Here is a 233375-nt window from a genome sequence, read left to right as displayed (position 1 = left end):
ATGCCTAGCAGAAATGATCATTCTGGTGTGTGTGTTGTGCCGACGTTTGCTGGGATATGATAAGCCTCTGTAAAAGTTCTCTGTAGACTGGCCAAAATTTAAGTCCTGTCCAAGTAACACATGCCATGCTAAATTAACTCTGAGCACTGGTAACAGTGTGATCTTGTCATTGTGGCATTCCTGCTCCACTAACTAGTGAGATGTAAGGCTTAGTGCTGATGGAACACCACACTAATATAGCCATACTACTTTTCACTCTCAAACCAGTTTTAGACTTTCATGTCCACATAACACCATGTTATGCATGACAACTACTGAGAAAGTCGTGCTGATGATTATTTTCAGCCATACACTTTCTCGCAAGTGGCCAAACAATTTGTTAACTACTGTTTCGGAAATACAATGTCCCTGTCTGACATATCCATTATACTTCAAAAGTGTAACATTCAGTACAAATAAGATAAGAATTGGTGGTGGCCCAATGTCAGGAGCAGTGTAGGGCAGCGGCAAGGCAAGCAGGTGTTGGTGGAGATAGATACACACAAGGCCACCTAGGATTGCAGACTACGTGGACAAATGAGGGGCTCAGCATTACTCAAGCAGTCACACGGGGTTTAGATGGTATTAGAGTTTGGAAGTGAGACTTTGGCCTGATTCAAATTTATGGAAGAACTTCCACGAACTTCAGGGAGGCAAGGTGCTATGACTTGTAGTTCTGCTAGCATTCAAAAATGCTGCACTTCTCATTAATTTAATTTCTGCAATGTGAATGGACCCGATCAGCAAATTAATAAAGTGTAACTCACTTTGACACAGCCAGAGGGAGATATAAAAGAGATATACTGGAGTCAGGAGAATGAGATGTGCAGCAGAAGAAACAGTGAGTCTGCCCATGAATGCCTGGTGATGGCATATTGTGCTTTGCTGTCAGTCTGTTGACTCATATACACTTCAAAAGAGCTCTCTGGGGAGCCAGTTATACGAGTGGCTGCCTAATGCATTATAAATCATGGCAGTACTTTTTTTGTTTGTTTGTTTGGATGGGCCTTGAGTGTGCTTAATGCTGTTTTGAAACAGTATCTAATGCCACTGGAGCTTAGGGGATTTCAACAGAAGTGGAGAAGAGGGATAGGGAAAACCTGCCCCTACAGATGCGATAATTCAGAGCTGGTTCTGGATTGGCTGGACATGTGTTCTTTGGGTGCTGTGTGCTGCTCTTGTTCAAAGCTGAGAAAGCAGCAGGAGCTGTGGGTTTCATGGAATTTGAATAGAGATGAAACCAAAAAGCTTAGCATGCTCTGTCTCCGCGGCCCCCGTGCTCTCAGGGAAGTTAAACCCCTGAGGTTTGACCAGAAAACAGGGCAAAGTCTTCAGAGTGTCTGGGCAGAGGTGGTGCTGCCTGGTGCTACTTTAGCATGGAGCTTCCTTTTAGGGACAAATGACTGCTTCCCCTCTAAGGAGCAGGCAGCAAGGGGTAGCTAGCTGTGGGGACTGAATAAACCTTGAAATGTTACAATCATAACATTAGTAGGAAGAGCAAGATCAGGATTTTTAGCCAGAATTCCTAGGTAAAGGAGGTTTCCACAGTTGTATTGCCCTTGTGTGCTGGTTTGCCTGGTTTCTTAGCAATTTTAAAAGTTGTAGGACAGTTTCAGATACATTTTACAGAATTCAAAAGCCTTAAAGGTGCTTTGTTCCCACTGAAGATGAATAGGTGGATAACGACCCTGAATCGCTCCACAGAAGGGAAGTCTTTGACAGGAGTTCAGTTGTGTTTTTAGTGACAAACCCAGAAGGGAGAAGTTTTTAGTGCTCCAAGCACAAGAGAAAAGGCAATGAAAGCTCCTGTCTTAGTTGAAATGGGATAATGGAAACATGAGACAAAAAGCTGCAGGTAAATATGAAGAACATTTCACTCCCTGGGGAACTATTTGGGCCTTTTAAAGGTTTGATGGATCATTTATATTATTAAAGACAGAGCTGGGATGCTTTCAGTTACAAACCCACGTGTATAACTAGTGATTGCACAGGTAATGAGTGACTTAGTTACACCAAATCTGATGTCTTCCTGACTTCTCTCTGAAAACAATCAATAAACAAACAACCTAAACCAACCAACCAAAAAAAAAAAAATCCACCAAAACAAATATTTGTCTTGGTGAAGTTAATTTTGGGCAAAGATGTTAAACCAATAGCATGGCTTGTCTGTCCCTAGTCAGAGTTCAATTTCTAGACATACATTGAGTAGTCTGTCATCTTCTTTTTATGGTAGATCACCAGTGGAATTTAAACAATGGGTAACTGATGACAAGGCTTTCATTTCAATTGCTAATAATAGAACAATGCCTTCAACTATATTGTTGGAGGTATTTATTTTTTATTTTGAGTAAGTGAAGGAAATAATTTCTCTCTTAAACTAGTTGAAGCAGTGGCTGTTCCGATAAATTCAATGCACAGAACTGCCTATGGTAGACTTGCAGATCAAAGAGGATGTGGTTATGAAACACTAAAACTAACCATAATATCCAAGACAGAAAGGGTCAATGAACCTCTGGTGCTGGCAATTCAGGAGCTCCCATAACTGTGTAGTTTTGACTATTGCTTTGGTGCTGAGAATGGAGGAAATCCCTCTTCTCTTGAGAGTGCCAAAGAGATAATTTTGATGAATCTTAAAATTAACAGGATTGAATATTTGCAAGGAAGTAAGGTGTTCAGCTTCTTATGCTGCTTGACAAAACACAAGAGGATTTTTTTAGATATGCTTACTTAATTCAGTGGTATCATGATTTCCATATACTTACTCTGAGGACAGGACAAGTACTGACTCCCAGTTTACTAAATCATTCTTTCATAGCTATCAAAACTTGTAAAGCTGATGATCCTGTTTTGACAATAGCAGTGAACACAGCAGTTACAGCTTGAAAAAAATATTACATCCAGCCATGAAGACACAACATAAACACAGGTGTCCAGACCCAAGAGTTTAACCTGGGTTTAGGTGTTTTCTGGTATTTGCAGTGTTAAATTGCAATATTTCCACTTAATAATTTACAAAACACTTGAAATATATCTAAAATATGAGAATAGCTGTCATTAGAATAGGGGGATTGAGAGTCAAGGGACCTGACTTCTGTATCTAATACTGAAGAATAGGATCTAGCAGTGGTCTTGCCATATCCATAAAACCAGAACACTTCTTACTGCTGGGCAAACACTGGGGAAAAGGTTCTCTCCAGTCAACATAACGCCATTTATATTGCCACAAATATGACCAAGCTCACGAGATTGCTTGTGAGCTGTCTTGGTATGCATACTTTTACTTCATGTTAACTTACTGTGCTCAATGTTTTCTGGGCATTGCTATCTGGCAAGGTGGCAGCCAACGAGGCAGGTCTGCTACAGTCGTACTCTGCATACAGTCATGCTCTAGCAGTGAAAGGGTGCTCAGTGTGTTACCTACAGACATACAAGTGGTTATATAGGGTCACATAAGAAAGTGTTTCGTTGGGTAGACAGAGCAATGGTGACACCTCTACTTGCCACTCAGGCCTTAGCAAAGGGCTAAAGACTGAAAGACTATAAAGCACCCCCCGGCCTCTGAGGAATAGAGGGAGGAGGTGGTATGCAGAAAGTCTTTGAGACAGGAGCAGGGAGTGATGAGAGTCCCTGGTTTTGGGGTGTGTGGTTTGCAGATTCACTGCAAAGATAACTGTATCAGAAGCCAGAATGTATTTGGATGCCTCAGAGAGTTTGTGGGTGCACGTTTTCCTTGACCCAGGAACTGAGCATGGGAGGTTTTACTTTAGATGGTCAGATAATGTGGGTGTGTATGTAATTGTGAGTTCATTACCTCTTGTCGCTTTTAAGTCAGTGATATCTCTGCTGGTGTACCTTCACTAATATGACCAAGTTATGGTTTACTGGAATGGTTTTGCAGGTGGTAGTGAATGTTCAATCTGCTGCAGAGACACGACTTGAACTTCTTTTTGTTATTTTGCTCCCTGGTCCTCCTCTGAGTCAGGTGGATGCTCTAGACAAAAAAAAAAAAAAAAAAAAAAAAAAAGACAAAGAACAAAAAACCTCTATCCTTATCTGAGTTGTGGCTTCCTTCATTAGTATATCGGGGAGCTGAAGTAGTAATGACTTACATATCTGAACTCTAGTGAGACAGGTGCTGTCTGCCTGATGTGTACCAAAAGCCCCAGTGTCAACAGTGAGGGCGAATGATGTAATGCCACTTTACATCCACAACCATCCCGAGATCATGAACTCACTTCTAATGATCAGTTTGAAATAGTACTTTGTCATTACTACTCCATGAACAGATTTGCTAGTTAACTAGTTAACTAATCCCTTGAGCATGGTAAAGAGATTAGGGCAGCTCTTGCTGGTAGAGCCTTTGTTGGGCCAAAAACATAAAATCAGATGTTTTGACCATGCTGCTGGTGTTATCTTAACCTCAAAGTCATTTTTAACCACCTCTGTAGAATGATGATCTGAAAACCCAGTGCAGATGCAAAGATTGCAGCAGGAGAAAGGAGTGGGAGGCAGTAAGCCGATAGGAAGGGAGTTTTGGCGTGGATTCCCATGTGCCACTTAAATCTTTAGTCATATCTTCCAAGTTCTTTTAGCTGTTACTGTGAACAATAGGTTTGAGAGGCCTCAGAATTCTCTAGCCTTTCATGAGTAACTTGGATAATTCTTTTAGGAAATACTACGCTATTTTGAAGTAGTAAAATTCTGCAGAGATGGATATAAGTGAGTCCATACAGATAATTGCCATAAATTTCATGGATTTAGAAAAGAAGTTGTCTCTCTCCCCTCCTCAATCTGTGTTGATATAGCTCAGGAGGTCTTTAGGTTAGTGGTAGGGTGGAAAAATAATTTTCTCTCCTTTTCCCTCCTTTCCTCCCCTTGCTACTATTTCCTTCTTGCTAGTATTTATTTGAAGAACATCTGTGTTAGAAGAAACACAGTTGTTGCTGCTATTTGTCCTGTAACATGAAAAGAATGAATCAGAGTGTAAAGTAATATTATATTTCATAGTTCTGGGGTTAGTTGTTGAGGGTTTTTTTTGAAGTATCAGGTTATTTAATCAGAGGCATGGAGGCTTCTTCTAAGCTAAGTACATATTGTTTCTCTACTACTGAAATATCAGTGCTAAGTAATTGCTGAAATATTTTTCATTTTTCTTTTTATCTTCCCTTGGCCTTCACTGACTTTGAAGTTTGGTTCAGGTCAAGTTGTACATTCATCTTTTAAGGTATCTGAAGTGATAGCCTCAGTTTGTCCTTTAGATCCTGAAAGCTTACGTTTCTGTTCAACTATAATTGGACTAAAAAGCTCTTCATAGTCTGTACCAAAATTATTAGAAGTACCAAGTGATTTGGTTCTGATGAAAAATAAGAGACCAGCATCCAGCATTGCACAGATTTTGGAAGAATGTATCTTAGGGGAAAAACAGCTCTTGGACTTTTGCTGCAACTGTCACTGGTCAGTTTGCTTTCTAACAAAATCTGATCTATGGATATGAAAACAGGACCCTTGAAAGCTGCCTGTCCAGTGAGAATAATTCATTAATTAGCACTTCTTCCCTCGAGATTGTGAGCAATATAACCTTATGTCCTAGAATTTCCTTTTTGCCCACAGAGAGTCTAACCTGCATAACACGTCTGTGTCTCCACGTATGTTTATATGCACCAGGGTAAAAAAAGTGTTATAGATACAAAATTATATATTTTGCAAAGATTTGTGTTTTCTGCATCAGCATCATAATCTCTGTTTGGCAGATTTCTATCATCATTCTGCTGGAGAATTTTGCACTCTCCAAAATGGAGAGTACATCTTAGAGAACAGCCATGGTGGAACAGTTTTTGGTCAGTCTCAGAACTGCTGAACTTCAAACTCAGAACAACTGACCCTTGAAGTGGAGGGCTCTGGATTTTTATTTTTATTTTCAATTTTTATGTTTTGCTTTGTTTTACAGAGGGGAACCAGCATGACTGACAGACGGGCTGCTTCTCATCAGAAGTACATAACAAATGGAGGGGAAGCCTGCCTGGCCAAGAGGCAGGTGGGAGGCAGACCTGGATTCTCTGTGAATGGGGGTACTTGAAGAGAGAAGAAGCAGGAAAATATTTAATTGGCTTGAAACACTGACCAAACTTGGACTGCTCTGAAGGCGAGGCCAACCTTTACAGAACTCTTTGACTCTATAGGGCTTCTAAATAATAAAACAAATGGTTGAGAAATTCCTTTGCTGAGCCTAAGTGCCACGTGTTTTAGGTTGGAGGGTTTTTTGTGTATGTGCGATAGTGTCTTTAGGTGTTGAATTGAACTAGAATTACATTTAGGAGGAGTTCTGAGAAAATATAACATGATAACTTGAGTGTGAAAGGGGAGTCATGGATATACAAGGCTGCAGTTCAAAGCTCTGTGATAGCCAGGTCAGGAAGTAGTGTGATTCAGGGAAGGCTCTACACAAGGAATTTGGGCCTAGGTATGAGCAATGTTGGACCAGAGTTAGAAACAGTGACCTAGATATTTTAAAGATATTTTACTTTGAATTCAGCTGACTCTTCTGGGAAGTTAGCTGTTATCCTAGGCCTGGAGGCTCCACCGTAGGTATCACTGAAGAATTGTATCAGTCTTTGGTTCTGCAGCTCTTAATGGCGTAAATAATCTTGATTTTCAGAATAGCAAAAGTTGTGTTGTCTTCCACAGCAGCTTTTGGGTACTTCTAGTCTTACTGCATTTGTGGAATGCAAACAGTGTGATGCTGTGGTTCATTGCAACTTCTCATGTGCCGTGTTGTTGTGGGCAAGTCATGATCCTCCTTTAGGAATGGAGGATATAGATACTAATGGAGAAGTGGAATCCAAATGTTAACATTACAGAGCCTTTATTTCGGTACTGTATGTTCTTACTTACTGCCTTACTAAGAGAGGACATATGTCCTGCGTAATGAGCTCTGAGGAATGCACTGGCCGTGTTCCCAATCTGATAGTATTTTATCATGAGGTTAGCTTTGATATCAGTGAAAATATTACTCACAATTTTTATCCTTTGAAGCAGAAGGATTAGGTTCTTGCATGTGGGAAGACCTTGAAATTGGTTGTAGACTTCCCTTCTTCTGTGTAGCTTCACCTCTCAGCGATAGTACTGAGATACTGCTGGAGCTTAATTATAAAGCAGCCCTTTCAGTATCTGCTACTAAGATAATGAATTAGCTGCCAAAGTTCAGGTTTGTCAAGAATCACACACTTTTTCTCTAATTAACAAAATGCCTTTGCAGGCATAGATGTATAAACTCAGTGCTAAAGCATTACGATAAGGCTAAAATGATCATGCCCCAATCAGCAACAAATGAGCAGTTCCTTCATGAGCTTTTATTTCACTATTTAAGAAAAAAAAAATTTAGGAGGAGAGGATCAAAAGGGAAATTTTTTTCTGAAAATAACTAGATTAATTTTTCTGAGAAGTGTTCTTTGTAATAACTCAAAGTTCAGAGATCTGGGTAAAGGCAACACATTTGAGTTTCTTTGCTCAGGGAATTATTGTGTGTGTCGTCTGTGTTGTGGCAACAGCCCCTGCATATGTGCTGCTAGGCTATAGGAAGCATAAGGTAAAGTGTGTTAGTGTGAACCTCCAGGAGAAAGCTTTAAGCTAAATCATTCTTTCTCCTTTTGAGAGGCTAAAAGCAACCACCTACCGTGTTCCTGCAGCACCCTGCAAAGTGTCATAATTCAGCCAGGACCCTGAAGTGGAACTGCCCTGCTAAAGGAATTAAAACCTGTAATGTTTCTTCTTTGGTGCCAGTGTCATTTGCTTTCAAAACACTGGATTAAATGAAGAAAGTTTGGCTAGATCTACTTATCCTGTTAGAAAGAGTGATTATGCAATTTTAAAAGTATTTTGGGACCAGTGACTTGAGTTCTTAGTGCTGGTTATCTCTGCATTTACTGAAGTGCAAAGTCTAGCTTTGTAAATGGCATTTGTTTGACTGGGCAGTCAGCCCTGGCTTAATCCCTAACTCTGACTCTGTCCAAGGAAAGCTTGGCCTGAATTTACTTTAAGGAATGAATACATGCAAAGATATGCTTGCACTCTACGACCTGTTTCTTCATTCATACCAAGTGGGAAACTGAACAGTGTGTACACCAACTCCTGCCTGCTGTCCGACATGGAAGGAACAGGCTAGGGAATGCTGAGGCATGTCAGATCTCACACTGGTAGGACACGGGTTTTGTGTAGTGTCGTTGGAATGATTTACCCCTTTGCAACCAAACTAAAAATACGGCTAAACTGACTGCTATCATCACCCCCTATCCCTCATGTTTATTTGTATCTGCATGTGTTTGTTTACAGAAAGCTGTTTACATTGTGCTTAGTATCATTTCCAATGCCTTGTGATCAAGTCTCACCCACAGGTCATTTGATAAAAATCAGTGATCCAGGGGTCTGGGTCAAACATACCTTTGTGCAGCACATCATTCACTCCCTGATCTGTGATCTAGAGATCATATTGAAAATGCCATGATTTAGAAGAGCTAAAACAGGGTGAAACTGATTTTGATATTTTCCAGAGGAAGAATTAATTGTTTCAGGAGTTTATTTCCAACATTGCAGGAGAAAGAAAAGTAAAATTAAGGTGGTTTTTAGAAACTTTTATGTGTTCAGACCATCTTTGCTATTTTCCTCTGCTCAAATTCAAACACTGTAAGATTCCAGGGAGTTTCATTTTTGAAGATTTCAGCCACACCACTTAGTTCACTCTTTGTCAAGGATTCAGTTTCACATATTTGTCTAGGTTACTGTTAAGAAACATGTTCTTTGTCTTCAGTCCACTATATATTTTTTTCAGCTTCAATTCTGACCATTGGGTCCCTCCACCAGTAAGTAGGTAGCTAATCTTACCCTTGCATTTCAAAACTCTTTTGGAAGGATTGCTGTTTTTCCAAGTCACTGTGTTGATTTGGCTGTGCAAACAGGAGGGAACTGGAACAGCTGTGATTTCCTGTATCATGAGGACTGTTCAAATCCTCTGTAAGATTTAAAGTTGCAGTCTTTTTCCCTCTGACATCATTCTCTTCTGGAGTTCTTTCCCCACCACAGTGTGGAAACTTCTTTTAAAAGCTGTGATCTTTAAATATGACAAGTCATTCAGAGGTAATGCCAGTCACTAGCTAGAACAAGCATATGCTGCTTAGTCATGAAGTGAAACACATCCCAAGAGAATGACTGTTCCAGCTACTGGATTCCTGCATACTCTGTAAGAGAACTCTTCCAGGCTCTTGTAACTAAATATTTATCAAGTCAGAGAGAGAGAGGATTGCTTCCTCTCTCACTCAGCTATGTGGTCACTGAGTGCGGTTCATTTCTGTGCCTTGATGGTTGTGTAGTTAGTTATACAAAACTATATAAAGTTATTTAAACAGTTTACCTAATAGAGACTTACCCAACAGCCTGTGTTACACAGACTTACAGACCCCTGGGTTAAATTCCATTTTAAGGGCCTGAAACGTGATCTTCCATGGTAGCTGTAAATACTCTAACCACTAAGCTAATATGAGAAGCTAAGTGCTAAACATACAGGAAAAAGTCTTGGTTCGGATTTTGCAAGTATTGTGTGTAGCTTAGGGATGTTCAGAGATGACCTGCAGGCTCCAGTTGTCCTGGTGAACATGCTGGAGGGAAGAGCCTGGCTGAAGGTATCTGCTTTGGGACTTCAGGAGTTTCCTTCACTCAGTGCCATACCTATGGAGTGATGGTAGGGTAGGTTTGCAGACATCAAATCATGAAAGTGTATCAACATGCAGAGTTAGAAAGCAGCTTTTGCAGAAATCCATGTATCATGAGGATACATGAGTGCTTATAGTGGTGTTAGTCATCTTGTATCACTTGATGTTTTCACTTTTCTTCGTGTTATTAGTGATACAGGAAGGATTAGTTATATGTGTCCCAGTATTGTCATTTTTGAATGAGAATCAAAAAATGTAAAATGGTCCTTGAAGCATTCATGAAAATATCTGAGCTCCTTAGGGAATAAACAGATCTAGATAACTATTTCTAGACTTTTAGGTTCTTGTTGCTGAGAAAGACACACTTGTCCTTGTTCCTAGATGCTTTTTGACTCATTTGAAAGTGTGACTAGATAAAAGAGTGCATTTCAACTATAGATATAATCACAGTAAGCTTGCTGGACACTACCCTACCCTTTCTTCTCCAAAAGGGGGGATTTAAGAGTTGAGGTTTTTTGCTTTCAGGAGCATTTTCATAGACTCTGAAAGTCAGGAAAATACATAGGCTTTGCAGCATGGACAGAAGCTCGGTAAAGCAATTGCTTTATTCCAGTCCTGGCAGGCAGTGTGAAGCTCAGCAGCCTTTTGGAGAAAACCATCAGGCAGTATTTGTTTGCTGCATAGAGCAATATAACCTGATAGATCCAAGAGCTGCACAGAATTCTCTAGGGGAAAACAGCTGCTACAATTCAGTCTGCTACTAAATAAGTAACCCCTAAAGATTCCAAGCACAAACCTTTGATGCATCTGAAAACTATGTTCCTGTAACTAAGGAACTGCCCAACTGTGCAATAGTTTCATTGTCTGGATATGTTTTAAAATACAGTGTGATGTGAAGGAAGGGGAAGAAGTTTTCAGGATTATACTTTTATCTGTACTACTAAGCTTAACTATTAATTTAACATCTAGTTCAATTCATTCCAGGTCCTCATTTTCTCAGTTACGTGGGGTAAATGCAAGGTGGATTTAGTGGTATTGTTTCAGATGTGCTGAATTAAATCAGGATGTGAAATCAGGATGTGACCTAAACCATAGTAAATATAACGTATTTTTCCACAATTCTCTTTTCAGTGCTTACTTCAGTTTATGCTGACAAATGTTGCATGCTTTCTCTACTTGTCTTTTTCCCACAAATGTTTTGAAAAAAATTATGGTTGATGTTTAGGCCTGATTTAATGATTTGAGTTTGGGAGGTTTTTTCCTTGTCTGGGCAACAGCAGAGTAGTTAGGATACAGTTTGGATACATGGTTACATGTCATCAGTTCAGTTACTTTTTTGGGAAGGTGCTGCATGCTGCTCCTTGATGTGCTTACGCATTAATTCATCACAGTTTGTAACACAAAGGCTTGCAAGCAGACTGCACGTCCGCACCTTCCTTCTCACAGCACTCTTGAGCAGTGGGATCGTGTAGCCAAACTGCTGAAGTTCATCAGTCGCCTCAGCTGCAAGGCAAAGCCAACACAGCTTTCAGCTACAACTTCAAAGGGCCCTACAGCACCCTCAATTTGCAGGATGTGCAGACGGGGGTCGTGTCTGCAGTTGCAGTCTTTGGGAGGGGTCTCAGTGTCACTGAGCAGGGACAGCTTTCCTGGTGGTAGGCAGCAAGGTTGGATGTTGCTGGGGAAGATGTTTGGGGAAGGGGGGATGATGTTGTCTTGAACCAACAGCGAGCCTCTTGCATGCAAGGCAAAACCTTACAAGCGGTGTTCCACCCCTGCTCTGCAGAACTCTCCTCTGGGGAAAGGCCTGTAGCTCAGCTAGATCCAGGACAGCCTCCTGGGAACACCTCACATGCAACCTGGCTAAAGGAGGGTCTGTACCACATGGTGGAGGGAGCAAACCTACTTAGCCAGTAGGTTTGGCACACTGGGATCTCCTCCACCAGAAGTAATGGCCTTGTCAATTGTTCCTCCCCTGTGAAAAGGGCAAAGCACAGTGGCTTCTTGATAGGGAGAATTTTCTTCTCCTGCCAGAGTGTGGAGAGAATAACAGGGGCCTGAACTGTGGATTCCATGTAAACATGACAGTGTTATAGGCATATGGCTCTGCTGTACAGACCTACAGCGAATGTGAAAGGTCTTAACTTCCCTGGTGGGATGCTTTCCATGCAGTGATGATGTAGGAGGTTCTACTGGAGCAGCCAAAACAACGAATACAGCAGTACCCCATTTGAGATATGTGTCCCCACCTCCTAGCACACCCAGCTCCACCAATGGAAGCAAACTCATCAGCAGTTTGTGACATAAGTCCAGTCCCATGGCATTCCAACAGATTCAAGGCCTCAGCTCCCTTGAGTTCCCTGTTCTCAGTCTCCCAGACTCAGGTCTTTCCCAGTACTCAAGGCAGCAGCCTTCAGAGTGAAACATGAAGCTTGTGACCACTGCGCCTTATCTGACTATGGAAGGGAGGACTACGCCAGCAGGTCCATGAGCCAACACCAAAAGAGAGCTCAGGCTCCACACAGAAGAGGACTCCTGGTAGACTGGGTGCAGGGCATTCTCAGATGAGAAAGTTGAAGATGTCCCTGCTCATTAGAGGGACTTGGACTAAATGACCTGGGAAGGTTTATATTAGTTATTAAAAAAAAATATTTTCATGGAAAGAATGGTAAAGCATTGGAACACGCTGCCCAGGGAAGTGGTAGAATCACCATCCCTGAAAAAAAAGGCGTGGATGTGGCGCTCGAGGACGTGGTTTAATAGTGAACATGGTGGTGGTACTAGCTTGATGATTGGAGTTGATGACCATGAAGGTCTTTTCCAGTCTTAACATTTCTATGATTCTACCTTCAAAGGTCCCTTCACACCCAAACCATTCAATGATTCTATGCTTCAAGTGGCAATCACAATATACAGATTCCTGTTTGATCAGGTGTGTTTCCTGAGTAACAAATTTGATGTGGCTGTTTTAATTTTCAGTTCTGTGTGAAAAAACTTTGGTTTTATTAAAAAACCTCAGTCTCCCTAGAAAGATAATTATCTGCCCACTACCAACAGGATTTTGATGGAAAACCTTGAAATAAAAGTTGTGGAAGAAATGTTTGCCTAGGTTCAGAATGCTAGTTTAGTAGAATGGCGGTGTAATATATTAAAGAAGTTTTGCTCAGGAGTGCTGAATGCTTTAAAGATTACCTTGGATCTCTAAGTTTTTAAACTAGGTGTCTGTGGAAAGAGAAAGCAAATCCTGTGTTCAGTACCTTGGCCTTTGCTGTCCAGTGCATCCAGCAACATTAATATTTACCTTGTACATTATTATCTCTGTTTTGGAGATGCAAATATGTACTCATAAGATCACGTTAATTTTATCAGGAGATTCAGTTTGCCAGATCTTGCAACTGGATTGCTGCCATGGTTGTGACTTGTAATGAAAGAGGAGCTTTTAGCTATGTCATGAAACAGGACTCCAGTGAGATTTGTCAGATATATAATAGATGAGGCCTTGAACTGGAGGGACTTAGTGAGTCATAGTGATTTGGTAAATAGCATGTTTTTCATGGTGCCTGTGTAAGAGAATGACTAAGAAACCCAAACCCCAGGATGAGGACGCAAATAAAAAGGGAAAACTCTTTGCTCATATCCTGACCAGATGGGAACAGTCCAGGATCCCCATTTTGCCAGTCCTTTATTTAAAGTTCAGAGATCTTCACCAGAGTACATGATATACTACAGTTCTGTCCAGCCTGTCATCCGTAACATCCATAGATTAAAGAACAGCAGGAACACTGACAGCAGCAAAACACTTTCAAGTCTGAGATAGAAATAACTTTTAAACAAAAGGAAGACAAATATTTCTCCTTTAGACTCAGACCACAAATGGGACATCTAAAGTATGTGAAGTTGGAGTTTAAAATGGAGATCTGCAAGTAATTTCAGCTATATGGCTTTTGCTGCACACATTCTAACACAGAGTGCTTGCTACAGCAGTAGTGTTGTGCAATAAGTACATGCAAAAATAACTTTTCTTTCTCTCTTCACATTTATCAGTCACCATTAAAAAGCTCATATAGCCTTAAATGCAAGTCTGCTGTTAAAGTGATGATTGTAATGAGAAAAGGAAAAGATACTAAAGGAGGACATGATCCATGAGTGATTGATCAAGATAAGTTTTGCCATTCGTATTTTTAATGTGCAAGTCAAAAGTTTTCTCAGTAAAGAGAGAGCAGCTTTGGGAGATGACCAAACTTGTAGTGAAATGTCATTTTAATATTTTGCTAAGCAGAAAAGCCTTATTTAAGTTTGGGGGAGGGGATAGCTTAAACAGCAAACTATTTTGCTGCTACTGTACCACTCAGCTAAAGTTTCAGAGCATAATCAAAACCATATCTATCATATAGTGTATTTTTTCCTGTTCTTGCCAAAACTATTTCAACGTAAATTAAATGTTTTTCTTTCTAATCAGAAGGAGTGCTATGACCTCCAGAAGGCTCTGAGCCAGAAACTCCTCAGTTTTAATCTCAGCTTCTATGAGGCTTTTTAGGTTGTTTCTCTGAAGGGCAACCGTAGCAGCCTACATAACTAATTTTCTCTCCGGATGAATCCTATTCTTATTTGGAATGTGAAAAGGAGCAAGGAGCCAGCAGAGCCCATGGGGGGCTCAGCTACTAAGGAAGGAGGAGGAATTCTGTTGAAGCCCCACTGTGTCTGAAAACCTTTCTGCCTCTGAAAACCCAAGCAGGATAACAACAAAGTGCTAACAAGCCCAAAGTTGTGGTCTTGGTCATGTCATGATGTTGCCACACAGCCTTTCTCAATAAAATCTATACAAAGGTTTTTGTATTTGGTGTACAAAATATGTATCCCGCCTCTTTTAGGTCACAATTTTGCCTTTAACTGCTTTGTATGACACATTTGTGTCCATGCAGTTAACATCTGAATTGAAATCTGTAGAGTCACTTCCACAGTAAGAATGAATCTGCATGAGTAAGGATGACACACTGCTTCAAAAAATTCAAGAGGCAAAGTGAGAAAAAATGAGAAACAGGGCAGTGTCACCTCTGCCAGGTAAGTCTGCCACATTTTCTCACCAGTTGCAGGAGTTTGTGGCTGGTTCCAAACCCACCTGCCATGGCCACAGCCCATCATACCTGATCCCTCCCCTGGACCTGTGCCCTGTGCAGCACTGCTGGTCATGGCTGTTGCCTCTTGCAGGGCCAAACCATGAGCTCCATGAGCATTTCCATCCATCCCTCTCTCTCTTCTTTTGCTAACACCCTTCTGTTGATAACACCCTCCTTCCCCACACATCTCTGCTGTTAGCTCTCCTAGCCTCCATTCTATGTCCTGCAGGCAGCACACAAGGACAGTGCTCATTAAAGGGAAACGAGGAGTCTTGATCTGTACACCTATTTTTTAGGTAGAAAAAGCAGAGGAGCACAGAAGACAATAAAATTTTAACTTGATGGTGTTAGGTTTTTTTTTGTGCATGTTAGTTTTATATGCATCTGAATGGATTGTGCCAACCATATGGATAGCAAAACTTCTGGTTTCCAGGAAGTTACCTGTTGTGTCTTTGAAATGGCTGTCAGAGTTCTGGGGTTGTATTGCTAAAGCTGACCACAGAGGACGGGAATAAATGCAAACTCTTGATTTCCACTTGAAATATTAAGTAAACTTCTCAATGAAGCAGATCAGCAGAACTGACATGTGATTTGATCTGAATTTTCGTTTGTGGTTTCTTGTGTCTCGGTCTGATTGCACTCCAATACAGTCAGTTCTGTTCTTGCCCTTGCTGGAAATGATCATCATGCTTGTCTCCCAAAACTGCTCTCAGACTCACCTACCTGATTCTTCTTTGTTCTGTATGTTTTTCCATCATCTCACCACTCAGAAAATGGGCAGCCAGTGCCTTTCTGAACATACTGTTTCTGTTTCAGTCAGGTTTCATCATCTTGTTCAATCCCTTACTAACCTTTCTCTGTAGCCATTATAAACATGAACAGTTATACTTGACCTATTGGTATCTCCTTTCAAGACCTTTTCCATGCCTCAAGGTATCACAGCATAAAGTAACTTCAGATTCTCACGTAGAAAATATGAAGATAATAGCTTTCCTTGTCTGTCAGATGTACTAGTGCCACACTGCTCTCCACTGATCTCAGCAGCACACTAATTTCTGTCACTTACTGCTGTCAGAAGACACTAATAATCCCAATTCCCTTTTCAATACCAATAACTTTTATCTCTCTACTCAGCTTGTCTTTTCCATTTGGCCTTTTTCCTGAGCCACATGCAAAGAATTTTGATCTTTGTATTAAATTCTCTCCTTCCTTCAAAAACCCCCCACCAACTTCTACTACTATTACTAGTTTCCCTTCATCAGACTCGTATCAGTAGGTACTTATGCCTTTGCATCAGTTAAGAAACCCCTCTGTAGCATTTGGTCTGGGCTCTCCATCATCACTATTATTGCCATTGCACAGAATTCATGAGCTTGCTCCGTAGCTGGAACCCCTCTGCGCTTTCCTCTGATCAACCACTCCTTTCATGCTGACAGTCCATCAGCTTCCTGTTGAATCTCAAAAGCTCCCTTTTCAGCAAATAAATCATGAAAGCATCTTTTTTTCATCTTTTTAGGGTTTTCACCAAATATAGTTGAAACTAATTTTAACCTTTATTAGTATTTCACAGTAGGTAATTAATAACATTGTATGCTGGTTCCAGACAAAGCAGGGTTAATTTTTTGCAGTAGCTGGGAAGAGGCAGAGTTAGGACACGGAAGTTTGTTCTGTACCACCTCATGTCATAGCCCCTGCTACAGGGGAGAGAGACTCTCTTCTGGGAGAATGGGTTCCTTCTGTTGAGAAAATGTGGTGGAAGGAGCCATCCGGTATTGTCTGTTATGAGGGATTCTTTTTTTCCGAATATGAATAATTTCTTTTCTTATACCTTTTGTTATTAATGTTGTTGCTGTTACTGCTTGTTTTCTTTTCTCATTGCCGTTTCCAGTAAATTGTTCTTATGTCAAATTGTTCTTTTGTGCCTCCAGGTGACGAGGGCAGGGGGATGGGAAGCGGCCCATGGTTTTAGTAGGAGTACCATTCCTAAACCCTGGCACACTATTACCAGTGCTTTCCTTTGTCTCATAGTTTTTGTGTGCTCTTGAACTTGGTACTACCTTGTGTACTAATTATTGCTTATGTACTAGTTATACTGACATCTTTCCTGCTTCCCTTAGCCCATAGTGATTCCCTTTTAGTACCCTAACTTCTTTTCCAGGGAAGCCCAAAAGTGTCATATCAGATTGTGATGTTTGGTCCGAATTCTTTCTCCTCTACCATCATGAAAAGGAGGCTCCAGGGGAGACCTTACCGCTCTCTACAACTATCTGAAAGTAGGTTGTAGCGAGGTGGGGTTGGCCTTTTCTCCCAGGTAACAAGATAGGACAAGAGGACACAGCCTTTTGTTGCCCCAGGGGAAGTTCAATTGGATATTAGGAAAAGATTCTTCACTGAACAGGTGGTCAGGCATTGGAACAGGCTGGTAGAATCACCATCCCTGGAAGTGTTCAAAAAATGTGTGAGTTTGGCACTTTGGGACATGGCTTACCATAATAGAGAATGATAGTGCTGGGTTAATGGTTGAAGTCGATGATCTCAGACGTCTCTTCCAACCTTAAAAATTCTATGATTCTATGTTAGCTTGCACCAACAAGTATTTCAGCTGGGTATATTCTGACTGCTTGGGCTGGATCAGGAGCTGTGAACAGATTGTCTTGTGCCACTCTGTGAATTCACAAGAGCTTAGATAGAAACTGGAATTAGAAAGGAGTGGAACATGGCATGGGCTGATATCGCCAAAATCGTCCTGGAAAGCTAAGAGGCAGGCTTGTGCAGAAGTGTGCAGGGGAAGGGGAATGCGCTGACTTGCATAGCACCAAAGCTAAGAGCAGGATGTGTTGGGATGCAGCACATATGCAAAGGACTGCCTTGATCAGAGAGCTGAGAGTGGACCTATCTGGAGTGAGAAATAGGCTCAATACCACTGGGTCAATGCCTTGCCACCAATGGAACCACGAATGTGGAGCCAGAGCCAGTTCAGTTTCATGAGTCACTATACCCATGCTACTTCTGCCAAGATCTGGGATAGGACAGATGAATTCTCCCACAGTACGCTGTAAAAACATTGACAGAGGATCTACACAACCTTCTGCAATGTTACAAATTCTAAGCACCACACCTGGAAAAAACAGAACAGGGTGAATGCATGACTTCACCCACACAGTCACCTGTACACTCCCTTCCCTACAGGCTTGGCCATTATCCTATCATTCTCCATTATGGTAAATCGATACAATGGGAGTGTATTGAAAGTGTCCCTCTCTCAAATTAATCTTGTACCAGAGGGACACTCTGGCTGGGGAGCTGAGGGCAGGGAAAACCCATGCATGAAAAAGCTGCATTACTTGAAGGCCTGAAGTCCTGTGTGTTGGTATGCTTGGGCTGTGGCTCTTCTGAGAGACACAAGACTGCCACGGGCAGGGACACCTTCCACTAGACCAGGTTGTTTGTTCTGAACACTTTCAGGGAAGAGACTTCTCTCACAACCTGTTCCGATGTATCACCACCACCCTCACAGTAAAGAATTTCCTCCTAATATCTCATCTAAACTACTCTCTTTCTGTTTAAAGCTATTCCCCCTTGTTCTATAAAAAGTCCCTCTCTGGCTCTCCTGTGGGCCTCCTTTAGGTACTGGAAAACTGCAATGAGGTTTCCCCAGAGCATTCTCTTCTCCAAGCTGAACAACCCCAGCTATCTCAGCCTGTCTTCATAGGAGGTGTTCCATCCCTCAGAACATCTTCATGGTCCTTCTTTGGACCTGCTCCAACAGGTCCATGTCTTTCCTGTGCTGAGGACCCCAGAGCTGGATGCAGCAGTTCAGGTGGGGACACATGAGATTGGAGAAAAGGTGGAGAATCACCTCCCTTGACCTGCTGGGCATGCTCTTTTGATGCAGCCCAGGTTATGGTTTGCTTTCTGGTCTGCAAGTGCACGTTGCCAGGTCATGTTGAGCTTCTTGTCAACCAAAACTCCAAGTCTTTCTCCATAGGGCTGCTCTCAATCCGTTCAGTCCCCAGTCTATATTTGTGCCTGGCATTGACCCAGGTGCAGGACCTTGCACTTGGGGCTTCCTGAACTTCTTGAGGTTCATCCAGACCCACCTCTCAAGCCTGTCAAGATCCCTTTGGAAGACATCTCATCTTAACATCTGTTTGTACACCAGACCTTCACAAATTAGAATAATATTTTCCTTAAAGTAGGACATAATTAAAATTCAATAATGCTGAATAACTCAGATCCTATGTTAGGAACTGCCATAATGACTAATGCAGTAAATGAAGTCCCAACACCCAGTTTGTGTTTACAGTTCACCAGTACTATAGCCATAAAAAAAAAAAAAAATTATATGCAGAAATGAGACTGGTGTTAACCATCATACTAGGAAGAGAAGTTTCTTAATTGGACAAAAAGAAATGGCAATAATAAGGGTATGTACAGAGTGGAAAAGAAAGTGGAAAAAAAGAGTATAATTCTGAACCCACTTTTACAGTTCAACAAGGATAATTCACAGGGGAGAATGCAGGCCTGGCTTCTTATGAGGAATTTTTTGCTTTGAATAAAGCAGACGAAACTGATTTGGGCCCCACACTGAAGGAGCCCAAGTGCTTCAGAAACTTCTGAGTCACAGAGCTGAGCACATGTGCTGGCTCTTTGTGTCTTCCATTGTCCTCCTGTGAATCCAACAATCCTTTAAAAGTCCAGCTTCAACTGGAAGAGTAGAATAAGGTCTCACTGTAGGATAGCTTCTGCTTTAAGATGCTCGAGGCTTCTCAGGTTCAAAAGGAAATTGCACCCAGGTCTCTACTTGCCATATGTAAGCTCTAGATACTAAGCTGAGGTCCAAAAGGCATGAGTCTCATCAGTCATGATTTTGCGTGAGATGCCACTGAGCTTGTGCTTAACTCCATGCTGTCCACCTGTGCTGAACATGTTCAGCATATTGCTGAATTCAGGCTGTGAAGGAGCAGGACACAAGTTAGGCCCGAAGACGTCATCATGTTGTAAACCAAATGTGGCTTTAGGTTGGAAGTAACAATGATGCTGTTCAGCTCAGCCTAAAACATTAGATATGTTATGAGTCTTCTATTAAAAAAAATAAATTAAAATATCACTCCAGACAATCAGGCATGTAAGCAGGTAGGACAAGAAATGTACAGTTCACCCTCTAAATAGTTTGAAGATTACAGTTAAGGTAACAGTTAAACTATGAAATCTGAAAGTTTTAAGTTCCTTTGCAAAACCTGTGTGACATGTTTACTAGACATTATTGGTAGATGATGAAGTAATTTGTTACTGTAGTTATCTCATGTTCTCAAAAACAGGAGTGCCTTTCAAACCCTTTAGGATGGAAACAGATCTTCACTTGTTAAAAAGTGAATTGCAGGCACAGAGCCAAAATTTCCCTGTCAAACATGTATGTGTACTGAATTTACTGGCATGGATGTAGGCTAGGGTTTGGCCAGTATATCTTGTCCCAGCCTGGATGTTTTAAATGGCAATAGCATGCTGCACTCTGGCTTGGTCTTAGTGCAAGGATTGAGGGTGTCTTGACAGTAAGGGAAATAAAATAGTGGACTAATAGTTGAGCTGAGTTCTTAGGCTTATAAAACCAGTCTTGCTGAGTCTTCAGCACTACTTTCACCTACATGATTCATGCTTATAGCCACCTGCAGCTATAATTATCTGTTAAGTGTGAGGCTCTCTGGGAACTTCTCTGAGGGCTCTGAGTAGCTCACTAATTTGTGCTACTCTAGGAATTCAAACCTCATTTCCTCTTTCTCTCCATGAAAGGACTCAGCCTGTTGACACGTTTAGCGCAGTCACCTCCAGCTATGCCCGTGTCGATTCTGTCCATTCAAGCATGGTGCCAAAGCAAGACTCCAATGTAGAGTGGACTTCTTTTGCAAGACATGATAAAAGCTGCATGAGATGATGAGATGAGATGAGATGAGATGAGATGAGATGAGATGAGATGAGATGAGATGAGATGAGATGAGATGAGATGAGATGAGATGAGATGAGATGAGATCATTTAAGCCACAGTTTTGGTCACCTGAGTACAAGATCTGTTCTCAGAGGTGGCATCAGAGCTGCAGGTACCCCACAGTGCAGACCTGTAGGATGTGCAGAGCAAGTGATGTTAAACAGCTATGTTACTTATTCATCCATGCCTGGAAGGGTCAGCAGGAACTTCAGCACTTCTACAAGGGAACAGAATCCTTCTGGTACTTTATGAGAGGCTTTTCCTGATTCTCTTAACAGCACACTAGTGTGGAATCCTTACTGCTGCAAAAGCAGATAGCTACTGAGGCTGGAGCTAGGTCTCAGCTGACTGCTTGGAGGGCTGTGGCTCAGCTACAGTGAGAGCACGCAAACCATATGGTGCCCAGATGATGGATAATAGCATTTATTTAGTGGCCTGCAGTTCTGATGTTTCACCGGCTGGCAAAAGGAACAACTTCCCTCTAAACAACAGTTTTCAACAGGTGCCAACGCTTGTGTTTGCTCTTTTGTGATACCACGCCCATGTTGCAGTGGGGGAGCTGTGCAGACAGTGTCACAAAATGATGATTAGCAACGTGATGACAACACAAGCCAAAACGCAAGATAAAGCACAACATGTCCTTAGCCAACAAGGTCCAATTGTCTTCTTTTGTCATTAGGATGGGGGACAAGAAAGGATAGAGGAACCTTGAGATATTTTGGTTGCCACTTGTTATCTACAACACTGCTAGCAGAAAGCTGCTAAACCAGACTAGACAAAGCCAGTGGTGAAACTTGTTCCTATGAATTAGAGAGGACCCAGTGGAAGCTGTTTAAACATAGCTTTTGTCACATCTACTGAAAAAGTGCTCATTATTTTTATTACCGAAATGCCTTATGAAATTATATTTTCACACACACACACCCCAGTCCCCATTTTGCTAGACATCATTGTACAAACACGGAGAGAGACCTGCTCACCTCTCTGGAGCCCCAGGAGCATTGGCACAGAAGTTGCTCTTCAGACAGGTTTTGTAGTAAGGGGAAATATACTCAGGCTAATATCAAAATATCTACTAAAGTCAACTCAGGAGTCAGTCTTTTTCCTATGTATATAGGATATAGCTTATTTTAGGAGTCCAAACTACTTCTGGCTGTGGATGACAGGACAGACTGACATTGCCCAAAGTTTCTCTCTTAACTCTGTTCTTTCTCAGTACTTGGCTACAGTAATAACATATTGCATAAGATTACATAAAACAAGATTGTACTGTGCAAAGGGGCCCAAATTATTTAATCAATATGTCTCATGGTGTTTGGATGATTATGTACAAAATGCCAGGGGCAAAAAAGCAACAAAAGCAACAAGACACTAGAAGTATTGTTCAGATAGCTGTGTAATAATCTTAAGCAATTTAATTTTCTGTGTTGAAAGTTAATTACTTACTTTAGGGAAAGACCAATTTAGTGTCTTCAGTTAACTAAGTGGCTAAGATTCATTAAAAGAAACCCATATTACAAATACCTTCATGCCACATTGCTTTTATTTGCACGGATAAAACTTCTTGTCCCCAACCAACTTATGTTCTAAACAGATTTTACACAGTGCTTTTTTCCTTGGCTTTTGGGAACAAATGCTTGAAATGAACTTTTGTGGACTATGTGTGAGAACATGCCCAGATGTCAGAGATGACTGACATCACCAGCATATAGCAGAGAAATGCAATGAAATACACCAAATGAAAATTTCAAATGCCACAGAGAGAAAATGGGAAAACTGTATAGATAAGTCATTAATGTATAGTGATTAGAGGCTGAAACTCAAGCAAACTGTACCTTAAAAAAAAAAAAAAAGAACTCAAGCCACACCCTAAAGCTAAGAACACCAGAGTCAAGGAATGAGCCAGAATTATGTATTGGTAATTAAAAGTAAATATTGGAAACTTGGATAATGTTGCTGAAATGGCCTTTTTAGGTGAGCCTCGGTGAACTCAGTACAATTTGCCTGTAGAAGCACAGCCTGTGAATAGGCTTAAGGAAGGCATGGAGGGATTGGAAGGAGAAGAAATAACTAAAACAAACACACCTTAACCCATTCATAGTAACAGCATCTCCCAGATGCTTTCCTTGCCTTTATAGTCACTTAAAAAACCACCAGTAGGTAACAAAAACATTCCTGCAAAGGGTGTGTGTAAGCACTAAATCTGTCCTGGGTAAGAATAATCCAGTCAATCACACAGGTGTAAAGTACCCTTCGAGTGGGGAAAGCTATGGAAAGATAAGCAGCCGGAACCCCTTTGTTTGATACTTGCTCTTTCATAGCAATTCTTAAAACCAACACTGGAAGAGGCATAATTACCCGCCCTGAAAATCTGGCATAGGGTAAGATCTCCCAGGCATCACTAGTAAGAGCATCAGCCAAAAGAGTCTCCTGTTCTCCTAGCACACTCACCCGCTGCCCTCAGATGACTGGTCTGTCAGGTGCTCCACATCCAGAGGTGTGCACAAGAATCTGATCTGCACTTTCACCCAAGAACCTGAAATGTCTGAGGTACTGCTGTCCCTTTGAGATACTTGCCAGCATTTTCAAAGCTGCCACTGAAATACTCTTTAATCCTGGAGATGCTTGAATTTTTGCTCCTCAAAATTTGCAAAGCCTGCCTTACAACTTATTAGTTGCTTTGGATCTTATCTCAAAGTGAGGCCCAAGGTGTGGTACACAAAATAGGGAAGGGAATGCCTTTCTTTCTTGAAGGCCTTAACCCTTCAGCATGTGTATATAAGGCTTGTAACAGAAAGGGTAGATGCAGGCCCCTGACATGTGGAAGGCATTTAAGCGCTTGCATAAAGGATGGGAAGGGAGGAGAGAGAGAGTCAAACATCAAATAGGAAACAAAACCCTGAAAAGGCTGCTGTCGGCTGCCAAAGTATGGGGCTACATAAATTGCTGACCAGGCATTGGTGTCCAGCCTCTGGAGAAGGCTGACTACTGGAATCTCAACTAGAGAGTCATATCTCTGCTCACCTGCATCAGGAAATACTTGAGCGTCTCAGTCCCTATCTTATCTTTCTGGTATTTTAATCTTCATTAGCTTAGATGGCTACTGAGATACCCAAAATCTGTGTTCAGAGCTTGGGGCGGAAAATTTCAGGGGCAGCAGGCTGCGTGCTTTGCAACAGGAACAGAGTAAAGCCAAGTACTTCCTACAAGCCTCATCACTGTCTTCTGATTGCTCTCTCATCCACATTGCAACTTGCTTCCAAATTCAGCATTAGCTGTTATCCGGTGGGGTTTCTGCTTATTCCGTAGTGGTAACTTGCACTTCATGGCAACAGTTTATCCTCCTCTTTGGGGGTTCAGGTAGCCCCTAGTCTTCTTGCAGTGAGTGAGTGAGTCAGAGTTCTGCATTTTTGCCGTGTATTCTTTACTCATCCTTTTGTACAAGTTGGATGATGACTCCTTCCTCTTAGGTCTGCAATTCGTAGGGCATCCCCAAATACAGTTGTAACAGTGTTGCTGTTCTCTGTCTCACTGGGCAGAGGCTGTGGAAGAGGTGAATGTGCTAAAAAGCACCAAGAAACAACAGTTTGCATACCTAGACTTGTTACAGCAGAGAAACTAGTTATTGTTAGTTATAAGGTCACGTTCAATTAATTACCAAAAAAGTCAAAGTCTGAAAGAAATGTTGTCTTCTGACAATTGAACATTGCATTCCTATTAATTTATCGATATCAATATTATTGTATTAATATTTTAAATTAGCATATAAGGAGGGCAGGCAAAGTAGAAGGGTTTAGATTCATGGCCAAGTTCCTGTCTTTGCTAACAGGATAGCAATAGTAGTGTTATAACTTGTGTTTTGCACAACACATATCTCAGTTTCTAATAAAGATACCTTATCCCCTGAATCAGTAAAAGAACGCAACAGGCAAGCACTAGCTACAAGTAATTTTGTTCCATTTAATTCTCTTCCAAAAATGTATCACAAAGTTCAGGAGCTTATCTTGCTAATATGAAACTTGTCAACTCTCTCCTTTTAACTAACTCCAGCTCCGTAGCTTTGAAGCTTGCCAGGGCTGTGGGGCATGGAGCTGAGCAGATTTCCCAGGAAATCTTGTGTGTGTGTCGGTGGGGCGCGGAGGAGGGGGCGGGAGGGGTGGTGCCGCGTGGCACGATTGTGGTCTCGCTGTAGCTTTTTGCAACCATTTCCAATGTCACAGTGACCTGCAGTTATTTGAAAAGGAAGTTTCCAGCTGCAAGTATCTCGAATTTGCATGTCTTACCTACTCACTGAAAGAAGCCTGCTGGTTCTGGTATGCATCCCTATTGAAGTCGTGTGAACGCTTTCTTATATTTTTAAATACTCAGTTTGCCTTTCACATCTGATCTCATGATGATCACATAGGAACTCGAGTTAGGTTTGCCTTTCACAGCTAATGAGTGCTACTGAGACAATTTTTATACTTAAGCAGTGGGATGCACCGAGTGGAACTACAGATGAGTCAGCAGTTAGCTAAGGTTATTTGAATCGCAGTATGAGCCATGCCTGCCGCTAGGAAACCGTCTGCAAAGGTCATTCCAAGTGCCTAGGATTTAGACGCTACCACCCTGGTGACAGGAATTCTCTTCAGACTCCCGCAGTTTTTAGACCAAGCACCGTTCTCTTTGACATTTGGATGTTGCTGTATTAAATAGCTGCTACTTGGTATCTGGATGGCGGGGAAGAATGCTTGACATCATTGGTGCTATTCACAGTGAGGCGTGCCTGCCAGACTGACAGATGCTGCTTTCTCCCCATCCGGGGGAGTTAGGCTCTAAAATTAGTAACTATTAAAACAAGCGTATTGAGTAAGGATCTGCTGAATCTCATCAAAAAGAAGTACTGAAGAGGAAGTAAGGAGTCACCACTGCCCTTTCTTACCGGAGTTAGGGGTGTAATTCACAAGCAGGGACAGCACAGCTTAGAAAATGACTGCGCCTGGTACAGAGATAGCCGAGCTGCCGAAGGATAATCAGGTGCTGAGCCACAGCAGCTTACAGCACACGACATTCAATCAGTGTAAAGGCGGTGAGAGCCTTTACAAGTTATTACCTACACTGACGGGAGTTTGCGTGGGGGGGGTGTTAAGCCAGATACAGGATGTGTGAGACAGTTCCCTGGTGAGGCACTGCTTCTCACAGGCAGTCCTGGAGAGGAAACGGTTTATAAGCTAAAACTCATTGAGGGTTCAGCTCTGTTGCCTCTGCAACCACAGGAAACAAGCATCCAAACCCCATATGTGAGTCATAGCTTTTGGGAGCTTCACCTTGAAAAGCAGGAAAGAGTCTTCAGGTAGAATTGATCTCTTTTATTCCTTCTGCTGGGATCACTGCCTAAGCTCCTTAGTTTGCCAGAAAAAAAAAAAAAAAAAAAAAAAAAAAAAAAAAAAAAAAAAAAAGAAGAAAGAAAAAACCTGACACAGTAAGAAACACAGCTGCTTGTGATGGTTCCACCCTCCCTTATTCAATTGTTCAGTGGTTTAACATTCAGCCTGAATGTTGCAGACCTACTTTTAATTCTCTCTTCTAGCTTAGGGGATTCAAGGCCACATTGTTCTCACCCTCCACTGAAGTGACCTAGCTACAATACAACTGAATTAATAATAAAAAAAAGGAGAAAGACATCCCACAACAAATGCCTTCAAGTTCTGCTGATCCACTTCAGTGAGAACACTTGAAAATTCTGTGTGGCTCTTACTGAGACTGATTTTGACTAAGAACTGCAATTAGTCTACAAAACCAGCGTTACTGGTTCCAGACAGACACAGACTCTAAGGCACCCTCTGCATCAGTGCTGAGCAGAGGTTTAAAATTTCTTCACAAGAGAAATCCCAGGCCACCAAAAGTCCATTTTTATCATTCTCTCTGACATGTTTTTATGGAGCATTAAATGCCACTAAACTTGAGAATAAAACAAAGATTCTCCCAAGGGCAAGGCTAAGAACAATAGCATTAGTGAACTATAGTATATCATCACAAGACAAGTGTCATATAGGCGTTGCTGTACAGCAACACAACGCTCGCCCATAAGCAAGCACCAGGGTTTAACAATTGGCATTTATTGCTGTAGGTAAATACCAGCTGCCTCACTCTGAGCCTCAGCAGTTTAGCTTATATCACAGGTTTCAGACTTTCATATGTAAACAAAGTTATGCAAACATATAAATTTGAATTTAGGGTAGTTTTTTCAAAGCTAATCTTAACAAAACAAGAAGAGCGCTCGCTGGGATACCAAGGAATGAAATGCACGAGCAGCATCTCTGGTTTGAGTTACAAGGAAGGGCATAAGTCCTTTTGAAACTCAATCTTTTCCAAACATACGCCACATGTGTGTTTGTACATGTAGGCCTGTGACAACGGCTGGCAGAGGCCTCGTTTTACTCATTTCTCCAACAAACGAATCTGATTAAAGAGCCAAAAATTCACCGCGTGCAAAAGCTGCAGTGTGAAAAATCCTGCTTTGTTGAGGAAGGACCGGGCGTGGGGGCGGGCTTCTGTGGGGACGGAGCACATTTCCCCCTGTGTTCGCTACACCAAACGAGCTCTTCGGGACTTAAAAAAACCCCAAACCCTAACAAACAAACAAACAAGCAAACAAGCAAACAAACAAACAAACAAAAATCAGCATAAATTTGCGTTGGGAGCCGCTGGCCCCTCCGGCCGCGTTAGCGCCAGGAGCGGTGCTGCCACCTGCTGGTTGCTCCGGGCATGGCCCCGAGCCGCCCCCCGCTCCCCTCGGGAAGAGCCCGGGGGCCCTGCGGATAACGCCGGTGGGGGGCTGGCCCCAAGCCGGTGGCGGGAGGACTTCGCCTCCTTCAGACGCATCCAAGTTGGTTTCACTCATAGTTTGCAACAGTTCTTGCTCGAGTTTTTAACTTCTGCCCTCTCTAAACGTAGATATTTTTTCTGTAAAAAATCAGCAACTGAAGGAAAACATTCATGAGGCATTTGGAGGTCGCTTTCTGATTCCATTTTGAACCTTTTCCTCCTCTCTGGCTTTCAGCGACTTCCACGCTCTTCTTACAGGCCTATTGTCATCTTTTTGTGCACGGCTCCCGCTCCTTTGCAAAGCTCCCTGGGACTCAGGTAGAGCAGGAACTTCAGAGCTTTAATCACTGTCCTCTAATGGCATTTATTGAAACTTAAGTTCACAATAGCAGCCTACCAAGAAACAGCAAAACCTCTCAGCCAAATGTCTCAATTTTGTAATGTAAATTCTGAAGGGATTAACAGTGTAATTCCTAGAAGTGTTAGAAGCGGCTCTGATCACCCTTTCTCTCAAAACCAAAAAAAAAATGAGAACCACAAGCATTCAGATTATGGCAAAGTTGCTTCAGAATACTGTAGCAAATCTGCTTTGCCATCCCTACCACAAGAACTAGAGGATACAATTTTGAGAAATGGAACAAAAAGAAATGCCTCCATCTCACACACCCAAAACACCACTCTCAGCACTCTTAAAAATACAGTGTATATTGTTTCATTTGGAAACCAAGAATAACATTTTCGGACAGAAAACAAAAAGGATAGATACAGCACACCTTCCTTCTTCATCCATCCCTATTCTCACCATGCTTTGAAAAAAAAGATAGGAAGATAAAAGAAAATAATAAATGGTTGCAAGGAAATGTAAATAATGCAATATTGGCAGCACCCCAGATCTGGTAAGAAGCATCACTCAAGCAACTCTACCCACATATGATATCTTGTTTTAAAGAAAAGTCTAGGATTTATGAGTTTTTTAAAAGTGGCATTAATATAGTGTCGAGAAATGGAGGCACTGAGGTGGTAAAATAGACGCTGAATTACATCATAAGATTTAAAATGTTTAATGTGCAAGTCTTGGACAGAATGATTAACTTACAATGCACTAAAATTTGAAGGATGGGAATTTCTTCTTCACTGTGTGTGCTCACAGTAGCAGGTAAAGTACTCAGTCGCAGAAGTACAAACATTAGTATGCTTAAGTGACTTACGCATCATTTTTAAGGCAAAAGTAGGTAACAACACGACTGCATACAGTTGCAAAAGTATTTACATATATCATTAGATAAACAGTCCACTTCTAGCATGAACACTTTAATGATGTACTGAATAGAACAGTGGTTTATTTGAAAAGTTGCCATTAAAAATGTAAAATTAATCCAGCTAGGATGAGTAGCACTGACATTTTACCTGGGCCTCCACACTCCCTGATCTTTGTCCCTCAACCTCTATCACCGTAAGACATCCTCTCTCCCTGCCCATTTCCAGTCCTATTACAAAGGTGCAGGTGTGCCTGAACCACAGAGGAAAAAGCTGGAATGCTAAAAATGTATGCAAAAGGTCCCAACAGGAAAAAAAAGAAAAAAAAACAGATCCTGAGAAATAAAATTAATAGGAGGAAAAAAAAGCAGCTATCTGCAGGTATCCATGGATTTGCTCAGTCATCCTTGTCTTTTGCTCCGTGTTTCAGGATGCGTGTGAACTCGATGTAGTTGAAGTTCCCCTTTTTGTCGATGGGTGCCTCTCTGTACAGCTCGTCCACCTCTTCGTCCGTGAACCTGTCTCCCATGGTCGTCAGCAGCTCCCGCAGGTAGTCTTCCTGGATGAACCCTGGAATGAGACATACAGAGAGACACAAAAGGGAAGCCAGGTTTCTTAGCTGGGTCTCCAGAAGCAGCGGCACAGACACACAATTAACTAACACAGCGTAGGCATTTTCACCAAGAGCCCTAAACACTTTCTTAATTGCATTCTACAGAAATTCCTTGGCTGCAAAGGGACAGGGGGGAAGTTTAATGCATTTCATACAGATTTTTGAAAACAAGGCCTGACCTGCTGTGATATTAATAACACCTATTTCCATTTCCTGATCTTCAACGGCTCAAAGTGGAAAAACAAGTTCCTGTCACTGCTAGTCTTCATTACACAAGCAGTTCTCTTAAATGAATTATATTTTTCTTGACTTCATTAGATATATTTGCACATCCTCTATAAACTAGTTTCCTCTTGGGACTAAATAACCACCATTTGGCTTTTTGCTGATGCACAACAGTGTTGCTGGAGGCAGTTTAGGTGGATACAATGAACTCCTGGCAAGCGTCCAGAGAGTTTGTAACAGAAAAGACTTTCAGACAGGACTGAGCAAGTTAGCTCAGGAGGGAGGAAGTATGTTTACTGTGGAGAGGTGGAGAACCCAGTAAAAAAAAAAAAAAAAAAAAAGGTAGGCTATATTATTTACTTTATGCTAAAATATTATCATAAGATTTTTGAGGAAATGTATGAAGCTATAAAAATGAGCAGTTTCTAGGTATCTTCTGCTAATTCCATTTTAAGAAGTAGGCAGAACCACCAGTTGCCAAATAATTCCAGGAAAATTTACAGATGAAAAAAGAAATGTGCATAACGAATGGGAGATAGTAGAAGGCAAAACCTGCTAAATACTGAAATAAGACCAGCCATGTCTTTAAAAGCATAATAGTTTCTTCATTTGAGAAAGAAATTGGTTATTGAACTGTAGTTGGAGAAATATCAGTAACAGAACAGAGAAGGTAGAAGTATGTTCCAAAAAGAAGACATGTAAACTCTGTGGAACAGCTGGAAATCATATGTAGACACCCACATCAACTGATGTATATTCAATTAGAATGTGATAAAAAAGTTCTGCTTTGGAAAGAGAGTTGAATAACTTAAGCAAACAGAGTTCATTAGAGAGGCAAAACCAAACAGGGAATCAGGGGACCAAAAAGCAGTCAATGAGCATGACAAATTAGCACAGTGGTGCTGCAGGGAAGGGAAACAAAAACATGTTTCAACATATGCTAATGAAAACAGTATCATATTCCAGTGTAGACCAGCCTTTGGATACTGACTCCAAATCAAGAAAGCTAGCAGCAATCTTTTACTTTAAAAACAGGGAGAATGTTCAGTAGCTGGGCCCATCTTAATCAGGTCAAATATTGGAGTTCTTTGTGTAAAGAAGAGAGAAAAGCAGCTAAACAGATTAGACTATTTCAGCAATCCTACAGAGACCAAGCGGTGATGAGAGATGACATGAGGATTAGTATTCAAAGAATGCAAGGCCTTTGGTGCTGCAAGTTTAGCCTTGAGGACTTAATTGCTCCTGTCTGAATAGCTAGGTGTTTAAACACTGAACTGGGCTGCCAGACTAGGAATACTAAAAAAACTAAAAGTTTTAGCAGCAACAAATTGTAAAGCAAACGGGACCCCCCCTCTCCCTCCCACACAGCTTCAGCGTACATGGGGAGTAACAAATAAATGAAGCAAAACTTCAGATTCAGCCTGTTGCAGGCAGCACAAAACAGATGACAGTGCAGGATCAAACAGCAGACAAAAACCATTCCAAATGCAGACTGGCACAAATTTTATACCAATTCCATAGTACTACACACAATAGTAATGCTGAAGCAACATACCCAACTCGACTGGCACTGTAGGAAACATAAATAAAACGCAACACATACAACTACCTTATCCTCATCAGTAGGATCTGATTTGTATTACTCTCTTTCAAAAGACCTACACCAATGTTGAGCTAGAAAGTCAGGCCCATAACAAACACACATCTGGACACCATGAAATGAAGAAAAAAAAAAGTAAAAGAAAAAAGGTTGATAGAGCTGGAAAGGCTTTTGTACATTTTTAAAAGGAACAAACTGATCAGAAGCCAACCTGAGAATACAATGAATAAAGGGTAAACATGACATGGGTTCTACAAATACATCACACATTATTTTGAAGAGTGTATTTTGACTATTACGAAGTAAAAGTCAATAAAACAGCATAACTGTCTCATATGTTTCCTGGTTAAAATTTGAGGATGGCATAAGACATAAACCAGACTGTGGAACCATTATCCTCAAATCATCATAGGACTAGACTAAAACATTTACCACACAGAGTTAGAAGATAATAAAATCAATCTTATCAGTACATGGGTGCCCGAACTAGTAACTTATTGTTTACATAGACATAGAAGGTTCCTGTTCAAAAGAACTGGTAGCACAACCATTTTCTTTATATCATTATTCATAGGCTCTTGTTTTGGTGCACACAAAAAAACCCACACTGTAGCACAGTGAGTCAGACTACCTGTGGAGAGAAAATAATTAACCTACCAACAAAACTTCCTTCTCTAGGAGATGGTAAAGAGATTTCCCTTTAGAAGGAGGAAGTCGATTAACATTTGAAAAGGCCTTACCAACAGAAAGCCTGTTTACCTACACCTCAGCAGGAAGGGGATGCTCTTTGAAAAGGCAAAAGGTGCTAAAATACACAGACTGAAAATAGCTGTTTGAAACAGAATAATATCCTTTGAAAGGTTCAGAGCATATATCCACAGGCTAACTTAAAATATTGTGGTGGACAGTTGTGAGGAAAGTTACAGGTGTAGTGACATCTCTAGTCCAGAGGCTACATAATTTCAACATACTATTAAGACAAGTTCACAATATATCCAAGTGCTAATACTCTGTAATTCCACACAATTGCCCAAGGATTCACCCCAAGTTACTATATGCTTCTCAGGAATCTCAGCCTCCATGAATAAATAAATAAAAGCATAAACTCTAACCTCAAGATTACAGGCACAACCTTGAAAGTCTGATATAGTAAAACTGAGCTCTGTGTTTTCCTCTTTTCTCTCATTTTGCTACGCAAGTCAGTCCCATCTGTCATTTCTACCTTCTAGACCCCACCCACTTTTTATCTTTAGACCACTACAGTTACAGCCCTTCCTGCAAGCTGAAAACAAACAACTGTGGGTGAGGGCACTGCACATGACATTTGTTATCAGAGGCATAAAGTACACTCAGCAAGACGAGGGTTCAACACAGTTTAAAAAGTCTGGACAGCCTGTCTTGAAATATTAAAAACTGAAGAATTCAGATGCATCTCAGACCTGCTGCAGAGGTATGACAGATTTCACACTGTTACCTTTTCAATGCCATAGAAAATCACACATTACCAATTTGAATTCCTCATCTTATAGCAAATACATCGTTTTGCACTTTGAGGATCATACACACTGCCCAGTTAAAACACTCTTCTTCAAAGCCTCACAGAAGAACATTACTACTAGTCCACAGTACTGACTGACACAGAACAGCCAGACACCTTTTACTCTCACTCAGTGATAAGCCAAATTCTCATTACTTCGTAGAATATGCCATCTAGGATTACTTAATTTATAAAGGTGCAAAAATCAGCATACTATTTAGAAACCTATATAAACAACATAAAAAAAAAAACCCAACCCCTGCCAAGCAGCTGAGTTTCACCCACGTACCTGTTGCTTCTTCATCAAAGCAAGCAAAAGCATTCCTGATTACGTCTTCCGGGTCGGTGCCATTTAACTTCTCACCAAACATGGTGAGGAACATCGTGAAGTTTATGGGGCCTGGAGCCTCGTTCATCATGGCATCCAGGTATTCATCCGTCGGATTCTTTCCTACAAATAAAGGGATTCATAGTTGGTTGCGCTTTCAAACTAAAGGAGTAATGTCAGTCGTGCACTACAAACTGAGACACCTCTCATATCCTGAACTCAGGAATTTCACATAAACAGCCCAAACTGGCTTGGCAAGCATAAACAGCAAAGGGACATTACCAAGGGAGGCGAGCATGTCGTGCAAGTCCTCTTTGTCAATGAAGCCATCCCTGTTCTGGTCGATCATGTTGAAGGCTTCCTTGAATTCCTGAATCTGTGACTGATCAAACATCGCAAATACATTGGAGGTGGCGCGCTGAGGGCGCTTCTTGGTGGTCTTCGTCTTTGCCTTTTTGCTGGACATGTTGGCTGTTGTATACTAGGGAGAGAAGGAAATACAGTAAATGCAATAAGATCAGAGTTAGGACTTAAAAAAAAAATTATGTACTAGGGTTTAATGATAAGACACACTTCCATTTCCTCTTATCAGAACATATTTCCGTAACCAAGAAGGGAAAACGAGAAGCAGAGAGTATGAACAAATGAAAGACAGACTCCTAAAAGAAAAGAAATTCACGATTAGAAGACGTAGGTTGGACTTAAATTTTTGTCTTCATAGGACCCTCACCCCAGTGGCCGCTGCGGGGACCGGGTACGGGAGAGATGCGGAAGGGAGGAAGCGGCACCGGCGGCGGATGCTCCGGTGCTTCCTGGAGAAACCATCGCGCTCCTGCGAGGCGGGTGGGGACGAGCGGCGGGAGAAGCTTCTTGGAGGGCAGCGAAGCGGCAGCGATGGTATTCCTTTATGGATCGCAGCCCATCCTGCCTTCTCCTCGGCGGCCGCCGGCTCAGCACGTCCCCTGTAACCACTTCCATCCGCCCCCCGCTTCGGCAGCGTTGGCGCATCCCGGGGGAAGTCCGCTCCGCCGCCGGTGCCGCCCCGTGCGCCGCCTAAAGGTGCCGGGCGGCGGGGAAGGGGCGGGGAGAGCCTCGCTGCCCCGGGAGGGTGGCTCGGGAGGGCTTCTGCGGGTCAGCCAGCGCTTTTTTTTAGGTGCATAAAAAACCTCTTCACACTGAAGGTGGAGCTTCGGTCCGTGCTCCTGCAGCCTGTGCCGGCGCCCGCGGCGTCCCCAGGTTGGCGGGGCGCCGTAGCGGTGGGGTGAGGGAAGGAAGGGAGCCTCCCGATCTTTCGGTAGCGTACCGCCCGGATTGACAGGTGTGAGGGGTTATCCTTACCTTTAGTCTTCCTTACTTTTCGTCTTCCTCGTGTTTCGCTTGAGGGATCAGAAAAAACTCTGCTCTGTATCGGTGAAGTCTTCCAAGTGAGTACTCCCGCATGAGCAGGGCTTAGAGCCTCCTGCAGCCGCACATTGCAAGACCCCGTGGAGGATTTATTTTTGCGTAGCTTTTCTTCACGAAAACATTGAGAAGGATGACGCTTATTTTTTTCCATTCTTCATTTGCTGATGTAGGATCTCAAAGACATTGAGGCACAAGTTCTTTTTGTTGTAGGAGGATGGGGTCTGAAGTTACTTCAGAAGCAGTTCATTTTTAGCCCACCTCTGCTGTTTTGAAGTTTTTCGTCAATGGAATATTTGTTCCCATTTTGCATATTGAAGTCCCACATAAATCACTTGGGCACCAAGGAGCTGTTGTTTAGTACACAAAGAGGCCCTGAAAAAGTCATTTGGGAAAGATGAACTGCCATATCATCATTCTCTGAATTCCCCTCGTGCTTGTTATCAGCTTTATTCATATACAGTCTGTATCTTGGTAAACAATAACTCTTAAGAGGTAAAGGCATTGGTTAGGCATTGAAATAAGTTGCCGAGAGAGGGTGGTAGAGTTACTGTCTCTGGAAGAGTTCAAGAGGTGTCTGGATGTGGCCCTTGGGGATTATGGTGGTACTAGGTTGATGGTTGGACTAGATGATCTTGAAGGTCTCTTCCAACCTTGATCATTGTGTGAAAGGAAAAAATAGACGTCCAGGCTTTTGCTGAAATTAGCAATTGTATTTACAAATGTAAATGGATTACTTTCAGGCAGTGTACCTACTGAAATGAATGTGTAATCTAATATGTAATCTAGAAGCTGCAGTCCCAAATTTGAAGGGAAATGTTTTAATTGCTGGAAAGCCCAGCTTTCTTCCTCTGCCCCCCTCTCAAACCAGAAGAGTTACTTCATGAGGTCTGAGAATGTGGTCTAATTAGCTTGTAATACTTCCCCATTGAATTTTAATATCGCTCTTCTAAAATTTGCCTCAAAGTGCAGTAGAAACTAGTATTAGACTTTGCTGAATTGGAAGCCTGTTCACGGAAAAAGTTTTGGGTAAAAAATCTTCTGTGCTTACTAGACATGGCATATAGTTTCAAGGTAATTATATGCAGAGTAAGAGTGGGCAGGAAAGCTGTAGAAACGCCAAGATAATAATAGAGTTAATAAAATACTCCGTGATAATGTTGAACAACAGAATTGCGTGTTGAAATTTAATTGTGAAAAGTTATTTGATCTCTTAATTTAAAGTTCTTTCATCAGTTACTTTAAATTGAACCCTACTGCAAACACGCTATTCTATCTTGTGTTATTTTCCAAGCTATTAAAAAGGTGTTATATGAAACTTGTCACTGTATATGTTGTTCCCGGTGTTTAACTTTCAGAGATGTGAGAATAGGTACAGTAATATTATTCGCTCGGTATGAGATTAGTTCTTCATGACAAAATTGTGTCTATGTGTCTCTCTGTCTTAAAGCTTTTGTTTCCAATTTGTTGTATCATGGTGGAATGACCTAGAGGCAGACTATTTTCTGTGCAATGTGAATCTAAGAAATGCTTTTACAAATGGTTCAATTTTACTTGATTCCAGTATTCATGATACCAATAAAGAAATTTGAAGGAAAAAAAAAAAAAAAAAAGACTTGTTTTGCCTCTTATACTATTTGGAGAATTTTTTTTTCACTCATTGATATAAGTCTTAAAAAGAAATGGGAAAAAAAACAAAGGTCTTTTCTGTGAATGTGGTGCTCCCTGAATGCTGTGCTGCCAGCTCCCTGTCTGATGGGACAGCAGGCCTGTTCTTGAAGATGTCCTTCAACCCTTTCTTAAAAACCAGCCTAGGCACATCCTAGTGGGAGTGGGTTTTGGGAAGCCCAAGGTTGAGCTGGGCAGCACTGCTGCTGAGTGATTCATCCAGGCACCACACAGTGCAAAGTAGAAATGTTTCACTCTGGACAGAGAACTGCTCTGCAGAGAGAGTGTGCCCTCCCACCACCCTGTGTGCAGGCCAGGCACAGCAAGAGCCTTTGGGAGCAGGGAGTTCCCAGGCTGTGCATGTTGGAAGGATTCTTGTGTAGGTGGTGGAATGAATTTATACGTTCTGAAAACATGAGTTAAAAAAAATACTGAGCTCTTAACTCCTTCAGTTTTCTTCTCTCTGCTGCTTTTTCCTTCATTATTCCCACCTTCTTTTTCATTTGTCAGTCTTGTTTTAGAAAAAATCCTCTTAAGCAAAATGTATAAAATATTCCTGTCCTTTCTGTCTAAAATACTCAAATACTTAGATGCTGTTGAAATGTTTTCCTAGGTTTTTTTCTTTGTATTGTCTAAAAACATTAAAAAATATCTGTTTCATAAAGTTCTAACGCTGTTACATACAGTCAGCAATTTACAATAAACCTTGTCACTTAATTCTCTCCATTAACAGTTGAACTCAATGATCATAGAAGTCTTTTGCAACCTTAACAGTTCCATGATTCTGTTTCCCTACCTCTGCTGAGTTACGATGACAGTACAAATATTTGTGATTAACTTTGTTGCTTAATGAAGCAGAATCAGTCTGTGTCATATGATGTTTCTTTATGAGTCTAATTAGTGCCACAGGAATGTCTGCACTGGCTCACAGTAGAAGTCTGCCTAAACTAGTGCACCCCAACTGCAAGGAGATGTGGATTCTGGATGTGGAAGGCAGGGAGCAAAGTCTTGGCCATCCTTTGACTATGTCTGCACTGTTTGCTCCATGATGGCAACAGCCCTGAATGGGTGGGAGCTAGGAGATTGGTCTACTTTGTGAGCACCTTGCTTGCTGCAAGGCCAGAAAAAAATGCCAGGATTATCCCCAGCACCTGCATTTGGCCATGCACAGCAGAGAGGAGCAGAGCAAGCCTGTCAGGGTTGCTCAGGCCAGAGTTTTGCTCAACATTCAGACCTTGCTGCCTCCTGAGAAGGTGGAGAACCATGAAGCTGGGGTTAAATGAGGTTGTGCAAGTCTCACCCTGGTTTCTCAGCAAGTCAGAATTGGTCTTGAGACTGGGGATGGGGAAGCCCAGCAGCTGGGTCCTCTTCCTCCTTCTTCCACTTCTAGGTAGAGCACCACCAACATGTGTCTTGGATGCCAAGGTTCCTTGGATGCCTTCAACAAATAATAGATGCTGTGAGGTCTTCCCTACCAGGTCACTGGAGAGTTTTATTGATTTGGGGTTTTTTTCCCAAACTTTGAATCTTATTTTTAAAAATCTATATTCTTTTTGGAGGAGAGAGCATACTGGGTGCTTTTAGCCCGTTCTTAAGGGGAGAGCAGCAGCAATGGCCATATGCAGGTATTTACGGAAGAAGAAGAATCAGGGTAGCCTATGATATCTTCCAAGAATCTTCTCCCAATCTCTGCTATTTAAAGTTCATGGAGGGGTAAGCTACCCTTAGCCAGATGTGGTATTTATGGCACAATCAACTTCTTTCATCAGTTTGCCTTATATGTAATCCTTGAGTTGATGTAAATTTAGTATCCGCAGTATCCTTTCCAGGTATTTTTGGAGCCCTTTGCAAGGGGTGGCTATTTGTTACGTGAAGGACTTCACCATACTAATTTTGAACATTCCTATTTTTATTCTACGCTCTAGACTTTGTATTGGAAGAAATGCTAATGCTGAATTGTGTGTCCCCCTCTTTTGTGTTACTTGTGCTTCTGGAAAGCTCTTGTGGGGTTCCATCTGCTCTAGCAGAGAGTCTAGCAGAGTGAAAGATCACTCAGGTAATCTTTCTTGTACAGAAGCAATTCCATACCCTTGCTCATCATAGAAGTAAGACTGAGGACAGGAATAGGAAACACAGGAAGCAAACAAAAGAGTCTGAAAAGAGAGACTAGATGAAAAAGCATATGTGTGATTTTCACATTGAGTTAAGAATTAAAAATGTGTGAAAGTTAGATGGAAGGTTTTGCCACTTAAGAGGGTTTTTTTTTCTGAGCATATTATCACTGTTCAACAAAAGCAACAAATGATAATTACTGAGGTTAGGTATTGGCAGCATAGTCAAAATGAAATATATACACCTCAGGTCTAGGTCTAAACTATCATTTAACAAAAACATTTTGTCTGTCAGTGGTGCTTATATACACCTGGTATTTTGGATGATCCCTCTGCCTTTCCACCCCTTCTTCCCTGATTCCAGCTGGCATCTGTTGTTTCTGTCAAGCTGTACCAAGTGCAGTGCAGTTATCAGTCAGTGACAGTCATTCTTTTTGAGAGGCTGAGAATGTCCCAGAGTTTTCTGGAATTTCTCCAAAAATAACTCCAGCACTGTGATCCAAAGGGAAGACATTTGACAAGTTAGGAGTGAAAGAAGGGATTCTGAATGCATGTCTTCACTTGGGTCACTTGGAGGGCCTCAGAGCAAGACTGCTGGGTTTTCATTTAATGACCTCAAGAACAAAAATGGATACTGCTTTCCCAGGTGGTCCCTGCCACAAGGTAGATGCTGAAGCACGAAAAATAAACGGCTCTCAGAGTAAGATATATTCTTTCTCCAGAATTGAAAATGAGAAATAGCTCTGTTTTGACCTTCTAGTAACTTTCAGTGTGCATGGCTGAGGAAAAGTCACTGTAGTGCCACTTGTGCTGTCTGTCCATCCCTTGTTTTTTATCCTAGTTGGTAAGTTGCAATAATTCCAGCTAAGTCTTTGTTGGTTTTTCAACTCTTTTTTCACTAGTTTTAATCAGAAATATTGCCAGACAGTGTGATTGCATAATGTTGATGTCTGAAAAATAAGTGTTGATAGGTATTCTTAATAAGGGGAGCAGGAGGCCTCCACTCTTTCAAAAACATATAATTAATTCTGCTTAACCTAAGGATGTACATATGTGCATATATGCCCTCTCTTCACATGTAAAATTAGAGTTGGTATCTATCTGAGAGTGTGTATGAACAAATATGGAAGAAAATGAAATGCGCTCAATGCTTGGCTGAAGGTCTAAAATAATATTTTAAAACATACACAGGAAACAAGAAGGACCATAATTAGTCAGGTGTTTGACATGAAAAGTAAGGTGTTACCAGTTTTCTTATTAGCTGATGCCTGTGCAAGTTTGGTTGACTGGTGGAGCAATTTCAAAATCAACATATTTCTTGTGGTGTGGCAATATGTTGCCAGTATGAAACCTATTGTGTTAGAGATAGCTCACAATTAAGGAAGAACTCAAAAGAGGGAAAACCCCTGGTATCTGTTAGATACAATGAAAAGTCAATGTTCAAGTTACTCGTGTCTGATGCCAGCTCTTTTTTAGCACATACCAAGACTGGGCTCACAGGCCTCGTTTTACGCCCACTCGCTTGAATATGCTTGGCAGAGGCTGGAAATTATTGTGAAATGCTGACTTTCAACTCCCAAGGACTATTCACAAATAAAAACCAAACCAAAACATAGTTCGATATTTAGTGAGGTTGTACTCACTGATACCATAAAATAGTCAAAGAGAGGATTAAGGATTAAATAAACCTTGTAAAACTGAGCAGTGGCAGTTTACAAGAACGCTAAAATGACTGTTGCTGCCACCATCTGCTCCTTTAGGCACCCATATTAAACTCAGTCTTGACTTGCCTAATCCTGTAGTATTTGTAACTGCCTTTCAAGCTTTATCAAAGTGCAGGGCTGGTTTACTGAGGGATTGAATCAGAGCTGCATGGCAGAGGAGTCTGCATGGAGCAAGCAGCTGGAATTTTCCAGGAGGCAGTTTGATTTCCTGCTCTCATGTTAACTGCATGCTGCTGAGAAACATATAAACATATTCCTTCAGATTTATTACATTGATAAAAACTGCCTGACCCCTTAAGCCCTGTGATGCAATGCCTATTGTGTATGGTGTCTAGGGAATGACATGTTTGGTCTGAAAATATTCCTTAGCAGTGGTTTGTGGGTTTTTTTCTGTTTTTTAAATTTGCAACAGAAGGATTTTTTTTTTCAAGGTCTAGCACAGGGATTCCCAAAGAGCATGCTACCAGAGTAGCCTGCCTGCTCCTACCCAAAATGAGTGGTCCCAGGGTACAGGGAGTAATGCATGTACAGGCCACAGGCTTTAGAGGAAAGCAGGAAAAGCTGACATGTGCTGCCACCTTCCTTTTTTTTTTTTAAGATGAAAATTTTTCTATCTAATATATCAACAATTTGAGAAAACAGTGATCTCTGTGGAGTTGCTGCTCAGAGTACAACAAAACATGAGTTGTGTGGAGTTGAGGTTTTTTCCCCATTATTACTTTCCAACATTTCATGTTAACTTATTTTTAAGCTGCACTTTGAGAAGCATGTACTGATTTCTTTTTGCCTCTGTGTTGTTCTTGGCTTCTGTAATACTGTTTCTGAGTTACTGTCATCCTAAATCATTTTTCCAAAGAGGGAAGTTATCTAAAAGTGACAGTAGTGTTTGAAAAATTAAGTAAGAGGCCAAAATAGGAGCATGGGTACATGGGCAATACCAATGGCAGATTAACTGCTGATGTCTAAAATGTTCCTGTCTATACTTTGATTGTTACTCACCTGTTATTTGGACTTACATTGTCAGAATGCCTTTGGGACAGTAAGAGAGCTATTTGTTGTTGTTTGAAACTCCCCGGGAACATCCCAAATAATAAGTTAGTAACACTCCAGACTAGAAAAGGCCACAAGAAATATGTGATGACAAGATTTCCGATATTTTCCAGCTTTTGGATCAAGTGCATTGGTCAGGAGGCAAAGGCATGCTGTCAGTGATGCGCTGTGCCAGGATGGGGCCCCTGTGTTGCATTCATTTCTCAAGATACGACAGCGATCCTAGAAACAAGCCATCTAAAGATAGTTCTTAGGTCAGTGGTGAAATAGATCCTTACTTCTGAGTGTAGGGACACCACCTCTGTGACATCCATTAGTTGCTGAGCTAGTATAATAAGCTGCCTTCATGCTGTGAAATGTTTCAGTCATCTGGTCACTGTGCAGTAAAGATGGACTTATTTGCTTAGATCCAGCCTAAAGAGCAGAAACAAGTGTAGAATTTGGGGAAGAAAAGGCAGCAGGCAAACATCCACTGGCAGCACTTCGCACAAACATAATGCTCTTTGGAGGTTTCTCATGCAGCTGCAACAGCTCTTTGGTTTCATTTTGACCTCTGCCTATGTAGCCTTAGAACAGGCTAAGTGGGTCACGTTAAAATAAATCACTGCTTTTTAAAGTGCTTCACGGGGCATTTTATATCACTGTAGATATAAGACTACTAAATGTGTGCATCAGCCTATGAAAATAGTTTTTCATCATAAGCTTAGTCTGGTGTGGAGCTTGGAGACCACTATATATGAACCCCAAGGGACAAAATATTAGGTTCCAAGATTTTGGCTGCAAAATGGTAAGTCTAAGTCATCAGAATTTTAAGCTGTTTCAGTGACCAAAGTTATTTTTATTTTTGGAAGTGGATTAATGATGACACATCCCTACAGCCCTTGGCACGCAACCTCAGCTGTCGACATTCCTTGCTGCCACGCTACAAAATGCATCCGATGCTCTTATATGGTCTCTTGGCTGGGTCTGTTGGCCTCGTAGCCTTTCAGTGGTTAAGGGGTTTGTGCCCACTTGCAGGTTAACTGGTCTCCTACAATACAATACAGATACCAAGAAAACCTGAACGTGGAAGCGTTTGTCATTAGTTATACCCAAACATCCTTTGGAGTTCTTTCTCAGTAACGTGTCTTCCTGTGTAGGTATCTTTCCATCAGTACAGTTCCCTGCCTCTCCCTCTACACGTCCAGGAATGTTCCTTGTCACACTGTGTAGGTGCTACAAAGCAGCTACACCCCACATTTCAGCTGGCTGTTCGGAAAACTAGAGCAGCAGCACAGGACATTTTTGAAGTGGACAATTTCCCCTCAAGGAGAATAGCACATTCTCTTTTATGTAACTCATATTTATGATTTTAAAAGCAGCACTTCAAAACTTATTTCCAGCAAGAAAAATCCAGCTGGCTCACTTGCTGATTACGCAGTGTAAGATACCAGCACTTAACATTTACAGAGAAAACAGGATCAGGAAAATAAAGATTTGGGGATCCACTGTTTCTAACAGCAGAAAACTGGTCTCTGAATCTTACACTATTTAGATATTCAAAGGGAAAAAAATAATCAATAGTCTTCCACCTATCCTTTGCACAGGCTGCTTGCATGTATGCTCACAGTATTGAATTGCACAGGTGTGACAAGATCAGTCTAAAGAAGTGACAGCATAACTTGTCCTTTGCCTTAAAGTTACATAACAACATTTCAACAAGTGTTTCCTAGATCTCCACTCTGTTGTCTTTGTCACATGGCCACTGTTGGTGAAAATTTCCATGCGTACTTGCAAACTACCTTCCAGAAATGTCAGCTGTTGCTACAAACTTGCAGGCATCCCATGAAGAAATACCTCAGCAGCCATTACTGAAGAGCACCAAGATAATTAAAAAACAAACTTTTGGAAAAAAGGAGCAGCTGTGGCAACCTGGAGTAGTGTAGCAGAGAACGTAAGTCTGTGTAGAAGGAAAACTTGAGGCAGATAAAACACAAAACTGGGAAAAGTAATAGTTGAAAACTCCTTTTAATTAAGCCCAAAAGTGAAAGAAACCACCAAGGAATAAAAAATAAGAAAAATAATCAAAGTATATGCTAACTGTGTATACTTTGTCAACTTATTTACAAACCTAATGCCAGAGTATCTTCCAGAGCTGCCATACTGGGAACACAAGCAAGATTAAGTAACCAAGCCTTTGTGCTAACACATGAGAAGAGAGACAAACCCAGCTTACAGTATAAGCCATCAGAACCTTTACACACCCATGCGCTGAAGTAAAATTCCTACTCCTTGTGGTCTTAAGTGGTCTGATATAGCTCAGGACATGCTTTCTGGTCATCATTTTAATGGATAAATAAACAGGCAAAATAAACTCTTTTTAGGCTTTCCAGCTTGCAGTAGCCAAGAGAATGAGGCACACAGGACATGGTCCTATGAAGAACTAACAGAACAACCTTCCCCCTTTCTTCGTATTTGAGACAACAGCATCAGCACAACTGGTTTTGAATGAATGACTGTGCTTGGTTAAAAGCCATCTTATCAATATAGCTGAGGAATATCTATGATCTTTCAAAAAGTGAGAAGAACCACAGCACATACACGGTTTTACCAAGTAATCCTCAGAATGACTGTGCTCATATTCTCACATGCAAATACATTAGCTGCAGAACAATAAAGCTTTACATAGGTTTTTTTGGCCATGTGTTGCTGTTAATTAGTGCCAGCATGGATTCCTTCACACAAGCTTCCTTCAGCTGAAGGAAAAAATATGCCTAATTCTCACTTATTGCCAGTATAAAGACTTAGCAAAGAGGAATGTACACTTTGACATGAAAATATTGCTATCCCATCAGTATTAAAAGAAAACAAAAGCTGGGCATGACATCTGCTTAAGAATCACAGATGTTCTCTGCTGGCCATGAGGCATCTGTAACAGTCTTCCTAAACCACTTCTTTGGTTAATTACTTACACTAGTCAGATCCCACTTCAGAAACCTGACATGAAAGACTTCTACAGCTACAGCTACATTTTTAAAGATGCCAGCACATCCTGCTAGGAGCATTTCAGAACCCTGCAACACTGAACAAAACAGTATGAAAATGAGTTTTTCAACTTGACTTGCAACTGCAAGTAAAATACAATGAACACAACTGCATTTGTAAATGCACAATAGAAATGTTGTTCTTCACAAAAGATTGAGGTATTTTATCTATATAGCAATCTTTATTTCAAAATGGCGTTTATTACAAAAATGTAAAAATCCAGCTAAACCAGAAATATTGAGATTATTTGCCTGGAGTATCAACTCCAGGGATGTTCGTCCCCACATCCTTTTCCTCACTATATTTTCCCCACTTCCAGTCTGATTACACAGGTGCAAATATGCCTAAATGGCCCGGAATAGATAAATACACTGAGAAAGGCAAAAGCTGTAAAGCTAAATGCATGCAACAAGTTCTATCAGGAACTTAAAAATAAACGTGAGTGTAGAGATACTCTGCAGGTATCCATGGATTTGCTCAGTCATCCTTGTCTTTTGCTCCGTGTTTCAGGATGCGTGTGAATTCGATGTAGTTGAAGTTCCCCTTCTTGTCGATGGGTGCCTCTCTGTACAGCTCGTCCACCTCTTCGTCCGTGAACCTGTCTCCCATGGTCGTCAGCAGCTCCCGCAGGTAGTCTTCCTGGATGAACCCTGGAACACAACACATGAAGACATAAGAAAGAGGGATTTTTGCATTTATCTGCTAATACACAGGCGGTAACTTCTTTCTTTGAATTCTTTCCTTCAGTTAAAGATACCTACAGTCTTTGTTTGCCAAATGAAAACAAAGCCATAGAAGACTATTACTAAAACTGTCATCTAATTACAAGCATTCAATCCTATGAAGCATCTTGGTTTGCCAGGTCTCACTAGTTCAAGTAAAGGCCATTTTATGATTTCCCAGTGGCGTTCCAAAGAATATAAAAATCGGTCAGTATTCATATTGGCCCTCTTTCCCAACAGCAGGGCTATACTCCCAGTAGTATCAAGAGCCCTGTAACAACTCTGTATTTTAAAAATTACAAATGGGGATCCATTCATTTTGAACATTCCTAATGAAAACCACAAAAAAAAAAAAAAGTCATGGAACTTGACTACCTATGTTCAAGAAGTGCATGAAACAGGGAGGTTTGAAATATTTCAAAATTTTCAAACTGATCTTAAATCAATAACAGAACTCAGATTTACCAGACTGCAAAGAGTAACTTTTTGGCACTGCTTATTAAGCAAGCAGCCTTATATAACTTGTGACTGCTTCTAGCAGCACTCTTGTGAATCACACAAGATTTTTTCTTGTATTCATTTTCTTCTCCTTTGAGTTCAGCTTAACAGAGGGAAGGAAGGTGGATACAAGTTGCTGACAGAAAACAAGTTCTTCATAAAAGCACATCATCTTTGAAAACAAGGATTCCCCACATAAAAGTTGCCCTGAAGCTGAATTTTAGTTAGGAGTAATTTAAGATCCTGGTTCCTCATCAACATCTTTTTTACTTTCTCCTGTCGTGAACAACAGAACTGAACTGACAGAAATTTGGAATTTTTTTACAGAGATTGAAAAGGTAAAGTTACCTGATGAAATACAGACATGATTTTTACTTTGCAGAAATTAGAAGTGTGAGAGTTAAAAATTTCATCATCACTTCTATGAATACAAGTATTTACTGTTACAAAAGTAAGTAGAAGTAATACACGTGCACCGTTATTTTACCCACGTACCTGTTGCTTCCTCATCAAAGCAAGCAAAAGCATTCCTGATTACGTCTTCCGGGTCGGTGCCATTTAACTTCTCACCAAACATGGTGAGGAACATCGTGAAGTTTATGGGGCCTGGAGCCTCATTCATCATGGCATCCAGGTATTCATCCGTCGGATTCTTTCCTACAAATAAAGGGATTCATAGTTGGTTGCGCTTTCAAACTAAAGGAGTAATGTCAGTCGTGCACTACAAACTGAGACACCTCTCATATCCTGAACTCAGGAATTTCACTTAAACAGCCCAAACTGGCTTGGCAAGCATAAACAACAAAGGGACATTACCAAGGGAGGCGAGCATGTCGTGCAAGTCCTCTTTGTCAATGAAGCCATCCCTGTTCTGGTCGATCATGTTGAAGGCCTCCTTGAATTCCTGAATCTGTGACTGATCAAACATCGCAAATACATTGGAGGTGGCACGCTGAGGGCGCTTCTTGGTGGTCTTCGTCTTCGCCCTTTTGCTGGACATGTTGGCTGTTGGTTCTAAGAAGACAGAAACATATGCAAGGTTTAGCCTTATTAAATCGTATCACAAGTCCTTGGGGGAAGGATGGATAAAGGAATATCAAATTCCATGTTATCAGCAAATACACCAAAGTACACATTTACTTTGGTATCTCCTGTTCTATTTTCTTTCATTTAGATTTCACTTGCTGTTAAAGTAGAAGGTCTTTCAGGATTCAGGGACTGGCCAATAGCAGGCCACATAAAAAACCCAAATCAAATCACAGCTTTTGAAATGAAATCACTCAGTGTTTGTATTGCTGATTCAATACTCCACCTGCATCTTCCACAATTTAAGATGACTACACACTCAGCAGTTTGGGAGACACTGTTGACCTGCCCTGCAGGAGGACATGGGCTGCTAAACTAGCATAGTGGTTAAATAAATCAGGCAGTATGTTAAACTAACAACTTGGAAGGGGAAAAAATATTGTACTTTAGGCTCTGAGAAGCATTTTATTAGACAAGCTGCCATTGAGAGCGAGAGACCACTGACTTGGTTCAGAAGCTCTACACTGCTATTCTCTTACACAGTGGAACTATTACACAACACAAACACAAATGCCAGCACACTCTTTAACTGAATTAATGGCATAATAGGCACAAAAATCTGAAGACCATTTCTTTTAAATTATCTACCTTTTAAAATATCTATATATTCTTGCAGAATCTTTATAAATTGTCATGTATCACTAATATACCAATTTCATTGTTTCCCTTGAAGCTGTCAAAAGAAGTAAGCGTGGTGGCTTGCATGTTATAACAGCAACATACTCAGGGCAGAGGTGAGGCTTTCACGTTAATAGAATCTATTTAACTGGGTAGATACATTTAGTGCTCAGCTATACTTGACGGTACAAACCTGAAAAGCTGAGTCATTCACTGAAATGCAAACACGAAGACCTCAACATTGCTTTCGGATCAGAAGTTAAACCTGACGTCGTTTCCCAAATTTCATAACCTCTACCCATATTAGATAAAAGTAAAGTATAATCCATGCTGCTACAATCCTTTATTATGCCCAAAATGTTAGGCAAACTAGGTTCCTTCCACCCTTGGTTTTGAATTTTACAGGAAGGACCTGCAGCAAGAGTGTGCTGAAAGAGGACAGATTTAAGCTTCACCTTAATCACAAGTGAATTACAAAAATAAGCAATCAAAAAAATAGCAACATTCTGAAATTTACACTTAGTTTTACATCTTAGAAAGAAAAATCTGGTCAGAAATGCAATGCTAATCAGTCACAGCACAATTCTGTTTCTCAGATAGTTTGCTCAAAGATAGAATAATTTCTGTTAAGACTCCTGCAAAGCAAGACTGAAATCACTAACTGGCATTCAGCCTTAAAGAAAAGGGAGAAAATGAGAGCAAAGTAACTCCTGTACATATGCAACCCAATATTCACGCAAAAAGCAGTTTGGTTTTGTTTGTTTTTAACTAAAAGGAAAGGTATGTTACCTTGCTTTGTATCAGATACCTGACATGCTTTACCAAGCATCTGGATCATAAAAGGAAATTCCATGGTTACGTCCTCCTCTGTCTGTCCACAAAGACAGTTACTGATTTCCCCTGCTAGTTCCACACTTTTAAATCCTACGTGCACATACAACGTTCTTCTGACGTACAAAACAAACCATTATGTCCCGCACTAAAAATAGCCTGTGAAATGCAACTGCGCATCATCCAGCAACGCAGAAGTTCTTTCGTTGCACTCACTAACCACAAGCTATCCGAGATGTCTGGCCTCCATAACAGTTCGGCAAATAAATGTGAACTCTTGACATCGAGATGTTTATGAAGACAGCTGACAACAAAGGCAGTTTGCTTTCAAGCTGCAGCCAAGGGCTGTGCATAAAGTCGGTGGTTTCCTTACCTCAGTAAAAACCCTCAGGCAAGTTCCTGTTAAATGCTGAATTACTGATTAAAAGTTCCACTACCCAAAAGCAGAGTTAAACAGTTTAAGTAACTGTTCTCTGAAGTAATTCATAGTTTTCAGGATATGGCCTGTTCCAAGTAGATGAAAAAGTTTACTTTGCACATGCTGTAAAGGCAGTGCTTCCAGCAAGCCACTATCTGCAATTCTCTCACCTATAGCTCAATCCTAAGCCAGAGGACGTAACAGAGGCAGACTGCCAACACATTCTTTTTAATTCTGTTCAGAGGATTGATGTATCAGAATACTGTACTTGAGAAGATGAAGAATTTGCCAACGCTTGCATTACTGTTTTCAAAGTTTCTGTGAACCAGGGGAGGCAGCACAACTCCTTCAGTTCCAGAGACCTGTCAGCCTGAATATGTTAGGTCTCACAGGACTGCAGTGCCTTTCAGGATAGGTTTGGTGTAGCTGCACTGGAGACACTGCACTCAGCTCTAGGAAGCTCTATTAGAAATAGGAACTGGAACACGTTCAGAAAAGCAAAGTCATCAATCTAGTTAGCCAAAGAGATCAGCTTATGATTTAAAAGTTCCAAAAGTGTTTACACTTTGTGTTATCTCTGTGTATAACAGTGAATGATGTCATAAGCCAGAGCTAATTTTGAGTCAAGCACTGGACCCCCAAATTTTAGAGAAAGTAGAATTTAATCTGATAAATTCAAAAGGTATTTAAAAAACAACAACAAACACTACCAAAAAGCCCACCAAACCAACCCACAAAAAAAACACCCAACAAAAAACCACACCTACCCCCCACTTTTATAATTGAAATAGGGTTAAGTACAGGCTGCAAATAGAATTTCAGTAGAGAGAAAAAAGTGGAAATACTTCACATTAGATAGTGCAAGTCATGACACACATGTCGTTTAATATTATGATGCACTGAATGGTCTGGGCCTTGTTTTGGAAACTGTCCAAGACACTTCTAATGTAAGACCTTACCTGTGAGAGTTCTCAGAAGAGATTTCTGAAAACTTAAACTCTCTTAAGGAACATTTTCACATATTAAAAGAAAAATAAAAAATGTAGTAAAAGTACTGTGCTGCTTTGTGCTGCCTCTGCACTCATTTGCTCAGTCAAGCAACAGCAGTGGATATCAAACCACACAAGCACAGAAAGTCATCTTATGGTCCCTTCCTCTGGGAAAGGGATAAACCCTTGGAGAAGACAAAACCAAGCAACTAAAGATATTGAGCCAGACAAGCCATGAAAATTTACAGCCCACTAACAGCGCTGCAGGCTGAACCTGTTCAGAGGCAGGGACCAAAAGGTGTACTTTGGAAAACATCCTCACGTTTAAATGTTGTGAATATTGTAATAATTGCAATGCCTAACACTCAAAATTAAAAAGAAAAAAAAGCCACCACACAATAAATCCCCACAACCCATAGCCAAGAAAGTCACTACATGAACTAAGATATAACATCAAACTCCATCATCAAACTCCAAAGTCAGACTCAGAGCTAGAGCCCAAGTTCAGTCCACGTAATCCATTACAGTATCACACACAGTCTGTCAGGCATCCATCACAATCTGGGTGGTAGCAGGAAGAGATAAAACTGCATTCAGTAGATCTGTGTCAAAGCTCAGTAAGAGCAGATTACACCCTACACCATTGCACCCGTCTTGAAAGCCACTTTAACACACTGTTTCCCAAGCCCCTTAGACAGGAGTCAGAGTTGCCTCAAAATCCAGTGCCTGTGAGTCAGCCTGTCTGCAACAGAGACGGATCAGGGTTATCACTCTCTATAACTACCTGAAAGGAGGTTTTGGGCAGGTGGGGATGGGGCTCTTCTCCCACGGAAAAAGTGACAGAACATCACCTCAAGCTTCGCCGGGGAGGTCTGGGTTATAGAGTGGTGACCTCATCACTCTCTACAACTACCTAAAAGGAGGTTGTAGCCAGGTGGGAGTCGGTCTCTTCTCCCAGGCAATCAGCAGCAGGACAAGAGGGCACAGGCTTAAGCTCTGCCAGGGGAGGTTTAGGTTGGGTATGAGAAAGAAGTTCTTTACAGAGAGAGTGATCAGGCATTGGAATGGCCTGGCCCAGAGAGGTGGTGGATTCACCATCCCTGGAGGTTTTTAAGATGAGGCTTGATCTAGTAATCACAGTGGGGTTGGATAAAGGGTTGGACTTGATGATCTCGGAGGTCTCTTCCAACACACTTAATTCTGTGATTCTATGATAGTTAGGGGAATTTCTTCGCAGAAAGGGTGATTAGGCTTTGGAATGGGCTGCCCAGGGAGGTGCTGGAGTCACCGTCCCTGGAGGTGTTTAGGGAAAGACCGGACGTGGCACTTAGTCCCGTGGTCTAGCTGAAAGGTGGTGCTGGATCACAGGTTGGGCTCGGTGATTTCAGAGCTCTTTTCCAACCCAATTGATTCTGTGATTCCGAGACCGAAGGGACTCACTGCACTGTCCCCAGTGCCTCTGTCGCGGCCGCGTTCATTCCAAACGGTGCGCAGGGGGGCACCTCTCCCGAGACCTCTCCCTCTTCCCACCGCGGCATCCCCAGCCCAGCCCTTCCCGTGCTCTGACAAAGCCGAGGAAACAGTCGCTGAGGGGCGACGCGGCCGGGAGGCAGCCGAGCCCTTCCGACAGGGAGCCAGGCAGTATCTTTTAACACCTGTTCCCCGAAACAATGCCCAGGTTGCTCATCCCCGCCGGCGCTGCACAGGCCGCGGGCCGCGGGCCCCCGAGCCGCGGTCGCCCCCAGCCCCGTCCGGCAGGGCGGGTCCCGCCGAGGAGGAGCGGCAGCACCGAGCGAGGCCCGAGGAGGGCGAGGCTGCAAGTGACCTCCGGCACGGCCAGCGACCCCCGCCCCATCCCTCACGTCCGCCCAGCCCCGGACGCCCGGACAGACCCCCGGCTCACCCTGCGGCGGCGGCAGAGGCTCTGGGAGGGTCTCGGCGGTGAGCGCGGCGGGAGCGGCGGGCGCGGCACTTCCGGAGAGCGGAGCGGCCGCCGCCCCGCCGGGGAGGAAGGAAGCCGTGGGCGAGACCATCCGCGCGTGGGGGGGGGAGAGGGTGCGGCGCGGCCTGTCGCTCCGGCGGCCAAGCACCACGAGACGGGCAGGGGAGACAGGACGCGCGGCGTCCGTGTGTTTCGCGTTCCTTCCGCGGGGCCTCCGCCGTCTCCGGGAGGAGAAGGTCGGAATTTCGGACTCGGCTCCTGTACGTGTCTCCCCCCCCCTCCCCGGCGCCGCGTTGGTGCAGCGCGGTGCGGTCACCGCATTCCAGCGGCGGAGGGGCGGGGAGAGCGCGCGCCTGCCCTTGTAAGGCAAAGCGGGAGTTTCCTGCGCGGGAAGGGGCGGGGCGATGGGATACGCCCCGCCCCTTCCACACCCCCGAGGGGTCGCTCTCGCCTCGCTTCCCATCGCTTTGTTTCCCGTCCTGTTCCATGGAGGCGCTGGTTCGGGCAGTCTGTTCCAGTGCACGGTCACACACACAGTAAGGTTCTTCCTCATATTCAGGTGGAACTTCCTGTGTATCAGTTTCTACCTGTTACCTCTTGTCCTGTTACTTGGCACCACCAAGAATAGCCTGAACCACCCTCTGATGTACGAGGTGCCCTCTCAGTCGTCTCTTCTTGAGGTTTGAACAGGCCCAGTTCCCTCAGCCTTTCGTCCTAAGAGAGATGCTCCAGTCCCTTGACCAACTTTGTAGCTCTAAACAGCCCAACACATGTAAAAGTACGTAGCATGGCACTGTCCTGCAAGCTGAGGAGGTGCTGTGTTGCAACAGCTGATGGAGCTGGTACATCTGGAAGATTCACGGAATCATGGAATATCCTGAGTTAGAAGGGATCCATAGGGATCAAGGAAGTAAAACTCCTGGCCCTACACAGGACAGCCCCAAGAATCACACTCTGTGCCTGAGAGCATTGTCCAAACGCTTCCTGAACTATGTCAGGCTTGGTACTGTGACCTGGGGAGCCTGTTCAAGTACCCAGCTATCCTCTGGATGAAAAACCTTTTCCTAATATCTAATATTGTTTCTAACAAGTGAATTACTTGACTGCCCTGGGTTCAGAGAAAGTAAGTAAGAGCAGAGATTTAAATTAGATGTTAGGAAGAAATTCTTCACTGTGAGGGTGGTGAGGCACTGGAACAGGTTGCCCAGAGAAGCTGGGAATGCCCCATCCCTGGAAGTGTTTAAGGCCAGGTAGATGGGGCTTTGAGCAACCTGGTTTAGTGCAAGGTGCCCCTGCCCATGGCAGAGAGGTTGGAACTAGGTGATCTTGAAGCTCCCTTTCAATCCAAACCATTCTATGACTCTATGATGTGGCCTGGCTTCCAAAGAAAAAGGCCTTATGCAGCTTTGTTGTTGTCATGTTACCCCAATAATTTTTACCTGCCTTGCCAATACCCCTTGCAGGGTAACCAGGCATCCAGGGATCCTGGGTATATTCAGTTCTCATAATAATCAAACTGTTTGGGTTGGAAGGGGCATTTAAAGATCATCCAGTCCAGCCTCTAAGAAAAGCAAGATTACTTGGAGTTTCCTGTCATGATTCTTAGAACAAAGATGAGGAAGGTGGGCCAATGAAGAGGAATGTGGGAAGAATAGGAACATCATCCTAAAAACAGTGACCACAGCTCCAAGATATAGAGTATTATATAAAAACAGACATCACAACTGCTGCCCATGTGACCTAATCTATCACTTTACATCTAGTTCTATTTATATAATTTTTTCAGAACTTGCAACTGCATATAAACTCACACAATTTTTGAAAACAGTAAGAGATTACCCATATTTCTGACTTTTTTCACGGGAAATAAACGTAACTGAGTGACCAGGAGGTGTAGCCCCTGATGGACTGCCCTGGCTGGGGCAAAGAATGCAGATGTGGGGGAACATCTCCTCTACTCAGCACCTGCAGAGTCAAAAAAAGCCAACTGCAGTTCTCCCTGTCACTGGTGCTGCCAGTGGTATTTTTTACTGATTGGGAAGTGGGGTGGTTGCTGTCACATCTCCTGCCTTTCTTTGGGACACTGTCAGAATGCTGCAGGCTGCCCAGTTGAGATGAGTCCGTTGTGTTATAACAGGCAGCACCTGACGCCAAACACATGAGTTTCTGTTGCAGAGTGGCTACAACATCAAAGCTGAGACAACCTTTCCTCTCATGATCCAGAAATGGGTCATTCCTCCTTCTTTGTACAAAACTCATGCCTGTTCTGAATCAATTTTTTCAATCTTTATTTTTTATGTTTCTAGAGCCAAGTACTTCCAAGAGTGGAGTCAGTGGCAAAATTGACATGTAATTTATCCAAGTTAGCCTTGATAAGAGCAGAATGGGAATATTTGACTATATTAAATGTATTTTTATTCAACAATTAAATAAATAATATGATGACAATGATTTCTTAATGTTTTCCTTCAAAAATTGATACAATACTAGCTCAATGTTCATTTTTATGGCCTATACTAAAGTAATTTTTAGCCTATCCAAAACTGGAGTAACAAAAATAAAAAGCAAAGGCTAAAATATCAGTAAGAAATATGTAGGAAGATCTGTCAGAACAAATCTTTATACATGGGATCTGTGTCTGAAGAGTCCTTGATATAAACAGCTGCCAGGTTTAATATTTAACATAATGAGTAATACTTAATATATTGACTAATCACAGAGGACTTTAGCCTATACTCTAAATTACCATAGTTGACCTTTTGCATTTTTTTTTCTGAATAATCTCTTATTGGGAAAAGGTGAGCAACCTTTTATTTTGACAAGTAGGGAGAAACTGAAAGACTCAATAGGTTTCAGGCATCTTTAAGAAATGCAGCAGTAATGTTGATCCGTGAAGAGCAATCCTGTTTCCAGAAAAAGATAATTAACCAGTTATAAAAACCCACATGACTCGTTTGTAACATTCTTTTTCACTTACTCTCATTGAACTTCCTTCTGCAGTACGAAAGTTTTGCATGAGTTCACCTGAAGCATAGATGAGCTAGACAACCATAAATGCTAAACATGCAGTTTGGGAATGTAGAAGGATTTTCAGTAAAGTAAGTAGTTTTGGAGTCTACCATCAATGGGGTTTGGAAGCTTGCACACTTCCAAAACCCCTATGAGCTTCCGGTATTTGGACACCTAAGGAACTTCAGAATCTACCTTGGATTGACTTACCTGCAACTTCCTCAGAGGCTAGAGGTCCCTAAAGGAGGAAGTTTTCCAAGGCTGCTTTTAAACTCAGTCATGACTGCACCTAGACTTAGGCTAATCCTTCTGGGTTGGTGACTCCTTTGTATGCATGGATAGTCTCATTGCAGTAAATACAGTATTAATGGAGCAACCAGGCTCCTCTCTTGCCTAGGAGGCAGTCGGCCCGCCACCTCCTCTGTGGTGGCTTGTCTGGGGAAGGATCTCCCTTCCTGGGCTCACCTGGTCTCTGGCATTATTGTGTTTTGCATCTTCCAAGTCTTTTTATGCTCCAGCATTATAAGGCTTTCCACTGCTGCTTTCTATAGCCTGTTTGGGAGCTTCTTCTCACACTCAGTACCTTACTGTGAATGTAGATCGGTATTTTCCACACACGTAGAATGCAATTGCCCTCCATGGAAATGATAATATTGCAATTCAGGCTGGCAGTGGCAGCCTAAAGTGAATTATATCAATCTACCAAGAAGAATGTGCAGCCACCAAAATCCTGGCCATATGGAAGTAAAGGGCCAGGATGTCACACCTCTTCATCGGTGTGTCTTCTTTGAGGATGCATTTTACTGGGAGAAGGATACCTTGATGAACTTCATACTTTAATGAAGTTTATGTGTCATACAAATGCCCAAACAATTCAATGGGACCTAGGGCATTAAAAGAAACAAAAGCAGAGCACCATCCTCAGATAAATTATTTACCTACTCTAACCATATGTCAAATTTAGCCATTTGTCTAATTCTTTTCAGATTGTTTCTTTCTAGACCAAAATGATTACCAAAGTAGTTAAATAATAACAATAACGAAATATAGCAATGCCAACACCAATATATAATAACAATAACAAAGTATAACAAAACAAAAATAATATAACAACAATAATAATAACAAAATATGTTTATAACAAAGGTCGGGCATATTTTATGGCATTCAGTTACGTAAACAATAGTTTATTAAATAAAATAAACCAAGGAAGCCAGACTATAGTTACTTTATGGAAATCACCACTACTGAGTCAGGAAAGAAGGAATATGCTTTGACTAACGACCAGCTCCAGCAAGCAACACATGACTTCCACACTACAGTGAATAATATGAGTTTACTTAAACAGTGCAACTCCAGCTGATTCTGGAATATGGAAGGTCGGTGCCACACCATGGGCCTGGTGGTGCTGTTCTTAGGGCATTCCTAAGGTGGGAATATGTCAGTGCACCCCAATGACCTGTGAAGATGTGCCTGTGGAGAAGCCAGAGGTGCTGTTGCTTGCTCACAGTGTGCAAGCTAAGCTGCTTTAGCCTTATTGTCGCTTTGCTTCTTGCACAGCTCAGATGTTCCACTCCCAGCTGAAGTAAAGAAACATTTTGAAAATGGAAATTGTCATCAATATCCTTGAGAACAAGGCAAACAACAGTGTTGTCTAAGCCAAGACATCTTTCTCCTGCACCAACAGCCCACAGGCAATAGCATGTGAAAGAGAGAGAAATGACCAAACTGTCTGAATTGTTAAAAGAGAGCACTTTGGTGGGCTGTCCATACTGAACAGCTGTGTCTGTGCACCAAGTTAGCCCTCTGGTATTGCTGAAGAGCAAATAACCATAAAACAATGTTTAAAAATACAGTTTTGTTATGCTGGATGATATCAGGTAATATATTTATCTTTCTTGCTCTTTCCAGAGACTTCTATCTGCAATTGATCACATAGGCTATGCCACTTTTTCTAGTTGTGATCAATACCACAGAAACCTTTTTATTTTGAGCAATGAATTTTTTTTTCGTTTTAATCATGCAAATTAAGGTCTTTCGTTTTGTACTGTTACATTGTGTCTGAAGTAGATTTGTCCTTCTATTGTGTCGCTCCAAGGCGCTCGGAGCCGGCAGCCAGGAGCCGGTCCCGTACCGGCTGTCGCCAGCAAGGGGAGCTCCGCATTTGGGTAGGATCCTAGAGACAGGCCAGGGCCGGTACCGACACGGCCAGGAGAGGGAGAATGCTATAAAATGACATCAAACCGATGTGGGGCTAAATCCTTCTGTGGGCTGGAGAAGGAAAGGGAAAGACCCGACAAGTGCCGTGGGCTCCAGGGTGATATTTGGGGCACTCCTGAACTCTGCAAATCACGTAATAGAATTACTGAATTATAGAATGATTTGGGTTGGAACGTACCTTTTAAGTTAGTCATCTAGTTCCAACACTCCTGCCACGGGAAGGGACACCTCCCACTAGACCAGGTTGCTCCAAGCCTTGTCCAGCCTGGCAGTATTGCAGTCACAGTTAAAGATGCAATAACAGGTACAGCATCATAGCAATGATAGTAAATATGTTTTCTGTTTGTATAAAAAATTAGTCTCCTTGTTTTCAGCATATGTGTCTGTGTGAGTGTGATGAGCCAGAGCTGACCTACCACTTGAATGAGGTTTGAAAACCTCCCTCTGAATCTGCATTGAATTTAGAACACACAAGAAGGAAATTTTGAATAAATGTTAGTTGAATAAAATAATCAAGAGTTTGGAAAGTATATGAAAACAAATATTCTAGATGTAGGCCAAGAGCTGGAAAAAAAAAGAGAATTGGAGTCAGTTTCATTCAAACCTGGAAGCCAATGGAGAATTCATAGTTTATGAACTCTTTTTGGTGAAAATTGATGAAATAAGCACATGGACAGCAGTGAAAAAACAAACAACTTGCAGTAGAAAAATGAGTTAATTAACACAGGAAATTAAATCCAGCTTCCCAAAGCTCTGGGTACACCTTCCTCCTATAGCCATGCCTCCTTGTTCAACTCTGCTTGGATGTCCCAGAGGAACATGTTATTTTTGATGTTAAGAACATGTTCTCTCATTTGTGTAGCATAGGAAAAGTAATGAGGACTTAATGAGGACTGTGAAAAATTAATGAAAGCCATAAATGCTTTTAAAATCAAATACTTTGAAATTTTTCCTATCTATAAGCCTATCCCATTATCTAGCTTGTCTGCTTGCACACAGCACTCCACTGACTCCCTCTTGCCAGCTATGGAAGGAAATAAGATTTTATTCTGTTAATGAGCTGGGAAGACATCTCAAAAGCCCTTGCTTAGAGAGAGAGCTCTTGTGCTTTTTAAAATGAAATCTCACTTTAAAAAGAAAAGTGTTAAGGCTCTGGCCATTTTACACATGAAAGCAGCTTTGGGAGCAGAAACCAGGCAGTAAGGTGAAATGGCATGTGTAACTTGATTCAGCTTCTCCAGCTGGGGATAAGGGAGAGCATAATCATTTTCCAAATGCTCCACCCAAAACTGTAATCTGATCCATGTCTCTGGGGTGATAGTAGTGATCAGGAGCTGATTGCAAATTATAGGAGAAATTGTAAAAACTGGTTTGCAGTCCCTCTAGATACTCCCACTTTAAAGGTAGTCTTCCTGTGAGTGTCTCATATTGCAGAATAGCTGCTGATGGAGCATTCTCCCCATGGCTGCACCCCAGAAAGGCTTCCTCGGGCTATCTGACAGATGTAATACAATCTCTTTGTTTCCCTTTTGCTCCCCTTTTATCAGTTTTAAGGAAGGAAAAGGACAAGCTCCCACTTTTCCAACTGGGAGTTTTGAAGCCCTTGTCCAGCCCTTCTCCCACCAGATCCTGCTTGTCCAGCCCTCCCTGCTTTTTCTAGGGCCACTGTAGAGGGGAACATGGGATTCTGGCTTCCTTCCTGCAGGTTGGGTTTCCCAGTGCTCCTGCACCCTCCTGGAAGGGTACCCCACTGCTAGAATAGAAAGCCCAAGAACAAGGGCAGATGCTGCTCACGAGCTTTTCTGGCAGGCAGACTTCTTCCCCTCTCATTAGCAACCAAGCAGCAAGAAAAAAAAAAAAAAATTGCTCCACCAGGAATTTCTGGAAGTGATCAGCAGCTGTTGTTAACCCTCTAGCAGTCATTACACTGCTGCACTTGGTCGTGAATCCCTGCTGGCATTAGCAGAGGGAAAGGACATATTCCCTCTCTATTTACTCTGCCAGCTAGCGTAACAGTCCCGAGAGAGCTGTAAGGAAAGAGTGAGAATTTAAACAGGTGCAGGTGGGTAAGCAGACAATCAGCCCTGCCTCAGGAAGCCACTAAGTAACTTTTTCAGGATTGTTCTCAGCTGTGCTCACAGCTGTGGGCTGAGGATTCAGCCATCTGCCCACCATGGCTGTGGGAGCAGCACACACTCCCTTTCACTCTGAAACCCAAAACACAGGACTTTTTAATGGATGGGAAATGTAAAGTACTGCAGTACACTTAATAAGAAAACTTTTTTTTTTTTTTTTAAATGCAGGCAAAATGAGAGAAATCTGATATCAGCTGTAAAAATGTCCACTGTGTATTTTATTCTAATGACACTTTCAGACCTCCAGAAGTAATGACAAATACATGTACTAAAAATTTTAAGGTGAATTTCAAATGAAAATTGTTTCTTTGTCATGTATAGATAAATACAATCAAACACTGGCAAAAATATTTTAGAATTATATGTTTCTGGTTCCAATATATCACCATTTCCCCCCAGTATTGATTTATCTCAAAGATTTTTCACACAATCCCATTGAAATCTGAAACTTTCAAGAAGTTCAGCCTCTGCAAGCTAAATAACCTAAAACTTTAAATCATGAAATGACAGAATGTGAAACTATACTTGAACTATTCAATTCGATCTCTCCCATGTAGATAACTTTAATTTTCTTTGGGCTTTGGCCAGAGGAAAAGTAATGTTTAAATAAATCTTTTTTTGCAAAAGAACTGTGGATTAACTTCAATGAACTGCCAGGAGGTTATAAATGGTCATCAGATGTGCTCAAATTTGGACCATCTCGTAGAAAATAAGACTGATCTAGTTGACAAATGCTTCCCCTCTGTTTTTGCGTGTGACTATAAATAGTAAACAAAGATAAGTCTCATATTTTTTGCTGTGCACATTTAGTCCTTGGATTGGTATCTGCTTTATAAGACACAACAAACTCTAGGCTCCATACGCTTTTAACTTTATCTAATAACTTTGAGTATTGTGGGTCCATATCACTGTTCTAATTATTCCTACAAAGATTATGCAGTTATCTGTAGGAATGTTTCTAATTAATCCAAAGAGGTTGTGTCTATAGAGATGATAATTTTGGAGGCTGTCTCCCTGGCACTAATTTTTCTCTTGGTAAAGGTTAGGAATCGTTTCTGTTGGGGTAAGCAGTGTAACAGGCCATGCAGAGTGACACCTCTTGTGATAAAGAGATTGTATTGCCATTATGATAGCAGGCATTTTAGGATCATGTACTGTGTGTGCCTATCCAGAAAGAGTACAGCCCTCTGTGTGTAGCTCTCTAAATAACTCGTCTAGACCAGCTTAACACACAGGGGATGAATGCTAGAGGAACCATGATTATAAGCAGCTCAGACGCAGAAAATACCTGGGCAGAAGAGACTTCTCTGCTCTGCTGTCGGCTTGCTACCAGCAACAGTGACATCAGGTAGTAAGGGCATATGCTGACAGTGATTTTTATAATGCAATTTTTAGAATAATTCAGAGGCTTGTGGAAAGATAAAACCTTAGATGCCGGTATCACTGAATCTTCTTGAACTGGAGCAGCTAATGTTAATCACAGAATTATTTGTATTTGAGGACTCTAGAACAAAAGATGTTATGTTACAAAAGAGCAGAATTATTCATACCAGATCCCAGGCTTCAAATGGCTGCCACACTGCCCATGTCGCACTAGATGAGCAGAAGAAACCCAAGCAAAACAGGGAGATCACCAGACTTTCAGTTATTGCAGAGAATTAGGTTGCAACATCTTCCTTGGCCAGCAAAGTCAACGCTGGCACTACATAGAGGTGCTACCTGCTCTACTGAGCAAACTCTGAGGATTTTAATGCTTGGAAATTTGATTTAGATGACTGGAGTCTGAAACACATTTCCAGCACTATCTTCTCTGTTCAGTCTTGCACATATTTATTTGGTTCTTATGTTGAATTTCCGTGTTGCTCCATCTCCATGGGCAGACTGAAAAGCCAGAGACCACAGTGTAAAAAAGGCAGGGAAAGCATAACCCCACTGTGCTCAGACTAGTGCCAGTGCCATTCCCTGAAACTATTCAGATTTGTCAGCCCTCCATCTGCCTGTCCAAGTTGGGACAATGGTGAATTAATCTTTAATTTCCCATGAACCCAAAGTCCACTGTTATTAAAAGGTGGCTATTAATTGAGAATGTATGTGCAGCTCACCCAGTGAGTGGTGTTCACAAACTCCCTGACTACTACATCTTGAACAGTAATGCCCAAATGTAGATGTGTCTTTCCCAGATAATCACTTTTCTTAAGAAAAATTATTTGAATTCCAAATTCAATTTGACATTACAAGCTTGTTTTAAGAATTTGTGCTGGGAATGGACTGAAACCAAACAGCTTTGTGATTTGCACAGCTGCTTTCTGTTTGCTCATTACTTTAAAATTATTTTCAGTGGAATGATATTATGCTTCTATCTGACACTTGAAAAGAAAAAATAAAAAAAACCACAAATAAAGCATTGCCGTGTTTGCTAGATATTACAAATATCAATATTGCTTTCAGCAGTTTTCACTGATCTATGCAAATAATCATGTGGTTGTTTAGCTAGTCTGAGTTTACATTCAGAATACTGATCTATTAGTTATACACATAATTTGGAGATGCAGTGCTCTGAAAATTAATGTAGTTCAGCAATTTTAGTGAGCTGATTCAAATTTTAAAATGCTCCATGTTCTCACAGCATGCAACATCTGTACAGCTCAGTGCCTTCAGTGTTAAATAAAGCAAATACAAATTGCTTGTCTCTAACACTGACAGCTATTATGAGTGGCTTTCCCTTGCCATTGTCCATCACGAAGAAGTTAATCTTCCTTCATATGGGTCATTAAACTCCTCCACTTCAGCTTCTGTGGATTCACATACAGCTCTTTCATAACTTATGGAAAGATGATTTCCTTCTTTTCAGGTCCACATCCTTTATTTGAACATGTAGCTGAAAACTTAGTGGTGTTCCTGGACATCATATGCTTGCTAATGTTAAATGTCTGTGAGCCTTTAGCAGTGCAGCACCAATCCTTTCTTCAGCTATGGTCAGAGATCACTCGGATGTCAAGGTTTGACGACTTAGGAAAAATCTCCCCTCTGGTGTCAGCACCCAACTGACTGCAGGGAAATCTGTTCTCCTCAGAAGCTTTGTCCAGCTGCATCCCTTCAAATGCTCCCAGTCCAACGATTTAAGCTCTGCCATTGATTTTCCAGTATAAGGCAAAGTTTGGAATGCAAGAGATAGGGACATAGAATCGGAGATGGAAAACTGGGCAAGTAAGTTGCAATGTTAAAATACCCTTTAAATCCTCTTTAGAACCTGTCACTGTCAAAAATCAGCCCTTGAATTGAAGGAAAGCTTTGCATTAACATTTAGACACTGGAAAGTTATGCAACAGAGCAAAATTGCTTTGTTTTGTGACATTGATAAACTGTCGGCTCTGGGGCTGTTTTTGATGCTAAAGGTTCCGAACCAGTAATGAGAATAGTAAAATACATCACTGTTTAAACTGCAGAGACTTTTAAAACAAATCTGATATCAGACATCCAAATGGTGTGGTTGTTATTGTTCTACAACTTTCAGAGTACTGACAACCTGCATTGGGGTATCTGGAGGAGTTCAAACACCAGACTGTAGAGCCAGAAACATGTCACAGGTGGTTTTTTAAATGCAAAGAAAGAATCAAACTATCTGGAGGAGAACCCCCAAATCTGTGAGGATCTATGGGTGATGCTCCTGTCTCTCAGCTGCTAAGGTAGTCAAGAGCTAGCATAGGTTGCTCAGGGAGGTTGTGCAGCCTCCACTGCTGAAGTTTTCAAGACCCAACTCAGCAAAGCTGTGCACAATCTCACAGCTGACCCTGCTTCGGGCTGAAGGTCCAACAAGGGACCACATAGGCCCTTTCCAACCTGAATTATTCTGTCATTTTTGTGACTCTCATTGTAGTTCCAATGCCTTTTAAATGCACTGTACTGTCTGTTGATAGTAATTACTCGAAATTGTAGCTGGATTAGCAGAATGAAAAAGGTGATGTGTAGCAATATGCAAATTTCTGCAAACATACGGCCTATTAGGCAGAAATAGTGACAAATAGAGAGATGACAGTAAAATGATGGGATGCTTGTCCTCTGCCTGTCCCCAGCAATCCTATCTAATGGAAATATATGGCCAATTTCTAAAGTCTTACACAGAGGCTTAATTTTTTTCCAAGAGAGATTTTGTCTGCTTAAGCTCAGTAATTACTTTCCTGGCAACTGAAAATTGTTCCAAGTGCATAACTGCAATCCAATAAAAGTAATAACCACTCTTTTATTTTACTTCAGACATGCTATCCAAGGTAGTTTAGAAGACTGGTCCTATATTGCTGCACACAATTCAGACTCATTAGAGAGAAGTGTGACTGTAAATCACAACTGAAGTACAGCTAGATTTAGCAATTCTGCTGGTGTAGCATTGTTTTAAATAATAATTCTCTATGGTGTAAGGAAAATTTAGAAATCAGTGTTTTGTTCAGTCACGCAATACTAAGATCCTGTGAAGACCAAAACACTCATGGGAAGAAGAGGAAAAAGAGGAAAAAAGAAAGGAAGAACACAGAATAATGAGACAAAAAGTTCTATAAAAGAGAAGAAATATGATCGAAAGTCTTCTGTTTCTTATGCCATGGATACCATGTAGCTGTGATGGTTACAGCTTGGGAAAATTTCCCAGATTCCTATGGTTTGGTAAAGAGAGCAGTACCAAACAACCAAGCTGACCAGCAAAATTGGGATGTTATGCCACAGACATTGGGTTGGTTTTTTTTCCTTGGAAACTAGAAAAGAACAAGAAGTTAATCACATTCTCATGGTTTATTTTTTTAATCTGGAGAATGATTTTGTCTCAGCCTACAAGCAGTGCTTGACAATTTCTCATCTATGAGACAATCCAGCAGAGTTTCTCCAGTTCATGTTTACAAAGTACTTCAGAAAAGCCAGTGGCTGCAAGAGAGGATCCACAGGCATGGAGGAAAGCAGTTTTTCCTTCTGCAAGCCATTATATTGCAGATGGGGTTTTGTTAAGATTCCACATGAAATTCTTTGTCTGCTAGACAGATCTTTGATGACTTTGAAGGAAGGACTATTTATTTAGAATAAATTTAATTTTTATTTGCAACCCTTCTACTTCTTTTTCATAATGGTAAGAAAATAATTCTTTGTGGGGCAACATTAAGACATTTTTTATTTAAAAATTCATAACATGGGTTAAAAATCCACACCCTCCAACTGTGCTTTCACATGGAAAGGGATCCAATTTAAAACATATAAGGAATTACAGCTTAGCTGAGATGTCCATGACAGGTACTACATAGAAAAGTTTTGACACAAGAAAATAAGAACTGATGGAAAATCCGGGCTTATAAATAAAAGTTAAATAAAGTAATATTTAAGATGTAAACCAACTGGAAGATATGAGATACAATGTCTTAATTCTTTTGAAAGCTCATCAGCACGTGGAAGATTTTTGACAAATGACTTCAGGCAGGAAGCTTGAATCGTGTATCTCTTCAGCTCCCACAGCTCTCCTGTGATTTATGCAAAGCAACAGTAATTATCATCAGAGTTAGGGAAAAAAAGAGAGCTTGAGAATGTTTTCCCCTATCAATTTGCATATTCTGAATAAATTTGTATTACATATGCCTGTCAAATTTACAAGCACATATAAAATCTTTGTGCAGTTTACACACAGAGACTGAGTAGTGACAAAGCATGGAAGAGATTCAAAATAGCTCGTGTGAAACTGTACAGGGATTTTTAATAGAAGGATTTTTAGCTCAACTGGACAATGATTTGTTTTCAACATCAATTTCAAATGATTGAAGTACTAAATGCAAAATATAGTAGATGAGGAGCTGATTACACAGAACAGGCCAGGCTGTACACTCAGCAGTGCTACAGCCTCTGCTGTGCACAATAAAATGGTCCCTATATAACTTGTTTCTGCCATCTTATGTGATATCTCAGCCTTTTAAGATCTTACTTAAGGTCTCAGAAATTGAGATAGAATCATAGAAGGGTTTGGGTTGGAAGGGACCTTAAAGATCATGTAGTTCCACCCCCACTGCCATGAGCGGGGGCACCCTCAACGAGACCAGGTTGCTCAAAGCCCCATCCAACCCTGCCTTGAACACTTCCAGGGATGAGGCATCCACAGCTTCTCTGATCCACTCCTTCACAATGTGTCATTTGTACTGACACCTTAGAAATCTTAATGAATGCAAAATGCTTTTTAGGAATTCAGAAAGATGTAGGGAAATGAAAACAATTAAACATCTTGTTTCTCTGCTCTCATTTCAGTGCAATCTGTACAGCTCACAAGTGGGGGATAAAAATCTAAAAAACATTTTCAGTGTTTCTGTGGGTATATCAAGTCTAATACAGTTTTCAAATTCTGTGCTGCCTCTGTTTATTCCGTAAATAAAATGGAGATACAGTGTTAACAGCAAAATCTTTTGTATTCTTTTATTATTTTGGCACCTAAATTTACACATATTTATATCTAGCTTTAATATGAGATAATATGCACAGCTAATCTCAAATCACTTAACCCCTTTTTGAATATCAAAGTACATATTTCAAACCACTTGGAGCTCTGAAGTCTCAGAATCTCTGCAGCAGTGTGTATCCATATATATTGGTCTTGGGAGAGAGGCTCTTGGGAAATGTTAGTTCTGTCTTCTCCTAATTAGAATTTCATAGTGCCAAAGACCAGTTTGTTTTTCTAAATGGGACAGCTGAAATATTAATTTAGAACCTGACATGGCAGAAAAAAATAGCTTTCTAGACTTTCCACTGAAGTTTTGAGAGCTACAGAATCCTGTAGCTGTGGACATAAGTCAAATTCCATATCATCCCATTCCATCTCTTTCAGTTGAGTCTTAAATAAAACAAGCAAAACACTTTCTGGAGCAAAAGGGTTTTGAGTATATGTGTACTTTTCTGAAATTTGTTTTCAAACTTGGGTCCAATTTTCTGAATCGATTCCCAAAAAATTCATTTTTCTCCAGAAAAAAAAAAATCACTTTAGGAAAATGTGCTATTCTCCATTATACCCTCACTGGCCATCTTCATAAACCCACTGAAGACAAAGGAAGTCTGTGTTCCCTTACCTTCACCCACGAAAAAGTCCTAATCTCCAGGTAAAAGTCAGTCTCTGTTTCTGTTTATTCTCTGCATCACTCTCAGTCATGTATTTCACAGGGAGTCAAACTTTAAAAGAAGGAACTAGGAGCAGCTGACAGCAGCTTGAGGGTCCAGCCTCACACCTGAAGGACCAAGTACAAGACCACTGTCTCCTTGATATGGATAGAAATTACATTTGGAGTTTCCTAATGAGAGAGTTTATAAGAGAGACTCTGTAAGGTATTAGTCAAAATGTATTAGCAATAATACTGTGAGAAGAAAACAGTATAATCTTACATCTCCTTTTGTGCTTGGAGCCCCAACCTCCTACCACATGTAGTGACAGGACAAGGGGGAAATGGCTTTAAATTGAAAGAGGGTAGGTTTAGATTAGATATCTAATGAAGGGATTTCAGGTAGAATCAAGGCAGTGAGGTGAGGAAGAAGATACTGGAGAACCATTGCAGAGAAAAGCCTGAGACCTGCTGGCCTCATCCAGACCTTATGGTTACACCCACAAGGGGGATGGCCCCATCAGGGGAGGAGGACAGTTCTCAGTTGTGTTACATGGTGAGTGTGGTGGAAAGTGGCTATAACAGAACTAAGAGGGTTAATATTTCTATCAATGCAAATGCACAAAATAAAATGGACTAATCACTTCTACTGAAAGTTAAATTTACAGTGCAGACCAAAATATGCATTTACAGTGATGTCACAGTGCATTCCATCTGTTAGATCTCAGGTGACAGAAATTGTTCTGATGTAATATTCAGGGGCATTGATTGCACATTTCTGTGCTCTTGGGCACATGGTGAGACTCTTGGGGATGATCCTGTGCAAGACTGGGAGCTGGACTTGATGTTCCTTGTGGACCTCTTCCAACTCGGCATGTTCTGTTATTCTGTGAAAGAAGATAAACCCATTAATTATTCCTAGAGGTAATACTGTTTAATTTAGAAACAAAATGTTGGATCTTAGAGATGCATTGTTTATATCTACTTAAATGCCTCATGAGGTCATGTTCTTAATTTAGTATTTTATCTTAAAAGAGATGATAAAAAAGTAACACTTTGTCAACAGAACAAAGAAAATACATATTTATTGAATTGTAACACACTGTATGGCTTTATAGATTCTTGCTAGATTGTCATTAAACTGAAATATCTGCATTACATATACCTTGGCTTGGCATTAAAAAAAAAAAGAATCCCATAAAATACTCACATTCTTGTACCATGGCAAGGTCAATACGGGGACTGGTCTTCCTTAGTTTCTGACTCATGACACAGTATTTTCTTTTCTTCTCCTAAATCTGATTTAAGTAAGGAAAAAAAGTTCCTAGAAATAACTTTGAATTGGAATGCTGGTTTTATACAGAATTTAGTGAAGATACTTTAAAGGGAGAACTCTCAGTTTGAAGCTGCTGTCATCATGTATTTGCACAGAGATAGTACAGGGTATCACTATCTGTCTCTGTCTCTCTCCCTCTGCGATGCTATATTTATAGCATCCCCCTGGCCATAAAAGGTCTGGACTGGGGCTCTGACATTCCACTGACTGCAGGCATTATTTTTGTGCTGGACCTTGAAGTCCAGTCCTTACCCCTCATCCTAACTACCTCTTTCTTTGCTGGCTTCATTGTTGCTGTATTTTTGTGCTATTCGTCCACTTGAGAGCTATTTCATTTGCTGCCATTCATTTGGGTCCTGGTAAGTGTTTCTTTATGCCGGAAGGCTTTATGTGTTCAATTATTTTTAATCTGAATCTGTTGATAGTAGCTCCCTTTATTCTTCTCAGCTCAGCAGTTATTTGAGGGACTTGTGGATATGAACTGAAGGTATTTGAGGATTCAGCTGTGAAAAAAAACAAAGTAGTGCAAGGGCTTTTTTATTATCACTCATCTATTATTGTATATTGTCACAGTACTCTCAAATGAACCATTGCTTACTGAGATACAGGAGGAGTTTTTCATGTAACCTCCTTTGGGTTTACAAAATATGTAAATAACCTAAATATTTTCTAGTTGCATAGGACGTCTTATGATTTTAAAGCCATTGACTGAACTGAAGGAAATGTTATCTTTTTTTTTCCTTCTTAGAAGAGTTTCTTTTTTTTTTTTAAATCTATTTCACTATGTCACTGATTCATGGAGTAGATCCTTAAAGAATTACATAGACTGGCAAACAGTGAAATAGGTAAGGCAAGTAGAATCACTTCCTTTAATGTGTAGCTCTGGACAACCTATGGACAAGTACAGAACTGTCTGTCTGCTCAGTAGTCATTTTAAAAATGCAGTTGAACAGCTGCTAACATGTAGCTCCAAAAACTGCATATTCACCTAACTATGGCCACTAATATTTTTAGGTAAAGCTCTGCAGATATGAAATGCTACACAGATCTTGAGAGGGAGTGTTGCCCTCACTCTGGCGCTTGGTTAATGGGCACAGTCGAAGTGGGTGCTGGTAGCATGGATTTTATACAACTTGAGAGATGAGAGTCAATCTGATAATCACACGGTGCTCCAAATGGGAGCAAAGTCCTTAGAAGGTTCTGAGTTTCTTGTCATCTCTGATAGTGTCACTCTTATCAGACTACTGTAACCAACTTGTTCTGACCTAGAAGCAATTCTTGACATTTCAGAAGAAATATAAAACATTACTCATAGTGTGATGAAATACCTATAAAAGAAGTTTCCTCTTACAAGATGTGAGTCAGCGTCAGTCTTTGATTTGAACCAGGAAAGATGACTTTGTGCTCAGCTCCTGCCTTACTGCCTTAGTTCTCACTCCTGTCATAGACTCTTAATCGTGAGGACAATGAGGTCCAGACCTTATGAGTTTGAAAGAAAAAGGTTTCCTTTGTACATGTTAGCCTGTTCTTTTGATAAGATGTAAGTGAAATACCTCAATTAACTTCTTAATGGGCAACAAATGCAGAGCTTTATGGTTTTAGATCGCCTCCTTACTTTGAAACCTGAAAGGTTTGTGGGAATCCCTGAGCCAGTGCTGCAAATGAAGCTGGGGAAGACAAAGGGAGACAACTGTGATACTCTACAGAAGGAAAACAGGATGTACTCATGTTCATTCCCTTTCAGTGTGCAAGACAATACTAATCCCTACGCCTTAACATTGCTCAGCAGAGATCACGACGACTTTCAAATCCTAAACCTAGCTTACCAGAGCTGGGAGAGGAAGCAATGCAATAAAATGAAGAAAAATAAATCTTCTGAAACTAGGAAAAATAAGAGAAATTACATTCTACTGGTAGCTAACAAAGTGAAATAAATAGTAACACAAACTATTGACAGGTACTAGGAACAAGGATACTAGACAGAATAATTGTGTTCTTTTAGACTGAAATGAAAAAATAGACAGCATGAGGAATAAAGGAATTAAAGAGGAACATCGTTTTTTGCCATAGAGAACAATGAGCTAACACTTTCCCATTCCTCCCCATTCCTTAGATAAAAATAAAGGAAATGCATAAACTGGTCTCCTTGAAGTCAGTGTTTCACTGTGATGAGGATATCATCAATTTCTTTTACAGAAACACTTCTGAATGAGTTTCTTACTTGTTGACCTTCTGCAAACAAATTATCTACTCTGTTATCATACAAAGGGTTCCTTGAGAGACCCTGCAACTTCTCCTCTTTGTTGTTTTTTGGCTGATTGGTTGGGTTTTTTGGTTTTGTTTTTTCACAATTTGCTTTGGTTAGTTTGAGTACCAGATCAGTTTTCAAAGAGAATAGTTTGCAATTTGTTGACTTGATATCAGAACCAAACACTAAAGAAAAAGCCAAGGATTGAAACACAGAAAGCATAAAAAACATGGGAAAAAAAAATATCACAGAATCACAGAGTATTCTGAGATGCAAAGCACTCAGAAGGATCATAAAAGTCCAGCTCCTGGCCCTGCACAGGCCAGCCCCTCAAATATCTTGATTTTCATGAAGTTGTGGTTGCTCTCCAGTTCTCTAAGTGTATTTTATGTCAAAAAAATTTTTTTTTTCATTAAGATTAATGAAACAAGAAGCAGAACAAGTCTCTTATTGTTGTGATTGATATTTAAAGACCCTACAACAAACACCTCTCACCATTGTTTTTGGATCTTTTTAAAATCATTCTAAACATTCCTCATTGTAGCTCATTTCTATTAATAATCAGGTATCTTTTCAGGGATACTCCTAGACATGTTGTAAGTCTAAAGAGAAGAGAAAGAAAGGTTATCTATGGATTAGTAGAGGCGAGCTTGCATGTCAAATAAGAAAAAGTCAGTTTTAACTATAGCAAAATAAAACAAAAGCAAAATAAAGACTGAATTGATAGCTTGAAAAAACAAACAAACAAGGGAAATCCTTTCTGCACTCAACCCTCATCCCATTTTGAGAGGGGAACCACCTCTCACCTGATCAAATTTCCTAGTACAAGCAACTGCAAGACAATCTACTGATGACTCTGCAAACTGAAACTTAGATGGGGCTATTGTCTGGAGGAAGTTTCTTTATAATCTTGAACATGACATTCTAGCTTAAAAAAAGATTTCATTTGGATTAAGGAGCATGATATTATTTTATCCATTGCATACAGATTGTACCCCTGATTAAATTGTAAAGGTATGATAAACCCTTTTAAATTGAAGCCCAGTATCACATAAAAATTAATCAATGTAATATGCACATTTACAGAAAAACTGACATCCTTCTCAACCTTAATGTTGTTATTCATTGTTAAAATACTAAATGGAATATTGAATTGAATCTGAAAATTGGATTAAAAGATTAATGAAATGTTCACATATTTTTATTTCAGCCTACGTAACCTTGTTGGAATTGCTCATGGCTTTTAAAATAATTTATTACTCTATTATCTCTATTGTAATTGAACAAAATTATTTACCCTATCTCTGAAGAAGCCAGGCACATAAAGTTTCATTAGTTTGCAGTAATGAGTGGAGAAATTTAGCACGTAAAACTTGAATAGTTGGCAGTAACAGGGAGGCCAACTACAAACAAAGGGACACCTTAGTGCAAAGGTTTCTGGTCATGATGGATGACATATAAGCATCTTGAAACTTAAATATGAATCTATCTGGAAGTTGGTAACATCATAAAAAGATAACCTTGAATTCACTGCAGTTGGTTTTTTTAAGTTCTGTGTTAGTTTGTGTGAAGTCATGTATTCTTTGTATGTTAACTCAGGAGTTTCCTTGACAATACTTCTCATGTTTGATCTGTTCTTTTTCAGACACCATCCAGTTTATTTACATTCAGAAGTGTGCAGTGAGAAGCAAAATTAGGAGGCACCCATGATGTCTTTACCTTTCTACCAAAGACACCACGAGCACTACGACCGTGCGTACCGCCACAAAGCGCTGTCATCCACCATAAGCCAGTACCAAAAGGAAACAAAGAGCCAAGCTGCTGTCTATGCTCAAGGATCCACAGCTTATACCAGGGGCTCTGCAGCCCATCGCCATGCCTCTGCAGCAGGCTTCAGCCTCGATTCCTCAGCAGCCTACAGTCACGGCTCCTCAGCCTACGACCTGGAGTCGGCAGCCTACAGCTATGGATCCACGGCCTATGATCACTCTGCTGCACAAAGCAAAAGATCTGCTGCCTACAGTCTCGACTCTGAATCCCTCAGCAGGAGCTCAGCTGCCTACAGCCATGCATCTGAATCCATCAACAAGTTGGCTGCAGCCTACAGGCTGGGATCTGAAGCCTACAGTTCAGGGTAAGTAGATCCATCTTTGAAACAACATTCCCGTACAAAAATTTCCAACCAACTCCCATTGAAATCAATGGCAAAACTCTACTCCTCTTCCACATAAATTGTCTCTGTAGCTCGATGTTAATCCTGGTGTGGTTTCTTTCACTTGGCTTTGGCAATGGCAAGGACTGTGGTCAGCTTAGTTTGTTGGACTAATTCATGTATGATGGTTGGACTGGCAAAATAAGAGCACTGGCAATGTGGGTGCAGCTGAATAATGACATATTCATGTTCCAAAATATTTAGGCATGAGCCACCTCTCCTTCCAATTTGTTTAGCCATATTAGGACAGCTGAATTTAATATGAAGAGTTGAGATAGCTTTTGGATTGAAGCTGTCTCTTACCTGACCAGGATGGAGCAGTAAAAGGACTCAAAGCTGTTCATTAAAGTTTGAGCTGACCTGCCCATATATCATTAATTGTTCTTTGCCCTAATGCTTTCACTAAAAGTGAAACTTTTAGTGCTGCTGACTGATTCAAGAAATTGAAATTTGCACACTGTATATTGGTTGAGGAAGACTATTTCCAAAGTAGGAATACCCTGAAGTGTCCATCTTGCATGAGAAGAGCAGCTGTGCTTAGCTGCCATGTTTTTCTGTTTATTTAAGATAATAAATATTGCTTAAGAAATTACATTAGCAGAATATTTTTGATATAGTAGCCTCAAATTATTTGTATGCATTTATCTCAGAGATTTACAGAAATTAAGTGAGTATTAAAGTAAGATTAGAGCAGCTGTTAGCAACAAAGGAAATGATCAACAAATTACAGCCCAAAACATCTGCTTGCTGTTATATTAATATAACATTTAGAGTAATGTTAGAAGAACTGATCAATACTTGTCAACCAGAAAATTTTAATTTTGAAAACTGAGTGTCCTCCAAGGATTGTGGAATTTTGGCCAAAACCACTGAGGGAAAATCCATCTGTACCATAGTAAACAATACCTTGTGATTACAGCTTTCACTTGGCTTTCAGGAAGTTTAGGGTAAAACCTCTGATTGCCGGGGCTTGTTCAGGACTTTGAACCTCAGGCTGTTACAGCTCAGGTGAATGACTTTACCTGACTCCTCACTACAAGGAAGACAGTGAGTTGCTGGAGTGTGTCCAAAGAAGGGCAACAGAGCTGGTGAAGGGTCTGTAGCACAAGTCTTATAAGGAGCAGCGGAGGGAGCTGGGGTTGTTTAGCCTGGAGGAAAGGAGTCTCAGGAGAGACCTTATCACTCTCTACAACTATCTGAAAGGAGGTTGTAGCCCAGTGGTAGCTGGTCTCTTCTCCTAGGTAACAAGAGAGAGGACACGAGGAAATAGCCTCAAGTTGCAGTAGGGGAGGTTTAGATTAGATATTAGGAAACATTTCTTCACTGAAAGGGTGGTCAGGCATTGGAACAGGCTGCCCAGGGAAGTAGTGGAATCATCATCCTTGGAAATGTTCAAAAACCACGTGGAGCTGGCACTTAGGGTCATGGTTTAGTGGTGTGTTTGGCAATGCTAGGTTAATGATTGGACTTGATGATCTTAGAGTCTTAATGATTCTATGATTCTACAGCTGTCTCAGGATGGGTAATATCCAGTCTTTGCTGTTGAAACAATTTCACTTGTACAGGTAATTAACCACTGAGTGAAGCAGTGAGAACCTTATTTATAGTCTGCTGGTGAAGGGAAGCAAACTGGAGGTGCAGGGACTGAGGATTATGCTTCCAAAGAGAGTTCAGTAGGGCAAGAGATCCCAAATTTCTACAGTGATGCAGCTGTGCCTGTGCTCTGTTGCTGGCCCTGACCCAAAGCCTCCTTCTTCTTACAGAAAAGATTCCCATAAAAAAAAGGAACATTACTTGAAGTTGTAAAAAATTATTATTAAAAAAAGCTGTTTCTCAGTCCCAGTTACAAGCACTTCAGTTGTCATATGAGTGTCTTCTGAAACCTGTATATTTTTAATAAGAAGAACTCTAATGTCAGCAAAGTAATATTAAAAGAAGTAAAATTGTTTAATTGGGAGAGAATTTACAACATTTCCAGGTTTCCCTAGGTTTTGTTCAAGATAATAATAGCTTTTGTTTTAAAATAGTATATTTGCATATATAGTACTCTGTAGTACAAGACTTGCCAATAGTTTGATATACTATCTTGGTAATCAGAGATAAGAATGTCACAGCTGTAACTTTTTTTTTCTGTGGTCCTGTCATTGTGTTGGAGGCTTGAGAAATTCAATGCTGCTGTGTAAGACAAGGGCTCTGGAGATTAGACACATGCAATTCAAATCTCTCTTGTACAAAACTTAATTAACACATGAGAGAATATTTTTTCTGAATGAAAACCTCAATATTCAATATAGTTTTATGGTTAATATCACCTCTATGTTGATATTTACTTTGTCTTTGCAGCCCATTTTTCTGTAATTTGCAAGAGGTAAAGTGGAACAAACAATGTGACTCTACAGTTAAATGTAGTGCCAATTTGAAGTAACTCTTTCCAAGTTTGTGCTGTCTTCCCCAGATGGCCCAAAACACTTTGAGAGGTAACCTGGAAACGAAAGGTGTTACCAAAATAAATTGGGCAAATCAAAAACTTTTGGTTTTCACCTCTATGAAAGTAATGGTGTAGGAAAAAAACAAACTAACAAACAATTAAAAGGAAAAGAGCCTTCAAATTTTTTCAATTTTTAAAAAGTAGAAAGGGCCTTTAATTTAAATGCTGTATCTAAATGACCTCAAGTGATGGTTGTTTGGAACAGGAAAGGACACGTGAATCCAAATCCAGGCAAAATTTTTCAGCTAACAATTGATTATTGCATATCACTAGATAGTAATGTCAAATGTACACTTATGTGTAATGGATATAGTTTTGTGGATAAACACCAACAAGCCCAACAGGAAAATTCAAATACTAAGCTTTCATTCAGGTCACTTCTTATTTTTATCTAAAGTAGTCTCTGCTATACTTCAGTCTTTTTGCAAAACCAAAGTCTCATCCTTTTCTTTAGTCACTGTACAGAAGAGTATTCTTGGAGCAACAGTGCTGACATATGAGGATTTTGTCACAGGGAAAATAGTGGAGAAGGACTAGGGACTAGGTAACCTGCAAGACCTTGACCTGGACCCTGGACAATTCTCTGAGGTTGACGTCTCACTTGAGTGAAAAACATGCCCAGAGCATGGACATAGACAGCTTGATGGAACCACAGCTTGCTTTCTAGTGAGGACAAAAAAAATCTCTGTGTGCAAGAAGACTCTCCTTCCCCACATCTCAAGTCTTCTTCACACCATGACAGCTTGAAGAAGTAAAAGGAGGAAAATGATAACTGGCAAAATCAAGAGCAAGTATGGAAGCTTGCAGCTTTGCTGGTTACAGTTTGCAGAAGCTGCAAAACCCTGGGCTCCTATAAGAAAGTCTCACTGTGTAAAGGCTGCCCCTTCACATCCAGCCCTCCCCACCAGCTCCCAGGGCTGTTTGTAGCCACATACTGCGCCTTTGGCCTCCGTAGAGGCAGGAGAAGGGGGTTGTGTTGCTTCTCCTGAGGCGTGGGCAGCATCTATGCAGGTGAGGGGTGGCAGATCTCTCCCTTAATCCAATGTTGTGGCCATCCATCTTCTTCCTTACCCAGTCCTCAGGGGATGCCAGCATGGACAGGTTGGCTCCTGTGGGAAAACCTTCTTCCAAAGGAACACTCCATCCTCCATGTGTTTCTGAGAAGCTTTGTGCCAGGTCTGCCAAAGCTGCTTATAGCACTACAGGCCGGTCAAATGGAATTGTTGGATTAAACTCATTGACTTCTTTTTTGGAAGCTCAGTCATTTGCCTCTGCTCAATCTTTCAGTGCTTTTCCATGTCTAGCAGTATCAGAAAATCCCATTTTGTCACAGACAGATTATCTACCACCAAAAGGGCCAACCACTTGCTTAGAGGGAAAACAGAAGTTACTGGTGTGGCTCAGACATTTGCATATTTTTTGCAGGTCAAGCCAAATAGCAAAGAAGGTGTGGTGTAATCCAGGTAAACCAACCAGAGGAGAGATATCATACTAACTTACAATTAATTAGACTGCCAGACAGTGAGAGTAAAGTTCTTGTGAGCAATATTGTAACCAGGATCATGACAGGGCTGAGTAAATAATAAATACACTTGCAGAAACATGAGAGGACCATGATCTTGGCACTGCTCATCCTTTGGTTTATTATAGGTGAGGGTTAGGAAGGTGGCTTCCAGACGTCATAGCCAAGCATGGAATTTATTTTAATGAGACCTGCTATGTGGAAACAATTCCTCCTTCAAATAAAATTGTTGTGGAAGCTGTGTTAGGGAACAGCATGATTATTGCCAGAAATATTACCTGGTCTTGTGACACACCTGTCACCACCTTAAAATTAATACAGTCATCAGAGTGCACCTCTCATTTTTAGAGGCTGCCTTTAAAGAGCTCTTCTCAGAAAATTCTATTTTTTTTTCTTTCCTGTAACTAGGTTTTCCAATCCACTATCTCCTCTTTAAAGGGAGTAAATTAAAACACAGAGTATTAGGAAAGAAGTGTCTGCTAGAAAGAAAGCCTGGAAAATGCCTCTTGGCTGATGAACCTCATCCAGCAGGTGCAGCTGGTGCAGACATTGTGTATGCCACCATCCCTTTCTGCTGTTGGAATAAAGTGAAAGAGAGATGTAACGAAAGCATGGTGAGGTCATGATTTTGTAGTGGTGTAAAAGAACTTACAGGTGCCTTTTCATGCAGGAGTGAAATAACTAAGGAGTAGGGTGTTGTGGCCTGCTCCCAGAACATGCTCTGGCAGCATTCTGGCAGCGAACTTCTACATTTGCTGGGTGCAGACTCTCTTTGTGCAGCGTGGGAATCCTGTCTCTTCAAGCACAGAAGCAAGGACAGTGATAACATAATCTCTGTCTGAGAATAAGAAATCAAAACAAAACATCTCTTTGGGGGTTTCAGAAGCCCTGTGTAATGTTGTTGTCTTTAGTTCCTCTGTTGGACTAGGGGGGAAAAGCTAATAGCATCTGTTTTTTGCATTTCTGCCTGTGACTTTAGCATTTACAACTCAGTGACTCTACTGAGAAAGTAGAAAAATGCTGGCGTTGATATTTTAACATGCTGAAAAATACCAAGAAATGAGGACCACCAACCTTGATAAGGCAGTACAGATAGTACCTGACCTGGAAAAAAACATACATATGCTAGCTGGGCATATCAAATGAGGCTGAAAGATGTTAAAAGGTCATGGTACTGTTCCTCCCTGTGAAACTAGAGAGCACTGATACTCTGCTCCTTCTCCTCCAGGGAGATTCTGTTCCACATATCAGGTAAAAGGTTGGAACATTTTAAAATAAAGGGCAAGATTTTAGAATCTGGTTCAAGAAAGCAGAGTCCTCCTTTGGGCCACCTAAATAATAGTTGTAGAGAGGGTTTGGGTTTTGTGTTGTACAGTAGGAAATAGTAATAACACGAAAGGTAAACAGGGAAATAGATCTCCCGATAGAACTGTGTTACTCTGTTTTCCCATCCAAAGAGCTCCATTTGAATATGCATTTCTACTAGACTTCCTATAGCTCTACCTGATCAGAAACAAATGACAGGATTTGGAAAGGAGAAACATTTTCTGCTGCTTCAAATTTATTTATTTCAGCTCTTGGCTTATGCAGTGCAATTCTAAAGATAATTTTAAAGTGACTTTGGATATCTCTCTGAAAACACCAGCTGGGTGCTCTGGTGTGGTCATGGAGCAATTAGAAATTTAGGAACAGCTGTAAAAGAAAGCAAAAGTAAAACAGAAAGCATATTGTGCCAGTGTGTTAATCCAAGGTATACTGGTAGTTGAAACACCAGGTGCAGTTTTGATCATCTCATCTCAAAACATACAGTCTGAAACTGGAAAGGATCAGATATCTGTAAAGAGGATAGGGGAAGATGTGGAATAATTTCTACTGGGGGAAGGTAAGACGCTGGGGCTTTTACCTTGGGAAGAAGGTGGATATGTGCAAGTGATGTGAATGGGTGATGCAATCGATGTGCAGAGAGTGAAGAAAGAACAATTTTTCACCCAGCACAGTGTGTAAGCACAGAAGAGATTATAAAGTGGCAGATAAAAACAGGTTCAAAAGAAAGTGCCATTTTAATATATAAAATTGTAAGCTCATTGTTGCAGCCAGGATGCAACCTATGGCTCAGGATGTCCCTAGGTCTTTACTTGAAACCAAGAGGATTAATCAAGGGATTTTATTCTCCATAAACTTTCTTTTTACCCGTTCTTGACCAGGAACAGAAAACTGGTCTAAAAGCGCCACTAGCAATATTCAATGGAACACTTCTCAGGAGTGTCTTCCTTAGTCCAGATCAACTTTCTGGAAGAGCAAATGACTGAGGAAAATTGATTGGAGTGTTGTGTTATCAGTCGGAGAATAGCAGATGATTAGAGGATCCACATGGATCCATCATTCAGCTCACAGTTATCATATGCACTTTGGATAGCTGAGTGCTCTCTCTTCTGTGCCATTCCAAAGTATTGCTCTTAGAAGACAGCACAACAACTCATGCTTCATTTGCCTTTTCCAGGGAAAGAAAAAGAGAGGAAAAGACAACTAGAAAGGTACTTTTCTATTCCTGAGAATATACACACAAGAACTGACCAAGGGATCGATCCCACAACATGAAGGATCCAGGAGTAATAACCTAGAAAATAATCAGATGGCTGCAGCAAAACATTTGGAGTGCTTAAGCAAAAAATACAACTGTCAAACAAACAGAGCTTCTAGGAATTTATTCTTTCCTTTTCAAATAATTTTAGAGTGTTGTAAGTGAAAGATAGGAAATCCCCACTATCATATAGGAAAGACATCAACATAATGCCTAGCAGGGAGCGATGGGAATTTCTATGCATGCTCCCCATTAATTCCCTACATGAGTGCATAATCTGGACTGTAAATGAAAACTAAACAGCCAGCAAGGCCAAATTCTCCTTTAGGAACAAAGTGCTAGTCTGGATTTAACAATGCTGTAAATGCCTAAGCTGAAAGTTTTACAACGTTTTTCAACTACTTTTATGAAAATAGAAAACTTCTGGACATTTTGACTGGAGTTCAAGTAGTACTATTCTCCTTCTTGATCTAGAAACAACCAGGAATCAAGTAACCTTCCAACAGGTCCAGCCTAAAGCCCTGAGGAAATCTGATGGTAGTCAGTGTCAAAATTCCAGGCTTGTCCCATTTTAAAATAGGTCAGGAATAAAAGTCACCTGCAAGGTAAAGAACTGCAGCTCCTTAAAGATGATAGTTCAATTATGAAAAGTAATGAAAGTAGTTTGCCTTTGATGTTTCACATCACTTATTTGATGATGAGTTCTCCCATTCCATTTGTGGTTTGCCCTAGTGATTGTACCACATCATTGTCCAACCAGGAGTGAGGCCATTGCATATCCTGCTTCACAATAACCTTTTTATATTGTACTCTGTCTGGACTGTGCCCGAGTGTTTTCTGCATGGATTTCTGTCCCTAGAGCTGGATCCGCCTCTCTTGGATCCCCTTCCACCAGTGGGTGGTGTCAGACCCCACAGCAGCTCTCTACTATGGACATGATCTGTGCCTTGGCTGACCCAAGGGTGCCTAACATGGCAAACCTTTGGCCCCAGTCCTGTAGTGTGTACCCTCACTGGCTGTGCTTTTCTTTACATGGAAACCAGGATACAGGGAGAGAAGGAAGGAAGGACAATCAGTGTGTGGTTGCTTTTACCCCCTGTATCAAGCATTTTTTGACAGTGGGGAGCACAGAGGAGAGGGGAGATGGGAACTAAGAGAAAGGAAAGGAAACTCTTCCTGACAGTGCTGGAAGTGGCAGGGCAAAAAGATGAGGGCTGGAGCGCAGATGTGAGAGGGAGTGTGATGCTGAGGCAAGGAACTGGATGGAGAAGGATAAAAAATTACATTAGGAAAGATATTAAAAGAACTAGAGAATGGGAGACTGATTTAGCAAGGACTGTGTAGGGAGAAAACTCAGTTTGAGCAAAGGGACGGGCACAAAGAAACAAAGGAAAAAAGATGGGAGAATGAAACTGGATCAGTGTGATCTCACCCACAGTCTCAATGGATAGATTATTACTACATATTTTGGAAATTAAGCACTCTTATTGTGTTGGAGACACCTCTGAAGCTTGGTACTTTTGCAGGGATACAGCCTAAAGAAAACATTAGCCCAAGGATATAATATCCGTAATACTACATTATGCATGTGTAACATTCTCAGGGGCCCAGTGCTAGCATGAGTTTTGATTATATGTGTACAGCGTGCTGTGTAAGATATCCAGGGTATGGGAGGAATATTATCCCTGATAGTGGTACATGGCTGGGACAAAGAGCCTTGCTGAGAAACTCTGTGCCTTAATTCTTCTCCTGTATGTGCACATATAAGTGGTGAGCTTATACTGTGTAGCCAAATGTCCAGGCCATCAATGTGGTGATGTTGCAACAGAGATGAATAAACACTTTAGGGATTTATAAAAGGCTGTCAACTAATTAGCATATTCCATAGATAGGGGAGTTAGATATGTGTTGACTTGGGAAAGGAGAATGAAAGTGTTTGGAGCATTGCTAACACAAGTTGCAACCATGTTAAAAATGAACCTAAAATGATTGCCTCAAATATGCTTCACAGTCTTCAGAATCCCTCCCAGGCTATGTAGGAGGGGCAGCCTTCCCTCTGGTTTGCTCTTTTTCCTTTCCACTCATTCTCCATTTATCTGTGCTATGTTAAATGGTGCTACCTCGCTCAGCTCTTCCCTTCTGCTGGATTGGAGTGGTATGGGAGAGCAGTGGAAATGGCAACACTGGTAACTGAACAGTGCTCTGCCTTACAGTTTCTGTAGAGAAACTTAAATGCATGATTACTTTGGATATATTTGCACACCACTGTTTTGTTTCAGAACCAGACAATTTCAGGACTGTAAATTTTGGAAAAGTAGAGGTTATGAGTTCAGATGTGTAATCCTTCAAAAGTACTCAGTGGTCTCAGTGACTTCAGGACCTATCAAAACTGGGTATATGAACTCTCCAAGTCCCAAACAAAGAGCTACTAAATGTACATTTAATGAGGTATATTGTTTATTCTCTCTATTAGATTTAATATTAAGGGGTGTCAGTGGTATGTTTGTAATGATGAATTTGTCAAAAGTACATTTGGTTATGTGTTTAGTAACTCTGAAGCTATGGCTATAAAAAATGATGGATTTTTACTTATAAAACAAGACAACAATACATTTTAGTACTTTAATTGTATTTTGGAGTGCTTCTTAACAGCTTTTTTTCCTGAATTCAACAAAATAATTTTTATTTCAGACTGAAAAACTCCAATTTAATGATTGAAGATCAATCCTATAAGATGAGTCCCAAAGCAAAGAGAGCAAAACAGAATTTGATATCCGAGGACAAAGAGAATGAAGCCATGGACTACTCAGTGCCCATATTCACAGGACGGTATGTTCATTTTCATTTTTTTGTATTTTATTTCTGACATTTTATTAACAAATTATAAAATAACAAATCCTTTAATCTCTTTTTGCACTCATGGGTCTCATGGTGAGAGTTTGCACTTCACGTGAATGATAAAAACACAAAGAGAAGTCAACTGACTGGCAGAAAATCAGACATTGATTTTCAGATCAGACATTCAAATCAGACATTCAAACAGGACAAATGAACCTATGTGTCAGAACTGTGTTTTGAACTTGTCAGGACCACTTTCTATGAAATGAAAATATAATTATAACCCTGCTTATTAGGAACTTGGCAAGCATGTTGTCCACATTATTTAGCTTATTCTTTTGTTTTGAAGACTTGTTCTGTAATCAAGTGTCTCTTACCAAGCATTAAACATAGAAACAATGAAACAATGTGCTAATGTCTTGTCCTGGCACAGGGAAAACCTGGAATGAAACCAAACACTCTTTCAAATCCATTGTAATGATTCATACTGATCTCAAGTATTGGTGGTATTTATTGTATGGTTACTACTGATGTAATACATCTTACTGCAGCAGTGTTCTCAGTAAAGCTGAATGTGAACTTTATGTGGAAGCCAGAACAGACATGAGCAAGGAGGCTTCACTGCCCTTTTTGGGGTATGGCATAGTGATTTTAGTAGGTATGTCCAGCAGTTCCAGCATAGTCACTTGTTCAGAGTAATACATACTGGGGCGTGGTGTGGAAAACTGGTTCCTACTTAGAGGCCAGGAGAAAAATTTTTTTACTATCTGCAGTCGAACAGAAACCTCCCTACGACTTGTCTTTCCTCTGCACAACAGCATTTTTCTTGGAACACTTTCAAGTTGGTTCCATCAGCCAGTGCTTTTCTGTCTGCTGCTTAGTCAACACCCAATGGCACTTTTGCATTGTATCCAAACTTGTGGTTTCATGTGAAACTGAGTTCCAGCTTGTCAGTGGAAGATATTATTGCTCTGGCCTTCTGAGCATTTATGATGCTTTTGTGATGAGACTAGCAGTTTTGGTTTTATTAACTCCCTCCCACTATCTCAGAGTAATTTTTTCCTCACCCCTTGTATATTCCTGTATTAGATTCACTGTTCTTTGATCCAACCAACACTGAGAAACACACTGTTGCCTTTTGAAAAAATTGCTTTGGAGTTTCTTCCATATCTTTTGTGACAGAAACACATAACTAGTTATATGATAGTCTAAACAAAACGTACAATAACATATTCTCAAGGCTTCTCACTACTTTTGCATGTCACCCAGTGTTTATACTTATGTGGTAGTAGTTTACTCATCTGCCTCCCATGACTCAAGCACAAATATCCTCCCTTTTTATTGTATCTTGAGCCTACAAAGGTAAAACTTATAGTGTTGGACAATAGTTGAAGAACATGAATTTTAATTAGTACTTTGTTTTTTTACAGGCCCCTGTGGTCTTAACGCATCATGTTAACATCTTAACAAATCTTAAGAAATACTTTTATTTTATTTTAAATTTTTTTAAATGTATATGGTAATATCTAACTCAATGGGATAGTGAGTAACTTCATTTATTTGTGTCTGTGCAATAGTTTGGTATCCTACATTAAAAGATACTGTCAGATTCTTATATAATTGTTACTATTCTTCTTTTTGCTGTTGTTGGTATCAATCTTACTTTTTGTACATGGCAATTCAGAAAGCTGTCTATGCTTTTCTGCCACTGAAATGACCCAAAAAGTTTGTTTGACTCTTTTTTTTTTTTTTTTTAATGTTAAAAAGGGATTGTTAGGGTGCCCAACTCAACATGGCATGAATTGGTATCTGGTTTAGGCTTTTTTCTGTTGTCATCATGCTCATGACTGCATGCCAAGACTGCGGAAGTTGCATGCCACATTCCTGTCAGATATTTATTCTTGTTTGAAAGATAACAGCTGAAGGCCGTTGAACCATGTGCATGTTATATGTCATTCCCAAATTCCCCCGTGAAATTGATGTGTTGTTTCCCATGGGCAGATAGCTGTTAAAAAGGAATAGTTATTTATAAAGGTCGGCTCTCTGTGGCTTCATTGGAGCTCTTGCCCATCCCGCTGGATGACCTTCAGCGATGTGTCACCATTTCCATTATTTAGTTCTATTTCGGAACCTTCACGTTCTGCTGTAAAAAACTCCTTTGCTCAGACTATTCACTTTTACAACTGTTCCTCTTAAACACTTGGGCTAATCCTTGCAAAACAAAATTATGGACAGCCAGGCAGCATTCTAGACAATAAAACACTCAGAGCTTGATTTAATGCCATAGATGCTGAAGATACTGAGTGTGGTTTGTGGAACTGTTTGCAACCACTAATAAATCCATGCCAAAGGACTGTAAGATGGCAAATACCCTTAAAATTATATTTTATGTGTGCCACAAAATGGGAGTTTGATCTTGTTGTGTCTGTTTAAAAAGTGTTTTCTACTGAAACCCCTGAGACATGATTGCTGAATCAATTCTTACATGGCGACATGTGCTGTCTTAGTGCATTCGTCATTTTAGGAAGCATGTTTCTCTTTGATCTGGGAAGATTATAACAGGAAGAAATTATTAGAAAATCTAAGTATTTAATACTGTTGATCAAAAACACCTGGGAACCACATCTGCAGATGGATGAGTCCTGTATTAGTCTGATAAAATTCATCAGCTCTCAGAAGCTGTTCAATGCCTTGAGGAACAAGTCCATGCTGTGAACTTGCTGAGGCCTTAATTACTGTAATTAAGGAGGAAATAATAACAGTTTGCCTTTGAAGAAAAATGCCATGGGTTAGTTTAAACTGAATGTAGATAGGTATATTCATATTCATTAAATTGATTTTTTAAAATTGTTTTTAAAGTCGTTTAAAATTGTTAAAATTTTGGCCATATATATCTGCAGCTTCAGATGATATTTATGGGGGCAGCTGGTGTGTCTACATGAAGGGAATCTATAAGTTCACTGATTCTTTAAGGATCATCTTCTTAAAGCAGCCCAAAACACAGGAAGCTGAGCTTGACATAGGTCTAAGCTCTATGCTGTTAAGTAAGGCTTTTAGTCTTTTAAGCAAATTTTAAATGTAATTAAGTTTACAGTAAATTCCACTACTTGGTTATCTTGCATCACACCAAACTGACTTCATAGCTAAGGGGCTGGACAGTTAATTGTGAGCTTAAATCCAAATTTTCTTGAGTATTGAGATGTGCTATCAAATGCATAATATCAGCAATCTAAAAGAAAACAGAAAAAAAGTCATTCTTCCTAATATAGAAGCTTTGTAGTAGTAGTAAGCATTTTATGATAAAATAGAGAAGCTATGCTTGAGTGCATTCTGGAAACAGAGGCTGCTGTTTCTACAATGCTTGCAAGCTGGCACTTACTAAGAACTAAAACAGAACCTGTTTTCAGTGTACCATCTAATGTCACCTTAAAACAACTAAATTCAGCTGAAGGATATTAATACTTTTTCTTAAGTCAAGGAAGTCTCATTGTATATGCACTACTAGAGCAGCTATAATATCCTAACAATGTCACAACAATACGTCTGTGACGGTACATCCACATATGAGCGGGGAAACAGGATTGGACCTGTTGAGAATAACTGTTGTGTCTCACCCCTGTAGAAAGTCTGAAGAGGAGGCTTCAAGAAAATCCTTAATCACCTTCTTGAAAGCATTACAAGATTGAATTTTCTACAAACAAGGAGAACTTTTTGCTATATACAGTAGCGTGGGGTTTTTGTATAAACGACAAGTGAGGACATTGTTACACAGCTTCACTTGTCTCCTGCCCCTTTGGTAGTGTCGTTCTGAATGCTGCAGCCATTAAGTCAATAACTGAAGATTTGTAGGTGTGCCTTACCCTACTCTTTATGGTGATAGAGATATAAAAACACAGCAGGATAATGGTTAAACTGAAAATGTGTGTGATACAGTTATAGTGTGTGTGACATAGTTATAGAGAGTGGTGCTGAAAATGGCCATGTCTTTAGACAGTGGAATACTCAGTCTTTTTACACAACCCTTCCATGTTTCTGCTTTGAATACATATGAGACTGTAGTAGCAGAAATATGTTATGAAAGAGTGTTGGCCACTGCAGGTGGCTAATTTGATAGAAAGTATAAATGGAATATGTTCTCAGCATTTTCTAATGGGATTCTGTTTTTTAAAAATTCTTTCAGAGAAGTGAATATCAGTGGGATCACAGACACCGAGGAAGAGAGAATTAAAGAAAGTGCTGCGTATGTTGCCAAGAGGAACCTCTTTGCCACAGGTGAAGGAGTTAGTGTCAGCAAGGTGGCCAAGTCAACTTCTGAAGAGGAGCATCATGAAAAAAAATCAAGGAAAGTAGCGATCCGGGAGTCTGCTGAACGTGTGGCCATGAAAAAAACGGTAAAAGAGTAGAAATGAACACCTAGGCTTGTAAACAGTGTGGGTCTTTTTTGTTTGGTGTTTGTAAAGTGCCTAGCACACCAGGGCCTGCTTTAGTCCATGGGCAATCGCAATAACAGTAGTAAAAACCCCCGAGTATTTTCAATGGAAATCTTTTGAATTCCTTACAAGTCTTGTCATCCAAGTGTCAGATGGATAAGGAAGGAGACACTGTGCCTGAGGCAGGCACCAGGCACACTTCTGTTGTGCTGGGAGAAAAGGACAAAGTGGAGGACCAGGGTGTGCTTTTGGTCATGCCCACACCTGGTTAAATGGCACAGCCTCATTCACTCAGATGATGAGGTAGCTGCTGGGCAGAGAATAAAGCTGTCAATATATGTATCTTGCCCATAAGTAGGTGGATGGGTAATTTCTGAACTTTACAGCCCAAGAACAAGCTTGTCCAAGGTATTCACCCCAGAGTTCTAATAACAGGGTGTAAATTAGGGCAGAACTAGGGTGAATTGGGGTAAATTATGTGTAAATTACAGAGGAACATCTGGAACTGAAGCACACTTATAAATATGTTATGACCAGACTGGCAGAACATATCAAGTGCAAATATGTTTTATTTAGCAAATTTGTTACTATTTTGAGCAGAAGAATTAGTGATATGCTTATAAAATATCCTCATGACATAAGGTTTGGAAAGGGTGTAAACACTTTGAAGGACAAGATAAAAATTCAAAATCATCTCAAAAATTGAGAAACAGTGAAAGTGAAATTTGATAACAACCAGCAGAAATTACTACACACAGAAGGAAAAGATCAAATAAATTAGGAATGCCTGGCTAGGTAGAAATACTTCAGGATCTGAGAGAAATTTAATGTCAGTTGATTGAATGTCAGCCATTTAAAAGCAAATGCCATTCTAGAGTATTATCACTAACACATAAGGGGCAGTTATTTAATTGTGTTGAAGTCTTTTGGGCCTATGATAGTGAGTAGTTGCTGTTTGATGAATGTTGAGAACAAATAGAACCTGTCCAGAATTGCGAAAAAATTCTAAGGAAAAGGGATATCACCCACTTTATAAAAGACTGAGACGATTATGAAATCTGTCTTCTTTTAATAATCTCAATACAGGAACCTGTAAATCTCCAGAGAGGTGAAAGTCAGAGCAGAAAAGAAATAATTTAGTTTGCAGAAAGCAAGATTTATAGCATATTAGCTACCCTGGGAAAGATCCCTTCATGGGGAAAGGTTTGAGAGTAGGTCTATCAGAGATAATCTAGGTTACACAATCTTGCATTAAAGCAAAAGTATAGAAGACATCTGAGTTTCAGGCCCATTTCACCTTTCACTCTGTATTTAAAATAATAAATAAGTAATTAAATGTGGAAAATAATTCTACTTAGAATAGTTTTAAGGAAAAATCAAATCTTCCTATTCATGGAAGGAGAATTTCTGGAAAGTAAAAAATTTGTTTTCTGTGTCCAGGTGAGATTAATACATGAAATATGTCTTTCTGAATTTTTAAATAACAAATACAGAGGTTTTGGCTTTTTTTTTGGGTGTGTGTTAATAATTTGCACTTCCACCTGCTGTTATAATCAAGTTTTATAATCAAGTTTATAATAAAAATGTTTCTTTTCCAGCTAGAAGAGACTCAGGCATTCCATAAAAAGCTGAATCAAGATAAACTCTTACATGCTCCCGAGTTTATCATTGAGCCTCGCTCCCACACTATCTGGGAAAAGGAAAACGCTGTATTTCGTTGTTCCGTGGCTGGCTGGCCAGCACCCCGTGTTACATGGTAAGTTTGTATCTCTGGCCCTGAAACTCACCAGATAACCAATATTTGAAGTCATCTTGGTGAATCTGGTCATTTTTCTGGAAAAAATATAGGTTCAATAAAAAAAAATTCAGGTACTGATGACAGGCCTGTCAAACACCTTTCAAGTCACCTTGTACAAAAAGAGAGTAAAATATTAAAAGACAAAATAGTACTTTGCGTAACAGCACTAGGAGTACATAGATTTTTCCTTTATTTGGTAGAGATATCAAATACATTCCTTCTGTTCAATGATGAAGGAAAAATAGCAGTTTATTTATCATACCGTCTTTAATAATGTTTTCCAAATACTTCTGTTTAGTCTGCAAATGATGTTAGTGTCCTTGAAGCATTAAAGCAGGCTTTGGTCAAGAGTAAGCTTCTTGGTTGCTGAGCAGCTGTAGTTCTGAATCTCCATGAAACTGAAAACCTCATGATGATGATGTGAAATCTCAATGATGATGATGTGTTCATAGCAGACATATAATCATTGTTTGAAATCAAAGACTTCAGATAGAACTGGAACCATCCAAATATTCTGAAAGCTATTGGAAACTTTCTATTCACTTGAATGGTTCTTGTACTAAATCTCTGCTGTAATAACCCCAAAATATCTTATTAGTCACAACTGAAGGTCTAATTTGACTTTTGGGTTAAAGTTTGCCCTGACTGGAATTGAATTTAGCTTGATTAACAGTGACTCGTGAAGTTTTATTGTCTCACCATCTACTGAGCTGGTCTTTCTTATCTCTTTCATGGTACACACTTACCATCAAGTTGTTAAGATAATAACTTTTTTTTGCAGATATAAAATGAGATTTGATGTTCGTTATTTAGCTAAAAAAAATCTTCTAGAATGTGTGTATAAAATGCATGCATGTGTTTTTAAAGTTAACAAAGATTAAGCCTGTATTAATAGGAGTAGGTCCCATGGAACTTGTATTTGTGGAGACAACAGAACACATCTGCTGTATAATGATGTTACATAATACTCATATTGTGCGATTTACTACTTGAATTGCTTAAGGAACTCTGCATTTATTTAAGTCTTAAAAACTCTAATCTCAGGGCTTGACAAAAAATGCTACTAAGAGGTATGTTAATAGGCCAGAGCTGATGTCCACAAAGTCACTAGATCTCTCTTCTCGGACTCTGGAAACCAGTAGCCAGGCTCTGCATGGAAACATTTTTCCTGTCATGTAAGGATTGTGAATGTCCTGTGTTGACATTTCTCCTGAAGAGGATTCCAGATAAACCCTTGGGATCTGGTCTCAGCTGGACATATGGCTGTAATCCAGCTCTGTAATGTGAATCCTACCCAAGAACATGAGAGCTGGGTCATTTTCACTTTGGTTGAGATTCATCTTATCCGCAAAACCTGACATAGTTAAACCAAGCCTTCAGCTGTCTGCCTTTGCTCTCACAGTACACCAGCCTTTCATCTGAGTGCTAAATGTGGATGGCTGAAATTAATACAACGTTTTACAAATCCAAAGGGATTTCAGTTTGCCACAGGCTACTAATGGAAAAAAAAGAGCTCACATCTATTTCAGCAGGTGTCTTTGCTCTGAGGTATAGAACAGTGCTGACCTGGATCTGTCAGATTTCATTCAGCATTTCTAAGGAAATATCAGTCGAGTATTCCAAACAGCCATTCTTTGTATAAGCAAAGAAGACCTTTTCATGCTGTGCCTGAAAAATTATAAAGCTTCGTGAGCTTTCTCTGAAGAAAACCTTACTGCCTGATGCAGCTGTTCTGACTCCTTTGGAAAAAAAAAAAACATATGGAAAACCCAGGACACTTGAAACCAGCAGCAGAAAGCATAAACTATCAGTACCTAATGACAGTGGGTGGTTGCAGTCCAACATTAGCTAATGACCTGGCTATTCTGGAATTTGGGTTTCCAGAAATAACAAGTGGTCCTTCTAACACATGAGCCCCATTCTTCCCATAGATGAATATAAATAAGCAAAAATTTAAACAATTATTTTTTACTAACTTGATAATGAAGACAAAAGAAGTCTTCTTGCTACTGGCATAACCAGTTAAAGCTCATTTCTGCACAGCACCCTATGCTACCAAATGACTTCACTGCCAATGGGATCCAAGTGTTGCCCAGCCCTCTGGAGAAAAGTTAAAGAGATTTTGGAGTCAAGTCCTGTTTTCCAGGATTTCATATTCCCTGGAAAATATTAGGAACTGATGGCACCATTCTATTTTCTAAACTATTTGACACACTAGATGGAATGTAAAGAGGTACAGGTTTTCCCCGGCAGAGCAGTCTTTGGGGGGCACCACCTCACAGATGAGGTGAAGAGCGGTGGGGAATGGATTACTCTTGCTGGACCCATGTACTATTCTTTGTCTAAGTCAGGATAATAGAGTAGGAGATATGTAATGAGGTCAGGCATCTCTGCAGCTGATTGATGTACAGAATAGAATCAGAGAATCAGAGAATCAGACAGGTTGGAAAGGTCCTCTGAAATCATCAAGTCCAACCCTTGAATGGAGAGTATTGCCCTGCACTGAGTCCCTTTTTATAGAGATTTTGTTGAGAGGAAGATCAGGATAAAAAGCATTAGGGTTTATGGTCCTTGCTGACTTCAGCACTTGAAAAAATCCCAATGTATTACTGTACCCAAATATTTCTAGCCAGGGAAATATTCTCTATTTCATAACACTGACAGCACCAAAAGACAGTTTTTAGATCTGTTGCAGATATAGCTTCACCTTGAGATAAAATAATAATATTCTTGGAAAAATAAAATTGCTAATTACTGAATTATTTGGTGAAGTGGGACAAGCCACTGACATCAGACCAGTTCCCTTCCCTGACTGAAAGTCATGAGAGATTTAAAATTTAAAATCCGAAATAAAGAAACAAAGCTCGTTGTCTCGTTATCTCTTCTGAGGAGAAAGGTTTATTTAAGCTACATCAGAGAGATGAAGATACTTTTATCTATCACCATTTATCGTTCCACTTTATTTATGTACCTTATGGAGAACAGGAAAAGCTATGCTAAAGTAGGGCACTCTCCTAGGAAATATTTTTTCTTTATAGACCTTAAATCAATCCCAAATGTACTGAATACAATTCCGTGTGTAATTTATTAGACTTCTATTCCCTGTTTATTCCATATTACCAGTGGAATACTTACTTGCTTAAGATGGGATTCACTCAAACATTTACCTGATTACCCCATGTATTGTCCAGAATGGGCAACTTTTTATGCAACAATTGGTGAGGAAGGATTTACTATGAACCACTGAATTCTCAGAGAGAGAGAGTCTCAAGCTGTTTATATAAATTCTGAAATTAGCAGAACCAGCTAGCTACTGATCAGTACTGATTAATTCATTCCTGCAAATTACTTATTGGGAATTTTGAACAGTAAACTTTTCCATCCTGAAGATATTCCTGTACCAGAAAACACTCATACTGCATACCAGCCTAACCCTGTCAGGTTAGGCTATGCAAACAAACAAACAAACAAGCTAACTTTTTAGCAGACATTTTTGTGAACATGGAGGCCTTAAAAGTAGATCAAATATGCAAACCAAACAAAATTTGTACGACACCTGATAGGTAAGGATGCTACAGAATTTTCATTGTTTGCAATTTACAAAACTCTGATGTGTTGCTCATGTGACTTTTCCTTTCCTTTACAAATATAGAATGAAGTTCATGGTAATATAGACTGATTTTCATCCCACTCAAGACTGTTTTCTCCTTTTAGTTAGAAAAGAAAATTTACCTAGGGCAGGTCAAAGACAAAAAGAGAGAGGCTAGGCTTCCAAAGTAGAGTCTTCCCATGCAGAAATGATGTTCTATTTCAAATATCAAGCACTTGACTTTTTAAAGTATATAATTATTCACTCCTCTTTGTGACATACTCTTTCTTTGCTTTTCCATAGGTACAAAAACAACGTGCCCATTGATGTACAGACTCACCCTGGCAAGTATATCATTGAAAGCCGATATGGACTGCATTCACTGGAGATTACCACGTAAGGCAATACTAGATAATTTAGCAAACAGCTTATGTTGAAATGTTGCTATGGATTGAGACCTGCAAAATGTGGACATATCTCCTGGGCATGTAAGAGATACCAAGTAAGGTGGTATCATAGGTATCACACATATCAGCTGAGGTGAATGCTGTCTCCTAAATGTTGAAGTAGTTCTGGTTTACCTCAGTGGAGGATATGTAATTTACCTGAGTTATTTATCTGGATTATTTATCTGGATATCCTCTTTATGGCTGAGTTAGAAACGTGAGACATTTGTGACTACTCTTCCCACTTGACTGCCTAATGAGTGCAGTTAAACATGAAAAAAAGATTCAGTTAAGGGTAAAAATATGTGAGTTTACTGTTTTCCACAACCAGCAAAGTTCATAATTCTTACTGAAATGAGGAACAGAACTGAGATGTTGTCACTTATACACAAGGAAGATCTTTAACAGTACTCATCCTCCAAATGGGAAATTTTTGCAGTTATTTTCCACTAAAAAACATTGAAAATATGAGACTCAATCAGCAACAATCTAGATTTTACAATTTATATACTGCCAGGTGCCCGTTGAAAATATTTTATGAAACCTACCATTTCTACAGCTTGCACACTCTTTTCATAGGAGACAGTAAATTAGAGATAAATGTTATCAGTTTACCCTACTTGTGCTGTATTTTCAATTGCAAATATGTAAGTGATATTTGAAAAGAGACTTTTATTTCAAACCCTGGGTTTTAACACCGGGGAAAACTTAATGGTTGCAATCAGTCCAGTGTCCAGCGTGTCTGCCTCCTAAGCTCTTACTTTACAGATTCAACCCAGATTTCTGTGAGTTTCTTTAGTCTAAAACATAGGAGGGGCTATAAGAAGGAGTAAATGTGTGCTCTAACTAATCATTTCTATAATTTCAGGTGTGAATTTGACGACACTGCCCAGTATAGGGCCTCTGCCATGAATGTTAAAGGAGAAGTTTCAGTTTATGCTTCCCTCGTGGTAAAGAGTAGGTTGCAAAGGTTTTTTTTTGTTATGATGCATATTACCAGTTTTGGTTTTGTGACTCAGAGAGCCTTTATCTCTTGGTGATAGTGACTGGATTTGTCTTTTTCCATGTAGGGTACAAAGGAGAAATTGATGCAAGTCTTTTGCATGCTGGAAGTCTTTCCATGTCTCCATGTAAGTTACAATATATTTGTTTGACGCTTCCATTTATAGTTGTGACGTCATGACATATGACTTAGCAGAATATTTAGTAACATTAATTTAAAAGGAAACAGGTCTGATTTATAAAGGTCCTGAGCTCTATAATTTCAGATGGTGTTAGCCTCACCAGCAGAGGAATAGCATTGCTTTCTAGGCATATTGGCTCATATAATAAACATCTTGTTAATATTGCACATCGCTGTGAAATAAAATCTGTCAACAAGAGAGACACTTCATCTTTTGCAACATGCAAAACATGGCCTGGAAAAAAAAGGTAGGATGTGCATGTGCCTCAGCAGAGTAGGTGATTTAATCGTTTTTATCTGCTGCCTGTGTGATTCCATGAGTTGGGAAAGTACACAGAAAAGATCAAATATCCAGAACCTAATTTGACTATTTTGTATATGAGAAGGTAATAATTGTAATTTGTTTTACCTGAGAACCTGGCATTTTGATGTTATTTACAGTACTGCATAGATGTTTCTGTGAGGATAAGACAATCTACCCACGTATGTCATGCAGATGAAGTGCACTAGGGACCCCATGAAAGGCTTGACAGATGACACTTCTGGACTTTTCTTTTATTCCAGCAGCACAAATAGAATCAGAGAGATGCTACAAAGGCATACTAGCTGGCATTTACATGCCAAAGCTCTGAAATAATAGAAACAAGATTATGTGCCACATTACAAACTATAATGCTATACATTTCCAATGCAATTTAGGAGTTTCACTTGGTTACGGGAAAGGAAAATGACGATTTGCACATATCCATATGGAAGACTGAGTATAGGCCAGCTCTATAAAAGGAAAATGTGGTCTTAGGTTTTATCTGCACAGTTGTTTTCAAAAGAAACATGTAAGGCTCTGTATGTATAGTCCAAGTGTAAGGCACTTAGGATATTCTGTCTGAAAAACTGCACAACTTGGGACATAGAGCATCAGAAAAGATGAATTCAGGAGCAAATACAGAAACAGACTGCCTGAATGCCTTGGGGATTGGAGAGCTAATTTTATATTAATAGCCCCCCAAAAGGTTTATTTAGCTTATAAAAATAAAGGTTGAGTGGACTGCTCTCAGACTGAGCAAGAAGGGAAAGAGAAGAACCATATAAGCTAAAGATCAACTTGACGTGAACAAAAAATTAATCATAAATAGAAGATTTTACAAGTTGTAAAACAAACCTAGGGATAAAACACACAGATCTGAAATTTTAAAATAATTTAAAAAAAATTTTTAAAAATACTGAAATGAAATTCTGCAGGAGTCTCTCCCTGATAAGATTAACTATCTGTAAGAACTAGAGTTGTATGAATAAAGACATAGTTGATTCTTCGTGATAGAAAGGGCTCGGATTATTTAACACTGCAACTACCCTGAGGATGATGACTATATATATATTGTTCCTATTTATAACAAACTTTAGTTGAGACTGTATTCATAATCACCGAGTACTTTTTCTTCCTATTCTTGTCACAAAAGGAAAGACGAAGTAAACACCAGATTATTTTTTTTTTTGCTTTGTGCAGTCGCCGTTACCCCTCATGGCTATGCTTCCAGGTTTGAAATCAGCTTTGTCGACAAGTTTGATGTAGCATTTGGGAGAGAAGGAGAGACAATGAGTCTGGGCTGCACAGTTGTCATCAATCCTGATATCAAGCGCTTCAAACCAGACATTGAATGGTACAGAAATGGTGAGAATGTTTGACAACAGAACTACAAACTTCTCTTTTTTTACTTATTTCAGCATATGTGAACGCTATGATTTGATCATTACTTTCTCAATTTTTCCAAGAGTAATATTTTCTCTTTTTGACTAAAATTGTTTCAAAACTTAGCCTTTAGATGTGAAACCACAGAAAACTGATAAGGCACTGTGGAAATGCCTTCTAGGAATTTTTCTTTCTTAGAAAATTTTAAGTTAGAAGCATTTCGATCAGATCCAACATCTATATGGCCTATCGACAAAGTCCATATAGCATTTACTATTTATATATATGCCAAGAGATTTCTTAAGTAGTTGCACAAATATGTTGTGCAACAGCTAATAAAAAATCCTGTTGCTCTCTGAAGTTACACTTTGAAATTGAAGACAAAATTTTCATGAGAGCAGAATTAGCTGTGATTTTGTTCAAAGGCAGGAAGCTATCTGATAAGGATGGTCTCTTGTGTACTTCCAATCTATTCAAATATATTCTCTGTGTTCAGGATCTAGTCCTCAGTAGATTCAGCTCGTTCTCATCATGAAATTCTCTAATTCCTAGGTGTTCTTATTACTCCATCCAAATGGGTCCAGATGCAGTGGAGCGGGGAGCGAGCTTCGTTAACACTGACTCATGCAAACAAGGAAGATGAAGGTCTTTACACCCTACGAGTGTCAATGGGAGAGTACTATGAAGAGTACAGTGGTTATGTCTTTGTTCGAGGTAGGATAATGTCTTGTGAACAAAACTCACTACAGAACTGAGCAAGACATGCTGGCAAAATCAGTCTCAGATATTTGATTGCTTTTTTTTTTCCCCTCCTCATTAAAAAGAGAATAATTATTTTCTATTAATAGATTCTAGAAATATTGTTCCCAGTTGTTATCTCTGTAAAAAATTCAATGCTTTGGTGTTACATGCCAGAACTCTAAACTTCATTGGCATTCTGAGAAGGAAATTTAGGGTATTGATGTAACTTCACTACTTCTTCTCACTTTCAGCTAGTGGAGAGCATTGAGTGTAAGTAATAAGGAGGAAAAAGCCACATAATAATAAAAGATGCATTTTTGTAACTATCTCACTTCTAGCTAAACTGCACTATTTTTATCAAGATTTTATGTGCTATTTGAGGGATTGTCTCTAATGCACAGTGCAGGAAAAACAGTACAGTGGAATGGAAACACAGAGATCTGCACCCAGGGAAACTTAATCTCATACAGCAGTGTAGGCTGGTGTCTGACTGGCTTGAAGGCTGCTTTTCAGAAAAGATCCTGGTGGACAACAAGGTACACATGTGCCCCTGTCACAAAGAAAGGCAGTGGCATCCTGGGCTGCTTTAGGAAGAGCATTGCCAGCAGGCTGGAGAGGTGATCCTACCCCTCTACTCAGCACTGGTGAGACTCATCTGAAATGCTGGATCCAGTTCTTGGACCTCTATACAAAAGAGGCATGGACTCACTGGAGTGAGTCCAGTGAAGGGCTGTGAAGGTGATTTAGAGCTTGGAGCATCTCTGATATGAGGAAAAGGCTGAGAGAGCTGGGACTGTTCAGCATGGAGAAAAGAGATCTTAGGAGGAGCTTATCTACATTATGTACCTGATGAAGAAGAGTAAAGAAGACATACCAGGCTCTTTTCAGTCATGCCCAGTGCCAGGACAAGAGGCAATGGACATAATTTCAAATAAGGGAAGCTCATTTAAACATTGAAAAAACTCACTTTTTTTTTTTTTTTCACTGTGAGAGTGGTTGAACACTGGAACACATTACCCGGACAGGCTGTGGACTCTCAATTCTTGGAGACACCCAAACCCTGATTTGACATGGCCCTGAGCAACTAGCTCTGGCTGACTCTGCTTTGAGTAGTGCAGGAAAGAGTAGAATTAAAATGTCATTTTTCTGAGTGTTATGTGCTTGTATCATGAAAATCTGCATCAAATGTCTATTGAGAATTATTTCTTTAAAAGGAGCCATTGCTATCAGGTTGTGTGCTGCTTCTATATCTGTCCCAGCTGCTAAGAGCAGCTGAAGTGTGTAGTGCTAATTCAAAAGGCTCTGGAAATTCTTGGCTCTGAGACCATGCCCAGAATTGCTCTGTGTTGTTAAGTCCATTAGAGCTGTGTGAGATAACAGCCTGCTCAGAAAATATGACTGAAGCAGATGTTTTCAGCACCTGAAGAGTCTATTGAAATGAGCATCTGTGACAAGAAATAGGACTTGTCTCTCTTTATTTGTTTTACATTCTGCTGCCATATAAATAAATGATCACTCTCAATCCTATTACGTCTTCTAGCAAGGCAGGTGTGACCTGACTGTGAACCCACTACCCCTTTCACCAGAGTATCTTACTAGGCAATGGGTGTGTTTGCCAAATTCTGATTATATTAATCATATTCTACATTCCTATTAAAGTGGTCCCCACAGCCTTGGTTGGCTAGCATATTCCTCACTGCTTCTCCTAAACTGTAGACAAATTCTGCTCTAAAACGGTGTGTTATTTTACCTTGAGCAGTTGTCTCTTTGTGTCACACTTAGAAATCCCTGTGCTTTGATGGAAGGGAGCAAAGCAGCGATCAGGCTCAAAAAGTTAGGTCTTCAGACAGGCTTTGAGAGGTTGTGTGACTCCTCTGCCATGGCTACAGGTCATCATTTGTCAGCAAGACATCAGGGATGAAATCCTAACCTCCCAGAGGCTGATCAGCAATGCTGGTTGTCCCAGCTATTTCCCAGTCTGTCTTGGAAAGAAACTGTGTTGTCTTGTGCTCTGCAAAGTGGTAAATATGGGCAATTAAAACCTTTGGTAAAGAGATCACCAAAGACATATTGTTATTACTCCTAACGTTCTTAGTATTTTGTGATGTTAACTGGATTGTTTACTCTGTACATTATCACTTTTAAAAATGCATTGAGTTACCCGTAAATAAAATACCTGGGCTTGGCAAACTTAGTGCAGTTTCAAAAGCTCTGTGAGATGCAGCTCTGTCTATAAGACAAGGCACAGTGCAAAGCATGTTCTGTTTTGTGGGGTTTTTTTTAGGAAAATGATTGTTTTACTTAATGAAGCATGTTAAATACTCTTATAAGGCATTTTTTTCCCTGAAAGCCAAAAGCATGTAAAATAGTGATTACTTTATATTGTAATACAAAGTCCTGTAATGCCTTGTAATATTAAACCTTTTTAAAAAGTCTGTGGTTTAGAGGAAATGTATGTCAGGTCTTCTTTTGAAGTAGCTCACAACAGGCCTTGAAAATAGCTACATGTAATTGTACAAATTGATGTTATTCTGCAGAGAAACAACCTTTCTGATTTGAAAGTTTTTCACACAATCTCTCTGCAAAGCTTATTTTTCTCTACATGAAAATTACACCTTTTCTCAAATCAGACTGTGTAAACAGTAAAATTCTGCAGTGCCCAGCACTGTGCTCTGTTTTTTAAAGTTTTAGATAAGATATGTCCAGAAGCTGTTGGGAGTCAAGGCCTATTGACACCAGCAGTCCCAGATTTGTGATAAACACTTGAAAGAAAAAATATGCTCATCCTTATGAAGGTTATATTCCTCGGGGATAATGTGTGTGCAATATAATTAAACTTCAAAAGGTTTTGATACCCTTGCAGTTCATAGCTAACCAAAATCAAACAATGAAGGACTATGAGTAGAGATAAAATACTTAATTCAATGTTGTTATATCCAGTGGGTGAATACTTCTGATTCAACTATTGCTTGGCTGTAAGGTGCAGTCTGGAAAGTTTTTAGTTCAGCTGTGTCTCTGGCAGCTCCCTAACCAGAATGCATGGTACTAATTTTATTTAAAATGCCTAGGTGAATTACATTTACAGTATGCTGTAACATATTGAGCATTTGTAAATGCGGCAAAGAGAAAACAAAAACCTAGAAAAACACTGGCAATATAAAAGCAAATACTTTTTGAAGCCAGTAATGGAACTTTTTTTTTTTTTTTTTTTTGGCTCAGTAGGAACACATTTAGGTCCTTAAAGATTTATAATTGTGAAAGAACCATGGTTTACATTTGGAAACCTATTCCTCCATCCTCATAGATGCTGATGCTGAAATCCCTGGAGCTCCTGGTGCACCACTGGATGTGCAGTGCTTAGATGCCAACAAAGATTATGTCATTGTCTCCTGGAAGCAGCCCGCTGTCGATGGAGGAAACCCCATCCTTGGATATTTCATTGACAGGTCAGTGAGCACACTCGACTGGGGAATTCATATTGCTGATCGTTCTAACTTGAAAAACTAAATGCACACTGAAAATAGTCATTTGTTATTTTCATTCTTTTTGCTGGCCAGAAGAAATTACTTCTTCTTTTTTTTTTTTTTTTTTAATATTTGGTGGGACTGATCTAACTTTCATGGAAACAATCACGTCTTGCTTCATTTAACTGCAGAGAAAGGATTCTGTGAGATGCTGCATAGCTCAGCACTCGCTGCTTCCTATAAGCTTGAGAGGCATCGGGACTTCGCAGTGTTTGGGAGCTTATAGGATCTGCTGTTTCATTAGGCAAATGTGTCTCCTTTTGTACCATAGCTCTTCTGCCTCTTTCCTAATAGTTATTGTGTAGCAGAAAGCAAAATATTATCTCAAAGAGACTTGGATTTCTTTTTTATGTGCTGCTGTTATCTAAGCTCTTAGATTCACAAGCTTCATGCAAATCATGCTTACTTGTCTCTGCAACAATAAGAATTGGAAATAACTTTTAAAAATATGAAATCTCCAAACCTCCACATATCATACAGTGGCAGGAGTGTAGAAAAACAGGATTTAAGAAATTCAGTCAGCATTTTGAGACTTACAGTGATTTGCAGTGCTGGTAATATTTGTTTGAATTTCAGTAACAAAATACATCATTAGTAATATGGAATTTCTGTGGGCTTATTCAGATGCATGTATTATGCCATTGTATATAATTACATTACATATATTACATTATATATCTGTAAAAAGATGGCATTGCTTTTTGAAATAAATCTAACATTTAAATATAACTTTTTGCTAACCTTTGAGTGTCAATTGGTGCTGTAACTGTGCTGCATTAGGCCTGAGCTAGAGCTGTTTATCATTCATTGAAAAATCCTTAACAAAAGATAGGACTAGACTCTGAACAATAATGCCTCATTTTAAAACTAGGCTATTACAGGATGTTAGCACAGAGTAACTGCAAGACGAATGGCATTTTGCTTTTTCTCTTGTGTTCACCTTCTTTATTCTGCATTTGCTCCTAAATTCAAAGCTGTGTTGCTGCTCTCCAGTGTTTTATCCCACCAAAGGCATTTAGGTACCCAAATATTCAGCCAGGGTAGCCTCTAACTGCCTTTTTTGAGTGAGTGAGTGGTCCAAGCCAACAGGACTGGTCTGTGCTAAAGGCAAAGCTTGTACATCCCTTGCCCCAGACAGAAACCAGAACCACAAAACTGCCCTGAGCAGGACAGTAACAATTCTCTCAACCAGAAAATGCTTGCATCTACCAAGAAATCTGTGTAGGAACTGTAACATTCGCTTTGGCAGATATCTCATTGGCAATAAAAAGTCTTTCCCAAGCTACAGGGCCATGTTCCTGTTGACCACGTTGCTCGATACTGGGAAGCCATCACCACAGGCTCCTCCTGGCTCTCTGAGCTGCAGTGGCTGCTGGTTATATCTCTTCCTTCTGCCAGAAATCACCCTGCTGACATGTGTGAGGCTTCACAGCTGTGTGACCAGCAGCACCATGCTGGGTCTTGTCATTGAAGTGACTGCAGCCAGCACACCACAGGCTCCCTTGGCAGCCTCAGCGGTTTCTGAAGCAGGGTTTGGCTAAGTGCCCAACTTTAACCCTGTTCACGGCCATCTCTGTGCTGTGCTGGTCTCAGAACTCACAATGGAGGTCTCTGCACCCTGAGAAGCCCAGTGTGCCACATGTGCAGTGCAGCACTGTGCAGGAAAGACAAACTAGTCACCTTCTGGCAACTGCAAGATAGACAGGTGTTTCATGTCCCTTTAAGCATGCTAAAGCTTACACTCCCTAAGCATACTTTGGAGGGTTTAAGCACTAAAGTGAGTTCTGATGCTGACCCTCTTCAGTTCAGGAAAGAAGGGGTGCAGCTGCGAGGGATTTAGTGTGTGCCCAGGCCGTGCTCAGCCCCGATGCCCTGGTGCAGCTGCTTTGATGTCACCAGTGTATAAAGCTGCGGTGGAAACTTGTGTGGACCAGACAATCAATGCGAACAGATGGTGGAGCTGCAAAGGCATGTGGGTGCCCCAAGTCTGTGTTTTTCCTTTCCCAGCACTGCTCTTGCTGTTTCTGTTTTTCAGGTGTGAGGTCGGCACCTCCCACTGGACCCAGTGCAATGAGAACCCCGTGAAGTTTGCTCGTTTTCCTGTCACTGGTCTGATTGAAGGCCGTTCCTACATTTTCCGAGTCCGAGCCGTGAACAAAGCTGGTGTCAGCCTACCGTCCCGGGTGTCAGAGCCCGTGGCTGCTCTGGATCCTGCAGACAGAGCCAGGCTTAGAAGTAAGACGTGCTTTCTGCTCGTGAGGCTTAAGAAGTCACAACTCATTAAAAAAATTAAAAAGAAAAAAAAAAAAAGAAAAGAAAAGAAAAAGAAAATGGTGACTATTAACTCAGAAGCCTTCGAAATGCCACTAGGGGGAGCAGTACAAAAACCCAAATATTATTTTGAGGTAGCTTTGCCAAGAAGAAATCACCTCCGTGCTCCTTGCACTCAGTGCTCTGTCTGCTGAAACGGCTGTGGCTGGCTGCAGTGCTGTGCTCCAAACTTGCAGGAAAAGGGGGGAAAAGGCATAGGAGAGATAGAGAAACTCACCTTTGTTCAGCCAACAAATAGCTGAACAGATCCTGTGTATAATCTCTCTGAGACACAGACAAGGGTGGCTGATTCTGTGCTCATGTGACAATCAAAGTCTTGCAATAACATCAGCACAATACCAGGACAGCCCGACAGATCCCAGGCTTTCTACTTTAAAGTTAGCATTTTACAAGTCAAGGATGTTTCTCCTGTGGCCTCACAATGTCTCAGGCACCTTGCTTCCAAATCCACCTCTCTACCCATATGCCACAATCGTATGCCTAAAATCAATTTCTACTTCCATTCAAAATCTATTTCTACATATTTCTGAACATAGACAATTAAAATGGTCCAATATGAAGAGGTATTGTATGCAAAGCTACAGGGATCCAATGGTGCCAGCTTGTATGAGTTACTGTATACAACGCAGCCAGATAATCTAGGTTCCCATTCAAGATGAAAACAAAAGGTCAGAGGAAGGAGGTTTGGTACTGCCAGGAAACATTGTACTTAATCATATTTGTGAAACCTAAAGTTAGGGGGAGGCCTCTTTTTCTCAATGGGCAACATAGAAGCTTTCTCAGGAGATGGAATCTGGTTTTGTTGGCCTATTTGCATTATATCTCCTCTCCTCATCCTTCATGACCTTTTCTCCCCACTGGCTCCCTCTCTGCTCACATCTCCAAAACAGATCAGCCACCGTAAGGTGAGCAATGTGGAGGCGGAGAACAGCATTGCAAAAATTATCTCTGAAAGCGCATTGACCCGGCTGATAGCTGAATGCATAACTGCAATAATATGATAATGTAGAGGCGCTGAGAGAGCCACCCAAATTATATCAAGTGGATGTGTTGAGTCAGGCTGAGACATTTCTGTTTGTGACTTTGACCTGTGATTTAAAAGCTGGTAATGTGAAGGAAAGTGGTTAAAAAGAGACAAAAAACCAGCCTGCAGGAATTTGGCTGTTCTTTTAGTAAGTGAGCTTTTAAACCAAAGGAATAGAGGATAGAAAATAAAGTTGAAATTATTCTCTGAAAACAATGAAGTCAGCCAAATAGCTCTGCTTGTCACCTAGGAGACTTCAGTGACATTTCAGAAAGGAAGACATGTTTCGGTGGATTAAATTTTCTAGCTATGTTGATTGCTGAGCTGCTCACAATATTCAAGCTGCTAAGCCTGCAACTAGCGTGGGTAACTAGCTTGCTACATGAGTGAGAGTTACAGCATTAACCAAACCCAGAGCTCACAGGGACCCTGCAAATACCAGTTTTGAACCACAAAAGAGTCAGTTTTCTCACTGTTTCAAAAGTTCCAGAAATCTCCCATTCCCATGATACCTCTGGCATTTGTTTCAGGTCACCCTTCTGCTCCTTGGACTGGACAGATCATTGTGACCGAGGAAGAACCTGCAGGTAAACACAGTCCTTTAGCCTACAAAAGTCTAATGTGAAACTGGCTGAGTAATTAGGAGAACTCTGAGCGAGTACAGTGGACTTTGGCACTCACCCAAAGTTCGTTGTTCTGAGAGCCACTTGACCTTGAATAATTCACAGCTTGGTTGTTGAGATGTGGTTTCATTATTCAGGACCCCCCAAAAAAAGCATGCTTAGAATTAAAAGAAGGACATTTAAAATCGACATTTAGAAGACTGCTAACTCTATGCTTTTTAAAATTATCAGGTGGCAAGGTATATTAATACTCCTATATTTCAATTATAGCACCACTTCTGAGACAAATATAAAGGAATTAAATATTAATTTCTTATTCTGTTCTTCAGAGGGTGTTGTTCCAGGTCCCCCTACAGACCTACGAGTTATTGAAGCCACCAAGAACTATGTTGTGCTTAGCTGGAAACCTCCTGGACAGAGGGGCCATGAGGGTATCATGTACTTTGTGGAAAAGGTAAAATTGGACAAAATCAAAATTATGCTGTGGCAATCTTTTATATTTGTTTTACCAACTCTTCTGGACTTCTAGCTAACTTTTATTTCTCTCTGAGACTTTTAAACTAGGGCCAGGACTGGAACTTCATCAAGATAATTGTTAAACTGTAGATTAAGATAAAGTAAGAAGAGAAGAAAAAAGAAATAGGAAAGCAGAAGCAGATTGTGTCACAAACTGTAATATTCTTTTGTGAACTGTGTTATTCACCTCACTTGGAGTAGCTGGACTGACAAACTCTCTCTATAATGAGAAAACACAGAGCAAAGTCACATGTTTATATATATATATGATACACAAAATATATTCATAAAATTTGTATAAACAAAGCTTCTCTGGTAGGACAGATTGTTAACACTTTGGATGGAAACATTCTCCAAGAGTTTCCTGGCATCAGCAGTTTCTCTTCCAGCTGCCTTTTCATATTTATCCTCTACTTTAACTTTCCATTTGCTTCACAAACTCAACAAAGATGACAAAATTTCTTGTCTGATTTTCTAGAACAGAAACAGTTTTAATTTCAGTGTTCAGCTTTCCTGAGGTGTTTCTTCATGGCTGCTAGCCTAGAAAATTCTTCACCCTATCACCCTTTTTACTTGTATGTCATGGCTCATAAACTTTTTTATCAATGCTTTTCTCTATCAGGCTGGAGGTGTCATCAAGGGAGACATAAATATCTTCCCATTATGTGTTTTTCATCTCTCATACAAAATCTGGTTTAAATAAATGAATTTCACTTAGCAACAGCCTTAGAGAGGGTGAATATATGAATTTTGAGTTTCCATATAAGAAAGCTTTTTAGTAACTGATTGCACGCTGAGTACTCAGCACTAATGTCAGATAGTCAGAGAACATTCTCCTGAGAATTTGAATCCCTCAGAAACCAGAACCATTACTTGAAATTATAGTTAATATAAATCACAGTGAAAAATTATTCAGTAAGTATTAGTAGTATAAGTGATCATGATATGTAGAGTTTCTAGCCACAGAAATAAAAACAATTTGCAAATTAGTTGCATATGTTAATTTCTTTTCTGGAAAATGATGGTCAGACCCTCATGAGTGTCATATTCCTTATTCTGGAAGCTACACCCAAAACGTTATGAATGACACAAGCACATTTATAAGCACTGTAGTAATGTTGGAGTTTTGCTCTTTACATGATGCTGAATATCTGCAGAACTTATTTTGAAAGTGATCCAAACTGAATGCAGTCTCCTTCACATCCTTGTGAAGGAGAGGAGTTCAGCTTTGGTATATAAAACCCAGTAAACTTTTATGTAAGTTTTCTGGAGTAGGTGGACATCTGGCAGATTTGTAATCTTTGAAATATGCTAATTTTGTGAAAAGGCAAAGAAAAAGGGATGTGTCTCCCTGTTTTCCACAGCAGGTGTGCATTTGGTGGTCTGGGTAGAAGGTCTTGTTGCGTTAGACACTGAGCTTTCAGAGGCATTTGTTCTGAAAGTGGTTTCTGGGATTGCCTACAGTGTGTTGCAGGCACAGAGGACTGGCAAAGGGTGAACACTGAGATCCCTGTGAAGTCTCCTCGCTTTGCAGTTTTTGATTTGGCTGAAGGCAAATCCTACTGCTTCCGAGTTCGCTGCTGCAATTCAGCTGGAATCGGTGAACCCTCAGAAGCAACTGAAGCCACTGTAGTGGATGACAAACTCGGTAAGTGTGTGATCAGTATGTATTAAATTACCTCCACGGTAACTTTTCAGTTTGTGATGTAATTGTTCTGTCTGTAGGCAGATAGCTGCCCAGAAAATAAGTCAAGTTTGAAAAGTACTGAATGCTTTATTCCCTTCAACTAAAATAATTTTGGCTTGGGTTGTTCAACCTTTAATGTATAGTCAAACAACAGATGCAAACCAAGGAAAATAAGGATGCCAAGAACTTCAAAGACTGAAAATAGCAAAACAAAAGGAAAATTCAAGGAAGTACAAAAACGTTTTGTTTTACTTGAAGTCTTTATTGAAAATAAGCCCAGACACCAGCAGAGTTCAACCTTCCTTGTTTGCAATTAAACAAAAATGAAGAATTTAATACTTACATGAATGAAGAGACTATTTTCACTGGAAGAGAAGCCAAGACGTTCAACACAGTAAAACATCAGTAGCTACACCTACATTAGCAATTTGTTTCCAAACAACAATGCAGATTTCAATCCAATTCCCAGATGGTCTCTGTTTGCTTCGTATTAAGTCCTCAGAGCACTTTAATGAATGTGAGTTACACCTTTCAAGAAGAGTAAAACGTCTCCTTGAACAACACTGTAGATGCACTTGGCTACTTCACAAGGGCACTCATTTCTGGCTTCTCCCATGGGCTGCACAAGATCTTCAATGTGCACCTAACACATTTTACCTTTTAGAAGGCTCCAAATCACATCTCTGGTGCAGATATTCAGTACAAGGGAATAAACTAAATATAATTTGAAGGAAATGCCCTGAATCATAGGCAATGGAGAAATGAGGAATCTCACTACCAAAGGCTTGAGCCTACTGATCCTGTCCTGTCCTTAAATCAGAGACGTTTTTTGGAGGTTAAATCTGTACTAATCATGCTAATATAATCAAGAATAGAATGCCATCCTTATTTTATTTGACTGGCTGGTCACTAATGTATTTCTGCTTCTCTCCCGTAGATATTCCCAAAGCTCCTGGCCGTATTATGCCAACTAGAAATACAGACACCTCAGTTGTTGTCACCTGGACAGAACCCCCAGATGCCAAGGAGCTAGTTGGGTACTACATTGAGTCAAGTGTAGAGGGATCTGGTCGTTGGGAACCGTGTAACAACAATCCAGTGAAAGGCACAAGGTAATGAATTTTAAAGCATGAAAATTATGGTAACCAATTTCTGATCTACTGGATATATGTGTTTTCCAGTCTTTAATAGCAGCAGAGGTAATCTCTCTGTGGTAGCCAGAAGGCTGGAATCGGTCTTGCAGGTGAAGTTCATAAGAAGTTATAAAAACGTACTTCAAAGTGTGAGCCTTGTCCAAATCTACCTTATGTTAGAAACAATTAGGCAAGGAGGAAAAAACGTGGACATGCCAGTGAAGAAAAGAGAAGTAGCTGGCTAATTCTACTATTGTACAGCTTGACAAGAAACAGTACAGTGAGGAATGACTGAAGTTACAAACATGGAAAACTAAACTGCATAATGTTTGGAAGCAAAGTGCTTTGTTTCGGAAGACTGCTGTAAACATTTCCGGACTGTGTATCTAGACTGTCAGGAGGGCATATGGACTATATAATACTAACAATATTACTTTCTAATTACTCTTTCATTTGCAATAATCAAGATATTAATGAACACTCATATATTGGGTACAAACTCACATTTCTTAGTGATATGAAGCTTGGTCCCTAGTCAGGAAAAATAATGAAGATTTAAGACTTCATAAGCTAAATCAGATTTGGGTTTATTTGAATAAGGATATAATCTTCAGAGTCTGAAGGAGCAGTTGCAGAACTTTGTCTCAAGTGGATTGATATCAATACAGAGGTAGTCCCTGCTTGTTATGACTGATTATGCTTACTTGTAATTGCTATCCATGACAATCCTTATTAAAATAAGTAAGGCTCTGCTAAATACTCTGGAACCAGCTTTGTTGTTTAGAAAAGCATTGTAAATGCTTAGTAAGTCAAAAGTACCTAAACCCTCACTTTCTTGAACACAAACACAACAATTCCTGCTTAGTATTCTTTTGTGCATTTTTATTGCAACAGATCTATGTGTCAATATTATATACTTCCATTATATACTTCTATGATTTATATTATAGTTATAGCAAGTATTGGTGAATTTTTATGCTGTTTGCTTATTGTAAAATATGAAATGGTGATCTTTATTCGCCTTAGAAATAAAAATATTGTTCTGAGCTAATACATATTGTGATATAACTACACTGCATAGATTTCTATCAGTGCATTTTTAGTCACAGTGATATAATGTATGATGCAGTCAGGCACAGGTTGTCTGTTAACTCTTGGTTTTTTTGGTGGAGTCAATCTCAAAACATTAGCTGTAGTTCATAGTTTGCATTATGAAGAATATTTTGATCTTTTGAAATTTGTTTTCTGCACTCATCCTGGTGAAAGCAAATCATTTGGAGAAGTCTAGTAGAATGGGTAGGAAAAATTCTGCTCTGAAAATTTTGATTCAGATTTTACTTTTTCCCCCAAAATAAAACTTTGATTTTGTTTTCCACATTGTATTTGCTTCATACATCATCACATGATGTCAGTGCTGGTAGTACAAGACATGACATTATGAAGTAGAATGAAATAAAAGTCACATGCAATAAAACACACTTAAAATACTTATTGAAAAATAAATGTTGTTTCAAATAAAAAGTTTAAATTTCCAAACCACAATCTATTCCTAAATAAATTATTTCTGGTTTGGGAAATTTTGCATTTTCAGGGTGGACACCAGAGAAAATTTATGAGGGTGTTTTTAATGTGACAATTAAGTAATCTAGTAAAAACCCTATTCAAATAAAAGAATTTGTCTGGCTCAGATTATTGTACCATGTGTAGAAGCAAGAAAGTGAAACAAGAAAAATCATTTAACTCTTGTACAATGCCCTGTAATTTTTGTGAACAGTACAATTTTCCATTTATGATCTGGATGTGATTTATGGAAGCTTGTGCTACATGTGTCTTTTACTTATGTAATGAAAATATCCCACAAGAAACAAATATAGACCTTACCTCTGCAGATTTTTACATTTTTCTATTAGGAAGTATGGATTTTGTATACTAGCAGAAGTAAAGTAGACCCTGTGGTAACACAAAAACTTGTGCAGTCTTGAGAAGGAAAGAGCATTAGTAAATGATAAGTCTAAAGAAACAGGGGTTTAGACATTATCTTTGTTGGGTGAATGAGGTGCTTAGATATCTTCTGCATTCTCTGACCTTTCAGAAACCAGAATAAAATTTATGGAAGAAATGTTTTCTGTTGCCCCTTAAGATTTTTCTTTTCTTTGTAATACTTTCTAAGTATTCCTTCACTGATTTGTTTTAGATTCATTTGCCATGGGCTCAGCACTGGTGAGAAGTACATTTTCAGAGTCAGAGCTGTTAATGCAGCAGGGCTCAGTGAATTTTCACAGGATTCAGAGCCTATAGAGGTGAAAGCAGCCATTGGTAAGCCATTTTCCATTGCTCTTTTCAATGGTATATATGCTGGGTCTTAATTAAGTAAAGAAGTTTACAGCAATTATTTGTAACTAATCATTTTGTTTTACAACATTTTCCACAAATAATAATTTATCCATAGATTCTATGGTCTCACAGCCATCGTTTCACAGTCACTGCACTCTTGTAGACTGTTCACCTTCACCACCCAGTCTTCTTCAGGTGTTTCTTGTGAATCACTGTATAAGGGCACTGTCAACTTCACTTCATAGGTATCCTGGAAAATGGAATGTCATTCTGATTCTGTAATCTGGTATACCACCTCTAATGCACACCATCCTATACACAGTCAGTTTCTAAGAAATTTGTTTCCATACCTAAACTCAGTAATCAGTGCAATGTGTCTTTTATAAACCTTCTATAACCCTGTGTGTTCTCCCTTTGTTGATGGATTATTTCTGTTTGCCACTGCCTGAACTAATCCATAAAGATTAATGAGATCATCAGGCTAGAATGAATTGCATGTCTGCAACATCCTCACTCTCATTTTTATCAAAACTGCATACCTCTCAACCTTAGAGCAGAGAGATGTGGCCCAAGGCAATTTTCTGAGATCAGCTTGAAAGGATCAGAAATGTGACCTAGAAGATCTAATACTAAAATAATTTTAGCAAATTAAGAATACTATTATCATTGCTCTGAAAACTAGACATTATTTAAAAAAACATTACTTGTGAGAAGGCTGAGAGGTATTCTATACACTTCAAATTTTTGCAAATTCGAGCTTAACATTTTGTGCATAAACCCAGTCATTTGTCATAATTTGGCTGTATTTTTTGCTGTATGCATTTCTTAATTCTGTTGACTAAACGAAGTAAAAAGAATGTATGGTAATTCAAAATGTCTTTGCTGTTTTCTGGCAATTATAGGGGGAGGATTGCTTCATGGTGTGTGTCCTGAACTGAGTGGTAAAGCTGGTGGACTAACAGACCGCACTACCAGCTGGGAAGGCATGCATGAGTCCTCCCAGCCTATCTTTGACACAGATGCTTTGCTAAAATGCAATGCTAAATTTAATAGAGACACACTGCCCAGTAGCTGTGGCAAACTGGGGAGTACAGGAGACGGTAACATGAGAGAAATGGTTAAGGATGCTTCCGCACCACAAAAAGTTGCTGCTAAGCAGGCAAGTAAGTCTCGACCCGGTGATCTTTTGACAGTGGAAAAAGTCACAAAGAAGAAAGATACAGGTGAGAATTAATGAAATAAGTAGATTTCGTTGCTTTGGTACATCCACTTCTGTGGATATAACACTGCTGTAACCTCTGTTCATCCATGCCTCAAGCGGACATGCTCTGCTCATCAGGCCCATCAATTACGTGCTCACCTCTCCATCAAGATCATTATGCATATAATGGTATTGGAGACCACTTTACAAATTTAGTGGTTACTGAGAGTGAAACATATAAATATGTTTAGTAATTTAATGGTTTGTTTGACTACATTTTAATGTATCCAAAACACTATAATATTTCTAAATCACTTCAGTAATTTATTAGGAGTCTGGTTACCTAGTCCCTGGGTTATATATGTGGGCAGGAAACAAAATCTGATTATGTTGGTAAGCATAAAAATCTGTGTTCTGTTAGGATATATGAAGATCCTTTGTGGATTTATGCCTAAGCTACAGCTTATCTTTGACACACTCTGAATGCTGTGTTCTATCTCTGACTGATAGCAGTATGTAAGGAGGAAAACCTATCATTTTATAGGCACACGCACAAAATCACATTTGATGTTTTCAGCGCCTAAACACCCACTGTGCCCGAGAAATGTGGGGCTTGAATTTCATCCTGGTACCCAGCCAATGAACTGAACTCCTCCCCATGCCTCTGAAATGAGCCTCAAAAAGTTTGGGCAAATGTTGAACAGAAAATAAAGTAGAGGTTCCTGGGGCTAGATGACACTGCTATAAAACACTGAAGACAAAAGAAAACATATATGATGTGGGATTTCCATCCAAAGTAGGACTATGGAATCACAAGTAGGGCTTTTCACTGGTGCATGACATATTGGGTGCAGGCAACCATTTCTCTACTAGATACAGAAGAAATATAAGAAATTGGGTTGGGATTAAGTAAACAATTTCCGCATTATTATAAAAAAATCCAAGAAGGAGGATTATGCCATGCATTTTTTAATGTAAGTTCCAGTAACAGACATGTTCCATTTCTGGTCAGTCTACAGTGCCTGTGATCACACTGTCTTCCATTAAGGTAAGATCATGTGATGGGTGCAATGATAAAATTTGCACAATGCATACATTAAAAAGAAGAAAGAAACAGATAAAGTCCATTCTGGGGAGAGAAGAATGCAAGACTATTTAAAAAAGAAAAAGAACTACAATGCATACTGTATGTGTGAAAAAAGGTTTGATTTCTGCAAAAGAAAACAAATCATTGCATCTCCAATTTTTTTTACTTTTCCTGTAATGATAGTTTCAGTCCCTCATTTTTCACAATATTAAAGTGAGTCCTGATCACTTGCATCAGAGCTGCAATTGCAACACATTCTTTCACCGTGTATCAGCTTGCTTTTCAAAAACAGGGGTTCCTGAAAAGTAATTCCTATGCAGTTTGGACTTCTGCATTTGGTTTGTGGAAGTTTTTATCCTGCATTTCTGATTCCAACTCCAGAAACTTCCCTTGAGTGCATAAACATTGTCCTAATTAGGAAACGCAGGATGGGAGCCACCTGAATACGGTAAGTGAAAGCCAGTCTGACAACTGAAATATTACTTCCTACTTATGTGCTATTCACATTGAAACAGCTGTTCCATCTCCACCTTATGACATCGTGGTACTTGAGAGTGTTCGTGACTCGATGGTATTGGGATGGAAACAACCTAAAGTCACTGGTGGAACTGAAATTACTGGCTACTATGTGAACTATCGTGAAGTGGTTGATGGAGTTCCTGGGAAGTGGAAGGAGGCCAACATTAAGGCTGTTACTGAGAGAGCCTACAGGGTAAGAGATTAACTTCTGTTATTGCTGGGGGTGCAGACAGTATTTCCAAAACAAATCTCAAAGACACAACATTGGGTTGAGTTATGATTCAGTGTACAGTTAACTGTTCAGAGGGTTTTAAATCTATGATGATAAATTTATTTAGCTCTGTTAAACTTCCCTGCAAAATTGTTTGTACACTTACCCATTAGTCTAGCACCAACTGTTGTCTGTAAATTCACTGACATAGTCTGATTTGTACGTCAGGCCCTCACAAGAAATGGCATTCCTACTGGGCTTGGTGGACATATCCCAGTGCTTGATGGTGCTGGAACCAGCCCTGTGCCAGCTGCTTTTTGTGATCAGTTCTTGACCCAGTTTAGAGACAGTGCTAGCTACAACCTCGTTGAGGTGCTTTAGAAATGAAAAGCAATGCCAGGACTGAGTTTCACCCCACTGTGAGGACAACTCTTGCCTTAAGTGAACTTGCTCTGTACCACGAGGCAGACTAAAATGATTGTTGAGCAATACCCTGTTTCCTCCCTGACTATTAAAGTGTCTATCGGTAGGAAAAGGGGGTTACAATCTGAATGTGCTAACACCACTCAAATATGCTCCATCACTGATTAGAGGACAAAACAAGATAGTTATCACTTTAAGCTGTCGATAATACTTCCATCTGCAGGCACACTTAAAAGCATGCTCATGTGTTCAATAATTGCTATTGTGACTTTCTTCTAAAGACTCAATCCAAAGTTAATAAGTACCATCTTATTGATCCTGCAGATAGAAAACCTGAAGGAAAACATGGTGTACCAGTTCGAGGTGGCTGCTGCTAACTTGGCTGGGGTTGGAACGCCCTCTAAACCCAGCAAGCCCTTCAAATGTGAAGAGTGGACCATTGCTGTACCCGGTAGGATCCTGAGTGGGACACAGCCCAGGGTGCTCTGTGATCTATTATCTAAGTCCTCAATGCAGTCTGTTTGCAGGGGAGTCAATGGGGCCCTGAAGTTCATGCCCAGGCTTGAATCTCCATCATTTTGATGTAGTACCTGTACAATGATGCATTACATAATCCCTGTTTAATCAGTAGTATTTTGCAAGCAGCTTGTATTTTTTTTTTTTCTTAATCTTTCCTTCTTGATCTTCTACTGCGTCTGCCACTTTGCTTTCTAGTTTAAATAGTAGACATAAATACCTGCCTAAGGCACAAGAGGTCTTGTAAATGTATCACTTGTGTAAACGTATCACTTCAAGGCCAGATCCCTGAAGTGATACATTTACACAAGCAGGACATTAGCTTAATAATTAACTTATTTCCCAGAGTTTGGAGATTATTTGTCAATTTTGTAAGTTCATGAATATTTGATCAAGATACCAGTCTCAACCAATTAGATTGGTTTTTGGACCAGTCTTTTTAATTGGCATGGGTTACATTTACATCAGGTTCTAGATACGATACAGAGGAGCTGCAGGTTATGTCAGGTTATGTCAGTTCTGTGTACACTACGTGTGTCTGGTTTTGATCTCTGAAGTCTTATGCGTTAGTCCCTTTGGGATTTATTTTGATGCCACAACTCCAGCTTTTACCTTTCAGGACCACCCCACGACGTCAAATGCACAGAAGTTAGGAAGGACTCTCTGGTTTTACTATGGAAGGAACCAGTTTATACTGGCCGTAGTCCTGTAGTTGGTTACTATGTTGATATGAAGGAAACTGAAGCAAAGGAGGAACGCTGGAGAGGTGTCAATGAGAAGCCACTTCAAAAGAAATACTTGAAGGTAAATAGCCAAAGATTCAAATACTGCTGTAACAGTATAACCTTGAGGACGTCAGTCTTCAATAGCGTCATCCTGTGCTGATCATGGTTCCACTAAATGGAATACTTAGTAAGATATTTTGGGCCAAGGATACACACATGTAATACCTGTATAGTCAGACAAGGCAGTAACTCAGATATCAAACTGGTATGACAAGTCTAAAAATAAAAGAAAGCACTGCTAAAACCAACTACCATTCTTGTAACACAGGAGGCATCCCTAGCATCAAAGGGTATCACTGAACAAAACCAGATGCTGTGATAATATGGCAAGTGATTCTTTCTAATACAAAGTATCCTCTCCTCACATTTCACAAGTTAAACCCAAGCTTTTTGCACTATTATGCTACACAATTTTGTGGAGTGGCTCTAAATAAGGGAACATCAGTATCTCAGTTCTAGAAATATAAATGAAATAGATTTTCTATTCTTATGCTTTTCAGAGTATTTGAAAGACAGCTCACTTTAAAACATGTTCCTTTCATATATGTTTTAAAGGAGTATTCACAGAGGATATAATGCCAGTAGAATTCCTCAGGTCGCTAAAGCTAAGTCTGTACAATGAAATGCCCTCCCGATTCTAAATAGGTGTGGCTGACACTTATTACCCTGATAATTTAATTTTTAAAAGCCAGCATTTCTCTGCAGGAAAAGACTGTGATGTTTCAGAGGTCAATGTACAAGAGTTAAAAACAGCCTGTTCCAAAACCAGTGCTCCTTTTGCAAAGAAAGTCAATGACAGTAATGACGCTGTCTGAATGTTAGCTATGCACACAAGGAAGGAGCAAGTCATACAGATTAGTCGTGTCACTCTGGAATTGGAAAAAAAAAATAAGAGAACTGGAAAATAAATGAAACAAAGCCAGGTATCCAGAATGATCTTAATAAGCATGAAATTAAAATCAGTGTTTTGCAACCCATTGTGTGTGCATATTTGGTTCCTCCAGATCGGTGGCCTAACACAAGGCGAGAGTTACGTGTTTCGTGTGCGGGCAACAAACCAGGCTGGTGTTGGGAAACCATCGGATGTCACGGATGCTGTCATAGCTGAAACACGACCAGGTTTGTTAGAAATACTTCCTCTTTTTCGTCGTATTTACTCAGGTTCCTGTTTGTGAGACATGTTCACCTGCAGGCTACAGGCCAACAGCCTGACCTCTCTCAGGTCAAGCTTTTTTACAAAGCAAGATATGAGGGTGTTATCTTAGTTTCTTGTCTGGTATATTTTAAGGCCAGAACAGATTTTCTTACCGAAACTACAGGTTCAGGAAAATAAAAATACAATAAAGTGGTAAGATTTGCATGTATCTATAGGTAGATAAATCAGCAGAGGATCCACTAAAATCAGCTCAACCAAACGATATACTACAGATGTAGATTTTGCCCTTCTTGTATTAAACCTGTTGTTTATGCTTTATCATTCTCCTTTTTATATGTAACGTGCCTCAGGAAAGGGTAAAAGAAATTACTTTTTTCCCTTGGTCTTTAAAATAAAGGCTTTAAAAACACAATGAAGTCACTTGGGAGACCACTTTCAGTAGGAATTCAAGCGCAGCTGTTTGCTGGAGTCATCCTCGAAGGCTGGCTCCAGCTTGTCTGTAACGACAGAAAGAAATACAGAAAAGGCAGAATCTCCACACCTAGAACTTCAGGAAACCCCTGGGTTCCATTTAGCTATACAAGTAACTCAGGCCACTTTGGTCAGAGACAACAACTTTTTGTCACTAAATCCCTAACAGAAAACACAAGCATGGGCTTGTGGCTTATTCAGCTATAGATTATTTTAGAAGTGCAGAGTTCTACAAGGTGCAAGAACAAATTCCCAGATATTTTAACCAAATCTAGTATAAGGTTAGTATGATGTAAGGAAGTAGAGGGGTACAACCCAACCTGGATTCACTGTACATGTTCTTTTCGTCTGACAAGTTCCCTTCCTATACCTGCAGACTCTCATATCTGATCTCACCTGGGAAGGTTTCTAAGAGCAAGAAGGAGTGCAGGCAGTGGGCAGACAGGACAGCACAAGTGCTGGGGAAGCCGGACACAGGGAGCATGAGTAGCAGTTCATGGGCACAGACAAAGGAGATGGCTGCTGGGGCAAACTGCTGCCTACTCTGCCTGCATAGTAAGGCAAATTGCTGCTCCTGCCTGGAGAAATAAGCAGGATTTATTTGGGATGCTATTGGCCGTGAGGTGTTGTGAAGCATTGAGCAGGCATCACGAGCGATCACCAGATCCTATTCTCACCCTGGATGCCTTGGGAGCATTTCCCTGGGATCCTTTCCCTATTTCTGAACCCCAAAACCATTTTTACAACTTCTGTTCGCACAGCAGCTCTAGCTCAGCTCTCCTAGATGCCTGGTCCTTATGACCATGGCGGCAAAAATTCTAACAGGCATTGAGTTCTCTCTCAGTGAGGCTGTAAGTCAAGGAAGTCTGAATAAGGAAGTCTGAAGCTGGGGGTGTAAAAGAACTGGAAAACTCAAACTGGGGAGATTGGGGTGACTGCTAGTGAGGCTGGGATGGGAAGACAGTACTAGAATGAGTAGATGGTCAGTATGTGTAAGATTGGGATACAAGGACAATAAAAAGGGCAAGTGTGTGAGTAAGAAGGGTTTGGAACAGGATCTTTGAGAAATACAGGAGTCAATATTTCAGATCTACAAGGCTGCTGAAGCACCAGGGCTATTTCCATTACCTGCAAGTGCAGTAAGGCAAAACTTAGAAACTTATTCTAGAAAAGAGCTTATATAAGCAACCACTTCTAAAAAGAGAATTAAATCACTATTAGTACTAAACTTTTGGCTTCATTAATCCATTTTCATTGAGGATTAATATCTATTTGTCATACTTTTGATAGAAAGCTGTGATGATAACAACCTTCAAGTGTACTAAATAAAGGATTGGTCACGCCATCACAATTAAAAAAATATGAACATAAACTCAAGTGAAGATGACCATCATGACAAAAAAAATTGTACATTGTTTTCAGTGTTCACTCAAATGAGGTGCATGTCCACCTGGCAATATGAACTTGAGCAGAACATTTTGTTTACAGACCTCACCATTAGAGAAGGGAGGTTCATAGGTGTAACATCTAAGGGATCACCAGAAAGTCAGGATTTGGTCCAGTGAAATCTCAGGGAAGCTAAAAATTATTTACTTGTACAAATCTACTTGACCCACATTTTGAGCTGCGATCTGCTAGTACAGCATTCACCAAACTAAGCTTCTCAGAAGTATTAAGAAAGGACAAAAGCTTATTAAAACAATTATTTCAGAAAGCAGTATCTTGGGAAGGCTTCCACCTTTCTCACTCAAACCACACAAATCTCAAGAACATTATTTTAAATTTAATTATTTTAAAATTACCACAAGTCTTTTGGTGTTGCCCAATAAATGATGCCTTTATTACCATCTTAGACGGAGACAAAACATTGTCAAATCTCTCTAGACAATTCCTGCTGGAATTCTACTTTTGGCTAATAGGTACAATCAGAAGACAACTGAACTTTCTAATCAAAGAATGTAAGCAAATACTATCCTGATTGAAAATACTTGCTTTCATGCAAATCTACCATTTGCCTTTATCCAATGAAATGCTTAAATATACTGATACAATACTTTGCATTCACCTTCTTCTCTTTGGAAAGCACATTTAATTTTCATAGTTATCTTTTAAAATTAAATGAAAAAACGCGACCATATAAACAAATACCAACCTAGGATACTTTTGAGCTGTAACTTTGTCTTTTGACAAAAGCACTTCGGCGTGTGTGGATCTCACAGGAAGCAGGGGAAATCCAAGAGTAGACTGCAACTCTTCTGCATTGCTGACCTTAGTCCTTGTGCATCTTGGTACAAAGCAAAATTAGATCCTCACCCTGCATCAGTCACTTGAGAAGGGCTTGAACCTCAGAAATCAATGAAACCCTGTCCCATTCAACTTTTCTGACTAGCCATATTCAAAATTATGCCACTAACTCTAGTGTTTTGAAGATGTCTGTTTTATGCTCATGTTGTTTTGTTCCTGTTGATGCAATAAAAAGCTCAGATAAGTGGTGTTTTGATATGACATCTAAGTATTTTATTTCTTATTATGACTCTAAGAGGAGCTCTGGATGATATGTTGAACCAACAAGCTATCTAGAGGAGGGAAATTAAGAATACTAGTACTATGGCATTGGAATGGGCTGCCCAGGGAAGTGGTGGATTCTCCGTCCCTGGAGGTTTTTAAGATGAGATGGATGTGGCACTTAGTGCCATAGTCTCGTAACCACAGTGGTAGTGGATTAAGAGTTGGACTTGATGATCTCAGAGGTGTTTTCCACCCTGGCTGATTCTATGATTCTATAATTCTTTGGCTCCACTTTGCAAAATAGGGGGAGAGAGGTCTCCAGATGCGGTCAGTAATTGAGACAGATTTTTTTTTAATCATATAAATATTAGAGGTAAATTCCATCATCACTTCTGGAAATAAATGTTATGCATTGTTATCATAATGAGAATACTTTAAAATAAATATAAAAGATTCTGCTATTCAAATGAACCTTATGGCTGTAATTCTTTGCATGTCACATAAAATGCCACCAAAAGATTCATATGCTAATGGCAAATGATCTACAGGAAACTAAACACTAATGAAATTTCAAGTGATGAATTTTGCATATAATAAATTAAATTATAAAAAATTGCAAATATGCTGCTGCCTAACAAAATATTTGTAGACTTTAGACTTCATTTATCATCTGCTGGTACTTGATGGGCTTCACTACTGCAAGGGCTGATAAACAACAGTGCCAAAATGGGAATATTAATCTTATCTTCCATTAAACACTTATGGTAAATTATAAAAACTAAGAAAGCTGCATGTACACAGATTCTCATTACAGGAGCTGCTTGCAGTGCTGGAAAAGATGTGTATAGTATTAGGATGATGAAACACAGAAATCTCCTTGTATGCTTGAGGGTCATTAAGAAATAAAGCATTTAATCTCATTGTCAGGAATAAGGCTCTCACCTTTAAGGTACAATACTTTGTAGAGAAACTGTGTCATTGGCATTCTGGGCAGCCCAGAATTGTCTTAGCCCAAGTAATAGGACATGAGTGCCCTATTCAGATGCAAGATCCAGCTCAGAGCTGTTCAGAAAAGGAAGCTGGATGTTCTCCAGCACCTCTCAGTGCACATGCTCTCCCTGACATTCTCAGACAAGTTGTTGAAATGAACATTAACGCCACAGATGATGAGCTCGCCCAGTCACCCAAATCCAGGATGAAATTCCCTCAGCTTCACTGGGGGGCAAGCGAGCAGGACAGAGGTGCCTTCAGGTTTCTGACACGGGATTCACCCCCGGCGCCTTTTAAAGGACAAACTGGGTCACCGTATCCAGCCCAAGAATTGTAGGTACTGGCAAAACAGGGTGGGTGACTTAAGCAGCTAATTGCAAATATTCACTCCCTTTGTGGGCCCAGGATTAATGGTGCAGACGGTGGCAGGGCCGGATGCCAAGCACAGCAATTAAACCAACCTCCTGGAGTGAAGCCAGTGTCACTGAAAATGTGCCTCGGTCGCACAAGTGTGCACTGCTGGGGCGACTCAACTGCTTCCTCTTCTGCCTCCTGCACCTCTTCAAACGCCCACGTTTGCACACATTATTCCCTTTATAGCCTTAGCTTATTAGAGAATAGGAAACTCATGCTATGTAACGAAAGATCTAACTACCTCCCAGCATGGAAAATGTTTCTATTTAATATTTCAGACATTTAGTATGCTTAGGTGCTTAGACTGGCTCAAATAAATCAGTTGATTTATAACATTTTTTTAAACTCTGGACTAGAAGAAGAACTGTTCTTGTGAATCAAGGACCAAAGATACCAATGAATGCAGCAATATATGTGCCAGCTGAGAAAATGGCAAGAATCTGCTTAATCCACCCTGTGAATGATATCTATATATACCTATATTGCTGGCTTCTCTGAGAAACTGGAATTGCCTTGTTCATCTCTTTAAGGAACCAAGGAACTTGTGGTTGATGTAGATGACAATGGAGTCATTTCCTTGAACTTCGAATGTGATCAGATGTCTCCAGACTCTAAGTTTGTTTGGTCCAAGAATTACGAACCAATTGAGGATGACTCGCGACTGAACATCGATACCAAAGGCGGAAAGTAAGACCTCCCAAGGGAAGCAATAGTCTCATGTTTGAGAGATCTAGACAGTCACAGATATCCATCCTTTTGATGTATGACCTCACTAAGAGCTACACCTGCCTCTTACTTGGAGGCTACTTCCTGAGTAGGCTGTTCTCCAGCAAGTCCATACGCAGACCATTTGGAAATTGTAGATCACACAGAATGAGTCAGACCTCCTCTTTAGGGAATTTAGTTATGTTTAGGCATGGAGAGAAAAAATCTGTGCCTTATTATCTTATAACCTATCAATCAAGACAGATTATTATTATTCCTATTGTTATTACTTTAAATGTCCAAATAACAAAATTATCTGACTGCTTGCAAAATGCTTTTGCCATGTAACACAGCTGTAATCTTTGGAGCTGTTGCAGTAAGCAGGGCTTTCTTTTGATGGCACCACCATGGCCCATTTAGCAATTTACATAATGGTCTCCAAGCCCACTCTGTTTCTTCAGGCTCCTCACAGAGGACGGCATAGCGAATGAACAGGTTCAGCCCATGAAGGGCCTGTGTGCTCTTCTAGTGATGTAAAACCCATATTGAAAGAAAAGGTGACTCCCCATAGTTACAATGTTGCATAGGGAAATTGAATAGACCTGTACTTAGAGCATTCCTCTAGGGGACATCAAAGACTTGACAGCACTCTGGGTTTTTTTGGTGCTATCTCCATTTGTACCACACATGGTTCAGTCAGAGTAAAAGCTAATACAAGACTATTTTTATCTGGTGTTATAGACATAAAGGAGGGGTTTGGTTCAGATTGATCTCACCTTTTTATCAAAATGCTTTTTTTCCCTCTAAAGGTCAAAAGCTTCCTTTAAGGATCTTGGAGAAGATGATTTGGGAATTTACTCTTGTATTGTTACAGACACGGATGGAGTTTCATCAAGTCACACAATTGATGAGGAAGGTAGATACAATGCCTATTAGGCATGCTTGGTTTACTTTCACATCTGTTTTTCCCTGCTTCTGTGTCTCTCAGATCCATAAGGCAGGCACACCTTATATTATTTCTTTTATGTCTCTTGCAGAAATGAAACGCCTGCTTGCTCTGAGCCACGAACGCAAATTCCCAAGTAAGTGCTTCCCATGTCTGTAGGGGAGAGTTTTATATGCAGTGGGATATCACAAACCTGATGTACTTGAAGATGTCCCTGCGCCTTACAGGGAGGGGTTGGACTAGATGACCTTTAAAAGTCCCTTCCAACCCAAATCAATCTGTGATTCTATGATCACAAAGCTCGTGCCACCATCCAGTAGGGAGGTCACTATAGCAATTTCAAGTGAAAATGGTTTTGAATTGAAAAATCTGAGATTCCTCTATGTTTTTTTCTCTTTCTTTCAGTACATTTGTGTATTACTGATGTTCTTCCCAATCATTTGCAGGGTACTGACCTAGGCATAAAATAAGTCAATATGACAGTTGGAAAATAAGTATCATGTTGGTTTTGTTTCTTCTGCAGAACAGGCTTTTACACTTACTCAGCTTACCTAACCTGATTTGAAAACCAGATTTTGAAAAATTATCTAACTTTTCCCTGACTGAAGTTAGCATAAGTTAAATTTAAGACTAGCAAAGCAGGCAAGTGTAGTAAATTCAGCTGTAATGATCTATATATACAGAATTTCTCTGCTGAAATTCATTCCCTCCCTCTTTCCTTAGCATTTGGCAATATGAACATTCTTCCTGCAATTTTAGACGTTATTTTTGTCAATTCCACAGACCTGACATACCCTTATGATATCCTGGTAGTAGCAAAACTCACTTATTTTCATCGGAGTGGAACTTTAGTAAATGGGGGAAAAAATAATATTGGATTGTACAATGAATCCTATTGCACACAATGAGATGAGACCTAAACCTCGTCTCATCTTCTCTGTTCAAGACCCTGAAACTCTTGTTTTAACATCTTCAGCTTTGTGTATGCACTGCTGATGCCTCTTCCAACTCAGCCCACACCACACCTCTCAGCTCAGTCAAAACTTGGCTGCAGAAATGGCCTTTTTGCCCACAACATCATCTCTTTCTCATTTCCTTCTGTATCTTTTTCATATCAAGTCTACTCTTCTCAACATATTGTATCACCTCTTGACAGCTTAATGATAGGCCAAACATCCCCATGTTTACTCCTGCTCCTCCCGATTATTTCCTCCTAATTATATTTTCACACTGAAATTTAATCATCGCAAAACCTTTCTGCTGCTGCTTGACCTCACTTGCCCCGACCCTTCCCTTCTGAGGGCTCTTCCACGCTTTGTGTGCACAACTAATGTCACAAAATAAGCTCCTCAGATCAGTGTCATCTTTTTTGCACTGTATTATGTAACAGCACACTTCTAGGTGTGCATGAGCTTCTGGAAGGCACAGGCAAAAAGGGAGATCACTGCAGAAAGTAGGAAGGAGGAAACTGTCTTACTTGCTTTGCCCACTTCAAGCCCTGTGGGCACTTAAAATAAATACATATATATGTTACAAATAAGGGTTGAGATTCAGCTAACTGTGCACATGAGGTTAGAAGAATAATAATGAGCTTCTCTGGATCAACATGAAATTGTAGTCATATCTCCAGATAATCTGCTTGAGGATTATCCAAATTCTTAAAAAACAAAATTAGTTGCTAGGCACTTCCTATTCAACATGAGCTCTTGCATGTTGCCTTGTTTGTACTTCTGAATAGCAATTAGTGGTAACTTCTGCTTAGAAACACCTGCAGCCAGTAACTCCATTGCTTGAATAATGCAGCCTTACAGAACGCAGCTATGTATGGGTGCAACAGTACATTGGTGCTAGGTAAAAATAAATTTTTCTAACTCTTCCACTGAGCAACTGCCCGAGGGCTCCCTGTCAAGTGCTGGCAGTAAATTGTGATGCTATAGAAATAGGATGTAAAACCCTGTAAGCATGATGGCTGGAAAATGACTAAAGTAGCTGCCAGTTGGTGCATATGGAAATATTTTTAAATAAGACTTTTGCTTGTGGCAGACTGTAATGCAGATTTGTCCAGTTCTTTTGGGCTGAGGAGCAAACAGCCTTTTCACCACCAAAACAATCCTTTTGCAGCTTCTGAGATACATTCCTCTCTTCCTTGTTAGACTAAGATATTCTTAGTTAATTACAGGCAAGACAAGTGGGGATTTAAAATTGCTGTAGAGCTGACAGTGAGACAAAAGCAGTGCAGCCTGATGTCTATTCACACTCCCACTTGCTTCCTGTAGCATTGCAGTCGCTTTGTTTTGAGAAATTATGCAAGTCCTGAGATTCCTTCTGTTCCTTACATACAAAGGGATAAAGCTGGGTGAGGAAAGCTCACACAGACCATTCGCACAGCTGGGGCACGCTCCTGTGGGGTTGTCTTTGCCCTGCTCCCTCGTGGCAGTGCTGCCCCTCCAGGCTCTCCCCTCTCTGGTTAAGCCTTTGTCTCTTTTATAATTGTCTTTGTTTCCCTGTGACTGTTGCCTCACCTCCCAGAAGCCTTATTTTCACCAGAGACAGGCCCTGTGCCACTTAGGCACCGAAAGCATACATGCAGGAGTGGGAAGGAGAAGCGATGAGCATGGGAAAGAAGCAGGTGAGGGGTCCTCACCCCCTAAGTTTGTTCGGCACTGGGGTTGGGTGGCAGCTGTGCTCCAGAAGGCACTCCAGTCATGTAGGACAGTGCAAATATAAAGATGGGAGAAGTGAGACACTACTTCAGTCCCAGTCCTCTCCTGCTGTAACCGAGTCTTTGCATGCAGGGTGCTAAAGAAGCCACCCTGCCCCGGGGTTCCTCTGGGAGGAATTGTGTCATTACACTATCACCAAACTATATCATCACATGTTTAGCAACGTGCTTGTACACTGTACTCAGCTGTTCCCTGCTGCACCCTGGCACTGCAGACTTTACACTGCTGAGGAAGCAGAGACTGGGGGAAGAGTTCACATACGGCATACGTAATCCCAACAGTATGACTTGTCTTGAGAATCTGAGCATCCACTAAGACAGATAAAATGACGGAAGTCAATAAAATGAGCAATATGCCCCCATATCAGAGTCTAAATGCTCATGCTTAATGTTGCTGACTATGGTATCTTAAAGAAAAGTTAAAGTGAGAGCAAGCTGAGGACTGTGACTAACAAGAACAAGGAAATATATATATATAAAAAAATGAGACTAATATTACCTATGGCATAGTACATGATTTTTACGGGGTTTTTTCCTGTTAACACAAGGAATTGGTTTATATGTAGGGGATTTTCATTATTCATAGGAAAACAAAATGTACTGGGAAGACCAAGGGTGTACTGTGATACTTGGTGAATCCTGGAGACAGAGGTTCCACTCAGCAAAGAGTCAGAGTGCTTGCAGAAATCTCCCAACTTGCAGCTCAGCTGACTTTCTGATCTGGCTTTGTGCTTTGAGGTTTTTTTGTGTTGTTTTCTTTTTCCTCTGAGTCACTGCACTGTCTTACACTAATATTGTTAGGCAACTCATTAAACATGGGTCTGCACCATACAGAACTCACATTAGGCTGCACAGACACTTGTTGTTTAACTTTGAAATAGCCTTGTATTAGAACGGAGCATAACTCAAATCCTGAACACTTTTGGTTTGTACAGACCTTGTGATTGAGGCATCAAAAGATTAAATCTTATCTGTCATCCTATAACAGGTATATGTGGGTGGAGAGGCATTCTGTCTATATGAAAAGCTATCATAAGCTAGTTACCTTGCATACAGTATCTGAGTATGAAAGAATAAGTGGCTTTCTGATTGTAGAAGAAAATAGTTGTTGGGGCACAGTCAAAATATATGCCTCATTCTTTTCATTCTTCTTTGTAGCTGTCCCACTTACGTCCGAGTTGGCAGTGGAAATTTTGGAAAAAGGAGAAGTGAGATTCTGGTTGCAAGCTGAAAAACTGTCTGGCAATGCAAAGGCCAACTTTGTATTTAATGATAAGGAGATTTTCAATGGAGAGGTAAGCCTTTTCACTGCTTAGATATATTTGCATTTTTATGAGTATCAATGAGTATTAGTGTCTCTGACTCCAATAGACTTCCAACTACTGCTCCACACTAATGCATTTTCATGAGAAATAACACAAGTCATGGAAAACATAAATAGAAAGATTTTGTCCATATTTCTGAGCTCCAGATCAATTCTACTGGATGTAGTTTATACAGGGAAGTTAAATGCCTTCCTGCCACCTGAGTACCATCTGTTCTGTTAACTAGGGGGGACCACAGCTGCTCCTGCAATAAGGTAGCCCCAGGTAAGCAGCTGCTGTGGTTTCAAAGAATCACTGCAGTAACCCAGATCCATACTATCTCCTTCATCTATGGCTCTAGAATACCCTTGTGCTTGGTTCTCACCTCCTTTTGTTGTTTGGAGGAATTTATTACACCACAGAAAAATTCCCAAGCAGTTGTTTCCAGCAGCAGAAACTGTTACTCCCAAGGACAGGACATGGCATGTTTTTGTTGTAACGCTGATGTCAGACAGAAGGCAGAGATGGAGCATTTTAAATAAAACCTTATAAAATATAATCATGCTCAAAGAAAGAGTTATTCTGAGGACATGCAAATCTAAACCTTTCTAGTGAAAAAGGAAACAGTACTCACCATACAACATGGATGTCACATGCTTGTACAGCATCAGTAAATAGGCTTCACTTTGAATAGATTTATTTAGCTGGAGCTAGAGACAGTGGGAGTCTGAACAATGAGTATCTGGATAAAGAAAACTGAATTTCATCTATAGATACACAAATATTTTCTGTCTCTAAATATGCATTAATTGTTGTTTTACTTTGCACTCCTGAAGAAATATAAAATGAAGGTGGACCAGAAGACTGGCCTTATTGAAATGATTATGGATAAACTTGAGGACAAGGATGAAGGCACTTACACTTTCCAACTGCAGGATGGAAAAGCAACCAACCAATCGAGCCTTGTCCTCATTGGTGATGGTAGGATAATCTGTATTATGCAGTGGGTTGGAAAAATTATACTGAGGTTACCTCAGTTGTCATCTTCACTTTCCACTGTTTTCAATATCAGTAGAACTTCCAGGTCTTTTATGTCATGGTTTTATCTGCCTCACACAGGACAGGGCATGTGTGTGAACTGAAATTTTTAAAGTAATGGGAGAAAGGGGAATTGTTACAGAAATGCAAAACATTGCAGCATGTCGTGGTTAGCTTTTCTATGGGTGGAATCAAAACTTCCCATGCAAAAAGCCTATTCAGCCGCGAACAAGCAGCTGCACCTGTTACAGCTCAAGCTCTGTTAGAGCTGCTGACTCTGCTTGTTTGCCTTCCTACCAGGAACGGAAAGTAGCTGTATGATTGGGGATTGCACATCATCAGGCAGGACACATTAAACTCCTGATGACTGCAAGCAGCTGGGAAAGTTGAGTTAGCTGTAATCAGCTTCTGACACTCTGAATTTTCCTGTGAAAACCTGACCCCGTGGCTGGATGCTCACTGACATCCAAGGGACAGAGCTGCTCCCAACTGTTACAATGACATTCAGTGTCCTACAAATGGCCCGTGAAGTTTAACCTTGTATTTCTTACTGGTTTTAATTCCTAGTATTCAAGAAGCTACGGGATGAAGCAGATTTCCAGAGAAAAGATTGGCAGAGGAAACAAGGTGATAATATGATTATTTATAAGAATCACATATGTGTTAGCCTGCTAAGAGTTTGATTATATTTTTATATCTTAATTTGAAATAGATGAGTTTTATTCTGTTACATGGTTACTTACCTTCTGAAGGAGAAATAAGAAAAACAAAATTATATTAAAATATAACTATTCCTGTCAAGTAAAACACATCTGTCTTTGGTTTTATATCATGAATACCATTGATGTGACCTTTAAAAACATATGTGTAACTTTAAACAGGTCCTCATTTCGTGGATAAGCTGGGATGGGAAGTTACTGATGAGTGTAACGTGATGCTGAAATGTAAGGTAAGGGACAAAGAAAACACTGAGTACAATGTTCCAAGCAATTTGACCTACCACTACTTAGCTCCTTTTGTCTCTCTTTTCATCCCTGCTGTCTTCCCTCTCGCCCCCCCTTATTTTAAAATGGAGGCTTGCAATAATTCACTGCAACCAAGTTGTAAAGCTTGCTGTTCTTTTATGAGAGACCTGAACAGGTTAACCCATGTGACACTGAGTTCCCCTGCTCAAATGAAGAGAATAATTGTGATGTGGTTTTCATCCATCTTAGGTGGCTAATATTAAGAAGGAAACGCACATTGTATGGTACAAAGATGACAGGGAGATAATGGTAGATGAAGAACATGACTTTAAGGATGGAGTGTGTACTCTGCTGATATCAGAGGTGAGTGACCGTCCTCATTAGCCCTCAGCTGAAGTTAGTGCTGTGAACTCAGATGAATGATATGATCTAATCTGATACTTCAGTAGAACAATTGAATTAGGAAGTGGGTTTTAAAAATGGAAAAACTCACAAGGCGTCTGTGTTTTAGCTGAAACAAATGTCTGTCTGTAACTGCTTGTTCGGGTTTTCAGGAAATGATGACTGAAGAGATAATAAGCTTGTCACTTCCTTTGCATGTCAGTTTAGAAACAGACTGAGACCACATTTCCATTTTGAATAGCATTTGGAAAGTGCTTGTCACTCAGACTTTCAGAGGACCACCCTCTCAGAATCACTACAGGGGTCTTAGCTTGCAGCAGATGTGGGGGGACACAAGGTCCTGCATACCATGACACACCTGCTAAAGCCCATGCCACCATCCCAGCTAGGAGCAAGGCAGTCTGGGGCACTGGGGCAGCTCCAGCCCCAGACATCAGGTACTTCCCCGGGGACAGGGACAGGATATCAGCTGGGTTCAGAAGTGAAATTGGGATTTTTCTACAGTACTTGTTCTGAAAACTGTTTTTACTGTTACAATATTGCAGTTTTCTAAGAAAGATGCCGGCACTTACGAAGTCATACTGAAGGATGACAGAGGAAAGGACTCCAGTGAGCTAAAGCTTAAGGACACAGGTCAGAGTCTCCATGCTCTCAGCCACACAAGCTGACAGCCTGACTGCAGTGGGTTTGGGGTAATACAGGCATCTGCACGTCACCTTCTTTGTGGCTTTGTCCCTCCTGTGTACAAGATCATCTGATTAAAAAAGCTGAGATTTTAAAGTCCAAATAACATTTGAATACAGCTTATTGCATCTGGGTTCTGTATAATTTTGGGAGCATATAATGACTAACACTAAGCAAAATGATAACAGGTTTCCTCAGGGAGCCATCTGTAAATCTACAAGTATAGAAAAAAAAATAACAGAAGCAGATAATTTTTAAAACTTTCACATTTTTATTATGTTTTGCCATTTATTTAGGGGCTTTCACATTTATTGCATTTGCTATATTTTTAACATTTCACTTGTTTCCAGACAAATGGAGAAAAATCCTATCCATTAGAATGTATATAGATGGGTTAGCATTCCAGCTGAATAGTATCATTAAAAAAAAAAAAGTTTTGTTCAGCTGCAGCAGTATTCTCCAAGGCTGTACTTAAATAAAGTCTGGAAACTCTGAAATAACAGGTTACATTTCTCCATTACTTAGATTTCTAATATGCTTTAAAAGGTAGGTCTGACTGCTCTTTCAAACCTACTGGGGAGAATATTTCAGAGCCAGTACTTGTCCTATCATGGACTGTGCTTGAAGTGCAGACACAGAGTCTTAGTCTCTGGATTTTATTTCCACAGCTTTTGCAGATCTGATGAATGAAGTATGCAGAAGGATTGGTAAGTACTTAATTCTCTTTTTGAATGAATGACTCATTGTGACACTCAATGAATGGCTGCATGGCTGCATAAACCTGTTTGCTCTTCTTTCAGCTTTATCTGCAACAGACCTGAAAATCCAGAGCACAGCTGAGGGTATCAGACTCTACTCCTATGTTACTTATTATGTGGAAGATTTGAGAGTAGGCTGGGTGCACAAGTAAGTAAACAAGATCTTGGCAAAACTCAGTGCAATGTTGCTTTTTCAGATTCAGGAAGAAAGTGGTTGTGTGAGAGAGGTGAGGCCCAGGTTAGTTCTCATCTCTCATGAGTCCTTATCTCATATAAGTTAGTTTCAGTCAATTACATTCACATGAAACCAATACGAGAGTTGGGTGTTGGTGGTGCCAGGCCCTCCTATTGTTTCTCTTATGGAACAGAGAGTTCCATGCCATGAGATGCTGTCAAGACCATGTTGCTTCAGAGCACTTCCCACCTCCCCAGTGGGAGCTACATCTTTCCCTGACTCAGTTTTAAGGAGTGATGCAAATATAATCTGAGAGACCATCCTGAGATACCTACCCTGGAGGTCTGCTTGTCTAGAAGACACAGTTCACTGGGAAAAGTGGGCACATCCTCTTAATGTGTGGCTTCATTTTTAGAAGGCAAAGCAAATTCCAGTGTGTGCCTGCGGCAGTAAAATCCACACAGCCCCTCCTGAGAGCACTACAAGTCTAACCAAGATAGACAGAAGAACTGAGATTTTTAAAAATAATTTCAATGTCCAGCTCCCCATAAAATTATTGGGAGTTACACATCCAAGTGATTTGATTTTCTTTGAGTTCTCAGCCAGTACATACTGTGTGCACTAGAAAACCCTGAGAAATAATCAATTTTGATCAGTTAAATCTATAATTACTGTTCTTGTCATGTCTGTGGACACGGTAGTAGTTAGTCTTTTAAGATGGAATCTGAATTACTCATCTCTGAATAAAACTCATATAAATGAGGCACAGAATATCCAGAATGTGCTGTAGCAGGCTGGCTGTAATTATTGACACTGATGCCAAACAGTACCCTGTCAGAGGAGTAAAGCAGTTTGAGGCCTTACTGTTTCTTGTCATCCATTTTTGACCTGGTATCACCAAATGTCCTAAGTATTTCAAATAAGTGTAAGTGAATATGAGGTATTCTGGGAGTTTTTTCCCTCTCTCTTTCTGTCTCTCTTTTCTCTATTTAATTTTTAGAAACTTGTTTCATCTTGAAGCATGTCAAATTAATCTAGAAAAAATTATTTTTGCCTCCAGTACATTCAAAGTTATCAATTTAAAGATAACAACAAAATGAGTAGCTTATTTGACAAATGTCTTTTGACTCATCCAGGGCAATTAACTGCTTAGCTAGGAAGCTGAGAAATTGTTGTGTTTTGGTTTTTTTTTTTGAGAAGATATGTCAAAGTGTGTTTAACTGTAAGTGCCAAACATAGCAGAGCATCAGAAAAGATTCTAACATTGGGTAAACACTGTTTATGACAAAAGTGGGGGTTTTGTGGATACAGCCCTCTACACTATTGTTTTGCCCAAGCAGAAATAAACATCTGCTAAAAAGAAAAGAGGAACATTTCAGGATTCATGGATTACCCTTCAGAGACGTGACTTTTAAATATGAATTGTTCTTCTATGGCTCAGGTCATGGACTGGGATGCATAACCTTTCTGCAAGCTTTGAGGAGAGCTGGACCTTGAACAGGGAAAGATTGTTACACCAACTTTGCCCAGTTTGTTCACAGCTTTGGGAAGGATTTGACTTCTGAAGTTTCAAATGTGGTGGCATACCATAGCATCTTGGAAATTATTTAGTAGCTACAGATGTACTCAATAGCTCAACATGAGCAAATCCCATTTATGCTCCAGTAAAATGAAAAGGTAATGTTTTGTATTTTTCAGTGATACCCAGATTAAGTTCACAGACCGAGTGAAGACTGGTGTTACTGGGGAGCAGATCTGGTTGCAGATCAATGAGCCAACTCCACAGGACAAAGGCAAATACATAATGGAACTCTTTGATGGCAACACAGCACACAAGAAGACAATAGATCTTTCTGGACAAGGTAGGCCATTCCCTCTGCTAACATCACACCTGTGTGTGGGCACTGTGCTGTGCTAGGGTAGGAGCATCTACAGCAGGATGTTGCTACAGACCTGTTACCCTCTGGGGTCTGTGTGTGCACCCACCAATCTGCCAGTGTTTGCAGAAGCAGTGCCATTTGTTGTGCCCAACCTGTGCTCTCAGGTCATAAATTACAAATGGCTTCTTCCTATTCCAAATACCCACTTATTGTTTGCCTACTGAAACATCAGTCCAGTGTCAGAGCTGCCTTACAAAACCCATTGTGTTGCTGGCATTGCTTGGCAGCTTTATAATGAGTTGTAGCACTGAGTGCCTTCTGTACCTCTCCCTTCCAAGTAATATTTTGAGGAGAAAGTGAGGGACAATTTTGTTCTGTTACTTTTCTACTGTATTTCTTTGATGGATATAATAGAGCTACTTATTCTTCAGAGATGCCAAGACCTTTCATCAGCGTGATGAAGGATTGTTAAGGGAACAGCTAAAATTATTTGAATTGACTGTTGGAAGATTTTACTCTGAGAGACCTCTGAGATTTTAGGGAAAAGATTAACTCCTGCCAAACTTCTGAGTTGACATTTTCAGCTGTTCCCATCCCTAAAGCTTCACTTTTGGTCTGCAAGCTTTGTGTGAGGGCAGTAACCTTATAAACATCTCCATTCTGCTCTTTCTGTACTCTATCTCCACTTTCTGAGGAAAGACACTTCTTCCCTTTCAAAGCAGGAGAGGTTGGCCTCCTACATGATGGCACTTCACCCTGAATTTACAAAGGGGGTAACAGTGTGCTGTTTAGTTTGCTCATAGCCATCAGTGTAGTGCTTCAAAGGAGATGTGAAAAGCACTTCAAAAAACCATCTCTCTTGTATTCCTTAAACCAGTGGTCTCTGAAGTGGGGTATGTGCAAGATAACCCAGTGCACACCACTGAGGTGTGGAAAGAAAACACAAGAACTTCACTACATAATCTATAAAGCTCTACATAATCTATAAATGAATATACATATATTTGGAGTGCATGCTCAAAAAATTATAGATAGGAGTGTATAATTTAAACATTTGGGAGGTCACTGCCATAATCTATCATTTAGCATTGTGCATTTCTTCCTCTATTTTGTGAAATTCCTTTAGCCTACTATTTTCCTGCTGTTTCTGTGTCTTAAGGCTTTTCTTCTAGAAGAAAAAAAGTATGTTTATGCATTCATATGTATATATGATATCTGCCATGCACCAGATAGCCTTTATTAGTTGAACCATTCAGCATTTTAGGATTTGTACAATATACATGCATGCATCCGTTAATATTTCTTTATTGATGTCTACATTTTAAATTTATTCCTACATTTTTAAATTACAACCTGTGACAGTGTATCTCTAAACCTAGTTTTTTTCTCTTTGCAAAGCATTTGATGAAGCCTTTGCTGAGTTCCAGAGATTAAAGTGAGTATTATGCCCTCTAAATACAGTAATGGCAGCCATAGAATAATAGCAGTATTTGTTTGTTTTGTGTTAAAATCTAACTGTGTCTTATGAAACAAATCCTAGTCCTACAGAAGCCCGTAGGAGGTTTGCATGTGACTTCTTTGGTGCAACTCTTATGTAACAGTTAGGTAACAAAGAAAAAGCAGTATTGCCAAATGATGAGAGAGATTTTCCTCAATGGATTAAAGGCAGTTAAAAAGATAATCTACTTTTCAATCACTCTGAGTAAACCTTAACTGAAATTGGACTTTCTCTTTGTTTCTTTCAACTCCAGGCAAGCTGCGATTGCAGAGAAAAGTAAGTTGGCCTTCTTTGACAATGGTTATAATAAACTGTCAAGGTTTTCTCCCTTTCCAGGAAGGTTTTGTGTTGGGAAAGAGAGGGCATGTATACATGCGTATGTGTGTTTGCTTATCCTAAAAGGAGTTTGTCCTTAAAACAAGGAGAAGTAAGTGACCTTTTAGTGATTTACCATTGGTGCACATTGCAGCGAATCACAATATAGTTATGGGTTATGTTTAGTTTTCCCATCTAGGCTCCTGTTCTCCTTACCAGTTAGCCTTTAAAAATTATCTTTATTGCTGAGATCTCTCATGCACGTTCCCTGCACAAAAGTCACTTTGTTTTCAAAGATGGAGGAAACAATTTGGCCAGTTTTGAATGCTCTAAAATGTCAAAGGATCTGCACTACATACAGAAATGGATAAGAAAGCAACAGTAGCTTTTGTGTTGCTTAGAATCTCCTCATACTTTTGCCTCTGTGTCAATTCCAACATAGCAACTAAAACAAAAGTATGTATTAACTACTTAAGGAGTAAGTCATTAGACTTCAACTTGAATTATTAAACTCATTCTTCCTATTTAGAGAAAAATGCAAGGAAAAAGAAATTGTCCCACTGCAGATGACTTGCAGACCTGTATAAAAATGAGGGCAGAATTGGCATTCAAAAAGTAAGAAGGAGAAAAATGTGTAGAGAGATCTGAGCTAACTCCTCCTGGACATACACTGCAAATAGAGCAGGGCTTGATTATGTGATCCCTACACGTTCCAGCTGAGACAGCACAAAGGGATCAGTAATAGACCTGACCTGGGCATTTTATTTCTAACCCTGGAACATCCATAAGGGGTTGGCATGTTAATTGACATAACACAGTTCCTTTCCTGGTCTCATAAGGTCGTTATCTCTGTGCTCCAGAGCACATCTTTGACAGAACACATTAGAGAGGAACATTCTGTACAGTCATTTCCTTCCTCTGCCAGGCTCCGCCCAGATATGTAATGAACAAAATCCATTTTCCAGGATAAGTGCACTCACTATACCCTGCATGTGATTGGCTTATTCATATTTGTGCAAGATTTCTACAGGACTCTGAGCTTAAAACTAGATCAATCAGGTATCGATCTCATTCACATATAGGTACATACAGAGTGGAGGAAACATCACTGTTGACACTGAGACTTCAGTCTGTCTTTGTATTTAGATTACAACTTGATCTCCAGCACTTCATTAGGTGTCCTTCATTTCCCTTTGGAAACCCAGTGTCTGTAGTGTACTACACTAAAAATTTAGAGCACCAGATCTCAAAAATTTTAAATGTTTTTTTGTGCACTCAGAAGTAACAGTGAATTGATGTTAAATTCTGCAGGACACAGCATATGTACTTTAATCCTCCTCTGCAAGTGATTGACACCAGCTATTAACACATCTTTTGCTGTGAATTCAACATTTTTTAAAGTCCAAATGGTGTGCTAAAAATGCTGAATAGTTCTCTGATAGAGCAGATATCAGAGACAAGTTGTACATAAATAAGACAAAAGGAAAGAACTAGAAGAGAAATTGAATCAGGCACACAGAATCTGGCACACAGTTGATTTTGGGACACTAAAGAAAATTATGCTTCTTTATTTTCAGATCGTGCCCGGGTACTTGGAGGTTTGCCAGATGTTGTCACCATCCAGGAGGGCAAGGTACAGTAAATTAACTGAAGCTCTACACAACATTCCAACAGCTTGAATGCCTTTCAATGATGGGAAAACATTCAACTTTTTTTTTTCTTAAAGATGCCATCTTTAAAATCTGCTACATTATTTATTTGTCCCCTGCCTTCTGTACGTAATTCAACGGTCTATCACAGATGGTTTTGTGTATTCAGGGCAGTGTCTTTTCTTAAGAATTAGATAAAAGTGAGATGACAATGTGAGTTGGGACTAAAACTCCTTTTATAACCAGCTCTTTAAAAATTCATGCACAGTGTCGAAGCTGGCTTTTAAATGGTGTAAAAGTAATAAACCACAATACCTCTATTCTCATACAGACAAAGGGAGAAAATTTTTTCTATGCCACCAGGGTAAAGGAGAGAGAAGTCACCATAAATCACTGGTGTTACACTAGATTATATTAGGTGGGTTTAGCTGAAAGATTATTGTAAGGCACTCCCAGAGGAACATCAGTGCTTGAGCATAGAACAGGTGACCCAGAAAGTCAGTTCTCAATCTCACAACCTTTTCCCAGCACACTGCTTCTACAAGTTCCTGCTTAATATTACTGAGACCAAGAATTGTCTGCTCTGCCATGAGCCAGTTTCTCTTCACAGTGTGTGCTAACATGGAAATAGGGCATGTGAATGTCAGTAAAAACCTGTAATGTGACAGCTACAGTAAGGTAGATTTCTGATATTTCTGGCTTTATCTGGCAGTAGGTCAGCTGGGTTAAACGTATTTGATTAGAGGTTCAGCAGAAGTGTTAAGAATCTAAAATCTTGTTCTAAATCACTTTGCAATGTGAGATACAGCATAGCCAACAGACAATAGACTGCAGCAGTTCGGGGTAAATTAAGTGTGTTGGCATTACAAAATAAAATTATGTTTGATTAAACCTTTCTTTAAAGGATTGAGCAGTTTAGGAAATGCTACAGAATTAAGAAGCACTCGTATGAGCATTGTAACTGTAGGTAGAAGACACAAAGGAACAGAACAAATTAGCAGATTCTCAGCTCATCGGTGCTTGTGCTTGGAGATGTGATTCCCATAATGCTTTGGTAGGGGGTAAATTTGGGTGGCTATTACCAGTTTTAAGCATTCACCTAAAAGAGAGTTGATATGAACTTGCGTAAGGGTTCGCTGAAGCAAAATATGTAGTTTTAAAAGGAGTTTGTAGAGAATAAGTTGCAAAATCTTACCCAGACACATATTGTCCTTGAGAGCAAGGACATTTGTAATGTTTGAATAAATGACTGAATACTCCCAGAACTCCAGACAAATATCCTTGACCTTATGTTTCTTGATTCAGTAGATGATCATTTTGAGTAGAACAGAGAGTGATCAGGGAAAACAGAGCTTGTTTGGGTGGTATTGGCTCATCTGTATACTGTTTGCATATATGCTGGAGAGAGGGGAATGAAGTTCTCCATTGTGTAATTCATGCAAATTGCACAATCATCAAGGATTTTGTAAAACAGCAAATGAGGTAGCAATTGAGGTCTGGCAATTGCAAGCTCTGATTGTGTATACTTGTGCAGCCATAACCCCAGGGCTGTATGAACAGATTGGTATCCCTAGACTAAACTTCCAAGCATATGTATATCTCAAATTCAAACTTAACATTGTGACTGTGATGCTATTTATTAGCTTTTTACATGTGAACTGAAGGATATGCATGAGAACGAATGAAGCAGTGTTTACCCAGTGTTAATCAAATAGCATTCCAGATGGCCTAAGAGGCTTCCACTGATAGACATAAATGCTCTTCACCAGTGTGGTATAATTGGAAAAGGCTAAGTGTCAGTTCACATTAGGGAGGAATATGAGCTGACAGAGAATACTAGCATAAGTTTTGTGTCCAGCCGGCCAAATTAACCTAAGTTGCTGTCCTAATGAAGGTCTGTGAGTAAATTGGCTTTATTTTTAAAAGGAGAGGCTTAGGATTTTGACAGGCACTTTCAGACAAAGAAGCAACATGTAACATCTTTCTGCCAGAGGTAGGTGTCCTCATAGCTAGGCTGGAAGAAAGGAACAGGTTCCCCTGGCTGAGCTGCTTCAATTCTCTCACTGAACCGTCCATGAATGTGTGTGCTACTATGCAAGAGTAATGGCAATACTTAAAGTACAGTGACATATTTCCCTCTTCCACTTGTATTCCATTCAATACAATCTGCAGTCAAAGGCAGAAAAGATAGTGAGGGGCACAAAGGGACTTGCAGCTGCTGGTTGCTCCAAGGGCATGTCTCAATGCCCCAGATCCAGGAGTACAGGACACACTTTTTGTACCATGATAAGGATTTTACATTGAACACAGCATTATAATCAGGGGGTTCAGTGACTAATAAAGATATACATGTGCAAAGACAATTTTTTGCCCAAAGACTAGAAAATCTGGAACAGACAGATGGAGTCACAGTGAACAATGACTTCTCCTTGGCTAAGGAATTACCTTCCAGAAAATCAAAGATCTCACCATCTACATAGTGAATTATAAGATACATCTCTGCACATTAGTAACTGGAAAATAAATAGAGTTGGGAACATCAAGAGGAGCACCGATGTCAAACATGAGCTAGTGAAGCAAGGTTAAGGAAAATGTAGCTATTTTAAGGAATGATTTAGAAGAAGTAAAGAGTCATCACTGCTGCTTGAATCTCTTTGAATTAAGCAGTACTGACAGAACTTCAAATACCTCAAGTTTGAATGATGCCACTAATAGAGTTTTCTGGATTTGGACATCAGCTCATTAACATTGTCGTGGAGTGGCAGCTGGGGCCACTCAGTGCTGATCCCTTGCTTGCTAGAGAATCAGAACACAACAAAGGAATACTAAGCACCTAAAGGTGCCCACATGCAATGCCTGGCTAAGGCTAAGGACATGTCTGCATCAAGAGTGATAAGGAAGATGGAAAAACATAAAACCTCTTATTTTCCCCTTGTTTTTCAAAAGATGGTCCGATACAGCAATCAAAACCACATTCACACCAGTGGGCTACGAGAGAAGGTAGTCAACAGCCCCATGTGGTCACCAGCTGTAGGTGTTGCAGGAAATCAGATAGAGGCCGCTTCCACCATGTTGTAACCACCTCTCACTTGGAAGCTGTCCTTCCCTGAATTATGTGTTCCTGATGGAGGGAAGACTACCCCTTCCCTTTTGTTGTCGTTTTAGTCCTTAGAGCAGACATGTGAGATTTATTTGATTTTTATTTTGTTCTCAGAGATATCAAAACCTTTTTTTTTTATAAAGCTATCAGTTTTTCTGTCTGCTCATTTCAATAGCCTTCTGGGCATCCCTCTTCTGTCCCATCTTCCACCATCACACTATCAGATAATAAGCAGAGAGTTAAAGGGAAAGTAGCCAGTGGACTTTCATCTTTACAGCCTATAGGGACAACAATGGGAGTGCTCTTCAGTTGTCTCTATTTTTGACACATTTTTATAAAAATCCTTTAAATAAAATGGAAGAAAAACTTGATTCCAGTCAAGTGGAAGCTTGTCTATTCCTTTTGTATCACTTAGTACATTCTTAATGAGCCACTAAAGACCATTCTCTCTGCAGTAGAAGTTCTTCAACTTGAGAAAAAGTGAGATTTTGAATAGCATTTTAAATCTTTTTAAAAGACCAATGTACTATTCAATACTTACATATAAATAAATTCCTTCCTGCATAAAGCTCCAGAGAAAGGCCTATGTACCACTGCAGTGTCATGTGAACTTCTTTCACATTTGACTCTCTACGTGATATTCACTTTTGCGAACTTTCAAAAGTATTCCCATGGTGCTGTGGCCAGAGGCTGGGATCATTTATATGTATCAATATCTCCCAAACATCTCCTTCAGTTTGATAGCACTGAATTCAGCCCTTAGGAACATTACTAACATCAAAGGGAAATACCAAAGAATGAGTAAAGCCTGTATTGATTTCAGTTAAAAATAGTTTTACAGGAGTGCATAAAACAATTCAAGTTTGTTAGAAGAGCTGTCAGGGCATAGTTTAAAAGGATCTCAAGTTAAATAAAATATTCCAGGGACACTTTGCCCTTAGTTATTAAAAAAAGCAGGCACGCTTTCTTTGCTTATGGAATAAAGATACAGTGAGCTTAATGGGAATAAAATCTGAACAAAATCTGAACAAAACCATCTGACAGTTCATCAAAATTTCATTTCAGATCTAACACACAAATGCAGATAATATCTAATTTTATATTAAACAATGTGCATAGAGAAAGCTCTGCTAATGATTACGAGAGAAGAAGGTCCATAAAATATTGAAAACTTTTAATGGCATTTTTGAATTAACTGAGTTCCTTTTTTTCCTTTATGATACAGAAGACTGACATAAATTATTGATTACTGATGATGGTATGCATCCATTTACTAAAAGCAGGAAGCTAAATGGGGACTTGGAATATTCAGAGAGTGAGGCATTAAAAAACATTGCAAATATTCACTGACTCGTAATTCCTTTGTACTTTCTCTACAGGCACTTAATCTCTCTTGCACTGTCTGGGGAGACCCCACCCCAGAGGTCTCATGGCTGAAGAACGAAAAATCATTTGTATCAGATGCTAATTGCATCCTGAGGTTTGAATCTGGAAAAAATGTCAGCTTTTCCATTTCTACTGTGTCCACACACGACTCCGGGAAATACAGCATTGTGGTGAAGAACAAGTACGGTACAGAGACCAGCGATGTCACCGTAAGTGTGTACATCCCTGAGGAAGAGAGAGAGTCTGAGCAAGAAAAACAGAAATGAAAGCATGAATTTAAGACTAAAAGACAGAAGTATGGGGGAGATTTTGGATAACAGGCTGACATAATCAGTGTGTGTAAATGGCTTTCTGCTTTAGCAGGCAGCCTTGGATTTTTCCATTCACTTCACTTTTGCTTCTAGTATGCTTATTTGTGCCAGGGAAAACAGGGCCAGTTGTGTTCTAACACAGGTCCAGCATTTGACCCTCTCCCTGGAGCAACTGGAAGAAAAGGGTCAAGAATTGTTTCGGTGGAAGCAATTGATGAGGTAGATGGAAAGATCAAAAACGATCGAGGCATTTTTGAGCAGTAGTTAGGATCTATTCCAGCTTTGGAAAAGTAGCATAGATGGAAAGTGTTAGATCATAGATAAATTAGTGCTGTTTTTTGTCTACGTTAAGGCCCCTTTGTATTGCTGTGTTAATTTAGAGAGGCCCTAAAATGGGTGTCATTTACATCCTGAAATATCGTTTAATCTGTCCAAATGGGGTAAAAGTACTGTAACATAAATGAAGATGAGGCTTAGGAGGCCAGGATACTAATATGTGTGTGTGTGTGTGTCTGTGAAAATGTATGAACTCTCCTCTATGTTCACAAATAAACTGAATTCACTTCTTTCCTTGTATCACAAGCTTGTTTCACTGTCTTGTTTTACTCGTCACAGCTCTGGTAGTTGCACACATTATCTTAGTATCTTAATGCTTTCACCACTTACCTTTAGCTTCTCTTTAGATCCCTGTTAATCTTCACTTTGCTGTTTATGACAAAACCCACAATGTCATCTCTTCACACCTTTCTGCCCAGACCTTCACTACTTCACATCTCAACTCAACAAGGTATTTTTGCAAATTCTGGCACAGGAGTAGTCTCACACTCTTTCAATGGACCTGCTCATGAATTGTGATTTAAGGGTGTCAGGTAAGTATTTTGTTAGATCAAGATGTCAGTTAATTTCATACAAACTTAACACTGGAGATCTAGAAACAACATATTTCATCAAGATCTTTTAAAGCTACGAAAAGAATCTTCACTGCAACAGAAGAAAAAAATGTGGTTGGGTTTTTTGGGTTTTTTTCTTGGATAAAAATGTTTCAGAGAAAAAACGTTTGTCCAGATCTTTGAACACACTTACATAGATTGAAAACCCCACGTCAGCTATTTTACAGTGCCACTAATTATTATTCACAGAGGGAAAGCAACAGATCTTGCAGGACATATATAGAATATATATATGTGATACTATATATATATAGGATAGGATCAGAAGCAGTTATCAGCCCAATTGCTAATTAGGAGTGCAATGACCCATGTCTATAAATCTCTTCATTACTAGTTTCACTGCAGCACACTTCTTCACATCAAACTCTAAAGAACTAACACATATATTTTCACTGTAAGCATGATCTGTGCGCACCTTTCACATACTTTCCCTTGTTGTTTTTGGCTACTGTGACTGCAGACATTCTGCTGTTCCCCAGGGACTCATTTTGGTGCAGTACTGGCATTTCTGTGAGAATGCCACTACTAAGTGTTGGACAGTTAATGTTCACTTAAACCCTTGCCATCTGAGGTTTACTGTTAGCTAACATTAAAAGTGAAGTGGAAGCATGAGGGAATTGTTGATTCAGTAAAAATAGATTCAACATAGTTATCAATGGTGAAAATGTTGATTTTTGCAATGTTTAAATTTTTTTAAAATCAGTTTCTAGAAAGGGCTAATGATCATGATTTAATCTTTAAAAAATGATCCAGATTTAGATCAGATTTTTAAATTACCAAAACATGTTACCATGTGCCTAACTTTATGCACTAATAGTATCACCAGTATCAAGGAACATGTTAAGTTTATTTGGTATATATCTTTTTTCTTTCACAATAGATTTTGACATCACAGGGATTTTTAACATGTATGTAAAGATGTTTTCAGCATTTCACATGAACAGTGTACGTGTTCACACAGCCTTATCTCCTAAAACGGTTAAAACTCAAGTATCAAACTTGATGACATTATTGCAACTTTAAGGTTTACTTGTGTAATTATGTACATTAATAATCTCTTATAAAAAAAGTTCAGATTATTTAGTCACAGCAGCTGCATGTCAGACAAAGTAACACAGCTTAATTTTTAAATTTCAAAATACAATAATGAGAAAATCTGTAATTTGATACGCAGCAAACTTCCTGAGTTTAAAGAACTCAGAAAAATTTAAATTAAAAAATTTTAAATTATTTGGTAATTTTGCTTAGTATGAGATGAAGTCAATTGAAGGATGATATGCAGGTCGCTCCATCTTTGTCCCTGGACATATACCTTAGAAACAAGATGTCACAGCTCTTCCATCCTCCAGTATGCAAACAAGAATATGACTTGCTCTTTGCAATAACTGATAACTGATGTTTATTACTTAGTATTATAATATTTTTAATAATGATTGCATTTTGGCAGCAGCTTATTTCTACTACTTTATTTTCAAAAAACTGTCCTCTTGCCTCCCTCCTTTTGGCAGAACTGCCAGGGAACAAAAGTGGGTCACCTCCCAGGTAACAGGTTGGATTTTACTTTGCTTTGCTTTGCTTTGCTTTGCTTTGCTTTGGCAGATGTGTCCCTGAAAGTTAGAGTAATAGCTGCCTCAAAACGTGCTGCTGCCAGGGATTCAGTTATGGTGGTTTCAGGCGGAATGTGTGATGTATCCACATTTCTCGCTTGTGCACTTTTTGCTCTTGCTTTGCTTCAGGTGATTGTGATGCCTGTGTCAGGGCAGACTGACACAGTCCAAGGACACAATCAAAATAATAAAACCGTATCTAAAAAGAAAAAAACAATGACAAGCAAACGGAAGGAAGGGGAAAAGAAAGGTAAGAGTGCTTTCACATTTATGGTCTTCTATTCCAATGCAAAAATTGTTAAACATTATGGAGTCCACAGTCTGCGCCAATCAATATTTCATAGGTCCCAATCGCTCAAGTTGACAGCACGCACACTTTAAATCAACAACAGATGCAAGGTATTAATTGCCAGATTAAACCTCAGTGAAAGAGATTTAAATCAACATTTTAAAATCACCTTTTCTACTTCCACTGTAGATTCTCACCTTGACTCACCTGTTTGATTAAAGTTTTTTAAGTAATAATAAATACTTCTAAATTTCTGAATGCAGGGGAAAGACTTTGCAATCTTGTATACATACACAGATAGTGTTATTTTCCACATTGAGACTCATTTCAGCAGCTGGGCCTTTGACAGTTCACCCAAAAAAAAAGGTCTTGCTGATTAAGGGGTCCTAAATGCCTAAGTGTTTTAGAAACTCCTGATTATATAGCCACTATTTGAGATTAATCAATTATTCTCTTTTAGCTTTATGTCCATATAGAATGGTAAAGTTGAAATTATAAGCAATTATTTTGTCTCCAATTTAGAAAAAGGGTGGAAAACTTTAAAGTTCTCTGGTGATTCAGCATTCTTGTGTATTACAGATTTTTACTGTTCTTTTAGACTGTTACTCTATAATCGCTATTTGGACGTTGATTTATTCTTCACTACTTCAACTCTCTCATGTAGAACATTTTAGCTCCAAATAAGTTTTAAATTCCAAGATTATCAGAACATGTTTTAAGTATTTTTGCATAAGTATTTTTTCTTTGTATACAGGATGTATACATGTTATATCATTGCTGACAGAACAATTAATACTCTTATGCACTCCCCTTTCTGCTCCTAAGGCAAGAACAAGTATTCTACTGCATTTCTTTCCTTTCTTGCCTTATGGGTATTGGTAGACGTTTCTGAGCAATCCTGTAAATTAGATGACTTAACTGTGAAACAATTATTTACACCTGTAAATGTTTTACAGTATCTACCTCATAAAGATTTTAATTAAAGACCATAAAGACTTGAGCTTGGTTTTGGTGCCATAAAAAGCAGTAACATTAATTGTGATACTGAATCTCTTTATATGGGTATGGGAAGAGGAAAAGAACATGATAAGGTCATAACCAATGTGAAAAAAATGTTGCTGACAGAGTAAATACAAAGGAAATTTCATTACTTCTCCTAAATCAGATTGTATTAAGCCTCATGTAGAAGAAATTATTGCTACGGAAGAGACACCTGATCCAAATGAAATCCCTCCTGTGGAAACTGAAAAGGATACAAAAAGCAACAAGGGAGCACCAAAGAAGACTGATGGAAAAGCAGGGGTAGCACCAAAGAAGACTGATGGAAAAGGAGGAGTAGCAGAAACGGTTCCTCAGCCCACAGAAAGCTTGGATAAGCAGGGAAAGAAAACAGTGGAAAAAGCAGCCTTGGGTAAACCCCACTGAACTTGAACGAACTGGATAATAAATTCAAGCTGAGGTTTCATGAGTGGTATACTAGCTGTAATATTTTAACACAAAAGTTTATTAGTGGGCTTTTTTATAACATTTGTAATACTTTCTAACTCTAAATGCATAGTAGATAGGCACTTATGTCTCAATACCAGTTAACTGCACTGCAGGAATTTCTAAGTATCTGAATAATGATTTATGTACTGACAATGTGAATTTAATTACTAAAAATATCCATGATAAGCAAAGTTCATTAGAGTGAATCCTGTCCAGAACTGACATATTTACTACTCTGTAAAAGAATGTTGAAAGTTATGTGGATGTGTTAATTGACATTTCTAGGTCATCACAGCTTGAGGCAGACACTACTTACTTTTTCAAGGAAATGATACATTAAGTCCTCATAATGCCACGTGGGCTCAACTTTCCACCGTGACCAGTTTGGCCACAATGGAAGATCCTCAGAAACAGAACCATCTCCTATGGATGCAGGGGGGCTATAAGTAGGTTTTCTTTTGATGCAAACCTGTTTCAGCAGGTGGATCAGGATGGCATCTGGCCATTTCTTATCTCCAGGACTCCCATGACTGCTTCTCAGTCCACTCCACTTCATTAATTCCCTCATAGCCTTGCTGAGTTACTCTGGATATGGCATTAACCCATAAAGTATGAGCTGTCCAACATGTTCATTTCCCTCCACACTTTTTGGCACAGCACTCATATTTCTTCTAAACCCCCTGTCCTTCTTCCCCTCAGTGACTCAGCCCAACTGTACCTCTCCTTCCACTCACTTCCACTGCCATCAGACCCACTGCTTTCTTATAAGAGTGTAGCTTCATGGTCCATGTAAGGACCATGTAAGGAATAAATAAAAGCCAAGAATCTCTGCTGTGCTCATTCACATTCATTACTGTGTCCTTTCACATGTTTATGTACTGAGGATATAGGAAAATATGACTCATTTGGAGATGCTTAGATAGCATGGAAGAAGCAGAGTTCAAGCTGAAAAACAAACCAATAAAAATAAAGGTCAGAATTTATTTTGTTACTATGCAAAACTGAGTTCAACTTTAAAGTGACCAGAAATTATTAAACATAAGAGATGAAAATAAGATATTTTAATTACTAGGAAAATATTCTTATTGATTTCAACTCTTAAGAGGCTCAATCATATTGTATTGTCTTTTTCCAGATGGATTATTGATGAAAGATTACTGAATTCCACTGGTATTTTCAGATGTTGGATCTATCACAAATGTGGAAATACTGACATCATGAGAAATACCAGTTTCTAATCCATCCTAATCCAACTGTTAACATAAAAAAGCAAAGAATCTGAATAGCATGTAAATGTATAAAAGTTGAAACACTGATATCTCTGATGAAAAAAAACCATTTCCTTCTAGTAGAATTACAATAGAATTCTATTTAACTTTTTTTAAGTATGTAAAATGCAATAGATAAAAAATCAAAATACTGACTGCTGCACAAAATGGTGGGGGAAGAAACTTAAATACAGACTGACCTACAACTTAAATACAGACTGACTACAACTAAAACCACCCTATTAAGTTTAGGTACTGTTTGACACACAGAGCTTGATTCAGTTCCACATCACATCTTGTTCTACATATCTATGTATTATAGCACAGCAGTGAATGACATAAGCATAGGTCTCACAGAGAAATACAGTAAGGAGCATTTCCATGGTAGGAGACTTTCAAAATGGGAACCCAAATACATGTAATTTTTCATGCCACTGTTACAGAAAATAATAAATATCCAATCATCATGGCTAGGCTTTGCGAACAAAGATTTGAGAATAAATATCCACAGATGTGCAATTCCATCACCCTGTCAGAGTCTGGCCTTTCAAAAGCAGTACAAAACTGCAGGTTGTATCACACAACTCCCCTTTGCCATGGCAGTTAATTCAACCTGTCTTACATCTCTAAAAATCCATCACCTCTTACAGCTCCTTCGGGTTGGGAGCCTGTCTCCCACAAACACCTACGGCAGTGTCTAAGTTATATATAGAACAGACAGTACCACTGAGAGCCTGATCCAATTCCTGCAAAATGCCACAGGGGTCTTTTCATTAGTTTTAATAGAAATCAAGCTAGATCTCAGAAGAATGTTCTAAAAATATCCCAAATCTCAGATTACAAAGCCCATTTTGCTCACCGTGAAGCCAATGGCAGATCTCTCTTTTGTGTCAGTGTAGCAGAATCAGGTCTTAGCTTTTTGCTGAAAAAAAAAATCACTACTTGCCTGATATTTCAATTGAAACTTCTGGAAATACCTTTAAAAATCTAAAATGCACTAGAGTTTGGGGGATGTTTTTTGTTAAATTTGGATGGTTCCTCAGAAAGCTGGAAATAAAGTCACATTGGTATTGTTCTACGTGAATCTGTTTGCTATCCAGAAGCACAGTGTTGTTATGCATAGTAATAAGATAAACATCAAAGATTAACCCCCCCTTTTTCATTTTGATTATTTAAGATGTAGTTGTTCACAAATGTATAACAAACTGTTCAAAATTAATATTAATAGAATTGTTGAATATACTAAAGCTTACTGTGTTACCATGGTTGAATAATTTCTTTCTTTTGTTTTAAATGTATGATTTATATTTTATTCTCCATTATAAGTATGAAAAAAATGTTTCAGTTTCAGTACATTACATAATGATAGAATGCAAATTATTTCTGTAGCAACAGAATGTCCTATCAAACACACAGAACCATTTGACTACATTTAAACTCAGGCACTGGTTGCAATGTGTAACTGAAGTGCTTGTTCTGGTTATTATCTTATTTCTCACCTAAATGTTCCATTGCAGCAGACATTACTCTTTATATTCAAATTTAGAACTGTTTTAGAAATTTACATTCTTGTGTTATAACAACTGTATTTAACATTAAGGGAAAGTGTTGCAATAAGCTATATTATCTAATCACTTTCCAAAAGCACAAAGGGTGATTTTTGAAGATGAAAGAAGATGAAAAAATAGGCTTTGCCTTCCACTGTAGTAAAGACATTGTGAGTTCAGCTGTCCTTGAGTTCTTCTGAGAATTAGTTCTGCATTTGTTAGCCAATTATTGAGGCAGATCTATCTGTGGTCTGATATTGACAACCATAATTTGGTAATACATTAAGCCATACTCTTTGAAGCAGCTAGTTGCAAACTGAGATTAGCCTTAAACTAGTGTAGGGTTGAGTTCTACTCTGTACTCTTGAACAAAAACTACAAGGTCCATGCACAAACAATATTCCATTTAATCTGTACTTACACTGACCAGACAGACACCTGCAACAAATCTTTCCACACAGGTCTGGGGTTTTTTTGTCTTGCTAAAAGGACATTAGGTTTTAATAATTGAAGCAAAATGTTGATCAGGGAAAGGAGCAACAAAAGCTGTAAAGAGAAAATTCTTAGAGAAAATGGATCTGTTCCACAAGGGCTTGCAGAGATGAAGGTACTGTGAGAGAGATGGTGAGGGACTGAGAGTGATAGAGAGGAAGGAAGGTATCAGATTTGATTGCAACCTCCTGCTGACTTTTGCCCTTATTCCACTTCCCATTTCATGATGTGAGATGTCTTTCCTGTAATCTCCTTCTGCAAATTTTCAAATGAAACACCTTTCCTTCCCTCTTTCCCTATCTTGCATCTTCTACCATCTATCGGATTTGATACTATCATTTCCATTTACCATTTCACCACACATACCAGCAGGAGCAGAATGAAACCTCCTACCTAATCAGGTTGTGATTATGGCAAGGATAAGGAACTTCTTAACCTCTTTTCAGGAGGCCTGAAATCCTATCATATCTATTATCAGAAAATGGTTTGTGAAACACCTGCTAATGACTGACAAAGAACAGAAAAATATCGCTTACCTGAGACTTGATCTATGTGTGCTGGCTTAACCAAATACATTAAATCTACACACAAGTGCATCAGCCTGTAAGACTATTGGTGTGCTTAAATATTTTGGTGGCTCAGGGTACAGTTCCTTACAGCCCTAAATTCCCTAATTTGTTTTGGACTGTTAAATGGAATTAAAAAGATAAACTAAACTAAATTGTAACATCCTGTCATACTGTCATTCTGATCTCAGACGAGTTACTTAAAACACTCCTGAGGGATATGTGTTAGTCGTGACTAAGATGCAGAGATAAGGAGTCTCACAGGTTTACAGAAGATATGAGTCTAAAAAGCATTAAAGAAAAAAAAACCAAAACCAAAAAACAAAACATCCTGTCTGGTGGGTATGGAATGAATGACTGCTCCAGACAGCATTTCTGGGTGTTGTACAACCATGCAAAATGACATAACAATAGCTCACCACTAATGTCTTCCTTTTTTGCCTTATGTAGTCAAAGACTTTTTTGTTTTTAAACTGCGGTAACAACTCAGCATAAAGGCCATTTTTTGTTTCATCTACAGATGTTCGCAACATGTTAAGCACACCAGTGCAAGCTGGGGACTGGTGCTACATCTCTATATCTACAGCTCTATACTATCTGCAGAACTACGAATGTTCGGAGACTTTACAAAATCCATGCCTAGCACTCTAAATCCTCCCAGGTCAGTGATTTACCCCCGGCACTGTGCTGGAGATCTTTCATCGTTTCTTGCCTAGCTCTAACCAGCCTTTTCACACACTGCTGCTGCTGGACATGATCTGGCAGTTGGAGAGCCGGAGAGCCACTGACTTATGCAACACACTTTCAAATTGCTTCCTCTCCATCAAAAAAGCCAAACCAGTAATCAGTTGCACTCATCACACCCTTCCCTGTCCCCGATGGGGAAAACAGTAGTGACATTTGTGGTGAAAAGGCAAGATGAACATAAATGAGGTGGCAGGGTACCTGTGGCCTGTAGGCCCTGCTTTAACCAGTGAGCTGTGGTTCAACAAGGACCACAAATCACGTATAGTTATAGAGAGATCGTATCTACACCACCATGGTGCAAAACTCCACACAATCAGAAGGGAAACAAACCTCATCTGATAGATACAGCTGCGGAAAATTCAGGTCATTTAACAGCTTGATCGTAACCTATGTGTAAGTCTAAAGGGGTACAGAATACAAAAGGACAATACTTAGAGATGTCTACTTCTCTAGTCTTGTTCATCTGGAGATGACAATTTTGGAATGGTAAATATTACCTAGAAAGAAAACATTGTGGTTTCAAACAACTGCTCTTTTATTGGAAGCACTCATTCCAGGCTTGAAAGAGAAGAGTATGATTTACCACTTTGTTACCCCTTTTCAAGTAGAGATTTTTCTGGCTTATTTTTATAATAGGATCTAGTTTAATGTTGATATTTGAGGACATATGATAGATTTAGCTCCTACCTCTTATCTCCCTGTGAATAGGGTTGTCTGGTGTTGAAAAGGAGAACCTTCTCAACAAAAAAAAATCTCTTGCTGTTATGACCAGCAAAGATAAGATCATGGAAACACAAATGAAAATATTCTGTTTGAGCAATTGCTGATGTGGTTACCCTCACAAACTAAGCAACTAAGGTGCCAAATAAGGAACTCTGCAAAGCAGGGAAATGATCTGTAGCGCAGACTGTGTGTTTGCGACAGATGTTATGCTAATGTGACTAGGTAATTATTATTGCAATGTTATATATTCAAACAGGAGGCCTCTTCAGAAAACTGCTGCAGCTGAAAAATGGTTGCACTGAAGGGTGGAAAATTGCTCCATTAGTCTTTGTTGCTTCCATGTGTCCTGAGTCCTGGAAAGTGTTCCAAGAGTGATTCAGAATTTCTGACATGACAATAACATCATCAAAATGGGCAGGCATGAAATCTGACCTTCCTTCTTACATGTGTATGATATAGTCACCCTATCCATCTAATTCTGTGTTTGTATTTCTTCCATGAACTGCTTTCTTTAAAAATCCAGCCTGCATGTTATGCAGGGATAGATTTGTTTTAGTTCCATGCTCAAAGGGATTTAAATATATTATCTGCAAATAAGCAAACTCACTGGCTATAATCTTTTAGGCAGCTTGTCCCAGGAGGTACAGATGAATAAACAGATCTTATCTCTTCGTAGGACTGGTACAAAAAGATTGCCAAGGATCTTTTAAGAGATAGGTGGATTATCACAATAAATTTTGTCTATATATTATATTACTTTGCAAGCTAGTGTGTCTTTTTGTCACTTGCACTGAACACTCCGTTGAGCAGCCTGATTTCTTAGTATGTGACAACTACATAAAATCTATGGGAGAGCCTAAAATGGCTCTAACACCAAGTGGGGCAAAGCCAGCTTTCAACAAAACTCTAGTCACCAGATTGGTGGATGAAAAAGTAGTTGGTAGACAAATGAAAGTACAGTAAAATAAAGAAGTAACATGGGTAGTGATAAAACACCTACTAATTCTCATTTGCGAAACCTGAATTGTATTTCCAATTGTGCTACTTCTCCTTTTCCCTTTTTTTAGACTTAAAGTTGTCTGGGACTGGCTAGAATATTATCCTGTTTTAGTACATGTTATGTGTCAGTATCATCTGGGGCCTCTGGGCAATGACTCAGGTAAATAATAACATACAACCAAGTCAACTTCAGCAAGCAGCAGCATGAATCACAAAGGCAATGGGCAAATGAAGCTGCTGACCTGAAATGTATTCATGGCCTGCTGGACATGTTCTGATTTTGCAATTCTATACTTTCATTACAAAATAAATAATTAAGTAAATATTACAGAATCATGGAATCAACTAGGTTGGAAAAGACCTCCAGGATCACTGAGCCCAACCTGTGAAACAACATCACCTTGTCAACTAGTCCACGGCACTAAGGTACCATGTCCAGTCTTTCCTTAAGCACCCTCAGGGATGGTGACTCCACTACCTCCCTGGGGAGCCCATTCCAATGTTTAATCACCCTTTCTGTGACGAAATTCCTTCTAATGTCCAACCTAAACCTCCCCTGGAGCAGCTTGAGACTAAGACACAGCTTGAAACTATGGTATATAAGTATATACACATATATGAAAAAAATATTTTCCTTGCTCCTGTAGGTAGACCAATAACTTTCAAGAGACGTATGCAGTGATAGACGTACAAAGCAGCAAAGACCGCGAGGGCTGCGTTCCTCTCCCAACCCCCCGTCACGAGGTGTTAATCCCGCGTCCCGGCTCAGACCGCGGGATTTATGACCAGCTGCAGCCGAGAGCGCTCGGCCGCTGATCCCCGCGGCCCCGCGCCCGAGGGGGGGTAGGCGTGCGGGCCGGGCCGGGCCGAGTCCCGGCGGGAGGCACCGGGATGCGGCTACGTGCTTCCCGGTGCTTCCCGGTGCTTCCCGGGGCCGCGCCCGCCGCTCCCGCTCCCGCTGCCCCGCCGCGCGCACGCGCACGCGGGCCGCGCGCCTCCTTCCCTGTGCCCCGTCCCCTCCCAGCCCGCGCCGATCCCAGGTCACGTGGCGCCCGGGGCGAGGCGCGCCCCCGCAGCCCGCCGCCAGCGGGAGCGCGCGAGCGCGCGCGCGTGTGCACGCGCTGCAGCAACGGCCGGCGCTTGGCGCAGTTCGCACCCGGCCGAGCGCGGCTCTCCCGGATCCCGCTCCCGTCCCGCCCTCCATCCATCCTCGGAGCCAGCCGTGCGTCCCTCCTGCCTCGGGTGGCGCCGGCCCCCGCCGGGCCTCTCTCGAGGTAAGCGGGAAGGGGCCGCTGCCGCCGGGTCGGCTCGGGGCGGGGTGTCCGTGCCCGAGTGCGGGAGAGAGGCGGCAGCACCGGGCGAGCTCGGGCGGCTGCCGGGGACACAGGGAGGGAGGGAGGGAGGGACGGACGAGCGGAGGGAGAGCGTGGCAGGGCCTGCCCCGGCTGCCAGGCCGGGCTTGCTCCCCGCAGAGGGCTCCGGGCAGGGAACGACGAGAACCTCCCCGGAACCGTCGCTGGGAAGCGGGGCCGCCCGGACGGCGGTGCCTGCGCTCCCTCCCCGCCGCTGCCCACGGCTCCCGCAGCCCAGGCTGGAGGAGGGAAAGGGAAGCATCCCCTGCCGTGCCCTGGCTGCCGCGTGTGCCGCCGGGCAGCGCGGGGGCGGAGGCTGCTGCCCCGCTGGCCCCGCGGGTGGCGCCCGGCGCTGCCGCCCCGCCGCGACACGGGGGCGGCGGGACCGCTCGGGAACGACGGTGTTCCCGGCGCTGCCTGGCGGTGCCGCTCTGGCGGACCGGGATACGCGCCTTGCTTTGCCTTGCCTTGCCTTGCCTTGCTGCCCCAGCGCCTTCCCCTCCACGGGGCGAGATGCATTTCTCAGTGCATTTCTAAGCTGGACTATGAACACCCTGCGCTCCACCCCTGCCTTTCGTGTTTGTCCCTCCAGCTCTGGGGGGTCTGAAGTGGCACTACATTACCTGCCTTTTTTTTTTTTTTGATGTGTGTGTGTCTGTATGTATGTATTTGGGGTTTTGCCAAGTTTACGTCTGGTTTAATTCGTGTGAACTGCGTTTTTCTTCTCCTTAAGGGGTCACTGAGTGCATGTAGTAGGCACCAACGATTTCTAATAGAGCAAGGCACCATGCCGTTTAAACCCGTGCGTTTTCATCCAGCAGCATGATGTCATAAATATACCTGTGTTGTGGCTGCGCTTTGTACGTGCCTATCATCTGGTTAGTTTCTTTCCCCCCCCCCCCCATCAATATTCCATTGTTGTTACGAGAGAATTTGTTAGCCACATCCCATCATGATATCTGGTATGGATATTCATGATACTGTCAGAGAAGATGATAGACAGTCCTACAGAACTTAGGCTGTAGAATCATAGAATATCCTGCGTTGAGGGACCCACAGGAATCATCGAAGTACAGCTCCTTGTTTTTGGGGGGGTTTTTTGTTTGTTTGTTTCTTTGTTTGGGGTTTTTTTGTTTGGGGTTTTTTTTATGTTTTCTTTCATTGGTTGTTTTGGGGCTTTTATACTTTTTAATAGTAGGACGATTTTGCATACTGAGCACCTAATATGTCAAAATAAAAAAAAAAATATAGTGTTACATACTTTTTAAGAACGTACAAGTATTCATTAGTTGTAATAAAAAGTCCTAAGTCTCAAAATGCCTTGACTTTGTGTTGGTAAAGTGTGGGCATGTCAGTCACTCTGTAGATACCTAACCGTTTTTTGTACGCATAGCAGGCAGCTAGCTCCAGCCAGGGCCAACAGCTTTGTCTTCTAACCTAGCCTCTGCTATAGTTAGTTCCCTTACATCCCTCAACATACAGGAATGTCAACAGTTCTGCCATCTCTTACTAAAATCAAGGAAGGTCTCATTACTTGAGTGGTGTAAAGGAATGATCTCCAAGGTGCTCCCTAAAAGCCTATTACTATTATATAATAGAATATTAAACTATACAGGCTAAAGTTAAGAAGTTTCTAAATGAACTCAGGATGTCAGAAGCTTTGACTGATATGCCGTGTTACCTGGTATTATTCTTAATTGCAGTAGAAGTAACTAGATAGTGCTGAATGGCTCTCCTTAGCAATTACAATATTGATTTTTAAGCTTGTAGCATAGCTCTTCAGTCAGACATACCAAAATGTTTGGGTTTTTAGTGACCTGTAAAAAAAATAGAGGTAGTGTTCAAACTTTGTCTTATTCTTGGTAATTAATGTTTTGGTTTGTGGCAAAATTAAGTGTAGTTTTTTGTTATTGTTTACTTGGAAGACATCCACCTAGAATGTTGCAGTTCCCCAGAACTTTTTTGAGTTTTCTCACTACTTCCAGCATTACCTACCACTAGTGTAAAGTCTTGATCAGTTATGGCAAAATCTAAACTGCACTTACTGCACTTGATGCCTCCTTATGTATCTTGAGGTCCTGAGCAGCCCTTTTTTGGATTACATGCTTTATGACTTGGTCTCTGCTGCAGACAACTTGGAATCTGGAGCGGATAAAGCTGAAAGGGTTTTGTTCAAAGCCATATTGGAAACTTCTGTCAAAGCGAGAGGTTAAATTAGTTGCATTTGTTTCTTTCTTCCTGGAAGATGCTCACATGGTTAATACTCTAGACCACAAATTTGTTTTTTCTCAAATCTTGCATCTTAAATGCAAGATCACAGCATATAGGAAAACAGTTTCTTGCAGTCTGTTGTGATCATAGAATCTCTGTGCTTAAGTTACAATTTCTAAAAAACGAGGTTTGTTTTTTTTTTTGTAAAATACTTTAGATATAGACCAAAGCTAACTTTTAATCATTGTTTATATCATGAATTACCAATATGTTCTACGTAACTGTCTGAAAAGGGACGAAAGGACATCATCTGATATGAGAATCAGTGCTGCATGTTACAGATATCCATAGTGAAAAAGCTTTCAGGCTTATACAAAACAGTGGGTGATATGTTTGTGATCAAATTCAAATCTAAAGTGTTTGTATTAGATGTCTTCATCCCCTACTGGGCACATTCTGAGAACACAGCCTTGTAGCATCCTGTATCCAGTGATTTTTGTATCTGGCAGTGCTGATCAGGAGCGTGTTTTCTATGAACCTTTGATCTCCTTGAAGTTACAGTTTAAGGTCCTACAGTAACACAAAAATGTTATCTCTAGAAATATCTCTGTTATATAGGTAAGCAGAGGGGTTTTTTAATTTGTACATACAATTATCCGATCAAAGCATAGTAAAAATGTTGCTACTTTTGCAAAAATGTTTCACTTAAAAATGGATTTAATCTGCCTAGCTGCTGTCTCATCTTGCTTGTTCCATTTCAGTTTGGGCTGGCAGACTCATTTAATATGAAACTGTCATGCTAAATCAAGCCAGATTGTCTTTGTGCTTAAGGTCAAAGCTTAAGCACATTTTTGGGTGATTTTTTTTTTTTAATTTAAATTTCAAGGGAATTTTGAAGTAAAGGATGCTAATTTCCCCTTCCTAGTGAAATGTTTCCTTTTTATCAGTTTGTTTCAGCTTTGCACTAATGTAATTTGACATTAGCTGCCAGAAGTTGTCCCGAGTTACTCATTTTCCTGAAACTAAGAACACTTCCTCATTGCTTCTGTATGCACTGAGTGAACAGATAAGATTTTTAGCTGAGGAACTGGCCCATTTCTTTATCCAGAGTGCTTAAATTCCATACCAGAAATGTAAATATGTGAAGTAATAATAGAAAAGCCTCCATTGTATCAGGTGACATTTTTGTGTTGGTCTATGTGGCTGAAGCCAGCACATGCTAAGCCGGTCTTAGGTGGTGTCATTAGGTTTACTCATCTTTTTTTAGACTGCATAACTGCCTCCTCAGGAAATGTACTTCTTCTGAATTTATGGTTATGAAAGGCCTTTTAAAGGAAATGTGTAAAGGATTCTTTGCAAAATTCTTTCAAATTAGTGCTTCCAATAAGGAGTTGTAGCTGAGATTCAATTAGAAATGGAAGTAATTTACTCTCACTTGGCTAACAATAGAATTTAATTTGTGATGTGAACTGAAATACAATGATTTAAAGAAAAAAAGTGGTGACTTTAAGGCATTCATTCCCCAAATGAAAAAGTGTGCCTGTAAGACAAACAGGAAATCTGTGAGGCCACTTTACAGGTTTGTCATGCCCCATATAGACAGTGCAGACACGCTGTTGTGTCCTAGGGGTGAACAGATCCTTTAGACAGATGTGATCTATGTGGTCATTACGTAATTAATTACATTACCTCAGTAATACAGGTAAGTTGGGTTTGGACAGGTGAATGAGTAAGCATATGCCACTTTGCTCAGCTATATCTAATTTTTCTGTTCCCAGCATCTTAGGTAAATACCTTTGTGTGGGAATTCTGTAAGACTAGGATTTTTACCCAATTTATTAATAATATGCAAATTAATTTTTTTTTTTTGGTATATATACATCAGTTCAACAATATGGAGAATCTATCAAGTAAGAAAAAGGTTTCTTGATTATGTATACTATATTTAGAACTTTTTGGATATTTCATAGATGTATTTCTCAGAATAAGTTTTATTTCTCCTTCTGGTCAACCTGAAGATATGTACTGGTCTCAAATATTAATATTCATATATCCATTCTAAATGTAACCAAATTGTACATCACTAATAGATCAGGATATATTTCATAAGTGCACACGTGGCTATGTTCTTTTGCTTTGACTTCTAAATCCTGGAAGGTTGCAAGAAAATATGAATATACCTGAGGCATACTGTGTGCCTGGAAAGAAATTTTGTTATATTGAGAAAATAGGGAAAGGGTTCTCTCATTAGGGAAATGCGTAGTGCTTTTTAAAAACATACAGGAAAATCTTCATCTGCTTTCTCTCACCTCATGCAAAACTTAGATTGATGGAATTTCTGTTCAGAAACATTGGTTTCTGTGTTGTGTGTCTGGAAATAAGTTCAACCAAGGATGATGCAGCTGTGGAAGAGTCTGTGTTGCTGGAAATACATCCATCCAAGTGTGGCAGGTGCTGGTGTTGCATATGCCTGTACAGATTCCAAAGGGCTGTACTCTTGGATTAGCCAGCTACGTTTTTCAGTACTTCGAAAGAAGTTAAGGTCTTCACATGCATAAGAATATTTTGTGTGCATGTAACCTAAGTTTCTGCTTGAACTGATAATTTTAACAGTAAAAATCAATTTATCAAACTTTAAAGTATTCTTTGTCCTCACTGACGTTCTTTTGTTAACAGAAAAAAAAGATAGCTAAAAAAATTAAAATGCTCAAATTAATATCAGGACAGATACCATAACACTGAAATCACATGATTCTTAGCAGATCATACAGATGTAATTGTTGACATATTATGAAATGGCCAGCTCCAAATAAACCGCAGACTTCCTTTCTTGATATCTTTCTTTTCCTGGTGATAAATTAGTACTTAAGTTGCACTGAAAAATACTCTGATTTGAATGACTCCTGATTTCACCTGACAGGAAATTTGGAAGGCATTGAACATACCATCTTGTATCTTAGATGGAAAACTAGACATTTGATTTTATTCTTTTTTGACCACCACTTTAGTGAACAATACATTGCTTTTGTATCACTAGTGTTCCTCTAACATCTATTAACTGCTTTGATTCTTGTACCATGCTATTATCACTTGTGACAGGGCTTTTTTATTATTTTTTATATTTTGGGCAGCAGGGAATTGCAGGTAAAAGCAGGTAACACTGCCTGCTAGTATTTTTCAACATTATTGAGCAGAATTTCATTTTTAGTTGCATGTAATTTGCTAAAATCAGAAAACATCATTCCAGGGTATATTTTAGCTTCCTTCAGCTTTTATATGGAAAACTTTAGCAAGTATATTCACTTTTTTTAACAAGCAGTGACACTTTGTTTGTTTCCATTCCATTAGAGGAAAAACTTTAGCTGTTTTCTCTTAGAAAAATTCTTGAGTTGCTTTCAGAAGGGATCTGAGGCAGGTGGTCTTCTGTTATTCATGTCTAAGTTTATTTTGGTAAAGTTATGAACCTTTGAATTGGGTTTAAAAGTCCACATTGAGAATGGATAGACTTTTGCACTTAAAAGTATCAGAGATGTTGCATTGAATGTGTTTTAGCACAATCTGGAATGAGCAGAGCTATATTTCCAGTTTCAGTAAGCAGATGCTTCACACCAGGGCTAGGATCAAGAACTTGGAGACAGGAAAGTGGTTTTAATTTCTACAGGAGAATTGGAAACCCCTCCACTTGCACCCCATAGACATGAAAATAAACAAGTGGGTGGCATTTTGGAATCAGTTGAGGGTTGGGGAGAAATGATCTTTTTCAATATCAGGATGGGGTGTGAAACTGAGAACTGTGGTGCTTAAGTCTTGGTTGATAATAAGTAAAATTATGAGGGACAGGATGGGGTGAAGGAGACAATTGGAACATTAATAAAGGTTGCTACTTGTCCTATCTATTAGGATATGTTAATTAGAGAAAGATTTAGTCCATTCATCTTGGCATATTTATTGTGATCTATGTGTGAATTGGGATTATGTGCTAATAGAAGCTGATGTCTTTAGGATTTCTGCTTCCTTCCTTCCTGAACTTAGAATGACATGTACCAGTGAAAGTCCTGTATGGGGAAATGTCCTGTAACCTTTTTTTGGCCACGTTTATTCTGTGGTTCCTATACAGTACAATCAAATCATTAAAATGTGGTTTTCACAGGCACATAGAGCTTTTTTTTAATGATCATCTGGGGTATGTAAATCTGATTTGCAACTACAAATGTAGCCTATTGAAGCAATGTTTTGAATATGCAAAGAGGTAAATAAAGGAGGGAAAAATCTGCAAAATCAAGCTCTAACTATGCTAAACCCCCCTGTATTTTTAATTTCTAATCTGACCTGAATTTTCTATTGCATAGTTGAAAAAAATACTCCCATTTCCAAAATACTGTAAAACTAAATGAAATGCAATCAAATAGAAAAGTATATTTTAAAAATGGAATCATATTTCCCATCAGGGATTTTGACTAATGAGCAACAGGATAAAATATGTGGAATTACAAAGAGCAGATCAAAAAAAGACCATGGCATGGTGAATGATCTTTGTCAGCAGTATTAACTTGCATAAGGCTGTTGGAAAAACTCCTGTGTGCTTTCTGAGACTAAACCACAGTAAAATCTACCTACACCAAAGAGTTTCTTTAAGCTTGCTTGGAAAAGATTGCTTCCCAGACTTCCAAATTTGAGGTATTTGCTTTTCAAAACTGAAGCTAATTTTCCTGTGCAAATTGTAGCAAGCGTGGGTAGAGCCCTTCTCAAATCTTCGTTAGCGAAGCCTAGCCATGAATGATGACTGTAGTAAATAATATAGTAATTAAACTAACTCAGCAGGAGTTATGTTTTATTTACCTTAATAATATTGAGAAATAAAAGAGACTAACTAAATGTGCAAAGCTTATTTCCTGCCTAAATCTTACCTTACTGCAGTGACCACAATTTTATCTGTATTCTATTTTCTAAAACACGTTTAGAAGCTTTGAGGAAATTGATGTCAGTCTGAAATACTGAAAAATATGGAAATTGAATAGATATCTTAGAAAATTGTACACAAAAAAACCCCCAACATAAAGGTTGGTGAAAAATGTTTGAAAAGAAGCACTGGTTTACAAATCTGCTTTCCATTTTGCTCGTAACTGTGTGTTTTATACAGTGTTTTAATGGAGCACACATGATGAAGGAATGATGAACACACAGGGGAAATTTGAGTGTGTCTAGTAATTCTTAATATCCTTTGAAAATACTTGTGTTTACTAACAAACCAATAGTTTTTCCTGTAAAGAGCCTCGTTAAATATGAGCTTACTCGGTGTATGGTAAAGGGCCCAGAGATTGTAGCAGTTTATTGCAACCTTACTGCAGATGTAGCAATCTCAAGACTCAATTTAGGAGCATCGAGACTGATTTAGTTTTGACTTTGAGTGTAGTTCATTAGTTATTTTGGAAACGTACAAACCTTTTGGTTTTATCCAATAATGTGATTCATTGTCCTTGCATCTGAGTCTAATACATGAATTTACTTAGAGGAGGATAGAGTGAAGTTAGTAATAGGGTCCTAGATTAGTTTTTCAACTTGTAATTCTCTGCAATGTTCTGAGCAGACACTCCATAGCCCCCTGGAGGCGGGAAGGAGATGCTTGGGTTTAGAGTAATGAGAATGTGCCTATGTTGAGGGAATATTGATGGCCCTCAGAGAGTGTCTCTCCCATTCAGGGGCAGAATTGTTTCCTTACACTACTACTCTTTCTCAGTTATTTCAGCTATCCATTATATTATTTAGAGAATGACATTTCACAGTTCCTCAGATCAAAAATTAATTCTTGTTCTCAGTCATAGAGCTAATTATACAAAAAGCTTGTATGTATTGTCCACATGCTCAAATTATGCTGAGTTAACAATTCAGTTTAAAGAAAGCAAGAAAATTTTCACAGGAAAAGAAGTTTATTTTGGTGTGCATTGTTTTTTTTATGGCTAAGTATAAACTTGATACCAGCTCAGTTGTCTCTTTACTAATATAATGAAGTTTTGAAAAGGGGGGGAAAACAGCCCACAGACACCAGACCTTGAAATGTTGTCAAATTTGTTGTGTCAGACATGACTGGCTGCTGCAGTGACGCAGAGGGAGCACATGGAGAGACAGGAGACAGTCTTGAATTAGGTGCGCACAGGCTGAACTAGGACTTTGAATGTTCTACCAGTGGTAGAACTTACAGCAGTGGGTGGGTGAAAAGTCTCCAAGTGAGCTATTGTAGACTTTACTTAAGAATCATTAACTAAATCCCTGTTTTCATGAGGAGCTTCAGCTGAAGTCATGTGACATGATGTAAACCAAGATCATTACCTATCAGTGCAAACATATGGCAAAGTCTGCCCATGTTATTACTTATCTCAGAGCGCCCAAGGGGGCTGTGACATTTCAAGCAAAGCCTATTGGTGAGGAAGTTTCTAAGTGAACTTTCTTAAAGAAGCACTTCCTTTTTAATCATAGTATTGCGTGGGAAAGGATATCAAGCCGTTTTCTCTGAGAGACCAGAAGATTTACATAATTTTTCTGCTTCTGTGGAGAGAGAAGAAATGCTGCTATGACATTCTGTTATGGCTGTAATTTTTGCATTTACCTGTATTGTGGAAAGTTAGTTCCCTGTTTTCTGAGATGTATTTCTCAGAAAAAGATGTTGTTGAAGATGACTCCAATAGAAGTGATGCTGTTGCCCATGAAAAGGTTCCTTCTGGAATCTTGGTGAGTGTGATAGATTTATTGCTAAGTAGGGGTATGTAATTTCCTGTAGCACAGTTTAAAATTTTAAAATTGACCACCTATATTTAATAGTATATATAGTATAGTGGAAGACTTTAGTTAGACATTCAACAGACTTACTTTGTTTCCCATTTTTGTTTCATGAGTGCTCTGTGTGGTACTAGGAGAAATCCTAAAACCCCAATTAAAATCTTTACTTAGAAGCAAAGAGATTTTTGTTGAGTAGACCTGATGCTACAGTGGTCCTGTTTGAGAGGGTCATTTTTCCCCCCCAGTCTTTTCTTGGTATTAAATAGAAACTAGTAGAACACTTGCTAAAGATTTTCTATGCTTAAGGAAAGCTTCTGCCTCATAAATCTATAGACATGCAAATATAGGCAAAATTAGATAAATTGAGGTAAACCACTGCTGTGCATGGATTTTATTTTGTTTTTCTACCTAAACTCTTGAAAGAAATACTTCTTTGCTGCGTACATCATGTGGCATTAAACTATGTTTTAATCCCTTGAATGTATCTCAAAATAAGTGGAATGTATGAATATCTTCTCTCTTGTAAGATAACATCTGCATTTAAATAACTTTTTTCCAGTGATTGTTAAAATTCATGCCCTCTCAAACTGTAGCTCTGTAGAGCAGTCTGATAGTTTACCTTTGAGTAACTTGCATTTTTCTTTTTGTGTTGTCGAACTAGGGATTTGTAGTATTCATATTCATATGGATGCACTTGTATAAAAGATGTTGGCTTAAAGAACAAAAAATGCAGATTACCATTACTACAGCAGTATTCCAGATGCACAGAAAACACAAATTTTGGACAAGCTTTTGATTATATCTTGCCCCTGTATATGGATATTACTGAATAACATTAAAAAATTGTTCGGGAAAACATGTTGGTCTTGGGGCAGCCAAAATGACATCTTTGTAAATGGTACAAAAATATGATTCCTATCCACAAAACCTCACACTCAGGTTTTGTTAATGTAAGCATTTCCTGGTAATGAGTTTTGAAAATTCAGCTGTCTGTCATGTTGGGCATGTTAGATACTTACTCTGAGGTGGAGTACTGTTTAATCATAATTTCTGAGAGCCATTCTATTCCTTGTTGCTGTAACATGAGGAAGTCAAACAGCATATGCAGGGTTAATTTTAGTTTAACTGATTTGAGTATTTTACAGATGAAGGAACAGAATTTTAGTTATTGAACTTCTGAAGTAGATATTTTCTTATTTTGCATTTAGTTTTATGCTCTCAAAAAAAGAAGACAAAAAACCAAAACAGTTTCAGTTTCTGTCTTTTGCAGTGTAATGGCTTCTTGCCAGAAAAAAAATATTTTTATGATATGACAGAGAGATTCCTTTCCCCATTTCAATTACAGCTACACTTAGCTTAGTAGTATTAACAAATTCAGCTATTAGAATTTTTGCAAACAAAGGTAGTATTGGATAAACATTTAAAAAAACAATCTCTCTGGAGCCTCAGAAGTCACAAAGAGTGTTTTTATGCTTTGAGACCTCTGGTATTCATAGCCTTTTAATTTGCTATTGGAAAAGAATAAGTAGTAGTGAGCTGCATTGACTTTAGCTTTTATTCAGAGTTCTGAATTTGACTGCATCAGGCAGCATATAGACTCTGGAAGCCAAAAGAAATAAAACTTAAAAGCTAAACAGTATTGTGAAATACTACTGCATTGCCCTCTCTTAACTTGTCTTTTCCTTCAGGCTTCCGTCTTGAATTTCAGAGCTGGAAATCAACATGCTTTTTAGGTTCTTACAGCAAGTTATGAAGGCATACTGTTCCCTGCTTTCAAGGGAACATTTAAGAAATGTTTATTAAACATGAAATAAATAGTGTTATCAAGGAAACACTTTGCCTTACTAGTTATTCTGTGATCAGGCTATTTCTATTGCATTTCCAAGAATTAACACAATAACACTTTACATTGTTCCTCTCTAAAGTCAGATTCAGTACTGCTGACAACTTTTCCCACAATATACAGTAAAATTTAAGAAAAACAAACCCAAACAAAACCCAAACCAAATCCTAACCCCCAAATTTTAAAATCTCCCAGCTGGAGCTCTGTTGGCATTTGAGATAAAATCGAATGTTTCTCAGGTATGTAGTGACGCTTCATTTCTATTGGATCATTTTCTTGTTACAGTTTGAACCTTCTTATATAACATGTTTATCTTGCAAAGTGAACCATTATGTTAAAAGCTGAACTGCAACCTGATAAGCAATAATGTAGAATAGTTTATTACCTTTATCTACAATTTTGTTTACTGACAATGTACAAAACAACAGTTGCATTAAGACTTGGATCATAGAAAGCTTATTTCCTAATAAGAAATGTTTGTAGTACTCAGTCGGTTCAAAAGTTCATAACTTTTGCATATGTAAGAGTGAAAAAGTTATGAACTTTCACATGTGAGAGGTTATTCTGTTTATATATGATCATAAAAGTGGCTGTGCTGTGAGCTACAGAAATGTAACTGATACTGCAGAAGAGGTAATATTGCTACAGGATATTCTTACTACAGGAAAGCAAGAAGATATGTAAAATGGCTGAATACTTTGGTCTTGTGTAGTTTTTTTGGTCATCTTCTGTAGTTAGACAAGATCAGTTAGCATACATGTGAGAAAAAAACTAGATTATTTGTCATCTGAACTCAGTTCTTGGCAGATGGTGTGAAATTAAGAGCTTTTAAAAAGTCACTACTTAAATCATAGAGAATTCCTTGCTAATGTCCACTTCTCAAATCCTGTTCATTGAAATGAAATCTATGGATTCTATTAAGGACTTCTATTCCTGATTGTGTCAAACATTTCTTTTAACAAATTCAGTCTCCTGGGTGACATGAAATCAACTTTTCTTTGTAAGGTAATACTATAGATCGCTCTTGGAAGAGGCCAAGATGTAGCCATGAGTGATTAATGACAGTGTGTTAGAGATTAAAGATGACTGTCATTTGGGGGGAAGATTAATTGCTTAAACAGTAAAATAGAGATATTGCTACCTCTCTGTCTTGGGTTACAGTTTCATAGATGCAGCAAATACCTTTCTCATCAGAAGGAAGATGTTCAGTCCCCTGCCTCAGCCTCCCTTTTTTTTCCTAGCTTTGCGGTGCTGCTCTGTGCTTCATGACTCTGGTGTTAGTCATGTTCTTCTTTGTGAGCTAATCTATCTTATTAACCCACTGAAACAAACAGCAACAGCAACAACAAAAAGGTAGACTTCTACCAGTTATGTTAGTGAGTTAAAGTCAGCTCATTAAAAGGGGCAGATGAGGAAAGGTTGAAGTAAGACCTTCCTTTTTTAGCAAGTGAGCTATTACTTCACTAGCAAGCAGTCAATTTTATAGTTGTACAAGAAGCTACTTAGAGATGAAATTGAATTAATGACTAATGTCGATAGAGAATCCATCCTGCTAATCTCATTAGTCACTCAATGGCAGTCTGTTCTTTTTATCTTCATTAACCCTATTGTACAAAACCTGTGGGAGAAAAATTCTCTAGCATGTTACCTAGCATAGTAATTCTGTGGATAGTTTTAAAACAGTTTTAAATCTGTATTGGAAGACCCTCACCTTCCTTTGTAAGTCTTGTGAAGAGGAAGGAATTTTTTTTTTCAAATATATAAATATGACTGGGTAATGTATGAGGAGCCTGAGATGGAGAAAAATATTTCTGTAGCTGCTCTAAGTGTATGAAAGTAGTTTTAGATTTCTTGCATGTTTACAATCATATTGGTACTGTTAGATGCCACAAAAGTAGCATCCTTTTGAGTGAATGCAAAATACCCTACTTTACTGTAAGAAAGACTCTGAAGGCTCAGAACAGAAATAATTGATTAATTACCTACATAATGAAAGCAGTATGTCAGTAGGAAGAACTCTTGTAATACAGTACAATTTTGTTTAGAGGCATTAGGAAAAATCCTAAGCGGTGTTCAAAGACTAATAAAAATAGAATAGCATGTCTACAGTGAGTTTCTTTGTCTATTTTTTTTTCCTAGAAATATTATCCCAAAATAGACTTTTTACAATTTAAGTCTTGATACGTGTTCAGCATTTTGTGTCTTGCTTGTTGGCAGTTGCTCTATGTTCTCCCAAATAATATCCTTAACTTCACAGGCATGGGGTTGTTTGGAAGTTTTTGAAATAAGCTTGTAGCAGTCTTTTTGGGTGAGAGGCAGAAGATGGTAGAACGAGAAAGGGTTGCACTCAGGTTTTGATTAGAACATTTTCACAATTTTCCCTCCTCTTTTATTAAAACTGATGTTCTGAGAAATCTTTGTACGTTTCCTTACTTACTGGCAGTCATAGTTTACATTGTATTCTTAGTCTGAAAAACCTGCACTCATTCAGAATTCATTCATTTACTGAAGTATTTCTTATGGATTAATCAGAATATTCAATAAATGATTTTGTGCTCTTGTTTATCCTGTTTGACTATAGCCTAATCTTGTTAATATGTATATTTCCTCTCTCCCATTCTATATTTTAATAATTTCTCCAAGGTGACTCAGCCATTTTTAAAATACAGAGCTGTAAAGGAAGAGTTTCATGCAGTATGCTCTACCTAAGTTTTCCTGACTTCTAAGATTTTTTCACATCCTTGTGTACATTTACCTCCATTTTCAATAAAGGATCAGTTGTATTAAATAGGCAGTCCTCAGAGAAAGAATTTTTCTTTTTAGCTTATTTGAGTTATTGAGCAATACTTAGCTCTAATCTTTGAGGTTTGAAAATGACATGGTTCAAAATTTTGTTTAAAATGTTTAATTAATCATAGATTCAAGTTGATAAACTATTAAAAATAAGTTTTATAACTCTGGAGACTTTTGCTAATAAGAGAATTAACTCAAAGTTTGTTGATTGTTGAAGACAAAGAATTCGTGTAAAGTTTGTTACAGATAAAGTAATTGAAAAATGACATTGCACATCTATTTAAATGGAGTTTTTTTAATTGATTTCAAAAAAATTTTAATGTGTTTTAAGTTTACTTATTTTTTTCTTTTTCTTCCATAGTCTCAGACTATGAACTACGTAGGACAGCTTGCAGGGCAAGTCCTGGTTACTGTGAAGGAGCTGTACAAAGGCATTAATCAGGCAACCCTTTCAGGATGCATTGATGTCATTGTGGTCCGGCAACAGGATGGCACATACCAGTGTTCTCCTTTCCATGTCCGATTTGGGAAGCTTGGTGTTTTGCGCTCTAAAGAAAAAGTGGTAAGTTCAGAAAGTGGGCCCAAACAAAGTTTTGCATACCAGTGCGTTCTCTTTTTTTCCCCTCTTCCTTCCTTTCCCTCCTCCCAACATTCCAAGTTAGAAGACCAATTTAGTACAGAGCAGTTGCTCATATATTCTGTACAGAGTGGTAGTTTTGGAATGCAGAACAGAACTTGTGCTAATCCAAGGACTCTGCAAAAAATACTGTGAAAGAAAAGCTTTGACAACTCTGGAGCTTTGCAGAAAGACTAATACAAACATATAGACTTCACAGCCTTAAACTGTTTACACGAAGCTATTTATTTACTTATTTAAATATGCTGGGAAAGAAATGCTTAATGCTATTTAACTAATTCCTGATGTAAGCAATTCTTTTTGGAATGTCTAAGGGACACATAGAGCATATGTTAAGTGTTGGTGACCCATCGTAAATATTACTCCTTGTTAGCTCTGTTCAAGGCTGATATGCAGTAGAAAATGCAGTTATTAATATCCACAAGCAAATAAAAAAGGGCACTGAAACTTCATTCCTGTGGACATGTTTGTAAAAGAACCTGGTACAATTTACTGTCCAACCAGCTTGAGATGGTGGCACTACTCAAGCAGATTGTCCTGCCATCCCTTTCCCATAGGCTTTGTTAATCAGGGAGTGGGTTGGATTGGGTTGTAAATTTGATGGGAAAATGGACCTGTTGTGGGGGAGCTTTACTGGTCAGTAGAGAATACTGTGTATGGCAGTGTGGCGTGTGGGTGTGCTACCAAAACGTGGATTGATTTGAACAGAATATAAAACTGCAGAATTATATGCTGCTTTTTAAAAGTAGTTAATGACCACTGCAGGAGGCTACCCCCATCTTTATATTTTGGTTGCAAAAGGAAAATAAAGTGTGGGGTTTTTTGTTAATGGTCAATACTGGGAGTTACATGCATTAAAGTTGTACGTTTATCATAGTAACACAGGCTAGTATAAAGTTTTGTGTTTAATTTTTGATTGATTCCCTCTTGCTAGTGTTTTTCTTAATGAGCACGCTGATGACAAAGAATTGATTTTCCCTAACGGTTCTGTAACAGATTATATTACAGTTTTCAACAAGGTGGTGTTTCAAGAGGCAGTGTAGCTGTACTTTTTCTGGTGTCTCAGCAAGAGAGATACCCTTACAACATAAGTGGTCTGAAACTTGAGTTTGTTAAATGTCTTTAATTACACTTTTGAGTAGCTGAACCGAATTTGAGAGGATTTCCTTCTGGATACCTCTAAAAAGCTGTTGGATAGTTGCAACATCTACTTTTGGTACATGCTGTACTTGATTTTCAGTGCAGTTCTCAAGATTTGCTTGTGTGGATGACTGCTGCTTCTGGCTCCCTCCATCCTTTGAGTTACCATTCATACAGTTCTCTCAATAGTCAGTTGAATGATTGTTCTTGCACTGTGTATGCATTTTTCTCTGGCATATTACGAGGCCAACATCAATAGGTAGTCTTAAGATGTACAGGAGCACAAAGTATGCATACCTGTACTTCAACTTAAGACATATATTGGTCTCTAGAAAGCAGCATGAGGTATAGGTGCTGAAAGCAGAGATGTTTGTCTAAATCAACATAAAAAAAAGGGGTTTGTTTTAAACTCATGATGCTGAATTGGAAATTCAAGAAAATATTTTAAGAATAAACAGTGTCCAGTAGTGAAATAAATTTAATTTTCAAATCAAAACCATTCAGTTCTTTTGGGCAAAAAAGAAAAGCAGTTATCTTAAGAATTTGGGTATAATCCCCATGCATATTTGGTTATTTACCTATTATTTACCATCTCCCATTACTTGGTTCCCTTGACTAATGGCTTTATTTTTATAAATGGGAGAATAGTGGAGCAGATTAGGATACATGGATACTGTCTTTCATAGCACTGTGGTGGTATGTTTTGGTTTTTTTCTTGCCAGTCCAGATGCTAATCTTAAAATTAGTTCCCTTTTGGTTTTGACTGTCCATTTCCTGTCATGGTAATTGACTATTAACATGAATTCACATCACAATATTCATATCACAGTATGAATTGGCTTGGGGTATAATTTCTTTTTATGTATTGTTAGGAAATTAGAACTTGAGTAGTGTATATGTTGGATATCTCATAGCAATAACAGTCTTTAACTTGGTCTCCTTTTTTTCTAAATTATGCATAACCTGAAATGTCATTGGCATTTGCTGCAGTGAGGCAAGTCCATTGTGTTTCTACCTGGCATGTATTACATTATTTTTAATTAGGTAGGCTAAATGCAGATATGCAGATACCATTAGATAAGCAGATTTACAGAAGAAAATAAGGTAATTTTTATCTGAAAATTGAACACATTTGTTTTGGAAAAATTTGCAATGGAACTTACCAGGATAACCAAGATTTCATAAAAAGGAGAAAGTAAAATAGTTGTACATTGGTTTTAAAAAGACATTTGTTTTTTCTTTTGTGTTATACATGTGGTGAGGAATAATCTCTCCCACCTGTGCAATGTAATCTAAGTACAGTACCTTTTTAGGATAATAAAAACATTCTTCTCTGACAAAAGTAGTATGGTTGCAGAAGGGTTGTGGTCCTCTTTCATATCCCCATTAACTTATGAGTGGGAATATCTGGAACATTAACTGAGCTGCAGAAGTGGAAAGTCTCTATCAGCTTCAAACAAAGCCTGCCTCCAGGAGGCTTCCAGGTGGAACTGTTGGTATTCAGGATTCAGATTCATACCAGGCCCCAGTTCAGACTGAGATTTAAATGTATGAACAACCTCAGTCATGCTTCCATGAAATAAAGACTATATCAATGATTATTATTTATGCTTCTAGCTACCCAAATTACTTGAACAGATTCTGTCCTTATGTGTTTTTAATTTTTTACTTATTTTTCTTGTTAGGTGTTAGAGCTGTCTGCTAGGAGCATGGTGTATTTTGCAGGTGAATAAACTAAAGACCATTTTTATGACAGACTTATTTTAGAAAGCAGAGAGAGGAGAGGCATGATTATATAATGGAGCAAAGTTTACTCTGAGAGCTAAGTGGGCCATGAGGTCAGTGCTTTCCCCGTGATGAATTATTTACAATAAATTCTCTTTCCACAGATTGATATAGAAATTAATGGTGATGCTGTTGACCTTCATATGAAACTGGGTGACAATGGAGAAGCTTTCTTTGTACAAGAGACGGAGGAGGAAAATGTAAGGGCTTTGTGCTTGATGACTACCATGCAGTATTATTACTAAGTAATGTGTTGAAAATGCTTAATTCAGTGTTGTCAATGTTATATCTTCTATGAAATCTAGATATTCTGTGACTGAATTTAACATAATTTTCATTTGCTGCCAAGATGTTTGATGGTTTGTACAATTTTGCTACCAGTAATAATAATGTAACGAATTATTTTTATTAGAGCATTTTTCGAAAGATGTGTTGAATTTTTTTATTTTGTTTTAGTTTATTCATTCTTATTGACTGAAGTTATTCTGATTGCAGTGTCTTACAATAATTTTTGCCTTAAGTTCTTATAGCTGGTGCTACTGGTCTCTGCTAATAAAGGTAGTCTATTTTTTGACATATTTTTCATTTGTATTACAAGTTTTTGCCCTTTTTTTATCACCATTTAGCAATAACAACTTTGACTTGAGAATTCCTCTTGTATTATTATACAGTAATTAATTTCCCAAGAGCCTATTGCAACGGGAAGCTAATGAGCCTCTGAAAACCAGGAATAATGGGTTTATTTTCAGTCTGATTTCCTAAGGATATAGGAACTATGTAATCACAGTATTGGTCAGTCCTGAGCATTGCTTTTCATCACTTTTGAATCTGTTGGCATTTTTCAGCAAGACTGAAGGAAAGAAGTTCTAAATACAAAGCTCCAAAAGGTTTAATGAATGTAGTCAGTTAGAAGGGGGGGGGCGGAAAATGTGTCAGTGAAGTTAAAGATGAAGTGTTAACTTCCTGTTGTTATTAGGAGTCAGACTTTTCAAGGAAATGAACTTGATCCACTTTTGAGTTTAGGGTGCTATTTGTTTACTGTGAGGGATCAGAGGAATCTCTCATATTGAAAGGAGTTAAATATAATTTAAAGTGGAAGGAGAAAATAAGCATTAAGACCCAAAATGATAACTTGGGGTAGGGATTTATAACATTTAAGCAAAAGGAAGGTTGGGTTCTGTTTTAGCATACACCATGATTAAAATAAAAACTGAAAGCAGATTTTTATAGATGTAGGCTGTCAGACATTGGTGGGAACTGATCAGTCTTATACCTTTCAGAAAGCCAGGGTGATAACCACTGCCTTTGCCCCCAGCACAGTGTTTCTCAGCCAGTTTTCTTTTAACTTTTCCTGAGGATTCATTTTAGGTGCTATCGTTTTTTTGGAGGTTTTTCACAATGAAAAGTCTGTGTGTCATCAGTGCTGTATAAAGCTGTGTTTTGTTCTCACTTCATGGTACAACCAGTGGAACAAAATTGGGTCTGTAATTCTTAACTCAATGGAAAAATTGAATTTAATATTAAATAACAACAGGTCAGGCTTTGAACACATCAAAACTATTAGCAGTGCTCTGGCTGTTTCTGATCACAGTGTAGTTCCTGACTAAGCTTCTGCATAAGAGTCCTGTAAAGTAACAGGCATCTTGTAATTACTTCTATTCTAGACCATGAAATTGAGTTCCATAACTTTCTCTCTTCTCTATGCAAATTCCATTCTCTTCTACTTTTGTTCTACTTTGTCCCTTCACAGTGTGTTTGTTTCAGTCTAGATGTCAATGCCTTTTAAGTTTCTTGTTATGATGCAAACAAACCTAAAGCTAAAGCTTTTCCTTCACAAGGGTTGTAATTAGTTGAAGGTTGGTTGGTTGTATGTTGGTTTTAACCTGAGTACATTATAGCTGAGTTTTTCTCTTTGAATGATACTTTACATAAATAGTGCCTGACATGGATGACAAAACTGAATACACTTTCACCAATTTTGTGGGTAACACTGAACTGGGAGGAGATGTAGACCGGTCAGAAATAAGAGCCATCACATAGAACCAACTTAGCAGACTGTGAGATTGGACCAACAAGATTCACAAGATTTAACCAAGATACATGTGAAGTCTTGCATATGGGTTGGAAGAATCCTGCACAGCAGTACAGGCTGGGGTCTGACTGGATGAAATGCACCTCTGTATCACCTGGCTGGCAGTGTGTCTTGGAAGCAGTGAAGGCAAATATGTCCCAGGCTGCATCAGCAAGAGCACAGCCAGCAGATGGGGGTGTCCTGCTCAGCTTAGTGTATGTTAGACCAAATCTGGAACACAGTCCTGGTCTCCCCAGTTCAGGAGAGATGTGGAAAATTGGAGGGGTCCCAGTGTAGAACCAAGTTGATCAGAGGGTTGGAGAAATTGATATAGAAACAAAGGTTGCTGTAACTGGTTGTGTTGAGCCTAGGGAAGACTCAGGGGGATCTAACTGCAGTCTTGCACTACCTGCAAGATAGTTAAAGAGCAGACAGAGGCTCTCTTCACAAGGATGCCTAGTAATAAGGTGGAGCAAAGGGCATAAGTAGAAAATTCCAGATGGGTATAAGAAAAATCCTTCACTGAGATTGAGAACAATATAACACAGGAGTAGTTGTCTTAAGAAGTGATAGACTCTCCCTCACTGGAAATACTTGAACTTTGGCTTTACAAAGTCCTGGATAACCTAACCTGAGGCTCTACTTTCAGCAGTACATTGGACCAGATGATCTCCAGATGTCCCTTTCAACCTACACCTTTCTAACAATCTGTTTCAAAATAAACAGCAGTGGATTTAATTAGCCTTTTTTTATTAACACATTTGCTAAGCATGGAACTGGTGTGCTCAGGGGCAGATAATTTCAAAAACATTCCACTGACTGGATATTTGCTTTGCTGGCAAAATCAGTTGTTTATGTCTGATACTGTAAGAATACTAATATGCATTTTTCTGAACTTTTTGTAATCACTGTAGTGAACTTGATTCCTTTCAGGATTTCAGCTTCATACCATTGGACTGCTGTATGATTTTGTGTCCAAATATAGACACAAGCATTACTCTGTAGCTGACAACTATCCTGTGTGCACAGAACAAAGTAAAAAAATACCCTATTCTTCTTTTTTTTTTTTTTTTAAAGGAAAAGGTTCCTGCATATTTGGCAACATCTCCAATACCCACTGAAGACCAGTTTTTTAAAGACACTGACAATCATTTGAAATCAGTTGAAAATGAGAGGACATGTGCAAACTCAGAAATTCTACACTCTGCGGAAACAGAGACTGTATTCACACCAGGTTCTGTGAAAAAGAAAAAAAGAAGAAGAAAGAAATACAAACAAGATAGCAGGAAAGAAGATCAGATCTCCTCTACTGGGACTGAAGAGATTTTCGAAATGGAAATCAGCTCAGATGATGAAAAAAGTGTTCAACCCCTAAGGTAAACTCTCAGATAGTTGCTGAATGCTTTCACTTTTATCGCTGAACATTTGAAAGGTGACTTGTACATTTCCTCCATGCAAGCAATGCATGAGTTTTGGTAGGCTCTGACTGGGCGTTTCCTCAAGGAAACAAACAAAATTGCAAAACAATATCTTCCAAATCTTTACAGAATCCTTCAGGTTGGGCCATTTTTTAATGAACATGAAATGTAGTAAAGCCCATTCTGGTAAAGAAGTGTTGTTGCAATCTGTTGTGTCACTGAGAAAGTTCCAGTGTCATTTCTCTGATGAGGTAGAGTGATCTTCTGGTGTGTTTGGTAACCTCCACATAAACTGCAGTGTGGAATGCCTGTAGTACACCACATCTGAATTTGACTTCTCTCTAAATTGAAGTGTTAAATGTACTACTGTCTGAATAAATTCAAGGTCTGGTCTGGGAATTGCAAGAAGGTTTGGGTGTAAGAGAATAAAGTATAACTGAAAAAAACTCCTTCAGGGTCTTCAAAGGAGTCTCAAATTTAATAAGTACCATCCCAAAAGATTAGAGGAACAGGAAAACATGAATCTGTTATCACACCTATATCTAATAAAACACAACAAACAAAATCTGGATTTGGGATAAATGTTTTCTAGAATGTCTGTGGTTTTCTTAGTTCATTTGCCTTATTTTTTTACTCTCATATTTATGTCAATGGATTGTCATTTAGATATTCACTGCTCTGTTTAAGTCTGGGAATTGGCATTCTGTTTGGTTTGAGGTTTTTTTCCTTTTTTTCCAATGTAAGAAAAGGAAGACCTTTGCTCAGTCTTCAGTGTGTGATTATTAAGGCAACAATAACTTGTCATATTGAAAACGTCAAAAATAAAAAAAATCAAGTACAGGATGAAAGAAAATATAACCCATGAATCATTTATTCTTTATGCAGTGTATCGTTACAAATGTATGAAGCATTTAGCCATGTCATGCTGTTTTCATCCAGTGTATAGAACTCTTAATTGCTATTCTGGCAATTATCTTACTTGGACTAGAGATGAATAAAAAATTGCAAGTTTGACCGAAGTGTCAAATGTTTAGTCATAGCTGAACAGATCATGATCCTTCCGTAAAGGTTACTCTGGTTTTATTTTTTGGTAGCCTTTAGAGTGAAAGATTAAAAAAACTTTTTATTTGTAGGCTACATTTTTTTCACACGAGTAAGCAGAAACAGCAGTAGAAAGGTATTATTGGACACAGAACAGTCTTAGTCTGAAAAGAAGATTTTATAAAAGAATGCTGTTTCTTGTGCATAGCAAGTAAATGGAGTGAAAAAATATATTGTAGTGGTGGAGGCTCAGAGACAGTAGATTTGTGGCTCTGTGTCTGTGAGTGGAGTTCATTTACTGTCATTCCAGTGGGCTGCCAAGGCAGGAAATAAAGTGCCTTGCAATAGGCAGACACTTGTTTTCTTTCCAGCTAAAGATACGGTTGTGAAAGCGTTCATAAGATTTCTTTTCAAACTGTGTGGGTATGTAAGGTGATACCAGTGGGTTTTTTGTGTTTGGGATTTTGGTGGGTTTATTGCAGTGGTTTGTTTTGGGTTTGTTTTTTGTTTGTTTGTTTTTAGTTATAAATGTGTGGCTCTGAAAAAAAAAGAAGATAAGAAATAGAAATTTAACTGTGATTAGACATAGCTTCAGATTTCAAAGTGAAACTAAGAAAGGAAAAGGGAGGCTGATGCTCTGAGAGGAAGGTCAAAAATTCAGTCACAGGTGCAAGTATGCAATGCCTTATCTAGTTCTGTTCTTATAAAGCAGAAAACAAGCTGTTTCCTGTTTCTTGGGGAAAATCTATTTCCAAGTGTTTATCGACTTTTTTTAAAAAATATGTCCTTTGTGTTTTTCAACTATGGTTTAGATATGTTAGTAGTGCTGGATGTACATAAAGTAATACCAGGAGGACTGAGATTACAGTGTGTATAACTCAGAAACAGAGCTCATTGTTTCTCCGGTGCTAAGTACAACTTGAAGTTAAGCATACTGATTTTTCCCCTCTTATTTTCAATAATCTTCAATTGCATTTGGATTTTTAAGATTGGTTTATGAATACATAGGATGTACAGCCTCTGCAGTTCTCATCTTAAGTCAGGATACATCATCATGTTTCATAAGAATACTATTACAGAATAAGAAGTGGAGCTACGGAGATGTTTTTAGAGTTCAGTATTTACCATAGTATAGATGTCTTACAAATAAAAGACTTGCGTCTAATGGACTGTGTTGAGTAAGCACGTAAATTCTAAATATTTATGTATTTGATAATGACAAAATATTTTCTTTTCTCCATCAATAAGAGAACTGAGCATTAGCATTCCAAAACAAATCCAGTGCACCTGTGCTGGTAATGGAATACAAATATTTTTTTCTTTTTTCTTTCATAATAATGGCTTAGAATAATTTCTGTTGCATTTTGTACTCAAATTCCAGGCATATATTCCTTCTGTTCTTATCCACTGTTTAGCCATGATGTCCTTGATCTAAGCTCAAAACAAGTTAGTTGTGTCATGAGAATAGCTATTTATTCAGTTAAATTCAGAAAACTGTAAAAAGATCTGAAGTCCTTATAATGGTAGCATTTAAAAGAGACTTCTGTGTAAAATACAGTGCACAACTGCTCAATGGGTCTTCATGTTGATTGGTTTTGGGTCTTTGTAGATACTGAGTAGACTTTCTAGTGCAAAACAAATACCACTGTTCAGAAAAGTACAGTATTTCTACCTACTTGTTGTAGCTGATGTTAATTTGTAAACTCTTGGGTAAATCATGAGGCTAGTACCTACGCCTGATTTCTTACTGGTTTTAGATTATTACATGTGCATTTTCAAACTACCTTTTCTGTTTAACTTTTCCAGTGATTGTGAGATTCACATAGTAAAGGCCATGTGTAAAAATGTTTATTTGTCTTTGTACTGAGGTAATATTATCTGTAATGTCATTTATCATTACTCATATAGAGTAATATCATGTATGCTATTGTGATTTCTTCAGTATTAACTTATAGGAGCAGTAGATTTTAAACATGCAATATTTTCAAGTAGTAATAGTTTTAAAATAAATTTTAGGTTATATAAAGGAGTTTTGCAAACAATAAATCCCTTTAAGCTATACACTGGTGTCTTTTGATTTTGGATTTTTAATAACATATATGTTATGTAACTTTTTAAACTGAATTAGTAATGCAGATTTTTTTATTGTCTTATGTATCTCCACAGAGGGTCATCAAATTCATCACCAAAGGGTGAAGAGCAAAAAGAATCTTTGATTTACCACTCGAAGGACCATTACCCCTTATCTGATGGAGACTGGTCCCCTCTGGAGAAGTAAGTAATTTTGTCATGTCACCATACATATAATGATGAATAATTACTAAAAAAAAAAATCACTGTGCCTTTTTATTCATTTTCCCCTCGATCTGTAAAACTATCAAAATTGCTTGACTTTTGTGATACCAAATGCAACATTTGATACTCATTTGAAACTTTGGGAACTTTTCTCTCTACTCAATGTATTAAAAAAAAGATGGTTTTATTTTATCATTCCCCCTCCAATGAAAAAGAACCCTTTCTTATTAAAATTCATTATTAAAGAAAGAAATTGTAGTTAGTAAGATTTCCTTAGGTTGAGAAGGGTATGGAAAACAAGTATGATCCCTATGATCAAGCAATACTTGATGTGCGATAAAGCAGAAGTGTTGAGTATTTAAGGTACATATTGCTGTTTGAAGTAATCCAAATTGCTCAAGGTAAAGCTAGATCCTAAATCTGAATCTGTTCCGTTTCAGAACAGAGGATTAGCTAGATACTGGAGTTCTGATATCCTTGATTATCCAGAGATATGAAAATCAGCATCAGTGGACTGTGGAGTCTTACAAGTGGCATAATACAACTCACCAACTCAGTTTTCACTGTGACAAGGGCACTTTTGTTTGTACACTCACATGCACTCTTCAGTTTCTGATGTTCAGGCCACTATATTCCTGTTGTGTTCAGTTTGTAGATTTTTCAAGGCTCACCCTTTGGATTGCACAACTCCTAACATCAATATCTATTTGCACAAGATAGCATTATGTCCTTATGTGGTAGTACTTGAGGTAAATTCTATCTTTTGTGAATATTTGGCATACAGGAAAGAGCATCCATTTCGCACATAGCATGCAAAGTAGTATCTTGATTCATCTGAACTCTTCAGTAAATGTGTGGTTCTACTGCTTCTCAGCTTGATACATTCACAGGGTCAGTGAGGATTACTGGTTATCCTTCTGTGATACCCAGCATTGCTTGTTAGCTACTCACTGCTCAGGTACCTGTTCTTCTGTATCAATAGAGGGTAGTCCAGAATAGAAGAGATCAGCCTTCAGAAAATACTTTTTGAAGTGCATATAGTCTCTGCTTCAGGTGTTTCCATGGCTGTGGTGTCAGTGGAGGCTGAATGTACCAGCCCGTGCTTGGTGCCTACATATTCCCCCAAGTGCATGGCTTGTTAATGAACAGATGCAGTTGGACAGGAAATCCCATTATCATTCCTTTTTGTTTTGGGTTGACAACCACATCCTCAATTATACTTAATGAGATGTAGTCTTCAAATGTTCCCCAAAGGTTTGTGGTTTATGACTGAAAAGAAGTCACTGTGTTTAACCCTAAGGATTGGTATTGTATGGATTATATCACCTAGATAATTGTAGCATAGAGGCTGATACTCATTTTCAGTTTATAAAACTACTAGCTAACATAGCTATATCTGGGATAGATGATTCATACATCTGTTTTTGTTTACATATTTAGAGGTTAGTCTGCTCTAACAACTTATGTGTCATGTGAGATATACCTAAGGTCTTTATAATTTGGGGGGATTTTTTAACAGAAAGCTACCCAGTAGAGATTGCAGCGTAACAGAAAAATTGGCAATTTTCCTTTCCCTCTTTGAGGAGGCGGTTGGGCACAAGTGGGTGCATGAGCCATCTAGGAGAAGAGAAATTTTGCATTAAATTATTTCTTCTAAGCCATCAAAGTAGGATTTTATAATGTAGCTGTTGTACAGTGAAAGAGAACTGAGAGGTGTTAATAACCTCCTTTTTGGAGATCTGAAAAAGCTAACTGACTTTTAATTGAGGTTAGTTGTTTTCAGAACCCTTGCAGGGACCTCAGGGAAGATGATAGCCTAAGTCTTTTCCGTGAGGACACTTCTGTTTGTCCTAATAAGATGAAAAGCATAACCATTAACTATTTAATACATGATACCATCAATGTTCTTCCTGTTTTAACAAGCAACGTTAGCATGACGAGATCACTATTAGAAGCTTGAGCCTTTTGGCTGAAGACTTCTGCCTGAGAATGACAATGGAAAACTTATTCTTTGGGAAAGTGGAACAGACTTATGGTCCCAAAGCCCTGGCATATTTAGTTTTTTGCACTGAATACTGCTGAATATTAAGAATTAGGCTTAGAAATAGGTTAATATTCTACATGGCTTCCAGTTGACTTGTGATGTTGGCATGTAAGGAAAATTAGTTCGTATTGTTCCTGAAAACAAATATGACCATGTATTTTCATCAGTCTGTTACTTTAAATAGGCTCTTCTAACAGTACAAATAACGTCATTTCTCTAGGACGTTGTTAAAGGAGAACTGAGGGGGGAAATATCTAGATGGTTTTCTCTCTGTGCCCCTGAGTAATGGAGGCTGGAAGTTGACTGTGAGATGATGAATTGCCACTGTAGATTTGTTTAAATGTCCTGATCGCTTGGATTTTGTGATGTCCTCTTAGAGCAATGTGAGGGATTCTTATTGTCTGGATTGTGATCTGATCTGAGTAGTGTCTATTTTTGCAGTCTGAACTGTGATCACAGTTTAGTGCTGTATGATACTGTAAAACCTGAACTCCACAAACCTCCAGAAAGTTTCAGGTAGTGCATTAGGTATGCACTATATGGTAGTGCACTAGGTAGCTAATCTTTGCAGGACTTTTGTAAGGAAAAAAACTTCATAAATTAAATACGAATGTCAAAGTATAAAATGAGCAGCAGTTCAATAATATGCAATATAATTGCCCTGTTCAAGACAGGGCAGACTTGGACCTGTCCCAACGTTAAATGCTACTTCAAAACAACACCTTGTGTTTCCTTAAGTATGTAAGATAATAAGAGAAAAATTATTTTGAAATCACTCCTTTCTAGCATTTTGTAGAGAGTTCTTCTGGCTGAAAAGTAATCTTAGCTAAAGTAAATTTCATAAGTCTGTTTCTGATTTCTGGATAATAACCACTGTAGGAAAAATAGGATGGATTCTAAAAGGTCATGTAGTGCAAACACATCTGAAGGAAGTTTTCAAGTAATCTTTCCCTCTCCTAAGTTATCTTACTAAATTTTTTTTTACCCTGCATTGGGAATTGAGGTTGTTTCATACAGTTGTCTTTTATTACTCAATTCTTGGCACAGCAAGCTGAAATGCTGTATTTTTACAAAGGTGAGGAACTTAAAGCTAACTTCTCTCTTTCTTTTAGATAAACTTTTTTTATTTTACTCTTGTTTTGTTTGAAAAATGGAACATGGGCTGAGAGGAGAGCTTTATCTGCACTGCAGATATAGTGGAGGAATCTGTTTAGTGTGATCACTATGTAAGTCCTTTAATGTGATTTTGGTTTTAACCTAATTTCTCACTGTCTGAAAACCCTGCTGGGCTTCTTGCCATGTTGCCAAATAATTGAAGCTCTGTTAAGCTGTTGAAAACTCTACCAACAGTAGCTGCACAACAAATGCATTTTAAACACTGTAGCTTTCTTTTTTTTTGTTTTTTTTAATTCTTGTTGATTTGCTAGCCCTTTCTCTGAGCAAGTCTGCCCTAAAAGCGATTCAGAACTAGAAGTTAAGCCTGCTGAGAGCTTACTCAGATCCGAATCTCACATGGAATGGACATGGGGAGGATTTCCAGAATCAACAAAGGTAAATTATTTATTGTCTCTAACTTTAGTGAACTGAGTTTCCGCTGGTCTAAAATCCTGTCCTAGGAGAGGATTGGAAATCTGCTGCTGTTCTTTGGAATGATTCTGCTGAAATGGGAAAGTAGCACCCCCTCGTGGCTGGCAGAGGTTCGGCTTCGTTGAGTTCAAAAGCTGCTCAGCAAAGTTATTCCAGAAAACCTAACCCTAAAAGTCTGAAAAATTTTGAATTTTTAGTTAGAAACGGAAGGAAAAAACTTTAGAAAATAATGTCCTTTATTGCTGAGTAAGTTCTAGTTCATTCCAAAAGAACTGTAGCCTTGGTAGAGTAAATGTGGTATTTTTAATAGGACAGCTGGTAACAGAAGCCCTGATATATGTCCACATTTATGCTTTTTTCTTGCTATAATTTGGTCAAGTCAGCACTTCCTCTATGCCAGTTTCTATGCTGAACTTATAAATAAACTAGTATGAAACTTTTGTTGCAGGGAACTTTGCTAATACAGTGGGACAGGTTTTATCTTGCTAAAATATGTGCTCAGATTTTTTTTTTGATTACCTGTGACCAGGACTTGTACCATGAATACAAGTTTAATGTTTAGAATAGAATAAAACAAACAGGAAAAGTGAAAGGATTGACTAGGCTTTTGTTTTTCAGATAAGCAAGAAAGAGAAACTGGAACATTGCAAAACAGCTACCATTACTCCATCAGAGAAGACTCATTTTAGGGTCATCCTCAGCTCTGATGAAGTTGAAGATGATGATGATGTGAAAGATTCTGTCTGTACAGTACTGAAACCTGAGCCAAGAACTCATCCTCTGCTTCAGCAGATGGATGTTAAAGATTCTCTTGCTTCTGCAATCGTAGAACCGCAAGCTCCTTTGCCAGTAGATGCTGATCATCATTCCAGAATGTTGGTGGACCCTTTACCAGAAACAAAACCAACAGCAAAAACCGACTCTCCTTCAAAAAAGAAAGGTATATAATAAAGCTGTTGATCCCTGCCTGCTGTATGATCTACCAATTTTGAGGCCACAGTGGAAAAAGTATAAATAGACCTTTTCAGTTTTTCCTATTTAGGTCTTAATTGACTAAAACTATAATTAAACTCTTGAATTTATAAATTATACAAACAAGTCTGAATATACCACAATTGCATTTGTATTTAATGTATCTGTGTACCTTCATATTGGTAATCTTAATTGCTAAAATTAACAGGGGTGCACAAGCGAAGCCATCATCAAGGACCTGATGATATTTACTTGGATGACCTAAAGGCTTTGGAACCTGAAGTTGCAGCACTTTACTTTCCAAAAGGTAATATTGAACTTAAATTCAGTGGATCTAGGGTGATACTACAGTCACATTACATGAGTTATTACATGTATTATTTATGTGCCAGTTCTGATGACAAGAATTGAACTTCAGGTTTCTAGGCTTTTGTGGAGTAACTGGTACTGATCTCATTGGGAAAATCTATTTCTGGTTTGAGAAACACACTGAAAGATCACACAGGAGATCACTACTAAGAGTTTCATCTTTGTGGAACCTGTATGTTCTGCAGAGAGGGGAGTCAATTTAGACTGCACGCTCCATTTGCACCAGTACTGTTCTACCACATTGCTTGCTCTAGAGAAGCAGGCATGAGTTTATGTTATGCATGCCCTGTACATCCTTTCTAACTTCTTAATATCAAAAAAGACCCAACAAAAATCCCACTGCATCTTCATGCAAGGCAACTCAGTCTCAAAATTCACTTATTGGCTTTTTCTGAAGAATTGGAAACATTTTTTATACTCCTAAAATATTCTGCAAAAGAATAACTGTCTAGGAAGACCTTTGTGAAAATAGAGCTTAATAAGAAAGAAGTGTCTATTGGTTTATATTAAAACTAAAATAGTAAACTTTTCAGTACTTCAGTTCAAACTGATAACTTTAACCTTAGATGACAGTGTGATTTTTTTTATTTTTTTATATCACCTTTCTTTTCTATTGTACTTTTTCTAAACACATGCAGTGTTTTGAAAACATAAAGCGGTGTCCTTTGGGGTTCTCTTATTCTTATTCTACAGCTTTCTGGTAAAAATTGAGGAGCACAGTACTGTTCTGCAGAATCAGAATGAAGAGGATGTTTTCTTCATTTAAATCCAATTTTGTTGCAGGCAAGAGAAATGCGATTATTTCCCAATTTAGGTGAATGTTAGGAGAACTGGAAACTGTCAGTCTGCTAGTATTATGAGGGATTGATGGGAGTGTTCGTCTGATTTAAAATTTTTTTTTTTTTGAGTAATCATATAGTGTGTTCTGTACATTTTTTTTTTCCCCAAGTAAAATACTTTTCACTTTCCTTTAGTGATTCTGATCCTGGCTTCAGGCAGTGGACAGAGTCGGATACCCTTTCTGGTTCCCAGTCACCCCAGTCGGTTGGAAGTGCTGCTGCTGATAGTGGTACAGAGTGCATGTCTGATTCTGCTATGGACTTGCCTGATGTCACACTGTCACTTTGTGGAGGTCTCAATGAAAATGGAGAGATTTCTAAAGGTACATGAAAGACTTAAAACATGGAGAGTAATAGAGCTCAGGCAGCTAAATCTGAATGCTCTGATTTCCTCCTTACAAAACTTGGCTTATTACTGTGCTCGTGTCAAGAAAAGAGGATGGATAATCTTTCATTTTTCTAAACTTCAGGAGCATTTGCCAAGCAGAGACAGCAGAATTTAACCTCAAATTAATCAAGAACACGTGATGTCTTGAGAAGCTTTCAGTCTCTTTCTTTGCACTACAGGTTGTTTATCTGATCAAACAGCCTGGTTTCTGGCTGCAATTACTTGCTTAGTCCTATATAAATCTTCAAAACTCATGTTTTTTTCCAATTGCCTGATTTTTTTTTCTTTTTTTAGTTTTCTTAAGCAATTTAAAAAAACCCAACTTTAACTGTTGTGTTTGGACTGTCTCTTTGCCTGCATTACTTTTCCCATCTTAATTTTTTGATAACTTTTAGATTTTTACCAGCTGATTCTTCTCTCCTAATGCTCCCATTTATTTAATGAAGGGAGCTCTTGGGGCCATGTAATCTTCATGAACATGTACTAAAGTGTTTTTAGTATTACATTTTTAATGGTCATTCAGTTTCTAATGCATGAAGTGAAATTTAAATGATCATTAATAAAGTCTCAGAACACTCAGTACTTCGGTAACATGGTAGTAGTAATAGTGGATTTGATTTGAAAAAATTGTCTTGCTTGCAGGGGTTTTACACTAAATCATGGATTTCTGCAAACTTGTATAGAAACTAGTCAAGAAAATGCTATTAATTAGTGATAATAGTAGTATTTCAAACCTGAAAAGCAGACAACATCCTTCACCTCCCCTTTTAGTGTATTATCTAGGCCCCTTACCTGCCATTATAATTTTTGAAGAAAACTTGCTTAGACAAGCATGGCTCTCTTTTTCCAGCCTGCAAACTGAATTAGTGTCTGCCTCCTCCTTATCCTCCCTCTTCTAATTTCCTTATGCTCATTACTGTGACTGTTAGGGTGGTGCGAGGCTTTCCCTGTAAGGGAGGAGGCAGTCACAAGACCCTTGACAGGTAGGCTGTATTAGCATATCTTCAGTCATTGCAAGATAAGCAAAGACTCTGAGATGACAGAAAGGGTTTTCCTAGATATAAACTAATCAGACATCTTGGGATTTTATATTCTTAATTTAAATCTCTTCCTGTTGCAGAAAAATTCATGGAACATATTATTACTTATCATGAATTTGCTGAAAACCCTGGACTCATTGACAATCCTAATTTGGTAATACGGATTTATAACAGGTAAATTTTCTGTATCATATAATTAGGCTGTAAGAGATCTCATTTCAAATCTGCTCTTTAAACTGAGCACATTTTTAAGCTTCCATTGCAGTTTGTGTTATTGATGAATCTATTTCTCAGTCTCAAAGAGAGGAGATTTTGAACTGAAGATTTGCATTACATTTAGCTTTAGCTGGAGTGAGATTTTTTTCTACAATTTCCACTGATATTGAATTGTATATATTAAAATTACTTTCACAAAACTGTAATATTAGTGATTGGCAGCAAATATATACATTTTCATCAACAAGAGGGCAAGTTTTCATGCTGATATTTATTGACTTGCAGTGAGATTTTGTAATATCAATAATATGTTGTTTTAAAACAGGTATTATAACTGGGCGTTGGCTGCTCCAATGATTCTGAGTTTGCAGGTGTTTCAGAAGAGTTTACCTAAGGTAAAGACATAAATGTATACTGTCTTTGGAAATTTTGTGTGTAGTAACACATGATTATCTCCTTGTTTTTCTATACAAATTAAAACCATGTATAACTTTTCAGGCTACTGTTGAGTCTTGGGTCAAAGAAAAGATGCCAAAGAAGTCTGGAAGATGGTGGTTCTGGCGCAAGAGAGAAAGCATGACTAAACAGGTAACTTGAGACCTCTTTTAATTTTTTTTTTTTTGAGATGTAAAAAGCTGAAAAAACTGTCATTTGTCAGAAGTGCCTCAGAATGCTGCTTGTATCAGCTCAGTGTCACTGGTTGCCATATGAGAGTTACTCAGTGTTGCAGTAGCTGTAGCTGCATCTGTTTATTTATCTTTAAATACTGCATCAATATTTGGTGTTACGAGTTGCTTCAACAAAATTTATTGTATTCAGCTGTTGCACAATCTTCTTAAAATTCTTTCTTCTAAGCCGTAAGCAGTAGTCAGAGCTACACTTCAGTCACTGCAGTATGTTTTAGGAATGTGCACACAAATAAATAAGTATGTGCTGTTCTGCATAATAGATTTTAGGCTGAGACACCCCATTTTAAACTAAATTGTGCTTTCTAGACCTTCACTATGGGCCTTAAATTTACTTTCCCACAAAAAAGTGAATTTTATAAGTTTAGAGGTTGACACTCCCTTAATGTTAAATTACTCACGTTAAACTAGCAGTTCTCAATTTTTGGGCATGCAGAATTTTGTTTCCTGAAATAATAAAAAGCTTTAATGGATCATTTCTTCATAAGCATCTTTTTGTTAAATAATTTGCAGAATGAGCAATTCTAAGACTTAATACAGTTTATGTACTGTATTGGTAGCTGTTTGCTTAAAACTGTGAACTCTCTCAGATATGTTCAAAATGTCAATATGTTCTTTATTATCATGTTGCTTTAGATACCAGAGGCAAAAGAGGGGAAAACTGAGACGCAAAGAGCAAATGAACTGCCAGCAACTATAAAAGAGCAAGTTAATAGTAGGTGTGTTCCTGTCTGAAGACTTATTTTGTGGACTGAATAGTATCGTCTTTTTTTGTTTTATTTTTCTATTTTTGAATGAAGAACTTGGTAGGAATGTACTGTGGGAAGAGACATTTTCCTGTAAGCTACTGAAAAGGAACCATATGTGTTTAGCAAACAATTCAACAAAAAAATGTGACAGCAAACATTGTAGGAAATACAAACACACTACAATTATTTCCTAAATCCTGTTGTGTTTACTTCTTAAATCATAACATAACTGACAGAACAAAAACATACCTGATAACCTTTCGCAATGGGACACTGCTCTGTAAATATAGTGGTATTGGTTCTGAGATACTGTTTGTCATTCCTTTTTCCTTTTTTTCTTTTGTGAAAGCCTAATATTGTGTAAATAATTTAAACCATGTGGAATTTTTTTGTAACGTTAAATAATTGAAACAATAAAATAGTATTAATTACAGTGCACAAGTTACCTAAGACTGTGATAGACAGCTATCAGTGCTTAGCACAAAACTGTCCCATTCTAGGTAACTTATTATGCATATTCATATTCTCCTATGGTTTTACAAAGATACTTGTAAGTTGGTGTCTTCAAGATTAAAAAATGTAATATATTGTGATTTAATACTTCAGAGAAACTAAATGCTGCTTTTAATCTTGAAATCTCTAATGAGCAGGAAAATAAGTCTGTGAATAACCTTAAAAGGTGAGCTACTCCACTAACTTATCACCCACAGTTTAATTTACGTAGAAACTGTGGCAGCTTTTTTTAAAAACAAAGCACTGGTATCTATTCAGTGTCCCTTTTCATCCGCAGTTTGCCTAATTCGTCAGCATAGTATTAGTGACCACTTGACACTGTGTCTTTACTAAACCTGTCATGTGTGGAGCCAGCTAGGAGTAGTAGTGTTTAGAACTTCACCTGTGCTGGCACTACAAGTCTTACTTGCTTACTGGCTTTATCTGGGCATTCACTAGACCTTGGAGTTTGTTAATCTGTGCTCTCCTCAACATAAGCAGAAATTAATCTTGCATAAGAACCTTACTCTGTTAAAGAAGCACTTTCTGTAGCTTACGTGTATTCTGGTTGATGCCCTGTTAGACCTCCAGAAGATGATTCTTCTAGTGATGAAGCATCACAGGAGTTGAAGGAGTCTCTAAAAATGGATTCTGCCCCACCAGAGCATCCACCCCATGGGAACGTTCCATCTTATAAGAAGTCACTTAGACTGTCTTCGGACCAAATAGTAAGTGGCACACCTTTCTTGTACATTGGATGCTCCCTAATTCCACTCTGATTCTGAGAGTTGAACTTTTTCTGCTTTTTAGAAGCGACATATAAGTACATTTCATAAAGTAAAAATTATATTTGGGTTACCGTGCTAGCAATTGAAAAAAGGAATGGGGAAATTTAAAATTTAAAAAGAAAGTTAAAATACTTTGCTGTGAAAGTGTTTTTTAAGAATCTGTGTTTAGATTAGAACTTTTTAAGAAATTACTATTTTTTTATAATCAAACTTCTGTATTAAGACGTTGCCAAAAAGTGACGTTGTTTGCTTCTGCAGTTTGGATATCCTGGGATCTGGACACCTGCCTTAATAAATCTGGACATCTGTCTAACAACATACATTTAAACTGGTGTGCAGTTTACTCATTGCAGTCTAGCAAGTTAGTTCTGCTGCTGTCTAAATGTATGATCTTCATCAGGGAAGAATTTTGAGGAAAGCACCCACTAAGAAGGAAATACGGTTGCATACTTTGGCAAACTGGGAGTTCCCCTTGATTATGCAGCAAATCTACTGTGACAGCAAGAATTAAAGAGGCAGAGAGTGAAATATCTGCTGCTGTAAACAGATAGAGGAGCTCTGGACAAAAACATGTAGCTAGACTGCGACAGACTTTTCCAGTAGAACTGTACCAGTGTTAAACCATGGTTCAGTTTTTGATGAGTTAATCAAAATAGACAAGGAAGAGTATATGAGCCATTTCCTGCAGCTCATTTATGATTCTAAAAAATTTAGAGGGAGAGGAACTTATATTTTCAATTATTTTTATTTATTCTAAAGGCGAAGTTGAAGCTCAGAGATGGCCCTAATGATGTTGTATTTAGTATTACAACCCAGTATCAAGGGACTTGCCGTTGCGCAGGAACAATATACCTCTGGAACTGGAATGATAAAATCATCATATCAGATATTGATGGAACAATAACTAAGTAAGTATCTTTGGTGGGTTCTTTTCTTTTGTTCTTTTAATCTTGCTTTATTGATCCTACTCTGCTTTTCAAAATAAGATAAGGAACCTTTTTTAAGATGGTTATTAAAGGATTTTCATTAACAATCATGGAAAAAAGGTCTTGCTTTAATTTTAATTTGTACTTGCCTTTACAGCAAGCTATAAAATGTCTTTTAAAAGAATGATGCAAAGATGATAATTTTTACTATGTGACGGTTCCCTCTCAGACTTCTCCAGGTTTGGCAGCTGTGCCTTAACTTGGAAACTGACTTGTGTTGTATGGCCCCACTTTTGCAATAGTTACGACTTTCTGCAGAGATATTTCTATAAATACTATTTATAAATTGTATATTCATTAGTGGTTGTCTTTAACAAAACTCATATACTGAGTATCTGGTACCTTTGATTCTGCTTTTAGGTCTGATGCTTTAGGACATATCCTCCCTCAGTTTGGCAAGGACTGGACTCATCAGGGCATTGCAAAACTCTATCATTCCATAAACGAGTGAGTATGTAATCTGTGAAACAATTAGAGTTTTCTGGAATTTGGGGATTAATGGACAGGTAATTGGATAGCTGTTAATAATTTGTTAATGGATAGTTTGTTAGAATTTGTTAGTCTAAATGTTGGGAAGTGAGCTAATTCTGTCATTCACAAGCAAAATGAAGTTCTTTCCCCAGATGTATACTTTTGCAAGAATGCAAGCCACCATTTACTAGTTTCCTTCTCAGATGTTTGATTCTGCATTTCATTTCTAAGAACTGAGTAATATTTTTGTGACTTTCTCAAACAAAAATTTTGTGAATTTCTCAAAACAGTCATGCCTGTGTGTTTCTACCAACTGAGGTTTGATTGCAAAGCCTTTTAGAAACATGGTACAGTGTAAATTCAAAACTAAATCGGGTCCTTCCAGTGCATAAGTATTTTGTGTTTTATTGTTGTTTGCTACCCAACTCAAGTGAACTCTCCTTAGGATGAACTCTGTTCTGGAACAAGTCTTATTAACAACTTCGGGGGTTTTTTCTTTCTTTCCTTTTTTTTTTATTTATTTTTTAAATTCAGCGCATAATAGAAGAGCAGTTTTGGAATTATTTGCCAAATTGAATCAAGTCTTTGAAAATGCTCATAAACACTCAAGCCTTTTGTGCGTGCAATAACTGTATAACAAATCTGTATAACAGATGAACCTACAAAGTCTGCAGGAAAAAATTAGGGCTTAATATGAATGTTTGTTGTTATCAGTCCTTCACCCTGCACTGCAAATTCTGCCAACAACCTGAAAAAGGCAGGAAATCTGGCACCCACTATTTTGTGATGCAGATAATGTAAATAACTGCTGTAATTCTACATGTAGCTGGTCTGAAAGAAGCTGAATAAAACCAGTGTGGCATTTATTTGAACACAGTCTAGTCCATCTGATTGTGTCATCTGAGTATTACCATTCCTGTTACTTTTGCCCTTCCTGTTTCTTGATTTTGATTATTTAAACTACTGTATGCCTTGCAGATTCTTTAGCAGCAGAAAAGTCTTTTCCTTATGTGTGCAGGGCACTGCAACAAGTCAGTACCTAAATTGGTGCCTCTGGACAGTGCTATAACTGTGTACTTAGCTTTGCAAAGAAACTCTTCAGCAGGAACATGAATTAAGTTGATAATTCTTTTCTAGAAATGGCTACAAGTTTCTGTACTGTTCTGCCCGTGCCATTGGGATGGCAGATATCACCAGAGGATACTTACACTGGGTGAACGACAAAGGAACAATTCTCCCCAGGGGCCCTCTCATGTTGTCCCCCAGCAGTTTGTTTTCTGCCTTTCATAGGTAAGGATGTGGGATCTCATATATCCATTGTCTCCTCATTTCAGAGAAAGAAGCAGATATAAAAATATTTGGCATTGCAGCTGTAACCAAACATTACACTGTGTGCTAGATTTGCTATTGAGTCTTGAGGTCCCCCTAGTGATCCTTTATAAATTATTTGTTTTGTCTGAATTTCCCTTTTATGCTTCTGTTTCTGTGAGCGTGTTAGAAGGGGCTACAACATACCAGCCCTAAAGGAGCTTGTTTTGCCTTCTCTTTACTCCTGTAGACCATGACTTATTACAGTTAGGTTCTGTTTATATCAGTATGCTTTTGTTTTTTCAAGTATAGCTGAAAGGGTTGTAGTGCAGTGCTAGTATACAAGATAGAGAGAAAAGAAGAAAAGCTGGGAAATACAGACTGTCATGCAAAAGGACCTTGTGGTATGGGGAGTGCTCCATATACAACTACTTACAAAGCAATATGGCATTTAAGTATGGTTTAACTCAACTGATCTTTTGGACCAGCCATATTCTACTTGTTCTTGATGGGAGGAGCTAATAGTTGAAAAGTCCTTTTGGTTTTGTTTTTAATAAGAATGACTTATTCATGGATAGCAATGACAACAAATTCCATTAAGGTCACGGACCTTACACACTTTTTTGTCAGAGACAGGAGCTGTGACAAGCTTATGTATACTTGATTAGATCTTCTGATTCAAATATTCATCTACAATAAAAGCAGTTCACAAGCTGCATTCACAACTGGGAATTCCATCCTATTTATACTTAGCAAATGCATAGGTTATGGACCTGGTTTTTTACTGTGGATGGTGGAAAACAGTGAATGTTTGATTGTCTCTCGTATCATTCTTGGAGAGCTAGTTACCAGTGTCTGTGTAACTACCAATGGGAAGCAGTAGGAATATAAATATCAGATAAATGCAGGTAGGAAGATGTCCTCTATCAAATCATGACTTGGAATTTGATTGTTGAAATTTTATTTTAGGGAAGTAATAGAAAAGAAGCCTGAAAAGTTCAAAATTGAATGTTTGAATGATATCAAGAATTTGTTCGCTCCCAGTAAACAGCCTTTCTATGCTGCTTTTGGAAACAGGCCCAATGTAAGTCTGCCCCTTTCTAACTGAAGGGTTAAAATGCATGAAGTACTTGAGAAGCAAAAGAAATAGGGTTTTCTTTTTGTGTCCATCAAAATTTGGATATGGAAATGAGACACTGATGTTTTATGGGTTTGGTCAGGAAAAGCCATATGTAGATGCTTTAAAAAAAGCTGCTACAATGACTTATATGAGAAAGATTACAAAGATGTGTCAGTATTCTGAGAATTTGAATAAATATGTGCCACCTTTCCAAATTATTTTTAAGGATCTTTGGCAGCTTTATGACCTAAGGACATTAATGTAGTGCTCTGCAGTCTTCAATCCTTTTTCCTGTTATACAGTTCCTGTATTTTCTCTGGAACTCAGTACTACTGTAATTGAGCAAAAGAGAGGGGGTTATTGCAAAAGGAATATTGTCTCAAGGAGTGGTGTTGGGTGGCATAGATTTTGTGTGTGTTTGTGGTCCCAGGCTTAGGAACAGGAATTAAGCATTTGGAGGTGGGGGGGAATGTTTTGTTATGGTGCATACATGTGGTTTGGTGGGGGGAGGGGGAAGTGGTGTGTATTTTGGTTTTTGACTGTTGTTTAGGGACTTTTTTAAGAGATAGTTCTACTGTACTCTTTTTGGATTGGCTTTTCTCATTGTTGGATCGCATTCAGTAAGAAAATATTGAAGCATGTGCTTTTGTTCATGGTTTTTGCAGGATGTATATGCCTACATGCAAGTGGGAGTTCCAGCTTGCAGAATATTTACTGTGAACCCAAAGGGTGAACTGATCCAAGAACAGACTAAGGGAAACAAATCTTCGTAAGACCATTTTTGTTATTTCCACTAAAGAAAGTGTCTAAGAATAAGATTACAAAATAATTGCATTTGTGACCAGGACCTCCTGTTACATATGGTAATATGTACATAAGGTGCAAAACCTTGTTTGCCAAAGGCTTACAGCTTCGGATACATGACTGAAACTTCTCAAAATGAAAACTGGCAAAATAAAATTGAAAATTGGTTCTGCAGTCGTGGGGCCTTATTCAACTATAACTTTCTGGTCTAGACTTCCAAAGCTCCTTTTTGGCTACAGCTGAGCAGTGACTAGACTGTTAAATAATGGCCTTTCTTCTTCTTTAATATAGGTATTACAGGCTAAGTGAGCTTGTGGAATATGTGTTCCCACTGCTTAATAAAGAACAGAGTTCTGCATTTCCGTGCCCAGAATTCAGCTCTTTTTGCTACTGGAGAGATCCTCTTCCTGACCTTAACATGGATGAACTGGCCTGAAAAGTACTTCTCACCAGGAGATGGAATTTCATATTGAGCTACTCAACTTCAGTTCAAATGTGAAGAACTTTCTTAATGAAGATGATAATTTATATATTGGTACCGTAAGTCTTACTAAGGAAATCACTTTAACTTCGTTGGTTTGAAACAAAGAAAATGCAAAGCTACTGTCTTATTTTTTGGTGTGTGTGTGGGTTTTTTTGTTTGTTCCTTTATTGCTTGTCTTTATAAGCGTGTTCTAAGGCACTTGAGATTGGCCTGTCACTGATGGTCATGGTACCCAAGTGCTTCAGGGCAACTAAATGCTGAGGTAAAATATGACTTCGCATTCTCATCAATACAGACCTTATTGTAAACATAGACTAATTTTTTTTTTAATTTGAATTAATAGTATATTTTCTAAAATGAAGCCAAAAACTGTATGGAAACTGCCAAATAGAATGTCAGACCTGTTAATAAAAGATGTGGTTTAATGTTCAGATGGGCAATTAGGCCATTTTTGAAAGGAACCAGAGCCTAAGACCAGTGTGCTTTTTCTCAGCTAAAATACAGAAAATGTATAGACCTTACTAGTCTGACAGACTCTGAAGACATAAAATTCCCTTTAAGATGTAAATATGCCTTTTGTACATGTACAAGAGTGTGCTTGTAGAAATCTGCTCAAACTAACTCTGCTTATTATTTTTCTTTTTTTACACACAATATTTAAACTGTTTGATGAGCTTGTTAAAAATGAAAGTTGTCTTCAGACACTTGTATGGCTTTTTTTGTTTTCAGGCTGAGCTGTGTCATGTTAATTTCCATCAAGAAAAATCTTGAACAATTCTGTAAAAGTTGGGGAACTGGCATTTTTATTTCCTTTTTCAGCACAGAGATGATGTGTATGTGTGTGTATGCTGTGTAGGCCAGTAAAATATATGTACAGATTATATTCAGGGAATTGTAATACTAAAAAAATTATGTATTTAATATTTTAATTGTCTACTGCAGGTCTTTCCAGAATTCTGTATTGCAGGTTTTCAAGAGCTGGAAGGAAATGCACCCCAAGTAGTGAGATTCCAGCTGTGAGAATGGTTAAATGCTGCAGAGCAGAATAAAACCTTTTCCTTTTTTTCTTTTTTCTTTTTCCTTTTTTTTTTTTTTTTTTTTTTTTAAGTTTTGGGTTATTCATAAACATCATGCTGGTCATTCCTTAGGTTCCAATCAGAGCCTGTGAACAAATTACATTCCAGTTGTAGTGTTTGTCAGCTGTAGAAGCAGCTAGTGTTTTTCTCTTCTAAAATTCTTGAAGGCAAAGGTAGCTGCTTTTTAAGTTGAATTAGTGCATTTAATCTCCTTTGGGCAAAACTATGGTGAGAATGTATCATTCCACCAGCCTTGAGGGCTTAAAGACTACAGTCATTTAAACATCATTTAATCATCAGTTCTGGGCCTTCTGGGCTTCCTGTCACTCACTCCTTAAGTGTATTCCTGGGGCCGTGTATTGGAGATCCTTCCAAGGGGCAACATCTAGAATTTCCACAGACTCTGGAGCAAGCTCTTCTCTGTGCACAGCTCCCAGTGGGAGCAGGAAAGGGCGAGTGATCTTCAGAAGGCATTTGTATGGCTACCTGCTGCAGTGCCTGCACAGGGCTGCTCTTCTCAGGAACGCTGGGGCAGGCCTTGTGCTTCAGCTTACATGGGCTGAATGTAGGAAAGGGCCTTGCTCTGTTTCACTGCCTGCAAAAGAGTGCATTTAGAGAATTTTGTACCCCTCCAGGAATATTTTCTTTATCAGGCTGAGTGTCTTAACCCCTAGTTCTGATGTAACACCAACTAACACTAGACAATTGGTGAACTGCTTGGGGGGAATAATTTTTAGATTACCATATAAATGAAATTACTTTTTCCCCCCTTTTAAAACTCTAGTGTGTTCCTGTATTTATAAAACATTAGATAATGAGTGGAGGCAAGCATAATCAACATGGAATCTCTTTCAAAACAGGAGAATGAGAGTGGGGAAAAAAACCCTGCCTATCTGTCATGGTGTGCCATGCATGTCAGTGAATTGAAAGGTATCCTCATTCTTGTACTGTAAGAACAATACTTTCAGTGGTTCTTGGTCACCAGTCTGCTCAGTGTTCAAATGGATTTCAAAGGTTATTTTGCTCTTGCTGCTTACTTTTTTTTTAATGTCAGCTTACAAACATCATTCCATGTGGGTTTTTTTCCTTTTCTTTCTTTTATTTCGTAGATTTCACTAGAACTGAAATTTTTCATGATCACCAAGTGCTTTGAATAACAATGGAATTTGAGCTTTTAAGTCACTCAAATACTTTAAATAAATAAGAATCCAACATAATAAAGTATTTTAATTATGAGATTAAATATTCTATCTAAAGATTCTATTTTGCATAAAGGGATTGAAGCAGCCTTTCCTAAACCAGTCCTTTTGTGGATGTGAAAATTTTCTTTACCAAGCCTAACTTACTCTTGGTGGCCCTGGTATTACACACCTTTTCTAAAAATAAAAGTGCTTCATGAAACTCCAGTGGGTTTCCAAATGGGAGAGCTTGTTACCAAGGTTTGGCTATGTCTTTCTTGGTTAAATTTTTTTATGTGGTTAATTTATTTTTTTTTTTTGCTTCACTTCAGCTCCATCTTTTCAGGATGTCATGAGCTGTGGATTTCAAGGTGGGGACTTGAGTAAATGATCAGCATGGAAAAATAATATCAGGTGCATCTCCAAATGCATGTACTTTCAGCTGGTGTAAAGTTGGTGGTTGAGTGTGGAGAGCTCCTCACTATGCTAACAATGTCATTTTGTATTGTAGGAATGTCCAAAAAGTTGCTTAGTTAAAAAAATCTGATTTTTTTTTCTCTGTAACAGCTACAGTTTTGATATTTGTTTTTTGATAAAATTTAAGTGTTGCTGAGTATTTCTGATACTGAGTAGAACAGAGGGCTTATTTGTTTTCTCTAAGTCTGGCTTGTGTTTGAAGCTTTTCAGACTGTTTGTTAACGCTGTTTAGGGACAGAACATGGGGGCACTGTACCTGCCATTGCATACCTACGTCATTTCGGCTGCTGGGCACTTTACTGACTCTAGAGAAGACATCTCGTTGCTATCAATTGTAGGTTTGTGCTGCAATATTAATGTGAAGCGGGGTAAATAAGAATTAAGCATTAACCTGCCCTTTGTTACCTTAGTCGAGAGAAGTGGCCTGAAACTAATGTTTGAGAACAAGTTGTGCTATACTGATTTAAAATTAGCGCAAACTAAATCATTCTTTCTGTGAAAGAGGAACTTCTAAGTGTGCGTGTCTGTAGGCGCGTGCACACCCCTGTTAAGACTGTGTTGTTGAAGATGCAGATCCTCTTAGTGCTGGAACCTGTCAGAGGCTGAGTCAATGACACCTGTCTGAGAGTAAATAAGGAACACTGCAATTCAAAACTTGTTAGTGACTTGGACATTACCCATTTCTATAATGTCTTAAAAGATAAGCAATTCAAGGGGCACACATTTCTGGATTTAATTGGTTTTTGTTTGGGTTTTTTTACTGTACCAAGCATGTTTGTACTTCAAAGGCTTGGGCTCTCATTCCCAGCAATATACAATTGCATGTTCAATCTTGGCTCATGTCTCTTTAGCTTTCTGTCATCAGTATACTCCTCCTAAAACCTTTTATTTTTTTTCAACTGGAAAAGTTTTAACACTTGTGTTAACTCTGTCATGGAACTTCTGAAGCAAACTATGAATCCACTTACGGTAAAGACAAAAGAGATGAGATTTCATGTTAATATTTCATACAAGTCTTCTAGAAAATGCTGTCATATGAATGAGTTGTTTAAATGACTGTAATGCACATTCATAACGAACCGTCAAAAACACATAGTGAATTTGAGATGCCTTTAAAGTGTCACTTTTGCCTGAGGAAGTTTTAGTTTCCAAAGTTAAAATTTACTAAATAAAATGGAATTGTTTGGGATTTTTTTACAGTGTTAATTACTTCCAGATGAAAGTTAAAATGTTGGTTTGAGGGCGGGAAAACTCTCTCAATCACTTGTTTTTACCTTGAAGATGTGGAATACTTGATTGTTAAGCAACCCAATCACTAATAAGGTAGTGTGTTTAAAATGTCAAATCTGTGATCATACCAATACAGTGGTTTCTGTTAAGACTGGACTGTCTTGGGTACAGCAACCCACACTTCAGTGCAATGTTTATTGGTGTTCGGAACAATGTTATCACAATAAACAGACTTAAACTGACATTTCTCTTTACTTTGTGTTTGGTAATTCTGATATTGTATTGCTAATTTAGTGCATGTGGGGTTATTGAAATTGTATTCATGTTTAACATGGAATTCAGGTTGCTCTTCTAAGGACTATGATACATTTCTTTTCTTTCACTCTCGGTTTACTTTTCTTCAGAGTATTTATGTAGCTGATAAAAAATTGCTGTCATCAAACTTAACTTGTGCGCCAGTACCAATACTGGGTTATAACTATAATGAAAAGCAAATATGCACTTGTAATATAGAATATCAGGTAACAGAGGCACGACTTGGGAATGCACAATCTGCCTTGAAGAAAATGGTGTAACTGTATAGTTTGAACTCTTGTAAATGCCCTAATTTGGAGTTTTATCCTAATTCCATCAAAGCTAACTTTTTCCTTTCAAGGCAAAGAGTATTGTGTTCTACAACAGTTGTTGAATTGTTTGAGGCCAATATTGGGAGATTGCCTTGAAAAAGAGGCCTCAGGCTTTAGCAGAAACTGATTTTCTTGGTCTCTTGCTGTTATCGGTAAATACAACTAACTAGCAGCCTGCATAGAAAACCTGACTCTTCAGTCACATGTAAAAGTACAACAGAAACCATGATGCATGAAAGCATGAGCGATGCTGTGCCTTTTGGTTCTTCTGTGGTGTCGTTTGTGTTGCTGCACCCAGCACCTGTTCGCTCTCCTTGTGCCTGGACACAGAGCTTGCTGCTGGAGTTGTGTCGTCTCCTGCATTCCTGCTGGTTTCCCCCATGACTGCTCACACTGCACTCGCTCCTCACACCACACTCTCCTCCCTGCCCATCTTCTGCTCCTCGGTCTCGCTGCTTCCTCGCATGCAGTGACTGTGCCAGTGCAAGCAATACAAGGGTGGTATGTCCTATGTCTGCCCAATGTTTGGATCTGTTGCAAAAATATTTCCGAGCTGGCATTCTTTCTCCTGTGTCCATCATATCCTAATGGACTCTTACTGAAGTACTCTTATTCTTGGTGGATGAATTTTTCTGTCTTGGAGCAACAGGTTTAGATATGTAAAGAACAGAATGACAGTTTCCAGGAATGGGCACTTCCTCTGTGCAGAACACAATTTCTGGAGTCATGTCATGCAGTTGGTACACTGAGGGCCTGCAGCCTTGCACTGTTTTGGTGGGGAGGATGTGTACATTCCCACTTGTTGCTGGCTGAGCTCTCAGACCAATGGCGAGCTGAGCAGGGAGTTAGCTGGCTGCTTATAAGGGTTTTCTGGGCAGATACCCCGTGGGCTGCATGGTTTGAGAGTTTCCATTGTTGGGCAGAGCAAGAGTTTGTCAGGGTCTTCTGTCTGGCAGGGGTGCAGCATGTTTCCTACGCAGGACAATACCCGCTGCTTTTCCTCCTTTCTTCTTCCCTTAAATTAATCAAACCCTCACTGATGTTTCTGTCCCCCTCAGAGATGCCCAAGACCCCTCTAATCATGCAGAGGAGCTGGAGCAAATAATAGCAGACAAATGCCAGTATTGTAACCCGGGGAGGGGGGATTTTTCTTCACAGCCAGAGTGGTTGCCAGCTCAGACTGAGGCACCAGGCTGGCACACGGTGGGAAGGCCCCCCAGCCAAGTGGCTGTGGTACCGGTGTGGCTCAGTGGGAGAGCAGATGTTGAGCTACAGGAGAGGGAGGGTTTGTGGTAATGGCTTTTGTGTGTAGTGCTCTGGATGGGGCTGCGCGTTGGGGTAATTAGAAGTGATGCTAAGCCACCTCCTTGGGAGTGCTACAAAAGCCTTTGCTTGTAAGGAAGTGCCACATAGATATGGTTTTGACTAAACATTTGGCTTTAGTCTGAATTCATCTGAATTCTGCTGTAAGGACCAGGTGGCTGCCAGTCTGGCCCCAGCACCAAGAGCTGACATACCTCATGTGTTCTTCCTAGTTAAGTCTTTTGTTCCAACCTTTCCCTGCCTTTCATTTCCTTCTCCTTCCTACCTTGCTGTTCTCTAATCTTAAATTCCCTGTCTCTGATGATACTTCATGTATATGTGGTCTGGGGAGAATAAGCAACATAGCCTGAACTGCTCAACCTAGAACTGGCTAAAAGACAGGGCAGATTTGGCCATAAATTTCTGATCTGTTTTGGCAGTAGCCTCCCTCCTCCAGCCCAGGCGCCTGTGGGAGGCCAAGCACTCCAGTCAGCACCTCTGCTCTACAATGCTCTTCTGGTGTAGGAATGATATTTCCCAATTTGTGTTCCCATTGAAACACTTGGGTCCACTGGCCACTTCCTCACTTCCCCCCCACCTCCCCCTGCAGCAGGATTGAAGAGGAGTTGGAGGCACAAAAAGGTAAAGATCACAGGTTGAGATAAGAGCAATTTACTGGAAACAGCAATGAGATAAGAAAGCAAACAGTAACAACAACGAGTCTGTGGGCTTTGCCACTGCCATGCTGGGGGAGCAGAGGGGCCATGTCAGGATCCCCAAGCCTGCCAGTGTTTAAGAGGCATTTGGACAATGTCCTTGACAACATGCTTTAGCTTTTTTTGTCCAGCCTTGAATTAGTCAGGCACTTGGACTAGAATGATCGTTGTGGTCCCTTGCAACTGAAATACTATCAAGGCAATGACTGAGCAAATAAAATGGACAAGAACTGTGTTGGCATAACTTTGGTGTACTACAAAGCCTATGTAACAGTGCTTGACACTGAATAAACACTTAAAATATACATGCAAGCTTGACTGAGAAGCCAGAAACTGCAGTTTAAAAAGTGGTGAAGAAGAGAGTGAAAATTTTGGCTTAGAGTACTGCTGTGTTCCCTGGAAAGCAAAAGAGCATCGAGGCATTACACAAGAGGTAGGCTTTATTTGGACATATCTGCAGTTGTTTTCCATCACAGTTTTCTTCACATTCCTGGATATTACTCTCTCTATCCATTTTTATATATATATATGCACATGAATATATGTATACACATGCATACCTAAAGCATACTTTCAAATGTGCTGTTCTTTTTTGCTGAAGAATTTTACTAATGTTCCTTTTTTTCACAATCAAGATATAGCAAAATATATGCCAAAACCTGCTTATGTAGTACATGTTACAAGATGTTTTTGAAATCTCCCATATACAATGAATTGGCAGAGCTTCTGTTCTGCATCTCGTCTCAAGTCTGCAGGGTACATTGCAAAAAAGGGTTGGCTCAAGCACAAGTCTGCCTTGTGATGACAGGACACTGCCCCCAGGTATTCCTGGTAACTTGATGATTTGAACTCCCTGCCATTATGTGGGAGCAACCTGCAGCCAACGTGTACTTGCTGAGTAATTCTCATTGGAGTGCATATTTCTCCCGTCTCCAAGCTGAGATCACAAGTGCTTTTGTAGTTTTAGTGAAATAGATCTGTATCCACTACTGGATTGTAACACAAGGTCTTAGTTAAATCAGCAGATAACACTCACTTCCAAATGCATGTATCCTCAGGAAACAGTTCAGTCCAGCTGGAGATCCCTTTACTTTGTATTCTCCATGCATTTTAAAGCTGCACTGGGTAGTGATGGGCATTTTATTTTAAGTTGCTTTCCTATGCTTTCCACTTAATGTTTGCTCCATTTCCTCGACTTTTTGTAATTTTTCTTGATGGGCTGGTTGCCTTCACCAAGCCAAATAGTCTCCATGACCTTGCACAAAGTTGCTGCAACTAACATGGTGTACACTGAAAGGAAACATAGTGGAATACGACAGACAGTCCTCACTGCTTAGATTGCTCAGCATAGAAATGTTTTCAGAAGTCTTAACAGCAAATTAAAACGATGAGGTAGCTTTTTATTTACTTTTTGCTGTGAAAATTGGCATTCCTGTTTGCTGCAAGCTTTCCAGGAGATATGACTGATTTATATGCCACCTTATTGCTCTAGGATATGTTTGGCAGAACCGAGTCTCTCTGGCTGTCAGCATGCTGGCTTGTCTTCAGATGTTCTGCCGCTAATGACCTGCCTGTGGGAATTCACCTGTCTCACAAGTGATGCTGCCTTGGGGACTTGGCTGGCTTTGATATTGGGAGAGTCCCTGTGGAACTGCCATGCCTCATGCCCAGCTCTGGGAATGTCAGACACCTGTCTGCCTGTTCAGCTTCACCTGGTATGGTTTCGTTTTCTTCCTGTTTCAGTGTCAAACAAGCACCTGGCACGACAGATACTGTATGGCCCAAGAATCTTGCAATTCTCATACACTGCATTACAAAACTACCTACAAAGCCGATCTAAAAGGTGGCACTGTGATCTGTGAAACAGGCAGCATTCCTGCCTTACAGCTCCCACCTACAGGATTTATTTTTTTCAGGCTTTCTCCGTTAACAGATGCTTCCTATATAAGCTCATGGATGCTCCTGGATGTGGTAGTCAAATTACGAACCCCCAGTGAGAAATGTTCCTTTCAGTGAAGGTGTTTCCATGTTCTGCTGCTGATCCTCACCAAAGATGTAAAAGCTCTGTCAGCAGGTTCAGGGTATTCTGGAGCAGGGCTCTTGCTTCTTTCTTTGAAGCTGGGCTGTTCTGTGTGGACCCAACCCCCAGCAGGCCCATAAATGCCTCTGTGCTTGAGTGTCTTCCAGCTCTTGCTTTATCAATATTTTATCCAGGCACTCTCTGGAGAACTGGAACTCAGGTTCCACTCTCCCTTTGCCTATCAAGGGGCTACAGCACTGTAGTCTTCCCAGTTGGGTGAATATTTCACCTTGTAAGCTTCAGGAAAATAACCTCATTAGGAGGAATTGAGCCATCTACTCTGATTACAACAATTACCAACGAAGTGGAAATTAAGGGTCAAGTCCCCCTCAACAAAGGCAGGAATTTAAGACAGAGGTTCCTTGTAAAAGGTCATAGCTTTAGCCACCCACACTGCTAGGGATGAATGGGAAGCTATCCCTGGAAGGTCTAAAAGTATCCTCAAAATACGCTGAGACTGGGCCCTGCTGCAACACAGTTTAGGGACTGCTTTACAGCAGTGCACAAATACCAGTTACTCAGCGTTATGAGGGCCCCAACCATTCCAGCACGGGTATCAGCAGATTCTGGGCCTAAGGAGAAACTTTCTAGTAGAAGACTGGGCTTGTGTGAATCGGATTTAGCAATCTCCCAGAGCAGTTAGGTAATAATTAAACGATATAACATTTGCAACTCTTAGCACTAAACTTGCACTGCCGATTCTTAAAAATTTCTCTCTTGGAGTGGGCGGAAAAAAAAGGTTGTGTTTGCCAGCTAGGTCTCCCTAAGCACTCAGCTCATTTTGTTTATTTCCATGAGTCATTTTTAGAACAGGCAACAATAATCTAACAATACTTGAGTCATACGTAGTCTGGAGCCAACTTCTTAGAGAACACAGAAAAATATTCTAAATGAAAAAAAATGCCTCTCTGGCTTTCGTACATAACAAGAAATTACATTAAAAAAAAAAAAAAAAAGTGGATGATGTGCTTGACTTTTGGAAACACAAAATACAATGCTTCACATCTGCCCTTCAATTCTGAGACCTAGAAAGACACGAGACAGAAAGGACAAAACAACACTAAGCCCCCCTTGAACAATCGTGTGGCTGCTGACAACATGCTAATGCCTCGCCCCCCCAGCACAGGTCCAGAAAACGTGAAGGGAAATGAGACAGAGGCGGCTCCTTTTATCAGGCTGTGAAGTGCAAGTTCACTGTACATCTTCGGCTCTTGACTAACAGCTTCTCTTACAGAAACAGCCTTCCTACTACAAATACAGCCAGCTTCTGCTTATCTCTAACACCATCATTTCTGAAAATCAGGTGCCAAGAGATCTTCCCAAACCAGGTGCATTAAAACTCCGCTCACAATTTCCTTCCTGTGCTCAGAACACCCCCAGTGCAATCGTAGCTGCACAGGGACTGACTCAAGAGTTCCTCTGTGGAGAGAAAGTTTTTTCTGCCTGCTTTTCTCAAAGGCAGTTCAGTTTCCAGGATGTGACAGTTTGTTGTGGGAAGGCCCCATCTCATTGCCTGGAAACACAATTATTAGGAAGTATCTATTCCAAAGCTAAGCAACAAAGGCACAAGTCTTCATCTGATCTCCTCAGACGGGAAGGGCTTCAGCTATAAACATACTGTGCTGCTTACAGCACAGAGAGTTCTTCCCTCACCTAAAGGAATTGTTTGTTCTGAGGCTATAAACAGCTGTTCTGCTTTTTTAAAAAGGAAAATATACTATACAAACCACTATGGACAAATACAGCTCTATGTGGCATGAACAGACTATTCAAAAGGTCAGTTGATACAAGAATATATAGGTGACAAATTAACAATCCTGCACTCAGTAAGGCAAGGCTGGATCTTTTTTTCAGCCACAAAAGACATCAAAATGCTATCCCCTAAGAGCCAAAACATCATTTTTGTTACCTCCATTGAGAAGTGGCTAGAATGAGAAATAAAATACTACTGCCCCAAATGTGTTTGTCTTTTTATGCTATGAAAGTTGTTTCATCCATATAAACAGATGCTGAGTGTTAAAACAAACCTCACTCCAAAGCACCAGTGCGAAGGAGGCTGCAGATGGTTGGTTTCTGCATTTGACAGTACTGACTAATAAGACTGTTTGTTTTCCTTTATTTTATTTGTATTTCCTTTAGCCATTTTTCCTCTGATTTGTCTTCAACAATGCACCAAAGACAAAATCTTCACTCTTAATGCAAGTACTGCAGGAGTGCCAGAAACAAACTTTGTAAATTTTTTTAAACTTTTCAAAATTACCATTTTCCTAGCTAAGCAAAGATAATTCTGATTTTTCTGACCTGTTTAATTAATTTCCAGCAGCAAGCTTTAATCCCAAGAGCATCATGCTTAACTGATCCTTTTTTTTTACTCTATAAACAGACAGTAGCTGTTCTGAACCTTTCAGTAGAACCAACTGCACCTTATGCTCACATCTGCCCAGTGGAAAGCTGAGGCAAGTTTCTCCCTGCACTGCTGCTTTCACTTGACTGGAATGAGTCACTCAGCTTGCCGCCTAGCACTGTGTTTGGCCCTTAGAGGAGAGAAGAAAACCGATTCTGATGAGTATCGTTTTGTTTTGCACCACCATGGTCAGCAATTGCATTGCACTAATTGATTATGCAAACACACGTGATTAAATAACACAAGGAATAAAAAGTCACCAACCACATCCACTACAATTTCTCTTTCTTGCCCCTGCTTTACTGAAAACATGAAAATAACTGACCACAACTGTAAACTTGAGCGAAGATGTAAACTCCGATATTCTAGGGACAATTTGAAAAACTAGGGAGAAGACTGCAAAGACGATTTAATAGGGAACAGCAAGAGCACAGTGGAGAAGTATCTATTGAGAACATACTTTTTAAAGAGTTGTTCTGCTTGTACAGGTAAACAAGGGCTTGGGAAGGAGTTCATTCAGCTACAGAAACATGTCTATTGTAGCTCCCTCTCGAAACAAAGGACAAGGAAAAGTTCTCAGTATAGACTATAAACCCATCACTGAAATCAAACATATAAACTGAATATATTAAAGCTTTGGACTTTATTACACTTAATTTCTTCTGAGTATCTTGCCCTTCTTTCCTGTTCAAGATAAACCTAAACATGAGAAATAGAAGGATAAAGGAGAACTCCACTAAATGTGGAGTACATTTCGTCAGAGTCTGTGTAGGCCAGTTTGCCTCCTGTTACGACGACGTTTACTTCATCTCCTGCTTTGAGGTGAAGAACAAGGTGGAACGTCCCAGGACCACCACAGGTCCGTTTCCCCGAGTAGGGTTTGTGATACTCCAGCAGTTCCCTTCTGTACCCAGCCGTGTGGAGCTGAGCCACACTTGCATTGGAGACGGACAGCACAGCTTCGACATACTCATCTCTCTCTGGGGCCAGCACGGCGGTGATCAGGTAGCGCCCTTCATATGGTGATGTGAAAATGCCTGCACAAGAGAGACAGCTTTTCAGAGTTATTCAAAATGGGGACACCTGACCTCTCTAAGCACAATGACAAACATAAAGCTACACGGGTTATCCATCACTACGTACAGGTAACTGCACGAGGTCCACCTTGATCAACTGACCACAGTCATGAAGACAAAGGAGTGCTGCTTTTGTGTTAGAGCCCACCACTCCTCCAGGACAGGAACAGGTCTGGTCCACATTCAGAAACGTCCTGTCCTAAGCAGCTCCCATGACTCGGAGCTGGATGAAGGTGTGAGAGACACCCACATGCTGTGCAGGTCCCCAGTAGGTTGAGGCACACCTAACACCCTCAAGTGACACGACACACCCTGCTTGAGAAGAAGGCAGCCTGCAGGTATGGCCAGTGGGGAGGCAGTATGAGTCACCCCCCTCCCACTTCTCCTCTAGGTGACCCAGCTGGCTAAGCTGCAGTGAAGTCAGGATTAGTTAGTAAGGGTTAGGAAGGAATCTCACCTCTGCTACCTGGACTCAGCTGGCCTGTGGTGGGGTGAGGAGCACAATCAGTTGTGCCGCCAGAGAAGGCACAGTTGGGCCTCAGTAGTACTGGGCAGTTGTGAAAAATCAGACATGGCAAAGTGTATGCCTGTTCGCATCCACAGGAGGCTTTTACCCCAGTGTGTCTGGTTCAAATGGACTTATCTCAGGTCTATGCTGGCACACTGAACAACAAAATAACAGCAAACCCTGGTAACCCACACTACTGCCTGTCTATCATCTCTGTGGATCCATATCCTTTGGCTATTACCTGTATTGGGGTTATAATAGTCCCCGTCATTCACAAGCACTTTGTTAAAGTGAACCACTCCGGCATCACTGGAGAAAGGCTTCTGTGTGAGCCCAGCAGAAAATGACACCAGAGAGGGCGCAGCAGCAGCAGCAGCAGGTCCTAAAAGGGGTAACAACATGAGTGAGAATCACATCAGGATGGCAACACAGCCTTTTCCCTGTGATGGTTTATATAATCCCACGTCTCTGTTCCTGCACATAACTCCACTTGGACTAATCCTGTCAGTTGAGGGATGCCAGAATTAGCAGAATATGTATTGCTGGCCCAGGTGTCTCACCATAAAATTTACTGAGTACCATAAAGTTCCTGTGTTGGCCACAGGTTTGTTTTTTTTTTGTTTGGTTGGTTTTTTTTGGTTTGGTTTGGTTTTTGGGGGGTTTTGTTTTGGTTTTTGTTTGTTTGTTTGTTTTTGTTGTGTTTGTTTGTTTTTGTTGTGTTTGTTTGTGTTTGTTTGTTTGTTTGTGTTTGTTGTGTGTGTTTGTTTGTTTGGGTTTTTTGTTTGGTTTTGGGGTTTTTTTGTTGTTTTTTTTCCTTCTAGGAAAACATTATATGGCTTCTAAATGCTGGCAGTAGAAATCCTGCCACCTTTCAATTCTGCAGTGCTTCTGCCAAAGTCCTTCTTCAGGACTGAAGTTGCCCTTCAACATCTCTGTCTGTCACTATCACAATGGCAACAGGAGTGCTAAAGGTCTTTAGCTTGTACCAGCTTTCCTAGTCATGCTGAGAAGCTGCACACAGCTTATGTCTCTTACTTTCTCTGCCAAAGGCTGGTGAAAAGGGCTATAAGAATATATAATGTTTCAATATTAATGCAAAGAGAATCATCACCAGGCTATTCTCTCACTCTGGCACTTCCCTTTTGGGTGAATTTTCACTTCACAATTTTTTCTCCTTTTCTCAGCAGATTAAACAGACACTTAGGCATTTTATAGTGACTATCTGCTTACCAGCTAAACACTGCTGTTAGACTGGGCTGGGTGAAATACAATTTGGACAATTAAGATAAATTTTTACTTTTAACAGATTGATTTAATGGCAAGTGTTTGGTACTGAACCACTTATTAGTCCCATTTTAGTTACCTTCCCTTTAAACATTTCCCCTAAGGCAGTACACACTGCTAGAAGTAGTCAACTCTTGTTGCTTTGTTCAGGCAAGTAGGTAAACAACAAATGACCTTTAAGTTGTCCACAGTTGCTGCTTCACCCTGCTCCTTCCGCTTCCTTAAAATAAATGTTTGCCCTCTCCCTCTTAATCAGAGATGCCCACCAGCAACAAAGGTTCAAGTCATTAAATCATAGAATATGCTGAACTGAAAGAGACTCCTGGTCTTGCACAGGACAGCCCCAAGAATCACACCATGTTCCTGAGAGTGTTGTCCAAACACTTACTTAAACTCTGACAGGCTTCATGCTGTGACCACTCTCCTGAGGAGCCTGTTCCAGTGCTCAACCACCCTCTGGGTGAAAAGGCTTTTCCTAATATCCAATCTAATCCAAATTATATCACTTAAAAATTAAAGTTTAAAATTACAAAACTTCACCTAAAATGTAGATATACAAATGGTCTGCTATCCTATCCACTTTTTTCTGAATAACTCAGCATGGGGAAATGCGAGGGGAAAGCAAGGGGAAGACATGCCCGCAAATTCAGAATTGGCAAATAACTACCTTGTTTTCCCTTGGGGGCTGGTAACCAGCTGCTTCCTCTATCTTTAGAAATCTCATTCAGCATTTTGTCTCATGCTTAGAAAGCAGACAGAAGCCCTTTTTCATTACCCCTGCCTGCCAGTGTGCCTGCAGGTGCCCCTGTAAGCTAAGATGAAGTTATCTGAAAGGACCAAAATTAATTTCTGGAAGTCTACTTACTTAAGCAGCTTCTGTAAAACTCCACCACCTTAACACCACACTACTTACAGAAAGCATCTCTATGTAGATGCTTACCCTGAGACTCAAATCAACTGAGAACACACCTCAACTTACTTCTTACTGGCCCGCTTGAATGTTTTCTCTCCCCTGCAGTCATACTGCACAAACTATATGCTGCCTGCCCAGGAGCACTGCCCTCTTCCTTTGAAGCAACTACAGTCCTGTTTGGATTGGTGTCATCCCAATAAAGGAGCAACACTCCTGCCCCAGCTTGCCATGACTTCCTTCAAGATTTTCCCTACTAATTGCTAGAACAGTTGTTAGGCATAACTATTTTCTGCTATGCTGCTAACACTGTTTCAGATCTGCAGCCTGGTTTAGCACACTATATGTACCTATTCAAAGTGGAAATATTAAACGTGTCTAAATATCCTGTAGATCTGTTCAGGGATCAATATAAGGAGGTGCAGGAAAGACACTGTGTCTGTGCTCTCTTACCCTCCTCACTGCTTCCAGCTGGAGTTGTGCCTGTCCATAGCTTTCACAATTCCTACCAACAGCTCAGCAGTGCTTTTGCAAACCTTTACAGAGGGGTACACCACCCTCTCTTACATGTCCCCCCCCCACCTTGAAAACACTTTCCCTCGTGCAAAGATCAAAGTTCAGATTCTCTAGGCAAGGTCCAGGCTTGGAAACTACTTTCATTTAAGTAGTCAGTGTTGTGGAAGTATTAACAGCAGAAACAAAAATTTTAACACATTTAAAAGCAGTGAACCACAGGCACAGCTCTGAGGAGGAAACTGCTAGGCAGACAAAAAGTCTCACAAAAGATTCAACCACAGTTTTACAGCTTCTGGGAGTAGATAAAACTCTTTTTCCTTCAGATGCATTCAAGAAGGTTTCATGTGAGATAGATATATCTATCTATATATATACACGTAAGAAGGAGTAGGTCTGTCTGTTCTTGGCAATCTAAGCTACATGATGCATTCTGGGGAGTCAAAGAACCACAGAAGATGCATGGGTGGCCCTTGTTAGGTTACATCTACTTCCACCCATCTGTTAGTTGTATTTCTGGTTCTCCACCTCTTTTGACTTCCCAGCACAGCTCACGCCTCCCACAGAGCCCAAGGACCAGAAGGAGAGGAAAGAAGAAAAAAATATTAAGCAAAACAAAATAGTGCACAGCATAAGCATTTGCCATCAAGGTGAAAGGAGGACAAAAAAAAAAACAGTGTGATGGTGCTGCTGACAACTGCTCAGCAACTGGAATGAAGGTTGTTCAAGGACCTACACATAAGAAAGATCATAAGTATTTAATTTGCCAGCAGGCACTTATGATTCCTTTGAATATGGCACAAGTAAGGAGGATTTGTCAGATTTGCTTTTTTAACACTTCAGTTTGACCCTAATGTCTCATTTTCAGGAACTTTTTTTTCTGCTTATGGGATGGCCATGCAGCACAGCATCACACTGATTTCCATGAGCCAGTGCTCAATGAAGCTGTTCTGCTAAGTCACAGTGTTTCTGATGTGGATGACACCTCGGTGTGTTATGAAGACACATCCTTTTCTCCTGCGTCTCTCATTGTGGTCAAAGTGTAGGACCCAGCGCTTGGTCTTGTTGAACCTCATGCTGTTGGTCTTGGCTCATCTATCCAGCCACAGGGCCAGGTTAGGGTCAGTGGGTGTACATGCTCCAACTCCACAGAAGTCTAACAGCTCTTTGCACCATTCTTACCTCTCTGTTTTATGACTGTACCTGCCATTAAGGTTTGCAAGGCGCTTGGGGGGAAGCTAAAGGACAGATCAGCAGGTGTATCTTATATTTAGATAGGTCTTCAGGGGCACGGATCAGGAAAAGGAACTCTTTGGTGAAGTCCACCTCTCTCTGGATCCCAGGGTGATAACTGTTCCACCAACATGTTCCACCAAGCAGCAGATGGGTGCACTGCCTGCCTCACCCTGCCTTTTCAACACTTCTAACACCCAACTACCGTTTCACACAGTTTTAGCATAAACTTATTAAAGTACTGCTGCCTATAAACTGCAATAAATTGTACAAAGTGGAAGAAAACCCCCAGGAAATCCATTTATCACAGAAATCTAGACATCTATACTGGCTTTGCTGGCATCAAGATAAATGAATGTTTCTTTACTTCTTATCCTCTTCCAGAAACCTCATCTATTGCTGCTTGTTCTTACCACCAATCCCCAAATGCAAAAAGATTGCTTTAAGGCTTGATGGATTTGTAATTAGAATGTATAAATATCAGCATTACAGTGTGAACGCTTTACGACTCTTTTTTTGTCAGTCCCCAGACCAGTCTTTACGACGTGTTTTTGTGATTTTGTTATGGACATCAAACTAAGTCCCGGGGTAGGATTTTGGATTCCATAAAGCCCATACGTTTTATTTCCGTCTATTTCCCATATTTCCTCAAACAAATTTAGATGAAATCATTCTTTTTGAAGAGGGTGTGGAAACATTTACTTTGATTGAGGATACCATTCCCCAGGGTTTGATAATATCTTGAGTATGAGATCGCAGGGCTGGCAACACCTAATCAGCGTATTTATCAAGGCAAACTAGCATGTCCTACACAAATTTTATACCTGTTTCTCATACAAATCCATAAATGAATTGCAATATTAACACTTATAAAAAATAAAAAACACCCTACCAAATCAAGAAAACTGCATTTTGAATCCTTTAATCTGTGGCTGTCAGTGGGCATCACTTTTGCTTTCACTGAAGTCAGGAGCACAAGCCTTGGTGATTCCAACAAAGGCAGAAACTCTCACAAGAGGAGAACCAACTCATGCACTAGGCTAAGACACTAATAGTTCTTCAAGATCTTAGTCTTGGCCTTATTCATACGTTATTAAAGAAATACTAAAATCAGCAAAAATATATTTTTATTTTCTCATTTAAAAGGCAAATACAAAAGGTCTGTACTAAAATTTGTTAGAAAATACAAACCCTTTGTATTTAAAAAACACACTGAAGTAAATAACAAGAACCCAAGATGAATTATTTTTCCAAACCTAATCTCCTTCTCCCCCCCATATTTTTAAAGTATGCAGATTCTGCTTTGATGCACACGTATAGCGAAAATTGGTCAGATTTTCTTCAATGTTAAACTTACATACTAAGAATCAACACTTTTTTTCTTTCAACCATGACTTTCTAGGGACTGAAACAAACAATAAATACCTGTGTGAAGAGGGAACAACTGCCTTACCTTGTGAGTCTGTGGTAGGAGGAGATGACTTTGGATATCCTACAAAGGAGAAGTAGTATATGTGACTCAGTGCATAGCAGAGTTCATTATGACCAAATATCACTGCAGTCTTCTGAAAAGATCCTTGGTTACTGAACAGCAACCTACCAAAATAGCTACCAAACAGCATCCCTTATGAAATGCTCAATTATCGTGACACTGGGGTGGTCATGGCAAAGAAAACCAAGTTATTACTTCAGTGTACTAAATCCACTGCAAGCATTATGGAAAGAAAAAAATCATTTAAGCTTCCCTAGTGGCAAAGATTGCTGTAGTTACCAGGGATTTTACATCAGCTCTGCTGACCTCATGCTTTGTGCAGGGTTGGAAAAGCAACAAAACTGGCACTGAATGCGTTTCCCCTACTTCTGTAGCCAGCTGGAGGCCGCAAAGGCCCGTTCACAAATCATCTCTGCTGTAAACCCATTCTCGAAAGCAAGGAAGGTCAAAAAGTGGCTGGTAAAGCACAACAGATCTCAGTGTCACTTCTCCAGCCAGACCTGGCATGTCCATTGCACTTAGCTGGGAGTGATTCACTACCAGTTTGGTTCTCTCACCTGGTGCTCCAGCATACCCTTCAGCAACGGGCACGGTACTTTGACCAGCCTGGCCATCCGCACTTCTAAGCCGCCCTCTTCCTGACATCAAAACTGTGCCAGGAGGCCCTGCCTCTCCAGTCTCCAAGATGATCCCAGTTGTTCCAGGCAGAAGTGGCACAACTCCTGACCCTGGCAGCACTGGGCGTTGAGGAGGTCTCAGCTGTGGTGGCTGGAGGGGGGTCCTGTGTCGTGGGGGTTGTATCCTTGGCCTGGATGGCAGCAGGGATATGCCAGGATGGGGCGGCGTGGGTGGCCTTGGTGGCAACAGCTGCCGTGGTACTTCTGATCGCCCTTTGAAATGATGAAAGAGGAGGAAGGATACAAAATTATTTGCTTAAAACAGTAAATAAAATGGCATCATTCTGTAAAATAAACACTTTAAAATAAAACAGGACTCAATTGGAGGCCACCTGTTCCCTCAGACCCAAGACTGCACTGGCAAAACTCTGTTCCACTCTTTCAGTACTACAGACTCCCCTCTCTAACAGCCTGTGCGACACAAGGAAAGGACAGTCTGGGAACAGGACAAGCAGCAGTCGAATAACCCGTGAACATTCATTCAAACACTAGACAAGTTCTGACTTTCTGCACCAAGCAGGGTGTGTATCACACCTATTCCCAGCAGTACCTTCATCTCCACTGCGTGCTCTCTCTCTCTACTTTTGCTTCAGTTCTGCTCAACCCCTCACACCCATTGAGTAGTCTGCCACTGTACTCAAACAACTCCTAGCACAAGGCTCACTCTTTAGCATGATGATAAAATTGTCCACAGCAAAAAAGTTCAGCAATGAGCACGACTTATGAGATTCTTTTTCCTTACTTTAAAAAGCAATGAACTTAAATTTCCAAGTGCTTCCATTACTAATATTTTCTGACAATGAAGGGAAAACCCTAGGATATAATCTACCAGAAAACTCTTTATTGTTTAAAATGAAGAGATACCATTAAAAGACTTTTCCACTAGGGCAGCCAACTCTTATGACATCAGAGTTGAACAGCACTGACATGGTTACATTTGTGTATCTGGTGTAGTTCTAAGCCCTTTAAAGGAATTACGATATTCATAAAAATGAAGTCCTAGATGACATTTAAGAATGAAATGTCCTCCGATAATAAAGCTGAATTACATCTACACTAAGAACAGAAACCTACAAATGTGTGGGTTTCAGCAGATGCAATGACAGCTTTTATATAGAATAATTAGAATTTCATGCTAAATTAAACTTCAGCATAGGTTACTTTGGTTAGGTGCGGGGACTGATGTGAGTTTCTGTAGAAATTGGCACAAACCCCATTGCAAATTCATCTGATGCAACATGTCACATATCACAGGTGCTTGCCATGGTCCACAGTGGAGACCACCTCTCTGAGGTCTCAGTGATCACAGTGAAGCACTTCAATTCAGCACAGTCCAAAATCAGCCTGGGTAAATTCATCAGTGTCTGGGATTAAATCACCTGGCAGTACTTAGAAACAGACTTGGTGTGCGGCTTCCCCTGGCTCTGCTGTGCAGCTGGGAACCCCAGGAGGGCCTTACGCTGCTCCTTGGGGCAAGAGCTTACAACCAAGACATGCAGGTATTGTCCAAGACACTGGGGTCTGGACAGTGTCATCGCAACCATATGCTGTTTTGTGACTACTCAGCACCTGCACTTTACCCTTGTGAATCCCCTTTCTTGTTTTCAGTCTCATGAGAAGTCCACATAAGCCTTCCAGAGTACGGGGAGGATGTCTGAAGTCATAGTCTCACACCACCTGCATTCACTTGCTCGATATGACTGCTGGAAATAAATCTCCCTGAGCTTTGCTGGCTGACTTTCCCTGTCATGAGGATTGAAACTTACACAGGCAGCACACCGCAAAGCTGGGCTAAAGCTTTCTTGGTAACTCTGTCCACAAGGCAGAGGCCTAAAGAGTGAAATGTTCGCTTTATACAGATTAAAATTATTTTCATAAAAATTCCAAGATTAAAAAAAAATCTTAGAATTTTTTTCAAAAAAAAAAAAGCCTTTAAATATCAAAGTGAATTGTTTAACAGAATTGTTAACTTAGTAGAGCCAACTTCTGTTCACAGCAGCATCAATTTAGACCTTCAACTAAGATCTTTAGATTAACCTAATTCAAAACACAAACTAACAAATTACTTGGGATGCACATACTTGTAATTTCTTGAGTTAGTTATACTGAGCTTTATTAAGACAATTATTTGGAATGACACTGGGAAAATGAATACATTTCTGTGTTTGTTTTTCTAGACCTTTAAACAGTCAACAGCTGAAATCCCACATCCTGAGCGAACTGCTTCCTTGCATTCAACATCAATACTGCAATATTCAGAATTATCCCATCTCTGTAGAACTAAATCCAGAATCACCTGCCTAAAGCTCAACTTCAAGTGGAAGTAATCAGATATGTGTGAGTTGAGAGTAATCTGGTCTGCCATCTTTGCCAGCCTTTTGGCCTCTTCTACTGAGATGCATCATAGCAAGACAAAGTACCAATACCTCACTAGATAAAGATGGTAACACTGGAGTCAGCCTATTCTAACACTGAATTCCATAACACACGTTTTCAATTCACAAGGCAATGAGAAAATGAACCCCTGATGAAGGCTGGGGGAAATCTAGCTGGACCTGCTTTGACTTTGCTGAGCAGCACGTGAAACAGAATCTTCCCCATCATCTTCCCCTTTGTCTGGGAATGCAAAGGATAGAACAGCTAGGAACACTAACATTGTCCTCTGCAGAGATGGCCTTGCTGCTCTGGTTGTCATCACCGTTGTGAGTGACAATTTGGTTATCATATCACATAAAAGCATCTTCTCTCAGATGCTCATCCACAACTGAAAACAGAAGGAAAGATTTTCCTCCTTGGTTGACAATAAGAATGCTTTTGTTCTCCTCTCTCTTCTATTTGTTCAGCCAGGCAGCTTTAACCTGCAAGTTACTTTCCTGAAGGAGGAACGATTTGCTGGGAAGGAAGATGAGCAGCAACCTGGATGCATGAGGTGGGTTGACCTTTGGGATGTGTTTGTTTCTAGTATCATTCTGCTCTGATCATGCTCTCCTCAGGCCCCAAAACACACAGAAACAAAGTGTATAAAGCAAACTAATGAGTAAAAGGAATCTGTCACTGCACCCACAAGAAGCCAGAAAGACCTCACTTGAATTTTCTTGTAGATACCAAAGGGATTTTACAATTACGTTAGGAAGCAGCATTTTGCACAAGCTCACAGGGAGCCCAGAGGAATTGACTATATAACGACTACATGACTATTCACACTACAACATTTAAGATTTTATGTTACCTTTTATCATCGATGTTGTAATGCAGAGCACACATTAGGTTTCTTAGACCATAACTTCATCAGACAACATTTTGCTGTTGCTTTCAAAACCCTGCTACAGAGACAATTACCGTAGGAAATGCAGTTCAGGTCAAATAACCGTAACCAAAGCAAACTGCACTCCCAGCACGGTATCTGGCTGCAAGACCACACTTTGATCCGTAGCAAACTTCATGGATTTATATGAATAGGCAGTAATTAAAAGAGACCACTAACTTTACAATTGCTTTCAGTTCCGTGCCATTTGAAGGGCAAACGTACTCACAGAGAAGCACAGAAGTGCAAGGAGAACAACTTACACTGCGAGATATGGAGCTGGAGGCAGCCACCATTTAGTGTGGATGAAAAGCTACAGGATCACACTACCTCGGAGAGCATGTCATGAGGGGTCCCCTAAACACTTAGAGCAGACCACCGCCTGCTGCCACCGCTGCCTTGTGTGAGGCAGGACACTTCACTACCATCACCAGAAATTATAACAATTTAAATACATTTCTGGCCTCTGGGTTCATATCTGATGTACAACCATTCACTGCATTGGTTTGTTAGTCTAGATTGAGGCACTTGAAACCCTTTAATAAAAAAAAACTTGGAAAAAAATATAGTCATATTCCTAAAATCAGTGTTTCATATGACTTTGCTCAGGTTTACAGTGTGCTGGGTTTACACTACTTGATGAGACTTTACACTGTATTCTTTGCAGTATATCCTTGCCTTACTGCCCTCAACAACTTTATTAGTAACAATTTGTTTCTGTTTCGGCCCTTCTGAAGTCCAATGACATCATTTGAATGCTACAATATGCTGGCAAATTGTGCATAAGAAATTCTACACTGATCCGAGTCCAGGACTGTCAGTCTTCCTTTCAAATAACGTTGGTATCAGAGACAACGCTGCAGATCACAGACATAAAAATAGTTAAAGCCATACCCCAACTTAAGTAACAGTGTTCCCAAATCACTTCCAAAAAAGGTCCTTCTGCCAAAATGTTTCTGCAACTCCAGCCTTCAAAACTTACTTAGACTGCTGTGCCAGACAGTGTTCTTATAATTGGAAACATTTGGGAACTGTGTGCTTCACAAATCCTTCAGAGGCCAGAGGCACCCCATAGCAGCAAGGGATGCTCAGAGTGCCTGCACCCCAGATCCAGCAGCAGCATCCTTCCGTGGGCTTTTAGCATCCAATGGCAGATGGAGAGGTCTGCCCTAAAGCAGCATTATCTTATGGAAAGCCAGTTGTGCTGGAGCTTTAATACACTGTAATAGGGGCTGATAAATGCAACACATGAGGTCACTTGAACATCTGCTTTAAACAGCAGAAGAAAGATTACTGTGTGTATCTTGGACCTTTCTCTAGTGTCGGTCCCTAGTGCAAATTAATTTTGGGCAACATGGATGAGAAACAGGATTACACAGATACATCATATTCCATTTTAATGGGGATTTGGTCTGGTTCTGCAAGACCTAGGGGTAAAAGTCCTAACCCTGTTGAACTGAAGTCAAGGTGACACTAAAAGAATTATCTAAAAATGATTGACCCTCTTCATTCCTCTTCACTTCTTCCTTTAAAGGAAGAGAAATGTATTTTTTCTAAATTTCACACAAAAGCTTCTCACCTCAGAAGGATTTTTGCATCAAGTACTGCAAAACATTTGGTTTTAAACAATTAAACAAAAGAAACACATCTATTACAGGCTTTCAGGTCTCTGCCTCGGAGTGAGAAGAATAGTTTTCCCTAAAGAAATTAGTTTCAGAGCCTTCATGAAGTACGACTTGTCAATTCAAGGACAAGCGCTCACAGTCTTGCATCTCATCTCCCCCAACCACCATCAGCTGCAACAGCCCACAGGCTCTTCCCTCAGCACCTCTCCTAATTTTAGGCCAGTCAGAGAAACTGGCCCCTTATTTATCTCATATGTGTACAGAATTAAAACCAGAAGCATCAGCCAGCTGAGGAGTGCAGTTTCAAAGCAGTCTCCTATGTTCCTGTGTCATGCTAACAGAAACAGGAACTCGGCTTCCTTCTGTAAACTTTGACTCTCTCAGCAAAGCAACCCATTGCTGAAATTTGGAGCAAGAACTGCAGAGGGAACAGAGTGGCTTTTGTCAAGGTCCCTAAACCTTCATGGCAAGGTTCACTATCGTGCTGAGGTCACCACTTCACAGTATTTTGAGTCAGAGAGAACGCACCCCTGCTTCTCAGCTGCTCTAATGCAAACTTTAAACCACCTGTGGACGTAGATTTGTACTAACATGTTGGACTACCAACAGAAGTGGCTGAGGACTGAAAACAGTGCCAAGCTATTGCCAACTATTGCCAACTACCTTGTGGGAATGCAAACTTCTGTGAGAACTACAAAGAAGAATTCTTATATTGCCATGCCAAGATACGCCAGAGCTTGTTTGTGAAAGTTCTAGATCAAAGAGTTGGTGCTGAATTATAATCATTAACTCATGCTAAGAACACAACTTAGAAAATGCAGGGATAATATATATTATTAAAATAAATTTGAATTACTCTGGCTTGATTTTCTCCATTTGCTTTTCAATTTCCCCTGAGGCATACAGAATAATCTCACACAACAGAATAAAACAAAAGAAAAAAAATGAAATCAAATTAACTGGAGTAACAGTCACAGACAATTATTACTTTAAACTCACTATTCAAAAATACTACTTTTCCCACTCTCTTTATTCTGTCTCAGAGTAAATATAAAAGCATGTAAGAGTTCTTTTTTGGGTTTTGGTTTTTTTTGGAGGATACTTTCAAAAGCACTCAAAGTACTCTGTGGTGTTCTAGAGCAAAGAGCCAAAATTAGAGTCACTGTAAAAACAGAGTGGAAATTGTGTAATATTAAGTGTTTCCTCCCTTGTTTAGCTCTTTTATAAACGTTTCAGAAAGGAAAGCCAATTGAAAAACAAACAAACAAAAAAAAAAAGGAAAAAAGGAAAAAAAAAAAGAAAAGGAAAAAACTTACTTGTGTCAGGCTGAGATTTCAGCACGCCTTCGATGTCTGTGGTGATTTTGGAGACCTGACTGTGAAACTGTTGGACAGAATTTTTGAGGCCAGAAATATCTGTGGAATGAGATGTTATAGTTCCATTCATTTCACGGATGCAGTTCCATAAGCTGCTCACGTGCTTATTCAGACCTTCTTTTATCCTCTGCAAGTTATCTGAAACAGAGTCCAGCTTGCCGCAAACTTTTTCAACATGTGAGACTCTGCTCTCCACATCCGAAACACCCTCCTGGATACCTTGTGTCTTTTCTTTGCACTTGCTAAGATCATTCAGAACATGGTCATTCAATTGTTCTAGTCTCTCTTTCACTTCACCACAGCAATTCTCACTGGGATGAGCAGTTTGGTTTGCAAATGTCCTCTGCATTTGATCAATTTTTCGGAAGACACCTCGCTGTGTTTTTCTACACGTGGAATTGACACCCAGAAGCTGCTCCTTGCAGCTACTCAAACCATCTTGAAGATTTTTCATATCTTTATCAACGACATTCAGATTATACCGGAACACACGTATGTCTCTTTGCATTTTCTGGATGTCACGTTGGTTACCCTTAATTAAGTTGAGTTTCTCATTAAGAGAGCCATTTAGAGACTGCAGAAAAACAGAGTTATTCTCTGTTTTCAAAAGCAAGTGATTGTACTTGTCATTACAGTTTTCTAGCTTTTTCTGAAGGTCCTCTGTAGCTTGTGGTGCAGACTGACATTTCTGTCCACAGAGTTGTTCAAGTGATAGTAGCTTGTTCTTCAGGAAATCAATCTCTCCTGTAAATTCCTCATTTGCAAATCCTGCATCACTGGGCAAGATGGGCCCTGGGTTCATAAACATTCCATCCGGGTCCGTGGTATTAGCGATCTCTAAAATAGTGCCACCCAGCCTAACCTCCAGTGCCCGCAGCTTTTGGTCAAACAAGTCTCTCAGTTCATCTACCTCAGCAGCTATAGCGCCACGGAGGGTTTCCTCAACGTAAAAGCAATGCTCTTCAGCATTTCGCTCCGTAATATTCATCCTCGCATCAAGCTCCTCCAGCCTCTCACCAAACATGTCTTCTAGATCTGGAGTTGACAATCGAATGATTTCGTTATCTATTCTGACATTCAAGATTCTATGCGCTTCCACAACTCTGTCAATCTTCTTATCTAAGTCTTTTATCTTTTGGTCAAAATCATTTCTCTCACCCTCGCTGCAACAACTGGAGTCGTTTGATGGAATCTGAGTTCGGAGAGTATTCATTTCTTTCTTCAAATCATTGTCTTTTCCTTTTGTAACATCAATTATCCCTACACAGTTATTTTCATTGTCATCACACTGCTGTTGAATATCCTGTAGTTTGCATTCACAGGAGTTCTTCAGATCTGACATTTTCTTTTCAAATCCTTCCATTATTTCTTGTCTGAGGGACTCAAATTTTGAGTCTATATACTCCTGATAAATATTGTCCCCGGGCATTGTTATTGTAGGTCCTTGTGCTGCCTCCTGCAGTTGTTTTAATTGTCCTTCATAGCCTTTTACTTTTCCATTCAGTTCCTCCAGCTCATCATTCCTCAACTTCAAGGCTTCTTTGACCTCAGCTAGCTCAGATTTTATATCTTCCATTTCAAAATCAATAAAAGGGTCTTTTTGATCTTTATTGTTGTGGAGTCCAGGCAGATGAATAGCATCTGTTTCTGCACCAACTGCACTGTCAGACTCTGGGCGGTCATAAAGGTTGTTCAGCCAAGTGACCAACATCTTACTAGCATCTTCTTGTACAGTCAACTTTAGGTTTTCATTCACACCTGCCACAGAGGACTGAAGTTCAATCACAGATCGTGTAAGTCTAAACAATTCATCCTCAAGAAACTGAATTCTCTTCTCATATGCTGGAGCCTCTGGCACTTCTGTTGGTTCTGCATCTGTTTCACAGAAATAACAGACAAACTCTGGATGTAAACATTCCCAGTGTTACCTGTTTTAATCAGCTGTGGTTAATTTCACTTTTCTTTAAAACCAAATAATGATTTAATTTGCAGATTAATAATGATTTAATTTGTTGCCTTTTCTGTTCTCATTTTCAGTAGTTTATAATTAACACATTATCAAAAACCCTTCAAACTGAAAAGTTTTAGCACATTGACCAACTCCTGTCAAGATACAAGAGCACCAAATAAACTGGCAAGCAGAATCGCCCTTCTTGTTCAGCAATGAATCTAAGCTATAGTACATGTAACAGACCATTACAGATGCATACACATCACAACACAATCACCTTGGAACCACTGCATCTCCTAGAACAATAATTTGCTCTCCAATAACAATAATTTGCTCCTGAATTCCCACTGAAAACTTCAGAGGCAGTCAGCCATTTATTTGCATGAAGTGGATTTGTGCTCCAGTATTTTACTGAACTGAGGTCCAAATATACATCCCATACATGAGATGGGGTTCTGCAAGGTACTCCAGTTATCACACTTGCTTCCTGTGCCATTCTGGATGTTTAGTTTCAAGCAAAATGTGTGACAACTGCAGAAAATCCAGAACAACAACAATAAAATATTATCAGAGGCTAGGAAAGGATAAACTTCAGGAAAAGTCAAAGTAAATTTTTATTTAGTCTAGGAGAGAGGAGAATGATACAGATATCATGATGTCTTATTATCATCTTTTGGAAATAATGTTTTAGTTGGGGTAACAAAATATTTTAAAAGGCTCTTTTTAAAGCAGGTATATAATCCATAGGACTAGTATGAAACCATGTTTTAAGGCATTCAATGCATTCTACCACACAGAAAACACATGTGGAAATCTGACTAAGCGCTATATGTGACACTAATCTCCAATTATGTTGGAAAAAGCCCTTCAGAAGGAAACATCTGTTTATCATTTTTTGTTAATGAAGAAAAGGCATAATACAGCAGTAACAGCACTCCTTCTTGCCCTTTCAGAAGACAGTATCTTACACAAACAAATGTCATTCACTCTTTAAAATACTCTTTGAGAAACTGAGGCTTATCCTTACTTATTCCCTTATTCCTTACTATTAAGGCAGGTAATCTAATATAAAATCTGTAAAATCTGCACAACCTTGAACAAAACACTGTGAAACTGCTAGGGACCATTATGTATAATCAAAATTAGTACCTGTTGTGGGTTTTTTTGCTTTAATAATAGTTCTTCTCAATTTTTTTTAAATTATTTTTTTTTTCTGAACATTGGAGAAATCACAGAAAAAAAACCCCTGTAAATTCTCACAAAAACTTTAATCTTAAAACAAAGATTTTCTGGAACCATGAGTAGTCAGCTGACATTTCCAGCCTGCATTCTACAGTCCAACCCTCTGTTATTCTTCAGGAAATTCTCGATATTAAGACTGCTATTGCCTGCCTATTATTTTCCCACCACACAGTGTCTTCCACATGGCATTTGTACCTGCCAGTGGTTGATTTTAACAGAAGCCATAACGGTTCTTATCCTTGAAAGACAAAACAAGAAACCAGACACGATCATGCCTACCAAAATTCAACCCAAAACTTACCTGCGCCTTTCTTCACAACAGCTCTCGCTGGTGTTGTGGGACGACGAGCAGTGTTTGGCTTGTCTGCTGGTCCTTCCCTGCAGTCCTCCCCCTTGTACCCAGGACAACATCTCCATTCTAGCTCTGTCACTGTCTTATATGCAACTGTGTACCGAGGTCTGAAACTCGTTCGGTATCTGCCAAAACAGAAAGCATTTTAAACGACCTGTAACCTAACCTGCTATTTGGATTAAAGTAAAATTAAAACAGGTTTTGTTCTTTTTTTTTTTTTTCCCCAATGAAAATCAAACACTTTCATCTATGATTTATTTTCTGCTTCAAACATCAAACAAACAAACAGTTCTGTCTAGATTTTCAAGTTACCTGGGCTCAACACAGTCACATCAGGAAAAACAAACATTGCCATGGAACAAGGGCTTTCACATATGAGCAGAGGGATAAAATGTTGTGGCAAGTGAAGATTCAACTTCTCAGACACCACTGAGAGTAACAGTGGCCATCAATGTATTACTCTATAAATTCAAAACCTTTTTCCTCTAATAACTGCTCTTCATGGCAAACCCACCCACAGGGCTCTTCTGGACATCAAAAAATGTTTCTGCCTGCTTTGTCCCACTTGTATTTCCACAGTCTTCAGTTAAACCATTCATCAGGATCCATAGGTACGGAGCAGTCAAAGCTGGAAGGGATATTCCAGACAAGGGCAAAACGTTGAAAGCATGAGTCAGACAAGGACATGAAAGAAGGAGTCAGATGAAATACTAAACCAACAAAGAAATCAACTCTTTCCTACTTCATTAGTTAAGTTGAAAAGGATCTGGCGGACAAACCTCTGCACACATTATGTACATACAACCTTGAGCTTCTCTGATTAATCCCTCATAAGTTAATAAATGACAAAGTGATTCAGGTTGTGAACCTTTCTTTAACTATAGACCTCTTCCATGACTTTCCTTCATACACATACCACGTGTTCACCTGTGGTCAGATGCTGTGGTATCCCATCAGACTCTAAGCAGAGGCTCTGATATTTTATAAAAACTAAATCAATTTAAGGTACAGCTCATTCCGGGCTGAGAGAAGAGGAAAATGAGGAAAACAGGGACCTGATGCCTGAGCTCTATAAAACTGTATTTTTGGAACATAGAGAAATGAAAAGCCCCAATTTCTCACATGAATTAGTTTCTCAGAGTAAACCCAGCATCATGCTACTTATCTCCCTACAGTATTTTCAGATCTTTTTTTCCTTAGGATTATTTCAGATTATAACAACAGGTTGCATCCACTTAATGTATGACAGACTCACTTCACAGCTGAGATGTCTCTAAAACAGTAATACTGGCAGAATAAATACAGAACAGCAGCAAAGGACTCTACAGGAGCTCTGCAACAGATTTCACACATAGCCTGGCTGGGCTCATAGGGAGTGTCTCTTGGGACAGAGAGAGAATACTGTACAGAACAGGCATTAAAAGCAGCCATGTTATCACACAAAAATCACAAAATATTTCATTAAATACTTTGTTGTATTAATTTGCACAACTCCTTACTGGTAAAAAAAAAAAAATCAGTATTCAGCTATCAAATGGAAAGAGTTAAATTCTCACGCTGAGTGTGTTTCTATTCAAAGCCACAGAGTGAGAGTTAGTTTGTTACCCTTCAAAGCTTCTCTTGCCATGAGTGCATATAATTGCCGAAATAATTCCATATTTTTCTTTATTCAGTATATTTCCCTTCCAGATACATAATTTTAATATAATGTCCCACATCTGACAGATATTTGCCGTCCCATTTTGGTAAGCTGATTAACAAATTTGCAGCAGGGTGGTTAAAATGTTTGCTACTAATTATGATTTTTTTCTTTTCCAACCATACCTGTCCAAATTCTGCCAAAATACATTCTAATTTTTGTGTATACTCAGTGTTGTTTTGTGTTATTACTCTGTCTATGGCTTCTTATTTAATGGGAAAAAGTCACTTTCTGGGCCAAGAGTATCTTGTTCCAATAAGCCTCTTGATTACATAGGAAGGCAGGGACAGGCTGTGCTGTATCTCTTGTTTATTAGCTGCTCATAACTACAGTGGTTTGCTGTGGCTGTCAGTTTTCAGACTCTGACTTGGAGCATGTAAACTCAGAGTGGGTTTCCAATCCTTTTTTGCCTTCGCAACACCATATATGAAACAGCTGTAGACTGCACTCCAGCTCATCATTTCTTCTACAATTTTTTACTGAAACATCTGCTGAATCCTCTAACAAACATAACGTATAGACATCCCCAAGGTCAAGTGCTTTAAAAATTAAATAGAGGAGTGCAACGTAGAGGGCAACACTGGGAAGAACAATATCCTGGCCACCCAGGAACTTCCTTTTCCTTCTCCCTTATCTAAAGTATTAAACCACATCACGTCTAGATAATTTGGGTTTGAATCCTTTCCTTCCAACTAGCTGCCAGAGTCAGGAGCAACAGGATTAGCTAGACACTTTAGTGTTTTGAAGTGGTTTTGAGAGTCATTACAACCTCTCTCACAACTACCACATTACTGAAATGCAAACTTTGAACTTCCAGATCAGTGTTCACATGCCGGAAATGGTTGTACATACTTTTGTCTGATTTCCATAAAGCACTTAACTGCTCCAAACTTTGTGTGTGTTCCTCTCTATACTTTCAGGGCCAATCCCTTTCCTGAAAATTACAGTATTTTGATTATTTTCAAACACCTCTCTTTTTTCCTAACAAATTTTTAAGAATATAGCTGAAAGTACTTTTATAAAAGGAATAAGAACTAGTTTTATGCAAATTGTGCACTTTTTCGCTCTAATTAAAGAATGAGGATTTTCTATCATATTTTTGACAAGTTTCTCTCTCTATACCTTGTCTGTAGTCATACTCATCAACACAGACACTTTAAGATGACTTCAACATTCAGACAAATCATACGACACAAAAGAAGAATATAAACAAATAAAAAGAAATCAAGCTTAATATTTTTCATGTGCAAATTTTTATAACTCCATCTTAAAAATAAAAAAAAGCATGTTTGACATTCTTACTTTTTTTTATTTCATAGTTTTTTTTATTTCATAGTTTCATGATCCTAAGAGGCATAAAATCCTTCAATATGATTTAATAAATTATTTGAAATGCAGAAGAATTCTCACATTCTAAATTATAAAATATAAGCACTGTGCATCTACAACTTTTAAAATGTTGTAGCAGCCCATTTCTTACAAATTCTTGCCACTTTGAAAACTTAAGCAAACACACAAATTGGATCTGTTTTGATTTCAGATATGGCACATCAAATACAGACTAACCTGAATCCTAAACCACAATTCTCCTAGAAGAACAAATAAGCTAGAATCAGAATATTTCAAAATCTGGATCTAGAACAGTTTTCATATTTCACATTTTGATCTATGGTAACAAGACAGCTATACTCATGGATGGCTCAGAAATTAAAGTTTCTTACTGGATTTACTTACCAAGAACTATTCCTTCTCTATTCTGCCAGTCCAGCTGAATGAATCACAGAGCTACTCCCATTTCCTCCAGGAAGGCTAGTCATGTAAGGCTGGGAAACAGGAACTTACACTGACACTTTTCTAATTTAAATTCACTCAAATAAAAATTTCTTTAAAACCCCAGTTTCATTGATGCAGCTTCTCTACTAATGATATACCTCACGCAGAGTTGTTGTGCAAGTTGCCCATGCAAGGAATGGTGCCACTGTGCCAGCACTGTCCAGCTGCACTGATAAATGACACTCACCAGCAGGCATCCAGCCTGGAGGAGATTCTCAATCATAAATTAAGTTTTTTAAAGCCAGAACTTTGCTTGCTCAATGAATTTCAGTGGAGGAGCTGGACACTTCCAGGATTTTGCCAGGATATAACAGTCCAACATCATCGAACACAATGTATTATTGGTTACAGTTCTAACAAAACAAACCATAACTTCCTGCGAGGGACCACATCCCAAGAATAATTTGTGATTCTATGTATGTGAAAGACATAGGACTGGGAGCTACCAGAATACACAAATCAGAAATGTCTTTATTTCTGCAGTATTCTGAACCCAATTGCTCACATATAGTCACAGCAAATGCATAACATACAATCACAAACCTATAAAACATAAGAAATGCACTCCATGTAGCCAGAGATACAAAATGTTGGTTCTCTATGAGGCTGGGTAGAGTTACATGGTTAGAATGTATCATCAATTTTCACATCACGTATCTGGTAGGTGTGAATCTTTACAGAGTTATCTAGGGAGGCAATTTGGTCAAAAGGGTTCACAAAAAATTCAGAAGTCTCTCAAAGAATTGAGGCTCTGCTTTAATGCCTCTAAATGCTGTAACGCAATTAAAAAACAGTAAAACACCAAATCTTCCTGCAGTTGACTTGGATTTCTGCTAGTCATGTAAGTGTTACTACATACAATTATTTTTACAAGAATCTTAAAGATATTTTAAAAAATAGTAATTTCTTACGTGGTTAAAAGTTACATACAATATATCAGCACTTACTGTGCCTAGCCACCCCATCCTCCTATGGACCTTTAGTCCAAGATGACGGTCATATCCCCTTGATAAATTGAGACAAAAACTGTAACTGAAGTAATTCTTTCAACAGTCTCTAATCTTTCCTAGCAACAGAGAAAATAAGAACAGCTGGTTTTCAGGAGTCTTGCCACAACAGGCTTATAACTACCAACACCTACTACCTTCACCATGAATTGAACATGCTGATCAAATGAGAAAACACATTCAGAATGCTAATGCAAATCTTCACTTTTAATATCTAAGTGTTTTGCAGCTGAAATAAAGTTGTACAGGGTGACAATAGCATTCAAATATTCCTCCTCTTTGAAAGAGAAGTATATCCTTAGGAAAATGCTTAATTAAAAATTCACGTTTGCTGTAAATGCTAAACATTTTGACTAGGAAATAAGCTATAATATTCTCATGGTGCTAAACCACAGAAGGAAACAGTTAACACTGATATTTGTAACGTCACCTAATAGCGATAAAACAAATCAGAAACATTTGGACAAAACTGGTGGGAAAACATATGGCTCAGTTCTGGAACTAGATATTAACACTCAACCTTTTGGGAAATGCAGTGAGATAAGTGCCACTACATCCTCACTGTGAGGAAGAGACCGCTGAATCAGCATATGTTTCTACATAAGCAGCGTATAAAATGTTTATTCTCAGCACAAAGCTTTAAGGTTGGTCCAAAATTCTGTAGTGATTGGAACAAGTCCCATACTTCAGCAGCCCGAAAACTGCTGTCTTATTGAATATAAGATAACAAATCTTCACTCTTACATGCTTTTATTGAATGTAGATCCATTCTTTGTAAATTATATAGTCTGCTAGTTATTTTTATCCAGTTATACAGACCCAGTCATCTAAATTTCCAAAACAGATTGAATTGTGAGTGCTGAAGTAACACACAGTCACTCTCAAAAATACTACCTAGATGAAATTAAATGCAAACGTACTTTGACCAAACATTTTTTATTTTATAGGTTTATGCTACACAAATACTAAACTAGAACCAGTTGATCCCAAGTTTGCTGTTTCCCAAGACTGCAGGCCTAATTGTAATCCCTACAAATAGTGCTAGAAATCCTAGTTCCACTGAAATTGTGGGAGACTTCAGGGTTGCTGTAACAGTGAGTTTTAGCACTCCTGGATTTCAGGGGCCTCCTGTGTAGGTATGGACAGGCACTAGTTGCCTGTATTTCCACGATGGCCAATAGAAATAGTAAATACAGCCAGTACAGTCAAACCAGGGCTGAATCGCACCCTAAAGTCATTATTTACATCCAGTTACCTACAGAGCATGCTGGACACCACTGACTTGCATTTGAGTCACCATTACTGCATGTCTAAGTTCCCATGCGCACATTCATCCCTCCGTACAAAGGGTAGACAACTGAATTCAGGGTGAGTCCAACCCCACCTCTGGATTTTGTTCTTTTATAACCTTACTACTGCACAGCAGCACTGGCAGCCAGCTTGTGTTCCAGCCCACAGATGAGCTTAATTTGAGAAAAATGTGTCTTTACTAAGAGTTTATCCTAAGGCATTTACAGCAAGCAGTGAAAAGATGTTTTGACAGGAATAGAGTAACCTACAGAAGTCTAGGTGTTAAGTGAAAGACAGTAAGGCCATAATAAATTCCAATTATACAACGCTACAAAGTCAATTTACAAAAAATCCTATTGCAGCCCAAAATAATTTTCCATTTTGATCTGGCCATAGAGAAACTAAACTGCTTCTTACAGAGAGACTTAAGAAAATCTTTACACTGCTATTCTCCCTTTAGCTGGCTTTTTTTTTTTTTTTTTCCCCCAAAATTTACATGAAGTAGGTCAGTACATGTCTTTGCAGGCACTGTGGTCTGAGGAATTACTTTTTCTTGAAAAAAATGCCACTGACCTTACCCACTAGCCCAGTCACAGACATCTTAACTGAAGATCCCGAAATGCCATGGCCAGGTCTACAGATAACATAATAATCAGGACCTAATATTTGTTACAAAAAGCAACCACAGAGAATTCAATTTTTTTTGTGGTGGGAAAAACACAGTTTTGAGGCACCCTTCTGGAAAACATAAAGTTGTGATGAGTATCATTAGCACATATGACCAAGGAGGCTCCGCTTCTCTGGGCTCACACAGGTACACAAGGGAGCTTTTAATAAAGTTTTCACTAATGTGTAGCATGGCCAACATTTGTACCAGATCTATTCTGAGCTAAATCCTGAATAAAAAACCGCTGCTGGCTGAGAGCATTAACATGGACTGAAGCTCAAGGCAAGCAAGAGAATAATTCAAAGCACTATGCATCCACAGAAACACAACTGCCTGCTGTGTACACAACCAAGAAATCACCCATCCAGGTCACTGCAATGACTGTTTTAGTATTTGATTATGAAAGCACGATAATTTTACTAAATGTTGCATAAAACAAGAATGAGCATTACAGACTAAGCGCTTTTTTCCAGTGCTTATTTTTATTTGGTGTCTTCATGCTACCTGAAAAGCACGATGGAAGAAATTGCTAGTGGGCAGAGACCTGGCACAGGTGATTGCATTACTCCCTCCTGCTAGGAAGGAAAAATTTGCTTTTCCCTATTTCTAAATAAAACTGTTGTCTCACCTATTGGGGCCAGGGAAGGAGAAGGAGCAGATGATCATGGTGCCCAAATCAGCTCATTACAGGCCGATCTCTCACACACAGTTCTCTTCAATGCTGAACATTATTTCAATGAATCTGAGAGAATCCTGAATTTTACTTCAGAATTTGGGTGTTTCTTTCAATAAGAGAGGCAGAAGATTACAGGAAGTGTTAGAAGAGAAAAACTTTCGACTATTCTCAGGTAACACCACATGGTTTCATTTGTAGCTCCTTTCAAAGCCTCCAGAAGTGCCATTGTTTATTACTTACACAGGGAATTTCATGCCACTCAGCTAGAATTCTTCTATCAAAAAAAAGATGAGATTGAAATTTTCTCTACTGGGAGAGAAACGTTTCTTCCTGGGAAGAAAGAGCCAAAGGACTGCACACTCTAAAACACGACTTCATGTCTCATACTAGTTATTTCTTCTTGTTGTATACGTATCTTCATACAGACACACACACACACAAATACCTATCTGTCTAACTCTCAGCTGCTGAAGATTTTATTTTCAAAGAGCTGACCACTAAAGTCCAGTAGGAAATGCTCAGAAGTTTGAAATTTTAATACTCCTAATGTTCATAAATTACCACTTGGTAGGCATCCTCTTCTTAGAAGCAGCGAAACCAAGACATAGGATGCATTTAAGTAATTTGCAGCCATGGACAGCCTGTGGCAAAGCTCAAAGCAGAGCTTCATTCTTGGGATTTACAATCTTGAATTATCTTAAATGGTTGCTTCCTTCTATCTTGTCACAAGATATATCTATGCCAGTCAGACACATGGTGACAGACCAACAGTAAGCTACTAAAATCCCACTTAAACAGAATGGGATAGGAAAACCCTGAAAATACAGTCCTTTCAAAAGGATTTCAGGAAAACTTTGTAGAGCAGCAATGTGATGTAGTCTAACAGGGATGGAACAGGAGCAATTTTGCAACAGAATATATGTTAACAACATACTCACGTGCCTCTTCCAGCAGCAAGGGCTGAGTTTCTCACCTTACACCAGTGAAAAGGTCAAGTGAGGATGTAGATCAATGCTACTGATAAAGCTGCCTGAGAAACTGAGCTCCAGTAGTATCTGTCCGGCTTCTCTGCCCATGAAATAAGCTGATTCCTAGGATGCTCTAGAATTAGCTATTGCTGACAGATTATTTAAAAACACACACAGGTAGAACAGATAACCAATACTTTCACGAACTCAAGAGCTAACTGTGGGATTAGCTGGGAACCCAACTTTCAGAATAAAATGGAGCATTGTTTTGAGAGCTGTTACTTTTGAAGACACCAAGCCAAAAGTGAACCAGAGGGGAAAGGAAAGATGAGATGTGAATGCAAAACCGAAGTCAGATGGGAGCAATAATCCACAATGTGTAAAAGTGGCACTGCCCACTTTCTAATGGTGCAGCATGTTCCTTGGTTATTTGGGTGATTTATGACAAAATACGCTTTAAATGGGTCAGCAACTCCCTAAAAGAGAAAATTTGTTGTTTTGGCAACAGTTTGGTGCTTAACAGAAGAGGCCCCAGACCTTCAGGTCACGCATTTCTCAAACCTGAAAAGCATAAAATTCTAAGTATTTACACTAATGGGAAGTGAGGAGCCGTGTGTGATTTTTTTTAAAATTGTTGCAACAACTCAGATGATGTGTGAAATTAAAATTCCCTGTCCAGTTCACAGAGAAGAAAGACTCTGTTGCGTTCAGTGTGTGGAGACAGAGATGCACAATTTCAGGCTCGGGGAGACAGCCAGGAAAGCTTACCACACCCAGCAGGCCCTCAAAGATTTTCAAACAAGCACTCCAGGAGACTGAAGTTTTTTAAGTTTCCTTACTGTTTTCAATGCACAACCCCTTAGGCTAACCTCCCTATGTAGTCAGCTAGCTGGAGCCTGTACAAAGAAACTCTGCTTCATACAAAATACAAGAAGTTGGAAAAAAAAAATCCTGAAGACCTTTATAGATACTTGGAGGAGAAACATTAAACAGCTCTCACTTTCCCTTCAAGTTTTTGTGCATCCTGAAAGTTTTTCTTACGAGATATGTATTGCTGGAGGCCGGTGGAAGGCACAGGCTCTGATCTGTGCTGACTTGTGTATCTGAGGTTTTGAGCCTGCCTGATGCTGAGCATTCTGACACTGGTCTGTATGCTTAATTTCTAGCAACTGAACAGTCTCAGTGAAAACTACACTGGGATTGTTGAAGTGTTGAAAATGAGATGTGGATTTCCTACATGTTCCTAGACCGGTGCTGATGTGCTCCACCGAGGTTGCTCTGGGGTTGCCAGATTGATGAAGCCATTTAACATAAACTGGAAGTCTCATATGCTGTTCCTCAGTAATATATTTCCACTTCTACTTAGTATTATTTTGTTAACAAACACTGAGTGCTGCTTATTAAAATCTGTGTTTTACTCATAAGGAGTCATCTATCCTGATACTTGTGAATGCAGAAAACTAATGGTCATATTCTCTAAAGTTATTTCAATCTTTTGCTTTAAATCTTCTTCTGGGCAATGAACAAAACCGTGATTAGTTTGGCAGTGGGCCTATTTACGCTCATTTAAAAGTATTAAACAACAAGAAGTTGGAAAATATTGCTCAAGGAGAGATCTGGAGAGGTTTGCCAATTCAGCTATTGATTCATTCATCATTTTCTAAGTATGTGAAACAAAATGAAATAATGGATTTTCTTATTAAAGATTCATTAGTGTTATGATGAGAAGCTTACACTAAACCATGAAATTCACTTCTCACAAGCTAAGGACAGAGGACCAGAGCCCACAAATATCTTTACTCACATGAGCATAATTAATGGGGGTTGGTACACGAATTAGAAGATCTGATAAAACATCCCTTCTTTCAAGGCTCCAAGCAACCTTATCTAACCTTGAAGCTGGCTCTCCTGTTAGCTGGGAGCCATGGGGAGGGGTTACATACCCTCCAGAGCTTCTTACCAATTTAAATTTCTTTCTATTTGATTTGCTGGGTAGTCCTATTGCAGTTCTGCAGCAAAGACAGAAACCCAGAAAACATCCCTCTCCTTCAGCCACTTCAGTTCACTTTAAACTTTAAAATCGAAACCTTAATAGTGAGAGTAGCTTTTCCAAAAAATGCTGGGCCATAAACTGGAGAACCTACGGTACAGCCAGGTGTCCCAACATACTCTGCAGAACACAAGGCAAAACAAACGACTGGTATGACTCTGTAGCTACTCTGAAGCAGCTACATTGACCAGAACAAGCCACAACCCTAAAGAGTGTGCAGGATCTAACCACAAGGGCAATACGTTTTTTATTTAGAATCAGACAATGCTGTTAGTTATAAATTGCTAATAATGCTAATGAAGTTACCAAACCATTCATAAGAAAGCTAGGAAAGGCAATTCACAACAAAAGAAGCAGGGAGGGGCCAGTTATTTATGAAGTAATGTGATATTTCAAAACATCCAAGTTCTTTTTAGTGGGTAAAAACATTAATATTTTGTGTAAGTACCTTTTAGCCCAACAACCTACTAATAACAACATTCCTCCTTTCTTTGCTACTCACAGTTTTAAGAAAAATAAATCAGGAGCCCCCCATACTTCAAAGGGAACATACTTCAAAGGGCCTTTCTGCTCTTTCTACTCCCTCTCTTCCTATCTCTTAAGCAGCCACACTTCAACTCACATTTATCCTTGACACCTTAATGAGCCAAAGCATTCACCAACTTTTCAGCAAGGAAATGCACTATCGAGCCCAAGTACCTATAGAACGCTTAAACAATGAAGTGTAATAATTTCCTGAATTTCAACTTAACAGTTCAGGAAATACACCCCCTAGCTGAGTGAAATTATAGTTAACACTTCTACAAGTATAGTCATCCCAACAGGGGATTTTGTTGTTGTTTTTTTTTTTTTTCTCCAGACAAATTATATTTTAATGGGCCTAAAGGGTAGATAAAAAGGGTTCATGCATGCATATGATTTTTAGGCTTAATCATCAGAGCTTTGTATTTCTAAAAAAAAAAAATAAATTAAAAGAACAATCAGTGCTGACTATAATCCAAATCTGAATACACACTCTCTTGTATGTGAAGAACACATGGAGTTTGGGAGTACACTGTATGTTTAAGGCAATGAAATGCTCCCATATAAAATGCAATCTAAGTAATTGCTATGCACAACCTAGACTGTACCTAAACACTAGGAAGGTTCTTTAAACCTAGTCTTCAACTAACATAAATCAACAGTAAATCCACTGACTGATTAAAAAATAGACCTAACAGTACTTAAGCACTAATAAACCCCCTAGATCTATGATACAGTTAAGGAACTCTTTGTTTGATTTGGATCTCACTGTCCCCACTGTCTGCAGCTGAATGAGCTCTTAGATAAACCCTGGGTATCAGGAGGAGACTGCACAGGGACTGTACTTTATTACCATGAATATCTGGTATTTAGTTCATTTTAAGTTCTCTATGCAAGTGTATAAAGGAAGGAAAGAGAATAATTTCCGAAAAGTCCTCACAGTTATTTCTTTGTTGCTTTTATAGCTCTTTCCTCTCCTATTTATGTCAGCATTAGCTAATAAACATACATAAACACATTTTGTTATTCAGAGCACCATTCCTTATGAACTAAACAATTCACAGGACAGAAGTTAGGATTTGCAGGATTTGAGGCATGTCTTTCAAATGTTTTGGATTAGCTCCTTTCCTACTCTGGCACTAAGAGAAGGTGTATATCCAGTAGACAGAAAAATAAAAGTCAAAAAGTTCAAAAGTTTTGAACACAATAAAATGTCAAGATTTTGATATTCTACAATCTTTCAGTGTTAATCAGCTGGTGCTATGTAAGGTGCTTAAAATATTTTATGTTAAGAATAAAGAATTGTTTTGCAGTTGCCATTACAGTTATGAAGGAAATAATAGTGATGTTCACCAGAGAAAGTCAAATCGAGGAAACAAAGTCTTATGATAAGTATCTAATCCCATTCTCAAAAGAACAAAAAACCCCCATGAGACTGGACACAGCTGGCAAGACCAAACGCCTGTTGGGCCCCATATTCTCTCTCTGACAGCAGCCAGCTCCAGATGTTCAGAAGCACAAGGACAGACAATGCCATTTCACAGAACCACAAAGAAATCTGAAAGGGATGGGACTTCTGGAGGTCATGCAGTCCAGCCTGCTGTTCAAGATGGGCTTCCCCTTCTTATTCCTGCCAAAGACCTCACACACTCAAACATTTTCAGTTCAGGAATTTCCTCGGCTAGAAGCAATGCCTTTGCACTTTCTTCATTATCCACTAGCAAATAGTCCACGAAAGTCCTAATTTACCGCCTCTGAAATTCCTTATCTCAATGCTTGGTGATTTATTTGTTTAAAGAGCTCAGTTTCAACCACTCCTCACTCCTCTGTAGCTCCACTACCGAGATTTCTCAGGATAGAGGGCACACCCCATTACACAGCCCATAAACTCAGTCACAAGTCCAAAATGGCCAGTTCAACACTCCAAAGAGAAACGGGATATTACACAAGAGAGTGTTACTCAGCTGCCTGCTGTCTTTATTTTTTCCTCTCAAATTCTAGTGTTTATGTTTTCCAACAGAGAAAAGCTGAGGCTTTTATACGAAAATAGCAACCCAAACAGACAGAAAGCAGCACATTTGAGTGCCAAACACCCAGCACCTATTGTCACGGGCCCCAGGGTGGCAGTGTCATCAACGTCCACAGTCTTATTTCAGTAGTACCCAGGATGTAGCAGTATCAGTTTCATTCTCACCGTTTCATGTCAAAATAAAAACTAGTTACTGAATTTTTACTGTAAAACCATCCTCATCATCACCTCAGCCCAAGCCTGAGCCTACGAAAATCTGTGGGTGTCCTTTCAGTGACTTCTGGGAGAGGTAAAATGGTTTCACAAGGTGCACATCACCAAGAGCTTTCAATCAGAAACGTGCAAATATTACTGCTTCTCAAGTGGGAAACTGAGGAAAGGGGACTTGCCTGAAATCAGTCAGAAGGTAAGTGAGATACATCTGTTCCCTGTACGGTACCTGCAGGCTCACACAGCCTTGCAGCATACTGTGTTGTAGGTGGTCATTCTGCAGACCAGCACGTGGTCACACTCATGAAGCTTAAAATCAAACAAGTAATTTTATATAAACCCCCGTAAAAATCTCTGCATTGGCAGCTCCCCTTGCTGGGCAACGGACAGGGATACACAGACTGTAAAGCAGCTGGCTCACGTTCCTGGCTCTCTCTTGATCCAGCAACACAGAGCAACTATAAAACCGCTTTTGAGCGTGGCTGTACCCTGGCATCTCTGAGCCAGGGTGCGTAGGTGCGCTCCCATCAGCATATAGGTGCGCTCCCGGCAGATCCTGGCGTTCCCGCCGTCCACGGGAAGCAGCCCGCGTGCTTTTCGCCCGCCTGCACGCCCCACCGCGCCGACGAGGTGTGCCAGCGCAGCTCCCTCTCGGCGGGCTGGCTGCACAGACCAACAGCTCAATCTGGCTCCAATTAGCTCCGGCCGCCTGATGTTTGCAATGAGAGAGTGCTTTGTTTGGGGCGTGCTGGGGAGCAGGGGCTGTCCGCGCCCTCTTACCCCAGCCCTGCGCTTTTGGGGTGCCGGGAACCACCCGAGCGCCGCCGCAGGGGCCACCTCTCCGCGCCGGGGCTTGGCAGCGGGTGGCCGAGCGCTTGCCCTCCCGAGGTCGCCTCCTCGGCTACTTACACCGGGGTCGGCTGGCAGGGGAACTGGTTCCAGGCGCACTTGTACTGGGCCTGGACGTAGCTCTCCGTCCCGTCCAGCACCGAGCAGCTCACGTTCTTGTTCACTATGTAGGCGCACCAGTTCCTGGAGGGTGGAAAGACAGCGCCTGTCAGGGAGCCCGCACGCCGCCCCAGATCCCCTGCCCCGACTCGCCCCGGCTCGCCCCGCCGCCGGCAGCGCCTCCTGCTCCCAATCCCGCTCCGGGCGGGCGGTACTCACTTGCTGCGGGAGCCCGGCCGGGAGTACGGCAGGTGCGGGGTGCCGTGGCTCAGCCCGGCGCCCAGGGCGAGGAGGAGCGGCAGCGCCCATCCCCAGGGCACGGCGGGCCCCGGGCACAGCTCCATGGGGCGGCGGGCAGCGGCGGCGGGCGAGCGGGGCGAGCCGGTGCCTCTCGGAGGGCTCCCTCCGTCCGTCTGTCCCTCCGTCCGTCCCGCCCGCCCTCGCCCGCTCCCAGCTCCCTCACTGACGCAAATCCCCCCACCCCGTTTCCGCCCTCCACAGCGGCTCCGCACACCCCTCCGGCCGAGGCGCCTCTCCCCTCCACTCGCCCGGCCGGCCCCGGCCCCCGCCGCGCTCCAGCCCCCCGGCCGAGCAGCAGCGGGAGCCGCCGAACCCGCGTGGGACCCGCCACCATCAGCGGGTCCCCTCGGGGCAGCCCGCTCCCGAGCCGGCTGTTCCCACTGGATGGGGGGAAAGGGCCGGGCCCCTCAGGAAGAGCTCCCCCTCTCCCGGTGACACGGAGTCCTGGGACAGAGGGCAACCCCCCGAACCGCGGGCAAGAGGGGCACTGGGTTCTCCCTTAGGTGGGGCCGGTGCAAACGCGGTGGGCTCCAGGTTTGCAGGTGGTGCTCCCGATGTGTGTGAGGGAGGCTCAGAAGGGCTTGCTGCCCTGTGGTCCTGCTTGACACCAGTACCATGGCATGGCATGGCCCGATGGCTCATTCCAACCCATTGGCATGGGAAGGGTGCTGGTGGCTGCCTTTGCGAGTGATAAACGATTAGCCTTTATTTGTAAGGAGAGGTGTTCAGTGGGTGGAGAGAGCCATGGGCATTCCGATTGACCTGGCTGTTAAAATCCAACTCAAGCACCTTGTCTGACTGACCTACCGCGGTGAGGCCATCCACCACTGTCAGGACTACACAGGGGCTCCTCTGTCCTCCTCAGCTCCTGCTCTTTTGCAGGTTGGACCTTTGGATTGAGGCAAAACTGAACAAAGCATCAAGGCTGGGCCAGGGCAGGCTGCTCCCACCAGAGGGAAGGACGGGAATGGAGACAGCAATGCTTGGGTGGAGAAGAGTTTGGGTGGGAGTTTTGG

General features: G+C 39.6%; 5 protein-coding genes across 7 annotated transcripts; 2 read left to right on the top strand and 3 right to left on the bottom strand.

Moving 5' to 3' along the window:
• Positions 1-28692: 28692 nt before the first annotated feature.
• LOC126643647 (myosin regulatory light chain 2, smooth muscle minor isoform-like) lies at positions 28693-34094 on the bottom strand. Its single transcript, XM_050322162.1, has 4 exons — positions 33938-34094; positions 33490-33688; positions 33169-33330; positions 28693-29474 (listed from the first exon to the last, which is right to left on the bottom strand). The coding sequence occupies exons 2-4, from the start codon at positions 33671-33673 to the stop codon at positions 29302-29304; spliced, it is 519 nt and encodes a 172-aa protein (XP_050178119.1). The 5' UTR covers positions 33674-33688; positions 33938-34094; the 3' UTR covers positions 28693-29301.
• A 9058-nt stretch (positions 34095-43152) lies between these two features.
• Positions 43153-51349, bottom strand: LOC126643627 (myosin regulatory light chain 2, smooth muscle minor isoform). Of its 2 annotated transcripts, none has more exons than XM_050322147.1 (4): positions 51251-51349; positions 46222-46419; positions 45901-46062; positions 43153-44835 (listed from the first exon to the last, which is right to left on the bottom strand). In XM_050322147.1, exons 2-4 carry the CDS (start codon positions 46403-46405, stop codon positions 44663-44665), a joined length of 519 nt encoding a protein of 172 aa, XP_050178104.1. In that variant the 5' UTR covers positions 46406-46419; positions 51251-51349; the 3' UTR covers positions 43153-44662. The 2 variants fall into 2 exon arrangements, with proteins under 2 accessions (XP_050178104.1, XP_050178109.1); XM_050322152.1 differs by having other exon boundaries at positions 51240-51259.
• A 19700-nt stretch (positions 51350-71049) lies between these two features.
• MYOM1 (myomesin 1) lies at positions 71050-144736 on the top strand. The gene is made up of 39 exons (XM_050321659.1): positions 71050-71477; positions 80838-80975; positions 85165-85375; positions 87013-87170; positions 91105-91197; positions 92116-92204; positions 92318-92377; positions 93935-94099; positions 94670-94831; positions 98163-98304; positions 100418-100617; positions 102268-102324; positions 102690-102814; positions 104341-104524; positions 105501-105675; positions 107891-108012; positions 108933-109253; positions 110834-111030; positions 111796-111922; positions 112607-112791; positions 113777-113891; positions 118842-118998; positions 119826-119932; positions 120054-120098; positions 123843-123979; positions 124825-124969; positions 125594-125653; positions 125908-125975; positions 126241-126354; positions 126939-127026; positions 127746-127784; positions 127878-127983; positions 129709-129872; positions 131289-131325; positions 131642-131664; positions 133281-133336; positions 137832-138047; positions 140836-140956; positions 142161-144736. The coding sequence occupies exons 1-39, from the start codon at positions 71050-71052 to the stop codon at positions 142418-142420; spliced, it is 5397 nt and encodes a 1798-aa protein (XP_050177616.1). The 3' UTR covers positions 142421-144736.
• Positions 144737-149931: 5195 nt separating this feature from the next.
• LPIN2 (lipin 2) lies at positions 149932-193731 on the top strand. Of its 2 annotated transcripts, none has more exons than XM_050321591.1 (20): positions 149932-150099; positions 164160-164360; positions 167465-167560; positions 170509-170807; positions 174057-174164; positions 177657-177780; positions 178435-178756; positions 178997-179094; positions 180130-180319; positions 181505-181598; positions 181966-182035; positions 182139-182228; positions 182963-183045; positions 184151-184295; positions 185115-185263; positions 185702-185788; positions 186950-187102; positions 188090-188204; positions 188906-189009; positions 189336-193731. In XM_050321591.1, exons 2-20 carry the CDS (start codon positions 164169-164171, stop codon positions 189478-189480), a joined length of 2664 nt encoding a protein of 887 aa, XP_050177548.1. In that variant the 5' UTR covers positions 149932-150099; positions 164160-164168; the 3' UTR covers positions 189481-193731. The 2 variants fall into 2 exon arrangements, with proteins under 2 accessions (XP_050177548.1, XP_050177537.1); XM_050321580.1 differs by lacking the exon at positions 149932-150099 and adding an exon at positions 158734-159114.
• Positions 193732-196635: 2904 nt separating this feature from the next.
• On the bottom strand, positions 196636-232441 carry EMILIN2 (elastin microfibril interfacer 2). Its single transcript, XM_050321573.1, has 8 exons — positions 232279-232441; positions 232021-232143; positions 218110-218285; positions 214556-216490; positions 208191-208523; positions 207595-207633; positions 202443-202583; positions 196636-201654 (listed from the first exon to the last, which is right to left on the bottom strand). The coding sequence occupies exons 1-8, from the start codon at positions 232401-232403 to the stop codon at positions 201317-201319; spliced, it is 3210 nt and encodes a 1069-aa protein (XP_050177530.1). The 5' UTR covers positions 232404-232441; the 3' UTR covers positions 196636-201316.
• Between the last annotated feature and the right edge of the window lie 934 nt (positions 232442-233375).

This window comes from Myiozetetes cayanensis, unplaced genomic scaffold (genome assembly GCF_022539395.1).
Source record: "Myiozetetes cayanensis isolate MyiCay16 unplaced genomic scaffold, myiCay2020 scf1, whole genome shotgun sequence".
Classification (NCBI taxonomy): domain Eukaryota; kingdom Metazoa; phylum Chordata; class Aves; order Passeriformes; family Tyrannidae; genus Myiozetetes; species Myiozetetes cayanensis.
Note: the sequence above shows the minus strand (reverse complement) of the source record. Positions and strands in the feature narration are given on the sequence as shown.

Excerpts from the sequence above, each read along its gene's own strand:
- EMILIN2 (XM_050321573.1), bottom strand. The coding sequence starts at position 232,403 with ATGGAGCTGTGCCCGGGGCCCGCCGTGCCCTGGGGATGGGCGCTGCCG. Across the intron at positions 218,286-232,020 it reads CCCTGCCAGCCGACCCCGGT|ATACCGAACGAGTTTCAGAC; the intron begins GTAAGTAGCCGA and ends CTGTTTTGGCAG. Across the intron at positions 216,491-218,109 it reads TGTTGTGAAGAAAGGCGCAG|ATGCAGAACCAACAGAAGTG; the intron begins GTAAGTTTTGGG and ends TCTGTGAAACAG.
- LOC126643627 (XM_050322147.1), bottom strand. The coding sequence starts at position 46,405 with ATGTCCAGCAAAAGGGCGAAGACGAAGACCACCAAGAAGCGCCCTCAG. Across the intron at positions 46,063-46,221 it reads CGACATGCTCGCCTCCCTTG|GAAAGAATCCGACGGATGAA; the intron begins GTAATGTCCCTT and ends CTTTATTTGTAG. Across the intron at positions 44,836-45,900 it reads CTTTGATGAGGAAGCAACAG|GGTTCATCCAGGAAGACTAC; the intron begins GTACGTGGGTAA and ends GTTGTGTTCCAG.
- LPIN2 (XM_050321580.1), top strand. The coding sequence starts at position 159,028 with ATGTATTTCTCAGAAAAAGATGTTGTTGAAGATGACTCCAATAGAAGT. Across the intron at positions 164,361-167,464 it reads TGCGCTCTAAAGAAAAAGTG|ATTGATATAGAAATTAATGG; the intron begins GTAAGTTCAGAA and ends CTCTTTCCACAG. Across the intron at positions 182,036-182,138 it reads TTCAGAAGAGTTTACCTAAG|GCTACTGTTGAGTCTTGGGT; the intron begins GTAAAGACATAA and ends ATAACTTTTCAG.
- MYOM1 (XM_050321659.1), top strand. The coding sequence starts at position 71,050 with ATGATGTCTTTACCTTTCTACCAAAGACACCACGAGCACTACGACCGT. Across the intron at positions 98,305-100,417 it reads CTTGGATATTTCATTGACAG|GTGTGAGGTCGGCACCTCCC; the intron begins GTCAGTGAGCAC and ends TCTGTTTTTCAG. Across the intron at positions 125,976-126,240 it reads ACGTGATGCTGAAATGTAAG|GTGGCTAATATTAAGAAGGA; the intron begins GTAAGGGACAAA and ends CATCCATCTTAG.
- LOC126643647 (XM_050322162.1), bottom strand. The coding sequence starts at position 33,673 with ATGTCCAGCAAAAAGGCAAAGACGAAGACCACCAAGAAGCGCCCTCAG. Across the intron at positions 33,331-33,489 it reads CGACATGCTCGCCTCCCTTG|GAAAGAATCCGACGGATGAA; the intron begins GTAATGTCCCTT and ends CTTTATTTGTAG. Across the intron at positions 29,475-33,168 it reads CTTTGATGAAGAAGCAACAG|GGTTCATCCAGGAAGACTAC; the intron begins GTACGTGGGTGA and ends GTCTCATTCCAG.